The 207,466-nt window shown below is 42.5% G+C and overlaps 1 protein-coding gene across 4 annotated transcripts; it reads left to right on the top strand.

The window, feature by feature from the left end:
• Positions 1–24,386: 24,386 nt before the first annotated feature.
• MTM1 (myotubularin 1) lies at positions 24,387–204,290 on the top strand. Of its 4 annotated transcripts, none has more exons than XM_033943976.1 (15): positions 24,390–24,577; positions 66,352–66,415; positions 72,380–72,452; positions 89,162–89,256; positions 101,671–101,781; positions 111,374–111,475; positions 152,232–152,315; positions 154,401–154,547; positions 154,997–155,185; positions 168,102–168,287; positions 176,853–177,059; positions 182,610–182,702; positions 183,664–183,777; positions 195,065–195,241; positions 202,703–204,290. In XM_033943976.1, the coding sequence occupies exons 2-15, from the start codon at positions 66,353–66,355 to the stop codon at positions 202,868–202,870; spliced, it is 1,809 nt and encodes a 602-aa protein (XP_033799867.1). In that variant the 5' UTR covers positions 24,390–24,577; position 66,352; the 3' UTR covers positions 202,871–204,290. The 4 variants fall into 4 exon arrangements, with proteins under 4 accessions (XP_033799870.1, XP_033799867.1, XP_033799869.1 ...); XM_033943977.1 differs by lacking the exon at positions 24,390–24,577 and adding an exon at positions 24,703–24,787; XM_033943979.1 differs by lacking the exons at positions 195,065–195,241; positions 202,703–204,290 and adding an exon at positions 186,374–189,103 and having other exon boundaries at positions 24,387–24,577.
• The last annotated feature ends 3,176 nt before the right edge of the window (positions 204,291–207,466 follow it).

The following is a 207,466-nucleotide window of genomic DNA, read 5'->3' as shown; positions in this document are numbered from 1 at the left end:
TAAAAGAAAATTTTCTGTGGGAGCATTTGTTGGAACTTCTGTTATCCTGATTTCTTCTATCTGTGGGCTTTCTTTAGCTAACCTACTTATCTGGGGCTTTCCACTTCTGCAGCTGCCCTTTTCACGGTCCACTTTGCGCTTGCACTCTCTGGGGAGGGGGGGTTGGGTCTGGGCTTGGTGGGGTAGGTGTGTCTGGTAGTTTTGTCTGGGTGGTGGCTGGGTGTTTCTTGGGTGCTTGTTGTGCGGATTGGTGTGTCTGGTGAGCGGTCTGGGTGTTGTTGCTTGTGGGGGTTTTTTTCATTATAAAATATGGCTGAGGGTCTAGTCCGGCTTATTATTCTTGTGGGTTCTGGGGTGGGATTTGTTTGCTTGCCCAAAGTTTTGGCCTTTTGTTGTGTATTGCTATGCCTCTCATTGGCAATTTTCTCTTGGGAGAGGCTTGTTCATGCTTGTTGTTGCTGTTACTCTCATTCTGTGTTCTTTTTGATAATGTATAAGTTTCTGTACAGACCATGGTTGCTTGTCTGGACCTTTTGCCATTCTCAATAAAAATACTTTGGAAAAAAAAAAAAAAAAAAAAAAGAAAATTTTCACTGCCTGTTTCTATTCTGACCATTTATTCCATTTCATGGTTATTGCAAAAAAAAAAAAAAAAAAATTTTACATGAGGGGGGGGGGTGTCAAAAAATGATGGGCCCCGGGTGCCACATACCCTAGGTACGCCACTGGGCTGGAGTAAGTCTTAACAGAGATTTCGGCAGGTGGAACCCAAGCATAGTACCGGGTAAAGCTTTGGATTCTTGCCCAGAAATAGCTAAGAAGAAAAAAAAATAATAATAATAATTTTAAATTGAATCAGGTTGGGCAGACTGGATGGATCATTCGGGTCTTTATCTGCCGTCATCTACTATGTTATATGAGAGCCTGAAGAGCTTGGTGGGTCTGGATAGAGCGTAAGAGAAGCAGTGAAGTTGAAACCCCTGACGCAACAACCAGAGCGAAACGGAGGGTTCCCCGTCGGGTTCAGTGGCTGCAGGGCCCAGTAGGTGAAGGACTGAGAGATCCTGGATGCCGAAGCAGCTAAGTTGTTCTCTTTTTTTGCTGTGTTCCACGCTGAATCCTGGACTACTTTGCTACAGTGCTGATTTACCCATTTTTTCACAACTGAGGGCTGTGTGTCCCGGTGTGTTTTGTAACATCTCCCTGCAGGCTACCATAGAGCTTTTTCTACTGGTTCTATATTTTGGAGTACAGGGTTAGCCTTGAAAGGTGGAGTTTTTTGCCAGATGAAGCTGAACTGAGGCTTTTTCTCCACCTTTCTTTTTCCCTGTTACTACCTGTTGTGTGATTGGCTTGTGTGTGTGTGTGAAATTAAAGCTGTTAGTGTTGCAGAGGGGAGGTTTGTTGTCCATATTGGGTTCTGATTTAGAGGTAATATTATTGGAAAAAATTTGTCCCCCCATCTCTGCCCCTTCCCCATCCTCGACCCGTCCCTGCAAGCTCGGTCCCCATCTCTGTCTCATCCCTGCGAGCTCAGTCCCTGTCCCCGCAAGCTCAGTTCCCGTCTCTGCCTGTCCCCGTAAACCATCTGATCCCATCCGCACAAGCTTCGAATAGTTTTATACTGAAGTTATTTTATTAAAGTATAAAAAGAAACAATATTCTGTACAAATGTAATTTTATAAAACCACAGTTCTGGCTGCTGAACTAGAGGAAGAGATCTTCAGCAGGCAGGGCTTTGTTTATAAATGTTTATCAACACAGCTAATGTACTACTTTATCCTAAAACAAACAAAAAAAAAAGAAATAGAAATTGTTTCTCTATCTTTGTTTTCTGGTTTCTGCTTTCCTTATCTTCTCGTCATCCTATTCCTTCCATCCACTATCTGCCTTCTCTATGCCTCTTCCATATGACATCTGCTCTGTTACTGTGCCTCTGCTATCGCTCCCTCCCCCCATTGGTCTGGCACCCATCTTCTTCCCTCTGCTCCCCCTATAGTCTGGCATCTTTGTCTTCTTAGAAGGAACAAAGGAAAAAAAACTGCAGGAAAGCTTATCTTAGATTAGTTACTGTTATAAAGGGGAAGGGAGGACATCCTTTCCAATATTAAAATAATTTTACAACTTTTGATTTCTATCCTTTTATTCTGCTCGCTATCCCTCTTCTCTTAGGGCTTCTTTTACGAAGCCGCATTAGCGGTTTAACGCGCATAATAGCACCTGCTAATTTGCTGGCCACGCTAGCCGCTACCACCTCCTCTTGAGCAGGTGGTAGTTTTTTGGCTAGCGCAGGGGTTAGCGTGTGCTAAAGTCGCTAACGCGGCTTCGTAAAAGGAGCCCTTAGTTCTGTCTCCGTCTCCTCTTTCTGTTTATCTCAGACTCGGAATGGATATTTTAAAACTTCTTGCCTTGCTTCTCATCTCCTCATTCCTCCTCCATTTTTTTAACATGCGTGTGTTCTATCATGACAGCCTGACACTTGTCAATTGAAGTCCCGTTACTCTGGGTAAGTTTCCAGCCCTCAAGTGATTTACCAAGGATTCAGGACTCATCACAACCTGACACCACAGAGTTCTCTCCCCCCAAAATAAAAATAAAGAGTATTTTCAGATAAATATTAATCAGAATACTGTAGTGTCTCTTACATACCTGTGTCACTACAAAGTCTCAGAGCTAGGGCTTATTAAGAAAGGACAATGAATGAAAAAATTTTTTTTGCAATGGCAGGCAGGTAAAAGAATTTGAATTTCACACTAAACCTAATACATTTTAACTTGTGCCTTTCATTGATAAGTTTGGATATCTTGACAGTCTCCTAGCCCCTTTGTCTAGGCTGTTCTGTGGGGCAGGTTGAGAATACTGTTATTTTCTTTTCAGGTTTATTCCTGAAGAGATACCAAGGGTGGCTCATACCAAAGATTGAGATTTTTCATGTGCGTTTAGAGTATAAATTTTGAGCAGTGGTGGAAGAACTGAGGCAAGATGAAGGGCTGCCGGCTATTCTTATTGACAAGAATATCTTCACGTAGTCCTATAAATGGATTTATGCATATGTGTGACACTTTACACATTTTAAAACAATTATATCAAGCACTTAACCAACACTAAGCTACATCCAGATCTATGAAAACAATTTGACTGTATTTAAAGATCCCTAAGCAGTGTCTCATAATTTAAACCTGATCAGACACAAGTCTGCTATAAAGAAAATCGCTTCAGACATCAGATCCTGCAAAATGTTCTAAAACCTTGTCTATTGTTATGGCAAACTATATTAAAGGTTTGATGTAACCTCAGTAAGTCCAACACATGTTCCCTCCATTGCAAAACACTAAGCAAAAACGCACTCAGAATCTTAGTTTTGGATGAGTCAATTTTAGGGGTAAGATTTTTTCTATTTTTTTCAAACTTTACAAACTACTAGTGAACCATATTATACAGTTTTGTGTGCTGCATCTAAAGCTATATATAAACTAAACTAAGCCTTAAGTTTATATACCGCATCATCTCCACGGAAGTGGAGCTCGACACGGTTTACAAAGCTTAAAAATATAGGAAGAGAGAGGAGAAGGATTTACAAAATCATATAAAAAGAGGGGATGTAATCAGGAGAAGAGATGTTATATGTTAGAGAGAAGCCAGGTTTTCAGCTGTTTTCGGAATAGTTGGAGGGAGCCCAAATTCTGCAGCGGGATAGTGAGATCATTCCAAAGGCCCGTGATTTTGGAGAGAAGGGATCTTCCCAGTTTACCTGCGTGGAGGATACCGTGTAGAGAGGGGAAGGATAGTTTATGTCTGTGGGCTGATCTGGTGGTAGCAGGCGACAAGGCGAGGAAGGATAGAGGGATTAGGGGCGGAAGGATGCCGTGAATGATCTTGAAAGCCAGGCAGGAACATTTGAAATGAATTCTGGAAAGTACTGGGAGCCAGTGAAGATTGGTAAGTAGTGGGGAGACGTGGTCAAATTTGCGTTTAACAAAAATCAGCTTGGCTGCAGTATTCTGGATAAGCTGGAGTCTGCAAAGACTTTTTTTTTGTTAGGCATAGATAAATGGCATTACAGTAATCGAGTTTGGATAGGATGATGGATTGTACAAGGATGGTGAAATGTTTTTGGTGAAAGTAGGATCTAACTTTCCTCAGCATGTGGAGGCTGAAAAAACAAGATTTTGCCAAGGAATTCAGGTGATCGTTGAAGGAAAGGGAGGAATCGATAGTGATGCCGAGGACCTTGCTTGAGAACTCAAGGTGCAGAGCAGGGCCTGTGGGTAGAGTGAAGAGGGTGGGCAGGTGTACAAATTTTGGGCCGAGCCAGAGTAATTTTGTTTTTGATTCATTTAATTTCATCTGTACAGAGATGTATCTTCAGAAACAGCTTAAAATGAGTCTTACCTACATCAAATCACAGTTGAAATACTGTATGTAGAAATTCATATTTATTTGAACATATAAATAGTCTGAACTACAGCTATAGAAAACAGAACAGCCAGAATTCATCAATAGATTTCTAGTACCCCTAACCTCACAACGTACTCTCCGGTCATCAAATCAAAATCTGCTAACAACTCCATCGCTAAAAATTATCAATACTACGTGCAATAATATTTTCTCTGTTACTGCTCCCACGCTCTGGAATTCAGCACCGGCATACTTACGAAAGATCTGCACATTAGATAAATTCAAAACCAGCTTAAAAACAATGCTTTTTAACAATGCGTTTGCATTATGACTGTCCCTTTAAGGACAGTTAAATTGATTTTTCGACCAGCTTTTGTGGCAATTATAGCAATACAGGTTAAATTTGTACCCCTTAACTTCTGGTTTTTTTTCCCTTTAACTGTTCTTTTCTTTCTGTTTGATTTGTGAGACTTGGTAGATGTCTTTATTGGATAAAAATTAGTTACTAATTTTAATGTCTGTACGCCCTGTTTTCTGTTTTTTATTTATTGTAAAGCCGCTTTGTAATTTAAAAAGACGGGATAACAAATTCTTAGTAAAACTTTAAAACTTGATCATTGTCTTTAAAATGTCATTTATGCAATTAATTTACCCCCCCCCCCTCCTTTACAAAGCCGTGCTTGTATTTTTAGTATCGGCTGCGGCAGTAAGAACTCTGACGCTCATAGACTTCCTATAAGTGTCGGAGATCTTACTGCTGCAGCCGGCGCTAAAAACACCAGTGCAGCTTTGTAAAGGAGGGGGTTAATGCTTAACAAAATCCAGCAAAGAGGCCATGGAGCTTGTTATCAAAGCACTTAGACTTACAAAGTTTCTTGGGTTACCACGTAACTACTTGTATGTAAGTCAAAGTGCTTTGAAAATACACCTCTGTATTTTGTTTGCTTCTGTTTTGGCTCCCACCTAATCTACTATAATAAAACCCTAAGCGCGCATGCGCACTTCAAACTTCGTGATCCCTGTGTCTGTGATCCGTAGTTCCGTGCCAGTAGAATGAGCCTGTGGCGGTTTTCTGGCTCCTACTGCGCATGCGGAGTTTGAAATGGTGACCACGGATGCAAGAAGGCGGAGAACACACCGGCGACTCCCCCCTCCCGCTCTCACTCACTCACTCTAAGAGGACCATGCAATGGAAGCAGCTGCAGTTTGGGAGCAGGTATTGATGGACAGGGGGAGCAGGGAAGAGATGCTGCTGGACAGGGGGTAGGTAAAAGGAAGGGAGAAGGGCTGCTGATGGACAAGGGGAGCAGGCCAGGGGTGGTGGTGGACAGACGAGGAAAGAGAGAGACAGACAGAAAGACAGCAGCCAAGGAGATAGAGAGACAGAAAGACAGACAGAAAGTGGCCAAGGAGAGAGAGAGAAAAAGACAGACACACACATCTATTCTAGCACCCGTTAATGTAACGGGCTTAAAGACTAGTCTCTAATATAATGTTTCTTCCTCTCCTGATTGTACACATGCCCAGCAGCCTCAGTTATCATTTTTACACAACTTTCTATGGACTGGTTGGCGATGCCAGTCTGAAACCACCATGGGCCTGCTCAGAAGTGCCTTGATCTCTGCTGTTGTCATGGTACCATATCATAACAGCACTAATTCCCAGGAGTCAAGAAGCAACAGCCTTCCCTGTGAAAAGGCAGCATTCTAACCAAGCCCTAAAACTCTAATGTGCCAACTAGTAAAGAAACAACAAACAGGACTGCTATAGATCCCTACACAGAAACTGCATACTAAAATATTGCACCTTGGTCAGACCCATAAAACACAGGCCTTCCCCCTCAATGGTCCTCCAAATTTGCCTTTGGTCAACAGCAGCAATTAAACTATCTCCAGTTAGGTCCAGGTCCTTCTTCCATGTCCCACCCACATGAACAGGGTGCCTTCAGCCGCCAGTACTGGGTCTCCCCAAGCATGCACAGTTCATGCGCAAGGAGTCCCAGCATTAACATAACATAGTAGATGACGGCAGATAAAGACCCGAATGGTCCATCCAGTCTGCCCAACCTGATTCAATTTAAATTTTTTTTTTTTTTTTTCTTCTTAGCTTTTTCTGGGCGAGAATCCAAAGCTTTACCCGGTACTGTGCTTGGGTTCCAACTGCCGAAATCTCTGTTAAGACTTACTCCAGCCCATCTACACCCTCCCAGCCATTGAAGCCCTCCCCTGCCCATCCTCCTCCAAACGGCCATACACAGACGCAGACCGTACAAGTCTGCCCAGTAACTGGCCTAGTTCAATCTTTAATATTATTTTCTGATTCTAAATCTTCTGTGTTCATCCCACGCTTCTTTGAACTCAGTCACAGTTTTACTCTCCACCACCTCTCTCGGGAGCGCATTCCAGGCATCCACCACCCTCTCCGTAAAGTAGAACTTCCTAACATTGCCCCCGAATCTACCACCCCTCAACCTCAAATTATGTCCTCTGGTTTTACCATTTTCCTTTCTCTGGAAAAGATTTTGCTCTACGTTAATACCCTTTAAGTATTTGAACATCTGAATCATATCTCCCCTGTCTCTCCTTTCCTCTAGGGTATACATATTCAGGGCTTCCAGTCTCTCCTCAAGCAAGCCTCCTATCATTTTCGTCGCCCTCCTCTGGACCGCCTCAAGTCTTCTTACGTCTTTCGCCAGATACGGTCTCCAAAACTGAACACAATACTCCAAGTGGGGGCTGAAGGTACCCTGCCGACTTCCAGATTATTGCAGCAACGTGAAGAGGAAGTGAGTGGTAGAGAATGACACGGTGACAAAATTGAATGACACGGTGACAAAATTAATCACCGTTCCCGTCCCCGCGGATTACCGCGGGAAATAATCCCATGTCATTTTCTAGTATCTATTTCAACCTCAGTCCTTCTACACCGGCATTCTTCAAAGCAAAGCTTGCGGGTCAGTGGTTGTGCCCAATTATACTATGATTCCTCCCTCTCTCCTTAAAGAATGACATGAAGATGGTTTCCCGGGGTTATCCGCGGGGACGGAAACGGTGATGAATTTTGTCACCGTGTCATTCTCTAGTGAGTGGCTGGGCAGAGAATTTCATTGCTGGCAGGGCTTCAACACCCCCAACAGCAAAATTATTATTTTTAACACCCCATTGGGGTGGGGGGTGGGATTACATTACTCCCTTAATCTACCTCTAGAGACACCCACCAAATCAAAGGGCTGGCTACACCTCTGGGTCTAATAAGTTTGACATGGCATGTCTGTTTTGTCAGCTCTCAGCAGAAACTGAATTCCCCAGTAAACTCCTTTTCTCTCAAACTTTCAATAGAAATCAACTGTTTTTTCTTCAGTCAATTGATGTCACTGCCTTAGAACATCAGGAGTTAACATCTTATATTCCGATAGTCAGTGACTACAGAATGCTACCATTTTCCAACTAAGGAACAGGGTTTTTGTAAGAAGAAATAAAAAAATCAAAGAAGCAATATTTCATATAAGAAACCTATTTCACCATAGCTACAAACACACTTATTCACATTGTCTTTATTCTGACTGAAATTCTATACTGTATGGCTTCTGGACAGGTTCTTTCCCTTTTTTCTCCTGTTAAAATGCCATACTTGTTGCTACATCTGACTCAAGCCAAAAGCACTGGGATCACTTAGACCAGGGATCTCAAAGTCCCTCCTTGAGGGCCGCAATCCAGTCGGGTTTTCAGGATTTCCCCAATGAATATGCATTGAAAGCAGTGCATGCACATAGATCTCATGCATATTCATTGGGGAAATCCTGAAAACCCGACTGGATTGCGGCCCTCAAGGAGGGACTTTGAGACCCCTGACTTAGACCTACCCTACATGCAGGTAGCCAGTACATTAGTTCAATCGTTTTCCATATTCTTTCAGCTGCATGGCATCCAGAAAACAAATTCCTCTCTTGAATTTGATACAGCATCTTTTTTTGCTGCTTGTATTTTTTCCCTACATCCTGCCCACTGCAAAAGTTAGTTTACTGGTTTGCTGGTCCCGCATATTGAATAGGCCTAAAAGGGTTAAAATCCTGCCAGTAATGAAAAACTTGGCTAAGGGCAAATCAGAACTGTTAAGAATGCAGTTACTAATTAATGAACCAGGTGAGAGTACTTTAAAAGGCTTCTAAAAGCAGCAGGCTTCCTTTTGCAGAGAGCTAAGTGTTGCACAAGAAAGCTGTAAAATGCAGTGGCTTGTTAGCATTTGTCTGAAGTTGTGTAATGTTTGACTTTATATATACTTCTTTAAAATTCCATCCTGTTGCCTTAACATTTTTGTCTCCCTTTCTTATATTTCTAGACATTTGATAGAAGAGCAAATGGCTAGAAATATAAAAAAAGGGAGACAAAAATTAACTGAAAGAAGCTATGAACCGATATGTGGAGAGTGATGAGGAAAAGGCAAACATCCTAAACAAATACTTCTGTTTTCGTGGAAGAAAATCCTGGAGAAGGACCGTGATTGGCTAGCAAAATTACATGTGAGAATGGCATGGATACTGCGCCATTCACAGAAGAAAGTGTTTATGAACAACTTGAAAAATTGAAGGAGGACAAAGCCATAGGACTAGATGGCATCCATCCCAGGACATTGAGGTTCTGGCAGCTCCATTTAAAGAATTGTTCAATAAATCCCTGGAGGCAGGAGAGGTTCCGTGGGATTGGAGAAGAGCACATGTGGTTCCTCTTCACAAAAGTGGTCACAGAGATGAAGTGGGAAACTACAGACTGGTAAACTTTACTTCAGTTATTGGAAAAATAACGCAAACATTGCTGAAAATTCCTAGAATCTGATGGGTTACAAGATCCGAAACATGGCTTGCCAAATGAATCTGATTGAATTCTTTCACTGGGTAACCAGAGAATTAAATTGAGGAAGTGCGCTAGATATAATTTACTCAGATTTCAGCAAAGCCTTTGACATGGTTCCTCATAGGAGGCTTTTAAACAAACTTGACCAGCTGAAGTTAGGATCCAAAATGGTGAAATGAATTAGAAACTGGTTGATGGACAGACGTTAGAGGGTAGTGGTTAATGGAATTTGCTCGAAGGAAGGAAAAGTGAGTAGTGGAATGCCTCAAGGATCGGTGCTGGGGCTGATTCTGTTCAATATGTTTAGGAGTAATATTGCCAAAGGGTTAGAAGGAAAAGTTTACCTTTTTGTGGATGATACCAAGATTTGTAACAGAGTAGAAATCCCGGAAGGAGTGGAAAACATGAAAAAGGGTCTAATGTCTGGTAACTAAAATTCAATGCAAAGAAGTGCAGAATGATGCATTTGGGTGATGGAAATTTGAGGAAGATGTATGTGCTGGGAGGCAAGAGGCTGATATGCACGGACAGGAAGAGGGAGCATGGGGTGATAGTGTCTGAAGATCTGAAGGCAACGAAGCAGTGTGACAAGGTGGTGTCTGTAGCCAGAAATATGTTAGGCTGTATAGAGAGAGGCATAACCAGCAGAAGAAAGGAGGTGTTGATGCCCCTTTACAGGTGTTGGTGAGGCCCCACTTGGAGTATTGTGTCCAGTTTTGGAGGTCGTATTTGGCCAAGGATATAAGAAGACATGAAGTGGTCTAGAGGAAAAGTGACAAAAATGGTAGGGATTTTGCACCAAAAGAATGAGAAAAGACTAGAAGACCTCAACATGTATACTCTGGAGGAGAGGAGGGACAGGGTTGATATGATACAGACATTGAAATATTTGAAAGGTATTAATATAGACCAAATCTTTTCCAGAGAAAGAAAATTGGTAAAACTATAGGACATAAATTGAGATTGAGGGGTGGAAGACTTAATGTTAGAAATTTCTTTTTCACGGAGAGAGTGGTGGATGCCTGGAATGCCCTCCTGAGAGAGGTGGTGGAGAGGAAAATTGTGACAGAATTTTAAAAAGCGTGGGATGAACATAGAGGATCTCTAATTAGAATATGAATAGGCAAACTTTCATGATCTGAATCCTGGAAAGGAGATGGTTTGGATAAGCTGAAGTGAGCTTCAATGGCAACTCCAGTAGTTGGAAACCAAGAACCGTACTGGGTGGACTTCTAAGTAGAGAATGACATGGTGACTGTTACCCGTGGGTAGCCACAGGTAACCTGCCAAAACAGGAAGAAAAAAAAAACCTGGTTGCCGCGGGTACTGGGACAAGGCCATTCACCACCCCATGGAGCGAATGGCCTTGTCCCCGAAGTTAACTGAGGCAACGCATGCAAAATATCTATCACCCCTCGTGATCGGCGGTCCAGCAGCCCCCTTCCCCCCTTCCTCTTGATTGCTGCGATCCGGGCATCTTCCTCCCTTCCCCTCACCTTCGCTGGCGATTTTCATTTTTCTGTCTCCGAGTGCATGGCTGCCTGAAACTTCTCCTCTGATGCAACCAGAAACAGGAAGTTGTGTCACGAGGAGAAGTTTCAGTCTAGCCGCACGCGACTTGAGAAAAGGCTCAGGCCACTCGAAGACAGAAAAATTAAAATTGCCAGCGAAGGTGAGGGGAAGGGAGGGAGGGAGATGCCCAGACTGCAGCGATTGAGAGGGAGGGGGTTGCTGAACTGTGCGAAGGGCACTGAAGGGAAGTGGAGAGAGAGGGGGAGGGGAGAGTAACAGACGCTGAAGGGAAATGGGTAGGAGAGAGAGAGGAGAAGATGCTGAAGGAAAGTGGGGAGGGGAGAGAGTGGAACAGATCCTGAAGGAATATGGGAAGGAGAGAGAGAGGGGAGCACATACTGGGTGGAAGGAGGGGATAAAGAAAAAAAGGGCACATGCTGAATTGGGGAGACAGATACCAGATCTGAGGGGAGGAAAGGAGGAGAAAGATGATAAAAACCACTTGGGTGAGGGAAGGAAAGATAAAAGGGAAGAAGACCCTTACTGTGCAGGAGCTCACCCAGTTTGCTCAGTTGTTCTACACATCACTGTCTTCAGTTGTTATCCATAACGTTCGCCAGTAAATGATACATTTTTTGGACCCCTGAGGAAGGAATGTTTCTTCGAAACATGATCCGTGTTGGGTCCGGGTTCTCTAACTAAACTAAACCTTAAGCTTATATATTGCATCCTCTATATAAAGATAGAGCTCTGCACAGTTTACATGTACTTTAAGGTAAGGAAAAAAACATAATAAGAATTAGTGATTATAAAGAGAGCAGCGAAATTTACATTTTTGAGAATAGCCAAGTTTTCAGATGTTTTTGGAATAATTGGAAGGAGTCTCATGTTCATCTAATGTTTGTTTATTAAAGACTTGGCATCTTGTACAACAATTTGATGTTATCTGTTCTCATTCATTGCTGTTTTATCTATAAAAAGCTGATATACTGTAGGGATGGAGATCTGATAAGTTCTGATCCAGGGCATCAGAACACAGGTAGGATCAGCACACAGGCGGTTCTGAACGCAGGCCAGGTCGGCACACTGACCTTGGCCCTGTGTGCGGATCTAGGCCTGTGTTTGGATCTGAGGTCCTGTTTCTCATTCCCTTTCCCTTCTTGCCATGCAGCCATTCTAAGTAAAGGAAAAATACTAGCATCTTGTCACAAGACTTTTGCCACATATTAACCTGACACACATTTACCCTTTTTCCTTATCTTTTTTAAGCATCCCTTATATGTGCAACAATCAGATTTTGCCTACAGCTTAAGGCTAAGGAACATGCATTATAACCTTTGGACTGTCACATGCTTATTTGAGCTGTCCTTATTTGGTAAGGACATCAGCTGACAGGCATTACACAGGCATTGCATATGTGCAAAGACTCAGGCCCTGTCCACGTGTTAATCAGACCCTTGTCTAAGTGCTGAGTTGGAGGATGATCACGAGGTAAAAGCACGAGCTAATCACGAGGTAAAAAGCATGTACCTATCTTTGTATCCACCAATGTAAAACCATGTACCTTTGTACCCACCAATCATGAGATGTGTAAACGAGGGAGTTACTATGATGTCATTAGCTTAGAAGCATAATAAATAGGGACTCGGAACTAGCCCTTACTAGCGCCTCCTCCCGATTCTAAGATTGCATGTGTGTTTCTTTTATGGCATTCCTACAATATACAGAATGGCTGCTGATACAGAATATATCAGAGTGGTTTACAATAAAAATATAAGAAAAAAACTTCACAAATATTTATTTTGGATCATGAACCAGGAGATCACCAGTTATCTCCTGTGGTCCACGGCAATACCGGAAATTCAATACCAGCGTTGTATCCAGCAAACAGCGAATTTCCAGTGTACTTTTGGCTGGCTGAAACATAGCTAGCTATGTCAATATTCAGCGGCTAGCTGGTTAAGTCTTAGCGGCCAAAGATAGACCACCCTTTTGGGCGGCTTTATTTGGCTGCCAAACTTAGCTGGTTAGTTGCAGCATATTGGTGGTTACTGAGATATGCAGCATGAGATAACCATTCTCCTTTTTTATATAGCTTTCAATCCTTAACCCTACTCCTCTGTCCACCAACCCAGCCAGCTGATTAACTGTATCCATGACATCCTGTTTGTCTGTCTTGCCTGTTTAGATTGTAAGCTCTTTCAAGCAGGGACTGTTTTCTTACTCTTTGTGGCTCTGTGCAGCACTGCGTGTGTCTGGAAGCGCTAAAGAAAAAATTAATAGTAGTAGCTCCTGCTGAATATCGCCAAATAGCTGGCTATGTGCTATTTAGCTAGCCAGGAACTGTCAGAGGGTAAGCAAACTCCCAAGGGAATGGACCTCAAGTCCAAGAAGAGTGGCACAAGCAGTCTGGCTCCACAGATCCACCAAAGTTTCTCTGTGAAGCAGCAATCTCCACAGAGGACTCCGCAAGGTGTCTCACGGTACTGAAGCTACTGAAAAAACAAACTTTAAGTGAAAGAAAAAAGATTCAGAGCATATCCAAAAGACTTCTGCACGGATTGCTTGCAGAAATTGAAAACTGTAGGGGGTTCTAGCTCACTAAGGTAGGAGGAGTACATGGTCAGAAGACTGTTTGGATTTCTGCAACTCCCAGATTGTGGGAAGGGATGCAACAGAATTGGCTCTTGTACACAAGCTTACTGTATACATGTGTTGTTGCAAAGGTCTGTTGACTCAGTGACAACACACTCATTTTATGAGCTACATAAAATTTCCAGTGCTGGGTGCCATATACTCAAAAAGTATTTTCACTTTAACTATAGTTACCTTACTAAAAAAATAGTTTAGCTAAACTAAACTAAAACTTAACCTTATATTCCGGGTCTTCAACCAAAGGAAGCTCGATGCGGTTAACAATAAATTAAAAAATAAAGTGAACTGAAATACAAGAGAGTTAGTTTTCAAAATGTTTAGCGAATAAAAATGTTTTAGAAGTTTACGGAAGAGTTGGAAGGAACTGGGACACCTCAAAATTAGGGGAAGTTCATTCCATAGTTGGGGAAATTTAAATGCCAGAGAGCTGCTAAAATTCTTAACTTCCTTGAATTCCTTTACTAGAAGGAAGAGAAAGTTTAAATCGATGAATGCCTCTCGCATAGGAAAATATATAAACATTCCATAGCAGAGGAACAAGAGGAGCAAAGATACCATGTAAAATCTTAAACACTTAAACTGAATTCTAAAATAAACCGGGAGCCAATGGAGAGAGAAAAGCAAAGGAGTCACATGGTCGAATTTGCTCTTTCCATAGGTCAACTTCTGAATCAATTGTAGTCTTTGAAGGCAGTTAACTGCATTTTTCTTGTAATAGTTTAACTACATGAGACAATTGCTGCAAAAGTGGTTAACTACTTCAAAGGCATTTTAATTTGCCTTAAAAACCTTTGACTGCTAAAAAGTTAACCAGTTTATGACGTCATTTTCATGACGTAAGAGGGGATTGAAAGGAAAGGATAGGTTTTCTGTCTCTGTCTATGAAAGGACACATTTAAAAAGGACACACATATTTTATGTCTTTTGTTCCTGCCTGTGCTGGAGGTAATCAAATGCAGAATGTTTGTGTTTACTTTCTTAATGGTTTGGGAAGAGGTCATTTAATCATGTTAACAAAGTTTCGTCTTTAAGACAATAAAGACTCAAACCCCTCTGCCATGTACATATCCTGCTCACACACCCCCTCCCCTCTCTTGTCCATCCCCCTTTTCCTGTGATGGTTATCACTGACCCATTTTCAAGGATATATAAATGAATGCAGACTAATAATAAAACAGGCTATCCCTTTAGAACTCTGTCTGGTATCTTTCTTTCTAAGGGGAATTGCCTCCAGACGTCTGTAATAGATGATAGAATGTTTGCAGGACGATTTCGGAACCAAGAAATGGATCCTGTTCGTTTCACAGTTGACACTGAACATCAGCATAACCTGTTAACCTTTTAGCAGTTAAACTCCCCCCCCCCCCCGGGATATTCAATGCTGGTCACCAGCATTGAATATTCCTGTTTAATGCCACTGGTGGACATCAACAGCGCTGACTGCTGCCAGCTGAATATCTCCTCCTCTCCCTAAGAGATCCCAGGTGCCTGTCCCATGCTTTTTTGAATTCAGACATTTGTCTATCCACCACCTCTACTGGGAGACTATTCCATGCATCTACCATCCTTTCTGTAAAAATGTATTTCCTTATATTAGTCCTGAGCCTATCACCTCTTAACTTCATGCTATGTCCTCTCATTCTGGAGTTTTCCTTCATTGGAAAAGACTCACTTCCTGTAATGCAGTGTCTCTCAAACTTTTTTTTAGCTCTGGCACACTAAATGGAGCAAATTGTTTTCAGGGCATATTAAAATTACAAAATTGCATTTAAACAGCAAACACAAGTCACAAGCCAATCCATTCATCAAACCTCGCAATTATAAAGCCGTCAACTTACCTTTCAGAATCATTAGACAGGCATAATCAAATAAGTGTTGGTTTTGTAATAAGGAGACAGGAATTTTGGTACATTCACTTTTCCAATGTGATTTATTACAACTCTATTGGCAAAATGTTTGGGATACTATGGGCTCCTTTTACAAAGGTGCGTTAGCGTTTTTAGCGCACGCAGGAAATTACCACGCGCTACGCTACTAGAACTAACGCCAGCTCAATGCTGGCATTAAAATCTAGCGCGCATGGCAATGTAGCGTGCGCTATTCTGTGCATTAAAGCCCTAGCGCACCTTAGTAAAAGGAGCCCTATATGTTCATTGATTAAGGTTAAAGAGTTGTTGACCATAAATATCATTGTGTTGGGTTGACTTTCCATGAATACTTCAATCACAGATGAACGGGCCAAACTTGTACGAATTTTGCTTAACTTAAGTTTCAAGTTTTATTAGGATTTTATATACCGCCTATCAAGGTTATCTAAGCGGTTTTACAATCAAGTACTTAAGCATTTTAAAATAATTCTTGTTCGCTGGAAAGACTTTTCAAGAGTTGAATACATGGAATGGTGGAATTTAGGAAGTCTAACTGCTAAGTACGAGAGAGTGCGGAAAGAAAGGGATGTTTGCATATTTTTATAAAAGTTTGGAATCCCCTCACAAAATATAGCGACATATCACATTTAAAATGAATATGTTTTTTATTGGTAATGTACATCCATGCTGTTAGTTTTCTTATGTTTAGGTATGTTTAGTCTTATGTTTAGGTATGTTTAGTCTGAGGCCTCCTTTTACTAAGCTGCAGTAGCGTTTTTAGCGTGTGCTGCAGATTAGCATGTGCTAACCCCTGCGCTATGCGGAAAAACTAATGCCAGCTCAATGGAGGCATTAGCATCTAGCGCACGCCACTAGCACAGCTTAGTAAAAGGAGCCCTTAGTGTCAACGTTATTTGTATACTGATTATTGTAATTAATCTGTTTTGCCAATCATTTCTGTGAACTGTTTGAGTCATGACTTGTTTATATTTGAAATTATTAATAAAATATATTGGACTTAAAGAAATTATAAAATTGCAAAATCAATAAAAAATTTAATTTGAGGATTTTTTATTTAAAGTTCTTTAAGCTATGTATGGGTAATTGTAATAATGGTGAAACTAAAATAGATAGAATGGCTAATCAATTTGATGGATGTGCTTGTTTTTGAATGCAAATTAACTCAAAACACAGCTCGATAGTTGACAAGCAAACACACATTTCATCATCCACCATCTGCAGTCATTCTCATTTTTTTAAAATTTAAATTCTGTCAGAGCTGAAAATCCAAGTTCGCAAAGATAAGAAGATCCAAACAGTAACAAAGCCTTATTTGCTTTGTTGCTCAAGTTAGGATAGCTACTGCATAAAAACTAAAACTAAAATTACAGTACTTGCCATTTGGTCCTTGAAAACTATCAAGTCAAAGAATGATACTTGTCTGGGTGGTTGTATGCTTACTCAAACAGACACTCATAACATTGACAACCAAAATCCTTGGCGTCACCCTGGACCGAAGCCTGACGTTTGAAGATCACACTAATGCTCAAGTCAAAAAAATGCTTTCTCACTCTAAGGAAACTTCGTACCATTAAACAATACTTTGATTTATTTTCCTTTCGACTGCTGGTTCAACCCCTGATCTTAAGTACATTAGACTACTGCAACATTATATACTTCGGATCTCTCAAAAAAAACCATCAAACGACTGAGAGTCATCCAAAATGCTGCAGTCCGTCTCATTTATGGCCTCAAGAAATCAGACCATGTAAGCCCATATTACAGAAAACTACACTGGCTGCCTGTAGAAGCAAGGGTCATTTTTAAGTTTGCTTGCCTTTGCTTCAAAACCATGACAGGTTCATCCCCAACCTATCTGTCTCACCAATTCGAATTCCCAGGCACAACTAATACACGCAGTACGTACTTGTTCGCTTTTCCATCCCTAAAGGGCTGCACGTACAAGAGATACCTCGACAGAACACTATCTTTCCAAGCAGGCAAATGGAACAAATGTCTAACCAACTTCATCTCAAACGCACTCTCGTACCAAACGTATAGAAAGTCATTAAAAACCTATCTACTTGACAAATTTCTCTGACCCCACCTCAACCTGATGAACTTTCAATACACGTCCAGATAAACCTGCTTAAACTTAACAAGCCAATGTAAATTTGAAAGTTCGCTGTAATGTCGCTGTCTGTATACAATCTCTTCCCTTGTAAACCGCTTAGAACTGTTTGTGGTATGGCGCTATATAAAAATAAAGTTGTTATTATTATTATTATCTATTTTCGGGTATACTTATGAAGGGAATTTTTAAAATTAAAGTAAAATTCTGGAATCTCTTCTGGGCACACAGTTTAAGAGACACTGCTGTAATGTCATGGAGATATTTAAACATCTCTATCACATCCCCTCTCTCCCAGCTTTCTTGCAGAGTATTTAGAGAAGCCAAGGAATGGAACCTTTCAAACAGGTTCAAAGAAATGGCTGCTATGTTTCTCTAGGTTATAATGTGAAAGAAAAACTAGGGGGAAACAAACTTCCAGAGATATTTTTTTCTACATTGAAAAGGTATGAAGATGAGCCTCTAGCTACACTAAAAGTGCTGGCACAGTAATAAAAAGCTTTTTACGTTGAGGGCTTTGTAATAGGAAGAGCAATTGAAATCAAGAGGGCTTGTGAAGCAGTAGTTCTGCTGAGGAACGTGATGTGCAAACATATGGTACATAAAGTCCCAGAGTTTAAAGTTCTTATAAACCAGTACAATTTAGAGATATAAGACAGAGAGATACCTGCCATTGGTAGGAAGAAAACCGCTGTTATGGACCTTTAGTAGACAGCTGTCAATATCAGAAACATCCACCGTATTCATGACTAAGAAAGGATGTTTTGGGAATTAAAATCTAGAGTGTTGGCTTTAGAGAGCCACTTTTTATAATTAAACATCAAGAGAAGGAATTTATATTTTGGGATTCAATGCAGTTAGAACAGTTTTTGAATTTGCATGAGCAAGAAATGAGTTAACTTTCTAAATGATTTTTGAGGAGTTAAATAAACACCTATTAGACTTTAATGGAGATATAGGATATTATAGTTTTACTAGTCTTTAAGCCCGTTACATTAACGGGTGCTAGAATATATGTCTGTCTGTCTTTCTAACTGCCCCTGTCTTTCTTTCTGTCCTTTGTCTAACTGTCTCTCTCCCTGCCCCTATCCCACTTCCCTGTGTAGCAGCATTTCCCTTCACCCCCCCCCCCAACGTTCTTGTGCAGCAACAGCAGCGGTATTTTGCTTTCCCTCCATATCCCTGTGCAGCATCAGCTCATTTCCCCCTACCTCCCCTTTCCCTTCCCGCGGTTTGGCCAGCTCCCTGCCGCCCACCCACCTTCCCTTTTTGCGATATAGCATGCATGATTAGTTTTAGTCTCTGGCCTCCCTGCTCTCCACCTCGATCGTAGGAAAAACGGCCCTACCGACTGGTTTATTTTTAAGTTTAAATGTGCTATGGTGGCCCCTCTCATGATCGCTGCCTGCGTCGGAAGACTTCTCCGATGCAGTTGCGGCTCATGAGAGGAGCCGCCGCAGCGGCTTTTAACTTAAAAGTAAACTTCGGCCGATAGGGCCATTTTGGTGATGGAAGGCTGCGAAAACCACCGGGGCCACCATTGCTGCTGCTGCCGCCGAGATAAGGGGAATTGGGGGAGCAGTACCGCTTACAAAGGTCGAGAAGAGTCCGTTGGAGGAAGGCGGGCCTCAGTGGAGAGAAGACGGCGAGGCCAGTGGCAGCACTGCGCAGCGCTTTGCAGGCGGGTGAGCAGGCAAGAGGGAGGAGGGTGAGAAGATGCTGGCAGGTGCACCTGTGCCCCCCCCATCCGAATCAGCGGCGGCAGTGAGGCGGCACTCTGGCGGTGAGTGACGGCGAGGGGGGAGTTGCTCCGTGTTCTGGCCTGCCTCCGTGTTCGAAAATCGAATTCGGCACGGAGGCACACCTCATGGAGCCACGAATCACAAAACTCTAAGTGCGCATGCATGTTTAGAATTTTATTATATAGGATGTGGATTATCAGTGATCTCCTTTTATTTTTCTTAAAAATAACAAGTTGCCCTCTCGTAATGTGGGCTAGAGGGAAAATTTCTATTTCAATTATGTTATTGAATTTGAATTTATATATTGATTCCAATTCCTTTAGACTATTTTGTTAAGAATTGTAATAAAAAGTATTAAAAAAAAAAAAAGAAACATTCAGCGTATTTGTGACTAAGAAATGATGAGTCCTGAACAAACAAAAATGTTAGAAATGAAAATACCAACATCTTCTCAGGCACACATATGTTCTATCCATTCCGGTTGGCTGCACATTGCCTGGGTAGAGATTACACCAACTACAACAAACTAGAACAAGCTGGCAATGCTTCAAGATGAGTGCCTTTAGCTAGAGAACCAGTGTCTTCTTGATCAGTCTCCTTATTGTGGTGGTGGCAGACCTGGCAAATGAATCAGTAACCTGGTGGGAGACTTTGTACAGGTAAGGCTAAACATTCTTTAAACTTGTCTCAAAATGCAAATGTAGAATCAAATACTGTTCTGTGAAGTACCTCCACAGTTATGTTTATTAAGATAGTAAGAGGGCTCTGGGAGCTTCAAGTGTAAAGCTTGTTTAGATTTGGGAATAAACGTAGAGGATCACTACATAGAAAAAGTATAGAATCCAATTAACGCTATACTGGAGTGAGTTTGGACAGCAGCTTCAGAGGCTGAGCATTAAGACCAATGCTAGGCAGATTTCTGTGCTTTGGGTCCCTTAAATAGCAAAAAGAAATCAGGATCAAGGCTGGAGTGAGCTTCAAGAGCCACTCCAGTAGTTGGGAAGTAGGACCGATGCCTAGCAGAAGTTAAGAGGTGATGGGCTCCGGAGTAATCTAAGGAAATACTTTTTTACAGAAAGGGTGGTAGATGCGAGGAACAGTCTCCTGGAAGAGGTGGTGGAGACAGAGACTGTGTCTGAATTCAAAAGGGCCTGGGATAGGCACGTGGGATCTCTCGGAGAGAGAAAGAGAATGGTTACTGCAGATGGGCAAACTAGATGGGCCATTTGGCCTTTATCTGCCAAAATGTTTCTATGTTTACAGTCTGTGCCCCAAAATTGGCAGGGAGAGACAGAGGTAATTATACCAGTATTTAACTTTAAGAAGTAGAAACTGAGCAGAGTATCAGATTCAACTCTGGCCACCTTGTTGGTCGGGCTGGATGGACAGTGCAGGTGTTTATATGCTCCTGGAACAGTGTTTTTACTGCAAATTTTTGTTAGTTGCTTTCTTCTTAATTTCCTATTGTGAGCTTGATTATATACTATTGAGGTATCTCTTTTTGTTTATTATGTGTAATTTCATTTATGATAGCTTGTATTTTTTAATTTTCTATAGAAGCGTAGTGCGGGTTTAGCACGCGCTAAAATCCAGCGTGCGCTAAAAACGCTAGTGCACCTTAGTAAAAGGAGCCCTTTGTGATAAGTATTACAAGGTAACTTAACCTAAGAGGCATTAAAAAAACCCTCTCCATATACACTGTATATTGAGACTCTGTGCAATGCAGAAGATTTTTTACTGGTAACCCCAACAATTTACATGTCACTTTTTTATATAAATTGTTGGGGTTACCAGTAAAAAAATCTTCTGCATTGCAGAGTCTCAAAATATATGCCGGGGAGGTTTCTTTATGCCTATCACTAAGTTATAGTGAAGGGTGGGTTCTGAGTCTTTTTCCTCCCTCTTGTACATTAACTGCTCTTGTTTTGAAGAAACAAAGTTATTTAGAGCTGGCGGTACTGAAGGAGTCCTTTTCATGTAACATGTGTCCAATTTCTATTGATTTTGGATTTACTTCGTGAGCACTTTTGCAGACAAAGTTTTATAATTGTCACACAGTCTGTTTGCACAGACAGGAAACTATACCTTGAAATCTCCAATGGTCTTTAAGTACTGTCGAGTTCATCAGATGAGATTCTCACATAAGTAAATTCAAAGTCACAATCTATGTCTTGTGTTCATACTGTTCCAGTGGATTAGGTCTCCTCTTTCTTGTAGTGGAATTTCCCAGTGCTTTGCAAAGCACAGTAAGCATTGTTTCCTCAATCGGGTGACCTTACACCGACACCTCTAGCATTTCTGACGAACAGGTCCCCTTGATATTGTGTCTGTAGGAAATGACTTGCACTGTTATGAAAATTAGGAAGAGTATGAAACTCAAATGATATTAAAACCGTTCTGAGCTCCCCTAGGAGAACTTTATAGAAAATTAAATCAATCAATCAAACAAAAACAATTTCACTACTTTTCACTACCGGGTGAGGAGGAAAAACTGGCACTTTGAAAGGCAACCACAATGTCTGAAAAGCTCTTATACAGTAATGTTGGTCTAATAAAAAGATATTTTACTGCCTACAAAAAAAAATCTGTAACTCAAAATTTAAGAACACAAGGCAAGTCAGCCAAGACAAATTTAACAAGCCTGACCACCATCACAAAATGAGGAAAAAAATTTTTACACCCCCATGCCCACTTTTACAAAATTGTAGTACGGTTTTTAGCGACGGCCATGGCGGTAACAGCTCCGACGCTCATAGGAATTCTATCAACATCGGAGCTGTTACTCTCACAGCCGGTGCTAAAAACTGCGCTATGGTTTTGTAAAATGGGGGGTTAGTAAGTTAGACCCTTTGAACAATCTAAGAATAGAATATACAGAATCATTCGAGGGTGCCAGTTACAGAACTATGGGGAGTCCCTACCGCTCAGCTGATGGGAAGGGGGGAATTCCCCTGCCACGATCAGCTGAGCCAAACAGAGACAACCCCCCCAATTGGTAGGAAGGATGCCCACTCCCTCCTGCCCAAAACCCCAAAACAACCCCCGGCAGGAGGGATTTCCAATCCCAATTGCTGCCATTCCCTGCAACATCCCCGGTAGAAGTGATGCCCACTCCCTCCTGCCGGCACTGCCAACATCCCCTACAGGAGGAATGCTCACTCCCTTCTGCCGGCACCCACCCCTTACATCCCTGGCAGGAGGGATGCCCACTCCCTCCTGCTGGCACCCCACAAACACATGACCCCCTGAACAACCCCCCCTAAAATCCACCCATACCTTTATCTGCAAGTCCTGCCTCTTCAGAATGGTGGGGCTTCCCCTTCCTGGTGCATCCTGGGATGCACTGGGGAGGGGCCTAAGGCCCTTATTGGCCCAGGTGCTTAAGGCCACTCCCATAGGAGAGGCTTTAGGCACCTGAGCCAACCAGTCTTAGGCCTCCATCCCAGTGCATTCTGAGATGCACTGGGAGTGGCCTAACTCTGATTGGCCAGATCCCTTAGGCCACTCCCAGTGCATCCCAGAATCTCTCCCTCTTAACCCCACTCCCATTCCAGCATTTGTCCCTTTCAAACCCCTCCCCTGTCAACCCCGCTCTTGCTCCCATTCCAGCATTTCTCTCTTTTACCCCCTCCCTGCATCTCTCCCTCTTAACCCACTCCCATTCCTGCATTTTTTCATTTCACCCCCCCAAGCATCTCTTCCTCTTAACCCCACTCCCATTCCAGCATTTGTCCCTTTCAACTCCCTCCCCCTGTCAACCCCGCTCTCGCTCCCATTCCAGCATTTCTCTCTTTTACCCCCCCCACGCATCTCTCCCTCTTAACCCCACTCCCATTCCAACATTTGTCCCTTTCAACTCCCTCCCCCTGTCAACCCCGCTCTCGCTCCCATTCCAGCATTCCTCTCTTTCATCCCCCCGCATCTCTCTCTTAACCCCACTCCCATTCCAGCATTTTTTCATTTCACCCCACCAAGCATCTCTTCCTCTTAACCCCACTCCCATTCCAGCATTTGTCCCTTTCAACTCCCTCCCCCTGTCAACCCCGCTCTCGCTCCCATTCCAGCATTCCTGTCTTTCACCCTCCCTCGCATCTCTCTCTTAACCCCGCTCCCATTCCAGAATTTGTCCCTTTCAACCCCCTCCCCTGTCAACCCCGCTCTCACTCCCATTCCAGCATTTCTCTCTTTCACCCCCTCCCTGCATCTCTCCCTCTTAACCCCACTCCCATTCCAACATTTTTCCCTTTCACCCCCCCCATCTCTCCCTTATCCCCGCTCCCATTCCAGCATTTGTCCCTTTCACCCCCCCCCGCATCTCTCCCTTTTAACCCCACTCCCATTCCAGCATTTGTCCCTTTCAAATCCCTCCCCCTGTCAACCCCGCTCTCGCTCCCATTCCAGCATTCCTCTCTTTCACTCCCCCCCGCATCTCTCTCTCTTAACCCCACTCCCATTCCAGCATTTTTCCATTTCACCCCCCCCAAGCATCTCTTCCTCTTAACCCCGCTCCCATTCCAGCATTTGTCCCTTTCAAATCCCTCCCCCTGTCATCCCCGCTCTCGCTCCCATTCCAGCATTCCTCTCTTCCACCCCCTCCCTGCAATTCTCCCTCTTAACCCCGCTCCTATTCCAGCATTTTTCTCTTTCACCCCCCCCCGCATCTCTCCCTCTTAACCCCGCTCCCATTCCAGCATTTCTCCCTTTCACCCCCCTCCCATCTCTCCCTCTTAAATCCTCTCCCATTCCAGCATTTCTCCCTTTCAACCCCCCTCTCGCTCCCATTCCAGCATTCCTCTCTTCCACCCCCTCCCTGCAATTCTCCCTCTTAACCCCGCTCCTATTCCAGCATTTTTCTCTTTCACCCCCCCCCCCCCCGCATCTCTCCCTCTTAACCCCGCTCCCATTCCTGCATTTCTCCCTTTTACCCCTCTCCCATCTCTCCCTCTTAAATCCTCTCCCATTCCAGCATTTCTCCCTTTCAACCCCCCTCTCGCTCCCATTCCAGCATTCCTCTCTTCCACCCCCTCCCTGCAATTCTCCCTCTTAACCCCGCTCCTATTCCAGCATTTTTCTCTTTCCCCCCCCCCCCCCGCATCTCTCCCTCTTAACCCCGCTCCCATTCCAGCATTCCTCCCTTTCAGCCCCCTCGCCCCAGACCCGACTCTCGCCCTCATCGTCAGCCCGCCCCGTCCTACAATCAAACGTTTCCTTAGGGTCACCGGCAGCAAGAACTCATTGAGGTGGCGCGCGGCACCAACAACCCAGGAGCTTTCCCTTTCCAGGTCCCGCCTCCCCCCCTCTCAGATACGACTTCCTGTTTCCGGCAGGGCCGGAGGCGGCAGAGGGAGAGGTTAGGGGTCGATCGTGGGCTGCTCGTAGGATTTGCTGCTGCCGCCGGCGACCGTAAAGACACTTTTGAAGGTAGGACGTGGGGGAGGGGGCTTTTGAATAAGGGGGGAGATGTGGGACCGCGGCCGGGGCAGGGTAGAAGATAGGGGGAGGATCTTGGGTGCTGAATGCGTGTAACTTGGGTGTCTGTGTTGAGGGAGGGCTCCGTAGGACCTGTCAAGTCCGTCAGCGCTCGGTTCCTCATTCGTGGTCGCCGTCCTGCGTGTGAGGACTTTAAACTAGGTGAAGCATATGTACTTTCTAAGCGCCCATCTCTTGCCCTTCGTTGGTCTCTCACGTTGCTGAATTCCCGGGAAAAAGGAGTTCGAAGATGGGCTCTGCTCTCCAGATTTTTCTTGGAATCCCCGCGGGAAAAAAAAGATGTCTTTAAAGCTCCTCTTGAGGTCTTCTAACCAGTGCCATCATGCTGCTCACTGGTATCCTGAGCAGCCCAGAAGAGATAATGTGTCAAAAAGTGAGAGTAGGGGTGCTAGAGGCAAGGCTGCAGATGTACGATTTTAATAATAATAATAATAACAACAATAATTTTATTCTTATATACTGCCATACCGAAAAAGTTCTAGGCGGTTCACAACAAGGTGAGCTAATACACGGGATACAGATAAAATACAAATTAGAATAATGGACTTAAAAAACAGATAAAGACAGAAAGCATTTACAATATAATGCAGAAAATACCGGCATGACAGGGAAAGAAGTAATACATAGAACAGATAAAATACATCAAGTGGAATATAAGGAACTTGATTGAAAAAATGAAGCAGAATGCATTAAGATACCAGCCTATCAAAGTATTTAAAGATAAAGGCATGGCAAAGTGGCACATAAGGAGATGACTGTGAAAAGTCTGTTGATAAGATTTGGGGGTTTTTTTTAATGTGGTGAGAAATTGTAATAAAAAAAAAGTCTGCAAAGTAGTGATGGAATAAGCTTTATAAAGAATAGCAAGGTAATTGCCAACTTACTAGGGGTGCTGAAAAGTTTTCAGCCCAACCAAGAAGAGAATGACGTGGATATGGTTCAACCAAAGGTCTGAAACAATGTCAAAAACAGAGAATTTGGTTTCTGCAAATTGGCACTTAATGAAATAACACTCTTCAGTTACAGTGGTAAAATAATAGGAATTTAGGAAGTTGGTTGAGCTGAGAACTTTTCAGCACTACTAATGTTTTTCGAAATCAGACAGAATTGTGTTCTCAGGCATCCGGAAGAAAGCTGAAAAATCACTGAGAACACAATACTGTCTGATTTTGAAAAAACATTAGTGCTTCAACATTATATACTCAAAGGGAACTACTCAGCTTAGGGGACATTTTAATTTAAGATTGGAATGCCTGTTTAATGATCCTGGGGTACTTAACAATGGGGCTATTCATGGCAATGGTCAATATTGGGGCTTTATGGTGCTCAAAATGAGAAATAGCAAATATACACATATACACATATTTAGCAGGTATCTGAAAGTATTGTTTTCTATAGAATGAATAGTTCAAGAATAAGGCATCGTTGTGTAAAGCTGAAGAAGGGCATCCTTCTAAATTTTAAATTAAAACTGCACAACCAGCTCCTTGCTTGTAGACAGAATAGGAATAGCCTTGTCTGAACATACTGAGATGGCTGCTTTTCTTACATCCCTCTATTCAGAGGACATGAGAAGTTCCAAAATGTCTGAAGCGGGCCAGTGGATATTATGGGAACGCAGCATATATGAAAGCAATTCAGTTTTTTGCATAGCATGTAAAGGATGAGATATTCCGTTCACTCAGTGTTTTACAAAAGGTTCTGTTCTGTTGAATGCAGAATCTTTTATAAAATTCTAGATGCAGTGAGCTACACTGAAACTCATTATCTGTGGGTCTATACCAGCTCGAGACAACCTGTACATCAGGAAGCAAATGAAGCCTGGCCCATCTCCCAAGACTTAAATAGCTGTACTGATCGATTTTCTAGTTACACTGCATCTGGACTAGCTTGCCATATACTACGAGATCAATTATATGTACCTTATTCAACTGTATGTACAATTTGCCTTTCATCTAGGCAGCCACTTAATTTATCCAAATGCCCTTGTCTTGCCCATCTTGTCTGTCTGTGTACACCTTTCTGCCTGTTGAGGTATTTCATTTGTATTGTTTTGACATTTATCATATTTCTGTTATATAAATGTTCTACTGTACTCTTTCAATGTGTATATTATGGACATTTTATCATAGGCAAAGCCTAGTAATAGTAAAACCATCTCCAAGTTTATCTTATTGTCTAATTGTGTAATACACAGTTAATTTGGTTGTTTTACTGTTATTTATTTATTTATTCAAAGTTCTATACCGTTCTCCCAAGAGAGCTCAGAATGGTTTACATGAATTTAATATAGTACTCAAGCATTTTTCCCTGTCTGTCCCGACAGGCTCACAATCTATCTAATGTACCTGGGGCAATGAGGGGATTAAGTGACTTGCCCAGGGACACAAGGAGCAGCACGGGTTTGAACCCACAACCTCAGGATGCTGAGGCTGTGGCTTTTAACCACTGTGGGGTCCTTTTACTAAGGCTCACTAGCTGTTTTAGCACACGCTAAATGCTAGCGCTTCCATTGTAGTCTATGGACGTGTTAGCATTTAGCGCACGCTAAAACGGCTAGTGCTTCTTAGTAAAAGGACCCCTGTATTTGTAATAAACTTTCTTAGCTGAATCTCTTCATAAAGATGGTTAAAAGCCATAAGTAAATAATTAAGGGCTTTCTCTAGTCATGATCTGCGCTTGTAAAATTCCATGCTGTTTCCATGTGTAGATGCTTCTAAAATGATCTGGTAGTGTGTATTTTGTCATTATGTATTCTTACAAAAATTTTCAGCTTGCTTAAATTGGGTTGCCAAGATTTGAAGTACCCATTGCAACAGGCATTGTACATAGTCAACCAAAGAATTGGTTGAACTAAAAAGCCTCCATCCATTTGTGTTTTACTGCATTGTAAAAGAGTACATCCTTCGGAGTAGGAAACAAGTTTGATTTTGGAGCAGTGCACATTTTGTTCTCTTACGTGTCTGTGCTCTAACATTCAGTTCTTTTTTTTTTTCTCAGTCACACCTAGCATCTCAGTACTCCTATTGTATTCTTGTTGTTTATAAAATTGTTTTGATAACATGGCCCAACCTCTCATGGTTTGTAGCATGTAAGAGTGTCACTATTTGCATATTTGCCAGACAAGACTGCATATTTCTTTTCATACAGATATGAATATGATGAGATGGTATTTTGTCTTTTAATTTTATTGTATGGTAGAATTTTATGGGGATTAAATTTAAACTATTCATATCAATTGATACATGAAGGGTTAATTTAGGGATGAATTTAGGGTGCTTGGGGGGACAGTAGTCGCCAGTCTATATGTTTGCATACAAGTTTTCGGTCTATATCAGGGGTGTCCAACCTGCGGCCCCGTGAAGTATTTTGTGCGGCCCCATTAGAGGGCGATGCAGTGTCTTCTTCTGCTGCCCATGGGTGTTTACCATCTTGCAGGCTCCCTCCTCTGTCTTGCTGCAGCGTTTGCGCGGCCCCAGAAACATTTTTTTCGGCCAATGCGGCCCAGGAAAGCCAAAAGGTTAGACACCCCTGGTCTATATGTTTGCATACAAGCTTTCGTGGGGGATTTTTTAGATTTGGGTCCTGGGTGTGAAAATAATATGTTTATATTTGGTCAAAAGAAAATTAGGGGTTCATTTATTAACACGTATTAATCAAATAAAATGCCTTTAAAATTCTATTCCTTAAATGTTAATGGACTCAATCATCCCATCAAGAGGAAAATGGTACTTAATTTTCTGAAACAGCAACAGGCAGACATTTATTTCATACAAGAGATCCATCTATCAACAATCGAGGCAGCCAAATTAGAAGGAGAGTGGATTAAACATTGTTTTTTTTGCACCAGCAATAGAGAAAAAGGCTGGAGTGGCAATCCTGATTAATAGGAAGATTTCTTCTACATTTGATAACTTTTGGGCTGATCCAATGGGTAGATGGCTCCATGTTAATATGACTTTGGGAAATGATACCCTGACGCTTCTTAATATTTATGCATCTAACTCAAATCAGGCAGATTTCTTTAAGAAACTCCAACAAATAATTCTGTCTCTAGCTACGACTAATTTAATCGTAGCTGGAGTCTTCAATACTGTCATGGATCCAATAATGGATAAATAACCGAGAAAGCAATTAAAATCATTAGGTCTGGATAATCTTATACATACATGTGGATTGAAGGATATATGGCGGATTTTTCATTTTAATGCTCGAGAATTTTCATTTTGTTCCCAAGTTCATAAATCATTTTCAAGAACTGATTATTTTTTTGTTTCAGATCATTTAATCCAACAGGTTACAAAGGCTAGCATAGATCCGATCATTTTGTCGGATCATGCCAGAATTTGGATAGAATATCAGTTTACTGAAGAAGATTCTAATAGACCTGTTTGGAGGTTTAATAATTCACTGCTTGCAGACTCAAACTTTCTTGAAGAAATTCAATAAAAAATGAATGAATATTTTCAATTCAACACCTCAGAGGAAATCTCTTTGGAAACTATAGGGATGCTTTCAAGGCTACTGTAAGAGGGCAGATTATTTCATATTCTGCGCACATTAGGAAATTACTTAGATTAGAATTTTCCAATTTAGAACAAACTATTTTGACTTTGGAATCACAAGTGGCGTTAAAATGGAAACAAGATACTTTGAATGCCCTGTTGAAAGCTAAATATAAATATAATGAGATTTCCTCACAATTGACTAGGAAAGATTTCTTTTGTCAGCAAACTGTGTATTATGGAAACACAAATAAAGCGGGAAGAGTATTGGCTAATAATCTTAAAACTAAAAAGAGAAGAGTAAAGATTGCTGCCATTAAGGATGAAAAAGGTAAAATTTATACCCACATTACGGATATTTTAAATCAATTTCTGGATTATTATAAAGCTTTATATTCTGAGCTATATTCAAATAAAGAAAATGAAGGAAGAGAATTTTTAAATTTAATTAATGGACCAAAAATTCCAGAGCATATAAAAGAAAAACTTGAAGCGCCTATATCATTTCCCCTGGAAATGACCAGAATTCTCTCTGTAATTATCCTGGAAATGTCCAGTTGTCTCTTTTGTAATCCGCCCAGAACTGCAAGGTTGAGGTGGAATAGAAATCAGTAATGTAATGTAATGTAATCATTTACAGAACTCCAGGCAGCATTGAAGTCTCTCAGAGCTGGATCTGCTCTGGGTAATGATGGATTCACAGTGGAGTTTTTTAAATCTTTTCAAACTACATTGTTACCTCATCTTTTTAAATTATACCAATCACAACTGACGAAGGGTCAGATATCAGGTACTATGGAAGAAGCTTTAACAATAGTTTGCCAAAGCCAAACAGAGATCCCATGTTGGTTTCAAACTACAGGCCTATTTCTTTAACTAATGTGGATGGAAAAATTCTGGCTAAACTATTGGCTCTGAGGTTAGCTAAGGCTCTCTCTTATATGATTGGAATGCACCAAACGGGTTTTGCTGCTCAAAGACATTCTGAAAATAATACCAGATTGGCACTTCATATGCTAAATTTAGCAAAAACAATGGACGATCCGGCCTTCTCTGTCTCTTTGGATTCAGAGAAGGCCTTTGATCGTGTAGAATGGATTTTTATGTACCAAGCAATGGATTGGTTTGGAATAGGATCCAGATTTATTCAAATGATTCAAACTTTATATAGCTCTCCTTCTGCCAGATTATATATTAACTAGTGTTTAAGCCCGTTAGATTAACGGGTGCTAGATGTCTCCTGCTTTTGAACTTGGGCAGGGGCAGAGGCAGAGCCGGGGCGGGAGGGAGTGACGGTGGGAGAGCAATTTCAAAGCCTCAGCAGCGGCGGCTCCTTGACCAATCCGCGCTTACAACGTCCCCACACTTGCGGTCTGGCTGGCTCCCCCACCAAAGCCCTTCGCAGCGGCAGCCCCTCCCGCATCCGTCCCCACGTCCCAAGCCTCTCCGAAGACCGGCTCCCACGAAAATGGTACCCCTCTGTCCAAAGCCGTGGCAGCAGCCTCCCTCAAGACACATTTCAAATCTGACATATTGTAATCACAAAACAGAAAATAAAATTATTTTTTTTACCTTTTGTTGTCTGGTCATTATTCATATCATGTAGGGGTCCCAGGCTATGGTTGGCTTTTGATAACTCGCTTGCCAGGGCCCCTTCTTTCTTCTTCCCTCCCTCCATCCCGGCAGCTGAAGACAGGCACCTCCCCCCAGTGGTCTGAGACAGGAGGGAGCAGTTAGGAGAGGGTCTGAGGGCAAAGAGGGGCTCAACAGCGCACAACCACCTTTCTTTCCCTCCCTCCATCAAGTGCAGTGCAGCTCCACCAATGTTAAAAGGAGCCGCGTCGAAATCGGAGGCCTGCCACTGCCGTAGCACATTCCCCTCTGCCTTGGTCCCGCTCCTTCTCTGACATATGGGACCGCGGCAAAGGGAACGTGTTACGATGGCGGCAGGGCTCCAATTTCAAAGCAGCTCCTTTTAACATAGGCGGAGCTGAACTGAAGGGAAGGAACGGTGGGGCCGGGTGAGGAAGGCCGCCTGCTAGGTAGGGGGATAACAATGGCGCTTATGCTCAAGCCCCCGCCGCAGCTCCTCTCTCGATCCTGGTGCGGTTCGAGAGAGAAGTCGTGGCGGCGGCTTGAACATAAGCGCGATTGTTGTCCCCCTACCTAGCCGCGAGGCTGCGGCGGGGTTTCCATGGCAACCCGATCGCGGATCTCAGTGTAGGGCCGGGTCTGGCGGCGCCGTGTAGGGCGGAGGCGGGACCTCAGCACTGCACCTGTGGAGGGGATTGACTGGTGACGTACAACCCGCGCATGCGCACTAAAAAAAAACGGGACAGCTCAGGGAACACGATTTTTTTAGTGCGCATGCGCGTCTACCATTTTATTATATTAGACTAGTCTTTAAGCACGTTACATTAACGGGTGTTAGAATATATGTATGTCTGTCTTTCTTTCTTTCTGTCTCACTCCCTGCCCTTGTGTCTTTCTTCTTTTCTTTGTCTCCCTCCCTCCTATTATTTGTCTTTCTTTCTATTTGTCTCTCTTTTTGCCCCCTATGCAGCATTTATCTCCCCTTGTCTACTTTCCTGTACAGTAGCCATATCAGCATTCCCTCCTCCTCCATTTCCTTGTGCATCAGCATTTCCCCCCCTCCCTACTTCCCTGTGCAGCATTTTCCTCCCTCGGGTGTTAGAATATATGTGTGTGTCTGTCTTTATTTCTTTCTCTCTCTGTCTCCTTAGCCACTTTTTCCTGTCCATTCTCCCTTCTTTTTACCTCCCCTGTGTCCACCACCACCCCTTCACTGCTCCCCTTATCCAGAAGCAGCCCTTCTCCCTTTGTTTTACCTCCCCCCTGTCCATCAGTACCTCTTCCTGCTCCCCCTGTCCAACAGTAGGCATCCCTTCCTTTTTTCCCCCCTGTCCATCATCACCTCTTCCTGCTCCCCCTGTCTAGCAGTAGGCCTCCCTTCATTTTTCCCCCTGTCCATCAGCACCTCTTCCTGCTCCCCCTGTCCAGCATTAGGCCTCCCTTCATTTTTCCCCCCTGTCCACCACCACCCATTCAAGCTCCCCTTATCCAGCAGCAGTCCTTCTCCCTTTGTTTTACCTCCCCCCTGTCCATCAGCACCTCTTCCTGCTCCCTCTGTCCAGCAGTAGGCCTCCCTTCATTTCCCCCCCCTGTCCATCAGCACCTCTTCCTGCTCCCCCTGTCCAACAATAGGCGTCCCTTCCTTTTTCCCCCCCCTGTCCATCATCACCTCTTCCTGCTCCCATTCAAGCAGCCTGTGCAGCAGTCTTCATACGCTGCTTCGGGTTCTTCTACTGCCCTGATTTACTCTGGCACGTCCCTGATGACATCATCAGAGACGCGGCAGAGCAAATCAGGGCAGTAGAAATGCCTGAAGCAGCGTGTGAAGACTGCTGCTTAAATCGCCGGGTAGGTAGTCGGGTCAGCGGCAAGGGAAGGGTGGTGAGCAGCAAAGGACTCCTCTGGTCTGTTGCGGAGGGCGGCTCGGCTCCATTTCTTGATTCGTTCTGGAGAGGGGGTGGGGCAAATGCGCTGTGTTGGGGGGAAGGATAGGCAGACGCGGGGACCGGGTTGCACGTTTTCACAGCTTCTGTGGTGCCTGAGCTGCAGGAGAGGGAGCGGGTTGTACGTGGCGGGGGAGGCCCCGACTTCCCGAGCTGCAGCTTCTTCGTTGTTGAAAGTCGCCACCGCAGCTCCTGTCTCGCAGCTGTGTAATTTTTTTATTTTTATTTGAAAGCCGCCGCTGGGGCCGCGCATGCACAGTCGTATTTTCGCAACAGATCAGGGAACACATTTTTTTTTAGTGCGCATGCGCGGCCTACCATTTTATTATATTAGATAATACATTCTCGGAGCGTTTTTATCTCAAGAGGGGAGTTAGACAAGGATGTCCCCTATTTCCTTTATTTTTTTATATTGTTTTGGAACCCTTGTTGTTGGCTATTTGGCAGGCAAAGGAGATACAGGGAATTCCATATGAAGGGCGAGATTATAAAGTTTTGGCTTATGCAGATGATATTTTGCTTCATTTGAAGAATCCTGAATTAACCATCCCACATTTACTGGAATTGATTGATCGTTTTGGAAAATTTTCTGGATACAAAATAAATTGGAGTAAATCAGAGGTTCTTCCATTGAATGTACACTGTGTAAAAGCTTTATTTGATCCATTCCCATTCCTTTGGAAGGAAGAGGGTATAAAATATTTGGGTATAATGATTCAAAAAACTTTGGAAGATACAATGACAGTAAATGAAAAATCCTTATTATTGAAAGTCAAAGAAATGTGTGAGCATTGGAATCCATTACATCTTTCTTGGTGGGGGAGAGACCAAACCATCAAAATGATGATTTTGCCTGTGGTTTGTTACCAAATGAGTATGTTACCAGTTTATTTTTAAAGTTCCTTTTATAAAAAACTAAATGGGATTCTTACAAAATTTATTGGCTGGGTAAAACTCCTAGAATAGCCTTAGTATCTTTGCAAAAATCACAATCGGCGAGAGGGGTAAATTTTCCAAATTTTTACAGGTATCGCCAAGCCTTTATTTTGCGTCATGGAGAATCTGCCGGATTGGCAGATACTGGAAAGTCATCTTATGGCCCCATTATGTCTTAACCATATTTTGAGAATCAATCTTCCTCAAATATACAAGGACAGTATTATTATTCTTTCCACCTGGAAGACATTAAAATATATAAATACCTTAATTCCTATTCCAATACAGCAATCTACGTGTCAATCCCTATGGTTAAGCTCCAAGATACAAATCGGCAAGTCTAAAATCCTCTGGAAACATTGGTTGCAGGCAGGCATATGTACTTTAGATGATGTGATTTCAAATGGGAAAATGGTAAATTTACTACAATTGCAACAGTCATTTGGCATATCAAAGTCTCAAGGATATAAATGGTTGCAGTTGAAACAGGCCATCCCTTGATACTCAATTTCTGGAAATCATTATGGGGAAAAATTAATATGATACTCGAGGTCTTGATACCATTGTCCTATGATGTTATATTTGGGACTTTGTTGAAAGCTAAAAGTCCAATAGACATTTATAAAAATAGACTTCTGATTATGATGGGAGTGGCCATGCAAATGATAACAACAAATTGGAAAAACTGGGACAGATTAAATTTTTCCTTTTGGTGGGAAACGCTCTGTTTGTATTACAGATATGAGAGAATGAATGCAGAACAATCGGGTAATAGTAAAAAGTTTTAAAAAGTTTGGGGTCCATTAGAGGTATTTGTCATACAAAAGATTGATTAACCTTTAATTTCTATATGATTTTTACACATATCCAGGGGGAAAATGTACTTTGTTTTAATATTTGATGGACTATAAGTGCTGTTAAATGTTTTATCTGAATGTTTATTGTTTGCATTTTGTATCAGTTCTGAAAATGAATAAAGATTTTAAAAAAAGGTGTTTAGACAATTTCCTGGAGATGGGGGGCATTACTTTTCATTCAATCCTTGTATATACAGTATTACTTTTACTTCTCACTGTATGCTTCTCTTTGCTATTTAGCTCTGTTTTAAACCAGATTTGGGGATGCTCATGTAGAGGGAAATGTTATAACAGAACACTTAGGCTATCAAGGTACACAGATGCATATGTTGTGCTGTTTTTATAAATCAACCATTTTAAGACTTCCGGTGGAAGCATGGAGCTATAAGCAGCAGGGGCTTGCAGCTCTGAAACACCCGGCACGGATCTGCAAATTATCAGCGTGTTCACCCACCGAAAATAAGATCTATAGAGCAGGGTTGCCTTCTACTTACCCTAAGGAGCTCCTCAGCCGATATTGGAGGCACATGGCAGCTAAGGCGAAAAGAAAAGACAGAGAGAAACTCTGGACAGCCGAGCACAAAATGGTGGAGCACATGATCCTGGCGTTGCCGGTATCTCCCAGCTTGGCTTGGGTGACCGAAGTAACAGCAGAAGTGCAGGCGGCTTTGGAGGGCACCCTCAGTGATAAGTTGCAGTGGATCCTCGCCAAGCTGGACAATTTAGATCAACGATTTGCCTCCCTGTCCTACGAAGTGTGCAAACAAAAAAGCATTCTGCTGCCTATGCCTAGAATGACTATTTGAATAAAGTTGGGATTAAGTATGGTAACATTTATGAGGTGAAAATAACCAGGTGGATTGCTGGAATGGTGTCTCAGTGTGAGGAAGGATCTATACTTCTACTAAGTATCTTAATAAAAAAAATTTGGCCCTCGACTTAGCCTTTGTTTTAGATTTCAGCACCTTATGTAATTCAGTTTGACACCCCTATCCTAGCTGGTTGCACAGGAAATGATATGACTTAAGGGGAGGAGGAATAATGGAATAGAATGCTGGTGGAAGATTACTGTGAAAGAACAAAGTTGGGGCTGACTTACGGTACTGGTAGCAATGTGGTCAGCTGGGACTGCTATGGAAGTAGCTTAGAGCCTCCTGGGGGAGGATGAGTCATGCTTATGCAATAGCTATACCTAGTAGTTAGTTTGAGGTTTTTTATAATTGCAGGGTTCAAGGTGGAGAATATCTGACGTGAGGATTGTTGATGAAGTGTCTGGCCTAAAGTATGTTAGGCGGAGATGTAGCATGGGAGAAAAAAAAGTATTGTTGTTTTGAATGAAGACTCCTGGCATAGGATCCAAGTTTTCCTTCTGATATATTGAAAGAAATTGGCGAGTCAGTAAAAATCTTCCAACTTCAGATGGAAGCCAGCAGAGGAGGAGATAGTAGCAAGGGGAGAGGGAGAGGATAAAAGAGATCAAGACTGTCATCATACCCGAGGGTCCCTTGTGACATACTAGCTAGAACAGCTACACAAGGCCATGCCACACTCCATGGAGTACAGTTTCTCAATTTTTATATTTTGTGAATGACTAACTGCTCTATCATTGTACTGGGTACAATAGTTCCTTTAATAATATCATTTCCTTCATGATGACATGAAATATGGTGAAGAATTAGGTCTTTGATGTAGATTCAGTATTGATGTACATGGAGGTGCTCTTAGTTAAGGTTATATCAGTTTCCATTGTAAGTCAGAATGTATGTGATAGAGGTATCCTGAAGCAATAATGTCTCGTGTGCATATGTGTCTTGATGATGACTTTGATTTTGTTAATAAATGCTGCTAGTATCACAGGATGTCCTGTTACAGGTCTTAGAGGATTTCTGACCTCTCATTCCTCTTTGTCCGTGCCAGACTACTTCATGTCATACATGATCTATATCTTCCCTTGAGCAGGGGGGAGACAGAACAAATGCTTGCTCTGCCAACTATTTATGCCAGTACAGTAGGTAACCTGTCAGTATTTGTTCTGTCTCCAGAAGGTGATTTGTGCAGCAGGTAAAGAAGAGAACTAAAAGCTCCAATAGCCTAGGACTTCACTGTTGAGCATGGCCCAGATACTTTAGGGGGCAGTTTACTTGTGCTCCAAAGCATGGAACTTCCTTCCTACCTCAGGCTCTGGAGGATGCCCTTGAGACCAGTCAAGTTTCTCTTCATTGAGGACTTCTTGCCAGAAGATATGTAGAGCAGCATTGTTGACACCTGTCTGTCTCGTCATGACACTATAGATTGGACCTGGGAAGGTCAGAAATGCCTTTGGAGTGGCAGGCGTACGACCATGGTAGAGTCCTCCCTCCCCAAATTAAGAGGGCTTTTGTACATCCTGCTGGTCTGAATGGCTTCTGGAATGGATGAAAAGGAAAATTCAGTTACACCTTACAATATAATTGTCATACCATGAGTCTTGCCTGACCAGTACAGGAACCTACCCAGGGAATCCTGAAGTACTGGGAGTGAGAGAAAGAGAAGGAGGTGTTGACAATAGGCAATAAGAGATTCAAATGTTCTGCTAGAGATAGCTTGCTAAAAGAATGACAGACTATCTGCTGCAATGGCATATATAATTTGATGGATTAAGAGTTTTATGCCATCTCCCCCTGCTGGAGGGAGGGTATACTCCCACTGTTCTGGGCTGTTCTAGAAGGACTTAAGGAAAGCTAGCCGTTGTATGATAAAGCATAACTATACCTTTTTAAAAAATATATCAGAGTACATTTTTAACTCCTCTTGCTTGTTTTTGGTTCTGCTATTGCACTAGATTGTTTTGAACTCTGTTGTCTTTTTAACCCTAGGGTGTTTCAGTTACAGGAAAACTAAAAATGAAGTCTGATAAAGAGGTGGGCGAAAACCCAAGCATCTTGAAAAAAAGGATCCTGCAGCTAACCTGGCTTGAAAAGAAGTGCTGTTGCTGTGGGAAACTGGGGTCAATAAAAGCCACTGTGACCGAAGCTATTCACAAGAGGGGTAGGAAAAGAGAAGAAAGTAGTCCACAAGGAGTTAGCAGGCATGCAAGATAGGCTGGAATGAAGGAAGGAAAAACTAAAATAGACAAAATAAAATGATAAATTTAAAAAATAGCTGAGCAAAAATTGAGACAAAACCACAAAAAAGCCCCAAACCTTCAAAGATTATAAGGAAAAACCATTTTTGACTGGTTCGAAGTTTCAAACTAATTTCCCTGTCTGTAGCCTAGTGGTTAGAATAGTGGGGTAAAATCCAGGGGGAACCAAAAGTGCCCAGGATTAAAAGGAAATCATGTCATTCTCCATTATCTCAGTTACAGCTTGGTTTGTAAGCCTCCTTGGGCAGGAAAATAAATTCATCTTGAATTTGGAAAAGGCAAGTACTGGTACAAGATATTTTATCTGAAATTCCAAAAACTGAAAAGCTTTGAAAACATTTGACGCGATCTGGAAGTAGTCAATTTCCCTGACGTGGCACATGCTGAAATCAACGCAGGTGCATGCATTTCTCCTGTTCTCTGTGCAATTCAAGTTGGAGGACTGGAAAAATGGTAAAGAGAGCTGCAAATTCCACTCAGGGTGGCAGTGAGAAGCAGAAGAGGAAGCGTTTATCTCTGTCAATAGCACAAAAAGTTGAAGAAGCTTGATCGTGGTGTATCTGTACAATGGCTGACTGAAGTTGGGAATCAATTTTACGATCTTATGGTTTACGAGTATCTTTTTGTGGCTTAACGTTACCATTCCAAAATCTGAAAAATTCCCAAAACAGAAATATGCCTGGCCCCAAAGATTTCGTTTTAAGGATCTTGTGTGTGTAACTAAATCCATGATCCCATGTTCTTTTCTCTAATAGCTGTGATGCTCTAGACCTTTGATTATGCCTTTTAACTCATGATGTTTAGCTATAGAAGATTATCTCTCCTTGTTACATGCAACTTTGAATTTTGCCTTGCCTCCATTCCCAATGGATTTTAATTTCATGTATTTTACTTTCCTATCTGTACTTCCTTATATTACTTCTTTCCTGAGTCTACCCTTTCACACTTATACTTTGATCTATTGCAAGGGTGTCAAAATTCATTTTGATGTTAGGCCAAATTAGAAAAAAAACTTTCAGTAGGCCATCATGGGGGGGGGGAGTGGAGGGTTGAAGAGGAGAAGAGATGGCTCAGGGGTGATATGATAGAGGTCTATAAAATAATGGAAAGGGTAGATGTAAATCGCTTGTTCCCTCTTTCCAAAAATACTAGGACTAGGAGACGTGCAAAGCTACCAAGTAGTAGATTTAAAACAAACTGGAGAAAATATTTCTTCACACAATGTATAATTAAACTCTGGAATTCGTTGCTGGAGAATGTGATGAAATCAATTAACTTAGCAGGGTTTAAAAAAGGGTTGGATAATTTCCTAAAAGAGAAGTCCATAGGCCATTATTGAGATAGCTTGGGGAAAATCACTGTTTATTCCTAGGATAAGCAACATAGAATCTGTATTGCTACTTGGGATCTAACTAGGCACTTGGGATCCGGATTGGCCCCTGTTGGAAACAGGATATTGGGCTTGATGGACCTTCGGTCTGTCTCAGTATGGCAATCCTTATGTTTCCATATTATGGTCAATTATATAAATTTAAAAAAATTGCATTTCAGTTAATGCTAAACATCAATTTATCATGAAAAGGGTGTGTATTTGCAACCTAACATCACAAATGAAAAAAAAAAAAAAGAAAATAAGCCCTGCACAGTACTTGGATTTATCCAGAGGTGTACTGTACTGTACTTTCCACAAATCTATTGCTCCAAAATACGGTCGTTTTTTTCATGCGACCACTGTATAGTTGCAGTACCACTTACAACAACCTTCATATAGAGAAGATGATGATCACCCCTGAGCCGTCTTTTCTCCAAGCCGAAAAGCCCAACCAGAATTGCACACACTAGAGTTAAAGAGGGCTGCAGCCACTGCTGTCCTTCAGCTCAGGAAAGACTATGATTGTCAGAATGTGGCTGACGCTGGATCCCGCCCCCCTCTTTCAAGTCTTGCAAGAGCACAGCCAAGACACAGAGCAGAGTCTTACTACAGCAGGTATTTGTAGTAATGAGTTTCAAAGGAGCAGGCTCGGATGGCCTGGGTCCAGCTTGGCCTGATTAGGGCGACATGGTGCTGCAGACCCACACAACTTAGCTCTGTAATTTAATGCTGGCAGCCACAATACCTCTGGCTTTATCTTTTTCTACAGCCTGGGCCAAGTGTGAACCGTGCTGTTAAAAGGGTCGTGGAAAGCAGCCAGAGTTGCCAGCTTTAACTTACAAAACTGAAACCTGTACTGCCCAGAAAAGACAATCCAGTTCACTCAAACTTTTGTCAAAATTAAGCTAACTCACTTGATGTCCTGTAGTTACTGCGTATTTCTTAATAAAGAAGCCATGTAACATTTGGATGACTTTTCAAGCCTGTAACAAAAGTACAAAACACAGTATCTCTTGATAAATGGAAGCTATGTTAAGCCAGAACACAGTACTGTATTAGTTTTGGTCCAGAATTACATCATTGGGTTTAATTTTTCTCATATTTACATTCTCAGCAGTCACTGTGTTTTGGTTTTTCAGGACGGTGTAGACAGGAGAGGGCAAAGCTAGATTCTCTGGCCATCAAATGCTGCTCCCTTCTTGGGTTGCAGGGAAGGGGAAGCAAAGTTGATTCCTTTCCAGTGATGTCATCTGGCTGTGACAGCAGCAGCAGAGCAGTGTGCTCTTCCTATCTCTTGCAAGAGAGGATGTTTTTGGGGAGTTTTGATTATAACAGGGAATGCTCCTTATTAATAATAATAATAACAATTTATATACCGCAGGACCGTGAAGTTCTATGCGGTTTACAATGATTAGAGAAATGTTACAGATTGAATGGAATAAACAAAGTACAGATTTAGTGATTGATAGTTATAGAGATCGTTTGTTGACGATTAAGATTGTATAGGTTGGTTTCCTAAGTATTTCAGGAACAGATGTGTTTTTAGGCGTTTCCTGAATTCTCCATAGGTAGTAGGCACGAGCAATTGTTCAAGGTCTTTACCCCATAGTGCTGCTTGATGTGCGAACAGATGTTGGTGATGACTTTTAAATTTACAACCTCTAACCGGTGGAGAAACAAAATTCGGGTGTGAGCTTTGCTTGTGTCTATTGGTTGTGAAAGAGAAAAGGTCTGTTATATATTTAGGGGCTAAGCCATAAAGTACCTTGAAGCAAAAACAACCAAATTTGAATTTCACACGTGACTCGATCGGCAGCCAGTGTAGAAGTCGATAGGAAGGTGTTACGTGATCAAACTTCTTCAGTCCACAAAGTAGTCTAACCGCTGCATTTTGAACTAGTTGAAATTGCGGCATATTCTTCTGGTGGAGTGCCAAGTAGGCGATGTTACAATAATCGAGTTGACTCAGTATAAGAGATTGTACCAGAATTCGAAATGAGACATCGAAGTAAGCTCTGATGGACCGAAGCTTCCAGAGGGTGAGAAATATTTTTTTGATCAAGGAGTCTACCTGGTCTTTCATGGTCAGGTTCTGGTCCAGTGTTACTCCCAATATCTTCATAGTGGGTTGAATGGGATAACTAAGATTACTGATGCACATTGGTGCTTTAGTGTCAAGTGGGTATGGCGATGCTATGAAAAATTTTGTTTTCTCTGAGTTTAGTTTTAGTCTGAATTCAGTCATCCATTGCTCCATCCGATTTAGTACTTCTGTTGCTTTGGGGATGACTTCTGAGACAGATAATTGTCTAGAAGTCGTCAGCGTAGCTAAATAGTTTTATCCCAGAAAAGACATTATTAGGGGGTTTAGGTTTTTCTGGTTATAGTCGAAAATTGGAAGCCCTAAACAACATATTGAGTTCTTTTATGTTTTATATTTTTAGAGATTTTGAGATTTCTAAACCGCTTAAATTGCCTTTGTCAGGCAAGGAGTGTTATATCAAGACTTAATAAACTATAACCTAAACCAGTGTTTTTCAACCTTTTTACACCTGTGGACCGGCAGAAATAAAAGAATTATTTTGTGGACCGGCAAACTACTAGGACTAAAATTTAAAAACCCCGTTTCCGTGAGCTCGGTCCCAGCAAATCATCTGATCCCATCCACACAAGCCTCAGTTATGATTTTATATTGAATGTATTTTATCTATATATATAAAATCGGAGGTATGTATGTGTGTATGTATGTATGTGTGTGTGTGTGTATGTGCCGCGATCACGCAAAAACAGCTTGACCGATTTGAATGAAACTTGGTATGCAGATCTTAGGGCCGATTCTATTCAATTTATTCATAGGAGATATTACCCAAGGGCTTAGAGGAAAAGTATCACTGTTTGCCGATGACGCCAAACTATGCAACATAGTAGGTAAAAGCAGTGTGCCTGACATTATGACGCAGGACCTACGGCAGCTGGAACAGTGGTCGTCAACTTGGCAGCTAAGCTTCAATGCTAAAACATGTAAAGTGATGCACCTAGGTAAAAAAAATCCACACAGAACTTACACACTAAATGGTGAAACCTTGTCCAGGACCAAGGCAGAACGTGATTTAGGAGTGATCATTAGTGATGATATGAAGGCTGCCAATCAGGTGGAGATGGCTTCGTCCAAGGCAAGACAAATGATGGGCTGCATCCGTAGGGGTTTTGTCAGCAGAAAACCTGAAGTCATAATGCCGTTGTACAGATCCATGGTGAGTCCTCATCTGGAGTATTGTGTTCAATTCTGGAAACCGCACTACCGGAAAGATGTGTTGAGAATGGAGTCGGTTCAGCGAATGGCTACTAGAATGGTCTTGGGGCTCAGGGAACTCACGTACGAAGAAAGGCTAAAAAAACTGCGGATGTACTCGCTGGAAGAACGGAGAGAGAGGGGAGACATGATTGAGACCTTTAAGTATATTACGGGACGTATAGAGGTCAAAGATGCTATCTTCTGTCTTACAGGGCCCTCGGTTACAAGAGGGCACTCGCTGAAAGTCAGGGGAGGGAAATTTTACGGTGATACCAGGAAGTACTTCTTCACCGAAAGGGTAATCAATCATTGGAACGAGCTACCTCAGCAGGTGATTGAAGCCAACAACGTGACAGATTTTAAGAGAAAATGGGATATTCACCTGGGATCTCTAGGGGAAAAAACGTTAGGGAGTGGGTCATTGGTGTGGGCAGACTTGATGGGCTAAGGCCCTTTTCTGCCGTCAATTTTCTATGTTTCTACCTGGGGTGATATGTTCTGGGGGTCTCGCGGCCCACCTGCGCACGTGGGCGGAGCTACAAACAGAACATCAGATTTCACCCATTCATGTCAATGGAAAAAATGTAAAAAGCTGCCATTCTCACAGTAATTCTAAAACGGCTTGACTGATTTGAACGAACCTTGGTATGCAGATTCCTCACTACCTGGGGTGATATGTTCTGGGGGTCTTGCGGCCCACCTGCACACATGGGCGGAGCTACAAACAGAAAATCAGATTTCACCCATTCATATCAATGGAAAAAAAGTAAAAAGCTGCCATTCTCACAGTAATTCCAATTACCTGGGGTGATATGTTCTGGGGGTCTCTCGGCCCACCTGCACACGTGGGCGGAGCTACAAACAGAACATCAGATTTCACCCATTCATGTCAATGGAAAAAAAGTAAAAAGCTGCCATTCTCACAGTACTTCAAAAACGGCTTGACCGATTTGAACGAAATTTGGTATGCAGATCCCTCACTACCTGGGGTGATATGTTCTGGGGGTCTCGCGGCCCACCTGCACACGTGGGCGGAGCTACAAACAGAAATTCAGATTTCACCCATTCATGTCAATGGAAAAAATGTAAACAGCTGCCATTCTCACAGTAAATCAAAAATGGCTTGACCGATTTGAACGAAACTTGGTATGCAGATCCCTCACTACCTGGGGTGATATGTTCTGGGGGTCTCTTCACCCAAGAATTTATATGTTCTTGCTCCTGGAGGTGAAACTAAAAATGTTGTTTATAATCAAGTTTTGTGTTTGTTGTATTGTATTCATTTTGTTAAATATTTCACATTATAATTTGAATATTGTACTTTTTATAAAGCTGTAAAAAAATAATTTCATTCACCACTATAAAGTATCTTTATTTGAATCCATTTACAGTGTTATTGCTATAATTAAATACCCGTGCAACGCCGGGGCATCAGCTAGTTAAAGTATAAAAAGAAACAATATTCTGTACAATTGTCATTTTATAAATACAAATAATACAGAGCAAGGATCAACAAAACCCCTGTCTCCCCTCCCCTTCACATATATCCCCTCTACTATTAAGAAAACTGAACAAGCCAAATTATTACAGAATGCTACACAGAAATATCATGCTAACAGAATACTGCAGTCACACATGCCAGCAATAGTGTTAGGGGAATGCAACTAGGGCAGCTGCCCCCTGGTCAGAGAGCACCCTAAGCCAACTGGAAGCTAAAGAAGCACTGCCTGGGCTTTGCAGTCCCCAGTTATGTCTAACACCAGCTCTAGCAGGATTAATATTTCAAATCTGATATATTCTAATCACAAAATAGAAATAAAATTATTTTTTTCTACCTTTTGTCGTCTCTGGTTTCTGCTTTCATCTTCTTTTCACTCTCTTCCCTCCAGCGTCTGCCCTCTCTGTCTCTTCAATCCAGCATCTGTCCCTTCCAACCACTGTCTGTCCTCTCCCCATTCCATATGGTATCTGTCTTCTTTCTATGCCCCTCTCCCCTTTCCATCCAGCCTGTGCCCCCTCTCTCCTTTTTACATGATTCATTCCAGCTTCACTGCTCTCTTCATTTTTATCTCTCCTACACCAGATCTAGCATCGTTGTCCCTCTCTGCTTATTTCTCTGCTGACCCCTTCCCATCATTAATTTCTCTACTTTCTCATGTCTGTCTCTCCCCTTCCCCTCCTCTAATCTCCCTGCCAGCTGTTTCCTTCCTTTTTTCCCATCTCCCTTCTCTCCTCCTCCTGTCCAGCAGTAACTCTCTTCCCTTCCTGCCCTTCCAGCAGCATCTCTCCTTCCCTCCAGGTCCAGTAGCAGCTGTCCCTTTTTTCCCCTTGCCCAGCAACTTCCCAGACTCCTTTCCCTCCTCCCCTCCCAGCAGCATCTGTCCTCCAGGTCTAGTAGCTGCTGTCCCTTTTTCCCCATGCCCAGCAGCTTACCAGCCTCCAACAGTGGCTTTCTCGCCTCCCAGCAGCTCTCCTTACTTGCCAGCGCAGCGATTCAGGAAGGTAGCCTCAGGTCCTTTGTTGGGTCACGCCGCCTCTGAGGAAAGAGGAAGTTGCATCATCAGAGGCGGCCGTGACTCAGCAAAAGCCCCAAGGCTGCCTTCCTGAATCGCTGCGCTGGTAAGAAGGGGGGCTTCAGAGAGGGGAGAAAGCTACTGTTGGAGGCGCCCCATGATCTCTCTGGCCCAGCTGAAAATAACTCGTCGATCTTGCCGGCCCTGTGCGGACCGGCAGAAATTTCCTGCGGACCGGCACCGATCCGCGGACCGGCAGTTGAAGAACAGTGACCTAAACCAGTGTTCTTCAACCACTGGTCCACAGAAATTTCCTGCCGGTCCACAGGGCCAGCACGTGCATCAGGCCCAAAACAGTATTCTTCAACTGCCTGTCCACGGTGCGATCGATGCAAAGTTATCTTCGAGCCAGCTCTCTCTTACTAACTGATTCAGTGCACAAAGCCACAGGCAGTGGCTCCTATGGGCATCCTGCGCCTGAACCGGAAGCCTTCTCTCTGACGTTGCAACGTCGGAGGGAAGGCTTCCAGATGAGGCAAGGGACGTGCAAGGTACAATTAGTACTATTATGGGGGCGGGGTCTGGGGTGGACATTGGGTAGAGATGGGCGGGGTCTGGCCTACGACTTAGCCCAGTGTTCTTCAACCGCCGGTCCACGGAATAATTTTTTTATTTCTGCTGGTCCATAGGTGTAAAAAGGTTGAAAAACACTGACCTAAACTATATCTGATCTGACTAATACAGAGTGCTTAACTTATGCTTTTAAAGATAATTTGGGAGTTATGAACAGACCAGATTTAAATTAGCTGAATTAGAGAACAGTTAGGGCTCCTTTTACTAAGCTGTGATAGCGGTTTTAGTGCGCGCTTAGCGCATGCTGAATTGCCGTGCACGCTAGACCTTAACGCTATCATTGAGCTGGCGTTAGTTCTAGCCATGTTGCGCGGGTTTATCGTGTGCTAAATTCCTGCGTGCGCTAAAAACGCTATCGCAGCTTAGTAAAAGGAGCCCTTAGTTGTACAGGGAAAATGTGAAAATTCTTGTTTGACTTGATATGGGAGTGTATGTCTGTCTGTATGCTTTCAGGAATCCTGTAAGACTATAAAATATTGGTGTCTATGTGAATAGTATACTCTATATTTGGTATGTAGCTGGAGGATGATAAAAAAATAAAAATGTGATGGGGATGGCTGTGGAGGCTGAGCCTACAGAGTAGTGCATCTAGTTTGGGGAGTTAGGCTAGGGGGATAGTAATTTTGTTCTCAGATGTTTTGAGGGTCTCCACTAGTATAATTATAGTTAACCACCAACAACAAAAAAGTTAGAAAGTGATTCCCTTATTCTCTTGGTTCATCTTCAGGTTTGTGTTGGCTCCATTCTCCTCTAAATTCCTAGTTCAGCAGGTCTAGACAGGCCGGCTTTGGGTATATGACTTCATTTCTTTGTTCCTCCTCTAATAAACCCCTGTTAAACTCCGCCCATCTTTATCACAGCTTGATCCTTGGGTGCCTGAAGGCCTTGTGTTTGCTTTCTTGGCCTACATTTTTTTTAATGTTATGTTTTAGCTTATTTTAGTAGCTTAGCAACATTGATTGACATCATCACAACAAAGTCAGACCAATTTTTTTTCTTTTTTTCTTATGCACAACAGGTTTCACTGCTTGTCATTTGATATCATGATCCAGCTAAAAATGAGAAAATTTGTAAGCAAACCATTGTGTTTAGAATATTACTTATGACTCTACTGTAAAAGAAGCTGCAGAAAACCAGGTCATGACCAGAGAGTAAAACTGATTCAAATGATGAAATGTACTTATTTTGTAAGCTACTTTGCGAGCTACTTTTAAAATGACCAAGTCAAAATGATCTACCAACAATAAAATTAAAAAAAAAACACAAAGCACACTGTACGCAGAGAAAATGTTAATTATCATTTATATTCAGTGGCGTACCAAGGGGGGGGGCGGGAGGGGCGGTCCGCCCCGGGTGCCAGCCCTGAATTGGTGCTCCCGGCCTTGCCGTTCAGTCCCCCCACACCCCCGAAGGACCGCTCGCCCCACTGACCTTCCTGCACCACCTGTGAAGCAGCAAGCAGCAGGATCGCGAGGTCAGCTATCCCTGAGCTGCTTGGGCGCTGCTTCCTGCGCCGCGGTCCCACCCCTCCTCTGACGTCAGAGGAGGGGCGGGAACGCGGCGCAGGAAGCAGCGCCTAAGCAGCGCAGGGATAGCTGACGTCGCGATCCTGCTGCGGCTGCTTCATAGGTGGTGCAGGAAGGTCAGTGGGGCGAGCGGTCCTTCGGGGGTGGTGGGGACTGAACGGCAAGGCCGGGAGCATAGGTAGTGCTGCTTCATAGGTGGTGCGGGGAGGCCAGGGGGGCGAGCGCTCCTTCAGGGTGGGGCGGGTGGGCAGGCAGGCAGGCATTCAAGGGGGAGGGGGGTGACAGGCAGGCAGGCCTTCAAGGGGGGGACAGGCCTTCGGGGGGGGGGGTGCAGACCTTCAAGGGGGAGGCAGGCCTTCAAGGGGGTGGGCAGGCCTACAAGGGGGTGGGACAGGCCTTCAGGGGGGGTGCAGGCCTTCAGGGGGGGTGCAGGACTTCAGGGGGGGTGCAGGCCTTCAGGGGGGACAGGCCTTCAAGGGTGGGACAGGCAGGCAGGCCTACAAGGGGGGGACAGGCCTACAAGGGGATGGGACAGGCCTTCAAGGGGGGGACAGGCCTTCAGGGGGATGCAGGCCTTTGGGGGGGGTGCAGACCTTCAAGGGGGGGACAGGCAGGCAGGTCTTCAAGGTGGGGGGACAGGCCTACAAGGGGGAGGGACAGGCCTTCAAGGGGGGGACAGGCCTACAGGGGGGTGGGACAGGCCTTCAAGGTGGGTGCAGGCCTTCAAGGGGGGACAGGCAGACCTTTAAGGGGGGACAGGCCTTTGGGGGGGACCCTGGTTTAGAAGTACACGGAGGGAAGGGGGTGTTCAAAGAGACGTGCATATGCCAAACTTTGGGGGGGGGGGATGAAGAAATAATGGGTCTGAAAATAGAGGAGAGGGAGAGAAATGATGGACCATGGGATTTAGGGAGGGAAGGAACTGAAAGGGAGAGAGATTGGACACAAGGGATGGTGTGGAGGAGGGATAGAGATACTGGATAGGAGGGTAATTGGGAAAAGAAAGGGAGAGATGGTGGACTCTGGGGTGGTGGGGAAGGAGGGAGAGATGCCGGATGAAAGGGTAGTTAAGAAAAGGTGGATCTGTGGAGGGAGATGAAAAAAAGGAAAGATACCAGACTTCCTGGGGAGGGAAGGGAAATGGAAAGGGAGGACAGAGTTGGCAGATGGATGGTTAGCACGCAGAAAGAAGAAAGAAGGAGACCCTGGCAAGCAAGTTATCAGAAGAAAACCAGAGCCTTGGACCAACAAGATTTGAAATATAACCAGACAATAAAAGGTAGAAAAATTAATTCTATTTTCTGTTTTGTGATTATAATATGTCAGATTTGAAATGTATATCCTGGCAGAGCTGGTGTTGGACTGCAAACGTTAGCTAGGATTTAACAGAGAGAGGAAAAGTCCTTTTTGTTTCTTTATTTTATTTACACCACAGCGCGAGTGTGGTTAGGAGAAGCCAAAGGGGGTGAAAAAGCTATAAAACCCACCAGGAGTTTTGAAAAAAAATCACCCAACTGGGCAGGAAAATCGAATTGAAAAACCAATTCAATAGGCTGAATCGAATCGAAATTTTTTTTTCCTGAATCTGGCAGCATTAGTTTGCGCTACTGTCTTAGACTTTAGGACCTGGGATTGGGGAGAGATGGCATCCTCAGTACTTTATAATGCAAGTGAAACGAGGATTTGGTCAGACTTTTGAAGGGTCTGCAGAAAAAAAATATTGTATAGGCCGGGGACATGAAACAGCAGGAAATGGGAACTTTTCTTCCTTCTATTTTTGTGAATGGAAAGGCTGAGGATGTCAGAGAGTTCAGTTAAAATATGTGCTTTATAAGAAAATATAATAATGTGTTTTATAAAGTTTATAGCATAGCTGGCCTACCCAGTGAGGTGTTTCTAGTGGTGGTGGTGGCAGCAGCGTGTCAATGTGTTGAGAGGAAGAGGTGGTCTGGGAAATTCTGCTGAGCAAACTCTGGGCCCATTTCCACCCCCCAGTTAGTCCACTCCACTCAATTGGTTCACACACTGAGTGGGTCTTTGGGTGTTGTGTTGGGATCTCTTCCAGTGGTTTATCAGTATCTCCTTCTGGTCCAAGGAAGGAAACTTTGTTATCCTTAGCATTGACCTACAGAATATGTTTGTAACAGCGCTGCTTGTGTGGCATTAGGCTATGTAGTGATCGAAAGAAAAAAACAGACCTTTGCACATTTTTGCACTATATGGTGGGTGTATGAGGAGATTCACATTTCCTGCACAGCTAAGTCCATGTGAAGTTACCTTGTGCTGTATTTGACATCTAGCAAGGTCTCTGTTTGAAAGGAAAGATCTAAACTTAAAAATGAAGTGGCCAGAAGTTATGGTAAAAGCAGATAGTGAAGCTGGTTTTAAGAAAGATTTGGCCAAATTCCTGGAGGAAAAGTCCATAATCTGTTATTAAGACATGGGAGAAGTGTCTGCTTGCCCTGGATCGGTAGCATGGAATGTTGCTACTCTTTGGGTTTTGACCAGGTATTAGTATCCTGGATTGGCTACCATGAGAATGGGCTACTGGGCATGATGGACCATTGGTCTGACCCAGTTAGGCTATTCTTATGTTATGTTCTCATCTGTAGGGGCCTTTGTTTTCACTTCTTATTTTAATGTATTTTTTTTCTGGGAACTTATCAGTGTTTTTTATAATGGGAACAAAAATGGAAGAGAATTAATGTGTGTGGGATGAGGGGGTAACTAATTTCTTCAGCTAAATAATTCAATCCACTTCAAACAGACATAGGAGAACTCACGCACCATTCACACACCCTCCAACCAAAAACGTCAAAAGAAAAAAACTGTTCGACAACCTCCTAGCCATTCGAGCTGCAACACTCGACCCCCAACCCTACAACCAATTGACATCGACCACTTACTGCAAAACCTTCAAAAAGAAATAAAAACCCTTCTATTCAAAAAACACATAAAACCGAACTAACACAATCAGAACTGTCCCAAGCATCACCTGCAACTACTCCATATGTACTTCTGATGTCATGACAATTCAGACATAATTTATGTTATGTTATGTTTGGAATATAAAAAAATTTTCACTGCCTGTTTCTATTCTGACCATTTATTCCGTTTCATGGTCATTACAAAAAATATTTTTTTACATGGGGGGGTGTCAAAAAATGATGGGCCCCGGGTGCCACATACCCTAGGTACGCCACTGTTTATATTCCGGGGTTTTTTCTAAGAGGTCAAGGCAGATGACTTTATGCAATGTCACCTCGGTAACAACTATACAAAAATAGACAAATATACCCCCTCCCTTTTTACTAAACCGTGATAGAGGTTTTTAGCGCAGGGAGCTGCGCTGAATGCCCCGCACTGCTCTCGACACTCATAGGCTCCCTGCGCTAAAAAACGCTATTTTGGTTTAGTAATAGGGAGCCATAGTGCAAAATATAAACAGCAGATATAAATTCTCAAAATGGACACATTTTGATCACTAAAATCATTTTTCCTACCTTTGTTGTCTGGTGATTTCATGAGTCTCTGGTTGCACTTTATTCTTCTGACTGTGCATCCAATATTTCTTCCCTCCTTTCAGCCTGCTGTATGCTTCCAGACCTCATTCCCTCTGCCAGCTTTTTCTTCCTTTCTCCCTGCCCCCTCCCCTTTCTTTCTTTTAGTCTTTCTTTCTTTCTGTCTTACTGCCCCCTTTCTTTCTGTCTTCCTGTCCCTCCTTTCTTTCTGTCTGTCTTTCTCTCTCCTTGCCCCCTTTCTTTCTGTCTCCTTGCCTTCTCCCAAGCCACTGCCACCACCATCGGGGAACAGGCCTCCAAACCACCACCTCCCCCTAGGAGCCACAAACACTACCTGTCGTAAACTGCTGCATGGAAAGGGAGTATTTCCAAGGAAGGTCTTCCCCGGGTACATTAATAAAGTTGAAGCCGGATCAATGTTATCGTCTCCTCCCACTTCCACCCTCCGCACCACCGTCTACGAGGGCGTTCGCGACCAGCCCTCCCCTCCCCAGAGCTCATGCTCTCTGCCGCTTCCTGCCCCCAGTCCCCCCCCCCCACTTGACGCAACTTCCTACTGCCGGTGGGGCGGCCCGTGGCAGAGGGGAAAGCTCCAGGGCTGGCCTGGGAATCCCTGAGAGAAGGTAGGACGGGGGGGGGAGAGGAGGGAGGGTGGCGCCGTTCCGTGCAGGTAGTGAGAGGAGCTGCCAGGCATGTGAGGACCGCCAGGATGCTTCGGGTCCGTCTGACTCTTGGGAAGCAAGTAGAATGCGAAGGCAACGCGATCGACCAGTCGATCACGATCGACCTTTTGGGCACCCCTGGCTTAGAGCATGTAGAATCCTGCAAAAGATTGATTTCAGAATCCTGCACATTTGTTATTTCTTTCCACTTTAATGTTTGAGTACCTGATTGTAAAACCGCTTAGATAATCTTGATAGGCAGTATATAAAAACTTAATAAACTTGAAAAAAACTTAAGAAACTTGATAATGTTTAATGTACAGCACTACTTGTGTCTGGTAGCACTATAGAAACAATAAATATAGTAGTAATAAGAAATTTACTCAAAGGCAGATGCAGCCCCTCTTGGACCAATGGTGTGTTTCTTGTCTGTGCTTTCCCTGTGGACCGGCAGGAAATTTCTATTGACCGGCACCGGTCCATGGACCGGTGGTTGAAGAACACTGATCTAGCACATGGACAGAAAAATCTCGCAGTAAATTGAAGATCTATTCTACGCATGCTTAAAAAACAGGCACTCCAAATTGTAGTCATTACGACCAAGGCGTGTGTGATAGGGGAATATTTGCTGTATAGCGCCAGTGTCGCAAATGTGTGTCTAAAAACGTTAGATGCATGAAGATTTTCCACACAAGGGAAGGAAATTGAAATTTTTACATAACTCACCAAATATATATGTTTAAAAAAGCATGAAAACATTGTTTAATACAAATAACTGGCAAACCATACTACAGTACAATACTGCATCGTCACATTATTGCAGTACAACAATCTTGTATGAACACCACAGACAACAAGAAAGGCTAATGTTAAGAAAATACCAGTTTCCTTCTCTTTTCTTTCCAAGGAGATGGAGCACGATATGCACCACAAAGAGGAGGAGGGTATACAAAAGTGGAGGAGCAAAGAGAAAGCGTGCACCAAAATTTGCAGAGGAAGAGTTGGAGGTCTTGGTGCATTGTGTCTCCTCAGAGTTCCCCCACATTTTAAAAAAGTCGTGGCTTTCTTTTGGCCAGAAGCAGCAGATCTGGAAGGAGGTAGCCACAGATGTTAAAAATCGCACTGTGGAGCAGTGCAAGCACTGGTGGCATGATTTCTGTGGTCTGGTGAAATCAAAGACTGCCAAGATATCCAGGCACCAGAAGAGCATGGTGTGAGGGGGGCCCTTGGTGTACTTTGACCCTCACTTTCCTTGAGGAATGTGTCATGGCCATCATACAGCCCGAGAGACAATATCAGGGCTGTGTGGTGGCTTGGACACATCAGAGGTACCAATTGATGGAGGGGAAAGGTAAGTTAGGGGGTCCGTTGGGATGGGTGCTTTATTCTGTTGTTTGTGTAGGGGTAAATCCGGAAGAGGACTCTTCTGGTATGATGCCGGAAGCAGAGACCTTATTGGAAGATGAAGAGGATGGTGAGGAGTGGTGTTGCGGTCTGCTTACAAGGAGTGGGGGGAGGGTTACGGGTTACATAGATGTTGGGTAGCCATGTAGCATGAGTACATCATAACATTCCCCTCCCCCCCTTTTTCTGTTTTATAGGCCTTGAATTGGACGTTGATGAGGATTACACTATGACCCCCCAATGCTCTTGTGGCTGAAGGGGGATCACAAGATGTCCCAGGGAAGACGAGGCCTGTATTGTTCAGAGTGCCACCATCCAAGCCGTGCCAGAAGTGGTAACAGCAGCACAAAAGGAATGCTGGCATCCCATCCACAGGCTTCTGTCCCAGGTTGTGGAGGGGGTGCAACATTCAGTTGTGGTACTGCATGAGCAAGATGTGTCTAGTGTCTGATGCACAGTGTGAGCAGTTGCAGCTTGTGGACCATGCGATGTTGGTGGAGGTAGAGAAGACGAAGGATGTAACATTGCACGAGCTGCAGGAAACAAGGGAGGCAAATTTAAAGGAGGTTACGGGAGCTGTGGAAGTGAGCTATGTAGCTGTCAAACAGACCATAGAGCAGGTTGGTTGTTATCCTCCATCAACTTATTCTGTTTCTAACATGCTCGTATTGAACCCTGCCTGTTTTTTTTTTTTCCCTATCTGTACCGATTTTCTCCTGTTCCACCTCTGTTTTCAATCCCTACAGTATGGATGCCATCTTCCTTCGCCCTTGTATAATCCACCCCCCCTATTATATGTGCTTCTGACTATCTTCTTTGTCTACAGGCTTTGCGATGGCTACACTGTCAACTTTGTTACCCCAGCCTTCAGTCGTGGCATATTGTAAGTTATCTACTTTTTCTTGTTCTTTACTTATTATATGTTGAAAGTCCCCTCCTCTTTGCTATTCTGTTTCCATTGCTACAGGCACCTCCTTGGCTATACCCAGTTCTTCATGTACCCACTCTCTCTTCCTTGGTGCTGGTAAGATATTATAAGAGAGTGCCCGCTCCCTCATTCCCCTTCCCACCATCATGGTTCTGCATGGCAACATCCATAATTCTTTTTGTTTCTGTCTGCAGTGCCAGCAGGCAAACAGCAGCTAAGGACTTGAAGATTGCCGACAAGAGATTGATTCTTTGAGTGATGTGAAACGGCACTCAAGGCACTTTTTTGCTACCAATTGTATTGATGTCGTAATTTGAGTTTATCTGTTTTATTATTGATAGTCTTGTTCTGTTTATATTTTTAGCTCCTTGCATTTTATTTTAAAAATGTATATTCCTGCTACATCCACAGTTCTGAGCAGGTTACATAAAAACGTACATAATAAAATGGTGACAAACGAACAATAAATGAGAAGGAAAATCCTTATACAATTACATTCACCTATCAGCTCAATTCTTTTAGCAAAAATGCAGTAAGTTAAAAGGCTGCCTGCAATGCATACGCAGGAGTTTCGTCAGCCGTAAACCTGAAGTCATTATGCCACTGTATAGATCCATGGTGAGACCGCACCTGGAGTACTGTGTGCAATTCTGGAGGCCGCATTACCGCAAGGATGTGCTGAGACTGGAATCGGTCCAGAGAATGGCCACCAAGATGATCTCGGGACTCAAGGAGCTCCCATACGAGGAGCGGTTAGGGAAGTTGCAGCTCTACTCACTCGAGGAACGTAGAGAGAGGGGAGATATGATCGAGACATTCAAGTATCTCACGGGCCGCATCGAGGTCGAGGAAGATATCTTCTTTTTCAAGGGTCCCGCGGCAACAAGGGGGCATCCGTGGAAAATCAGGGGCGGGAAACTGCACGGTGACACTAGGAAGTTCTTCTTCACTGAAAGGGTGGTTGATCGCTGGAATAGTCTTCCACTTCAGGTTATTGAGGCCAGCAGCGTGCCAGATTTTAAGGCCAGATGGGATAGACATGTGGGATCTATCCGCAAAGATAGATAGGGAGGGTCATTAGAGTGGGCAGACTTGATGGGCCGTGGCCCTTATCTGCCGTCTACTTCGATGTTTCTATGTTTCTAACTTACTTGTATACTGTAGTCTCTCAAACAGTATAGGTTTCACTCCTTTTCTAAATTGCATCATATTGGAAAACTGCTTAATTTCAACAGGCAATTAATTCCATAACACAACTCCCTGAACTGACATCGTAGTCTTACTGATCTCACCAGGTTCAATGGCGGTACTTCAAGATTCATCTGATTCTCAGAACGCAGGGCTCTCTGGTTGATAACTGCAAAATGAGTTCAAAACTATTGGACTTGTATCATTCAAAACTTTAAAAATCAAACACAGAGTCTTAAAATCAATACACTGTGCAATAGGCTGCCAATGCAGACTCCGCAAAATCGGTGTTATGTGCTCATATTTAGAGGCTCAAACAATAATTTGAGCTGCAGCATTTTGTGCCATTTATAATGCATGTGTCACATATTTAGGTAGATCAAGATATAGTGAATTACAATAATCCAACACGAGTTATTAACATAGTAAATCACTGTCTGAAAATTTTCCAATCTGAGATAATCTCTCAATCTCCGTAACAAATGAAATTAAAGAAAACTTGCCATAAAACAAGCTTAATGTGTGGCTTAAATGATGTTGAATCTAACAAAACAGCCAAGTATTTACATTGATGTAAAACAGGAACAACCATCTTAACAATATATTGGATCAGCTTTTCTTTATGTCTTACACATAGCATCTCGGTTTTTAGCAACATTCAACTTTTTGACGCAGCCAAGTTTTAACAGCGTGAAAACAATTCTGAAGATGTAGAAGACTACTGATGTTGGAAGCTGCTTCTTTATCCTCTCTATGCTTAACACACAAATTGCTGAATTGACATTGTATATGTATTTTGGTACATTTTGCTTCTTTTATTTGTCTCATCATATTTATTACATATGTCAATTTTTTGCTGATATATAGGCTTTATATTTTTATTTAATTATATAATTTGTTCATATTCATTATTCAATACATTGTTGATTTAATTAGTATATGAATGCTATGATTATTTTAAATGTCTATATGAATAATTTGTTTTATATGTTTTTAGGCTCCTGATGCAGGTCATGATGAGTCATCATACTTGATTTTATTAAAAACTTCATCTTTCAATGATTGGTTCCTCAATTTTCCTTTTTTTTGGCCATTGACAGACTGTCTTCTCTGCTGTTTTGTTTTCTGTTATGCAGCACACATCACAATGTCCACTACCTTGGCAGGGGAATACCTCAAGGATCCTCCTGAGAGTTGCAAGCAGCAGAGTCGGCTCTTCAGAACCTCAAAAGCATGCTCAACAGTAGCCTTGGTTGAGATGTGGGCTTTATTGTAGTGCTTCTCCGCTGCTGTATGTGGTTCTGGTAGTGTGGTCATCAACCACAGCTTGCATCCATATCCACCAAACTGTCAGTTCATGATGTATAACTCAGCTCCTCCATCTATCTCTTCCTCCCAGCCTCCAGATGGCCTCCTACACCAAGATTTATACCTCTCGCCCCTCACCCTCCCACCTGTGGCATACCAATTAACAGGAACACTCACCCAGTAGCCATCTGTGACCAAATTTGCCATAAACCAATTTACATCGGAGGGCAGAATTCACAAGTTGTGACAACTACCAGGAAACTTGGGTATGACATTCAGGATCCTCAGTCTTGCATCACAGACCACTTGGATGTTCAGGGAGTAACCAAGCTTATGGTTACAGTATGCCACTTCTTCATCTGATGGAGGGGCAAATAGCACGTGGGTGTAGTCTTAGGCACGCAAGACGTTGGGCATCCCAGCAATTTTGAAAAACTCCTGCTTAAAATCACACAGTTGGTCTTCCCCCTCTGGAAACTTTATATGCTGGGTAGCACGTTTTTTTAAGGTCAGCTAGTACCTGGGTCAAATGTCTAGAGATGGTAGACTGGTCCACACTATGAGTACCTCCTGCCACATGCAGGAAGCTACCAGGTAACAAGGAACTGGAGGACAGTCAGCAGCTTCAGTAGCCCAGGTACTGGAATGGGACCTAGCTGTTAATGGATCAATATTAGCTCTGATCTATTCAAATGGTTGTCATCTTCCACTTTTTTGTCCGACATTTCATCCAAGGCCACCCTTGAGTGATTGTACACCACCAGGGTTGAACACACACAGACCTGAGTAGTAGCTGCTGTACCTCCCTTCTTTCCTCATTGTTAACATAGAAACATAATGGCAGATAAAGACCAAATGGCCCATCCAGTCTGCCCATCTGCAGCATCCACTATCTCTTCTTCCTAAGAGATCCCACATGCCTGCCCCAAGCTTTCTTGAATTCAGATACAGTCTTTGTCTCCACCATCTCTACTGGAGTCTATTCCATGCATCTACCACCCTTTCTGTTCTCTCCCAATGGCTCCTCGAGAAGGTACAAGAAAAGACTTCTGTCCATATCTGTAGCAGACAAGCGCAAAAATACAAGTGCTTTTGAAAATGCGGGAGACATGCTCAAAGAAAGTACCTCTTTTTTGCGACAGGATAAATCTGACTTTCTCTGTGTGGGAGTCTGCTGTAGAGTGGGTTGCGTCTCACAAACACGCATCATATGTGCCCGTCACACACATGCATTATGTCATACATATGAGGGTTCTTCAAAAAGTTTCTGCACTTTCATATTTTTGCGGGAGAAGTGGTAACTAGTCGGTCGCAAAACAGGGTGATTATGTGGAAAAGTGATGTAATTTGATCTTGAGATATTTAATAAATAGGGTCTAAAATAAAAATTAAAGTGCGGAAACAAAAATTAACACATTAAGATGGCTGCTCCATATCTCGCGCCATCTGTGACTGTGCATGTAGGTCATTCCAGTTTTGAGTCAAAATATTTCCTTGGTTATACTGTATAAGAAAAACAAATGAAACTTAGTGATCTTATCTAACTTTTTATGATCTAGTCAATGGAACTAATGCAGATTTTCATTTTTTGAAATATAAAGCCTCAAAGTGGGCCGAAAAAATGGACCATGCTAAAAAATTTCAAAGTTTAACCTTCAATGGCTCCCGTAATAATGAAGCTATTCCTATAAAGTTTTGTCTATTATTTTGTGACCTGACTTTGTTCTCAAATATGTGATTTAAACTTATAAGCTACTCTTGTTACTTTACAGTTTCACTTTAAATTTTGTGATTTTTCAAAAAATGTCAAAAATTGGGTTTCATATGTTTTGCTTATATAACCAAGGAAATAGTCAGACTCAAAAGTTGCCAAAATTTTGCAGGGATACTGTACATGGTTGCAGTGTGGTATCAAGCAAAAAGCTATATCTCCACAAGTATTCCACTGGTGAATCTTAAACTTTATCAAAATTAATTTGAGTCATGTAAGATTCAGCATACAAAGTTTCATTAAAATCTGTGATACTGAGGTGGGGCACTTTTCTAAAATTAGGCCACTGAACATGGAATGATCCATATACTCTCCTTCCCAAACATATAATATCTACAAAAAATTTGCATACATCCCACACATTCATGTATCTTCCAGCTGCAGCAGTTGCCCTCATGCTCCTATCAATGACAGCTCATAACTACTGGTAAATTTTTTGACATTACAGGCATTCGCTTCTTTCTGTGCAACACCCGGAAACATCTGTGCATCCCATGGTGAGATCATTTCATTACTGATAAGCTCTTTTACATAGATCTGCATACTGTTTTCATTCACTCCTTCTTCGAAAGGGGAAACCACACTGCTGAGATGCTTTGTGTATTAGATGCCCAATAACGAGCACAATAAGCTGATTAAAACCGGTCTTTCTGGGATTTACAAGTTTGTTTTCCTTTGAACATCTGCCCCTCAATCACTATTTCTTTAAGATGAGCAGAAGTCCTCCAACTCCATTGCTGCCAGTGAGAGGTAGTGCTTCAATATTATAATTTCAGTCTCTAGGTTCCCTGGAGTCTCGCAGAGTTTGCCTGTTCATCACTATTGAAAATGAGATATTGAAACAGCACCTCCCATTGGCTGGACTGTAGGTGGAAGTCTCCTACTTAGCTTACATTACATTAGAGATTTCTATTCCGTCATTGCCTTGCGGTTCAAGGCAGATTACAAAAGAATTGCAAAAAACGTATTACAAGAAGACGATATCTTGTCATTTCTAGAGGAGATAAAGAGTGGATGAGGTTGCTTTGGGGAACTGGGACGGTATTAGGAAGTGGTATTGGGAGTGGGAAGGAGCTAGCGGTATTAAGTCGTTTGCAGGAATTTCTTGAAAAGTAGGGTCTTTATTTTCTGAATGTTTTGTAGTCTGGGGTCATAATCAGTAGATTGGAGATTTGGTTGTCGAGTTTTGCTTAGAGAGAACAGTGCCCTCTGTCCCCTTGCCCAGCTCCACAGTTCCACTTCCCTTTTTCTCTACAAATTAAGCCCTGATTACAGTAGTTAAATCTAGAACTGGCCAAAGTGTGAAACAGAGTATGTAACATTTTGGATTAGAGAGCATCAAAGCCTGATTTCAGAACTGAGGAAATTTTGGTGTGTGAAAGAAAGCAGAGAGTCCAAAATCACTCTTTATAATAGTGAAAATATATTCCACTGCAGATATCGGTGAATCATAGAAAACTGGGATTAAAGACAGGGAGGGTGTTTGATCTGTTATCAGTTTTAAGGTTTAAGAACCGGATGGTTTTTCTTCAACAAGAGAGCCATATCTTTGGAGGCAATGCTGTAGGGGTGATAGATCATCTGTCTAGTGAACTAAGAGAATATCATCTATATGCACTTATACCGAATGACTGGATTAATGTGTGCAGCTTCTTTCTGTGAGATAATAAAAAGAAAATTATACAGATTGATTCCCTTTTGAAAACTGCTGTTGCTTAAGTACATATGTGACACACAAATTAAATAACCTGTTATAAAATTGCCCTCTTATTGCATATGTAATCTATTTATAGCACAAGTTATAATTTCTGTTCTATAGATCTGATAACCAGTCGGCCTCTCAGCTTTGACTGGTAAGTGATATTTTACAATGGCCCTTCGTGTATAAAAGAATTATGAAAATCATCAGATTCATTGCAGCTTTGTGTTGAAATTGAGCTAATGACAATACACCATGTGACATCAAGTTAATGACAATCTACCATGCTGCTAATTCTAATTTAGATGATAAGCAATATACATTTTCTTAGTGTAAATTTCTTGTGTGTTGTGCTGAGATCTAGAAAATAAACCAGTACCATTAACAATAATGGGAGATGTGCATATGGCATGTCACACTGAGCACTGTGCTGAGAGTTTACCACATACTGGGGTGGTTTTTTTTTTTTTTTAGTAATTTAACCTTTTCTCTGAGGACATATAGGACTGTGAATTCTTATATATGGGTGGTACCACTGATGGAGTTTGGTGTTGGAAGCAGTACCTCAGCAACTTTTTCCAGAAGCCTTTGGCTAGGCTCACTAATCATGTGCACCAGTTCCTGCCTCTTCAGTCTAATCAATTTTACTAGCAGATCAGACCTCTCTTGTCACGGTTGCTTCAATTTTACTGGTTTAAAATAGCTTTTTAAGTCCTGTCGCTGTCATGTGGTGTTTTCATTAGTCAGATGTTTCATCCTTTTTCAAATTTCATTTCTTTTTTTCATGTTATTTCAGCTTGGGTCATATGGGCCTGATCGGGTACTTTTGTCATCATCGAGTTATTTGACTTTGCTATTTTTCCAGATGATATGTCCCAAAAAAGACTCCCAATAGCTTCAAAATGTGTTCCTGGTGCAACAACACCATATTCTTTTGGAATACCAATTCATGGGGTCTGCAGTGTCTGGGATGTCAGAGAGGGATCAATGTAGAAAAAAGCTTTTCATTGATGATACTGGTCCATCAACACTGGCATTGAAAATATGGGTATGCTTGGAACCAGAAGCTGCATTAAGAGTTGAGGGTGCATTGACATTGAGAATGTTTTGGTTACCCTTGACAGTGAGCATTGGTAGAGCCCATGGGAGTATTTGTTGTCCGATTCTCACTCAAAGAGGAGGAAGAATTAAACCTCCATCTTCAATGGTATTTATTTTAGTATTTATACACTGCTTATAACCTAAGGGACTGCAGTGCAGAACATCAGGCAGAGGCTGAAAGGTCCCAGCATGGCAATGAGAGCACAGAGGTGTTGAGGGCACCAGGGTCCTTGAAGCTTCTTCAACCTGAGAACTGCTCATTCTCTGTTTTTGGAGAGAGTTTTACAGCATCCATGGACCCAATCCTGGATTCCAGTTTATGCCAAGTTATTCAGAAGGATAGAGCCATTCCTTCTTTGAAGCCTCCACCTTTGTTAGTGGCAGCTTTTGAGAAGCAATTCATGTAGAAGTTCAAGGAGTGGATGGAAACATAGAAACATGATAGCAGATAAAGGCCAAATGGTCCATCCAGTCTGCCCATCTGCAGTAATCATTATCTCTTCCTCTCTGTAAGAGATCCCACATGCCTATCCCAGGCTTTCTTGAATTCAGACACAGTCTCTGTCTCTACCACCTCTTCCGGGAGACTTCCACGTATCTACCACCCTTTCTATAAAAAAGTATTTCCTTAGATTACTCCTGAGCCTATCACCTCTAAACATCATCCTATGCCCTCTCATTCCAGAGTTTCTTTTCAAATGAAAGAGACTCGGGCGCATTTAAATCACTTAGGTATTTAAATGTCTCTATCATATCTCCCCTCTGCTGCCATTCCTCCAAAGTATACAGATGAAATCTTTTTTTTTTTTCTCCTTTTCTAATAATGTAACTTTACCCCTCTCCTTCCTCTTAATCATCACTCTCAAGTTTGTCCCGTCCATGTCCTTAATGTACACTTCCCTTCTCTCTAACAAAACTTTACTTTTATAAGCATAACCTTTTATCCCTATTTTAACATTTTATTGTAAACCGGCTAGATAACCGTTGATGGTCGGCATATTAAAAATTAATAAACTTGAAACTTTAAGTCTGTCCCCATAAGCCTTATGACGAAGATCACACACCATTGAAGTAGCCTTCCTCTGGACCAACTCCATCCTTTTTTTTTAAATATTTTTATTAAGGAGTCAACAAGAGAAACGAGCATGGTATAATGAAGAGATATACAAACAGAGGCATCATTGAAAAAGACACAATAGCCATCAACAAAAACACAGAGTGTTCCAGTAATACACAGAACTATCCAAGGGCATCAACATTCCGTTTTCCCCCGTTGACCCCATTTATATCTTTTTGCAGGTGCAGCCTCCAGAATTGGACACAATATTCTAAATGAGGTCTCACCAAAGTCTTATATAGGGGCATCAATACCTCCTTTTTCCTACTGGCCATACTTCTCCCTATGCATCCTAGCATCCTTCTAGCTTTCACCATCACCTTTTCAACCTGTTTGGCCACCTTAATATCATCACATACAATCACACCCATCCCGCTCTTCTGCCATGCACATAGGTTCTTCACCCCCTAAACTGTACCATTCCCTCGGGATTTTGTAGCCCAAATGCATGATTTTGCATTTCTTAGCATTAAATTTTAGCTGCCAAATTTCAGACCATTCTTCAAGCTTCGCCAGGTCTTTCTTCATTTTCTTCACATTATCCTGGGTATCTATTCTATTGCAGATTTTGGTATCATCCGCAAAGAGGCAAATCTTACCTGTCAGCCCTTCAGTAATATCACTTATAAAAATGTTAAAAAGAAGAGGCCCACCACTGGTAACATCCCTTTCCTCAGAGCGTTTTTCTTTGATCAATACCCTCTGTCACCTTCCACTCAACCAGTTTTTGTCCCAGCCCGTCACTTTGGGACCCATCCCGAGGGCACTCAGTTTATTTATTAGACATCTGTGTGGAACACTGTCAAAGGCTTTGCTAAAATCTAAATAGACCACATTTAGCGCACTCCCTCTTTCCATCTACCGCATCTATCCCTCTATCACATCTAGTGCATTCCCTCTATCCAATTCTCTGATCACCCGGTCAAAGAAATTGACTAGATTTGTCTGACAAGACCTACCTCTAGTGAATCCAAGTTGCCTCTGGTCCTGTAATCCACAGGATTCCAGAAACTTTACCATTCTCTGTTTTAAAAGCGTATCCATTAATTTGCTTACCACAGACGTCAGAGCCTGTAATTCTCTACTTCCTCCTTACTTCCACTTTGGGGACCACATCTGCACTTCTCCAGTCCTATGGTACCACTGCTGACTCTAGAGACTCATTGAAAAGGACATTCAGCAGAGCCACCAGAACTTCCCTAAGTTCCTTCAGCACCCTTGGATGTACACCATCTGGCCCCTTTGCTTTGTCTACCTTTATAATAGCTAGCTCCTCATGAACCAACCCTCTGAAAATTGATCAGGGTCTAACAAACCTCCAACCATATTCACATTTGTTTTTGGCAGTCCCGCTCCTGATGTTTCAGCCGTGAACACAGAACAGAAATATTCAGCCTCTTTTTTATCAGCTTCTCCATATTTCTCCCCCTCACCTTTGAGTTTCAGAATGCCACTTTTGCACTTCTTTCTATCATTAATATATCTAAAAAAATCTTGTCTCCCCATTTTACCGTGTCAGCTATTTTTTCTTCCATTTACATCTTTGCTTTCCTGACTACACAACCAGCCTCTCTTAACTTTTCCAGATATTTTTGCCTGTCTTCCTCTTTCTGCGATCTTTTGTAGTTATGAAAGCTAACTCTTATGCCCTACCTTCTCAGCTACTACTTTTGAGAGCGAAAGCAGCCTTCTTTTCCTCTTACTTTTACTTATTTGCCTCACAAAAAGGTTTGTCGCTCTTACAATTACTTCTTTCAGTTTTTCCCACTGCATTTCCACTCCATCCAGAAATTCCCATCCATACAACAATTCCTTGACATAATCCCCCATCTGAACAAAGTTAGGGTTTTTTTAACCTTTGCTTTTGAATGAGCCCTCTTTATACCCATGATGCTGTGGGGGTGATCAGCTGATACTTGAGACCCGTGCCCTGTTTGAAATAGATGCTTTGACAACGAGGCCCATAGGAGGCTCAGAGTTGAGGTCAGCTGCACAAGTATCTGTTTCCTGTGCATTGGGAGAAGGAAGATTTACTGAGTCACTGGAAATCCTTGGTGTATTGATGATGTAGCAAGCCTGATCATGCTATCAGCAGTTCAGACTGGCAGAAACTCAGACTTCATGACTGACTTCTTCTTTGAGTCTGAGTTAGAATGTGATTGGGATTCTGAGGAAGAGCCAGAGAGTTTCTTAAATTAGAGGTCCACTGGTAACATAACATAACATAACATAACTTTATTCTTCTATACCGCCACAACCAAACGATTTCTAGGCGATTTACACAGAAGACTGGACAATCAGCGAAATACAAAAGATTAAAAATACAACAATTTTCTTAAATATACTGGCCAGAAAAAGTTTGGTCTTTTCTGTATTAAGTTTCAATTTAAAGTTGATTGTCCACTGCTCTATCAAGGTCATGATATGAGATACTTGTTTTAGAATGTCAATAGTAAAATCATTTAAAGCAGGGGTGTCAAAGTCCCTCCTCAAGGGCCGCAATCCAGTCGGGTTTTCAGGATTTCCCCAATGAATATGCATGAAGTCTGTTTGCATGCACTTCTTTCATTGTATGCTAATAGATCTCATGCATATTCATTGGGGAAATCCGACTGGATTGCGGCCCTCGAAGAGGGAGTTTGACACCTCTGATTTAAAGGAATTAAAATAGAAACATCATCTGCATATATATATATATATAAGTTTAAATTCAGACTTTGCAATAGGTGTCCTAGGGATGAAATATAAATATTGAATAGAGTGGGTGACAGTGGGGAACCCTGAGGTACCCCAGATGGATTACTCCAAGAATGGGAATAATTACCTTCAGATTCCTCCCACCACATGAGGAATGCAAGTCCCTACCAGAGGAACTCTTTCATTGATTTTATATGGTAGATAGCTCAGGCCATCTCATTTCAGTTAGAGATGGAGGAGGATCCTAGGACAGAAACATTAGATATCCTCTGATTTCTTGACCCCCACCCCCACCCCCTACCCCTTGTCACCAAGGAAACTGTGAAAGTCCAGGAGGCCCCAAGATTTGAGAAGCAGCAGTTTCACCATTCTATGGTGGTTGAATCTACTTTCAAAAGAGCCAAGAATTCAATGTTAACTTCCCAGTGCCTCTGGGAGGGAGGCTAGGACATTGAAATCTTTTGAGAAGATATTGTTTCATGTTTCAGAATGCTATGCTCTCATTCTATATAATATTTTATTGGTTCTTCATGGAAATGCAGAATATAGTACACAGTATTGTCAATGGCAACAAAAGGCCAATAAATTACACTCATTTATTGACATGGCCAATAAATTACACTCATAAGTAGCCAGAGGGAAGGAGTGTAGAGAATATAGTACAAGCAACTTAAAATATTTTTAGAATGTCATTGAGATCTTCTGACATAGAGATTGGTGCCTACAGCCACATCTAGCTGTGGGCCTCAGACCTTGGACAAGATGGGCAGGAAAAGCTTACTGACACAGTGTGCTGTGGAGAGAATTTCCTGAGATATGCTGCAAGATGCAGCTATTCTCATCAAGCAGTCTAGTGATACCCTTAAAACATTTTCCAGGCCCATTTCCAACTCAGCCTCCTTTTCCAGGAGATCAGTACAAAAGGCAATGGTGATACCTATACTTATAAGAATAATAGTATTCACCTTCCTATTTTTTTCTAATCTCCAGTTTCTCCCTCTTGTCAAGAAGTCTCAATCTAAGTCACAGTCAAAACCAGGGATGTGTTTTTAACTGTCTTCACGAGAACATAGTCTTAATGTCTATATCTGTTAAAAAATAGCTTACTTGTAGAAAGGAGGCTAATTTTTTTTCAGGTAGATGGCCCCTTGTAACCCTAGATGTGTGAGTTCTCAAAATAGTCCAGTTAAGGTATTGTTTTAATTTGGCAGACCAGCTTCTAAACTACCTATTATCAAAATTAAGCTCTCAGTATCAGGAAATACTTCAAAGGGGACTTTCTTCTCTCTTACAGGTTAACACAGGTCAAACTTTTTCTACCTGGGGAAAGAGGCCAGGGATTTTATTCTAAGTATTCTTGAACACAAAAAATGTATGAGAGGATCCTGCCCAATCCTAGAAGTCAGGGCCCTGAACAGATGTCTCAACAAAATACTGGATGGTTTCCTTCAGCTCCGACCCTACAATGAACTGACTTTAAAAAGTCAGGGTTCATTTCTTGCTTCTGCTAATACACATGTCTGGGTAGAACAGTTCACATTACTATTGCCTCAGAGGCAACTTTAGGGTTAGATTTACTAATATGCGTTAATATACATTATTGGCATTTAATATGGTATTTAACATTTGCCTCATTATTATCAGTGAAGCCTATTTACTACTAATGAACTTAAATAGCATTAATGTGATAATGTAAAATGCAAGTTAATAAATCTAGCTATTAAGATTATAAGCGTGCCGAAGAAGGAGAATACCTACCTGAAATGTAATTTGCCTTGTGGTTAGATTTGGTTTGGATTTAGAAAAGCGAATAAAAAGAATCCAAATTCTCCTTTGCACACCCTTCTTCTGACCCCTTTTCCCCTCTCTTCTTCTTTATTTAGGAAGTGGTGATGGTGGATGTGTGGTGTGTGGGTGTATATTTTATTTATTTTTTGTAGTTGCAGGTGGGAGAGCTTGTACTTTTACCTCACTGTTTGAACCCCTTTTTTGTTTCCCTTTTGTGTTTCTAGTATGGCTGCAGCACCATCACCAAAATACAATTCCCACTCCTTGGAATGCTCATCTTTTAGAAGGGTAAGTTCTAATTTCTTTGGCATGAGTATGTCTCCAATAGTGGTTTCCATTTGTTATTCTTGAGAACCCCCAATTGTCTGCTCTTTAGGATAACCATAGTAACCTAGTAGATGATGGCAGATAAAGACCCGAATGGTCCATCCAGTCTGCTCAACCTGATTCAATCTAAAAATTTATTGGGTTTTTTCTTAGTTATTTCTGTGCAAGAATCCAAAGCTCTGCCCAGTACTGTTCTTAGGTTCTAACTACTGAAGTCTCTGTTAAAGCTCACTCCAACCCATCTACACCAATCCAGCCATTGAAGCCCTCCCCAGCCCATCATCCACCAAATGGCCATATACAGACACAGACCATGCAAGTCTGCCCAGTACTGGCCTTAGTTCTTCAATATTTACTATTATTTTCTGATTCTAGATTCTCTGTGTTCAGGCCTCGCTTTTTTGAACTCCGTCACCATCTTCATCTCCACCTCCTCTCTCGGGAGTGCATTCCAGGCATCCACCACCCTCTCCATAAAGAAGAATTTCCTTACCTTGCTCTTGAGTCTACCACCCCTCAACCTCAAATTATCTCCTCTGGTTTTACCATTTTCCTTTCTCTGGGAAAAGATTTTGTTCTTCGTTAATACCTTTCAAGTACAGTGGTGCCTCACACAACGAACTTAATTGGTTCCAGGAGCAAGTTTGTTATGCGAAAAGTTCGTTATGTGAAACGCGTTTTCCCATAACAATACATGTTAAAAAAAAAAAAATTCGTTCTGTAGCATAAAATATGCTAAGATGACATAAAAAAAGATAAATTTTTTGTTATTATTTTTATTTAGATACATCTAAAAACATAATTGTTTTTTAAAACAACACACATTTTTTAAATTTAAAGACAGACTAAGTAGAGTCTAATTTTACAGTGAGAGAGGGCAGTTAAGCGCAGTGCCATCAGTTATCCTGCCCCTCTCAGTGAATTGCCTGGGATGGAGGGAGGGAGAGAAGAAGGCAGATGATGGAAGTGGGAAGAACTTGTGCCGTCAGCATCAGGCACAAGCGGGAAAGCAGCAGCGGTGAGGGGCTAGAAGTTATCTTCCTTTCATTCATGTCCTTGCCACCCCCGTCCCTTGGTCGGTCCCACAATTTCACAATTTCCTGCATATCTCCTCCCTCCATTCTTGTAGCCCATAATCTCCTCTCCTGACATCTCCCTGTCCTTTTACTTCCACTATCTTCCTATCCCATCTCTATTCCCTTTTGTCCCTCTCCCCATGATCAATCATCTCACCACCTCTCTCTTCCCTCACCCTCAGGGTTCAAGATTGCTTCCACTCTTTTTCCTGTTGTTCTCTCTGCCTATCACCCTATGATTTAGCATCCCTTCTGCCCTTGTCCAATATTTCCCCTTCTCTCCCTCCCTCTCATCCCCTGCTCCAACATACCGTATTTCGACTGCCCTTCCATCCCCAGGCCTGCCAACTTCCACTCATTTACTGCTTTCTCCCACCTCTGCCAAAGCCCGCCCCCTCCCCGCAGTGATCGGCAACACCAGGCACCCCCCCTCAATCGGTGAAACAGGGCCCCCCCTCGATCGTCGAAACAGGGCCGGCGACTGCTTTCTCCCGCTGCTGTTGAAGTCTGTAAACAACTTTAACACAAGCCACGGGGCTCTAACAGTGCGTATGCTGCCAACGGCTTCCTTCCTCCTTCCTCTCCCCTCATGATGTAACTTCCCATTTGGTTGATGGAAGAGGAGGAGGGTAACCGGTAGCGTCACGCACACTGCGCGGAAGGATGCAGCTCGGGTGACTTCGTTGTGTGAAACGAAGTTCGTTGTGGGAAGCAAGACCTGAAGTCCGTTGTGCGCAGCGTTCGCTGTGCGAGGCGTCCGTTATGCGAGGCACCACTGTATTTGAACATCTTAATCATATTTATTTATTTGTTCATTTTTATAGCCCGTCCTCCCCAGAAGCTCAGAACGTGTTACAATAAAATAAAAATTAGGTTCTTGGAAGTTCCCTAACTGTCCCAAAGGCTCACAATCTAGCTAAAGTACCTGAGAAAACAATTATTAAATAGTAAAGATATAATAATTAAAATAATAAAACTAAAATCCATTAAACATATTCAGATAGGAAAGATAGAGATGGAGACTAGATATGTACATCCCAACAAATATTGAGTGAGTAAATTAAATTAAAATTAAAAATTAGAATTAAAAATAAAATATAGAAAATAAACTAAATTCCAGTCTCCCCTGTCCCTGTTTTCCTATAAGGTGTACATATTCAGGGCTTCCAGTCTTTCCTCATACATCTTTTGGCGCAAACCTCCTATCATTTTTGTCGCCCTCCACTGGACTGCTTCAATTCTTTTTGTGTCCTTCACCAGATACGGTCTCCAAAATTGAATACAATACTCCAAGATGGGCCTCACCAATGACCTGTACAGGGGCATCAACACCTTCATTCTTCTACTGGTTACGCCTCTCTTTATACAACCCAGCATCCTTCTGGCAGCAGCCACCACCATGTCGCATTGTTTTTTCGCCTTTAGATCCTCGGACACTATCACCACAATGAATACTTTGGATATGCTGAAAACTTCTTTTAGGTAGGGGCTTTCATGGATCATATATAGGATCCCCTATCTAAGAGTTACTTTGTTCTTAACCTAGTATAATATATTATGCTAGTGTTTAAGCCCGTTATATTAATGGGTGCTAGAATAGATGTGTAGACTTTGAGCAAAATGGGGCGCTGAGGCTTTCTTCTTTCTGTCTCTCTCCATGGCTCTTTGTCTATCTTTCTTTCTGTCTCTCTCCATGGCCCCCCTGTCTGTTTCTTTCTGTCTCTCCATGGCCCCTTGCCTGCCTTTCTGTCTCTCTCCGTGGCCCCCCTGCCTGTCTGCCTGCCTTTCTGCCTCTCTCCGTGGCCCCCTGCCTGCCTTTCTGTCTCTCTCTGTGGCACTCTGCCTGTCTGTCTCTCTCCCTGGCCCCTTGTCTGTTTGTCTCTCTCCCTGCCCCTCTAGCCACCGCCGCCAACTCTGATGTTGATATCGTGCGCTGAGACACTTATGTTTAGTGAACACGTGGTGAAGGCAGCCAGGGACGGGAGAGATGTGCTGAGCTAGAGGTGTGGGGCGGCTGCTGCTGCTGTGCAGGATAGGTAAGTGCAGAACCAGGTGCAGCTCCTCACAGGCCACCTCTGGGGGAGCTGAATAAGTTTTGCAGGATACCGTAGCCCTCAATACCTTGGGGGGAGTGGAGGGAGAGACTGTTGGAAACCGCCCACCTTATTTTTGTGCTCTCTTTCTCATGCGGGTAAATGAGGGGAAGGACTGAATGCGAGTTAGGCGGAAGGAGGGAGCTGAAGACAGACTTTTCCAGTTTGTCTGTTCGCCTGTGAAAAGACTTCTAGTTCTAGGATCACACAGTTTCGGCTTCCTTGCTCGGTGGTGTACTGCGCATGCGGAGACACAGAGGCACAAAGCATGGACGTACGGAGTTTGAAGAATGCTTGTGCGCTAAGGGTTTTATTATAGCGGATAATAAATGCCAATAAAAAAATTTTTCTTGTCTAAACTTGTTACTTAAGGTAATTCACTGGACCAGTGGAGGTTTGCAGGGGGCCTTGGCAGCAGGATGGAATGGACATCTCTGCTGCTGATCTTCAATTTAAAGTTGGGGGGGTGGAAAGGGTTCTGACATGACTTTTCTTTTTAATGGGCACAAATGTACAATGTCCCCTGATGACTCTGCATGTTGTCAGTCACTTTCTCCAATGACCGATCAGATAGGTTTATGGCGGACCTTCACAAAACTCATTTGCATACGAAATTGTTTCAGTATTGATTGCCGTTTTCAAAGCAGACTATTTACTGGCACCACAGCGCCATATAGGATTTTAACAGTGATTTTAGAGCATCTGGCCCCTAGAGACTTGTTACAGACGCTATATTCATAGTAGTTCTGTTTTCTATCTTCACCATTCTCATTGAGATCAGTATGGGAGATTGGTTACAGAGCAGCTCAGACTTGCTAAGAATCATGTGGTGCCAGAAGAAAACAGAGACAGCACTGGCAGCAAGCCTGTGGAGCAAATATAAACATGATGGCAGATAAAGGCCAAATGATCCATCTAGTCTGCCCATCCGCAGTAACCATTATTTCTTTCTCTCTCCGAGAGATCCCACGTGCCTATCCCAGGCCCTTTTGAATTCAGACACAGTCTCTGTCCCCACCACCTCTTCTGGGAGACTGTTCCATGCATCTACCACCCTTTCTTTAAAAAAGAAGGATTGAAAAAACTTGGAAGAGAGACAGCTTCAATGGGTTGGAAGCAGAAACAGGATGGTGAAGACTGACTGCTGTAGATTGGATGAAGATAGGGATTAGGATTAGCTGGAATAGAGTTGGAGGAGAATGTGCTGGGGATTGGAGCTGGGGAACAGGGATAGAGAATGTGTTGGTGGAGATGGGAAAAGAGAATATAGTGAGGGTAAACATGGTGGAACTAGGAAAACACCTGGGACACTGTGCTACCGAGATACAAGCTATACTTCAAAGACAGAGTAGGTCAAAAAGGTGGGGGTATTGCCCTATACATCAAAGAAGGAATTGAGTCTACTGGAGAGAACACGCCAGAAACGAAAAATAAGGTAGAGTCTCTAAGGGCCAAAATTCCGGGGACAAAAGGAACGGAAACAAAGATCGGCATGTACTACCAACCCCCAGGGCAGTCTGAAAAAATTTCTATACCGTTCTCCCAGGGGAGCTCAGAACTGATGGTGACTCCTCTTTCATGTAGATCTGACACACACGTGCAAATAAGAAAGTATACAGTGTAAACTCTGAGGTGGAGAGGTGTTGATCCACTTGAAGCATGGTAACTCCCTGAGCACTCATATACCATGATTGACCAGCTTCTGCCTATGTCCTGTACCAGTGTTCTTCAACCACCGGTCCACAGAAATTTCCTGCTGGTCCACAGGGCCAGCACGTGCATCATGCCCCAAAACAGTGTTCTTCAACCGCCGGTCCACGGTGCAATCGATGCGGTGTTATCTTCGAGCCAGCTCCCTCTTCCTAACTGATTCAGTGCACAAAGCCAAGGGCAGTGGCTCCTACGGGCATCCTGTGCCTGAACCGGAAGCCTTCTTTCTGACATTGCAACATCAGAGGGAAGGCTTTCAGATGAGGCACCGGACGTGCAAGGTGCAATTAGTACTATTATGGGGGCGAGGTCTGGGTGGAGATTGGGTAGAGATGGGCGGGGTCTGGCCCATGACTTAGTCCAGTGTTCTTCAACCGCCGGTCCATGGACCAACGCTGGTCCACAGAATAATTCTTTTATTTCTGCTGGTCCATAGGTGTAAAAAGGTTGAAAAACACTGTCCTATACCACCATGAATATGTTTGCTTCATTTGTGTATGAAAAAATATGTAAAGAAGAGAGAAATGTTGCATATTTCCACATTTGACCTGACAACATAGTAATCTATAAAAACTCATTAGTTCCACATTTTTTAGTCCCTTTTCCAAAATGGGGCAGCTCATTACTTAAGTTGCAATATTCACATACATGATATTTAATATGTTTTGATGGGCAGCAGCTAAAGGTTCCATCCTAATGTGACAGCTCGTAAGGCTGCCATCACTAAGATTGTCATTTTATCAACTTGGCAGTACATAATTTTTCCATCTTGTTGAGGAATTATGTTTTTTCTCCCTCTGGCACACGTGCAATAACTTGCAAATATTTATAGGCATATGCTCAGATAGGCTACTTTCTAACTAGGACATTTTATTCCAGGACAGTTCTGTGCTGTTGACTTTTCTCTCGCCTTTCATTAAAGCTTTTTTAGGCTCTGTGTCAGAATCCACTTGTGAGACTATTATGTGGGACTTCTCCAACTTTGTAAAGAGCTGCATGTACTGACAAATTGCTTTTGCCATTAACACTGATGTTTCTTTTTTAAGACCTCAAGAGATGGTGTTAATCAGCAGCATGAAAACGAAATACCCTCTCTGCAAGGAGAAACCAGAATTACAGGTAAACTTAATTTATTTATTTTTTGCCAGGGAAGACCATGTTTCAGCAATAAGCAACAAAGAAATATGCATTTAATCACATTTCTGAATTGTTTTCCCTTTGCTCCAGGTGATTTAAATAACAGAATACAAATAACTTCCTTTGTATAAGTAAGTAATAAAATATATCAAATAAAACAACTGGCATTGTAACAATGGATCCACCTTTTTCACTGATGAATTCTTCATAGGCTGTATAGTTGAAATTGCACTCGAACATGTTCATCCAGTCTGGTATACTGAGGCATAGGTGTAGAATGGAATAACATGGGGGGAGTGGCCAAAATGGCGGCATTGACCGAGCTTTGAGATCGAGCTCTCATGGCTGTTAGCGTTTTTTTTCCTAGAGCAATTATGCCGCACAAAAGGAAAGGTTTGGTTAAGGCGCCTTCTTCCTCGACGCCGATACCACCTATTAGACAGCAGACGATTGAGCAATTATTGCCTGGTATCTGCATTGGGACTGGCGGAACTAGCCCCGCTTTGGGGAAAGGTAAAGAAGGCCTTACCTCACAGGGGCATGAAATCTCTCTTTCACCACCGCAAACGGAACCACCTCCTTGTCCATCGGATTCAAATGCCCTGGAGGCGGGAACTACCAGTGTTGCTGAGGACGCGCCTGGAGTTCCAGTAGAGGAAGCAGCTGGGGCAGATGAGCTTCTGCCGATGGGAATTAACATTGGGGAGAGGAACCCCTCCAACAAGGTGACTTTAGCAGCAATTTGGCAAATGCTCCAGAAATTGGATAAAGCTGCAGTTAAAACATCAGAGGCTGCTTTGAAGACATCAGAGGAGGTAAAAACTTTGGCTGGTAAAATCGACAATATTTCAAGAGCCTTGGAACATTCTAATACAGAAATGAAAAACTCTATAGTAAATGTGCAATCAGAAGTTCAAGCCTTACAAGCCTTTAAAGTAGCTGCGATTATAGATAATACTATGCTTCAAAGAAAAATATAAAATATTGAGAACTTTAACCACAGACTTAATGCCAGAATTTTGAATTTCCCCAAAGTACCCGGGATTTCATCATATGAGATGTTCAAGAGATATTTGGTGGAAGTTTTAAAATATTCACCAGACAATATTCCTCTATTAAATAAAATATATTATCTTCCACAATCCACTAGAGCGCGGGAAACAATGGAGGGAATTAATCCAAAGGAATGTTAACAACATATCAGCTATTTTGGAAGAGTCTATTTCTGACTCCTCATTGAGAGTGACGCTTCTGATTTCATTTATTTTCCAACAGGACTTGGATTCCTTTATGAAACTCTATTTCCGTTTATCAAAAGAACTGTTTTATGGTAAAAAGATATGGGTATTCCTGGATGTAACTAAGGTTACTCAGGAAAAAAGGAAACAATTTTTGTCCTTGAGACAGAACAAGGCACTTGGGGCATCCTTTTTACTGGCGTACCCTTGTAAATGCGTAGTAAAATTTTCCCAGTTTAAATATATATTTTTTCAGCTGGAGCAGCTAAAATCATTTCTGGAGCTAAAGAAAATTGCTGTTGTTTAGCGGAAATTTAATATAATGCAGAGTATGTTATAGCCTTTTATTGATTACCGTAGTTCTTTTTCCTTTGTGTTTAACTTCTTAATAATAACTGCCCTTACTCCCCTTCATTTTTTTGAGGTCTAAGGAAGCGAGAATTTTATTTTCATATCTGTTTATAAATGTGATGTTTTAACATTTATTCCGGCTGTATTTCTTTAGCAAAAATGTTAGTTTTTTGTAATATATTGAAAATTTCAATAAATAATAAGTATTAAAAAAAAAGAATGGAATAACATGCCAAAAAAGGAGTGGAGAAGGGTCACAAAGTCAAACAACTGTAAGGACAATCAATGTATTAAAACATCATATCATATATCAATATAATACATATATCATGTACATAAAATAACATTATGATTGTGAGTTGGGACAGGAATGGAATATTTCCTGAGTCTTTGAATGTGATGGGTGTCCAAGTAAATGTGAAGAACGAGATGGTGGTTCTGGGGGTTTGCTTGGATACTGCCCTAACAATGGGAAAACAAATTTTGAAGACCATTCAAGGAGGATATGCTCAGCTACATATTTTGCACAGGCTGAAATCTATGTTGGCACCCTATGATTTCAGATCAGTAGTGTAAGATTAGATTGTTGCAACTCGCTTTATCTCGGAATAACGAAGACACAATGTAAGGCATTACAATTGCTGTTGAATTCAGCCATGAGGCTGATTACTGGGGTCTCTAGAATATCCTCGGGGATAGAAAGTAATTTTTTGAAGCTTTGCAACAACTTCCCTGTTCCCCTGTGGATTCTGCTTACCAGGTAGACCGTGTTATGTGTCTAGCATAGATCTGTTGATAAATATGTGAGTGAAATACCATATGCTTCTCAAATTTTGAATATAGTAGGTCTCTAGAATAACCCATATTACACCTGTTTTGAAACAGTTACACTGGCTTCTGGTACAGCAGAGTGCAATATAAGGTGTTATCCATAGTACATTAAGGGCTCCTTTTACTAAGCTGCGGTAGTGTTTTTAGCATGTGCTGCAGATTAGCGCGTGCTGCCCCCGCACTACGCGCCAAAAACTAACGCCAGCTCAATGGTGGCGTTAGCGTCTACTGCATGCGGCATTTCAGCATGCGCTAAAACCGCTAGCACAGCTTAGTAAAAGGAGCCCTAAGTTTTATATCAGATAGCCCCAGTGTATTTTCAAACATTACTGGAAATATATCGCCCAGGAAGAATGTTGAGGTCCGAGGGTGGGATGAGATTGACGGTGACTAGGGAATTGGGAGTGCACTATGCTGTGACGAGGGCTAATGTGAAAATGTGGAATGTATTAACAGGGAACTTGCGACTCTGTGCCGATTGTGTACATTTCAAGAAGTTGCTGAAAACATAGTTACAGTATTTGTTAATGCATTTATGTAATATATCTTAGTAGTTAGCGTGAGCACGATGGACCACTGGTCTGACCCAGCAGGGGCAATTCTTATATAAAGTAAGATGTTCTTGTCTTCATAACGACATTTGTCTTAATTATATGTATAAACTTTTGGCTAAAGCACAAGTTAATGTATTTAACTAAATATAGAAAAGAACTCTAAACATCGGGCTTTTAGCTGTGAGCACTTGAGATCGTTTAGAGTTCTCTTCTATATTTAGTTAGATACATTAACTTGTGCTTTAGCCAAAAGTTTATGCAAGTTTAGTATGAGTCACAAAAATTTATAGGATTATTAATTATATGTATGTCTAATTGGAAACTGCTTAGTAATAGACGGTATATAAATTTTAAAAATAAATAGCCTGTATCGTGACTGATTGTTCAAAAGTGTTTTCATTTAGTGGGATCTTGGAAAGGAGTGTGGTTGGTGAGAAGGAACTAATCATATAGCGTGTAGTGCTTTTCTTTGGAACCTTGTGCTCTTCTGGGATGGGATTCTTTTGGAATTGGGTGGTACTTTGGAACTGGGGAGGGGGGTTGCTACTGATATTGCTGGTGTATTTTGGTGGTAGGGGGGGTTTGTACCTGGGTTACATTATGTTGTGGTTCTGGGATTATCAGAACACAGATCACCGAGCCTTCCTGTTGTGGTAGGGTTGCTGGTACTGGGCTGCATCCTCTAGATGAGTGGTAGTTGGGGGGGGGATGTTGTTCATTGTTGTATCATGTTCTTTGCTTGGAGTCTTGTTTATTGAAAATTTAATAAACTGTTTCAACACTAATTTAGTGGAGTAGTGGGATTCCTCACATTTTATGAACTTGAACAAGACAAAACCAAACTCCTTTGTTTGGGAAGTCATCTTCTCGAATAGTTAAGTAGAGGAATAAATATTGGTGGTCTCCATTTTGTTTTTGAAAATTCCCTGAAAGTTCTAGAAGGTATACTTGGACCCATCACTTTTAGTGAAATTCAGGTTAATGTTTTAATCCAAAAACATTTTTTTTTTTTGGAGGGTAGTTAAATCACCTTCATAGGATTAGAAGTTACTTTCAGCTGGACCAAGTTAAAATCCTTCTCCAAGCTTATATTCTGACCCAGTTAGATTACTACAACAGTCTATATATGGGATGTGCCCAGACACTTTTTAATTAAATTATAAACTCTTCAAAATACATCTGGGGCTCCTTTTACGAAGCCGCGTTAGCGGCTTTATTGCACGGGACTTTTCATCACATGCTAACCCCCGCGCTAGCCGAAAAACTACTGCCTGTTCGAGGAGGTGACAGCGGCTTGCGCGGCCAGCAGTTTAGCGCGTGCTATTACGTGCGTTAAACCGCTACTGCGGCTTCGAAAAAGGAGCCCCAAATTATTGTGTCATGCAAGTAACTTTGAGAAAATTATTCCACTGTTGTTAAAGTTATATTGAATTCCTGTAGAATATTGTGCTGTGTTTAAGTTTGATTTTTAAGATTCTCCAAGGTCAGGCTCCTCCTTATTTTGTCAAGTTTCAAGTTCAAGTTTATTAAAAATTTGTTGTACACGCAATGTCAAATTCTTCAATGCGTATGACAGTTTAAAATTAGGAAACAAACAATAAAACAACTTTATACAAATAAACTTACAGTGTATACGTACAAATAATTACCAGTACAAAAGGAAAGGAGGGTGAACTACAATCTTTAAAGAAAATAGAAATACATTTAGGGAAAAAAACAACTGGAGGGTAATAAAAATTAATCTTGAAAGCATGGCTAAACCTGGAGTAGAGGTAAAGGAGATTATGACCTATACGTAAAGTCTGATTAAAATTAAGTATTAGAGCATATGCATTAATGAGAGAAGAATTATGCTATCTATGTCTCAAATGCATCCCTATACAAGTATCTTTTTAAAGATTTTTTAAATTTTTCTAGTGAGGATTCACCACGTAAGTAAATTGGTAAGTTGTTCCAGATCTGGGGTGCTATAACCAAAAAGATAGTAGATCTCCTAGTACCTATTACTTTTAAAGAAGGGAAAGTCAGCAGATGTTGTTCTTTTGATCTAAGTGTCCTGACTGGAAAATATGGTATTAGAAGGCGATCCAGAAATATTGGTGCATTAGTTTGTTGGATTTTAAAGGTTATCAGTGCGATTTTATAAATTATTCTATGCGAGATTGGTAGCCAGTGTGCTTTTTGTAACAGAGGTGTGACATGATCATATTTTTTTTGAATTAGTAATAATTTTTATTGCTGTATTTTGTATGATTTGTAGGCTTCTTATTTCTTTCTGGGTTATACCATGATACAATGTATTGCAGTAATCAAGCCTAGAAATGACCAAAGAATGAATGAGAATGTTAAGAGCTTCTGGTTTTAAGACTTTTGTTAAGGATCTGATAAGATGTAACTTATAGAAACAACTTTTAACCACTGAACTAATCTGATCATGAAAGGATAGTTCTTGATCTAATAACACTCCCAGTATTTTCGTTGTTGTCCAGTTAATATCATTTCTAAAGTATCCTAGATCAGTGTTCTTCAACCTTTTTGCACCCGTGGACCGGCAGAAATAAAATAATTATTTTGTGGACCAGCAAACTACTAGGACTAAAATTTAAAAACCCCGTTTACGCCCCATCTCCGCGAGCTCGGTCCCCGCAAACCATCTGATCCCATCTGCACAAGCTGCAGTTATGATTTTATATTGAACGTATTTTATTAAAGTATAAAAAGAAACAATATTCTGAACAATTGTGATTTTATAAATACAAATATACAGAGCACCTACCAGCAAAACCCCTGTCTCCCCTCCCCTTCACATATATCCCCTCTACTATCAAGAAAACTGAACAAGCCAAGTTATTATAGAATGCTACATAGAAATATCATGCTAACAGAATACTGCAGTCCCCAGTTATGTCTCTAGCAGGATATATATTTCAAATCTGATATATTCTAATGACAAAATAGAAATAAAATTATTTTTTTCTACCTTTTGTTGTCTCTGGTTTCTGCTTTCATCTTCTTTTCACTCTTTTCCTTCCAGCATCTGCCTGTTTCATCCAATGTCTGCCCTCTCCCCCTTCCATATGTATCTGACTTCTTTCTATGCCCCTCTTCCTTGTCCATCCAGCCTGTTCCTCCTCTCTCCTTTTTACATCATTCATTCCAGCTTCACTGCCTTCTTCATTTTTATCTCTCCTACACCAGATCTAGCATCTTTATCCCTCTTTCATTTCTCTGCTGACCCCCTTTCCAGCATCACTCTCTCTACTTTCTCATTCTTCTCTCTCCCCTTTCCCTCATCTGATCTCTCCATTCCACCCTGACCCCCTTCCCCTCCTGTAATCTCCCTGTCAGCTGTTTCCTTCCTTTTTTCTTTCTCCTTCCCTCCTTCCTTTTTTTCCTTCTCCCTTCCCTCCTACCTCTATCCAACATTAACTCGCTTCCCATCCCTTTCCCTCCTCCCCTCCCAGCAGCATCTCTCCTTCTTCTCCCTTCCCTCCTCCCTCTATCCAACATTAACTCTCTTCCCATCCCTTTCCCTCCTCCCCTCCCAGCAGCATCTCTCCTTCTAACTCTCTCCAAGTCCAGTAACAGCTCTCCCTTTATCCAGCAGCTTCCCTGCCTCCTACAGTGGCTGTCTCCCTTTCCAGCAGCTCTCAGTACTTGCCTGCAGGAAGTTGCCGGTAAATCACTGCCCTGGCAAGTAGGAGAGCTGGTGGGAGGGGGGGAAGTCACTGTGAAGGCTCCCCAGGATCTTGCTCACACACGCTGACCATCTCCCTCCACCTGCACCTGTATCTGCAGCTCTCTCCATTCTACTTGTAACTTCCCCGCGGCCCTCTTCAGCAACTCGGCAGGGGCGGCGATCAAGACAAGCTGCCGACGTTGGGACCTTCACTCTCTGAGTCCCGCCTATTTTGTTTCAACTTCCTGTTTCCGAACAGGCGAGACTCAGAGAGGGAAGGCCCCGACGTCGGCAGCCTATCTTAATCGCCTGAGGCTGGGAGGAACATTAATGAGCAGGAACCGCAGTCGGCAGGAAATTTAACTGCCGACTTGATCTCGCTGGCCCTGTGCGGACCGGCAGAAATTTTCTGCGGACTGGCGGTTGAAGAACTGTGTCCTAGATGGTTGTGGCAAGGAAAAATCTGATATTACATTTTCATGTTGCTAAAGGGATGAGATATAAAAGAGTGTTTGTTTAATCTTTTGCATATCAAACGGCTTTAACTTGGAATACTTTGCCATTTGAAATTAGATCTCAAGTTGACTACATGACTTTTGAAAAAAGCTGAAGACTTATTTGTTTAAGAAATCCTTTGGTACTTAAGCTGCATTTTGCTGTTAACTATTTTACAACAATTTACTATTTTGTATCTTAGGAATGTCTAGTTCAGTGGTTCTTAAATCTGTCCTGGGGGACCTCCAGCCAGTCGAGTTTTCATTATATGCATGAGACATATTTGCATATAATAGAGGTATTCAGACAACAAAAGGCACCCCTGTACTTTCACTAATCTTAACAGTTCTGAGATGTGCTCAGAACTGTTGTCAGGTAGAAAGACCACAAACGGGGTCAAGCCCCTAAATGCAGCTTCCTTATTCTATCATTGCACAGCAGACAGTCTTTAGAGATACCATGTCAATAAACCATTATCCCAGGACAAGCAGGCAGCATATTTGACCAAGCACAATTTAGACTAATCGTCCAATCCCTAGTCTTAGGTCTGCTGGATTATTGCAACTCCCTATATCTTCCTTGTCCAGCCACTATGATAAAACAACTCCAGACCATACAAAACACCGCCCTCAGATTGATCTACTCACTCAAAAAATATGATCACATAACAACTGCCTTCTTAGACTCTCACTGGCTACCCATACAAGCACGAATCCAATTCAAATTCTACTGCCTGATATTCAAAGCATTACACGGCTCTTCCCCCTCCTATCTAAATAACCGCTTAAACCAAATCTCCACCTCAAGACACAGAAGAACATCGAACCCTTTCGCCTTCCCCCCACTCAAAGGCACACAACGCAAGAAAATGTTTGACAACCTTCTAGCAACACAAGCAGCAAAAATCAACCATTCCATCTCCAATCTTATGACAATATCAGACAACTTCAAAACATTCAGAAAAGAAATCAAAACCCTGCTTTTCAAAAAATTCATCCAAATATCTTAACCCCTCCTCTTTTACCTCCAGAAGATTCACCTACCTTCAGATAACCTTCCCCCAAATTACCCACCTTAACACCTTCCAATTAAACAAATACCATAAATAGATTGTAACCTACCCTCTCTAACTGAATTCCATATGTATTTTTCATACAGTTCTTCACTGTCAGTTTAATTTCCATCCTATAAATTCACATAGAATTTTTCTTTTTTCAACCATCTTTATTTTCTCTTCTTTATTAATTTCCAGGTACTTTAGTTAGATTGTGAGCCTTCGGGACAGTAAGGGAATTTTTTAAATACCTTCTTACTTCTCATTTATAATCTTAATGTATATTTTCTTCAAACCGCTTAGAACCTAACGGATGTAGCAGTATATAAGAAATAAATTACATTACATTACATTACATTACATATTCTTAACACATGGGTGACGTCACCGACGGAGCCCTCGGTACGTAGAGAATGACACGGTGAAAAAATTGGTCCCCGTCACCGCCCCGTCCCCGTCTCACCATCCCCGTCACCGCCCCGTCCCCGTCTCACCATCCCCGTCACCGCCCCGTCCCCGTCTCACCATCCTCTTCACCGCCCCGTCACCGCCACTGCCACCCCATTCACCGCCCCGTCACCGCCACTGCAATCCCATTCACTTTTCTTTATTTACGTATAAAGGAAACATTCTTTAAAACTTTAAAACTTAGTTAAATATTAGTTAATAACTATACAAAAACAAAACACGCAGAGAAAAAATTAATTAATATAAATTCCCTGACTTCCCTGCACTGTCCCCCCTTGAAGGTCTGTCCCCATCCTGAAAGCCTGATGCCCCCACCCCGACGTCCGATACATCCCTCCCCCCGAAGGACCGCCGACTCCCCAACAATATCGGGCCAGGAGGGAGCCCAAATCCTCCTGGCCACGGCGACCCCCTAACCCCACCCCGCACTACATTACGGGCAGGAGGGATCCCAGGCCCTCCTGCCCTCGACGCAAACCCCCCTCCCCCCAACGACCGTCCCCCCCCAGCTTCAAAATGATGCCTGAAGTTACCTTGGGGGTTCTGAGCACTATTAATTTTAATTTATTACAGCACTCCAGAAATATTTTTCTAATTGTTTTAACTTGGAAAAGCGAACCAGGATTGTCTTAATGAAAGGCTTATGTTCTGCACTGCAGCCCTCCTGCCCTCGACGCAAACCCCCCTCCCCCCAACGACCGCCCCCCCCAGCCGACCCGCGACCCCCCTGGCGACCCCCACGACCCCCCCACCCCCCTTCCCCGTACCTTTGGTAGTTGGCCGGACAGACGGGAGCCAAAACCGCCTGTCCGGCAGGCAGCCAACGAAGGAATGAGACCGGATTGGCCCATCCATCCTAAAGCTCCGCCTACTGGTGGGGCCTAAGGCACATGGTCGGGTTGGGCCCATGTGCCTCAGGCCGCGCCCCCAGGTGGGACCTAAGGCTCCAGGGCCTATTCTGATTGGCCCACGCGCCTTAGGCCCCACCAGTAGGCGGAGCTTTAGGATGGATGGGCCAATCCGGCCTCATTCCTTCGTTGGCTGCCTGCCGGACAGGCGGGTTTGGCTCCCGTCTGTCCGGCCAACTACCAAAGGTACGGGGAAGGGGGGTGGGGGGGTCGTGGGGGTCGCCAGGGGGGTCGCGGGTCGGCTGGGGGGGCGTTCGGAGGTTCTTGGGGGGGGCGGTCGTTGGGGGGGAGGGGGGTTTGCGTCGAGGGCAGGAGGGCCTGGGATCCCTCCTGCCCGTAATGTAGTGCGGGGTGGGGTTAGGGGGTCGCCGTGGCCAGGAGGGTTTGGGCTCCCTTCTGGCCCGATATTGTCGGGAAGTCGGCGGTACTTCGGGGTGGGGGTGCGAGTGGTCCTGCCGGGGGGGGGATGTATCGGACGTCGGGGAGTCGGCCGGGCAAGAGGGCTTGGGCTCCCTCTTGCTCCGATCGCGGGTGCGGGTGGGAGCGCGTGCGAGCGGTCGTTCGGGGTGGGGGTGCGAGCGGTCCTGCTGGGGGGGTGAATCGGGCGTCGGGCGGTAAATAGCGGTTCCTAGAAGGGGGTACATTGGCCCGCGGGGACAAACCTGTTCACCGTTTCCGCGGTCGGTGAATGGCCTTGTCCCCGTCACCGCAGCGACTGCTAGTTTTCTTCCCCGTTTTCGGCGGTGACCCGCGGCTTAAATGCGGTGGCCGCGGGTAAACCGTCACCGTGTCATTCTCTATCGGTACGGACCTTTTTAACTAGAAGTTTCTAGTTGGCCGCACCGCGCGTGCGCGAGTGCCTTCCCGCCCGACGGAGGAGTGCGTGGTCCCCAGTTTCTTCGTTTCCGCGGAGCGAAGAAGACGCGTGTATTTTTTCAACGGCCGTTGAAATCACTTTTTCGCCTTCCCGCTCGCGTTTTTTTCCTAATTTTTTCTCTCTTTACCTTCGGGTTTATTTTTTCTTTCATTTGCAAAAAAAAAAAAAAAAAAAAACTTTCATTTTTTTCCTTTTCCTTTCGTTTTTGCCCCGGCGGGGCCTGTTGCCATTATACAGGCCTCGGACTTCGATTTTGCGGAGGCTATCTTCCCCTTCATGCCCCCGCAGGTCGGTTTTAAGAAGTGCCAGCGGTGTGCACGCCCGATCTCCGTTTCTGACCCACACAATTGGTGTTTGCAGTGTCTGGGTCCGGAGCATCGGGCGGACTCCTGCACCCGCTGTGCCACTCTGCAAAAACGAACACTTAAAAACCGAAGAATCCAACAAACTCTTCTCTTCGGCACCGAGTCGGCGATGGACTCCTCACCTTCAACGGCGGTACCTCAAAAATCGGCACCGTCGACCTCGGCACCGACCGACCCCGCATCGGCGCCGCTGGCGCCAGGTAAGCCGGCTAAGAAGCCTTCCTCTTCCCTCGAGCGCCCTCCAGCTACGGTGGCGACACCGTCCCTACCGGCATCGCACCGGTCCCGCAAACGCTCCGCCCCGATATCGGTGAGTGCCTCGTCATCGGCCTCCTCATCGCCGGGGCGTGGAGCGGCATCCAAGGAACCGAAGAAAAAGAAAGCGGTTCCGATGCCACCCCTAGATGACCGTATCTCGGTCATTCTACAAGCTCAGCTTCAGGAACAGTTGAAGAAACAACTTGAACAACTGTTACCCTCTATCCTGGCACCGCTCCTTCCGGTACCAGACCGGCCCGAGCCCCGCACCGAGCCCCCGGTGTCCACTCCTTCGGTACCGGTAAACACCTCTATGCCGATCCTTTCGGCTCAACAACTTCACGCCGATCCGGTGGTTCATTCTCAGACCACTGTGGATCCTCCTCGGCACCAGGCGGTACGGCATTCTTCTCGGGACCGAGAACGACGCCGATCGTCCTCCCCTGGTACCGTTTCAGTGCGCTCTGGTAAGTCTTTGTCCAAGACTCGCCACACCGCGCCCTCCACCCCGGTGTCTCGACATGCACCAGAGGTCAGAGACCCTGATTTGTGGGAGGAGACTCCCCTCGGTACCGAGGAGGATCCCTCCTCATCTGATGAGGAACCATCGGCACCCGATGCCACCTCTAAACCAGAGCAGTCCTCATTCACTAAATTTCTGAGAGAAATGTCTGCTGCCCTGTCCCTTCCACTAGAATCTGACTCGAAAAAGTCTCAAGCCTTTCTAGAGGCTTTAGACTTTGAGCAACCTCCTAAGGAGTTCCTCAAGCTTCCCGTACATGACATCCTACGGGAAACGTTCTACAAGAACTTGGAAACTCCCCTCACGGTACCGGGAGCCCCCCGTAAGCTGGACAACCTTTACCGGGTCATCCCTATACCTGGATTTGACAAATCTCAATTGCCCCATGAGTCCCTTTTAGTGGAATCCACTTTGAAAAAGACTCAGGGCTCCAGTGTCTATGCCTCTACCCCTCCTGGCAGAGAAGGTAAGACCATGGACAAATTTGGCAAGAGGCTTTACCAAAATGCCATGCTGGCCAACAGGGCAAACAACTATTCCTTCCATTTTTCTTTCTACCTAAAACACTTGGTCCAACAACTGTCTACCCTTCAGAAGTACCTTCCTGAGCGCAAGGTCCCGCTATTCCAACAACACATCTCTGGTCTTCTCCAGATGCGAAAATACATGGTCCGCTCAATATACGACTCCTTCGAGCTCACCTCTCGGGCCTCTGCCATGGCCGTAGCCATGCGTCGACTAGCCTGGCTCAGAGTCTCCGACCTGGACATCAACCACCAGGATCGTTTGGCCAACGCCCCCTGTCTCGGGGATGAACTCTTTGGAGAGTCCCTGGATTCCACCACCCAGAAACTCTCGGCCCATGAGACCAGGTGGGACACCTTGATCAAGCCAAAAAAGAAGGCTCCGCCTGCTCGACCCTATCGGCCTCAATCATCTTACCAGCGGAGGTTCTCAGCCAGGCCACTCAATCCGCCCCCCCAACAATCTCGGCGACCTCGTCAACAGCAGCACCATGCCCAGGCTCGATCTCAGGCCACTCAACCCTCTAAGCCGCCTCAGCCTGCTAAACAGTCTCAGCCCTTTTGACTCTTCTCTCCAGGGCATAGCCAGTCATCCTCCCTCACTGCCTCTTCCACAGCCTATCGGGGGTCGTCTCACCATTTTCTCCAGCCGTTGGGAAGTCATCACGTCGGACCAGTGGGTCCTCAACATCATCCGCCACGGCTACTCTCTCAACTTCCAGACTCTTCCGCCAGACAACCTTCCCGTAGAGTCTGCTTCACACTCATCTCAAACCCCCCCTCCTCCTGAGGGAGGTTCAATCCCTCCTCCTTCTCAATGCCATCGAAGAAGTACCTCCAGATCAAAGGGGTCAGGGATTCTACTCCCGCTACTTCCTGGTTCCCAAAAAGACGGGAGACCTCCGTCCCATTCTCGATCTCAGGGACCTCAACAAGTGTCTGGTCAAGGAGAAGTTCAGAATGCTCTCCCTTGCCACGCTTTACCCTCTTCTCTCTCAACACGACTGGCTATGTTCCCTGGACCTCAAAGAGGCCTACACTCACATCTCCATCAATCAGAGTTCTCGCCGCTACCTGCGGTTCCAGGTACTGCACCACCACTATCAGTACAAGGTGCTACCGTTCGGCCTCGCCTCCTCACCCAGGGTCTTCACCAAGTGCCTTATAGTGGTAGCGGCCTTCCTCAGGTCTCACAACCTCCAGGTGTTCCCCTACTTGGACGATTGGTTGGTGAAAGCACCTTCATCTCAACTCGCGCTACAAGCTACTCATCACACCATCTCTCTCCTCCACCTCCTGGGGTTCGAGATCAACTACCCCAAGTCGCATCTGCTTCCCACCCAGCGACTTCAATTCATTGGAGCAGTTCTGGACACCACGCTCATGAGGGCTTTTCTCCCCTCCGATCGCCAGCGGACCCTCCTCCATCTCTGCCGTCAGGTGCTCATGCATCCCTCCATTCCTGCCCGACAGATGATGGTCCTCCTGGGTCACATGGCCTCGACGGTGCATGTCCTTCCTCTGGCACGTCTCCACCTTCGTACGCCTCAGTGGACTCTCGCCACCCAATGGTCACAGACTACGGATCTTCTTTCTCATCCCATCTCTGTGACATCATCTCTTCAGCAATCTCTCCAATGGTGGTTGAACTCCTCAAATCTTTCCAGGGGTCTACTTTTTCATCTGCCCCCCCACTCTATGATCATCACCACAGATGCGTCCCCCTACGCGTGGGGAGCTCACCTGGGAGATCTACGCACCCAGGGACTTTGGACCCCACAGGAGCGTCGTCATCACATCAATTTCCTGGAACTCAGAGCCATGTTCTACGCCCTCAAGGCTTTCCAACATCTTCTCTGCCCTCAAGTCCTCCTCCTGTGCACAGACAATCAAGTCGCCATGTACTACATAAACAAGCAAGGCGGCACCGGATCTCGCCCCCTTTGTTTGGAGGCTCTGCGCATCTGGACCTGGGCCACGGACCGCAATCTCTTTCTCAGGGCGGTCTATATCCAGGGCGAACAGAACTCTCTGGCCGACAATCTCAGCCGCATCCTTCAACCTCACGAGTGGACGTTGGACCCTCCGACTCTGCTATCCATCTTTGCTCGATGGGGCACTCCGCAGGTGGACCTCTTTGCAGCACCTCACAATCATCAGCTGCCCCAATTCTGTTCCAGACTCTTCTCTCCTCACCGTCTGGCTCCGGATGCATTCCTGCTCGATTGGAGGGATCGGTTCCTGTATGCCTTCCCTCCACTTCCTCTGATGTTGCGGACCTTGTCCAAACTCCGCAAGGATCACGCCACCATGATTCTTATCGCACCTCGGTGGCCTCGCCAACACTGGTTCTCACTCCTGCTCCAACTCAGCTCCAGGGAACCCATTCTACTTCCTGTGTTTCCTACTCTACTTACGCAGCAGCATCAGTCTCTACTGCATCCCAATCTGTCTTCGCTCCACCTGACAGCTTGGTTTCTCTCGGGCTGACCTCTCCGGAGAATCTATCTCAACCGGTCCGCCTCATTTTGGACGCCTCCAGGAAACCGGCCACTCTCCAATGTTACCATCAGAAGTGGACCAGATTCTCCTCGTGGTGTCTCCGGCATCGTCAAGAACCCACCTCCTTAGCGGTGGAAACTGTCTTGGAATATTTGCTCTCACTGTCCAATGCTGGCCTCAAAACTACCTCCATCAGAGTCCACCTCAGTGCCATCACTGCGTTTCATGAGCCTATTCTCGGAAAACCCCTCACGGCTCATCCTCTGGTTTCCAGATTTATGAGAGGGCTCTTCAATATCAAACCGCCTCTCAAGCCTCCTCCTGTCGTCTGGGACCTGAATGTGGTTCTCTCAGCCCTCATGAAACCTCCGTTTGAGCCTCTTGCCACAACTTCGCTCAGGCTTCTTACCTGGAAGGTGCTTTTCCTAATTGCCATCACCTCTGCCAGGAGGGTTAGCGAACTGCATGCACTGGTTGCCGACCCACCTTTCACTGTTTTTCACCATGACAAGGTTGTTCTGCGTACCCACCCTAAATTCCTTCCCAAGGTGGTCTCGGCTTTTCACCTTAACCAGTCCATTGTGCTGCCCGTCTTCTTCCCTAAGCCTCACTCGCATCCTGGGGAACAGGCGTTGCACACGCTGGATTGTAAGCGTGCCCTTGCTTACTATCTTGATCGTACCAGAGCTCACCGGACATCCCCTCAGCTATTTTTGTCTTTCGATCCCAACCGTTTGGGTCGTCCTGTCTCCAAACGGACACTTTCCAATTGGCTTGCTGCCTGTATTGCTTTCTGCTACGCTCGGGCCGGTCTCTCACTGGAAGGAACTGTCACGGCCCACAGGGTCCGAGCTATGGCTGCTTCTGTAGCTTTCCTCCGCTCCACGCCCATCGAGGAAATCTGCAAGGCGGCCACTTGGTCCTCAGTTCACACATTCACTACTCACTACTGTCTGGATGCATTCTCCAGACGGGATGGACACTTCGGCCAATCTGTGTTACAAAATTTATTTTCCTAATGGCCAACCATCCCACCTCCCTCTTTGTTAGCTTGGAGGTCACCCATGTGTTAAGAATATGCTGCCTGCTTGTCCTGGGATAAAGCACAGTTACTTACCGTAACAGGTGTTATCCAGGGACAGCAGGCAGATATTCTTACGTCCCACCCACCTCCCCGGGTTGGCTTCTTAGCTGGCTTATACTAACTGGGGACCACGCACTCCTCCGTCGGGCGGGAAGGCACTCGCGCACGCGCGGTGCGGCCAACTAGAAACTTCTAGTTAAAAAGGTCCGTACCGAGGGCTCCGTCGGTGACGTCACCCATGTGTTAAGAATATCTGCCTGCTGTCCCTGGATAACACCTGTTACGGTAAGTAACTGTGCTTTACAGTTTGTTTCTTTGAAAAATATAAACTTTCTCAAATCCCTTCACTGGGTACTTAGCTGAGGTTGCTGAAATGATCTTCAAAAGCAAGCAGTATCTGATTCTGATGCGTTTCGCCAGACTGGCTTCCTCAGAGAATCCACAATCCAATCCAATCCTTAATCTTATATATCGGACCATTCCGAAAAGGGACTCGATCCGGTTAACAAAATTAGCCCAGAAGAAAATAGGAAAACAATAATTGGACAGGAAGTTCATCTATTACAAACCCTTATTTGTTAGCTAAAAATTTCTTAAACAGATACGTCTTCAAAGTTTTTCTAAAAGATGTCAAAGAGGAGAGGTCATTCCAGATTTTTACCAAGTAGTCATCTTCTTCCTGCTCCTGATGAAGGAATGGAGCCTGTTTGCTTTATTCATAATCTGAGCCAAAAACACTAATTACAACTAAGCGGTTAAGAGAGGCTCTCAAACATGCTACTCTTTGTAGGAATGGAACTGAAAGTGGTACTAGTAAGTGCCATGCCTTAATCTTGGCTGTATCCTTCTGTCATTCATTATCTTTTGCATTCTTATTTGATGCTTTTTTATTATGCAAAAATAATTTTTTAACACCTCCCCTTCATTTGACATCTGTTTTCTCCCTTATATGTAGAATAACTATGTTTCCTTTTTAACAGATAAGGATGTTATCTTTATGTGTCCATTCAATGGCCCCATTAAAGGAAGAGTATACATTACAAACTATAGGCTGTACTTCAGAAGTGAGGAATTGGTGAGTAGTGTATAAGGCATTTTAATGAAATAGCATATGGTTTATGTATTATATAGTCATCATTTTGCTGAATACATCATGAAAATAGCAATAACAATTATGGGAGCCTAAAGAAAAAGTTTATAAAAATGGGTTCCATAAGTTATGGGGCTCATAATAATAAAAAAAAAAAAAATGTCTACAAAGTGGCCTAAATGGATACTTGGACGATCAAAAAGCCTGATCGTCCAAGTACCCATAATCAAAGCTGGTTTTAGACGTATCTAAAACAAGCTTAGGCCTTTCCCCTGCTTCTAAACGCATAGAGCGAAAAGAGGCGTTTTTAGAAGAGGGGAAAGGGCGGGAGGTGGACTGACCTAGACATAGTCGTACAGAAAGTATAACCAAAACTTAAAACAGGCTGCCTAGTCGGCATTTTAGACCAAGTCAAAACAGGTAGAAATGCTGAAGAAGGGGCTGCTGAGCTGATCATGGTTGCTACGATAAGCACAGCGGCCCCGGCAACCTGCCCACCCTCCACCGCAACCATCGCAGCAGGAGAGATGGCTCACCCCTCTTTCGCCTAAAAGCTATTGTGTTGGGCGTTTGGGACTTATGCTTTTTTTTGGTTGATTATATGTTGTTAGTGTAGACGTAGTGGTGATCTGGGCGTTTAAACAGCTGAACGTAGAGGCAGGCCATTATCAAAAAAAACCCTCCTTTTGTACTTTTTGTTTGAGAATGGACATTTTCCTTGCTTCTACTTTCAGCATTTAGGGCCTAGGCCAAAAGGTGACTTAGACGTTTTTTTTAATTATGCCCCTCTACGTCTTTTTTAAACAAATATAACATATGTTGGAAGATGTCAGTTGTGTGAAATAGTTTTGGGATTGCAGTCTGAATCTATAAGATTGATGATAGGTGTTGAGCGAAACAATAGCCGCTGTGATGAAGGCTTGGCACCCTGGTGGCTGTATGTTTAACAGATTTATAAGAATTGTGTCTGGGAATATTTTGGGCAGAGAGAACAAAGATCTTTCTGTTGCAATGCTGATGTGGCATGTTTGTAGGAAAATAAGTTAACTAACAGAATATCAGAAGTTAAAACAGTTTTTGGGTTGACCAGTGTTACAATGTTTCTTTTGGTAAAATGAAAGTTGGGATGGCCATCCTGATTGGTAAGACTGGAGTCTATAATGTGCATAAAACATTTCCAGATCCTAAGGGAAGGTGTATAATTATTCAGGGAAAATTAGTCGATTGGGAAATTATTATTGCATCCATATGTGCTCCAAACAGTAATCCAAGATCTTGGCTTTGCTCTCTAGATCTCAAAGAGGCATACACTCACATCTCTATCCTACCTGCTCACAAGGAGTATCTCCACTTTCGCATAGGATCTCAGCACTTCCAATGCAAGGTCTTGCCTTTTGATCTGGCCTCTTCTCCTTGTATATTCTCAAAGTGCTTAATGGTAGTAGCAGCAACCCTTCACAAATGGGGACTTCATGTGTTCCTTTAACTAGACGACTAGTTGATCAAAGTGTCATCATCGCAGGTAGCTCAGAATGCAATCAGCTTAGCTGTTTGTCTTCTCAAGTTTGCCATGAACTAGACGTTGGAGTTGAAGAAGCTTAATTAGACACTATTCAGGATTGAGCTGTTCTACCACAACAGAGAATGGAAAATCTCATTCACCTGTGTCATACAATCTCTAAACTGAGGTGATGTTATGTTTCCTCAGTCATATGACTTTAACAGTTCATGTGACCCTCTTATCTACTCATATTCAAGTGACCCCAGATCTTTGTCACTCTTTGCAGTGGTGGATGGTTTCAAACAATCTCACTCGAGGTCTTCCATTTCAGCCCCCTCAGAACCAGAAACTTTTAACCATAGATGCATCTATGCTGGGCTGGGGGGCTTGCACTGATACAGGATGTAAAGTAGAGAGACTGAACTTTTTGCAGAGAAAATTTCAGAGTATAAATTCAATATCTTTGAATATGTTAAGAGAGTTGGAATATATGTTCCTGCTGAGAGTACATATAGCCCCTTGGAGAGCATTTGAAGCCAAGTTGAACTCAGATAGGTCTTACCCCCAGATTCAGCCCTTTTGGAAAAGATCAGAGACAAAGTATAAGCTCTAATTATTTATGAGATGCCTATGCAACCTAATTGCATGCTTTTCCAGGGAGGAGAAGAAGCCAGCATTTTATCAGAGGGACAAGTCTGCAGTTTAGGAAAGCTCTAATTCCGGCTAAGAATGCAACCTTATTGTGCTGGCATTTGGATATGACTCTGAGATTTGCACAATGGCAGAAACTAATGTTTTAACTGCTGTTGATAGAGTGAAAAAGTGCGGTTCTGGGGGCACTTAGAGGTGGAAGATCTTCTAGTCTATATGGGCGTCTTATTGGGAAACATCCCTCCACAAGGAGAGGAATTTAGTTTTAAATCAGTGAAATCTATAGCAAAAAAAAAATATCGCTGCCAAAACTCTTGAGTTGATAAAGAAGTGGAAAATATTGATTGCTTTGGGAGGAGGGAGAAGGGAGGTTCTAGGTGGGTGGAGAGATGGTGCATAGGAACTTTAGTTTACAAAGGATTATGATATTAGCTAAGGCAGTGTTTTTCAACCTTTTTTGGGCAAAGGCACACTTGTTTCATGAAAAAAATCACGAGGCACACCACCATTAGAAAATGTTAAAAAATTTAACTCTGTGCCTATATTGACTATATATAAAGTAATTCTCTTGAATAGGAATCAAATAAACACAAAGAAAGTATTTTATAATGCTGCCACCGCCAACAACACCGTTGGCGGCGGTGGCACTCAAATGGCTAAAGAGCCGCAGTTTGCCGGCCTAGGGACAACACTGGAGGGTGGCCAGCTGTGCACCCCCCTGGGACGTAAACCCGGGGTGGGGCAGACCGCCCCCCCCCACCCTGGTATGCCACTATCTGTACCTCACTCACTCCCTATGACCAAAAATTCTCCTTTCTTCTATTCCCCGTGTACACAACCATCTCTTTCCCTCCCTTCCTCTCTCCAAAGTCCATGCCTTCTGTGTCCAAACACTCATTCCCTCCCTTCCTCTCTCCCAAGTCCATTTCTTCTGTGTCCAAAAACGCATTCCCTCCCCCACCTCAGCATCTCTTTCCCTCCCTTCCTCTCTCCCAAGTCCATTTCTTCTGTGTCCAAAAACGCATTCCCTCCCCCACCTCAGCCTCTCTTTCCCTCCCTTCCTCTCTCCCAAGTCCATTTCTTCTGTGTCCAAAAACGCATTCCCTCCCCCACCTCAGCATCTCTTTCCCTCCCTTCCTCTCTCCCAAGTCCATTTCTTCTGTGTCCAAAAACGCATTCCCTCCCCCACCTCAGCATCTCTTTCCCTCCCTTCCTCTCTCCCAAGTCCATTTCTTCTGTGTCCAAAAACGCATTCCCTCCCCCACCTCAGCATCTCTTTCCCTCCCTTCCTCTCTCCCAAGTCCATGCCTTCTGTGTCCAAAAACGCATTCCCTCCCCCACCTCAGCATCTCTTTCCCTCCCTTCCTCTCTCCCAAGTCCATGCCTTCTGTCTCCAAAAACCCATTCCCCCCCCCACCTCAGCATCTCTTTCCCTCCCTTCCTCTCTCCCAAGTTCATGCCTTGTGTCCAAAACGCACTCCCTCCCCCCCTTTTGTGTTCCGTGTTTGCCTCCCAGCCCATCTTTGCAACTTTCTCAGCAAAACGAAGCTCAAGCCGCAAGGCTTGTCTTCTGCTTCCTGCCTGCCCTGCCGCGCACAAATAGCCGAACGGAAGTATTCTCCGACATCAGCGCTGACGTCGGAGGGCAGGCTTTGCTTAAGCCCTCCCTCCGACGTCAGCGCTGACATCGGGGAACGCTTGCGATCGGCTATATGTTAGCTGCAGGGCAGGCAGGAACAGAAGACGAGCCTCGCGGCTCGAGATGTATTGAATTCCGCGGGTCCCCCGTCCAGCTCTCTCCTGTCCACGTGGGGCGGACCGCCCCTCTCCCTAGACTGGTGGTACTGCCCTGATGGCGGCCCTGACCGTACGGCACACCAGGCAACATCTCGCGGCACACTAGTGTGCCGCGGAACAGCGGTTGAAAAACGCTGAGCTAAGGTACTTATGCTCGTGAATATGGTATTGATTAAGGAGAAATCAAATTGAAAAATGGTACCAACTCTTAGGGCTCCTTTTACGAAGCCGCGTTAGCGGTTTTAGCGCACGCAGCTTTTTAGCGCGCGCTGAACCCGCGCTACACGTCTAGAACTAACGCCAGCTCAATGCTGGCATTAGCGTCTAGCGCGGCCATCAGTTTAGCGCCCGCTATTACGCGCGTTAAACCGCTAACGCGGCTTCGTAAAAGGAGCCCTTAGTCTTCAATGATTTATTGTTCCCAGTTGGATTTATATTGCTGTTTTTATGGAATACTTTTATACAGTTTGAATGATGCACACAACAAACTATTGTAGCTCTGTAAAATTCATTTATTGTTAATTTGTGGATTGGTTGTGCTTAATAAAGAGAGTTTAAAAAAAAGTTTTTTTTCACCTGTAAAGCTTGTTTTCTTCTATCAACAAGCAAGATTGGGTGACATCATCACACATCGCCAGGACCTAGGGCTAGATTCACAAAGCAAACCGATTGGTTACATTACATTACATTAGGGACTTCTATTCCGCCTATGGTTTGCGACCCGTTTACAAGTTTCAAGTTTATTAAGATTTGTTATCTACGCAATATCATATATTTCAATGCGTATGACAATTTGTTTAAAAAAAAAAGGGGGAGGACAAGACAAGACATTGGATACAAATTATATAGGTTCTGAAACAAACTGGTACAAAAGGCAAGAGGGATGAACTACAATCTTTAAAGAAAGAAAAAGAAACATTTAAGGAAAAACACATGTGGCCTGATTCACTTACCTCTCCTGCGATCCGCTTCGAATCCGTGCATGCAAATGAGGTGAAACGTATGCAAAGTAGGCTGGGACGTGATTCACAACACCAAATTTCCAATCCGACTGGGCTGGCCGATCACCTGAGGAAGCGACTGCTGGGGACCAGTCGAAAACGTCTTTCCGTCTGGAAGCCCTACTGCCGTGCAGTCTCTCCTGCCTGCTCGCCCCGAATGCTGCCCTCGATCTTCCCCGAATCTCTCCTGCTGCATCACCACTCTTCTGCCCTTCCCTGCCCAGTGAGTCCGTGGTTTTAACCCGTGGGTTTAAAGTGGGTTAAAACCACGGGCTCACAGCTAAAAACTAACAAAAAAATTTTCAAGTTAAAAAAAAAAAAAAAGGTCGCGTCTCAGACGGGCATGCGCAGACCATCTACAGATGGTCTGCACATGCGCGGGGATCGCTATAGAGCGATCCGTGCAGGCAGATGGGGGCGTTCCTCCGATTGCCTCCATCTGCATATTTTTTGTTCATGAATTCATTGGACCTGCCCGGATCAGACCCAGATCGGGCCCGATTGGGCAAGTTAGTGAATCCCAGCCCTAGTGTTTCTGAGTTTATGTGGCCCTTCCCAGGTGCAGCAGTCTTAGCTTCTCTATTTTTTCTACTCAGTGAAATGGACTCTAAACAAAGCTCAAAAAAATAACAAACAAATATTCAAAGTAAAGCTGCTACTAGTGGAAGGTAACAGGCTGAAAGGCAAGCATCTAACATGGAGAAAACTGTCATACAAAACACATCCTAGGTCAAAAAACTCCATGGAAAGGATATATAAAGTTACAGTTTAAAATACACAAGTTAAACTGCAAATAACAGCAAAAAACTGTAAAAAAAACTTGCACTTATCTTCCATTCATCTCCCACAGGCAGTGGAATTAGAAATCCGTTGCTCCAATACGGAACCAAACACACTTTTCTGAACTCAGTATTCCCGACAGGCCCTGTTTCGCCAAGTGGCTGCGTCAGGGGAATATCTGAAAAGATGAAAAAATAGTCAGTTATGGAAAATATACAAATGCATAGAGCTTTAAAAGTTAAGGTTACCTTTAGAAAGAGAGCAACTGCTTCGAAAAATCTTCCACGGGAAAATGGCACCCCGGCATTCTCTAAACAAAACTGTCATGACAAGTTTCTTGGCTTCAACTTAAAGCTATGTTTGAGATTTTTCTTTGTTGAATTATTTATATATATTTATATATATATATATATATCTTTTTTTTATTATGCCTTCAAAATCTGGATCTTGGCCATGACCAAAATGGAGGACAACTTTGACAAGCACTCTGTGCTGATCATAACCAGAGTGAATGCAGGCATTGTGCTTGTATGTCTCCTAGAAAGGATCACTTCAATCACCTCTTTGACAACTATGAAGTGGAAAAGAAGTTGCTTCCATTGCAGAAGAGTGAAAAGAGGGTCCCTTCTTTACAGATGTTTGCGGACTCTGTGCATATGAGTCAGAACGCTTTCATGGAACAGACCTATTCAGTGCAGATAGTGCTGTTCCAATGCAGACGTCACTTGACCTCTGGCACGTTTCTGTGCAGCTGCCTCTTTCATTGATTTTGATGTTAGGCACAGTGGACGAGTCTTCAGCAGTTTCACTGCCTCTTTTGGAGCAGCCACATTCCTTTCTGTGAAAGATCTTTAATGAAGCTGTGAAACTTTATTGCAGAGACCTGCCAAATGTACCGACTGCTCAGTTCAATGCCACCTCATTCAACAGGTGTTGATCTAGAGCAGTGTTCTTCAACCTTTTTACACCTATGGACCGGCGGAAATAAAATAATTATTTTGTGGACCGGCAAACTACTAAGACTGAAATTTTAAAAAAATATTTCCGCCCCATCTCCGTGAGTTCGGTCCCCACAAACCATCTGATCCCATCCGTACAAGCCTCAGTTATGATTTTATATTGAATGTATAATTGTCAGTTTATAAATACAAATATACAGAGCAAGGACCAACAAAACCCCTGTCTCCCCTCCCCTTCACATATATCCCCTCTACTATCAAGAAAACTGAACGAGCCAAATTATTACAGAATGCTACACAGAAATATTATGCTAACAGAATACTGCAGTCACACATGACAGGTATAGTGTTAGGGGAGTGCTTCCTGGTCAGAGAGAGCCCTAAGCCAGCTGGAAGCTAAAGAAGCACTGCCTGGGCTTTGCAGTACCCAGTTATGTTTCTAGCAGGATATATAGTTCAAATCTGATATATTCTAATGACAAAATAGAAATAAAATTAATTTTCTACTTTTATTGTCTGCCCGTTTTGTTCTGCTTTCTTCTTCTTTTCTTAATTTTCTTTCCAAGGTCTTCAGTCTATCTGCCACTTCTGTCTCTTCCTGTCTTCTATCTATTACTCCAATATCCAGAACCTCCTTTTTCTTCATACTGCATCCACCCTGTGTCCAGCATCTCCCACCTGTCTTCCTACTCAGTCAAGTCTGCTTTTTTCCTTCACCCTACAACCTCCATGTCCAGCATCTTCCTGTGTTCTTTTTTTCTTCCCGTTGCTGAGCCAGCCAGCCAACCCACCATCTTCCCCCATCCAATTTCAGTACCTCCCTTCTTTTCCCCATCTTAATCCAGCATATACCTTCCAGTACCCTACTTCCTCCATTCCTTATTCAGCATCTTCTCCTTGTCTCCCTATTCCCCCTTCACCATGTCCAGCATATCCCCTCTGTCTCCCTACTCTCTCTAGCCATGTCCAACATCTGACTTCTGTCTTCATACTCCACCCTCGTGTTCAGCATTTTCCATGTCTCTCTGCCCCCTGCAAGGTCCAGCATCTGTCTTTGTGTCCCTATTCTTCCAACTCCTACCTAGTTCCAATAACTATCTCCCCCAAGGGGATCCACCATCTCCCTTCTCTCACACCAGTCCCCCCCCCCGGGTCTACCATCCCCTTCCCACAATACGTGGGAATCCAGCATCTCTTATTCCCTCCCTTGGCTGCTGGCCCCAGAGTGACTCCAGTGTCACAATGGCTGGTCTCACCATAACTGACAGTAAATCGGAAGCAGCCTGGTTCTTAACTCGCATCAGTTTTCTTACAGTTCCCTTCCCAGAACTCTGGAAGCAACTTGAAAGGCTTGTTCTTCATTCAGAGTTAAGCCCAATAATGCTGCTGTCTGCCTCCCTTGCTCGCTGGGACTTGCCTCAGACAAGTGCTAAACTGCAGTGGCAGGGGATGTCTCTCCCAAACTTGATTGCTATCAGCCCTGCCTTCAATTGTGGTCCCGCTAAATCAGACGGCTAGAACGAAGACAGAAGCCGCAGGATCTTTCCTCTTGCCTGCATTGCTATTCGCTATAAGCTCTGCCGGTCTCAATCCTGCCCCTCAAAAACAGGAGGTCACTTCAGAGGGGGGCAGGATCAGAATCGGCAGAGCCTATAGCGATGCAGGCATGAGGAAAAGTCCCATGGCTTCTGTGTTTCTTTTTGCCATCCGTTGTAGAAGTACCGCAGCCGATCCTAACGCCAGCCCTGGAAGGGAAAGGGGAAGAGATGCCTGACAGGAAATCTAACCGCATCGATCTCGCCGGCCCTGGGTGGACCGGCAGGAATTTTCTGCAGACCGGCACCGGTCCGTGGACCGGCGGTTGAAGAACAGTGATCTAGAGAGATTGAGAATCTTCTTGGGATCTAAAGGTATCTTTATTATCTACTTCATACTTCAGATCCTGAACCAGCACATTCGTTGCCTCCCTCCTGGATTAGAAGAATATTCTAAATGGATTTATTCGAATCACTCTCCTCCCCCAGCGACAAACAAATCTCTGTATGAGTACTACCACTACTACTGCTATTTATTATTTCTATTTCATTTTAGCATACAACAGACAGTTCCTGCTCAGAGGAGCTTACAATCTAATTTAGACAGGACATTTCAGGGTTGGGGAGGCTATAGTGGGTCTAGGTAGCTAACAGAAGTGAGGGGGAGTTAAGAGTTGAAGGCAGTTTCAAAAAAGTGGGCCTTTAGCTTGGATTTGAACACCGCCAGGGACGGAGAACGACATATAGATTCAGGCAACCTGTTTCAGGCGTATGGCACCGCAAGAAAGAAGGGACGGAGTCTGGAGTTGGCAGTGAAATAGAAGGGTACAGATAAGAGGGGCTTGACCGACGAGCAGAGATCAAGGGGGGGGGGAGCATAGGGGAGATGAGCGATGAAAGATACCGGGGGTCTTCAGAGCAAGTGCACTTGTAGGTCAGCAAGAGGAGTTTAAACTGTATTCAGAAATGGATGGGGAGCCAATGAAGCCACTTGAGGAGAGGGGTAATGTGAAAATAGCGGCTCTCACATAATATGAGTCACGCAGCAGCATTTTGAATGGATTGAAGAGGCGAGAGACAGGCGCACGGGAGGCCTGAGAAAAGTATATTGCTTACCCTAGATTCACACAGTGGATGGTGAAAGAGATACTTTTTCCACTACACCAAGAGGCAGGTGTTTTTGGCCTCATAAGAATTAGCAATTATGGTATGTGGCAAAATCCACTTTCTGTATAACCTGTTTCCAAGAAGACAGACGTAAAATATAAGGTTCATCTGTCTCCAAGTTTCTACAAAGTACAGCTTTCACACACCTCTGCCATAGTCAAAGCGGCTATGATGAAGGCCAAAAAGTGTAAATAACACACACAAAATTTTCCAGTACTCCTCTGGGAAAAGATCCATGGTTTCAAGACCACTTTTGCAAGATAGCTCATTAGCTCTACATAAATACATGCATACAATCATTCAGAAAGTTCAAGCTTTTTCGCTTAGTCCTTCATCACAGGCTCAAACAAAGCCAGCAGCAGTCTCTGATGAGTGTGGCTCTCATTTCCCCTCCCCCCTTACAAAACTAGTGTGGTTTTTAGCCCTGGCTGCAGCGGTAAAAGCTCTGATGCTCATAAGAACCTAAGATTTGCCGCTGCTGGGTCAGACCAGTAGTCCATTGTGCCCAGCAGTCCACTCACACGGTGGCCCTTAGATCAAAGACCATTGCCCTAACTGAGACTAGCCTTACCTACGTACATTCTGGTTCAGCAGGAACGTGTCTAACTTCGTCTTGAATCCCTGGAGGATGTTTTTCCTTATAACAGCCTCCGGAGGAGCGTTCCAGTTTTCTAATACTCTCTGGGTGAAGAAGAACTTCCTTACGTTTGTACGGAATCTATCCCCTTTTAACTTTAGAGAGTGCCCTCTCGTTCCCTCTACCTTGGAGAGGGCAAACAGCCTGTCTTTATCTACTAAGTCTATTCCCTTCATTTTCTTGAATGTTTCGATCACGTCCCCTCTCAGTCTCCTCTTTTCAAGGGAGAAGAGGCCCAGTTTCTCTAATCTCTCACTGTACGGGAACTCCTCCAGCCCCTTAACAATTTTAGTCGCTCTTCTCTGGACCCTTTCGAGTCGTACTGTGTCCTTCATGTATGGCGACCAGTGCTGGACACAGTATTCCAGGTGGGTTGCGTACCATGGCTTGGTACAGCAGCATGATAACCTTCTCCGATTCTGTTCGCCTTTTTCGCAGCTGCTGCACATTGCGTGGACGGCTTCATTGACTTGTCGATCAGTACTCCCAAGTCTCTTTCCTGGGGCGTCTCTCCGAGTTCCACACCAGCCATCCTGTATTCGTGTATAAGATTTTTGTTATGCAAATAGATCTCGTGCATATTAATTGGGGAACTCCTGAAAACCCGACTGGATTGCGGCCCTCGTTGCCCACCCCTGGTCTAGCTGCTGCTGAACCAAGCAAGTTCTATTGAATCTGTAGTAATTTATGGTGAGCCATGTTATTGCAATACTTCATGTGCCATGTAGACTTTAGAAAGAACCAGATTCAGGCTTATCATTTTATTGTTTAGAAAACATATAAGTATTGTAGTAGGTATTGAATTAGCTAAGCATTTGTTAAAGAAGAACCAGGAACATATGTTCTGAACATAATTATTCTGCACAAATGACAGTACAGTACTTAAGAACATCCACTTAAGGTTTTCTGTCTTAGACAAAAATGTGTGAGAATCTTAATGAACATTCCTCCAGGTGATAATGATAGGTTTTACACTTTTTATACTAATATTGGATCCTTATTTTAAAACGCACGATTTTGTGCTCATTTTCAAAGTACATAGACTTACAAAGTTCCATATAAACATATTTAACTTTGTAAATCTATATGCTTTGAAAATGAACCTCTTTATTTCAGAAGTCATTTTTGGTTTCTACTATATGTATATATTTCAGTGATTTGTTAGTGTTTTCATTTTCTTTTTCTGTGAGCTTTCCTTTTTTGCTGAATCAGGTCTTGATCTGTCTGACAGGCCCCTGGGCCAATCAGAGCCTTAGATCCCTCCCCATGCATCCCAGGATGCACCGGGAAGGGGAAGGCTAGCAATTTTGAAGAGGCGGGCTGAGGCTGGAAGGGAGTAGGCATCACTGCTGCCGAACTTTGTCTCTAAAAGGTCCCAGGGGGAAGTGTGTGGGGGGAAGGGGGTTTAGTCGGAGGATAGGGGTGTCCACAGACAGGAGGGAGTGGGCATCCCTCCTGCTGATTGTTGGGTGTGTAGGAGGGGTTATTTTATTTTAATTAATTAGTTAATTAATTTTATTAGGAACAGCTGCCATGTGTGTGTTTTCAACTCACCCAACACATGCACAGCAGCTACTGGCAGCTCCAGAGCTGCAAGAAAATATTAGCACCAATTATTCAGTGCTGGGGGTGTTTTTGCATCGATTGGAGGGCTCATTTAAATCAAATGAGCTCCTAGTGATGCATTTTCAGAGTCTTCTCAGTGGCTGTTATGATGATCGGTAGCAGCCATGGAAAACCCTTTTGTGCATCTGGAGCACAGCTTTCATGCCAGTAAGAGTACTTTAACGACTCTTACTGCAACTGAAAGCTTTTGTACATTGGGGCATAGATGTTTTTTAGTAATTGAATATACTGTATCTGTTGTGGGCAAATGGTAACTCTCACAAGTTAAATCCCCAACACTACTTTCCACTTTTTTTTAAATTATTTTCCACTTGAAGGCATTTTGTTTTGCTTACCTTCCCTGAGAGAAACAGCTTCCCTTTACTTTATCCCTGAATATAATTTCTCCTTTTTTTTTTTGTTCTCCTCATCTCCTTAGGTCTTCACTCTCGTGCTGTCTTCTTTCTCTATGGTCATTCCATTTTACTTTGTAACATAGTAACATAGTAAATGACGGCAGATAAAGACCTGAATGGTCCATCTAGTCTGCCCATAAGTTATACCCATTAAAAAATACATGATTGAATTAACTTGTCTCTTCTTTGATGTTTCTGGACCATAGATTACTTTCCATAGCCACTTTTTGATTTGAAGCTTTAGTATCTAAGAATTTGTAAAATAAAAGAATAGCCACTGATGTTGATTTGAATATTAGATGCCTAAATATAATAACAGGTTTTATTGTTTCCTGCATTTTTTCTCCTAGGATCCTGTTTTGGAATTAGATGTCCCTTTGGGTGTAATTGGAAGGATTGAGAAAATGGGAGGAGCCACAAGTAGAGGAGAGAATTCCTATGGACTAGATATTACTTGTAAGGTATGAGTTATAAAAAATGGGTTTGAAGACCTACGGTTTAGTAGTGGGAGTCATCAATAACTATATTAATATTACATCAAGTATCTTATAATAATACTTACTCATAATAATAATAATTTTGCTTTTTAAAAACACTATGGGCTCCTTTTACTAAGCCGCGTTAGGGCTTTAACGTGCAGAATAGCGAGCGCTACATTGCCACATGCGCTAGACCAGGGGTGTCCAATGTCGGTCCTCGAGGGCCGCAATCCAGTCGGGTTTTCAGGATTTCCCCAATGAATATGCATTGAAAGCAGTGCATGCACATAGATCTCATGCATATTCATTGGGGAAAACCCGACTGGATTGCGGCCCTCGAGGACCGACATTGGACACCCCTGCGCTAGACCTTAACGCCAGCATTGAGCTGGCGTTAGTTCTAGAAGGGTAGCACGTGGTAATTTCCTGCGTGCCCTAAAAATGCTAGCGCACCTTAGTAAAAGGAGCCCTATTATTCAACTGGTATGTATGCTCAATCTTTAAGCTTCTAAAATGCAGCCTTTACAAATCCCCCATTTGTAAAGGAAACAGTCTTCTAAGGCAAAACATGATCGTGTCGGCAACAATATCCACTCCCCGACGCAAATACTCTAAGTTACACTGTTACATTGCTATATACTGGTACGTTGTTTAAGCTATTTAGCTACAAAGAACTGCAAAACTATTTAGCACTTTAACTATATAAAATATCTGGACTAATGAAGAGGATCTAGAATCAAAAAATAATATTAAATATTGAACTAAGGCCAGTACTGGGAAGACTTGCACGGTCTGTGTCTATATATGGCTATCTGGTGGAGGATGGGCTGGGGAGGGCTTCAATGGCCAGGAAGGTGTAGAAGGGCTGGAGTTGATTTTAACGGAGATTTCGGCAGTTGGAACCCAAGCACAATACCGGGTAGAACTTTGGATTCTTGCCCAGAAATAGCTAAGAAGAAAAAATGTTAAAAATTTAAATTGAATCAGGTTGGGCAGACTGGATGGACCATTCGGGTCTTTATCTGCCATCATCTACTATGTTACTATGAGACGCAGTGAATTTTCATTCTAAAGACAATATCCTATGAGTGTTACCTCTGAAGTACTAAGAAACATAAAGTTTTTCTTGTAATTTTGAAAATGATGTTCTAACTTTGCTAAATAAGCAATATTTAAGACTTTTTCACTAGAGATTTTTCTGCTTATTCAAAAAATTTATATATTTATATCTGTGCCTCAAGTTCTCTGTGTTCATCTAAACATCTTCACCCACTTCACAGCCAGGCTCTGTTGTACCTTCCCCATTAGTGACTAATTTATCGGTATTTGGTCCTCCCAATACACCCTCAGTCTTGAGAGCTCTAAAATCAGTTAAGGCTACAATAGCCTTGCGACCCTTGTTCTTCTACTGTGATCATAGGACTTTGTAATTTACTGAATCCATTTACTGCTACTGTGATTTCCAAAAGTCTTCAGGAAGGACATGTCCCAGCTATCTGGAAGAGAGCCATAATTTGTCCATAGAAAGAAAAACTGCTGTCTCACCAACGGTATTCTGGCTAATACTCAATCAATGATGGTCAGTATTTTTTTTTAAAATGTTGTTGCCAGCTAGATTAGCCCTAGATATTCAATGCTTGGCCCTGCTTGGGCCCCAGCACTGAATATCCAAGAATAATTTTCCCAATGCTTGCTCACAGGGCTTATGCAGGTCCTGGCTGAATATTGGCCAGGACCTGTCTTACTTTTCTTGTTTTTGCATTAACACCCTCCCAGGAGTCCCCTTCTGGTCCCCAATAATACCATCATGATCAAGGCCCCCCAACCTCCCCATCATCTAGGGGGGCCCCAGTAAGACACAAAGTTGTTTTTGCAGCTTGGTGTTTGAGGTCCAAGAAAGGGATCTTGGTGTCATTGTAGAAAATACGATGAAACCTTCTGCCCAATGTGCAGTGGCGGCCAAAAAAGCAAACAAGATGCTAGGAATTATTAAAGAGATGGTTAATAAGACTAAAGATATTATAATGTCTCTGTATCGCTCCGTGGTGTGACCTCACCTGGAGCATTGTGCTCAGTTCTGGTCTCCTTATCTCAAGAATGATATAGCAGCACTAGAAAAGGTTCAAAGAAGAGCGACCAAGATGATAAAGGGGATGGAACTCCTCTCGTATGAGGAAAGACTTGGAAAAGAGACAGCTGAGAGGAGATATAATTGAAGTCTACAAAATCCTGAGTGGAGTAGAATGGGTACAAGTGGATCGATTTTTCACTCCGTCAAAAATTACAAAGAGTAGGGGGGACACTCAATGAAATTGCAGGGGAATACTTTTAAAACCAATAGGAGGAAATATTTTTTCACTCAGAGAATAGTTAAGCTCTGGAATGCTTTGCCAGAGGTTGTGGTAAAAAACAGATAGCATAGCTGATTTTAAAAAAGGTTTGGACAAATTCTTGGAGGAAAAGTCTTATCAGTTGATTTGTTACATTTGGATTTATACTCAACCATCACCGGTTACATTGGCACCATTTGGGACTAGCCACAGAATATATATTGGCATGACATTTGGAACTCTGATTCAGAGTCTGTGCCATTCTTTATTATGAGCTATTAGCTGCTCCTATTGGACTATATATAATAATTCTTATTGTGTGTACTGTTTTTATTGTTTATTATTTATCATTTATTACTTTTATGTTAATAAACCTGGGACTTGCTGGTTCATTTACTCCACTCTCCAGTTTCTTTGAGGTAAAACCAATATCCAAATAGAAATAGTAGTTACACGAGTTAGGTTTAAAAGCATCTTATTCACAGATGCAAGGTGGATAAATAGGATACGTGCCTTCTGAACTTATATTTTACTTACAAGAGGAATTTTCATTGAGTCTTAAGGGATTTCTAAAAAACGTCTATTCGATTTCTAAAAAACATGTCTATTCTTACTTGACAGGTGGGCTGGGCTGGTTTAGATGAGCTGGAGTGAGCTTTGACCTTGACTCCAGTAGATGGAACCTATGCACAGTACCAGGCAGAGCTCTGGGTTTCTGGCCCAGAAATATCTAAGAAAAAGAACAATTTAAATTAAATCATTAAATTATAGAGTGTATGGTTGGGCAGACTGAATAGACCATTCGGGTCTTTATCTGCCGTCATTTACTATGTTACTATGTTAGATGACAATATTTGTGACCATAGGAAAGGCTTTTGTACAGGATATTTGCATCTGTTTGAGACATGATATAAGTAGATAAAAATAGCAGTGTGCCATTGACAGTATGAGTCACAGACTAGTCTGGGATGTGTTGTAGTGACAATGTAGGTTATTTTGCAGTTCAGACGTAAAATAAGAAACCTAATTTGTTTGAATGCAATTCTGTCGTGCATAATTACAGATGGCATCCATCTTATACTCTTGTATTGCCTTCATTTTGTTACTGACTCTGAAAGTTTATCAGATACTAATTTTGAACCTTAGTTTCAAAGGTATTTCTCATTTTTCTGAGGACAGGCAGGACACAGGATTCTCACATGTGGGTGATGTTACAGACAGAGCCCAGATGTGGGCACTAACCAGAATTTTGTAGTTTCCAGAAGCCTTTGGCAGGCCCCCAGTGTGCATGCGCGAGTGCCTACTCACATGGGATCTGCTGTTTTCATTTTTCTGTGGCACAGTGAAGACCTCTTTACAATCACTGATGCAAGTTTTTCATCTCACAGATATTTTTGCCTTCTTACCTCCATAGAAATGGTGCTGATGTGCCAGTCTTTATATTTTTTTTTTATAGTCAAATATATTTATTGAGCTCAACAAAAGAAATTAAACAGGTAACGGTACACATAATAGATAAAACAAGCCCAAAACATTTTCAATAAACCCACAGCAGATAACAACCCCCCCCCTTCAAACCCCCAAGCACCCTACCCTACCCCAACCCACCCTAGGTCCTCCTTCCAAATGAATCGCCAGTATCAAACTGCATAGCAAAAAAGAAAAAGATAAACTTATAAAGGGTAGAACAATAGAAAGAGGCATCAACAGTTAAGTAGGCGGCTACGAGCCACTGAAGTCATAGTAGTCCAAAAGGGCTCCCAGATGTACTGGAAAAGGCGACCCGGGAGCGAGGAGAAATTCCTCACATCCCGATGCTCACACATCAGAAGAGTAATCATCCAGCACCTCCACAGGCAGTAGTCGGGCGCTTCCTCATCAAGCCAATGAAGTAAAATACATTTCAAGGCAATAAGGACTGTCCATTTGAGAAAAGCAGCAACTCCTCGTTTGCGGGGAAAATAATGTGGAACAACTCCAAACAGGACCAGTGGAGAGCACTTGACAGTGATACCCCAAATACGTTCGACAAAAAGAAAAATGGAGCCCCAAAAGGACTGAATAGAGGGGCAGGTCCAGAACATATGTCCCAAACCCACCTCAGGAGCTTGACAACGGCGACAGGCCGCAGACATACAGAATCCAGCAAGAAAGGCCCATTTAGGTGAAATATACAAGCGAAGAGTCAGCTTATAATGTTCCCAAAAAATAGGATATTTACAAAACACAGACAGCCTGCGAACAGCTTGTAAAATCACATCATCAGGCAATTCCATAGCAAGATCACGGGCCCAGGCTTCCCGCAACCTGGAGTGGTCAAACAAAGGGGACTCATCTTTTAAGTGACGATGATGGAATGTAAGCGGGACAGAGAGTTGGGAACCAAGAGTAAAGGCTGTAGATAACAGTTCCTGGCAAGAAGCCGTTAAGGAACTCAAAGATAAAGAGTGGAGGTAATGCCGAAGTTGAAGGTAAGCAAAATAATCAGTAGGCGGAAGATCAAACTCCTCCCGCAACTGTTGAAAGGAGCGGAGTTTCCCATCCTCGTCCACCAATTGAAACACATAATGAATGCCCTTTGTTTCTCATCGTGCAAAACTGGGCCCATCTACCCCAGGGGGGAAGGAGTTATTAAAGTGGATAGGCAGAAAAGGGGTAACAGAGGCAGTAACAGAATGAAATTTACAGACCCAATGCCAGGGTCGATGTAGCACCCTACGAGAAAGAGGCTCTGGGAAAATAGATGGAATAGAATGAAGGTATACACTGAAATGATCAGTCCGAAAGCAGGAAAGTTCTAGAGAAGTGTTGGTGAAGACAGAAGTACCCCTAAAAAGATCATTAATATGACACATGCCACAGTCAATGGTCAAATAACGAAGATTCAACAAACCGAGATCCCCTTTATACCACGGCATTGCCGCCAACTTATAAGGCAGTCGAGGCTGCTTGCCTCCCCAAAGGAACCATTGAACCAAACACTCCAGGGGTCGCTCATCTCGAGAGGTCAAGTAAAGAGGGAGAACCTGAAAAATATATAACCAACTGGGGACAAGAAGCATGTTATATAAGTGCACTCGGCCCAGGACTGAGAAAGGTAAGCCTCCCCAAAGCTGTAATTTATTTTGAAGGGCTTGAAACAGCGGTTCCACGTTCAGAGGATACAAACGGGAGAGGTCAAGCAGAATGAGCACCCCCAAGTATTTCAACAAAGAATCAGCCCAGCAAAAAGGAAACGTACCCCGCCAGCTGTTACGCAAGTCTAAAGAGGAAGGTAAAGTGATCAACTTGTCCAAATTGAAAGCGAGACCAGAATAAAAGCCGAACTCTGAGATAAGGTCTAATGCCATCGGTAAAGAGGCCTCTGGTCTAGTGAGAATCAAAAACATATCATCAGCAAACGCCAATGTCTTCAGCTCTACTCCAGCGACCCGAAGGCCCTGCACCCCGTCAAACCCTCGAAGAGTACAAAGTAAAGGCTCCAAGGAAAGGAGAAAGAGCAGAGGGGAGAGGGGGGCAACCCTGCCATGTGCCCCGCAGAATAGGAAAGGAATCCGTACGTGTGCCATTGACCAACAACGAGGCTCTCAGATTAGAGTACAGAGCGTGGATCGCATCGAGATAAAACCCACATAACCCAACATATTCTAGAGTACGATACAAAAAGGACCAATGGACGCTATCAAAGGCCTTAGAGGTGTCCAGACTGACAAACAAAGGCGGAATACGATGATATTGACAATGAGCTAAGGCAAATAGGACCTTACAGACCGATTGGCGGCCACGAACAAACCCTACCTGGTCTTCATGAATGACCCCAGGAAGATGAGGTGCAAGACGATTGGCTAGCATGCGCGACAGAAGTTTCAGATCTACATTAATCAGAGAGATAGGTCGATAAGAGCCAGGAGCATCCGCTTCCTTACCAGGCTTCAGCAGCAAGGTAATAAGCTCCTCATTCGCGAAATGGGGAAAGGAGCCCCGAGTAATAGCTGCACTGAAGTATTCCAGTAAAGAGCCACAGACGCAGGGGGAAAGAATACGATAAAAGTCTCCAGAGAACCCATCCGGACCCGGGGCCTTACCAGAACAAAGAGCCTTAATAGCCGATTCCAATTCCACTGCCCGAAATGGATCATTGAGGGAGAACACAACGTCTTCAGGAAGCCTTGGAAGGCCAGAGGACTGGAGATAGTCCTCCAACAAGTTTAGGGGAGCGTCGTCAGGGGCCGTGTACAAATACTGAAAATAGTCAAATAAAGCCGCAGAAACATCCGGTGTACGGGTCACCCTGCCCCCACCAGGAGTCCGAAGAGCTAAAATTGGGTGTCTCCGGGTCTCGCCTTTCACCAGATGCGCCATAAGGCGTCCCGGCTTGTTACCAAAACGGTGGAAGCGATGATTGTGATAGGCCGCCCATTTCTGAGAGCGAGAATGGAAAAGAGAATTAAGAGCCTCATGGGTAGACAGATAACGTTCCCGGGCTTTATTTTTTTAGCTTTTCTAAAAAGAACTTTATTTTTGCATGGTTATTCTCCTAAAATTGTACAAACTTATCACTAATAGGTGTTTCTCTAGTTTGTTAACTATCATTTTAACTTATTGTGTACTACTAAATAAAGTGCATCTAATTACTAGAAATAAGTGCAGAAAAAAATTTATTTCAATTCCTCTTCCTTATCACCCTTGAAAACCATTTCCAGTTCAGGTAGATGATTTACATCTTCTGTAAAGACCAAAGCAAAGAATTCATTCAGTCTCTCCACTTTGGCCTTATCCTCCCTGAGTGCACCTTTTACTTCTTGATCATCCAACAGTCCCACAGATTCCCTCACAGGTTTTCTGCTTTTGATGTACACTTCCCCCTCCGTATTTGCGGGGGTTTGGGGCAAAGCCGGCCCGCAAATATAAAAAAAACCGCGAATAATATTTGGGCTGGTTCTGCCCCTAACCCCCGCTTCCCCTGGCTATTTTAAGCCCTGAAAGCCCCCCTTAAGCCTTACCTGGTGGTCTAGTGGGTTTTCGGGGCAGGAACGATCTTCCATGCTCCTGCCCCGTGCAGATCGCTCACAGGAAATGGCTGCCTTGAGCTCCTGTAATCTCTCGAGCCATTTCCTGTGAGCGATCTGCATGGGGCAGGAGCGTGGGAAGATCTCTACTGCCCTGAAAACCCACTAGACCACCAAGTAAGGCTTAAGGGGGTCTTTCAGGGCTTAAAATAGCCTGGAAAATGAAAATGTATTTTTTGATTTAAAACCGCGAATAAGCGAATCCATAGATACGGAATTCGCGAATACGGAGGGGGAAGTGTACCTAAAAATATTGTTACTGAGTTTTTGCCTCTTTAGCAAGTTGTTCTTCATATTCTTGTTTAGCTTTCTTTATCAATGCTTTGCATCTAACTTGCCAGTACTTATCTCTCTTCTTATTTTCTTCATTGGGATCCTTTTTCCATTCTTTAAAGTATGGTTTCTTGGCTATAATAGCCTCTTTCACTTCACCTTTTAACAGTTATATGATGCATGGTGAGAGACTTGACTCTTGGCCCGGGTCGCAAATTTTGTCAGGTGTGGGAGCACTTCTGGCAGGACCTCACACCACGTGCTCGCAGTAGACTTTTGAATCTTTAAGATTTTATTCCCACTCTCAGCTGTTGGACTGGCCATGGATTCTTGGGGAGGGGAGGGGTTGGGGGGATGGGAGGGGAACTGATTATATTGTTGAAAATGTTATTTCCTGAATGGTACTACTGTTTGTATTTGCTTCTTACTGCTGGAATAATAAAAATCATTTAAACATAACAGTTATATGATGGGGGGAAAAGGAATAATGTATGTTCTTGTTCCCAGTTACTGATACTGGATATTGTTTATAGTAGTATACTATATAAAACCCTATGAAGGCATGAAATTATATTGTCTGTAAAAATAAATTAATACAAGCTGAATATTTTGGTAAATATATAACCACAAAAAAAATTCATAGATAAATCAACATCAGAGATTATATATGGCACGTTTCCAATCTAAAACAGAGAAAAGACCTCAGTGTTTCCAAGGAACATACCTGGGAAACTTTCTATGGCAAGTAATTAGTTGCCACAGGGAAATACATCCTCGGTCTGAGAAAAATTCCATTATAAAAACTACAATCACAAAACATTTTTTCAAATTAGATTTTCACAAAATAGTAGGAAACAAGCACATATCTTAGGTAGTTACTCTATATATTCTGATATTGAAAAAATCTCCACAGTTGAACCCGAGTGCTATATGATTACAATACACAGGAGAATGATTTAGATTTCCCGTTTAGATTTCCCAACAGGCCCTGTTTCGCATAATTGCTGCATCAGGAGAATATCTAAAAAACAAAAAAACTCAAATAACTTTTCAGTTAAAACATCAATTTTAAAACTAACAATACTTATAATACACTCACTTTAGAAAAACAGCTACCGCTTCAAAGATTCTCATATATGAGTTTTTTTTGTTTTTTAGATATTCCCCTGATGCAGCAATTATGCAAAACAGGGAAATCTAAATCATTCTCCTGTGTATTGTAATCATATAGCACTCGGGTTCAACTGCGGAGATTTTTTCAATATCAGAATATATAGAGTAACTACCTAAGATAAGTGCTTGTTTCCTACTATTTTGTGAAAATCTAATTTGAAAAAAAGTTTTGTGATTGTAGTTTTTATAATGGAATTTTTCTCAGACCGAGGATGTATTTCCCTGTGGCAACTAATTATTGCCATAGAAAGTTTCCCGGGTATGCTCCTGGGAAACACTGAGGTCTTTTCTCCATTTTAGATTGGAAACGTGCCATATATAATCTCTGATGTTGATTTATCTATGAATATTTTTTGTGGTTATATTGTCTGTACAATTTGATCTGTTGCACATTTCAAAATGTATCTTCTTTAACCCTATTGACATAAGCTTCCCTAGTGGTAGTGAGACAGTTGTCTGCCTTCTCTTGCTTTTACTTAATCTTTATTTTATGAGCAATAAATATGTCACTTAAATACTTCTTGATTATGTCAAATATATGGGCAAAGTGGAGAAGCGATGCACTTTAATTGCAGTCTGAGAAGAGAAAAGATGGCATCCCCTGTTGGCCCATTGCTGGAATCTTTGAAACACAGTCCCAAAACATATGTTTCAATTGGAATTGCCAACTGTATACTTCCTTCCCATTATACAGCTGTTTTTAAAAGTTTGCTTTCATCTTTTCTGTAGGATATGAGAAATTTACGGTTTGCACTGAAACAGGAGGGTCACAGTAGGAGAGATATATTTGATGTTCTCACAAAGCATGCCTTTCCCCAGTCACATGGTCTGGTAAGTTAGCTTTGTGACATTTATATTAGCTTGATATTATGAAACACAATGTTTTTTAAATTGATTTTATTGATGTTATTTGATACCATCAGAATACTTGTGGAATTATTATGGAGGATGACAATTCAATCTGTTTTGCTCATAGCACATCTTCGGGGGGGATGGGGGGGTTGTCTCTCTAACTTGTGACTGCTAATGACTATTGATATATTGGAAGGGGAATTACAGTATTCTTTCATCAGTGGGGATTCACATAGTAGAAGTTCTCCTTCTTTTTATTAGTTTGTTTTTATTTAGTCTTGTAGTGAACTTTTGAAGGTTAAACCTACTCTTTATGTTAGAGGTTGGGAGTGTTACATTAGTAAGGCATATGGTCACACTCTAATACCAATATTGTTAACTTAATATAAAGCAAGGAAGTTCTTCTTCACCCAGAGAGTGGTAGAAAACTGGAACGCTCTTCCGGAGGCTGTTATAGGGGAAAGCACCCTTCAGGGATTCAAGGCAAGGTTGGATAAGTTCTTAATGGAACAGAACATACGCAAGTAAGGCTAGACTCAAATAGGGCACTGGTCTTTGACCTAAGGGCCACCGCATGAGTGGACTGCTGGGCACGATGGACCACTGGTCTGACCCAGCAGCGGCAAATCTTATGTTCTTAAGAAGTTATTCAGGAAAAAAAAAATTAAATTAAAACAAACAGAAACGAACCACCAGTGTGGTGTGTAAAAATGTTTATTAAACAAACCAGACTCAACACAGCCATGTTTTGGTAGATGCCAACCTGCATTAGGGGTATAAACTCAGTTTGTGCAAAATTTGAGTTTGCAAAACAAAAATACCATTACATTACATGTATTCCTATTAATAGCTAATATGCTCCAAATGGGAGTTCAGTGCAATTTACAATAAGAAAAACTGGTTATAACCAGAATTACAGAATAAAAATATCAACATTCACTTATTATTCTCCAGAATATTACCACCCATCCTCAGGTCACATACTTTTGAAAAAGATAGGTTTGAAGAGATTTCTGGTAAACAATATAAGAGGAGATACGTCTTAATTTAATAGGGATTGTATTCCACCATTTTGCAGCAAGATATGGAAAAGTGGCTGTGTGTAAAACCTTATATTTCACTCCTTTAGGACTTGGAAATGTCATTTTCCAAAGATATGGAGCATTAATCAAATGGTTCCTATAATCTGAGATTTCTCCCTGAATAATTGTGCCAGTGCAGGTTTACATAGAGAGGCATCATTCTCTCATACTTTGACATTGAAAGAAATTAATCGGGCAGCAGCATTTTGAATAGTCTGAAGTCGTTTGCATACACTCTCAATGCAGCCACCATAAACTATGGGCTCCTTTTACAAAGGTGCGCTAGTGTTTTTAATGCACGCACCGGATTAACGTGCGCTATAGCGCGCACTATCCGAAAATCTACCGCCTGCTCAAAAGGAGGCGGTAGCGGCTAGTGCATGGGGCAATTTAGTGCGCGCTAAGGCCCTAGCGTGGCTTTGTAAAAGGAGCCCTTTGTTGCAATAATCTATCTTCGATAGTACAAGAGATAATACTAGCAATCTAAAACTTCCCCTATCAAAAACAGTGATGAATACTGTACGTCTCAACTTTCTCAAGGTGTTAAAAGTTTGTTTAACCGTGACCTGTAACTGATCCTTAAAAGTCAGATGGCTATCCAACACAATTTGCAAACCTTTATTTGTAAATTACTAATGTTAAATTTGTGGGGGACTCAAAAGTTTTATTACTGGAAGAATGAATCTTGTTCTGTTGTGGAAATGCAATTATATCACAAATAGGAGTTAGCTCGTATTGCCCGAGTGTTCAAGATGTTAATACATGATTTAGTGTTGTAGTTTTCCCTTGATTTTATTTGCCTGGTAGAGACTTGGCTCTCTGAAATGGAGGGTCCTATGGTATTTTTAAAGTTAAAACATCTTTATTAATCTTTTTAAAGAATTCAACAGGAAAAATATAATACAACAAAGGTAATTGCCATTGATCGGATTACTGAACCATTCAGTAATGTTATCTAATGTTTCCCTCCTCTGCTGCTTAAACGTTGTAGGGAGTAAATTTACCAGAAGCTATCGACTCATATCTTCCGTAGAGAGGATCCTATGATTATCATTTTGCTTCCAGAAGAATACTGATTTAGGTAGCAATATTGATTTAGGGAATACAGAGAGAGCGGTTGGCATTATTGTTAAGGGTTCTTTGAATTGCAGTGTCAAGTCCTTCAGGAATCTATGCTATCCCTTCTGTTTAATATTTACCTGCATCCTAGACAGGGTTTTTTTTTTCTTTATACAAAACGGTTCCAGTACTCAGGTCCAGGGCTATCCTTAAAAGGTGGGATGACCACCCATGGAACAGCCTGACAATAGCCAGGCCCCTTGTAAACAGTTCTTGGAGCCTTTGAAAAGGCTAGTACTTTTATGATCTATAGTAATGCTTATGATCTTTTAAAAAAAATGCTCAAAACTTTCTTGTTTTTGAAATTCAATCTTAGTAGTTAATGAATGAGATAATATCTTATTCTATATGTACATCCCAGTTAATTAATTCTGTTCCTTGTATGTAATCTGCTATAAACTATGGGGTCCTTTTATCAAGCTGCGGTAGGGGGTTTAACGCGCATAATACCGCGCGTTAAACCACCTGCCGTGCTAGCCACTAATGCCTGCATTGAGCAGGCATTAAAAACATAAGAACATAAGAAGTTGCCTCTGCTGGGTCAGACCAGTGGTCCATCGCACCCAGCAGTCCGCTCCTGCGGCGGCCCATCAGGTCCATGACCTGTAAGTGATCCTTTGTCTAAAACCCTTTAATCCCCATTTTTCTTCTATCTATACCCTTTCATGGTCCTAACTCTACCTCTATCTATATCCCTCAATCCCCGTATCCTTCAGGAACTTGTCCAATCCCTCTTTGAATCCCCTTAATGTACTCTGTCCTATCACATCCTCCGGAAGCGCATTCCAGGTTTCCACCACCCTCTGAGTGAAGAAAAATTTCCTAGCATTGGTTCTAAACCTGTCCCCTTTCAGTTTCTCCGAGTGCCTCCTTGTTCTTGTAGTTCCCAATAGGCTGAAGAATCTATCCCTTTCCACCTTCTCTATGCCCTTCATGATCTTGTAAGTCTCTATCATGTCTCCTCTGAGTCTTCGCTTCTCCAGGGTGAAGAGCCCCAGCCTTTCTAGCCTCTCTGCGTATGAAAGGTTTTCCATACCTTTTAGCATTCTTGTCGCTCTTCTCTGAACCCACTCAAGTATCTCCATGTCCTTCTTTAGGTACGGCGACCAATATTGGACACAGTACTCCAGATGTGGTCGTACCATCGCGTGGTATAGCGGCATGATGACTTCCTTTGTTCTGGTTGTAATACCCTTCTTAATAATACCCAACATTCTGTTTGCCTTCTTCGAGGCTGCTGCGCATTGTGCCGTTGACTTCATGGTTGTATCCACCAGTACACCCAAGTCTCTTTCAAGGTTACTTCCCTCTAGTACTAATCCCCCCATTTGGTAGCTGAACATCGGGTTCTTTTTCCCTATATGCATGACCTTGCATTTCCCTACATTGAAGTTCATCTGCCATTTATTCGCCCACTCCTCCAGTTTGTTCAGGTCCCTTTGTAGGTCCTCACATTCTTCCACAGTTCTAACCCTGCTATAGAGTTTAGTGTCATCCGCAAATTTTATAACTTCACACTTCGTCCCCGTTTCAAGGTCAATAAAAAATACATTGAACAGCAGCTGTCCGAGTACCGACCCCTGCGCAACTCCGCTTGTGACCCTCCTCCAGTCCGAGTAGTGACCCTTCACTACAAACCTCTGCCTTCTGCCTGCCAACCAGTGTTTAACCCATCTGTGTACGTCCCCTTCCACCCCGTGGTTCCACAACTTCCTAAGTAGCCGCTCATGGGGTACCTTGTCAAAGGCCTTTTGGAAGTCGAGGTAAATAATGTCTACGGGTTCCCCTTTGTCCAACTGTCTATTTACCCTCTCAAAGAAGTACAGTAAGTTTGTTTGGCACGATCTTCCTTTGCAGAAGCCATGTTGGCTTGCTTTCATTAGCCCATTTCTTTCGATGTGCTCACAGATGCTGTCCTTTATCAGTGCTTCTACCATCTTACCTAGAATTGATGTCAAACTTACTGGCCTGTAGTTTCCCGGGTCTCCTCTCGAACCCTTTTTAAAGATAGGTGTAACATTTGCTATCTTCCAGTCCTCCGGGATCTCGCCAGTTTTCAAGGATAGGTTGCAAACTCGTTGGAGTATTTCTGCTATCTCATTTCTTAGTTCTTTTAGTACCCTACGGTGGATTCCGTCTGGGCCACCCTAGGGTACTAAAAGAACTAAAAAATGAGATAGCGAAAATAATCCGAGTTTGCAACCTATCCTTGAAAACTGGCGAGATCCCGGAGGACTGGAAGTTAGCAAATGTTACACCTATCTTTAAAAAGGGTTCGAGAGGAGACCCGGGAAACTACAGGCCAGTAAGTTTGACATCAGTTCCGGGCAAGATGGCCGCGGGGGTTAGCGCGTGATGAAATGTCCGACGCGCTAACCCCGTTAGTGCGGCTTGATAAAAGGACCCCTATGTGTTAGCAATAGTGGAATATAAATGATTTAGCGGTAACTATAACTGTAAGGTAGCATTGCTGTTGTAAAGAACAGTGTAATATTGCATCATAACTCTGCTAAGGAAAGCCAAATAAGCAGGTCTGTGTTAGAACTATACAGCAACCACTTAGTTCAGCCATTTACATTACATTACATTAGTGATTTTTATTCTGCCATTACCTTGCGGTTCAAGGTGGATTAGAGAAGAGGATTTCTGGACATGTCCAGAGGTGTTACAGAGTAGAGCGGGTTGCTTCAGAGGATTGAAATGTTTCATATGGTGTTAGTTAGTCTTCATGGATTTCTTGAATAGCTGGGTTTTTATTTCTTTTCTGAAAGTTTTGTAGTCTGGGGTCACGATTAGTAGATTGGAGAGTTGGTGGTCTAGTTTTGCTGCCTTTGTGGCTAGAAGGCCATCGTACAGTTTTTTTCCGTTTGATGTCTCTGATTGGAGAGTATGTGAATGGTGTCTGGGTTCTCCTGTGTCTGGTTGTGGTAGTTTGGATTAGGCGGTTGTTCAAGTAGGCTGGGCTGTCACCATTTATGGATTTAAATAGTAGACAGTAGAATTTAAATAGTATTCTTGCTTGAATTGGGAGCCAGTGTGAGTCACAACTAGAGGTTGATTGGATTTCAGTTGGCGGTGCCAAAACTGGCCTGAAATCGATATTAGGCCTTGTTTCAGTTTTGGCTGAAAAAACCTGCACTGTGCATTTGCAGTTGAATCTGAAACTTTGTCCTGTGTCCCCATAGTGCTCCTAACTCCTCCCCTCAAAGAGGAGCAGAGTCTCCTCCCTCCTTCCCCTTCTGAATAGAAACACTATCACTTCACTCCCTCCTTCCCCTGAAGATAGGTACCCTCTCTTATGGTCAGTGGCCCTTGTTTTCTCTTCTGTCACAATGACTGCAGGTTGCCACTCAACATCGACAAGAAATGGACTCCTTGAGGGCCAGAATCCAGGCTGTGGAGGCTTGTGAATCCTCAGTTGTGAAACTATATTGCAAAACGTTTAGAGTATCTTGAAAATCAATTGAGACGATTTAACTTGCGACTTTTAAATTTTCCTAAATCTCCATTAATCCCAAGAAATCCTTGGTGGATGTTTTGGGGATGCTGTTGGAGGCACTCCCTCCCATTATGCGAGTTCAATACCTGCAGGGACTGAGGAACTTTGTTGGCCCTGAGGGCACAGCTGGGAGAGAGGAAGCTTTGGGACTCACTGCCTTTTTGGAATCCTCTCTTTAAGTGGTTACTCTTAGAACTACATTACTGGTTTCCTTTGCTTTTGAACTGGCCCGCAGTACTGTATTGAAGCTTTCCTTTAGACATTTGGACTAGGGTCTAAAATAAAGAGTATTTCCTGATTTGACAAAAGATACAAAGAGAAAAGCCTTCCTGGCTCTTAGGGCTAGGGTTCAGGCAATTTCTGCTAATTTTGTGTTAGGATTTCCTTGTAATTGTTATATTGCTTATGAAGGCAAACAATTTAAGTTTTTTGACCCGAAGCAGCTTGAGGAATTTCTACGGGCTAAGGAAGAAATTAATGTCATAGTGTAAATTCCATACGTTCGCTGTAGACTGGCTGGGAAGGGGTCTTGGGGCGTCCTTGCAATGTCCTTATATTGATTAAGAGAGAGAAATGTCTTTTTTCCTAATTTTTGAATCACAATTGCCTTACCCCCCTCTTCTACGAAACCGTGCTAGCAGTTTTTAGCGCCGAGAGCCGCGCTGAATGGCCGGTGCTACTCCCAACGCTCATAGGAACTCAATGAGCGTTGGGAGCAGCGCGGCTCTCTGCACTAAAAACCACTAGCGCGGTTTTGTAGAAGAGGGGGTTAATGTTGTGGGTGAAAAATGATTATTTATTTTCCACATATTTTTGTTGTTTTATTATATTTCAAGAATTTCTTGTTTCTCTCCAATTTTTGATGATGTAAATTTGGAAACTAATAAAGAATAAATAAAAAAAAAAAAAAAGAATAGCTTGAGATGAAAGGAAGCCCATGGAATGACAGTGAACAGCACAGCTTGGCTAAGAAGGAGAGGAGGGAGATGGGGCCATAGTTGTAGGGACATGTGAGGTCTAGTGAGGGTTCTTTGAGGAGAGGTGTAACTATGGCATGTTTGGAGACATTGGGAACAGTTTCAGTGCAGAGCGCTAGGAGAGAAAGCGCTGTGTGGGTGGGTGGGAATCCTTGCCATTGCATTCTGTTGCTCTGTTCTATCTGGAGGGAATACTACAGCACGGTTTAAACAGTTAACAGGCAGCGAAAATTGACCCCACCATCACCAATCTGATGACCAAAACAACAGACATCAAAGTGTTTCGAAAAGAAATCAAAACATTTCTATTCAAAAAACACATCCTTACTTACTAATCTCCGCCCTAATCGCATATGCTCTCTCCCCCGTGAATAACACATCAGTCAACTCCTCGAACCTCACCTGCCAAAAATATTAGATTCCCAAATAAGCATCACCCATCGGTATTCAATAATCCTATCCCTTCAAAGTAAGGTAACTTTCTTCTGTTACCCGAATATATTGTTATTCTCCACTGTATCCTGTAATTACTGAATCTTGCTAAGTAATTCTATCGGAAAAATTCCAGATATCCTCTAATTTGTAATTCTCTACCATAACATGTAATTTACTTGTATTGTTGTTACGTAATTCTCTCGGTAATGTCCAGATCTCTTCTAATTGTAATCCGCTTAGAACCGCAAGGCACAGGCGGAATAGAAATCACTAATGTAACGTAATGTAATTTCTTCAGACATAGGGCTCCTTTTACTAAGTTGCGCTAGTGTTTTTAGCGCGCGCTAACCACTCGCTAAATAAAAATACTAACGCAAGCTCTATGGAGGCGTTGGTGTTTAGCGTGTGGAGCATTGTAGATCGCTCTAAAACCGCTAGCGCACCTTAGTAAAAGGAGTCTATAATTTGTATTCACCTTTTGTAAAGACTCTGTGGGTTCAAAGCAAAAACTTATAAACTTGGTTTCAGTGAAATCAATGGCACTTTGATTATTAATAAGATAAGAAAAGTGAGGAAAAGATGATTTGAAGGAGAAATCAAAAGAGGAGTGGGCAAGAAGTTTCTGACCCTTAAGCATTACTTTTAATATGGAACTCATATAAAGCTATCCATTTGCTGTAAGTGTCCTGTTAGATTAATGCTCATTTGTTTTGAGAAAATATCTTAAAAGCCAAAACAGGACATGGAACCAAAACAGATTTGAGGATTCAAAATGTAACAAGGCCAAATGATGTACTCAAAATAAAGATAGCAAAACCTGTCTATTGACTTTTATCCTAGCAGTCTGATAGACCGCAGTCAAATTAAAATGGAATCAGTAGTTAATCAAATAACTGTACCAAAGCAGGACAAAATACAGGCTTCTAGAATTCTAATCTATAGAAAACACCTTTACCTTAAACCTGAATTAAAATAGCAAAGTATTAAACTACATATGTGAATTGCAGGAGGTTCACCAACTAGTTTCAATAGCTTGATATTTAAAGAATTTCTGTGGCAGTTTTTTGTAAATGCGAAAGTTCTCCCTATTCAGCAAAGGTCAGAATGTACCAACCTCCCCCATCCCCTTTTCCCACCAAAACTGTACACAGGCGTAAATCTGAATGGAACCGAATCAGGTACAGCCCCCTTCCAATGCCAGCCTAAAAAATGATATGCACCAAAAAAAATCCAAATATTCTTCTATTTACACAACCCAGGAATTTTGTCCTTTTTTGTTATGGCTAAATTGTAGTACAGGTTGTACAGTCTGGGCTGCTGAAGTTCCCCTTTTATTTTTTAATTAACAGAGAAATAACATGCTTTCCCATGTTCCAGTTTAAGTATATTTGATATCTTTTTATTTAAAGAAATACAGTACTCCCCCGAAATTCACAGGGGTTCCGTTCTAGGAACCCCTACAAATTTTGAAAAACCGCATATGCGTTTTTTTGCCTGTCAAAAGGTAGGGGAGGCAGGAGAGGGCAACTGGAGCACCGGCGGGTGAAGAAAATCACTCGCGGTCTGCTCTGACACACAGCTCCTGATTGGTGTAGCCCGACTTTGCTACAGGAAGAGGCGGTCGGAGCAGACCATGCCTGTCAAAAGGCAGGGGAGGCAAGAGAGGGCAGCTGGATCGCCGGCAGGTGAAGAAAATCACTCGCGGTCTGTTCCAACCGCCTCTTCCTGTAGTAAAGTCAGGCTACACCAATCAGGAGCTGCTTTGACACGCAGCTCTTCTGATTGTGTAGCTTGACTTTACTACAGGAAGAGGCAGTCGGAGCGAATGAGCGAGTCCATGATTCACAAACTGAATTTGTGGGGGAACACTGTAAACTGTAGAGAAGTTTGGAAAAACGCTATGGACATGCAAAATTAAGGGCTCCTTTTACAAAGGTGCGCTAGTGGTTTTAGCACGCTCTTAGTGCGCGCTAAAATGCCACACGCGCTAGCCGCTAAAGGCGGTAGTTTTTCGGCTAGCGTGCGCTAATCTTGTGCGTGTGTTAAAAACGCTAGCACACCTTCATAAAAGGAGCACTGAGTATTGCAAAGTTAAGAACATAAGAATAGCCTTTTCTGGGTCCTCCTCTGCACAAGCCTCAAACCCTTTAAAATCATAAGTATTTGAGGCATGTGTGGTTAAGGCAGAGCTTACAGGAATGGGGCAGTGACAAAACTCACGGGGTCGGGACGGGGATATTGAGTTCCTGCGGGGACGGGGAAAATTTGTCCCCGTGTCATTCTCTAGTTGGGAGTATGGATAGAACCTACCCTTGCTTGTCTTGGTTCATTCTCCTCCTTTCAAAACAACATCCAGGCTATATAATCAGTTAAAAAAAAAAACACAAAAAGGCAACCTAGTCACATCAAGGTTTGTGTGGGGGACGCTCAAGACGCCAAAATTGGCTCGCAACTAACAAACCAAAATGGGGTGAATATAATATAGGGTGCTCTCAGTGTGAACCCTCAGTGATAGGAGCACAGCTCCGACACTTCACTTCTGGGTCAAGGCGGTAAGCCTCCACCCACACACCATCATCGAGCACCCTGAGTGTGCTGAAATTAAAGGGACCTGAGTCCACTCAATCAAACAATCAAAGTGAGTCAATTAAACTCAACACAAACAACCTGAGCGACCCCCAAACAAACCCTGCCAGCCAGACCCCCCGACTCACACAACAAAATCAAAAATCACCACGCAAAAATCAAATGAACACAATACTTATCTGAAACTATCTCACAAACTGATAAACGCAAACTGATAAACGCAAAAAACCGCGCCAGGAGAAGAGGTTCGACTGCGCTGGTTTCTGACCCCCGACGGAACACGAACAAAGAGGTCGGCTGGAGGGCGGGGTGCCCGGGCGGAAGAGCACGCCGCTTAAATCAGTTCAACAGAGCTGTCCTCCTTGGTCCGCTTTGGTACTTTTTAATGGTGGTGACATTCAACTGTTTGCCATGATCTTGTTAGTGTGAAACCTGTCCCCTTGCATTCCTTTTTAATGCACACTCTATTCTGATGATCCATCACTCTTTCCAAATGTAGATGATATCATTTTGGGGATCTGTAGTCACAGTGAATTTAGGAAGAACCACTTTTAAAAGCACAATTGAATTTTTTACCACATGTCATATTGAATTACTTAGCTAACCTAATGAGCTGAAATCTTGTGGTGATAGTAACCACAGATGCTCTGCTGTAGAACCTTGCCAGCTGTTGTATTTGTTCCTCCTAGTAGTCCGTTCTTCAGCTTTTAAACTCCTTACAAGCTTAACGTTTGATAATGTAACATTAATAACAGTACCAGCTACATACTTTCCTGGGATATTAGGCTGAAAGAGTTATGAGGTACAAAGTAGAGAATGGCATGGGGACTCCCCGTCCCCGCAGGAACTCAATATCTCTGTCCTGTCCTCGTGAGTTTTGTCCCTTTACAAGCCTCGAACACTTAAGTGTTTGAGGCTTGTGCAGATGAGGACAGAGTTTTCAGAAACGGGGCAAGGACAGGAAAATTACTCGCTGGGACGGGATGGGAAAATGAGTTTCCGCAGGGACAGGGAAAAATTTGTCCCCGTGTCATTCTCTAGTACAAAGGCCATTGTTTGATTTTTCTTGAAACTTCCAACTATCAAACCTGATTTACTAAGGCTTTCTTGTCAGCTGTTAATATGATTTCAGTTAGGTCAAGTTATAGACTTGGAAATCAATTTCAGAGAGTTTGGGAACATTTTTGTTTATTGTTAATTTCTCCCTATTCAATTTCTGCTTTTTAATAGTTTGGTGCAATAGATACTGGGTAAAGGACTGTGATATCATTCAAAAAGAACAGCAGATACTTGTATGCAGCCATATTGCATACAAACAGGGGGACTGTTTGTACATAGAGCTAGGGCTCAGTAGCTTGATGAGCAGTTAATGAGCATTTCTATAACTGGGCGGCATATATAATTACACCTTACACTACTCATCACCTACCTAAGGTGAGTCTTATCTTTTCACTAATCAGTACGATTTTAGCCCAGGTTGCTTGCTTGTCTCATAGAGATTGACTAAGCTATAGCTATTTTAAATCTTAATTATGTCTCAGCAGTGGTCCTGTGGCTTGACACATTCAAATTCATGCTTAATTTCTCAAAGTCCAAACACCTCTGATTAAGCATGATATTTATCAATTTCTTCCTTCATATCAGGAAACCCCCTTTCAAAGTAAGGATTCCAGTCTTAGCCTGGAGGTGGAACTCGAGCATTATTTCACTGTGAAAATTCACATCTCTGCCATGATAAAAGTGCCTTTCATCCATATGCACCAGATTCATCAACTGTACAGTACTTCCAGAAACATGGTTTAGTTGCCATCATGCATTTGCTGATCTAGCCAGATTATCTTCCCCCCCTCCCCAAGTAGGTACTGAATGCTCTTGCATCTTCATATACTTAACTTATTTCTTACACATATTGCCCCAGGTTCAACTTTCTCTCTCCCTCCCCCAGCTCCTATTCAATCTGTATCCCCCCCATACAATTTCCGCTCTGTACCCACAGCCCCCAGGTCCAACTCTCTTGATTTCCTACCTCCCTCCCCACATGCCATGATTAATGCATTAATAGTTAATCATGATTAAAAAATTTAATTGTGATTAATAATCCCATTCAGTCCTTCGGCCTGCCTGCTTTCCTCCCCTCCCTCCCCCTACATAGTCCAGCATCTCTCTCCCAGACTCAACCGCCAGTTGCTAAGCCTGACCTCTCCCTGTTGCAGCCATCACTGCACCAATACCCTTTACCTTTGCAATCAGTCTTTAGCCCTGCAGCCAGCGGAAGCCCTATTGAAAGGTTGCTTGTGGCCTGCACCAGGCCGTCCCTCTGACCTGTCCCTTTCAATAGGGCTGCCATTGGCTGCAAGGCCGAAGATTGATTTTCAAAGGTAAAGGGTGTGGGGGTGTGGCAGGGGGGGTCAGGATTGGCAGTTGGGTCCGGGAAGGTGAGATGATGGACCGTGTAAGGAGAGGGAGGTGAGGAAGGCAGGCAGGCAGAAAAGCTGCATGTGATTAATTATTAACCACAAATTTTAAAAAAATTGGTGATTCATTATTAATGTGTTAATTGCAGGATTAATCATGATTAACTTGTAGCCCTAATTTTATACAGTTTTTTCTTTTAGTAAAAGTACAGTAGGTTCCGTTTATTCAAACTAGGTTGCTTCATGTACAAGGCTATCTGTAGTCTCCTACCCAAACTACGCGACTGAAGTATATGAGTTTACCTGCTCCCCCTCCCCCCGACCTGTCTTTTGCACTCCAACTCCATCTTCACCTACCCCCACCTTGCTAGGAAAACCTAAAAAAGCCTATGTGACAAAACCACTATCATATCAAGCAGCTCACTACAGCCGGGAAATACCCCCCATTATAGAGTTGTCTTCGTCATACATGCTTTTTAGATGAGGATTGAAAACATATTTGTTCAACAAATTCCTAGTAGAGCACTAAGCCCTGTGCCCTCTTCATATGTCTCTCATGCTCCTCAAGACGAAGGAAAGCTCTAGGTACGGACTCATTCCTCCATTACCATATCTATATCTGTACCGAGATTCAAACTCTCTTTTATTTCATGAGTTCTCCTTATATCGCTTTACCTGTATTGTATTTGCCACGATCCTTTGTTACTTACATTGCTATGTTACTTGTCATTGTACCCTCTCCTCTTATGTACAATCCTCTATTTAATCCCTGTTAACCGCATTGAACGTCATGGTGTATTGCGGTATACAAATAAAATTTTATATTATAACAGTACTCATGCATAGCTTTATGAAGATCTTCATCCTCATGGGAAAACACTATGCATGGCTGTGAATAAACAAAATTGCCCGTGAATAATGAAAATGGATTACTCTTTGTTTTGTGTGACTAAGCGAATCCATAAATACAAAATACACAGATAACAAGAGCGCACTGTAAGTGTATGATGCTGGAGTAGGGCTGACCATGGCTATATTTTGCAGCAGTTTGAATTGTGGGAGCTTTTCAGCTGCCACTTAATGGCTTCTTTTCATTTTCAACTAATTTTAGAATTCTTATTTAGCATTTTACTATGCAACAAGTTCAGACAATTGCAGTTTAATTTTTAAAGAAATCCTTTGATCTGAAGTCGCCATGTAATGATTATTTACTGTTGAATATATTTTGCTAGAATTTCCAGAGCAGTCTCTTTTTTTTAAAGCAGGCACAAAGACATCATGCTGAATATTTTCATACACAGCTTGACAGGACAAACTTACTTTCAAACAGTAAAGTTCCTTCTTACAACCTGACACTACTTGAGATCAGTTGATTGAAAAGGATTATTGATATCACATCTAATGTACAAGGGTTTGAAGACCAACATTCTATTCCCTTCAAAAAAGTACAATTTAAACAGTACTTCCAAGTTAAGGACTTGGCTAACAGTTAGGCTACTAAATTAACATGATATGCCATTTATCCTTTACCTGCCAGTCATCTTATGCAATTAGGTTCAAATGAAAGAAACTTTATTGGCATAACAATTTGAACATGTCTTGCTAGTCTTAAAATAAAAGAATCTTATAATGAGGGTATTTCCTTGGTTTTGGTGGTGATCAGATTATGTTTCTAGCTTGGTGGCTGAATAGAACTTATTTTACTGTTGTAGCTTGTCTTTGGATTACTTTTACATGAAAGATCATTTCAAATCATTTGCAGGTCTTTGCTAGGCAGGAACAGCATCTCTGACTTTCTTCTTTTACCTCTATCCAATATAAAAGCTTTTTTTATGGTAACTTGGAAGGAATTGTATGCATTGCATTTTTTAAATATCTTTTAAATGTATAGTGTGCAAATAGCTTCACCACCATCAGGCTCCTCTGGTCTTATTCCACCACCAGGTTCTTCTGAACACACTTCACTAAAACCACAACCAGGCTCCTCTGAACTCGCTTCCCTGGTCACTCTGGCCACAAAAGATCACTCCAGTTCCTCTGGTTGTCCTTCTTCCACCCTTACAGGATTTCTGGGCCTTCTGGCTGCTCCAGTCTCTCTGTTGGTTACCAACAGTCCCGCTGGTCTGCCTGCCAGTCACCATCAGCCTAGGCCCTCAAACTCTTCTGGCTACTTCCTCTGGTCCCTGCCAGGATACCACTGGTATACTGGTCCCCCATTGACCCTTCTGTCACCAGTCACTCCCTGAGGTCTCTTCTGGTCACTCAGACATTCTCCCTGAGGACTCTCCTTGTCATTCAGCCACTCTTTACCAGTCACGGCTAATTGTGAAGCTTGAGCACCTACTGGGTATGGCCTGTCAAGTTAGACTTACCAAGGGTTAGGTTTTCGCCAGCATTCCTCCCCTTGAGGGTCACCTAAACTCCAGAAGGAGCGCTTGCTTTTCCCAGGTTCATGCTCTGGAACTCTTGTTTTCAGCTCTCTTTTCCACTCAGGGTGAGTAGAGAGCTCCCAGTGTGTCTTTGCAGCATCTTTATGCAAATGAGCTCTTTCTAATGCTGAGACTTCCCTCTGTTGGCCATCACATCTATATTCCACTTTCAACAGTATTCTATGTCAGCAAAAACAGAAGTTATACACAGGCATTTCCAGTGAAGATATGTGCATTTATTAACAAACTTTGTGATAACTGTGCTTTCTGAAAACCCTTCCGTATCCATGCACAGCCCCTACCCCCTTCTACCTATCCAAGCAACAACCCCACTGCATCCTATTTCCTAATTATCCTCCTCTCCTAGGATGGGGTGTCACTGGTCTTGGAGCTATTGGGCAACCCTTATCCTGCATCCCTACATCCTGTGCAGTGCTCTGAAAGTCAGAGAAGACCGTTCACTTAGGACTGTATGCAGACTTGAAAGTTGATATTGTTGCTAATGGGGCAGATGTAAAAGGGGCCGCTGAAACGTTCTCAGCTCAACCAAGAAGAGAATGATGTGGACCAATAAAACTTACAAGTTATTCCATCCTTTTCTTGACACTTTTTGTTTCATTTCATATCATTGAAACAAAAAGAGTCAAGAAAAGTTTAAGAAAAGTGTGGAATAACTTGTAAGTTTCATGGCTCCACATCATTCTTTTCTTGGTTGGGTGAGAGCATTTCAGCAGCCCCTCATACATGCACATAACTGAGATGGCCACAGTTTCTTGAGGTGGCTATTTTAGGTTGCATGTACATATCCACAACCCGCTTTACAAAATCATTGTCCTTGTGCACATGTTTGGCCTTAAACATTTATTTTCCCACCTGCATTTCTTTTCTAAAATTTGCCTCTTTATGTTGTTTGTTATATTGAAGAATCATTGTTGAAATAAACATTCCAGTTTCTACAATTCATGTGATTCTTTTTGTGATTTTAAGCTTGTTTGGCTCACACAGAGTACAGATGTCCTGGCATCAGGACTACATGAAACTTCCAACAGAGAGGGAGGGGGCGAAAGAGAGAGAGAAAGTAGGAAATGTTTTTCATAACAAATTATTGTTGATGAATGAAGGATTAAGGATAAAAGTTATTTACCTATAGTCATAAAACACGCAAATAACAGAAGAGACTTCACTCACATCATAAGATTGCTTCATGCTCCTAATTCAACTTTCTGTTACATCTATTCTGGATTCTGTACGTGTGGTGATCAATCCATTCCCTTGAACTGGACTTGCAGAAGTGAGACTGTGTCCAGCTTTGAGCACCTCCCATATGGAGGCGGAGCCCAGTGCACCCTCCAGTTTTTCTTCTGCAAGTGAACTGTGCAGAAGTGTTTCTGATCTGCTCTGCTTAGATCTTTTTCTTTCTCGTATTCAGTGTTCATTTTTGTGAGGCTTTGGTGCCCTGAGACCCCATTCTAGGGGATTCTCTGCCTGGGAAAGGATATAGGTTCTACTGAGCCGGAATGCAGCTCTGCAGGGCAAGCCTTCGGGTGGACTTAGAGGACCTGCCTACTGTGCTTCTTCTGGACTTGGGGTCTGTTCCCTTGGGAGCCAGCTCGCATTCTGAGTTTCTCAGTGATTTGAGTGCAGGCTGTGGATGCCCTCTGTAAGAACCCTCAGGGTATCAGGGTGCCAGCTACATAATTACCCACCATCGTTGCACTTCGAAGTCCCCGGAGGTGGAAGTGAGTATCAGTCCGGCTGGCAGCTCAAAGATTCCTTGGTTTTGGAGAGTCGCAGGAAGTATCTGAGGCAGAAAGTCTCTTCCACTTTTTCAGTTGCATTGAAAAAGCTGCAGGCAGGCAGGAGAACTGTGAGTACAACCCCATTGCTTCTTGTGGGAAAATCAAGGTGGGTTCAAAGGTCTCCCATCTCCAAAACTGCTTTTTCTATGTTTTGAATTTTTGTTTGTGGGAATGAAGTTTATCCAGGTAAGAATCTAATCTTTAACTGTAATTACTAGATCAGTCCTCCTAGTGGGAAATTGACAAGGCATTCCACTGTTTATTTGAGACAATATAGAAATTCTATGGAGATCTACATAGTGTTTCAAAGACATCAAGAGCAGAGGCATCCTTGAGAAATTTCTGGAATAACAAGAATCTCAGCAGAACTTCACTAATAATATTTGCAATGCAAGTAAAAATAATATTTGCTGTTTTACTATAAGGCAGAAGAAAAGTTATTCTATTTAGTAATTTGTTCTCTGAGTTTGTTGAAGGCATGCTACATGATCCTCAGACCTCTTTCAGAGACACAAAACCAATCTTGATGGTATCTTGTTCCATCTGTTTGCTGAATAATAATAATCATAATAATAATAATGATAAATCTTCTTTACTGTTGTTAATGTAGATTGCCAGGCCTGTTGCATTGTTTGTAGCACCTACAACAATACTCTTCCACCTATGCTTCGAGAAAGTTAAAGCCTGTCTACTTCACTGCAGGAATGCATGATAGATGATCATGATTTTTTTGTGTCTTTTGATAAATTTTCTAGTTGTGCTTTAGTCCAATTTATAATTCATGCTCTGTTTCTAATGAAAGAGATGGCCTTTATGATGTTTCCACCATTGAATTTAGCCTTCAGTATTTTTCTAACCCTGGTGATTGTGTTCTTTAGCATGGTATACTTGATAATATCTGCCTCTAAGATGCCCAGATATCTGTAGACTCCTTTGCTGTTGAATCCTTTGATGATCTTATTATGGGATATTTTAATGCCTTCAATATCAACTATTTTTCCCCTGTTCATAGTTAGCCTGGCACATTTGTCTAATCCAAATTCCATGACAATATCTTTACTGAAAATTCAAGTGATATGTGGCAGCAATTAGATTTCCAGTTGCGTTTTTCCATAGAGCTTCAAATCATCCATATACATTAGATGCAAAAGTTTTGGAGATTTCTTTCCAGTCTGGTAGCCTAAGGCTGCCTTTCTCAGTATGACTTATAGTAGAAATTGTAGCTATCAAAAACAACAAAAAAGAGAGCGAGTCTCCCTGAAATATTCCTCTTCTGATGTTCATTCTGACCCATTTTTTCACTGCCGACTGTCTGTTACATTTTCTACTGACGCATTGCTTTCTACACAGATTTTTTTGATGGTTTCAACTACTTCAGTTGTTTCCGGGCATTTCAAAATCCAACCCTTTGGCAGTGAGTCGAAGGCCTTCTTGTAATCAATCTCAATCAAACATTTAGGTTCGTTTTTTTTGACTTTTGGAGTTTTTAAGGATTATTTTATTAATCAGAAGCGGTGGGGGGGGAGGGGGGAGTTGTGCCTCAGTTTCAGTAGTTTTCTTTTTATTCCACTGGAAGCAAATTGTTTTTTTTCCCCCAAGTGTTCATAGTCTGTGTTCACTAGTATTTCCATCAGCAGTTTGAACGTTGTTGGCAGACAGGCTATTGGCCTATAGTAGTTTGGGATGGTCCTTTTTGCTGGGTCTTTTAACAGGAGATAGGTCTTACCATTTGTCAACCATTCTTCAGCCTGCCCTCTTTGCAGTATGCTGTTGAACTATTCAGTTATTCTTGGATGTAAACTGGACAGATGTTTGAGCCAGAAATAATGCAATTGGTCTTTCCAGATTCTATCCAGTTCTTAACAACTTTTGTTCTTTTTTCAATTAATCTAAGTGTTATTAATAGCTCTTCCATAGGTTTTCCAACCACATCAGTTTCTGCTGTTTTTAGTCATGCAGTTTTCTTGTTGTAATATTTGTTGTTATCCTAGGACAAGCAGGCAGCATATTCTCACATGTGGGTGATGTTATCCGTGGAGTCTGGTACGGACAGTGTTAAAAAGTACTGTCACTTAAAAAAATATTCAAAGTCTCAAGACTGCCCGTACCACACATACGCTGGTGTCTTCCTACCCAAAGTCGGGACCATCAGTTCTTAATTCTCCATGGAGAACTATGTTCCTCTTTTTTTTTTTTTGCCTTTCTGTTTCTTCTCAGTATTTTCATTTTCTTTCAGTCCAGTAAATTTGATTTCATTTTTCAAATTTTTTTCATTTTGGGCCATTCTGCCGGGAGCATCGAGCCTTTCTTGGATTCATTTTCACTCGACCTCCCAGGCTCCATTGAGTCATTTGATCTAGCTGAGGCAGTGTTTCCCTCCATGTCCAAGGCTCTGAGTGGATTTAAGCAGTGCACTCGGTGTAACTGGACCATTTCTGTCATTGATCCACACAATTTCTATGTTCAGTGCCTTTGTCCCCAACACTGGCTGAATTTTTGCACATAAGTGGTCCTTCAGAGTTCACCAACTCCAGTTTGATAAACTTTTCAATTTGACATCAGAAACACCAGCTTTGCCTGCTGATTCAGATACCACTGCACAACTTCAGGCCTCAGTGCCGGCTCCAATACTGGTGATGTCTACTCCTTGTATGACGTCCTCGCCTCCATGGCTTTCATTGGGAGAGGTACATAAAAAAGAAAAGAAACATAAGCATCCTTCTCCTTCCAGGCATACCTTGGTGTTGTCTCATGTGTGCACACCATCAAAGCATCGATGCACTGAGACCCGATCTCCATCTCTTCAACTGGTGTCTCCTCTGAGGCGTGCCTCGACATTGAGGTCACCAATGTCTCAACACCAGACACAGCCTACACCCTCGGTACTGCTTACAACTTCATTACTGGCACTCTCCTTACAGGAACAGATCTTACAAAAGAAGCTGGCTGAAATGCTGCACAAGCAACTGATGCAAATACCTGTCTCCACACCTTTGGTACCAGTCTAGTCCAAGCAAAACTTGCAGTTACTATTTAGAGTCAGATCTCAGACTCTGCATCGACACCAATCAGTACCTAGAAGATCATCCAGGGAGCAAAGTTCTTCTTCATGCTCCAGGTGATCTGGGTCCCGACACTGATGATTGATACGAAGAACATCTCATAGCATTTCTCAAGGCAGTCCTCCACATTCCACTTCACAACATCCTTCTCACAAGCAATCACCTCGACGTCCATCTAGGTATTCTTCATCCCCAAGATATGACATTGATCATTATGGCTCTGATCTGTCCCTACACTTCTCAGATCATAAATACCAATCTGACGGAGACTCTTATCCTCCTCCTTGAAGAAAGTCTTTCACCAGATTTATAAGGCAGATGGATAATGCCTTTCCAATCAAAATGGAATCTGAGGCTGACCCCAGGGCTGAACTTACAGATGCTTTAAATTATGAAGAATGGCCAAAGGACTGTCTCAAACTAACATTCAATAATCTGATGAAGGAAACTACATTCAAAAACTGGGAGGCACCTCTATTAATTTCTGTAGCTCCCAGAAAAAGGGATACTATCAGATTCAATCTTGTCCAGGATTTAACAGACCTCAACTTCAATATCAGTCCCTTCTAGTTAAATCAGATCTAAAAAAAGATCTAATAGTTTCAGGACTTATGCCAGCAATACACCAGGTAGAGAAGAAAAAATCTTGTATAGATTTGGCCGCAGAATCTTCCAGAGCTCTAAGTTAACAAGCATAATATTAAGTTATAACTTTTATATGACTTTCTATATAAAGTCTGTCCTGCAAAAGTTACCTGCATTCGAGCAATACCTTCCATCAGATAATCTGGACTCTTTTCAAAACATTATACATGACCTCTTTGAAACCAGAAACAGAAAATATATGGCACAGTCTGTCTTCGATGCCTTTAATGTTACATATAGAGTTTCAGCAGTTTCTGTTGCCATGAGAAGGCAGGCTTGACTCTGTGTCTCTGACCTCAATGATAATGTCCAGGAGAGGTTTGCAAGCATTCCCTGTTTGGGAAATTATCTCTTTGGTAATAAAATTGAGGAAGCAAATAAAAAAATTAAAAGACACGAGGACTCTATGACCACTCTATCATCCTCAAAAGCCTTTAAATTGCAGCCAATAAAAGGTTTTACACCCCAAGGAGATCGTACTATCCTGAGCAAAGATATTCTGCACCTATCACCTCTACTTGAGCTCCACAGCAGAGATCCCAAAAGTTGCAACCTCTGTCTTGGCAGAAATTTCAGCTATTATTTTGACTTCATTCTAGAGAGCTTAGCCAGTATCCCACAACCCTCATCACATTTCTATCATTGATGAGCCCATATAAAAATACTTGTTCCAGAAAAAAAAAATCTAAATCATCCTCTAAGAGAGTTTTCTTTCAGTTCCTATCAAAAAGCTATCCTTCACTAAGATCTCTCGACTCTCCTCCAACTCTGTGCCTTTGAACAAGTACCTCTTCAGGAGAGGGACCAAGGATTCTACTCAAATTATTTCCTCATACCAAAAAAGCCTAGAGATCTTCCTCCAAATCTTGACCTCTGTGTTCTCAACAAATGTCTATTGAAGGAAAAGTTTTGCATGCTCTCTCTGGGAACCCTTTACCATTATACAAAAGAATATCTAGCTTTGCTCTCTAGATCTTAAAGAAGCTTATACACATATTCCCATTATGTCGGCACACAGGATATCAAAGAACAACAACAAAGGTGGCCAATTGGTGTTCAGTCTCTTTTTATTGTAATTGACTCGACACGATTGTGTTTCGGCCTATGAAAAGCCTGCCTTAGAAGTCTTGTAGTTAAATTGTGATAGATAATATCACAATGTTCTTTAACTCATCATGGGAAGTACCACTCCGTGTGAAACCTGCATATGCGGTTGAACTGCTAGCTTGAAGAACCAACGTGTGCTACTGTCTGTGCCGAAACACACCATTTCCAATACAAAATACTTCAATTTGGACTGGCATCAGCACCCGGAATGTTCACAAAATGCTTAGTGGTGGTTGTTGCATGCCTCCGCTCTTGTGGCCTCCATGTCTTCTCCTGTCTAGATGACTGGTTGATCAAGGCCCCAATACCTCTTCAAGCTCACCAGACCATAAATGCAACAATACAGCTTTTAAAACTTCTAGGATTTGCAGTCAGCTATCAGAAATCGCATCTACAAGCTACTCAAACTCATAGGAGCTCTCTTAGATACATCTCAATTTTGAGCATTTCTATTGCAACAGAGTCTCAACAATCTGGTTTGCATTTGTTGAACAGTCTCCTCTCTTCAGTGCCTCTCCGCACATCAGATGTAGTTCCCTTTGCTCACCTGCATCTCAGGATCCCTCAATGGACTTTCTCGATCCTTTCTCCCACCGAATTCAATAATCCCTTTCTCTTCGATAAACCTTTAGTGGTGGGTATCACCGACCAATCTCTCCAGATGTCTTCTCTTCCACACTCCAGACCATCAAAACATATTGATTATAGATGCTCCATGCTAAGTTGGGGAGCCCATCTCGATGGATTCCACACTCAAGGCAGATGGAATCCTCAAGATAAATTTCTCCACATCAATCTCCTTGAACAGAATGCTTGTGGTCGGCCCTGCCAGGGCTTTCCCTCTGCCGTGTCTTCTATCTACAGGAAGTGATATGGTAGAGGGAAGGCCCAGCTGCAAGCAGCCCATTCGCAACACTGCATCTGCCAGCCGGCTGCCACCACTGCTGCTTCCTTGAGAGGCTTGCAGGTATGTCTGATCTCATGGGGGGGGGAGTCATTACTCGGAGGGAGAGAGGTCATTTCTATGCAGCAGAGGAAGAGGGGCCTGGAGGCAGAATAGAAGGCTTGTGCAGAATTCTGCACTACGCAGAATATCACCAGGAGTAGAGAGTGTAGGTGGTACAGTTTAACAAGATCTTTTCAATTTTTTTTTTGTTTTTCCGCTTCCTTTCTTTCATGTCTATTTGCTTAAATCTGATCTCAGCTTTTAGATCTTATTTTCTAGTTGAGTTTCCACATAGAAATATGACAGCAGATAAAAGCCAAATGGCCCATCCAGTCTGCCCTTCCAAAGCATTCACTATCTCCTCCTCTCCCTAAGAGATCCCACGTGCCTGTCCCATGCTGTCCTGAATTCAGACACAGACATTGTCTCTACCACCTCTACCAGGAGATTATTCCACACATCTACCACCCTTTCTGTAAAAAAGTGTTTACTTAGATAATTCCTAAGCCTATCACATCTTAACTTCATCTTATTCCTTTTGACTCTGGAGTTTCCTTTCAGTTGAAGGAGACTGGCCTCATGCATATTTATGCCATATAGATATTTAAACATCTCTATCATATCCCCCCTCTTCCGCCTTTCCTCCAAAATATACATATTGAGATCTATAAGTCTGTCCCCATATAATGACGAAGACCACCAACCATTTTATTAGCCTTCCTCTGAACCGACTCCATCCTGTTTATATCTTTTTGAAGGTGTAGTCTCCAGAATTGTACACAATATTGTAAATGAGGTCTCACCAGAGTCTTATACAGGGGCATTTATACTTCCTTTTTCTTACTGGCCATTTCTCTCCTTATGCACCCAATTATCATTCAAGTTTTCACCATTGCTTTTTCAACCTGTTTGGCCATCTTAAGATCATCACGTACTATCACACCCAAGTCTCATTCCTCTTTCATGCACAAAAGTTCCTCCCCCTCCTCAAACTGTACCGTTCCCTTGGGTGATGCACTGAAGGTTTCTTGGCAGTGCTTTATAATTTACATCCCAGTTCTTCTGTGATTACCACTGCTGCACTGTAAATGAGCTGGTTGAGTTTTTCTAAGGTGGTTGATTCTGTGGCTTCAGCTAATTCATTCAGTTCTCTCAGACCTTGTACTAGATCTTTTTTTGGCACCAAGTTTCAGTCCTGGAAGCCCGTGACATTGCTTTTGTTCTCGTGTGTTCTAGGATCTTCTGTTTCAGTTCTTGTTTTTGAGTCAGCAGGTGATCTTGTGCTCTTTGTGGTACAGGCTGAGAGATTGATGGGCAACAATATTTCTCTGATGTTGGCTTCTTCTGCTGCAGTTTTACTTCTTTTAGGCTATTAGACATATGACACTTGTTCTTGTATTTCTTCTTCTTGGATGTTTCTTTAAATTTCTTCTAATTCCACAGCTGCAACAATCTTTATTTCTTTTATCTGGTGATGAATTGCAGCTAGGTGCTGTTCAATTATTTCCGAATCCAGATGTTTTTCTTGCCATAATTCAAACATTTATTTTAAAGGATCCATGGTTTTATGGGTCTGATTCATAGTAGCAAACCATAATTTCTCAATTTTCAGCAATCATGTATTTTCCATCATGTTTGCGGTTATTCATCCAGTAGTTCCACAGGATCCAGCCTTAGTTGGTCAGCTGAAGATCCTGAGTCCTGCAACCCACTTGTCACGAGATGTTCAGATACTCTAACACCTCACTTAGTCCTTGTTGTCCTGGGTGACAACCAATCTAGTATTATAATTTTTTTCTTGTTTGCAGCATATTTTAATAGGTTTGAGACAATTTTAGTCTGGTGTCTCACTAGAGGTCTGACAGATATGGGTGACCCTACAGCATTATCCTCTGATGTAGATGTTTACAAGCTCTTCTACTACAGCAAGGTTGCGTCCTCTTTGATGGGATTATTATCATGACTTTGCACAGCCTGCCTTTGTCTCAGTTTAGCACTCCAAATATTGAGTCCTTCCTAAGAAGCTAGGATATTCAGAAGTATCAGTGCAGGATGTGAGTAATTCCAAGTAGCACAGACTTCTGTAGTTGACAGATGGTGATTTTGTTAATGCCCAGTGTGTTCAGATGATGATCCGGGTCTTCCAATATTGTTCCAAAACTGCTTGTGGATGGAGGCCATCCAGAGGAAGGTCTGTGTCATAAGGTGTACAGGGACAGACTCAAAGATCTCAATATGTATACTTTAGAGGAAAGGCAGGAGAGGGAAGATATGATAGAGATGTTTAAATACACATGAGGCGAGTCTCTTTCAATCTGCTTCTTAATGTCTTCATATACATGCCCCCTAGTCCTAGTATTTTTGGAAAGAGTAAACAAACAACTCACATCTGCCTGCTCCACTCTACTCAGTAATTTGTAGACCTCTGTCTTATCTCCCCTGAACCATCTCTTCTCCAGACTGAAGAGCCCTAGACACTTTAGCCTTTTCTCATCTGGAAGTTGTCCAATCCCTTTTATCATTTTCATTGCACTTCCCTTTACTTTTTCTCATTTCACTATATCTTTTCTGAGATGTGGCAACCAGAATTGCACACAGTATTCAAGGTATGACCACACCATAGAGCAATTCAAAGGCATTATAACATTCATCTTTGTTTTCCATTTGTTTCCTGATAATTTCTAACATTTTACATGCTTTCTTGGCCGCCGCCACACACTGAGCAGAAAGTTTCATCGTATCCTCAACAATAGCACCTAGATCCTTTTCCTGGGTGATATCCTTTAATATGGAACCCAGCATCATGTAACTATAGTTTGAGTTACTCTTTCCCACATGCATCACTTTGCTCTTGCTCACATTAAATGTCATCTGTCATTTTGATGCCCAGTCTTGTAAGAACATAAGAATTGCCACTGCTGGGTCAGACCAGTGGTCCTTCGTGCCCAGCAGTCCGCTCCTGCGGCAGCCCCTAGGTCAAAGACCAGTGCCCTAACTAAGACTAGCCTCACCTGCGAACGTTCCAGTTTAGCAGGAACTTGTCCAACTTTGTCTTGAATCCCTGGAGGGTGTTTTCCCCTATAACAGATTCTGGAAGAGTGTTCCAGTTTTCCACCACTCTCTGGGTAAAGAAGAACTTCCTTACGTTTGTACGGAATCTATCCCCTTTTAACTTTAGAGAGTGCCCTCTCGTTCTCCCTACCTTGGAGAGGGTGAACAACCTGTCCTTATCTACTAAGTCTATCCCCCTTCAGTACCTTGAATGTTTCGATCATATCCCCTCTCAGTCTCCTCTTTTCAAGGGAGAAGAGTCCCAGTTTTTCTAGCCTTTCACTGTACGGCAACTCCTCCAGCCTCTTAACCATTTTAGTCGCTCTTCTCTGGACCCTTTCGAGTAGTACCGTGTCCTTCTTCATGTATGGCGACTAGTGCTGGACGTAGTATTCCAGGTGAGGGCACACCATTGCCCGGTACAGTGGCATGATAACCTTTTCCGATCTGTTCATGATCCCCTTCTAAATCATTCCTAGCATTCTGTTCGCCCTTTTCGCCGCTGCCGCACATTACATGGATGGCTTCATCAACTTGTACTCCCAAGTCTCTTTCCTGGGGAGTCTCTCCAAGTACCGCCCTGGACATCCTGTATTCGTGTATAAGATTTTTGTTACGGACACGTATCACCTTACACTTATCCACATTTGCCATGTTGCAGCCCATTTTGCCATGTTGCAGTCCTCTTGTGAAGTAGCAACTTTGTGTCATCAGCAAATTTAATTATCTCACTAGTTATTCCTATCTCTGTGTACCTGCATATTTTATAAAATGTGTGTGTGCATTGCAGCTTCACTTTCGCTCTACCCAAACCATTTCCCAAGAACGCCTACATGGAATGGGCATATAAGTACACAGATATATGCCAGTACAATTTTATAAAAAGAGAAAGGGACTGTGACTTATATACCACCTTTTTATACTTTTACAACCATACTCAAAGTGATTTACATACAGGCACGTCAAGCATTTATCCCTATCTGTCCCGGTAAGCTCACAATCTAAAGCACCTGGTAAAACAGGTTCTCAGTGTGAAAAAAAGTGTTATCAAACTATGGAAACAACTGTTGTTCCTCTTCTAGAAACATAGAAACATGATGGCAGATAAAGGCCAAATGGCCCATCTAGTCTGCCGATTCGCATTAACTGTTATCTCTTTCTCTCTCCTAGAGATCCCACGCCCTTTTGAATTCAAACACGGTCTCTGTCTCCACCACCTCTTCTGGGAGACTGTTCCATGCATCTACCACCCTTTCCATAAAAAAGTATTTCCTCAGATTACTCCGGAGCCTCTCACCTCTTAACTTCATCCTATGCCCTCTCTCGCCTTTCCTCCAAAGTATACAGATTGAGATCTTTAAGTCTGTCCCCATACACCTTATGACGAAGACCACATACCATTTTAACAGCCTTCCTCTGGACCGACTCCATCCTTTTTATATCTTTTTGAAGGTGCTGCTTCCAGAATTGTACACAATATTCTAAATAATGTGTTTTGTAATAGTTAAATCATTTACATTCCGCTATTGCCAATAAATAGTTCATAGCAGATTACATACAAAGAACTAGATTAATTAAACCAGGATATACATAATTAACAAGACATTGTCCCATTATTAACTACTGAGATTGAATTTTTGAAATAAAAAAGTTTTAAGTGCTTTTTAAAAAAAATGATAAGAATTACTATAGATCGTATTTGAATTGGCAAGATTGACCACACAGAGGAAAGGAAAGGAAATAGTAAACAATCTTTTAGATAATGTTATAGAATTGTAGCAGAGCTGAGGATTTCTCTTTGAGTTTTTCTTTTTTCCTGCAAACCCTTTAGCCCATCAAATCTGTAATACTTAAAGCACCAGTACTTCTGACAGTTGAAAAAAGAAATGCAGCATATTGCTTATGCTGAAGATTTTATTTAATTATTGAAATCTTTGAGCTTCATTTAGCATCAAGATGAGATAAAACCTCTCTGATTGGCTGTGTGGGAGCTTTACAGGACAGGATAAGTGCAGCTTTGTTTAAAGGTTTGTGCTATGAAGTGGCAGCCCTTTCACTGAATAGCAGCTTAGTGATTTATAGCATATAGCAGGAATGAAACCAGTGGGTTAGAAACAGAAAAACCTTTGTGAGCGAGGATTGGCACTGTTTGCAGGTGTTCTTTCAATACTGTCTTTTGTTTTCATGGCTGCTGCTGTTGCTTCTCATAGCCTGGCTGGGTTGATGCTAGTAAAATATTTACCATGTGGCTTAGCTTTCTGCTGAGTGCAATAAGCTCCAAAGTCTGTGTAGTCCAGTTTTAAACTAGTCTCTTAGAGGCCGTTGTATAAAGACACTATGATATGCTCTGCTTTGGGGAATTTATTTGCAAAGTGAGTATGTTTTGAAAAAAGGACCTTAGTTTACCAAGTTAGTCTACCCAACTATTCTGCTTGTCTTTGTTGAGCCTTCCGTTCCATGACGTCATGGCATGCTCTCTGTAGTTTGTGATTCACTGTCACTATCTTCTGCTTAGTGAAGGATCTTGGCTTGAGTGAGCAGGGTTCCATAGCTGACTCAAATGTTGGTTAAATTGTGAAGCATCTCACTTTCATTCATGTACTTACCTTTGGATTTTATCTTCTTTGGGTGTTGTATGCTGGCCTATGGTTGCAATTTTTCTCTAAAATTTTCCTTTGTCCTTTCCCTTTTTAATTTCATATTCTTGTAATTTGTTAGTAATATAACAAATGGATGTCAATAAAAAATATTAAAAAAAAAAAAGCTGAGGGATCCAAGTTTTAGCTCTCCCAGGCATGGATGCCCGCACTCTAATCTTTGGGGAGGAAAGTTTTTCAGGGCTTTATGCTCATTTCTCACATCCATTCTTACCAGCAATATACAAGCATTTATTTGAACTTAGAGAACAGCGTGTTCAAATTTGTGGATACTGTCCTGCCAGTGAAGACCAAAGAACTATGCCAGGTAGCTACTAAGCAGAAGGACTGCAAAATACCTGGCTTGGGACAATCTTCTTATTTTTGATGTAGCATCCAGACAACCCGAATGCACAGATTCTCATTCTGTTTGTCTTAGACCTTGAACCAGCAGTTCAGGAAAAGTTGGTGGATATCCCCTGTTGAGGAGATGATCCCTTTGGGGCCAAGGTGGCAGACCTTATAAAGAAAATAATTCATACTATCAAGTCCTTGTTTCAGCCCACTTCTTCTGCAGCCTCCACTTCTTGGAGATTTTCGGATGAAAGTTAAGAGTGCCTGCTACTCTCAAAGGTATAGATTCACTCCTTTGTCCTGTTCACCACAGAGGCCCAGCCTCCACATTCCCAACTTCTACAACAGTGGCCCCCAAAATTCCAGCCAACTCCCCAGTTAAGCAGGGGATGAACTTTTGATTGGTTCTAGCAGAGCATAGCCACAGTAAAAGTATCCATTTTGGTTGACCTACCTGTAGTAGGGAGGTTAAATTATTTTCAAGAAAGGAGGACCCTTGTAGCCTCAGACTGGTGAGTTCTGTTAATAGTCTGGGAAAGTTACACCCTGAATTGACATCATCCTCCTCCAAATTGTGCACTGAATGTGTCAAAATTCAGCTCGGCACCAAAAAGTGCTTGCCGGGGAGCTCTCCTAAAGGTCCATTCGGTCAGACCTGTTTCACCAGGGGAAGAAGAGGAGAGATTGTAGAGAGGACTCATTCAAAAGTAAAGGTTCTAGACTTAAAAAAAAACAAACCAAAACCTAACTTTGCTCAGATGGGAGATTATGTCAAGATATTCTCTGGATGGGAACATCTGGAAGAAGTAGAAAAGCAGTGGGCAAAATTTAAAGGAGCTATTGTAAGGGCAACAAACCATTTTGTAAGGAGAACCCGTAGACATCATTTATCTCGACTTCCAAAAAGCCTTTGACAAGGTACCCCATGAGCGGCTTCTTAGGAAACTGTGGAGCCACGGGGTGGAAGGGGACGTACACAGATGGATAAAACACTGGTTGGCAGGCAGGAAGCAAAGGGTTGGAGTGAGGGGCCACTACTCGGACTGGCGGGGGTCATGAGCGGTGTTCCCCAGGGGTCGGTGCTCGGACCGCTGCTGTTCAATGTATTTATAGACGACCTTGAAGTGGGGACGAAGTATGAAGTCATAAAATTTGCTAAACACCAAACTCTGCAGCAGGGTTAGAACCGAGGAAGAATGTGAAGACCTACAAAGGGACCTAAACAAACTGGAAGAGTGGGCAAATAAATGGCAAATGCGCTTTAATGTAGAGAAATGCAAGGTCATGCATTTAGGGAAAAAGAACCCGATCTTCAGCTACAAAATTGGGGGATCAGCATTAGGGATAGTAACCTTGAAAAAGACTTGGGTGTGCTGGTAGATATAACAATGAAATCAACGGCACAATGTGCCGCAGCCTCAAAGAAAGCAAACAGAATGTTGGGTATTATTAGGAAGGGCATTACAACCAGGACGAAGGAAGTCATCATACCGCTGTATCGTGCGATGGTGCGCCCGCATCTGTAGTACTGTGTCCAGTATTGGTCGCCGTACTTCAAAAAGGACATGGCGATACTTGAAAGGGTCCAGAGAAGAGCGACAAAATTGATAAAAGGTATGGAAAACCTTTCATATGCAGACGGGTTAGAAAGGCTGGGGCTCTTCTCCCTGGAAAAGCGGAGACTCAGAGGAGACATGATAGAGACTTTCAAGATCATGAAAGGCATAGAGAAGGTAGAAAGGGACAGATTCTTCAGACTATTGGGTACCACAAGTACAAGGGGACAATTTTAGAACCAATGCTAGGAAGTTCTTTTTCACCCAGAGGGTGTGCTTCCAGAGGTTGTGATAAGACAGAGTACACTACGGGAGTTCAAAGAAGGATTGGATAAATTCCTGAAGGATAGGGGGATTGAGGGATACAGATAGGGGCAGAGATATGTTATAGAAAGAGTATAGACAGAAGATAAGAGGGATTAAAGGGCTTAGGAAAGGATCACCGTACGGACTGCTGGGCGCGATGGACCTCTGGTCTGACCCAGTGGAGGCAATTTCTTATGTTTTTATGAAAGTAAGGAAAAGGGAAAGAAGGCTACTTTGGTTCTCAAAAGTATTAGCTGAGAAGGTAAGGAAAAAAAGGTTAGCTTTCATAAACTACAAAAGATTGCAAAAAGTGGAAGACAGGGAAAAATATCTGGAAAAGTTAAGAGATGCTGGTCGAGTAATCAAAAAGCAAAGATACAAATGGAAGAAAAAAATAGGTCCCTTGAGCAAAGGCCAACTTAAGATCAAGAAGATCCTAGCTTAATAATGTCGGGGATAAAGACTACAAATCTCAAGTGCCCGTGGCCAGTTACCAGAACTAATCTTGGTTACTTAGCCTACATAAGGGCTATCATTGATCAGAGTCTTACCCCGCTATATGAGCATTTTTTGCATTTATTTTATTGCTATTTAAAAAAACTTATTGTTCTTAATGTTAAGTAATGCTGTATAATACTTAGCTCGAGTATTATATATTGCCCGACTATAATACCCGAGCTAAGTATTATACAGCATTACTTAACATTAAGAACAATAAGTTGTTTTAATAGCAATAAAATAAATGCAAAACATGCTCATATAGCGGGGTAAGACTCTGATTAATGATAACCCGTATGTAGGCTAAGTAACCAAGATTAGTTCTGGTAACTGGCCACGGGCACTTGAGATTTGTAATCTTTATCCCCGACATTATTAAGCTAGGATCTTCTTGATCTTAAGTTGGCCTTTGCTCAAGGGACTTGAGTAGATATACTAGTGATTAGATAGGATTTATTAGAAAAAAATAGGTGACATGGTAAAACGAGGGGTGGGGGACAAGACTCTTTTAAAGATATATTAGTGATAGGAAGAAGTGCAAAAGTGGCATTGTGAGACTCAAAGGTGAAGGGGAGAAATATGTAGAAGCCGATAAAGTTAAGGCTGAATTGGTTAACAAATATTTATGTTCTGTGTTCAAAGCTGAAGTACTGGGAGCGGGACCGCAGAAGACAAATGCAAATAGGGATGGAGGTGTGGTAGACCCTAATTGATTTTCAGAAGATTGTGTTCATGATTTGCTAGCTAAACTAAGGGTGAACAAAGTGATGGGCTGGATAGTGTACATCCGAGGGTACTGAAGGAGTTCTGGCGGCTCTGCTGGCTGACCTTTTCAATGCTTCTGTAGAGTCGGGAGTGGTACTGAAGGACTGGTGAAGGGTGGCTGTGGTCCCTCTCCACAAAAGTGAAAGTAATGAAGTAGTAGGAAACTGCTTGCCGATAAGTAAATTAATGGAAACACTTTTAAAACAGAGAATAGTGATGTTTCTGGAATCCAGTGGATTACAGGACCTGAGGCAACATGGATTCAATAGAGGCAGGTCTTGACAGACAAATCTGATCGATTTCTTTGACTAGAAGACCAGAGAATTGTATAGACGGAGTGTGCTAGATGTGGTGCGCTAGATTTTAGCAAAGCCTTTGACAGTGTTCCACTCAGGTGTCTAATAGATAAACTGAGTGCCCTCAGTATTTAACCCCAAAGTAACAGGCTGGGTCAGGAACTGGTTGGGTGGAAGGTGACAGGGGGTAGTGGTCAATGGAGATCACTGTGAGGAAAGGGATGTTAATCAGTGGTGTGCCTCAAGGTTTGGTTCTTGGACCTGTTCTTTTTAACATTTTTGTAAGCAATATTGCTGAAGGGGGTGTCAGGTAAGATTTGCCTCTTTGTGGATGATACCAAAATCTGCAATAGAGTAGATACTCCTGATGGTGTGAATAACATGAATGGTCTGAAATTTGGCAGCTAAGATTTAATGCTAAGAATGCAAGGTCATGCATTTGGGCTGCAAAAACATGAGAGGGTGAAGAACTTCTGTGTACAAAAGAGGAGTGAGACTTGGGTATGTGATGATCTTAAGGTAGCCAAATAGATTGCAAAGGCGACGGCGAAAGCTAGAAGGTTGCTAAGATGCATAGGGAGAGGTATAGCCAGTAGGAAAAAGGAGGTATTCATGCCCCTGTATAAGATTCTAGTGAGACTTCATTTAGAATATTGTTTATGATTCTGGAGACCACACTTTCTAAAAGATATAAACAGGATAAAGTCGATCCAGAGGAAGGCTATTAAAATGGTTGGTGGTCTTCTTCATAAGGCATATGGGGACAGACTTAAAGATCTCAATATGTGTACTTTGGAGGAAAGGCGGGAGAGGGGATATATGATAAAAGATGTTTAAATACCTACGTGGCATAAATGCACATGAGGCAAGTCTCTTTCTTATGAAAGGAAGCTCTGGAATGAGAGTACATAGGATGAAGTTAAGAAGTGATAAGCTCAGGAGTAATCTAAGGAACTAGTTTTTTACAGAAAGGGTGGTAGATGCATGGAATAGTCTCCTGGTAGAGGTGGTAGAGACAGACTGTATCTGAATTCAAGAAAGCTTGGAACAGGCATGTGGGGATCTCTTAGGGAGTGGAGGAGATAGTGGATGCTGTGGATGGGTAGACTGGGTGGGCCATTTGGCCTTTATCTGCCATCATGTTTTTGTTTCTACTCCAAATACTCCCTTGTACCCTAAAAATAAGGGGATTTCATCCCTTCATAGACCTAAGACCCCTGAACAAATATTTGGTCAAAGGAAAGTTCAGGATGATTTTCCTGAACATTCTTCCTATGATTCAGGCAAATTATTAGCTGTGCTCTCTGGACTTAAAGGATGCTTATATACACAACCAAAAACATCTCATTCACGAGAGGTATCTCAGATTTTGAGTAGAGAACACCACTATTAGTATCGTGTTCTGCCTTTTAGCCTCATGTCTGCTCCCAGAGCATTCCCAAAATGCCTTGCAGCAGTTGTGTTTCCCTTCTTGGCTGATTGGCTGGTAAAGAACATGTCAAAGGAAGGTGCTGAAAAATCCATGAAGAAAACTATTCAGGTGTTAGATTTACTAGAGTTCGTTATCAACTACCCCAAGTCCCACTTGCTTCCAGTATAGCAATTGGAGTACATTAGAGCCTTGCTAGACACAGTTCAAGCATGAGCCTACCTGCCTCAAATACAGGTGGATACACTCATTTGTGCTCAGATTCAGCACAGCCAGCAGGTCACAGTTTGGCAGATGTTGATGTTGTTGGGCTAAATGGCCTCCACTGTGCATGTCACACCCAAAGCATGCCTTTACTTATGAGATGCCCAGTGTACTCTAGCTTCCCAGTGGTGTCAGACCATGGGAACCTTGTAGATGTCATCTCAGCTACTCTCGAGCTGATTCAATCGCTTGTCTGGTGGACAGTTTAAACCAAGTTGACTCTCTGGGACTTCCATTTCGAATTCCTCGTCTCCAAGAAGATTCTGACCATTGATGCATCCAACTTGGAATAGGGTACTCATGTAGATGGATTTCATACTCAGGGACACCAATCTGCTTAGGAGAGACAGCTTCACATCAATCTCCTCGAGCTCTGGGTGATTTGGAATGCTCTAAAGGTTTTCAGAGATTGGCTATTGAATCAAATTTTTCTCATTCAGATAATCAAGTTGCCATGTACTATGTCAGCAAGCAAAGGGGCTACAAGCTCCTATGCATAGTGTCAGGAAGTCATCAGGATGTAGCAATGGGCCTCTCATTATGGAATAATGCTTCAGAGCCACATACCTGGCAGTCTGATGGACAGACTGAGCAGGGTGATACAGCTGCATAAATGGTCTAGGTATGACAGTATCTTCCGAGAGTGGGACACCCCCTTGGCGAATCTTTTTGCCACTCGTCTCAACAACAAAGTTTCTCAGTACTGTTCCAGTCGTCAGATGCCTTTCTTCTAAATTGAGAAACAGGTTTTCAGTATGTATTTCCTGCCATTTGTTTGCTTAAACTTTGTTGAAACTCAATCAAGACAGAGGCATCATGATCCTTATCGCGCCTTACTAATTGAGGCAAATATGGTTCCCTTTTCTTTTGGAGGTTGTGAGTTCTATTCCCACCGCAGCTCCTTGTGCTACTTTATTGCCCCTATCTAAAATAAGTAAAGCGCTTTGATTATGTAACCACATAGAAAAGCAGTATATAAGTCCCCTCCCCTTTATCCTTTGAACAAATTAATTTATATTTGATTAAAAAAAACATTTTATAAATTGGAAATTCATTTTTTAAAATTAGCACATTTTCTGATCCTCCCACCTCTAAAGATATGTTTAAAACTGTTTTGGCACAGATACCTTTCTATAATCATAAGCAGGACCAGTGGCGTAGCAAGGATAGGAGGCACCCGGGGTGGTGGCACCTTCCACACGCTTCTCTTCGCCCCCGCTCTTTCTGTGCCCTCCACGCCACACTTGCGCCTTCCCTTCCCAATCCTGTACCTCTTTAAATCTTCGCCAGCACAAGCAGCTTCTCCAGCCTGCTGCTTGCACGGACGTTGACTTTCCCTCTGATGTCACTTCCTGGGCCTGTGACCCAGAAGTGATTTCAGAGGGAGCCAGGCTGGCACGAGCAGCAGGCCAGAGTAGTTGCTCACGCTAGCGAAGATTTAAAAAGGTATGGGTGTGCTGGCATAGGGGGGATGGAGAGGTGTCGGCACCCCCACCGAGATGGACCCCCACTGAGCTGGACTCCATTTTTATGAAGATAAGGCACAATTCAAGAAATGTGGTTAATTAAATCATGATTTGTGAAATTCAGCTTAAAATATAAAGCTTTTTTCTCTTTCTAAAACTGAACTTCTGAGTTTACCAGAAGGGTTGTTCTTATTCCATTGCTTAGAATAGAAGATCTTTCTGGTCAAGTAGAGTGAATGATGTTACCTTTGCTCTCCCACAGTAGAGCAGTGTAAATAAAAGTTAAGCACGTCAGAACCTGTACAGTTTCTGAAGTCATGACCACAATTAAAGCGTTGAAATGATTTAAAGGTTGTTTATTATGTATTAGGTGTTGTTTGGAGACATATGGCACAGATGTTCTCTAGAAAGCAAGAATACCTATAATTATGTCAGTTACTTCTTTTTCTTCACATATCAGCTGTAGAGGAATGGCTCCAGAAATAAAGCTCTTCGAAATATTAACTTGGTAACGCCATCGTAATCAGTTAACAGCGGATTTGAAAAAGCTATTCGTTTTTCATACTCTCCTGTGGAAATGTCATAGAAATTGAGTGCAGATCTGAGTTGAAAGCTTTTAGCTTCTCATTTGCTTTAAAAAAAACCCATTTCCTCAATGTTTTTCTTTATGCTTTGATTAATTGAAATTTCTTCAATCTTAAAAAAAAAAAAAAAAAAATACTCCAGGCTAGGATACGAGATGCAGGCTCATAATACCTTCTCTTTAGTGCTCCCTCTCCCACTACCGGCTGGTGATCCCAGGCCAATTGGTATATCGGGTGTAAACCCTGCAAGGTTATTTCTGGTAAGTACCAATGATGTTTTCCATATCTTTGGGATGAAGTATGAAATGCTTGGATGCTATTGATGGGTTGTGTGCGCTGTGAGAGTTAACAATAATAGGGCCCATGTAGTTTGTGTTGCAGTAACAGTGCGTTTATTTTTGTGTTTTCTAGACTGACTTGGATCCTTTTAATGGGTTCCTGCTGATTCAGGGCTAAGCTGAGACATTCTCCTGTTGGCAATATCATCCTAGGATAATTATATATATATCTCTCTCTCCTGTCCCAGGTTTGGATTATCATCTGGCAATAAGAAAAAGTATTCCGAAAATATATTATGATTTATTGATGCATGATAAATACAGCAAACAAAAGTCTGTTAAGCTATGTTAAGCTTTCTCCTCAAGACTGTATCTGAGAAATTAGATTGACCTTGCTTCCTCTCTTTCATCTTGAGAGCTTGATGTAGCATCATCTTGTTTTTGACCCTCTACTGTCAAGTGCAATTCTTTTTTAAAAAAATTTGGATAGCTCACACCTTTTTAGTAGTAATTTAAGGCAAGCTACATTCAGTTTGCCTTCTCTTCAGTCTGTTCAGAACTCTGCTTGCACATCTCATATTCTGTCAATGTCTCTATGCCCACATTACCCCTCTCCTCAAGTTATATGTTTCCACGTACAGTATAAACTCCTCTTAGTGACCTACAAGTGTACACTTCTCCCTCGGTATTCGCGGGGGATAGGGGCAGAGCCGGACCGCGAAGTGTGAAAAACCGCAAATAACTTCTCGTCCGGCTCTGACCCATTCCCGCCTTCCCCCCGGTATCCCGGCCTTACCTGGTGGTCTAGCGGGCTTTCGGGGCAGGAGCAATCTTCCTACTCTCCTGCCCCGTGCAGATTGCCAATAGGAAATGACTGCCGTGAGTTCCCGTAGTCTCTTGAGACTACAACAAGAGCTTACGGCAGCCATTTCCTATTGGCGATCTACACGGGGCAGGGGCATAGGAAGATCGCTCCTGCCCCGAAAGCCCGCTTGACCACTAGGTAAGGAGTAATCTATGAAATGCTGAATTACTGTATATCTGAAGGTCCTAAACTATGCTTCCCCCCTAAAAAAAAAAAAAAAAATTGTGGATAATCGAAACCCGAACTCCGAAACCGCGAATAGAGAGGGGCAAATGTATTCACTCTGCAGCTCCTCAGAATCTCTCCCCAAATTCTCCCCCCCCCAGGTACTCCGCTCATCAGATAAGTCTCTTTTATCTGTACCCCTTCTGCCCTATGTCAACTCCAGACTCCATCCTTTCTACTTTGCTGCACCATATGCCTGGAACACACTGCCTGACTCTGTATGAGTAGCTCCATCGCTAGCAGTATTCAAATCCAGACTCAAAGTCCACTTCTTTGAAGATAACTTTCAATTTCAAACTCCAACCCACCTTCTAAGCACCAATATCTGTCGTCATTCCCTTTTGTAATTCCCCCACCTGAGCACTGTATATTGATGCACCTTCTTGTCCAGTTTGTCTGTCTTGACTAGATTGTAAGCTCTTTTGAGCAGGGACCATCTCTTCTATGTTTTGATGTATAGCGCTGTGTATGTCAGGTAGCGCTATAGAAATGATTATTATGATTAATAATAGTAGTAGCTGTAGTAGAAACATGATTGCAGCTCAGGGTCTTTGGAGCTAAATTAGGATTTGAGAAAGTCCCTAGTACAGTGTTCACAAAGAGAACAATGAACAAAGTTTGTATTCATTCTTCATACTCTGGCACCAAGTCTCTTGCTGTAGCCACAGGTCCACAGTGCTTTGGTTTGGTTCATGCCTCTAATGCATGCTAAAAGGTTGAATAGGTTGTATCCTACACCGAGTCTTGGTTCTCAGGAGGAAGAATTTAACTCCCAGCTACCCCAAAAGCTACAAAAGGGCTTAGCGAGATACAAGAGATTGAAAGTCTTGCTGTCATGAATCTTGTGAATATTTTCCTTTGTACGTGTTTCATTGTGCAGCATGTGTATGTGTAGCTGTCAGTTTCCTTTCATATGGCATTTGTCTAGTTTGTTGGTGAGGCAGGTACTGTAATTTCTAATCCTTTTTTTGTTGTTTTCAACATATTTCATGTTTTTTATATTCTCTGTGGCCACTAATCATGTCTCTTGTTTGTCCCATTGTGTGTGTGTGTTAAAATATAGTTGTAATTCTGTGGTTTGCTGTTACATGCAAAGGTAAAGCTCAAACTCTTTGTTTTGATTCATTATATGGTCGTTTGCAACTGTGTTCACTCGTTTCTCCTTGTTTTTTCCTCTTCCTTTGTAATGTGTTTTGTGTAGTCGAGAGAGATCATAGAACAATCTTTCTGAAGGCCTGGTGTCTTTATGCTGAAGCTCCTCTCTACTCTGGTTTTGTCTGTGGAGCATCATTTTTGATGTGCATCTATTTTTTTTTTTTCAGCCATACTGCCGCATCCTGGTCTCTAGGTGGAAAACAAATTGACAGAAAACTAGAGAATGCTTGAGGAGAGGAAAAAGACTTTCCTCATGAGACACTGAGAAGGGACCCTGCAGCTTTAGTCTGTGATTAGATCTTCAGAAGTCGCAAAAATATTTCTCTTTTACCACAAAGAATTAAATAAAATAATATTGATTTTATGTAAACATATTGTATGGCATCATTTTTGCAGATATAACTGCATTGTATGTAAGAATAAAATAATGAGCATGTTTTTGTATGTAAACTTTTCAATAGGGGCCCCCACCATGCACAGTAGATGGACCTCATATTATAGCATCATTCTGCAATGCTTTGTTCTTGGTCAGAAGATGAATGGCAGAATTAAAATTTGAACATGCTCCCAGATTTCATAGGACTGGGTTTCACTACTAATCTGAAACTGAATGGTAGCAGCTAAGATTAGTAGTGAAACCCAGTCCTATGAAATCTGGGAATATGTTCAAATTTTAATTCTGCCATTCATCTTCTGACCAATAACAATTTTTTTTAATTAGGTGAGGCATTTCTGTGGTGTACAACCTTGTGGTTGTATTAGTTCAACAGTGTGCCTAGCTACTAACATAGTAAATGCTGACAGATGAGACCTATTTGGCTCATCCAGCTGTCCACTTAGCGTCGCCTACACTTCAGAGGTAACTGAGCAGACTGGCCATCATCATACCGAAACGACGACCTGCAGAAGTTCACTCCTTCTTTGTTTTATCCATAGCCAGGAATTGTGACCAAGATGTAGATTATGTTAAAAAAAATTGCTTTCTCCTCAAGACTGTATCTGAGAAATTAGATTGACCTTGCTTCCATTCTTTCATCTTGAGAGCTTGATATAGCATCATCTTGTTTATGACCCTCTACTGTCAAGTGCAATTCTTTTTTTTTTAAATTTGGATAGTCACATCTTTTTAGTAGTAATTCAAGGCAAGCTACATTTAGATACTGTAGGACAGGGCTGCCCAAGTCTGATCCTAGAGATCTACTGGCAGGCCAGGTTTTCAGGATATCCACAATGAACATTCCTGAGAGAGATTTGCATACCAAGAAAGCAGTGGAGGCAAATCTCTCTCATGCATATTCATTGTGGATATCCTGAAAACCTGGTCTGCCTGTAGATCTCGAGGATGGGACTTGGGCAGCCCTGCTGTAGGGCTTGCAGTCTTCCTTTGTACCTGAGATAATGGAGGATTATGTGAATTGCCTAAAATCACAAAGGGGGTCTTTCACTAAAGTTTGTTAGATTTTGTACTTGCAATTTAATGTGGGAGATTAATGTATACCAAGTACAAAACTAATGCAGTCCCAAGTGGAGGGGGGGGGATGGGCATGCCAAGCATATAACTGTAGTTACCATGCTCTAATGTCCATTAGCAAACATTGCTCAGCTTGCATTTAATGTGGAAGCACTTAGCACCTCCTACAAGAGGACATCCACTCAAACTCAGGGGAGGGAAGTTTCGTGGAGACGCCAGGAAGTACTTCTTCACGGAGAGAGTGATTGAGCATTGGAACAAGCTTCCAGTGCAGGTGGTCGAGGCCCGCAGCATCCCAGACTTCAAGAACAAATGGGATACCTATGTGGGATCCCTACGAGGGTCATGCCAAGGGATAGGGTCACTAGGGTATGGACTTGAATGAGCAGGTCAGTAGAGTGACAGTATAATTACAATTATACTTTAGGGGGTCAGTAGACTTAAGAGGGTGGGCAAATGGTGTGGGCAGACTTGATGGGCTGTAGCCCTTATCTGCCGTCATCTTTCTATGTTTCTATGTTATGTTTCTATTTAGAAGGTGGTAATTGGTCCTGCACTAACTGCAGGTTTGCACGCAGTAAATGCACCGCGTTGAGTGTCTTAAGCTTTCCACGCCCTGCTCAATTCCACCCCCTTCCAAAAAATGACCTTAATGTGCAACTTGCCACACACTAACTAGAAATATATATTGATACTACATCATCGGTATGTATCGCGTTAGGATAAAAACTTGCATTGAAAAATCTTAGACTATAACTATGGCAAATCTAACCTGTAAACTGCATACTATGTATATTGATATTAGATCCCTAGTATTGGTCAAGTTAAGATAAAAACTTGTATTGAAAAACCTTGCGCTGTAACCATGGCAAATGTGTAACCCATTCTGAGCTCTTTGGGGAGAATGGAATAGAAAGCGAAATAGATAAATCGCGTTGGCTGTTAACGCATTTGTGCGTTAGCTGTTAATCCACGCCAAACAGTGCTTTAACAGCCTAATGCATTTTAGTAAAAGAGCTCCAAAGAGTGTCAGTGGATTCTGAACTCTGGTTTATCTGATTCTTAGCTTGCTACTCTAATTATTAGGCCTACCTCTCCAGTCCTGATGCCCTCGCAACCCTGCCCTTATTTCTTTTACCTACCACTCCCTCACCTATCTTTTCCACTGTCCTCCCTATCTTCTTGAGCATGTTTAAATGCAATCATGGCTTAGCTTACTGCTGCTGTTAGTTGAAAACAGATGTTAATGTGAGTTGCATGGTGGTCAAGGTTAAAGGGTTAACACACTGCCTCAGATTCAGGTGCTTAATGCTTTACTGGGTCTTTCTTACAAACGTAAGACTTGCATTTGGGAAGGAGGAGAGAGAGTACTGAATGAAAAGCAGCCTTGGTACATGAAGTACTGGAGGTTAAGCTTTTGTGTTTTTTTCTTGCAGCCTTTTTATGCATTTGTAAATGATGAGAAATTCCCTGAAAACGGCTGGACTGTTTATGAACCCATGGCTGAATACACGAGACAGGTAAATTTAGTTTTGCCGAATGTGCAGTGTTTGTTTAAAATTGACAGAAATGGTTGACCTGGAGGACACTGTACCTTTGTGCTAATAAGACATTAAGGGGCTTCTTTGCATAAGGTGCTAATGTGCACCTAAAGCTGCAAAAAAATGGACTACCGCGGGGTGCGCTACTGAGTCACGCAGTAGTTTCTAAATGCTGTGTGTTAAATAGTTGTATTTTTTTTTTGAGGGGGCAAGTTAGAGGCGAAGAGAGGTTGCATCTGCTTTACTAAGCACTAACTGGTTAACGCATGGATAATGCGGAGCCCTTATCACCTATGAATTAGGAGGCGGTAAGTGCGTCTGCAGTATTTAAAATTTTTCTGCTTGCTAATGGCCCATTATTAGCACATAGTCAGAAAATTGAGGTTTTAAAATGGCCTTAGTGCACAAGAAAGACCCCGTGTAAGGGCATGCTTAGTAAAAGAACCCCTAAATCAGATGATCAGGATACTTTACAGCAGGGGTAGGGAACTCCGGTCCTCGAGAGCCGTATTCCAGTTGGGTTTTCAGGATTTCCCCAATGAATATGCATTGAAAGCAGTGCATGCAAATAGATCATTCATATTCATTGGGGAAATCCTGAGAACCCGACTGGAATACGGCTCTCGAGGACCGGAGTTCCCTACCCCTGCTTTACAGGATCTGTAATAAAATAATATGACCTTGACTTCCCATAAAATCTGTAGTAATTGTACAGAAAATTCTAGTTTTGTCATGTAATTTGCTCTTCTGTGGTCCTTTTGCAGTTACTTACTGCAGCCAAAGTATAGTATTGTAGTGTATGTTTTCATTGTTCTAGCCTGATTTCATTCTGCAACTCCACTTGATTTGCAGGGCTGTGTTTGAAGTGGCCAACTATTTTCTACATTTTGCCAAAACAGCTTCTATGCTATATGCTCCCATTGCTTTAACAGACAACTGGAGAATGTGGGCCAAGCATGGCATGTGCTCAAAAGGCAGCAGACCAACAGCCATCACATTGCAAGCGTTGTTGGTACTGATAGTGGTGACTGTTGTAAATCTTCCATTCCCTTGCAACCTGATTAAAGTGTTCTGCACAAACGGAAGTAAAGTGACGTTCTTCCATGTGGTAAACAGCGGGCAAGAGTGCAGAGTCCAAGTCTGGTCAAACCCGTGACATGTAATTCACAAGTAGCTGTCATTGGCCCATTCTGTTTGGTTTGAGGAAAGGAGTGAAATATATTAAATTAGTCCAGTAGAAAGGTATCACATTACATATTTTTGTTAATTTTATTTCTGTGCATTCAAGTAGATTTAGCACTTGCAATCATACTATATACCTGTGGTGTAGCCCCATGTAAAACGGAGCCCCCTTCACTGGCTGACGGGGATGCTCAATCCCTGCCAGCCTATGAGACTGGAAGCCAGAACTGTCCCAGTGCTGTCTCTGCAGGGAAGTTGAGAGTCTCCCTTCCTGCTGCCGACATCGGCACACCTCATGCCTACCCAGCTGAACTGAGCATTTGTGATGGCTGCTGTTGCTGATTTCTTCCCTGCAGAGACAGTGCTAGGACAATTCCGGCAGCAAATCTCATCAACTGGTTACGTGTGGGCATCCCTACCAGCAAAGGTAAGAAATGCAGCGGTGGCAGCCAGGGGGAAAGGAAATGCTTTGATCCCCCACTCCACCCCTGTGCCCCCCCCAAAAAAAAAAAATCCAATGCTGGCTAAGCCTCCCTATATACTTTGAATGAGAATTATGATTAGTTCTTTTGCATGCATATTTTTTATTAGTTTATCATGAGAGCTTATCTTTAAATCCTTTGTAATGTTTTGCTTGTAGATAGAGCACTTTGTCTGCAAGATTTGTATAAACTGCAGAACCTGCGTCTTACATGTAGTATTTTTGTTGCTTTGGATTAGAATTCATATAGGGATGCTACTTAGAATGAGAAAGAGAGGTTGGTGATCACCATCTAGTGGCACCTTGGCAAAGTGCAATATAAGCTGTTTTCTTACCCAGAAAACTATAGAGCTGAATAACAGAAATGGTTTGTGCTAAGATTATTTTCTTTGTTGTTTAAGGGTTTACCTAATAACCTATGGAGAATAACTTTTCTGAACAAAAACTATGAACTGTGTGATACGTACCCAACACTTCTGGTGGTTCCATATAATGCCCCTGATGATCTCAGTAAAGTTGCTGCATTCAGGTCAAGGAATAGAATTCCAGTAAGTATATTACTTGCCTTAGAGAGGAATTTTGTTTAGTAAATGTAATCAGCAGGGCTGCAGTTTATGAATAGCAATTGCAGAGTTAATGATCTTGTACCTGCAAAAGCTGTACAAGAATAGATATTCCCATGGCCCAGCATAGCCTAGAGTAAAAAAGCATAACTAGGAAGCTAGCACTGGGGGTTTGATTTGCTTTTCTCTTTTATAGCCGTTTTATTTCTTGTATTCTGTTTGCATGGGGGGAGGGGACAGTTTTAGTTATGCAAGTGTTGGTATTGCTGTTTGTCACAGGTTTAAGCATTTCTTTAAGTAAGATAATGTATATGCCCAGCTACTGAACTAGTTTTGTATTTAAATTTTCTCACAGCTCTTGAAATGTGTTTAACTCGAATCCAAGTTTTGTGCTTCATTTTTCAAAATAATCAAACTAAGCTGGTTGGTGATAGGTTTTGTCATGGATTCATCCAGAGAACCAGTGTGTCGTCATGCGCTGCAGCCAGCCACTTGTCGGGATGAGTGGGAAACGCAGTAAAGATGATGAAAAATATCTGGACATAATTCGAGAAGCTAGTGGGCAAGCTGGCAAACTGACTATCTACGATGCAAGACCTAATGTAAATGCAGTAGCCAATAAGGTGAGCATAGGCATATTACTTTTCCATGCGTAGAATAGGACTGAATAGGAAATGTGATATCAAATGTAAAGAATGTAGAAGCATAGTCTACCTTGCTTCTTTAAAGGCTGAAGAGAGCAGGGGAAAGATTGCCTATCAAATAAAATAGAGCTCCTTCAGCTGGAGGTAATATATTAAAAGGTTGTGGGCCAGCAAAATTTTCCCCCTAATTTATGCCATAGGATCTTAAAATAACTTGTTTCTTCTATGTGATGTCTTGTGAGAAGGTCTCATTTACATAAGAAGGTTTCATTTGAAATGTTATATTTTATCCATGATATTTCACATTTTCACCCTGCTTTTCACAAACAATTTTCAGAGTGGTTTACAGCATAATTAAAATATGCAATTAAGAAACAACAATTTAATATAATATTACAATCCATTAAAAGTTCAGTAAAATTTTACCTGTTTTATGTAACCTGTCAAACTTTGTTGGTGGTAACTTTTGTTTGTGATTACTGATAACCTCTTGGATGGAACAAATTTAGGTGCAGTGAAACCCATCACAGTTACAAAAGCAATATAGTAAGGTTACACATTAACTATGAACCAGTAATTGAACATTCCAGTCCTGCAGGTAAGGCAGTGACTGAAAATAGTCATGTGTCACTAAGTTCATTTTGTATACAAAGTGCAGTGTATAGGTCTAAGAGCACTGCTTCACATAATTAAGAACTTTAACTAGTGAGAGGTTTGGAGAGCTCTATTTGGCGGCCTGGTGTTCCTGTTTGCACCGCTGTGAGCCTGGATAGTTTCCAGTAATTTTGGGTAGCTCACTGATGCTATCATTACGAGTCACCATTCCCAAGAATAAATCTCAGTAGCTCCCTGTGACACAGCTACAGGGCGTGCCCTAAGGGGCAAGCCCAGGCCCCTTGTGAGCCCCTGTGGAGCCTCAGTGGAGCCTGAGTGGCTAGAAGATTTAATTGGAATATTGAGGATTTGAGTAATGGGGAAGTGTAAAGCCAAGCCAAAATCGTTGACTATGAGTACTCCTAATCTGCCAGGTCCTATTTGAAAGACACTTGGTTCCACTGAATTTGGGATCTCCTGTACCTTCTGTTGCAGATTTAGACTAAGGTACTCCTGATCAACCTGCTTCACTATTCACCCCTCTGAAAGGACCTTCCTGAAGTGTTTATGTTTGTACAGAGGGACTTACCAGTGTCTCAAATCAATTCCTTTACCAGTGTCCAAGGGGATTGTTCTCACATCAGTGGTGTTTCCTGAGGGAGTCCTGATTCTGAGATTACACCCTCACAGATTTCATTAATGGTCATATGGAAAGTTGTGAAATGGACTGAAACTCTATTAAAAGGAGCTGTAAAGTAGCTCTGGGATTTTATTCAATATGTGGTTTCTAAATTAGAGGACATTGACCAAAAATTTGCCTCTTTTGATGTTTCTTTAAAAGAAGGTACGTAGAATCACAGATTGGGACTTTGCAGGAGGTGTGGCTTCTGGTGTTAAAGATAATCTCTACCTGCACAGACAATTAAAAGCAATCGAAAATCAATTGAAATGTTCCAATCTGAGATTTCTGAATTTTCCTGTTTGTCCTCTACTTTCCAAAAATTCTTGGAACAGGGTATTAATGAATTTTGGCAGAAATCTTATTGAGAAAATATTTCAGGGAAATATTGATTTTGCCTAATCTAGAATTGAATATTGTAAAATGTTATTACAACCCATAGAAGAATGTAAAGATTGGACAGGGGGATGGAAGTGCAGAGAATGAGCCTCCTATGATAATTTTACAGATAAATGAACTGAATTTCTTGAGAATACACAGGACGACAGAGCTCAGCGCTCTACTCTTTTGGCCAGTTCTCTTCTGAGGCAGATAGTCATGATTCTCAAACATTATTTTAGGGAAAAAGATTATTTGTTTCGTGGTGGCAAACTCCAGGTTTTTCCAGATATGTCTAGAATAACCCAAGCTAGACGAAAGCAATTTCTACAACTGAAGTTAAGGGTGTTGGCTTTTGACTGCTGGGGGTTCATGCTTCTACTTCCTGCTGCAGGTAAATGGAACGATTGGCTGGGTAACATTATTATGCATTCCTCATCCCACTTCAGTTTTAGAAAATCAGTAAAAACGATATTTGTTTAATCGATTTGTAACCTAAGAATTTTATAGTTTTTCCACTTCTTCCATTCTGCAAGCTTGTATTCGATGACTTTGTATTGTGACCATTTCGCTGATTGTCCAGCACCTCTTGTTGTAAACCGCCTCAAACTATCATGGCTTTAGTGGTATATAAGAATAAAATTATTATTATTATACTGCCATACCACAAGCACTAGCACTGGATGAGAGCTTTGACACGCAGCTCCTGATTGGTAAGGCTCGACTTTAGTACAGGAAGAGGCAGTCGGAGCATACACCGAGTGATTTCTTTCACTTGCAGGCACTCTGGTTGCCCTATCCTGTGTCACCCGCACTCTCAGTGCTAGGAGTCCAGGAATGCGGGGACAAGATTTTGGGGCCTTTGTAAGCTGCGAGAGGCTGCCCCAAGAGTTGTCAGAATACTGGCTTAACTTAAAGGAAAAAATCAGAACAAAAATCTGGACTGGATTTATTGTATTCCACAGCAAAACAAGGCAAATAAACTTTGTTCCAGTTTCTTCAGATCAATCCAACAGTTCCCAAAAGTAAACTTAATGTTCATTCAAGATAGTCCAAAGAAAAATACCAAAACCTCAGTCCCTCTGAGTTTTATCTTTAGAGTTCTTTGCTTCAATCAGCAACAACACAAACAGTCCTTATCCATTCCAAGGAAAAAAAATAATGAACAAAATTTGGCTCAAAAAGCAAAGTGTAACTGCACTGCACTACTTTAGCAGATAGTAATGCTGGCCAGGTGGTGGTGCTCCACGTGTTGACATGCGCTACATGAAGAGCCCTCTATCCCACCTCGAACGTGGGGCTAATTCCCCCCACCACACTGGTAAAACATCCACCAGAAAAATACAAGACAATTTAGTGTCCTTCAAGTAAAATGGAATTATGATACCTTTAGTCAGGCAGGGTGGCAATTGCCTTGGAGACGCCGATATCCATGGCTTGATCATCCCAGGTTGCTTCACCTTCCAATTCCATGTCTTGCAGACTGTCTGAGCACTCAGGAGACAGCACAGTTTCACTTTCCTCAATCTCCATACTTTCAGCCCATTGAGGATCCTGGCAAACTCTTAGCCCTGAGCTAGCCTGAGGGAGCTGTGTTTGAACCTCATCTCCTGCTCTCCAGCCCTGCTTCTCCCTCTCTAACCGTTCAGACCTTCGGTTAAGGAGCCTACAGCCCCGCCCAGCCTCCCCAGCTGAAGTGCATTTCCGGTTTGCAGCCGTGGGAAGAGATGGGGGAGGGGAAGTCTGAACTTCTACCCCCAAGCTCCCTCTGCTGGATTTGGAAGAAATGTCAGGCAGAAGGTTACTTTGGGGTTTAACTTGAGTGGCTGGGAAATTACCTGTTCTAACCTGGGGGTTTAGATCAGGGTCAACCCTAGCAGACATACTCCGCATATCACACCTGTCTCTCCAGCTGCCCTCTCCTGCCTGCCCTGCCCGGTCATTCGCAGTCGGAAAATACCGCAAATGACCGGGACCGCGAATCGCCGACTGCAAATTTGCGGAGGAGCACTGTACTTGCCAGCTTCATTTTTGAAAGAAACCACATAGATGACCTCCCCAAGACAGGATGTAATGGATTCATGCCTCAGTTGCTGTCGGATTCGCAATCGTGTTCCACATGCGCTGCAGCCCATGAGGGGTGCAAGGCTTGCCCAGATTCGGTGCCTTTGACCTCCAAGGAGGGTCCTCTAGCGCCATCTGTCCCGACTCCTGCAAAAATAGTGTAGAGAGTCCTGGGGAGTGCGCAGGCGATGTTTCAGTGAAACGCAAGTGCGTCGCAGGAGGTAAACCCTCCAGACAGTCTAAACCTAGTGTGCAGGGGTTGGCTCCCACACCAGAGGATGGGTTTTCCCCGGATTTTGTTAATATGCTTTATCAGGCACACTTGCTTAGAAAGTCTCTGCCTGTTTCCCTTCCGCTGGATTCCATACAGGTAACAGGGATCCCTGCTTCAGTGGACCAGGGTCTTCTTTCCTACCTTCCCTCGGGGGCGCCGGCAAGTAAGCCAGTAGTGCCTGCGGTTGCATCTGATACGCTTTCCATGCCTCTGCTTTTGCAAGGGAGCACTATGGCAGCCGCAGATGTGGCAGATCGCTATCCATGGGCCTTCCATTCCAGATTGAGTGATTCTGTCTATGGATGTGAGTCTCAAAGACTGGGGAGCGGTATGTATGACCATCCCTGTTCAGGGCTTGTGGGCGTCCTCAGAGCACAAGTGGTCCATTAATTACTTGGAGCTTTGGGTGATTCGTCTGGCTCTTCTCTGCATCAAGAATCACTCCGTAATCAAGCCATCCACGTCTTCTCAGACAATGCCACGGCAGTGGCTTATGTCAGTCAGCAGGGCTGCACGAGGAGGCTAAACTTCTCTTCTGGTGGGTAGAGAGACACCTTGTGGTACTGTCAGCAACACACATGGCAGGAGTGGACAAATTTCAAGCAGATTTTCTCAGTTGTCTGTTTCTGGATCCCAGAGAATGATCTCTCTTTCAAAGAGTGTTCAATTACATAGTAAATCAGTGGGGGTGTCCCACATTCGATCTCATGGCGCCTGCGGCCAACAAAAAAGCAGATTGATTCTTCAGTCATTGTTGCGAGGCCAGCAGCAAAGGCCTGGACACTCTGGATGGTCTCCTATATGTCTTCCCTCTGTAGGTCATGATAGGGCATTTGTTGAGGTGGATAGGGGCCCACAGAGGTCCGGTGATCCTGGTCACACCTGATTGGCCAAGGCGGCCATGGTATGCTGACTTGATTCAGCTCCAGCAGGATCGGGGGCTCCAGCTACCTTGCCATTCTTGCCTACACACTCAGGGTCTGTTTGCAATGCAGGATTCGGACCGCTTTGGTCTTACGGCTTGGTTCTTACAGTTATAGTTGGTTTATTTGATATACTGCATTTCTTAATTGTAGTCAAATCAAGGCGATTAACAAAGTTAAAAACAATGGGTACAAGATTTAAAAAAAATAGCCGGGGCTATTCTTCAGCTGTGACTGCCCCATTGCTACACAGCAAAAGGAAATCCACAGTGACTGCCTATGCGAAGGCTTGGGGATGTTATCAGGCCTGGTGCGGTCTGCGACAGGTGGACCCGTTGGTCCCTCGGGTCCTAGAGTTCCTGCAGGGCCTAGCAGTAGGTTCTCTCCGGGTGCAGGTTGCCAGTCTTTCATGTATGGGTCCTCCTTCTCTGAGGGGTTTATTGGCAGCTCATCCTGACATGGCTCGTTTTCTGCGGGGTGCGCTCTGCGGTTTTGGCCTCTGTTGCGCCTTCCCTCTCCAACTTGGAATCTTAACCTGGTTCTCTGTTCTCTGGCTCATCTGCCATAAGAGCCTCTGAAGCAGGCATTCCTTATGGATCTTACAATTTAAGACAGTCTTTCTTCCTCAGTCCGTAGAGTTTTGGAGCTTCAGACTCTTTCCTACCGGGATCCTTTTCTGCATATTATGGATTCCGGTATGATGCTTCCTTTCTTTCTTCCCAAAGTGGTTTCCATGTTCCATATGAATCAGGAAGTCCGACTTCCTGCTTTTGCTTCTTTGGTTTGAGGGAGCAAGACCGGGTGTTGCAGTCCTTGGAGATGCGTAAGATCTTGTTGCAGTACCTGGAGGTCACCAGCGAGTTTTGTCTTTCTGACCACTTGTTTGTTCTGGCGGGTCGGGCCAGCTTCTAAGGCCACTATTTCCAAGTGGATTCGAATGGCCATTTCCGTGACTTACGTGGCGGCCGGAAACTCCCCCTTGCAGTGATGGCTCATTCTACCAGAGGCGTTTCGTCTTCTTGGGCAGAGTCGTCAGCTGTTTCTCTGGACAAGATTTGCAGGACTGCTACCTGGTCCTCCTTGCATACATTCACCAAGTTTTACAGGATCGATGTGTCGGCCAAGAAGGATGCTGCTTTTGGTGCCTCTGTTTTGTCAGTGGGCTCATCAGTCCCACCCTGAATTTTTGGGACTGCTCAGTTACGTCCCACTGGTCCCAGAATAAAGTGGGATTGTACAAGAACGAAAGATTAGGTTCTTACTTTTGCTAATCTTTCTTGTAAATCCACACTTTATCCGGGAATCCACCCTATACCTTACTGCTTTACCGATTGTCTGCCTTTACATGTACTGGTAAGATGGATTTTTGTTTTCTGACCAGCCTTTATAAAAGTACTATCAGAATGGGTTTGTTCAATATAGCCAAATATTTTTTAATACTGTTCGCCAAAATTATATGGCATTACCAAAATAAACGACAGTATATATGCTTCAACACAACTCTATAGTAATTATTTGCAGATTTCTCAGAAGTGCCTCCAGCTAGCCAATCACTATTTTCAACAGCTAGACAACAATTTTATGTCACACATGTATGTCATCATCAGATCTGCTTGTGAAAGTGCTTTGTGCTCACAGTAAGTTTATTGTGAAAATAAACTTATCCCATTAAATATCTTTAAATCAATTGAATAACTTAGCTTTTTTTTTGGCTTATTTTCATTCATTGGGTCCCTTCCCGACGCAGATAAAACATGAATGAATGAAAATAAGCCAACCTTCCCCCCCCCATGTGTCCTCTTTTTTTGTCTTCACAAATAGGTAACCCTAGTCCTTGCAGCCAGTTTCACTTTCTTGCCAGAATGTTGATGTGGGCTGAATGATCAGACTTTTTTTTTTTTTTTTTTACTAAGGAATCTCCTTTTTTTCTGAAGTTCTGTTTAAGTTGTCTTTTTCTTATTCTTGGCCATGTTGTAGCTTTTTACATGAATTCTCAACTGGTTGAAGTCCTATGTTCCCTGCTTTTTTTAAAAGCACTTTAGTTTATCCAAGATTCAGTTTCTTAAATGCAGCCTGTATTCTAAAATATTTTGAAGTGTTTACTTGGAGTGGTTCACTCTTATTTGAATGTTCTCAGAAGTCACAGAGAATTTTTATATGAGGCTCCCAGTTGTCTCCAGTAATAGTTTCTGAGCACTAAGAATAGTGAAAGTTCTAATTCTGACTCATACGTTGACTTTCAAACATCTGGATGTGAGCTCTTGGGAGATTACAGCTAGTTTTCCTCTGAATATCCTAAATGCTTGAACTAGATCATTTTTGTATTTTCTTTTTCTTTTAGAATGCCAGAATTCGTGATTTGTAAGCTTTGTTTCTGATTAAAAATTAGCACAATTAACATGCGGATTTGGTAAATTCCCCAATTTGTATTAAATGTGATAAAGATCCTGGTACTTTAGCTCATGCTTTTTGGATATGTCCATTAATTAGGTCTTTCTGGTCTGCCATAGAGGTCTGCACGGGAACGGGGATCGCGGGGATCCCGCGGGTCCCGCGGGGATCCCGCGGGTTCCCCCCCTGGCCCACGGGACTCCCACGGGGACGCCCCCTGGCCCACGGGACTCCCACGGGGATGCCCCCCTGACCCACGGGACTCCCACGGGGACGCCCCCTTGCCCACGGGACTCCCACGGGGATGAAAACAACCTACCTAAATTCTGGCGATGCAAGTCTGGCGTCGCGTCGGGAAATAGCCATGTTGAGCAGTGAGCTCAGCACGTACACAGATGAAAGCCTTGCTTGCTGATTGGTCCGGCGGCCCCGTCCCACCGTGCCGCTGGACCAATCAGCAAGCAAGGCTTTCATCTGTGTACGTGCTGAGCTCACTGCTCAGCATGGCTATTTCCCGACGCGGGCATTAGGCTGTTTTTTGTCATTTCGGGTGGGAGATGGCAGCGGCAGCAGCAGCCTGAAAAAGAAATCATCCTGGCCGGGTTCGGTGTCATGCTCCGGAGCTTCTACAGCCTTCCTATCTCCCTCTCCCTTCTACCTGCGGCTCTCTTCGGCAACTTAGCAGCAACGATCGACACAAGCTTCTGGCGTCGGGGCCTACCCTCTGCGAGTCCCGCTTGTTTCAACTTCCTTTTTCCACAAAGGTGGGACTCGTAGAGGGAAGGCCTCGATGTCGGCAGCTTGTCTTGATCACCGCTGCTGACGAGTTGCTTAAGAGAGCCGCGGAGCAGGGGGGTGTTGCCAGGTGCAGGTAGAAGGGAGAGGGCCAGATGCAGGACTCGTGGGTGAGGGAGGAGAAGAGAGAGGGGAGAGAAACAAAAGGAAATATTTCATACTGGGCTGGGCCGGAGTGGAGAGAGGGTGGAAAGATTCTGGCTACAGGGTGCATTAACAAAGGAAAAAGGGGGAAAGCTGAAAATGGAGATAGTGACACAAAGAAGAGAAAGGGTAAGCAGGACCTTCTGAATAAGGATAGAGATACAGAGGGGACATGAAGAGGAGGTGAAATAGAGACATAGAAGTAATGCTGAAAAAGTGTGTGTGGGGGGGGGGGAGATAAAGACATTGAAAGGGCAAATGGTGAATATGGGGTAAAGACAAGGACAGAGACAAATGAAGATTCTGAAAAAGTGGTGAGATAGGGATATAGGTGAGATGGACACAAAGAAGGGTGATGCTGGAAAATAGGTGGAATGGTAATTCTGACAGACACAGAAGGGAAATGCTGGATCAAGGAGAGATGGGGCTCAGACTGGATGGAATGAGGAGAAATGCCTTGTTGGCCCGGAACTTCCTCTCCTACGTCAGAATTGACGTCAGGGAGCGGAATGCTGGTCAGCGCGACGCTTCTGCAGGGAAAGCTTGGGACAGCGGTGGCTTGGGGACTATTCCCCGATGGCGGTGGCAGCAAACCGAGTGGCTTGGGGGAGGGCACGGAGAAAGAAAGAAAGGGGGCAGACAGAGAGACAGAAAGAAGGGGGAACAGGGAGACAGAAAGAAAAAGTTGGGGGAGAGAATGAGGTCTGGAGGAGAGGAAACATACAGGAGGCTGAAAGAAAGGAAGAAAGATTGGATGCACAGTCAGAAGAAGAAAGTGCAACCAGAGACTCATGAAATCACCAAACAGCAAAGGTAGGAAAAATGATTTTATTTTCAATTTAGTGATCAAAATGTGTCTGTTTTGAGAATTTATATCTGCTGTCTATATTTTGCACTATGGCTCCCTTTTACTAAACCGCAATATTGTTTTTTAGCGCAGGGAGCCTATGAGCATTGAGAGCAGCGCGAGGCATTCAGCGTAACTCCCTGTGCTAAAACCTACTATTGTGGTTTAGTAAAAAGGGAGGGGGTGTATTTGTCTATTTTTGTATTTTGTTACCGAGGTGACATTGCATAGAGTCATCTGCCTTGGGAAATGTATATGGCAGATATCTTTGTTTTGTGTTCAAAAGAAAAGGAAATGCATTTCTGGTTTTATTTCTACAGTGTTGAAGTACTTGTTGGCCCTTGCTGTGACTGGTGGGGATCCCCAAGCACCGCCAGCAGAGGACCTCCTCTAGAGATGGTCAGAACTCCCCTCCACCAAGCGCAGCAGTCGCTGGCAGCATCCATGAGCCACTGAGGTGCCAGCATCTGTGACTCAGGGACGCTACTGCTGCCTGCCAAGCTTGGCAAAAGGGACCCCAGGCCAACTGCAAAGGAAGTCCTCAGCTGACAGTTTGTGGGTTCTCATCAGCTGAGTATTTATATTTTATATTTACATTAGAGGTTCTGGTAGAAACCCATTTACAAAGTATGTATTCTTCCCAATTAATATTTCCAAATTAATAGTCTCTTTGCTTATTTGTAAATGGGTCTCTACCAGAGCCTTTAATTCAGTAGCATAATTAAATAAAATAACTATTTCTGAAGTTTATAGGGAAGGATGGTGACGGAGGGGATTCCTCGCGGGGACGGGTGGGGACGGAGGGGATTCCTCGCGGGGACGGGTGGGGACGGAGGGGATTCCTCGCGGGGACGGGTGGGGACGGAGGGATTCCTCACGGGGACGGGTGGGGACGGAGGGATTCCTCACGGGGACGGGTGGGGATGGGTGGGATTTTGGCGGGGACGGGTGGGGACGGGTGGGATTTCTGTCCCCGCGCAACTCTCTAGTCTGCCATCCTATTATATTTGGGTTCTTTATGGGGTAGTCCTGTTGTGGATTCTCCAAGGGGAGTAATTTTTGGTAAAGCAGCAACCTGTGGGGTTTTTGGTAAAAATAAGAGTCTTTTATTTCAGAAGGCGTGTATGATTGAACATAAATGTATAATGCAATTTTGGTTATTGAAAGAAACGCCTAGTTTCTGGCTTTGGAGGAAGGAGCTTTTTTCCAGAGAAACTTCAAATGATGAATACAGTAGATAAATTTAAAGTAGAATTTAAAACATTCCTTTTTACTGATGCCTATTGTGATAGATAGTTGGCTAGTTCCTGGGAATGTTCTGCAAAACAGGGAAAGTTTAACCCTAACTGTGTTCCCCCCCCTTCACCCACCAAAATGTATAATTAATTCTATCATGGTTTTTCCAATTACTTGTAATCAATTGAATGGCTATACTTGTTAGGATCATAAATAGACGACTCTTATATTTATCTAGAGTGGGTTTCACATGTAAAATTGTTCCACAAATTATAGCCTCATATGACATTGGAACATTTGAATCTAGTACTAAATGTATTTGTCCCCAAATTGACTTCCAATATATTAATATAAACGGACATTTTAACAAAGTCACATACAAAGGAAATATTATAGTCTGATCACTTACATAACCTATACAAAACTAAAGATAAGATATTCATCCGCTGGGTTTCTGCACGGAGACTAAAGAACTCAACAAGACAAGTCAAAAACCATCCGCCCACCCCATACCCCCCTCCCCAGCACTCCAGTGTCAAAACGCCTCCTTCAGGGATTTATTTGCGGCAAAAAGTCCTTTCTGCCACTTGATGCCAAAATCATGCTCCATTCAAACATCACCTCATAGAAACATAGAAACATAGAAATAGACGGCAGATAAGGGCCACGGCCCATCAAGTCTGCCCACTCCAATGACCCTCCCTATCTATCTTTGCGGATAGATCCCACATGTTTGTCCCATTTGGCTTTAAAATCTGGCACGCTTCTGGCCTCAATAACCTGAAGTGGAAGACTATTCCAGCGATCAACCACCCTTTCGGTGAAGAAGAACTTCCTAGTGTCACCGTGCAGTTTCCCGCCCCTGATTTTCCACTGATGTCCCCTTGTTGCCGCGGGACTCTTGATAAAGAAGATATCCTCTTCCACTTCGATGCGACCCGTGAGGTACTTGAATGTCTCGATCATATCTCCCCTCTCTCTACGTTCCTCGAGTGAGTAGAGCTGCAACCTCAAACCATTGAATTGTAATGAAGTAATATCATTGGTCACTATTATTAACACATGACTTTTTTGAAACATATTTGTGAATTTTGTTTAATCATACATTTTTTTTTTTAATTGTATTTTTTAGCAATTTGTTTTTTCATTTTCACTGTATTTTGGACTCTTCTTATGGACTTTAATATTAAGCTTATTCAGTATTGAGCACTTCATATTTAAAAAAAATTTAAGGAGCTATATGATGTTAGTATGTTGACAAAATGAGCTACCTGTTCCATTTATCTATTTCAAGGTGCTAGTGAGCACTTATTCACTGATATCTCTTTATATCAATTTAATTTATAACATTTTATTGAAGGAATCAAATAAATATACAATAATATAATACAAAAAGATATTCATTACAATTAGATTCACAATTATAATTTTTCCATACATATTTCCATATGACCTATTTCATTCCTCTATACACCCCCCTGTTCACTTCCCCCGCATTCTTTTTATTTCCAATTATAACGTTGTAATGAAGGAATTAAGCAAATATACAATTCAAGTATTTCCATACAAATTACTATCATCCCCCCTATTCCCTCCCCTCCCCTCCCCTGGAATGGAAGGTGACACAAATTACCAGGTGTTGGAATGCAATGAATGTTTCCAAAGCTTCAGTGTAAAACATTAAGAATCATACTTCGTGCTCTAGAGGAAAAATTTTGAATATAGGGATCCCAATTTTTCAAAAAGAGACGAGTTCATCTAGGAAATATACGAACCTCCCAAACCTCAAATAAAATTAAACGATGGAGTTGGTTCCTCCAGTGCCAAAAACTAGGAGGATCTTTCTGTAACCAATATTGCAAAATGCATTTATGACCAATCATACATGCCTTTTGAAATAAAATGCTTCTTCCTTGTCCAAATACCCCACAAGCAGCAGCTTCACCAAATAACACCCCCCTTGGGGATTCCACTAATTTACTATTCCATAATGAACCTAAAAATAATAGGATGGCAGACCAGAATGACTTGATAAGAGGACATTGCCCCAAAGCACGAGAGAGTGTATTAAGAGCTTTATTACATTTAACACAATTGGGAGAATTAACTAATCCCGCATGGAATGCTTGCACTTGTGAGAAATATGCCCTATGTAGCATTCTATATGTACATTCCTTCCAAACATAACCCTTAATAATTTTAGGCAAGCGATGGATAGCTTGACTAAAATTGTCCAATGATATTTGAATCCCTAATTCATCACACCATTTTTGTAAAATACTATCATAACTTCTGTTGGGAACTAAACTCCACCACCATTTATGTAACAAAGATACAGAGATTGGGACATCCTTGCATTGGTTAAAAAAAATCTAGAAGCCTTTATATATCAGTTCCTTTTGGAGGAGTTCTTGATCCAGTAAGGTTCTAGGTGAGAGTTATATTGTATGTCTATAGTGGTGGTGTTTCTCTTACTTCAGGTCTTTTGTTGGTTAAATATGAAATGTGTTGGCATTTCTACACTGAGGACAAGTTTAAAAGCAATATCATTCACTTCACATCATATTTAGGCAACAGGAGGAGGATATGAAAATGATGATGCTTATCAGAATGCAGAACTCTTCTTCTTGGATATCCATAATATTCATGTCATGAGGGAATCTTTGAAAAAGTTAAAGGATATCATTTATCCTCATGTGGAAGAATCTCACTGGCTATCTAGTCTGGAATCAACCCATTGGTTAGAACATATCAAGGTGAGTTCACGTTATAAAAATGGTATTTCACTCCCTCTTTCTGTTGATTATAATGGGATATTGGCATGCCATAACTTTAATAAGAAAAGCTATATGGATACAAGAAAAATATCAAATTTAATTATGGGGTCCTTTTATCAAACTGCAGTAGGGATTTAACGCACGTTAAACCGCCTGCCGCACTAGCCGCTAATGTCTGCATTGAGCAGGCGTTAGTTGTTTAGCCAGCCGCGGGGGTTGGCGCGTGATGAAATGTACGACGCGGTAACCCCGCTAGTGCGGCTTGATAAAAGGACCCCTATACCATAAAAGATAAACCAATTTGTATGGAAATATGTAGCTTAAAAAGATCTCTCTTCTGAATCACCTTTTTCTCTGTGGTATTGTGTGACAGTAGTACCAATGTAAAATTGAAACAAAAAGAGGAACATTCTACCTAGCCTTTGAGTCTCAATGTATTTCCAATGCCTGCATTCTCAGATTTGTCCATTGCCCATCACAAAAGCATTCCCTAAGTTTCAAAATGCAAACAGTTTAATGTTCTCCCAACAACCAAAGCTCTAGACCAAGTTTGGTTGAGCTAGGTCCAGTTTTCAAATGCCATCCATGAAGGGCATACTGTAGATAGAAGTTAGTGCAATCTGATAAGCCTCCCTTTATATCTAACAGAGGCTAACATGCTATTCCAGTGCAATAGGGATCGTATGCTGAATCATAGGGTTGTCCATGCCTGCTTGCGATCATTTTGCAGATGTCAATCATAGCTTTTCAGCTCCTCCTCCTCCCCAGTCTCTGCTGCTCCTCTCAGTTCTTCCTTCTGCAAGTGAGCATAAAGGTGTTGTGCTGATCTGTTCCCTTTATTTCTTTATTATTTTGCGGTGTTTTTTGGTTTACAGTTTTAATGCGACCCAAGGCACTGCTGTGCCTCCTTTACAGAGGAACAGACTTTAGTCTGCAGCTGGCAGATGAATCCTTTGAGGATCTGTGCAGCCAGCCTACTGAAGATTTCGTGGAGCTCAGGATTCCAGACCCTCAACATTTCCTTGCTTCTTTGATTTGGTCAGAAGCGTGAGTGCAGGCTTTAGGCAACAATACCATCCTTCAGAGCATTCACGGTACTGGCTGCAGTTTCGCCTCCCCTTCCTCTTTTCAGTGTTCATCACGGCCTGAGGAGGTGAAGGCTTAGTCTGACTAAGGTCTAACTGACGGCCCGAAGATCTTGTGTGACAGCTGACTGGCGGCTTGAGGCAGAGAATCCCTCCAGTTCCAGCTACTCTTTTCAAAGAGCTGAAGCAGACTGTAGCACCATTTCCACAGCACATGGTCTGTGAGTAAAGGCTGTGACATCCTATGGGAAAATCGGGTGGGGGGGGGGGAGTCTGAAAAACTGTGTTTCGACTGTTTCTGCAGCCAGGGCTTTGTTTCCCTTCCCCCTCCCCCAAAAAAAAAAATCCTATTTTTTGTTGTTTTTGGTCAGCCCTGAAGCATTTTTAAGCCATTTATTTAATGCCCTAACACTGCCATAGCAGCCATCTTGGATTTCCTTTTTTTTTTTCCTAAGTTCTCAAACTTTTTAAAAATACCTCATTTTACCTCAAAATTGATAGGGATAGAGTCCTCAGACCTAATACCCTGTCTCATGCTTATTTGACCTGTATTGAGCATCTGAAGAGTGCCCATGTACCATTTGCCACATGGGATGAAGAGGTGCTGATTGAGGGTATGCTAAGGGGAAGAAAAGCTCCATTGGAATATCTTACCTGCTGGCATTCAAACTTGGGAAAAGGTAAAATGTGGGCTTCAGTAAGTTATTTCATTGTCCTTCTCTTTTACTTTTTAGTTCAATACTCTGCTTTTTCAGGAAAGTCAGTTTAGGCAATAGTATAGCTTTTAGAGTCTCTGTTAGGATTTTTATATAAAAAGTGTTTTAGTCTAGAATAGTGTTTTGGATTGCATTTCAGAGCATAAGATCAGATCAGATTATGGCATAGATAGAAACTGAGGAAAGTCCTTGTTTAGTGTTTAATTCCTGCCCTGGTTCCCCAGCTCCCACCCATCCCTGGCCTGATCCCTGGCCTGATCCATCCGAGGGTCATCAAGGAACTGAAAGGGACCATAGCTGAACTGCTTCAACTAATAGCCAATCTGTCGATCAAATCAGGAAAGATTCCGGAAGACTGGGAGGTGGCAAATGTTATGCCGATCTTCAAGAAAGGTTCGAGGGGAGATCCGGGAAACTACAGACTGGTGAGTCTGACCTCAGTACCGGGAAATATGGTAGAGTCGCTGATAAAGGACTGCATCATTGATCACCTTGACGGACACGGGCTGATGAGGACCAGTCAGCACGGTTTTAGCAAAGGCAGATCGTGTTTGACGAACTTGCTGCACTTCTTTGAGGGAGTAAACAGGCAGATAGACAAGGGCGACCCGGTAGACATTGTATATCTGGATTTTCAGAAAGCGTTTGATAAGGTTTCACATGAACGACTATGTCGGAAAATTGCGAGCCATGGAATAGAGGATGAAATACTCATGTGGATTAAAAACTGGCTGGAGCATAGGAAACAGAGAGGGGGTAAATGGGCAATACTTGGACAGGAAGAGCGTCACCAGTGGGGTGCCGCAGGGCTCGGTGCTTGGACCCATGCTCTTCAACATCTTTATAAATGATCTGGACATTGGTACAAAGAGTGAGGTGATTAAATTTGCGGACGATACGAAGTTATTCAGAGTAGTAAAGACACAGGGGGATTGCGAAGATCTGTAACGGGACATAATCAGGCTAGAGGAATGGGCATCAACATAGCAGATGAGGTTCCATGTGGATAAGTGTAAAGTGATGCATGTAGGTAACAAAAATCTCATGCACAAATACAGGATGTCCAGGGCGATACTTGGAGAGACATCCCAGGAAAGAGACTTGGGAGTTCTGATCGACAAGTCGATGAAGCCGTCTGCACAATGTGCGGCGGTGATGAAAAGGACGAACAGAATGCAAGGAATGATAAAGAAGGGGATCACGCAGTGGCGTACCAAGGGGGGGCAGTCCGCCCCGGGTGCAGCCTTAGGGGGGGATGCATAGCCAGCCAGGTCCCTTTACGTTCGTGGCGCTTCCCCCCCCCCCGCCCGACTGACCGACAACAGGCCCGGTCTGACAAACCTCCATGCCCTGTGGCCGCGAGTCTAAATTACCTTCTTACAGCAGCTGGAGTATTGAAGCTGCGTGTGGCTGCTGTAAAGGTCATCTCTGATGCAACCGGAAGTTGCGTCAGAGATGACCTTTACGGCAGCCATATGCAACTAAAATGCTTGGCTGCTGTAAGAAGATAATTTAGACTCGCGACCACAGGGCAGGGAGGTTTGTCGGACCGAGCCTGTTGTCGGTCGGGTGGGCGTGGGAGAAAGGGAGGAAAGGTGGAGGGGAGAGGAAAAGACGCTTAAGGGAAATGGGTAAAACAGAGGAGGGAGAAGGACGCTGAAAGCACATGGGGAAGACAGAGGGGGGAGAAGGACGCTGAAAGCACATGGGGAAGACAGAGGGGTGGAGAAGGACACTGAAAGCACATGGGGAAGACAGAGGGGGGAAAAGGAAGCTGAAAGCACATGGGGAAAACAGAGGGGGGGAGAAGGACGCTGACAGGACATGGGGAAGACAGGGGGGAGAAGGATGCTGATAGGACATGGGGAAGACGGGGGGAGAAGGACGCTGAAAGGAAATGGGGAAGAGAGAGTGGGGAGAAGACGCTGAAGGGAAATGGGGAAGAGAGAGTGGGGAGAAGACGCTGGCAGGGAAGAAGACAGAGATGCCAGACTATGGGGGGAGCGGAGGGAAGAAGATGGGTGCCAGACCAATTTGGAAGGAGGGAAAAAGGGAGAGGCACAGTAACAGAGCAAATGGAAGACGCAGAGAGAAGAGAGACAGTGGATGGAAGGAATTGAATGAGAAAACGAGGAAAGCAGAAACCAGACAACAAAGGTAGAAAAAAAATTCTATTTCTTTTTGCTTCAGGATAAAATAGTATATTAGTTGTGTTGATAAAAATTTATAAACAAAGCCCTGCCAGCTGAACATCTCTTTCTCCAGTTCAGCAACCAGAACTTTGATTTATAAGGAAGGAATAAGCTAAATATTGCAATACTGAGGCTTGTATGGATGCTGTGGGGACAGTGACGGGGCAGTGAATGGGATGGCGGTGACGGGGCAGTGAAGGGGACGGTGCGGTGACGGGGACAGATTTTTTTCCCCGTGCCATTCTCTAGTGCTCACATCAGAAGCTTCCCTCTGACTCAGCTTCCTGTTTCCGCTTTTGACTGAGCACCTCGTTGCCGAAGTTCTGTTGATGCCAGGGTAGAAGGAGGCCCGTTGCCAATCTTAAGTGTCATCGTGGACTGGGGGGGGGGGGTTTGCAGATCTTGTTGCCAAAATCAGAAAGGTGAGGAAGGGAGAAAGATGGGAAGATGGGCCTGTGGTGGATGGAGAGATTGAGAGAAGGGGGCAGATGATGGAAGTGGGGAGAAAGGGGAGAGAGAAGAGGGCAGATGATGGAAGTAGGGAGAAGGGGCAGATGATGGAAGTGGGGAGAGAGAAGAGGGCAGGATTGAATTAGGGAAATACTGGAGGGGGTGAGGGAAAGAGGTGGCGAGCTGTAGGTAGACAGTAAAAAAGGAAATTGATGAGAGGGTAGTAAGAACATCTAGATGGATGCAGAAAATAAATTGAAAAAAAAAATGAGGGAAGAAAGGGATTGCAGAAGAGAGGTGTGCGAGAGGGAAGGAGAGGAGAGAGATGCCAGACCAATAGAGGTGAAAGGAGAGATGGAAGGGGGAGGCATATAGTTTCTGGGAGGGGCATAGGAGAGAAGATGCCATATAGGGAGGGGCAGAGAGACGGCAGACAGTGGACGGAAGGAAGAGAGTAACAAGAAGATGAGGAAAGCAGAAACCAGAGAAGACAAAGGTAGAACAAAAATTTTCTATTTATTTATTGCTTTAGGAGACATGTGTCACTGTTTCTGTGGTGATGCATTTTATGCAGAGTCCAGCTTCTTGCTGGTTCAATTTAACCTTTGTCTATGTATTTCTATTTTATCCCCTCTTTTACAAAACTGTAGAGTGTTTTTTAGTGCCAGCCGTGGTGGTAGCAGCTCTGATGCTCAGAATTCTATGAGCGTCAGAACTGTTACCACCGTGGCTAAAATCCACACTACAGTTTTGTAAAAGGGGGAGGGATTAGTTTGTGATGACATATTCCATACTAGGCGAAGGTGTTTTCTGTGTTCTGTGTGTTCGAAAGATATGGTTTTCTGTTAGGATTGATCTGTACTAGTCTGGCTTGTTTAGTTTTACAATGGGTGTATTGATGTACTGCTCACTGACTAAGGGATAAAAGGGGCTCTCAGGGGAAGACAAGGCCATAGTGGAGAGATTAAATGAATTCTTTGCTTCAGTCTTCACTGAGGAAGATGTGGGGGAGAAATTCAAACAAATCTCTGTAACACTGGAAGATGTAATGGGTCAATTTGACAAATTGAACAGTAGCATATCGCCTGGACTGGATGGTGTACATCCCAGAGTGCTGATAGAATTGAAAAATGAACTTGCAGAGCTATTGTTATTAATTGTAATTTTTCTCTAAAATCCAGCATAGTACCAGAAGCCACAATCTTTCCAGTCCTTTTCTAACTGGACCTCTGGATCATGCGCATGACAATGCGAAGGGGGAACAGTTTTCCTAATAGCCATCACTTCGGCACAAAGAGACTCAGAATTACAGGTGTTCTCATGCAGAGAGCTGTTCGTCAAGTTTACAGAGGCTGGGGTTACACTCCATACAGTTCCCTGTTTTTTGCTGAAGGTGGTGTCAGCCTTCCATATTAATCAGAAAGTGTGGTTTTCTTTGTTCCAGGCCAAGGGTTCAAAGAAAAATGATAAGATGTTAGAGTTGCTGGATGTTAGGAGGGTTTTTCTCCATTACCTAGAAGTGTCAAATGAATTTCATCTTTCAAATCATCTTTTTGTTTTAACAAATAGTGGCAAGTGGGGAAAAACAGCCTCTAAGACGTCTATCTCCAGATGTATTCGCCTCTGTGATTGCCTCTGTGTATATTGGCTGTGGTAAATAGTCACCAATATCTTTGAAAGATCACTCCACTAAAAGTGTGGCAGCTTCAAGGGTAGAAGCTCCAGCAATAACACTTAAAGAGATTTGTAGGGTGGCTACATGGTCCACCCTCCATACTTTTACAAAATTTTACAGTTTGGACGAGGCAGCACGTATGGACTCTGCCTTCGGGTCCCACGGTGCTGACAGCAATCTCATCTATCCCGCCCTGGACTCCAGGAACAGCTATGGTATGTCCCACTTATCAATACTCATGTACCCTTTGAATCAGAAGGGAAGATTAGGTTCTTACCCTTGATAATCTTTTTGGTAGAAGGGTACAGGAGTCTTAATAGTCCACCCTGTCAAATTTCCATGTAGCCTGCTTTCTGTCTCAGACAGGTATTTGTATCCAGAAGTTTGGATTTCTGCTCGTCAGAAGTATTTGAAGAGCGTTGTAACTTTTCAATTGTACAGTCATAGGAGTACCTTTGGGATCTCCATCAGTGTTAGTGCTGGTTGCACTCAGGTAGGTGGTTAGTTAGTTCTACCTTGGTGTTTTCTTTTGACTCACATGTTTTGTACCATGTTTTATATTGAAGTTGATTTGATTCTCAATGATCTTTTAAGAAAAGAACAGAATTGTCTATGTTGGGGAGAATCCCCATACTTATCCTAAATCTCCTTATAGTGCTTTGGTATGAACTGAGGAGAAACTGAAGTGCAGCCCAGAGCAGGAGGTGGAGCTGAAGAAAATTTAATTCCTTTTACAGAAACTTGCGGGTGGAGATACATAACCCACTTGTCAAGACTCCTGTTCTGAGATGGAAAGTAGCCCTCAATTGAAGAATGCCAATGCACATCAAAAGAAACTGTCTCCAGCTTTTCTGGGATTATAGATAAATCAGGGAAAAATGTATTTTAAACACCTTTAAATAGGTTCAATTTATTCTTAAAGTAGTATCTTGAGCACTACTACCCAAAGTAAGTAACAAAGTTTTAGCTTGAGGAGATTCCAAAGAGCCTAATATTATCTCCTCAATTGGCACAGGTCTCCATCATATTTTATCCAGTAGATAAAATAATTGGTATCTGGTCCAAAGGTAAGTGAAAGACTTCCATACAGTACTGTTTCACTAAGTCCTTCATGGAGTCCATAGCATCATGTGGAAAATTTACAGTCCTCAAGTTCTTGCTTCTTAAAGGATTTTTCAGGGACTCTTAATTTAGCTCTTACAGTATTTACATCTTTCTTAATAGCTACTTGAGCTGACTGAATTTGATCCACTGTTTGTTTCATTGTTGCCATTTTTCCAATTTAGGATTTAATCTCTTGATAGTCTTTTTCAACCTGAGACGCCCTGTTTCCAAGATCATTTACTTGAGTAGGCAAGTTATAAACCACAGGGTGAATCGACCTTGCTAAGTCTGAGATTGCCAACCAAATTGTATCAACTAAAGGTTTAGTTCTTAGAGACTCTGAAAGTGTCACTGTAACTTCCCAACTCTGAGCTATTTCCTGCGTGTTGGGAGGTAACAGGGAAACTTCTCCTTCAAGGTTTCACATTTACTTCTGCAACCAAATTGTATGCTGCCTGTGTTTGCAGCAGGTTCAGCTCCTGCCCTGAAAGATATGATACCAACTTTTAGATAAAATGTTAAGAAGAGGGAACCAGTGTATAACATATACACAGCGAAATTCAGATATAAATGTTACTTAGAAAATTAATACAAGAAATTATTACTTTGTCCTGTTTTGATGTAGCCGTTCAACATGCTACTAAAATGTCTTGTACACTAAGGAACCCTAGGGGGAAAGAAAAATAGGGTAAAAATCCTTTTGAAGTTCTTTTCTTTCCCTGGCTGAGCTCTGCCTGACTGGATACTAACAGAACTCAGAAGGTAAATCCAGGATATCCACCGGTTAGAGGATGTAAATTTAAAAGACATCATCAACATCCCTTCTCATATCAGGCAGCATTATGGGATAAAGATCTGAAACAATTATTCATTTTTGCTAATACTTATGGGGAATTTAGGAGACACCTAAAAACATATCTGTTCCTATAGTACTTAGGTAGCTGCTCTGCACAATCTTTCCGCACAATAACTGACCGCTAGACTTTAACTCTGTTAGTTCTACTCAATTTGTAACATTTTTAATCATTGTAAACCACATAGAACTTCGCGGTCATGCGGTATATAAACTGTTATTATTATTATTAAAAGTTCCAATGCTCTTAGACTTCCTATGAGTGTCAGAACTTTTGCCACAGCAGCCATCAATAAAAAACGTTAATGTGGCTTCATAAAAAAAAGGGGGGGGGGAGGTTAGAAATTGCTAAAATTTTAAAATATTGTATTGCAGGTCATTTAAGAAATTACAGTAAAAAATGTGGTTAACCTTTTTTTTAAACGTTAGTAACCTTTTGCAATTATGTTTGTCTATCAACTTTTTGCAGCTTGTTTTGACAGGAGCTATTCAAGTCGCAGACAAGGTTTCATCAGGAAAAAGCTCTGTGGTTGTGCACTGTAGCGATGGTTGGGACAGAACAGCACAGCTGACATCACTGGCTATGCTAATGCTAGACAGCTATTACAGGACAATTATAGGTTTTGAAGTATTAGTGCAAAAGGAATGGATAAGCTTTGGACATAAGTTTGCATCGGTAAGCATAAAAAATACTGCAATAAATATCGTTTGAGGATATTAAATTGGGGATGCACACCCATGTACTGAAATTTACTGTCTAGCATGTTAATATAGTATATGGACGCATGTTCTTCGGTTTTGTAGATATGAGAGCTGTTTGGCCTGCAGCCCCAGTAAACCACTGGTTAAAAAAGGAACTGCACTACTGAAAGAAACAGCGGCTTTTCTGCCCTAATTAATCTAAAAATCAATGTAATTCTTTCACATATGGGTTTGAAATCTCTTCCAACAGAAGACAGAAAGTTTGGAATAGTATGGGCAAGAAAATTAAAACATAAATTTTCTAGGCCCCTCCATCCCACAAATCTTAAATATAAGTTCAAATATCCCACCGGTGTCCACAAAGGGGCACACTAAGGAGCAGTACATGAACCTTAGCCATACCCTTTCAGTGGCACATCTCAAGATAAGCAATATTTTAAGGACCCAATCCCCATCGATGTAACACACAAGTGTCTCCCTGATGGTTTATGTTTAGCTCATGCATTTTCAGTAGTAATGCAAAGAAAGTTACTTTCAGATACAGGAGGTATTTTCATTGTCCCTTGTAGCAGTGGAGGGTTAAGTGACTTCACCTTGGCTTCCCTGGTTCGCAGTCCATTTCTCTGAGCACTGTGATGTACTTATGGAAGACCTATAGCTACATAGCACATTAGGAGTCACCACCCAGGCAATGGATCCAGGCATCACTGTAGACCAGGGGTGTCAAAGTCCCTCCTCGAGGGCCACAATCCAGTCGGGTTTTCAGGATTTCCCTAATGAATATGCATGAGATCTATTTGCATGCACTGCTTTCATTGTATGCTAATAGATCTCATGTATATTCATTGGGGAAATCCTGAAAACTCGACTGGATTGCAGCCCTGGAGGAGGGATTTTGACACCCCTGTTGTAGACAATATATTGAAATCCTCTGTTCACTGTGTGTCAAAAAGCAACAAAATGTTAGCAATTATTAGTCTGTTTTATTCTCCATTCTTTTCCTGTAATAATGTCTCTGTATCGCTCCATGGTGCAACTGCAAAAAAAAAAAAAATAGCAGAATTAGATACAGAGAAATGATATGATAAAGTGTGGGATTGTGTAGCGCAGTGGTTAAAGCTACAGCCTCAGCACCCTGGGGTTGTGGGTTCAAATCCACACTGCTCCTTGTGACCCTGAGCAAGTCACTTAATCCTCCCATTGCCCCAGGTACATTAGATAGATTGCGAGCCCGCCGGAACAGACAGGGGAAAATGCCTGAGTACCTGCATAAATTCATGTAAAACCGTTCTGAGCTCTCCTCTTCTTATCAAGTCGCACTGGCTACCTATCAATCATCGGATAACATTTAAAATAGCTTTCTTAGTTTTCAAGGTACTATTGTTCAATACGCCATTATTCATATCTAGAATGATAACCCCTTATTGTACAACTCGACTCCTTCGATCTTCCCAGCAAGACTTATTATTGGTCCCTTCGCTAAAAATTGTTGGAACAAGGAGAAATGATATGTTCTCTGTACTAGCTCCCCAACTCTGGAACACCCTGCCACTTTTTATCAGAAAGGAAAAAGATCTTATTTCTTTTAAAAAATTGTTGAAAACTTTTTTATTTAACGATGCTTTTAACGATTAATTTCCTTTCTTTTCTCCCTCCTTTATATTGTCTTTCCCTTCCATATGTCCTTTCCCTCTATTAAGAGAAATATTGTAACCCTTTCCCTCCCTTCCTCCCTGTTATGTTTTGTTAATTTTTAGGTAAAGAGAAATCTTCTCTACTTTATTTAATTAATTAATAATTACTTGTGCTGATGTTTTGGATGTTTTGTAATACTAATATGATATTATGTTTTTTATAACTTGTATTTTATTGTACATCGCCTAGAAAGTTTTATATAGGCGATTAATCAAAATAAACCTGAACTTGAACTTGAACGGTATAGAAAATCAAATAAATAAATAAAGGAGATGGAACACCTCCTCTGTGAGGGAAGATTAAAGAAGTTAGAATAATTCAGCTTAGAGAAGACAGCAGAGGGGAGATGAGTAGAGTAGAACTGGTGGTAGTTTATTATTTTTAAAAAGTACAAATACTAGGGGAAGTTAATGAGTAGCACATTTAAAATAAATTGGAGAAAATATATACTTTACTCAATGCACAATTAAGCTCTGGAACTCATTGTCAGAGGATGTGGTCAGAGCATCTCCTCTCCACCCAGTCCATGGAGCACACCCAGCTAATTTCAAGATATCCACAATTGATAGGCATAAGAGAGATTTGCATGGCAAAAGGGTAGTGTATGCAAATCTATCTTGTGCATATTCATTGCAGATGATATGAAAATCGGACTGACTGGATGTGCCCCAAAGACTGGACCAAAAACAATTGTCTTGCAAAAAGAGTCCATAAATTATTAAGTTAGATGCATGGAATCCACTATTTATCTCTGGGAGTAAGTACCTTGGAATTTATCTACTTTTTGAGATCTTGCCAGGTACATTTGATCTGGATTGGGAACAGGATACAGGGCTTGATGTATCTAACACAGAATGGCAGTTCTTACAAAATTTTTGAGGTATATTTTGGATTGTTATCTTGTTTAAACAACCAACCCATTTTAATCTTCACTTTTATCACTGACTTTGCTACATAAGCTTCTAGGACTAGGTTATGTTGTTTAGCCAAATCAGTTCTTCTTTCCATCCATCCAGACAGTAAGTAATTCCTGTACCACTGGCTGCCACAGTGCCAAAGCATTACCTCATGCTTAATAGCTGGCAAGGTGGTGTTTTCTTTAAGCAGAACACCATTTTATGTTGGGGGTGGGGGTTGTTTGCATAATTTAGAGGATGACTTTTGTGATGAGGTTGTAGAAAAGGTTTCCTTCTGATAACTCTCCCATGCAGATCATTTTTGTATAAGCAATGTTGTATTGTGAACCTGTAGACAACTACTACCCTGTCAGAGATGTTTCTTGGTCTTGAGGTTATGCTTCAACTTCAGCAGTTACCTGCATCTTCCATTTCTTAACAGTGTTTCTTACAGTGGAAACATTTGTCAGAATGCACTGCTAGGTGTTGGGCAGTACCATTTTAAAAGATGGCATTGCTCCTTCCTTTGGAGCTGGATGGAGAGTCATGAACTCCAGGTGGATATGAAGAACTATCTAGGTCAGGGGTGTCAAAGTCCCTCCTCAAGGGCCACTATCCAGTCGGGTTTTCAGGATTTCCAAAATGCAAGTACTTAAGGAAGTATCAATTCAATTCTAGAGATACAAAATTACTTCCTGTTAGATTTTGTAACAAGCATAGCCGTGCCTCAGAGACCGAGTCATCCAGCACAATATTAATTATTGCCAATCTTCGGTCAAAATCTCATTCATTGGCATCAGGCATATGCTTGCTGCATCTAATTATTTTGAATATTTTTTAATCTTTTTATATTTTTGTCTTTTTGTGTTTTCGTTTTTTAAAAGTTGTTTTAAGGGAAATAAATAACCAAACTTTAATAAGATAGTGCATATATTTAAGAAGCACTTATCTGAGTCAGTTGTCAGCACTGTTTTTGTATCCCAACGGGGCCACCGTTTCACCCGATGTGGCTTCGTCAGGGGAAATGGTTGACAGTGCCTGAAACACAAAAGTTACATTAATTATATTACGTGATAGCTTTAAATAACCTTAAATTCAATGCAATGCTGTATTATTTGATCAAAATTTAACATAGCAACTTACGGAACAGGAATCGACCTAGCTCCTCTGCAAAACTTTCTCTTTGAAAATGGCGGCGAACTTTTAGAACGCCCAGCTTTTAAATGTCCGGTATAAACCTGCTGGTACTTACGTTCATCACGTAAAAAATGTGATGAACCAACGTCATTAGACGAATGCATGTGACCAATGGACATTTGGTCACATGCAAAAATTTGTATGTCCATTGGTCACATGCATTCGTCTAATGACGTTGGTTCATCACATTTTTTACGTGATGAACGTAAGTACCAGCAGGTTTATACCGGACATTTAAAAGCTGGGCATTCTAAAAGTTCGCCGCCATTTTCAAAGAGAAAGTTTTGCAGAGGAGCTAGGTCGATTCCTGTTCTGTAAGTTGCTATGTTAAATTTTGATCAAATAATACAGCATTGCATTGAATTTAAGGTTATTTAAAGCTATCACGTAATATAATTAATGTAACTTTTGTGTTTCAGGCACTGTCAACCATTTCCCCTGACGAAGCCACATCGGGTGAAACGGTGGCCCCGTTGGGATACAAAAACAGTGCTGACAACTGACTCAGATAAGTGCTTCTTAAATATATGCACTATCTTATTAAAGTTTGGTTATTTATTTCCCTTAAAACAACTTTTAAAAAACGAAAACACAAAAAGACAAAAATATAAAAAGATTAAAAAATATTCAAAATAATTAGATGCAGCAAGCATATGCCTGATGCCAATGAATGAGATTTTGACCGAAGATTGGCAATAATTAATACTGTGCTGGATGACTCGGTCTCTGAGGCACGGCTATGCTTGTTACAAAATCTAACAGGAAGTAATTTTCAGGATTTCCCCAATGAATATGCTTGAAATCTATTAGCATACAATGAAAGCAGTGCATGCAAATAGATCTCATGCATATTCATTGGAGAATTCCTGAAAACCTGACTGGATTGCGGCCCTCAAGGAGGGACTTTGACACCCCTGATCTAGGTAGAGAGTCAGGGAGGGAAAAATATGATGGAACTAGTAGGGGAGGAAAGGAACTGAGACATATGTTGGCACTGGTGGGGGGAGGAAGAAATGTTGGTCTTTGTGGGAGGAGAGAGGGGAAGATACTGAACCTGGGAGGAGGAATAGAGTGTGCCAGGAGGAGAGAATGTTGGGAGAGGGAGGAAAACACAGAGAGTGTGTAGTGGGGGTAGAGGGAAAGAGAAACAAGACATCACCATAACATGGGCAGAGGTAGGTTCTCCCCAGAAAATTGTGCACAATTTTTGAAAATTTTGGCAAATAATTCCTTGAGATGTAAATAAGAAATAATTATTTCTCTTTTGAACATCACCACTTTATACTGGATCCTAAATTGAAAACAGTGTACATCAATCAGTTTAGCAACTTTTGATATAGCTTCACTGTACCAAATATATTATATATTGACTTACTTTATGTTAAGAAAAACTGTCATAAAACACACTTTCAAACAATTCTGATTCCATTTTCAGCATTATTGATGTTTTTAGCACCAGCATAGTAGATCTTGAAGTGCTTCATGTAACAGGTCACCTCTGGATATGTGGGACAATAATCTAGCATAGTGCCAACCAGAAAGCACAACTTTGTAAACATTATTATTATGGCAGTTTCTTTAATAAGAAAAGGACATGAAGAAAATTTTTAAAAATGAAAATTAAGACCACTCCCTTTAGAAAAAATGCTGTTTCAAGTTATTTTATTTTACTAATTTTGATATGCAACAGTCTCTAAACCGTACCTATTGTATATCTATCTGTTGCTTCATTTCAGAGAATAGGCCATGGTGATAAAAATCATGCTGATGCAGACAGATCTCCTATTTTTCTCCAGTTCATTGACTGCGTGTGGCAGATGTCAAAGCAGGTAAGATGTCTCCAAATGTGTGGAAATAACTTCCGATGTAGAGAAACAACTTCAGTTGGTTTTATGACTAAAATTAGCTTTTGTTCTTGAGGTAGTGATATGTGTTGTAGGAAGCGAGGGAGTGCAATTTACTAGTTAGTGTATTGAATTCATGAACCAAAAAACTCTTGGGTAGAGGAGCCCTAAAAAGATGAACTGCTTTTGAAAAGTTTCCTTTTTTCAATTGTTGAATTTTTTAAAAACTATTTTTTATTACAGCTTTACTAATTACATAATAACAGAATACTAATAATGACACATGTTTATGCCACATCATTAATCTACTATCTTGAAAAACAACCCCTAACCACAAGAACAACAAACTTTGGGGCCCTTTTACTAAAGAGCATTTGAATTTGGACTTATTATGTCTTAATGTGGAACTTTCCTGCATGCTAAGCCCAAATTCAACATTACAGTATTTAGGGCTTTTTCATTTTATCCTAGGACAAGCGGGCAGCATATTCTCACATTTAGGGTGACGTTATCCATGGAGCCCAGCACGAAGTGACAAGTGCACTGTCACTTTAAGCTTTGCAAAGCTTTGACACTGGCCATACCGCGCACGCACGAGTGCCTTTCCACCCGATGTTGGCTCGCCAGTTAGCATGCACTAATGCTAATGCACTAACTGGTTAACCCTTCCATGCCCATTCTTCATCCATGACCCGCACATATTGGCTAAACATACAGAAAGATGCTATCAATATAATTTACTATAAGTCCCATTTTAAGTTAATGGGACCTATTTACTAATAGCTTTCAATAATATAACACTACTAAAGCTAGACTGTTATGCATACAGAAAACAATTAAATAATGAGTCAGCATACTCTTTTTTTGCAAGATTTTCTCTTTGAAAGATGTATAACTAGGTTTTACTGCTGTGTGAAAATAATTATTTTTTTTTCTTTCTTGTCAGTTTCCTACAGCTTTTGAATTTAATGAACATTTTTTGATCACAATTCTGGATCATCTGTACAGTTGTCGATTTGGCACTTTCTTGTACAACTGTGAATCTGTGAGAGAAAAAGAGGTAGGAACACTATTTACCAAGTTTATAACAGAGAAAGACAGCAGAACCTTGAGGCATAGGCTAAAGCCAAAACCTAGAACAAAAAACCTAAACCATAGCACATAAACCAGGCACTTCAGAGAGGAGACAGATACAGCTTTTTTTCTTGCTTTATATAGTGTTGTAAAGTATTTTGGTGTACTATCCAGTTTTAAAAATGGTATATCAAGACATTAAGCTTAGCTTCCTAACCATCTCCAGTGGCAGATAGGCCTAGGTCACATCTAATGTACACACATTTGCACTATACAGCAGTGATCCTCATGTACTCTGCTATAAATGTGTGACAGAAGTAATATCAAGCAAAAAAATCCTGGCAAAGGTGACTTTTTTGACATTTAAATGAAAATCAACTTACTGGAGAAACTATAACTCAGGAGTACATAGCAAATTATTTACTAGGTTTTGTCTGCCCTGCTTTAGTACAATTAAGGTACGCTTGTATACCGTTTATACTCAAATATAAACTGACCCAAATATAAACCGAGGTAACCCTTTTTCCCCAAAAAAGGAGGAGGAAAAAAGGTTGATTCTAATATAAACTGGGGGGTTTATATTCAAGTGCCCTGCCAAGCTCTGTACTCAGCCCCCTCCCCTGCCAGTCTCTGAACCCAGCCCCCCTCCCTGCCCTGCCAGGCTCTGCATCCTGTCCCCCTCCCTTTCTGCCAGGCTCTGCACCCTGTCCCCCTTCCTTCCTGATGTCTTGCAGGCCTCCACCAGGCCTGTCGTAAGACCTGAAGGTCCAGCGGTGGGATCCCTCCCACCTCCTGTCCCGGCCAACTCTAAAAATTCTCACCTCCCTCCCACCTCCACGATTGTAAAATTGGTACCTTTTAAAATCCTTGGTGGTCCAGCAGTGAACTGGGGCAGGAGCTATCTTCCTGTGCTCCTGCCCTGTGCAGAGCCTCTATCTGAATGGTTGCTGTGAGTTCTTGCGGCAATGGTACAATTTTTACAATCGGAGGCAGGAGGGAGGTGAAAATTGTTAGAGTTGGCCAGGGCAGGAGGGATTCCTCCTGTCCCAGCCCACCACTGGACCACCAGATCTTTCGGCAGCCCTGGTGGAGGCCTGCAACAGGTCTGTGAGGGGGGCAGGTGGGTGATGACCCAAAAAAAACCAATGGTTGACGGGCATTCAAGAAACAACTTGGAAAGGCAGAAACAGACTGAGACAGTAGGCAGGTGCAGGAAGGACAGGGCGGGAGTCTAGAATGTCTCACTTGTCTACTGGAAAAGAGCTTACCAGTGTAAGTACATAATCTCTTTTTCCAGTGCAATAGGTGAGACATTCTAGACAAGTGGGACGAACAAAAGCAGTCCCCAAAAAGCTAGGGCGGGCTTGCTGTGCCGGCCCATAAAACCGATGACCCAAAGGCAGAGTCCTGTCTTGCTGCCCCATCCACTCTGTAAAACTTGGCAAACATGTATAGGGAGGACCAAGTTGCCACCTTGCAGATCTCAGGAGAGAGAGCTCTAGCTTTGGCCCACAAAGAAGCCACATTCCTGGTAGAATGTTCCTTGATGGAAACAGGAGACTGTTTCCCAGAAAGAATATGGGCTGACAAAACGGCCCTATGGATCCAACTGGAAATCGGGGCCTTGGAAGCGGGAGAGCAGAACGAGTGCAGAAGGGAAAAACTGTAGGTGGAGCTAAGGATCCCAGTGAAGTACAGCAGAGGCACAGAAAAAAAAATCCAGAGTGGATTCCTTCTGCAGATGGCACATGGCCATGGGGACACAACCCACTTGTCTAGAATATTGCACTGGAATAATAGTTTTATTATACAGTGATCAAGTAAAATATGCCATCTTTGAAGAACACTAGAAATGTTGAACAGAGAATGACACAAGGAGAACTCATTTTCCTGTCCCATCCCCGTGAGTTCTTTTCCTGTCCCTGCCCCATTCCTGCAAGTTCCATCCTCATCTGCACAAGCCTCAAATACTTTAAAATCATAAGTGTTCGGGGCTTGTGCGGTTAATGCAGAGCTTACAGGAATGGGGCAGGGGCAGCGATACTGCCATTACGCATGAAGATGATGGGACAGGGACAAATTTGTCCCCATGTCATTCTCTAATGTTGATGTTTTGAATATGTGTATTTAAAGCTTATATGCTCTATATAATTACAGTGGACACAGGAAAATCTTCTACTAAATGTTAGTTCTATCTTAATTTCTAGCTTTGTTTCTCTGATAGGTGATATCTGATGAAGCCTGTGTGGAAACTTTTCTCTAGCACTTTTCACGAACTTCTGAGAATATTGTGCCACACATATATGCCTATTCCCATCTTCCCCTATTGCACAGAGTCCCATCAGCCCTTCAGCCATTGCTTCAGCCACTAATTCCTTTCAAATTTGATATTTCCTTTGTATAAGTCCTATTGCTGACATGTTTTTTTTTCCCTGTTAGCTTTCCTAGGTAGGTTTTTCAAGCCATTTTTGGTTTTCTTTCTTTTTTCTAATTAGCGCGATTCAGGCCTATTGAGCCTTGGGCTCCCATTTGGATATATTTTTCTAAAATCAAATTGTTTGATTTTATTTCTTTTTCCACAGTATATTCAAGGCTCCAAGCAGCTTCAAGAGGTGTTCCCATTGCAACAGGGCAATATCTATATTCATTATGGATATGCATAACTAGTGCCTACAATGATTGGGACCCAATCATGATTTCTCTCAATGTCTTCTGTGTTCTCCGATATCAAAGGGAAATCATGGAAGAGAAAAGCAGCAAGAAAAGTTTTTTGTTGCCGATAAGACAGGACCTTCAGTATGGGAAACATCAGTCTCAGTGGCTTCTGAAGCTGCATCAAATGCTGGGGATGTATCAGCATCGAGTGTGTCTTGATCATCCTCAACTCTGAGCATTGTTAGAGGTCATTGGGAGTAGTCATCATCCAATTCCTACCCAGAGAACAGAAATGGTTTGTTCTTTTCATTGGTGCTGAGGAAGAGTAATGCTGGTCATCCATTGGAGGCTGGCTTCAATATTGTTGCCCCTCACTGAAGTACATCAAGAATATCAGTGCATCAGGAATGCTCGGTGCCCTTGCCCAAAGTCTGACTCAGTGGTCAGTAGTGAGAGACCAGCAGAGACTCAAGCATCTTCTATAGAGTACTTTTATGAGTCTGTATCAGAACAGTTCTGGGCATCTAAAGAGAGTCAGAAGTCTTCTCAAAGGAAGGCTATCCTTCTCCACCTCATAAGAGGTATAAATCCACACATTAAAAAGGACCGGCGAAGGCAAAACCAAATACCCCTCAAAGTAGGGATTTCAATGCAATTTAGTTGGAAAACTGTGAACTGAAGTTTTTCCCATGAATTTGATTATGCTTGATCAGAAAATAATTTTAAAAAAATTTTAAAAGTCCATCCTAGGGTCCCTCAAAGCCACTGATTACATAAAGCTACATTTTTCTTAAAATTTGACAACACATTGGTTAATGACACAGCCGAGTGAGGTATTAAACTGATAACTGACTTTGCCACTGTTGCAAGGAGTTGAACAGAACTGCAGGCTTTATCAAACTGTATGTGTTTAGCTATTAGTGAAGTATGTTAAATTTCGGTTATTTTTGACAAAAAGTACAGATATTGAGGGTTCATTTACCCCCCTCCTTTACAAAGCCACGCTAGTGTTTTTAGCGCCGGCCGCTGCAGTAACAGCTCAGACGCTCATAGAGTTACCATGGTAGTCGACGTTAAAAACACTAGTGTAACTTTTTTATTGCTGGCCGCAGTGGTAAAACCCAATGCTTATAATGAGCATCTGAGTTTTTACCACTGTGGCCGGCGATAAAAAAGCCTAACGCGGCTTCATAAAAGGGAGGGTGGAGTAAGAAACAGAGTAAAGGTCTAGGGCAGAAACTTGGGATATCTTCCAGTTCCTCAACCCATCAAAGGAGGCTGTGACATTGCTCATTCACAAAATCCTAAAGGAGTTTCAGATGAGAATGTGAGAGTCCTCCTTCTCTGCCTTTCCTAATAACAAGAAAGTCAACTCTTTATAGAATCCAGAAGGCTTCTGGATTTGTGAAGTAGCAGCTTCCTCAGCTTTCCTTGTTGGTTGAATCTGCTCTCAAAAGAGCCAGACATTCCAAGATATGCTTCTTGGTGCCACTGAGAGGGAAGTTCAGACACATCTTTTGGGAGAAAATTATTTCAGAATACTATGCTCATGTCCAATATAACATCTTTATGGGCATGTATTTGCAGAATATTCTACACAATGTAACAGAGTTTGCAGATACTTTCTTAGGAGAAAATTGTAAAGCTCTGCTCACTAGTTACAAAAGGGGAGGAAAATACATGATATTGTAGAGCTCTGCTCACTAATACAATACATCAATTTAATTGCCATGTTCTGAATAATTTGCATTCTTAGGATGCATTTCTTGGTTCCTGCAAGATATACTATGTTGCAGTAATCGAGTTGACTCAGAATTAAAGACTGGACCAGAGATCTGAATATTGGGGCTTCAAAATAGGATCTCAGTGTACACAATTTCCACAGCATGGAGAAACCCTTTCGAATCACAGTATCAACTTGATGTTTCATAGTTAGATTGTAATCAAGGGTAACACCCAGAATTTTGATTGTGGAATGGATTGTATTTTGCAAAGATTTAACAAATATAGATGAATCGTGGGGTAGTTGTCAAGGGGAGGCAAAAAGGAATTTAGTCTTGTCGGGGGTTCAACTTTAATTTGAACTCCGACATCCAAGTTTCTATAGTGTCAAAGATAGCCTCAATAATGTGGATTATCCTACTCAATGACGTTTTACAGGGAACTATTATTGTAATATCATCAGCATAACTAAACAATTTAGCACCTAAATTTGACAATCTTGGCCCGAGAGAAAGATATTAAAAGGTGTCGGTGGAAGTGGCGATCCCTGTGGAACTCCGCATGGGTTTTTCCAAGAGACTGAGTTGATATTGTTGACACGAACTAGTTATAAAAGGAGAGGAAAATACATGATATTTTCAATACAGCATCAAGAGTTTCTGCTATGGGTATTGGTGCCCAAAGACCTGTCTAGCTGAGGGCCTCAGAGTTGAGCTTTAATGTACAGGAAAAACTTTCTGATGTATTGTACTGAGGAGAGAATCTCTTCAGAGATAAAGAGCTATATTCACTAAGCCCACCGATCCTACCTGATCCGTGGGCGATCCGAGGCAGGCCGACTGATCCACAACGCGCCCTCATGCAAATGGGGATGATTGGAGGCACGCCACTCACAGATGACACGGATTGATGGAGAATGATCCCGACGCATGCGCAGACCATCTACTTTGCCTATAGATGGTCTGTGCATGCGTTTGCTGTCCGTGCTTTTTTTAAAAAAACTTTTTTACTCGCGAGCCCGTGGTTTTAACCCGCAGGTTAAAAGCGGGTTAAAATCATGGGCTCGCGCTGCAGGGAAGGGCGGCAAGCAGGAGAGGCGGGATGGCCAGCAAGAGAATCAGGGCAGAGAGAGGGGCGGCCAGCAAGAGTCGGGGCAGAGAGAGCTGGGTGGCAAGCAGGAGAATCAGGGCAGAGAGCAGTACGGCCAGCATTGGGCAGAGAGCGGGGTGGCCAGCATAAAAGAGTTGGGGCAGGAGAATCGGGGCAGAGAGCAGGTTTTTTGTTCAAGTGACTGGTCCTCACCAGTCGCTTGTTTTTGGATCAGCCAGCCCAGTCAGTGTGCCTTCTTTAGTTTAGTGAATTGTGTTCTTCCTACTTTGCATGCGCGGATCGGAGGATGATCGGCACAGAGGTTAGTGAATCGGGTCGGTACACGATTGCAAACACGATCGGTGGACTTAATGAATCTAGCCCAAAGTAATGGAGGCTGCTACTCTCATTAAACTGCAGTGACATCCTTAAGACCTTCTGTAGGCACACTTCCAACAGAACTTCCTCTTCCAGGAGGTTATCAAAGCAGTGGGCAACAGCGGTCCTACTACTCTCAAAGGCATAAGTATTTTCTGAAATTAGACAGGGATCTCACTTTCATCCCAGAAAGCAGAGGGCCCAAAAGTCTCAACCAGCTTCACAGCTAAACCAAGGGTTAGGGTTTTCACTGCCTCTGAGAGAACATAGCTTCAGTCCCTGTGTCTGTTACAGGTGGGATACTGTCTACAATAAGTGCATGAGCCTCCAAATTACTCACTAAGGGCATCAAATCCAAGCTCTTAGCTTCAGGAAACACAAAGGAATTATATCTTTCCTCTTGCAGATCATTTTGATCAAATCTGTTCTACAAGGGGACAGAGAACAGGTATTCCATCCCATCCTAGTCCTAAGGGCCCTGAACAAATATCTCACCAAACAAAAGTTCAGGATGGTTTTCCCTAGGCTCTCTGTTTCTTCTCTTAAAAAGAGACTAGCTGTATTCTCTGAGCTTAAAGGATATATGCATCTACATATAGAATGATTCAAGTCACAGGAGGTATTTATGATTCTTCATGGGGAAACACCATTACCAGTGTTGTGTTCTCACTTTTGACATCACATCATGTGCTCCTAGATGTTGTAATAGCATATTTATGCAAACTGGGGACGCACATGTTTCCCTATTTGAATAATTGGCTGGTGAAGCGTACTTCTTGAGAAGTAGCAGATCAGTGCATTTAACATTTCAACTGGTTGTAGTTGCTAGGGTTCATCTTAAATTATCCAGTCTTATTTATGCCCAGTACAACAATTTTTGGTTCATGAGAGCCTTGCTAGAAATCACCTAATTGCCTTTCATCTACAACCAAGAATCATGACATTAGTATCCATTGGGGAAGAAATTCAGCAGAATCAGCAAGTTATCAGCTGGTCAGTGTTAAGCATGCATGGCATCCACAGTCCTTGAAGCATCCCTGTCATGCCTTCATTTAAGGCAAGTCCAATGGACCTTGTCCACGTGGAACCTGTGAGACATCAGTCCTCTATAGGATTCACTGCCATGGTGGACAGATTTTTCAAGTCTGGCCAAAAAGAGTACCCTTCAAATTCCAGCACTCTAAAAATAGATGCATCCAGACTGGGCTGTAGAGCTCATGTAGATGTGTTTCACACCCAGGAGGTATGTTGTGCTCAGGAACAGTTTCATCAGATAAATATCTTAGTGCTAAGGGCAATAAAGAACAATCTAGGGCTTTCAGAAATCAATTGTCCAACAAGGTTATCTGGGGTCAAACAGACAATCAAGTGGCTATGTACTATGTGAACAAGCACAGAGAGCTGGGATCCATGCCTCCTGTGTTGGAAAACTTGTCAGTGTGGAAATGGGCTATTTTTCATAGAATGTTCCTCAGAGCCACATGCCTAACAATAAAGAGCAACATCTTGGCAGATTGAGTCGAGTACTTCTTATGAGTGGTTCCTGGATGACAAAGTCACCCACAAGATCTTTTAAGAGTGAGGCACCTCTTCAATTGATCTTTTTGCCACTCAGTTCAGCAACAAAACTGCCTCAGTTGTGCTTCAGAGTAAGCACACATGGCAAACTAGCCCTGGATGCCTTTTGTCTGCCTTTGTAGGAGGGTCATCTTCTACACTGGTAGAAGGGGAATCCTCCAATTCCCCTCACCCTGAACCTTAGGTAAGAAAATAGCATCCTCTTTGTTGACTGATATATGTTTGATTTACTCTGGCTGGATCTCTCCATCAGAGGTCCAATGAAATTGGAATGTTTTCCAACATTCATACAAAAGCAGGGGTGGTTATTACATTCCAACACTGAGTCCCTAGCCCTCAGTATTTGAATATTGAAAGGTTGATATTAGCTCTCTCCTGCTATAAGACACCATACTTTCTAGCTTCCCAGCTTCTACATTTAGTGTGTCTCCTCCTAGTGAGGAGAGTGTGGCATAGTGGCTAGAACTACAGCCTCAGCACCCTGAGTTTGTGGGTTCAAACCCCACACTACTTGTGACCTTGGGCAAATCACCTAATCCTTCACTGCCCCAGGTAAACATAGAAACATAGAAACATAGAAATTGACGGCAGAAAAGGGCCATAGCCCATCGAGTCTGCCCATACCAATTGACCCGCTCCTTGATTCTTACTCTCCTAGAGATCCCACATGAATATCCCATTTTCTCTTGAAATCTAACACGCTGCTGGCCTCAATCACCCGCTGAGGCAGCTCGTTCCAATGATCGACCACCCTTTCGGTGAAGAAGTACTTCCTAGCATCACCCCGAAATTTCCCTCCCCTGATTTTCAGCGAGTGTCCTCTGGTTACCGAGGGTCCTGTAAGACTGAAGATATCATCTTTCACCTCTATACGCCCAGTAATATACTTAAAGGTCTCAATCATGTCCCCTCTGTCTCTTCGCTCCTCCAGCGAGTACATCCGCAGTTTCTTTAACCTTTCTTCATACGTGAGATCCCTGAGCCCCAAGACCATTCTGGTAGCCATTCGCTGAACCGACTCAATTCTCAACACATCTTTTCGGTAGTGTGGTCTCCAGAATTGAACACAATACTCGAGATGAGGTCTCACCATGGATCTGTACAGTGGCATTATGACCTCAGGTTTTCTGCTGACAAAACCCCTACGGATACAGCCCATCATTTGTCTTGCCTTAGACGAAGCCTTCTCTACTTGATTGGCAGCCTTCATATCATCGCTAATGATCACTCCTAAATCACGTTCCACCGTGGTCCTGGACAAGGTTTCACCATTTAGTGTGTAAGTTCTGTGTGGATTTTTTTTCCCTAGGTGCATTACTTTACATTTTTTAGCATTGAAGCCTAGCTGCCAAGTGGATGACCACTGTTCAAGCTGTCTTAGGTCCTGCGTCATAAAGTCAGGCACACTGCTTTTGCCAACTATGTTGCATAGTTTGGCATCGTCGGCAAACAGTGATACTTTTCCTCTAAGTCCTTGGGTCAAGAGACAGAGAGGGAAAATGCTTGAAGTACCTGTATATAAACTGCTTTGAGTGTGGTTGTAAAACTACAAAAAGTCAGTATACATGGCCCAATCCCTTCCTCCCCACCCCCTTTTTTTCTCTCTCTATTCTTTCTGTTCCCTCTATCTCAATTTGAATGTGTTTGGTATTGCTGTCCTTTCTTTTATATGGAGTTCTTTTCAATGTTTTTATTAGTTTATACACTGCCCAGTTCTGTGAGTCAGTAAGGGCAGTATGGAACATTTTCAATAAACTATAAATTTCCCTGATAACATATCTCAGGTTTTTCAGGCCGCCAGAAGAGATTTGACTAGGGAGACATACAGTTTTAAATGGAAAAGGCTAGCTGTTACCTTTTCTTCTCCTACACAAAACTGCTTGAATACCTTTTACATCTCTCTGAGTTGGGTCTTAAGCACAACACTTTTAGCATTCACCTTTGTGAATTTGGACCTTATCAGGTAGATGATAAACCCATCTCTGTACAGCCTGTAGTTGTTCAGTTTATGGATGGCTTGTTTCTATTGAAGCCTTCCATCAGACCACCTGCAGTGTCATGGGACTTCAGGATGGTTTATTTCCAGTTGATGAAAGCTTTTATCTGAGCCACTAGATACTTGTCATCTGAACTACTTGACCTAGGTCTTGTTTTTGGTGGTTACTTCAGGCTGTAAAATGAAAGAGTACCAGGCTTAAGTGACTGATTTACCTTACACCAAGATTTTCAATGAGTGGGTCTTTGTATCCATCTGAAGTTCCTTCCCAAGTTACTGTTAGAATCCCATCTTAACCAGTCCATAATCCTACCAACCTTTTTTTCCCCAAAACCTCATGCCCACAAAGGTGAAAGCACAGTGCACACTCTGGAGTGCGAGAGAGCCTTGACTTTCTATCTGAAGCAAACTAAAGCCCAGGTACTAAATGAATAGGGGATGACTAATTTAGGTAAAGACCAATTACTGGTCACGGACCTGGGGGGCCACGGCGGGAGCGGACTGCTGGGCGCGATGGACTCCTGGTCTGACCCAGCAGAGGCAATACTTATGTGCTTATGAAAGACACCGTTATGTTTTGGTTTTGATAGTAGTAGGATGAGGGCTATCATAGAGGGAGATATGATAGAGGTCTATAAAATACTGAGTGGAGTGAAACGGGTAGATATGAATCACTTGTTTACTCTTTCCAAAAATACGAGGACTAGGAGGCATATGATGAAGCTACTAAGTAGTAGATTTAAAACAAACTGGTGAAAATATTTCTTCACTCAAAGTGTACTTAAACTCTGGAATTCATTGCCAGAGAATGTAACGAAAGCAGTTAGCTTAGCAAGGTTTAAAAAAGGTTTGGACACTTTCATAAAAAGAGAAGTCTATAAACCATTAAGATGGCTTGGAGAAATCCACTGCTTATTTCTAGGATAAGCAGCATAACATCTGTTTTTCTCCTTGGGCTCTTGCCAGGTAGCTGCGATCTGGATTGGACACTATTGGAAACAAGATACTGGGCTTGATGGACCTCAATCTGTCCCAGTATGGCAATTCTTATGTTCTTACAGTTAACTAGCAGACAGCATTTCCTTCATTTACGCCCAGATAAGTCTGACTCTAGAGGGTAATGTCAGTTCATAATATTAGACCTATGGCTGCATTGATAGCCCACTTGAGGTCAGCTTCCATACAATGGATTTTCAGGGCTGTAGAGGGCTTTGTTTCTTACATTCACTTCACATTATTGTTGTTTATAATAGGACTCCTGAGGCAACTGTCTACTACAATCTGTTTAGGATTTAAAATCCAACTCTATCCTCCTTGGCCTATTACATTCAGTTCCAAGGCTTCCTTCCCAAATAAATAAAAAAAACTCATACATTTAAAATTTGTTGCTGCCAAAAATGGTTTTGATGTTCTGTTGTTAAAACACCTCAGGTTCTGCTTTTTTCCTTTGTTCTGCTGTGGCAGTTTGCATCTTGAGCGTCCTATGTGGGAAGACTTGGTTATCCTGCATGTCCTTGGAGAAAACAGTTATTTACCTATAGCAGGTGTTTTCTGAGGATAGAAAGCCACACAAACACCCTCCTTATTGAGGATTTCTATTCTCAGAAATTTGCAATGTACTTAGGGGGTTCCATGTGACAGTGGCAGGCAGAAATATGTGTACATCTACAGTGAGACATGCTCAAAAGTTAAGGTCGTGCTGGAGAAAAGTTCCTGTGGAGGCTTTAATAGATGACGTCATGCATGCATGAGGATTCCTATCCTGCTGTTCTTGGAGAACATCTGCGACATGAAATTGAACTGTATTTTACCACTTTCTATTGATGATTTTGTATTACTTGTCATTTCTTTCTAGAAAGTAAGAGAGAAAACTATATCACTGTGGTCATTGATAAATAGTGAAAAAACAAAGTACACAAATCCTTTTTACACTAAAGAACTGAAAAGAGTACTGTATCCTGTGGCAAGCATGCGTCATCTGGAACTTTGGGTTAACTATTACATTAGATGGAATCCAAGGATACGGCAACAGGTAAAGTGACATAACTGTGATACTTGTAAGAAACCTGCTAAAGTGACCGGTGTACATTTTTTTACTTAATCCTCATCAGCTTTAGCCATTCACCCTGATGGGCTTCTTGTAGTATTTTGGGCTTGTTTAACACAAGGTTTGAGTGGAAGACTAGCAGGCTGAGAACTGCAAATCTCACTGCTTTGTGTTCTTAAGCAAGTCATTTAACCCTCCATTATCTTGTGTAAAAACTACCGTATTTGCCGGCGTATAAGACGACTTTTTAGTACCTTAAAATCCTCCCCAAAGTCGGGGGTCGTCTTATACGCCGGGTACAGTTTACATGCCCTTACTTGCGGGGCTGGATGTACTCAGTCGCGCGGCTCTTCTTCTCCCTACCTTCTCTGCTTGCAGCACAGAGCCGAACGGAAGTCTTCCCGACGTCAGCGCTGACGTCGGAGGGGAGGGAGGGCTTAAACAAAGCTTAAACAAAGCCCTCCCTCCCTCCGACGTCAGCGCTGACGTCGGGAAGACTTCCGTTCGGCTCTGCTGCAGGCATGGCAGGTAAGGAGAGAGAGAGTACCAAGAGAGAGGGGCGGCCGCCCCGCCCCGGTTGCAGCACAGCCGGCCAGGTCCCCTTACTTTTGTGGCACTTCCCCGACCGACCGATAACAGCCCGGGTCCGACAATCCTCCCTGCCCTGTAGCCGCGAATCTAAATTACCTTCTTACAGCAGCTGTAAGAAGGTAATTTAGATTCGCGGTTAAGGGCAGGGAAGTTTGTCGGACCCGAGCTGTTGTCGGTCGGTCGGGGAAGTGCCACAAAAGTAAGGGGACCTGGCTGGCTGTGCTGCACCCGGGGCGGTAGAGAAGGGGGGGGGGGAAGGACTCTGAAAGCACTTGAAGACAGAGGAGGGAGAAGAACGCTGAAAGCACATGGGGGAATACAAAGGGGTGGAGAAGGAAGAAGGGGTCGTCTTATACGGCGAGTATAACACAAAACTCTATTTTTTAACTAAAAGTTGGGGGGTCGTCTTATACGCCCAGTCGTCCTATACGCCGGCAAATACGGTAATTGTGAACCCTCCAGAGACAAAAAAAATACCTATTGTACCTCAGTATACACTGCTTTGATGGTATGTAAGAAATAGAAATAAAATTAAATAGTTTATTCTGCGCCAGTGTTAAAAAGCATACAGAGATCTGTCTGTACAGCTTCTCAAAATGTCTTGACATTATCCCTCAGATTCATGGCTAAAATTGTGTGCCAAATTAAATTGGCTAAGGAATCAATTAGTGCCAATAATTGGGTATTAATTGGCACTAAACAGCACCAATTTGGAATTGGGCACACATTTTTCTACACACTATTCTATAACAATATGTGCCCAAATTCTATTGCATGCAACTCAAATGGGGGTGTGGCCATGGGCCGATCAGGAGTGTTCCTAAAATTTGTGCAGAGTGTTAATACTGGGGATGTGTACCCAAATTGGGTGCCAGGAATTGCATCTGATTTCAGCAGGTGTTACGTCCTGGTGCCCAAATTTGAATGTCAAAATCAGCACTCAGCTATTTTATAATGGCGCACATTGTTGAGTGCTCATTATAGAACAGCATTGAGCACTGAATTTTTGAGTGCCATTTACTGAATCTAACCCTCATATTAGGACTTGGTATCTATACTTTTTAATGGACACCAATGCAGATCTGTCTCTCATAATTTTCAGTGCTTTAGAGACCTTTGAGCATACCTGTAGCCACAGCATTATGAGGTATAGCCTGTAATTTGATTTTTTTTAATGTTTCATATGATTAAGATTAAACAGAACTATCCATCTCTAGGCAGTAACACTACTGGGATGTTAATAACAAACAGGGTAATTATGCCATAATGATAAACTCTAAAAAGTAGCCACAACTACTTAAAAATGAATATATGGACTCTGCTGATAGCTAGAAGGACTTGTTTTAAAACCCACTATATGTAGCTTTTGATTGGCTGGAGCTACTATTCTGTATCCTAATTTGGATGAGAAGACTATTGGAGGATATTTGCATTTATGCTCTTGTCCTATAGGATAGTGGTAGGAGTGTACTACCATCTGTCTGACCAGCATGAATGGATAGATGCTGAATGTTAGCAGAAATTAGGGAGGCTAACAAATTGGGTAACACAATAATGGGTGATTTCAGCTACCCCAATATTGACTGGTAAATGTAACATCAGGGCATGCTAGGGAGATAAAATTCCTTGATGAAATCAAGGACTGCTTTGTGGAGCAGCTGGTTCAGGAACCGACAAGATAAAGTAATTCTAGACCTAGTTCTTAGTGGAGCACATGAATTGGTGCGGGAAGTAATGGTGCTGGGTCACTTGATAACAGTGATCATAACATGAACAGATTTGATATAATCCCTGGAATAAGTTCATACAGGAAATCCAATACAACAGCATTTAACTTTAAAAAAGGAGACAATGATAACATAAGAATGGTAAAAAAGAAACTTAAGAGGAGTAGCTGCAAAGGAAAAAAATTTACATCAGGCGTGGATGTTATTCAAAAATACCATTCTGGAAGCCTAGACTAGATATACTCCATCTATTAAAAAAGGAGAAAAGATCAAATGGCAACCGGCATGATTAATGAGTGAGGTGAAGGAAGCTATTAGGGCCAAAAGAGAATCCTTCAGAAAGTGGAAGAAGGCTCCAACTGAAAATAATTGTAAACAGCACAAGGAATGGCTAGTCAAATGCAAGGTGCTAATAAGGAAGGCAAAGAAAGACCTTGAAAAGAAGATTGTGTTGGAAGCTAAAACACACAGTGAAAACTTTTTTAGGTATATTAAAAGCAAGAAACCAGGAAGAGAATCATTTGGACTGCTAGATGACCAAGGGATAAAAGGGACTCTCAGGGAAGACCAAGGCCATAGCAGAGAGATTAAATAAATTCTTTGTTTTGGTCTTCACCAAGGAAGATGTGGGGGGACTTACCAGTGCCAGAAATGATATTCACTTCTGATGAATCAGAGATACTCAAACAAATCTCTGAAACACTGGAAGATGTAATGGGTCAATTTAACAAAATGAACAGTAGCAAATTGCCTGGACCAGATAGTATACATCCCAGAATGCTGATAGAATTGAAAAATGAACTTGTAGAGCTATCGTTAGTAATTCGCAATTTTTCTCTAAAATCCAGTTTAGTACCAGACTGGAGGGTGGCCAACGTGACGCCAGTTTTTAAAAAGGGTTCCAGAGTTGATCTGGTGCCAGGCAAAATGGTAGAGACGGTTATAAAAAACAAAATGCTAGAACATATACATGAATACTTGGTAACAGGAATCTGGTGGTAACTTAAGGGATTGTAGCCCTGAAGAAACCTCCCCACTCCCCAGGGTGAAACAAATTATAAATTATTTATCAAGTTTTACTAAATAATTATGAATTACTAAGATATTCACTACATTCAATTTACAATATGAAAAATTGATTTAAGTGACCCGGTGAAGATCAAATGCATAAAGCCAGATACTATTGAGTATCTTGGTGGCATTTCTGAGGATCTGAAGATTAACGACACATGTGAGGGTGATCAAGAGGTGGTCAAAGTTAGACCATTCTCCAAGTATTGGTTGATATATACCCTCTTATAAGCATTTTGAAATGCTGATTATTAGAACATATACATGAGCATGGATTAATGAGAAAGCCAACATGGATTTAATCAAGGGAAATCTTGCCTCACCAATCTACTGCATTTCTTTGAAGGGATGAATGAATATGTGGATATAGGTGAACCACTGATACCGGGTTTGGATTTTTAAAAGGCATTTGACAAAGTACCTCTTGAAAGACTTTTGAGGAAATTAGAAAGTCATGGGATAGGAGGTAATGTCCCTCTTATGGATTAAGAGCTGGTTGAAAGACAGAAAACAAGAGAGTAGGTTTAAATGGACAATATGGTTTCAACTGCTTTTACAAAATGATATTCTCCCATCATATATGGTTTCTGCAGCTACTATACAAACCATCCTAGATTATAGCTGCTTTAGCTACTTCAGACTCCAGATCTGCCTCATTACTTGTATAATGTATCCACTAAATGAATACTTTTTAAAACAATTATACAGCAACTGGGGAAAAGGAATGCAGAACTGAAAGTGTTAAACATGGGCCAGAAAAAAAGAAACCTATGATTAGGAAAGATGCTCATTCCTCTTAAGTTTTCTCCCATGTCTGTTGCACTTTATATTTCAACAACCATTTTAGTGCTCTTTGATACTATTGTAGTTACAGGAAAGCTAATTATACCTGTTATATTCACTGCTCACCTGTCAAATACTGTTTATGTTATAGATGTAAAGAGCCATAACCAGCACAAATAGGAAGACCACTACAAATTAATATTACCTTGTGCTTTCAAATACATTTGATTCAGTGTGTATCCGTCCTTTTCAAAGCTTTAGTAAGATGTTGATGCAATGCAAACAGCAAAGCATCCTTTCACAAGGTCCATACAAAGCAAGCCAAAACCAAGTTCCAATACAAATGGTTAAAACAAAAAAAGAGAGACTATCCAGGATAAGCAAGTTTCGCAATATACAAGTGTTCAGAGTCCATTTTCTTCCAAAATTCAGAGTTAAGGGTGAAAAAATGAAATTCCCTATTTGGCTGGCTTCAATACTATTCAGGCATGTAAGGGCGGAGGTGTTCCTCAACAGTACCAACCGTCCAGTGGGTGAGTTGTTCTTGTGGCAGGTACAGGCAGATGCTGCATAACTTGAAGATTGTGGCTTTATTTTTTGGAGTCTGCAAGTGCTGTCTGTCGATGAAAAGGAATACCAAATGGCTAGGATTGTTGATAACAATTTAGGTCTTGTCTTTCCGGCTCAGTACATGCAGAAACTGTTTTTCATAATCACCATGATGAAATTCAAACTTAGCCTCAATGGAGAAGGGTAATAGTGGGGGTTCACAGGGGTCAGGGTTGGGACTGCTGCTATGTACATATTTATCAGTGATCTAGAGATGGGAATAACTAGTGAGTTAATTAAATTTGCTGATGACACAAAGTTGTTAAATCACAAGAGGACCTTTTGAGACTTGGCATCAAACTGGCAGATGATGTTTAATGTAAGCAAGTGCAAAGTGATGCATATGGAAAAGAGGAACCTGAACTACAGCTAGGTGATGCTGGATTCCACAATCAGAGTCACTGCCCAGGAAAAGGATCTAGTAGGTGTCATCGTTGAGGATATGTTGAAACCTTAGGCTCAATGTGCGGCGGCAGCAGCTAAGAAAGCAAATAGAATGTTAGGAATTATCAGGAAAGGAATGGAAAACAAAGATGAAAGTGTTATAATGCCCTTGTATCTCTCTATGGTATGGCTGTACCTCGAATACTTTGTGCATTTCTGGTTGCTGTATCTCTAAAAAGATGTAGCAGAATTAGAAAAGGGTAACAAAAATGGTAAAAAAGGATGGTACAACTTCCCAATGAGGAAAGGCTAAAGCGGCTAGGTCTCTTCAGCTTGGAGAAGAGACGGTTCAGGGGTTATATGAGAAAGGTCTATAAAATACTGAGTGGAGTGGAAAGGGTAGATGTGAACAAGCAATTCACTTTTCCAAAAATACTAAGATTAGGAGGTATGCGATGAAGCTATTAAGTAGAAGATTTAAAACATACCTTAGAAAATATTTATTCACAGAATGTGCAATTAAACTCTGGAATTCCTTGCCAGAAGTTGCCAGAGAATGTGGTGAAATCAGTTAGCTTAGCAGAGTTTAAAAAAGATTTGGATAATTTCCTAAAAGAGAAGTCCATAGGCCATTATTGAGATGGTTTGGGGCAATCCACTGCTTACTCCTAGGATAAGCACCATAAAATCTGTTTTACTATTTGGGATCTTTCTTATGTCCTCAAATTTGGGCTTCTACTGTATTATGAAAGAGGGAGAGACCTACTTGAGACTTGAAAAAGCAAACAAGCCTCCCCCCACCTCCCATGTGTTCAACCAGCAAAATAGGATCAACATATTCTACAAAACAGATGTTTTCATGCTATTGAACAGCCTTGATGGTATTGATAGATAGGCTGCTTTTACAAGCAAAATCCAAGATACATTGACATGGCTGGTGTGGTGTATAATCTTGTGCTAGTTTCAATGTATTTGTCAGTTTTCTTGTTCATACTTCTTTCCTTACAAATATCCAAGTGCCAGTAACTGAATCCAAAGTAATTCTATGTAGCTTTCACTTGGTTTTCCAGTCTGTCTTTACTGTAATTTTTCCTCCCAGGTTTCATAAATTCAAGTACAGTAAAACCTTGGTTTACGAGCATAATTTGTTCTGAAAACATGCTTATAATCCAAAACCCTCGTATATTAAAGATAATTTCCCCATAAGAAAGCTTGGAAACTCAGAAGATTCATTCCACAACCCAAAAACTTTAATATAAAATACTATATATGCTCATATTGGAAGACTTTGCTTGTTTAGAACAGTCACTACACTCTTGCAGTGTCAGAGAAAGAAGAACCATCAGCTGAGTTGTGATGATGTGATGCGTGTATACTGCATGTTAGTGCTGCCCGATTCATGATTCTAATCGGTTCGTTTTTGTAAAAAAAAAACGGACTTACCGATTCATCCCGATTAAAGTTCATTCTTTTTTCACTGCCGGCCGCTGGACTCGTTCCCATCTAATGTAACTTCCGGTTTTGCAAAACCGGAAGTTACATCAGAAAAAACGAAAGGGTGTGGGAGCGAGCAGACCTCGTGCAGCAGACCAGTCGGAAGCAAAGGGTATTTTTTGGCTGTCTCCGCATTTCTCCTCTCTTCCCAGCGATTCCACATCCAGTCGAGTAAGTAACTGAACCGGCAGGGAGGGCTCAGAATCGGCAGGAGGGCTGGTGAGTCTTGGGGGCTTTGGATGGAAGCTGAAATCGGCAGGGGGGCTGGGGATGGAACCGAGAATCGGCAGGGGGCTTGTGAGTCTTGGGGCCTGGGGATGGAAGCTGAAATCGGCAGGGGGGCTGGGGATGGAAGCTTAGAATCGGCGGGGGGGCTGGAAGCTGAAATCGGCAGGGGGGCTGGGGATGGAAGCTCAGAATCAGCAGGGGTGCTGGTGAGTCTGGGGGACTAGGGGTGGAAGCTGGGAATTTTTGATATGATATTGCCTTGGTTAAATAAAATGTTTAAACTTAAAATGCTGTTTCATTAACAGTGAATCTAATCGAAAAATCAATTCAACAGGGTGAATCGCATCGAAATATTTTTCTCTGAATCGGGCAGTACTACTGCATGTACTCATATTGCAAGACCTTGCTTATATATCAAGTTAAAATTTAATAGAATGTTTTTAAACACTTGCAATCCAAGTTTTTACTGTATTACCACTTTAGCCATTACCCTCAGGAGACATGATCCTTTTAGAAACCACTATATTTCAGGGTTCAGACTATCTTTTTTGTTATGCAGCCACCCAATCCAGTGGAGCAGCGTTACATGGAACTGTTGGCACTACGTGATGATTACATAAGGAAACTGGAAGAGCTGCAAATTGCCAATTCATCAAAGATCTCCAGTTCATCAACATCCCCTTCTTCTCCCTCACAAATGATATCTCAGCTACGCACACCGTTTTGACATAATTGCAGACTGATAGATTCTGAAGTTATATGCAAAGGAATATTTTGATTCTACCTTGAACTTTCTGATATCTTCTCCACGTTGAGAAATAACTTGAAGTTCTACATTTTTCTTTTTTCAATATAAAACGTGCCTTTCAGACTTCTGTGCATCGACTAACAAGATGCATCCTTATAATAACTGTTTGAATTTTTCTGGAACGTGTAGTTAGGGCAGAAACACAGAGAAAACACTTAAAAAAATCAAATCTGGCTAAAATCTATTATAGTATGAATTACATTTGTTATTTATAAACAGTTTGTGAGTCATGGTTAAACACAAAGAATCAACATTACACGGTGTGCCTTTAACCATGACTCACCTACTGTTTCTAAAAATATGAATGTTATTTATATACCTTTTTCTCAAGATACCGATGAAAAGATTGCATTTTTCAGGAGTAATTTTTTGAGGTGTACTGCAATGGGTTAAATGAAACAGAATGTGCTTTAAAGTAGGTTGTCAGCTGAAATCAAGATCACTGTTTTTAATTTTGATGATACAGTGTGGTCATAAATGGAAGGACAGGCTTTATGAGCCTTCAGGGCTGTTCATTGAATTTCTTGTAGTTTTCCTCTCTCTCTCTACCCCTCCCCTTCTTAAAACAGTCACCATCATGAATGTGCGCAAGAAAGGCATATTCTCCATTGCACTTGAATGCTCTCTGCCTATTAGAGACAACATAGCGTTGAAAGTCTAGGAAAAACCAGGTAGTAAGGCAAATTGCAGTAGCTGTAGTAATCCTAGAAAAGAATGGAATCTTAATGCTGCAATACTTTTTATTGGGCCAACTAAGCAATGATATAGTATGTGAGCTATTGGCCACCATCTATTGCCTTTCTTCAGCTGTGCCAGTGAACTATATGATCTGAAAAGCTCATGTACTATATAGCATTGATTTGTTGATTCAATAAAATGTATTATATCAAGCTATAATGATTGCAGGAGCAAGCTTTAGCTTTTGGTGTATTTTTTCTTTATACTGTGGCATCATCATTGCCTAAACATTAAATACCTCTGCCAGTTAGAGATTGGCATTATAATGGTACCTTTGGACTGCACCTTAAAAACAGACCGACTATAGGTAAGACTCATCCAGTTTGTCTAATTTGCTTCATATTACAACTGCAGGTTCCACTTTGACTTCTTGTTTTTCTCCTTCACTTCCTCACAACTACAGATCCTCTATGCTTAATTTCATATTTTCTTGTTATATTTTTTCCTTTCATTGTATTCACCACCTTTGTTTAAGCAAAAAACTCTAATATTACTCCTAATTTATTCACTTTGAATCTCAGCATGACCTCTTGTGTTGTTTCCTTTTCACAAAGTTTGTTTTTTGTGCATCCTTTCTAGTGTTGTTTCTGAATCTCTCCTTCATATTATTTACATGGAGACTCTATACCATTTTGGTAGATTTTCTCTAGACTGACTGTCTATATTCTTGAAATACAGCCTCCAAAGCTGACCAAAATACCCCAATTGACGTCTCAGCAGTGATTTGAACTAACGTTATCTCTTTATCCTAGGACAAGCTGGCAGTATATTCTCACATGTGGGTGATGTTATCCATGGAGCCCCGGTACAGACAGTGAAAAGAGTAGTGTCACTAAGTTTTAAGAAACTTTGCGACTGCCCACATCGCGCATGTGCGAGTGCCTTCCTGCCTGACGCCCACTCACAGCACCTCAGTTCGTTTTCTACCGAGCGAAGAAGCACTTTTTTAACTGGACTCCATTCAGTCTGTGTTGCGTTTTTGCTTCGTGTTTTTTCTTAGTTTTCTAACATCTTTTTTTTCTTATACTATCTTTTCTTTTATTGTACTGTAAAAAGAAAGTAAAAGATTATTTATTGTTTTTCTTTCCTTCTCGGGTTTCTCTTTTTCAGTTCCAAAATTGAGTTAATCTCACCAGTAAAATTTTTCCATCAATGTCGAAACCTATGACGGGTTTTTAAGAAGTGCAGTAGGTGTCAGTGGTCTATTTCCAGCAGTTTAGGCATTACACTAGAATTGAATCTTGTGCTCGGAGTTCCATCTTACAAAAGCGCTCCATTAAGGCCCATCACAGATAAAGCTGCTCAGCTTGGCCATGGACATTGGCAAATCTTGGGAGTTGTCAACATCGAAAACTCCTGCATCGACATCAGCCATTCACTTCCCACTTCACAGGTTTCAACAATCGAGTCACCTGCTGCAGACCAAACACCAGCACCATCATTCTCCAGCTTCGCAGGTTGTCTCTCCTTCACAGTGTGTATCCTCATTGGAGGTCACTTACTCTGAGACAACCTGCTGCACCGATGGTACCGGCTTTTGAGCCATCAGTACCGGTGCATGCTTTTCCTTCTCAACAAGCATCGCAGATCTCAACAGCAGAGTCCCTTGTTGCAGGCCGAACAATGATGCCATCATTCTCCAGCCTTGCAGGTTGTCTCTTCTGCAAGGTGTGCATCCTCATCGAAGTCACTCATTCCGAGGCAACCTGCTGCAGCGAGGGTACTGGCCGTCGGTATGGGTACATACTTTCAGGAAGAAACTCAATGACTTCTTCCAGAGGGAGCTCGGTAATATGTTTAAATTGTACTGTATGCGGGTGCTAACATCAACTCCCTCGGTACTGGTCCAGCATAGCACTATGGTACCAATGTCAGCTATCCATCAAAGCATCAAGATACTTCTCATAGATCCTCTGCGAGGCGTCATTTCTACTCATCTTATCGATGTTCTCCCTCAAGACATCAATCTGTCACTTCGAAGCACCAATCCTCTTCTTCAACAAATACTCATCAATCCTCAGTCTCTTCATCGGATCAGTACCAAAGACTTAGGGGAAACTTCCTTTAGACTTCGTTCTCCTCGTCACATATCCCCAAGATTTTTCTATGGTTCACAATCTGACTCAAAGTGTGCACTTACTTTTCTGAGCCTGAGTTTTATGGCATACCTTCAGTCTCTACAGAAAACACCTCCTAGAAGCAGCTCTTCTCCATAAGGACTTGCCTTTGCTAAATATAGTAAGCAGCAGTGGGGTTTGAAGTCTACTTTCCAAAAATTCACTTTTAACCCTCTCAAAATCTACAATTCCTAGGGGCCCTACCTGATATAATCCAGCTCAGGACTTTCCCACCTTAGCAAAAACAGAGAAATTTTGGCCAAAGGATTAATCTATTGGGTAACATATACAGTAACATATACGTTACCCTCTTCGCTACTCTCTCAGAATAACTCAGTGGTCCCTGGCATCTCAATGGTCACAAGCTGTCGATCCATTCTCACAGAAAATTGCAGTCACATTATCGCTTTGTAAATCGCTTTAGTGATGGATGAATTCTTCACATCAGAAAGTTCTAACTACAGATTCCTCCAAGCTCACCTGGATGGTCTTTCCACTGCTCTGCTCAAGAACAGGAGTTCTGTATTACCTCTTGGAGCTCAGACTTTTTAAAAATACTACAGCCAATCAAGTACTACCAACAATCAACTTGTGATTTATTACATAACCAAGCAAGGAGGTACGAGTTTTCGCTGATTCTGTTAAGATGCTGAGAAAATTTGGAACTGGGCAATTGCTGGAAACATATTTCTAAAAGCTGTCTATGCTCAAGGAGTGCTCATCTTCATGGCCTGGCATCAGATATTCTCTTTTTAGGGGGACTTCTCAGATAGTCCTCTTTGCATCTCAATTCTTTTCCGGATAAGACTCTCCTTATTGTCTTGAGGCAGATGTTTTTCTCTTGGATTGGACACACAAATTCCTTTGTGTTTTCACCTATTCCTCTCGTTCAAGACGCTAGTCAGGCTCAAACAAGAGTCTTGTCACCATGATTCTTATAGCCCTTCAGGGGTCGTTGGGAAAGGGCCGTTGGCAGTAGTGGGAGATTTTTTTCATTTATTTTTTATGGGCAGATATAAGCAAAATATCTGTGCCATTGGAAAAAAAACAAACAAAAAACCAGGCAGACCTCTCGGTAACACAAATACCAACAGGTCTACAGCAATCGGGTTTTAGGATCGGTAAAACCCAATGCTAAATAGCCAAGCAATGTATGCGAGTCAATCACTTGGCTATTTTGCATGGGGTTTTTACTAATTTGCCTGGCCAGATCGGAAAATGGGCGATCGAAGAGAAAAACAAACAGTGGGCCGTATAGTGAATCTGGTCGGTTAGCAGCGATTGTCACTAAACCTGAAGTGACTTGAGGAGAGGGGTAATTTGGACACAATGACAATGATGGAATAAGGCATGCAGCAGTTCTAAACAGATTAAAGGAGAGAGAGATGATTTAGCTGAAGGCCAGTGAGAAGCAGGTTGCAGTAATCTAGGTGAGAGGTGATGATGGTATGGATGAGTTCTTGGCAGTGCACTCAGAAAGATAGATAAAGAAATGAGAGGTTTTGACAGTTTGTTAGATATGTTAAGAGAACAAGAGAGATGAATCAAAGATTACCCCAAGGTTGCGAGCTTACAAGATAGAGAGGATGAGGGTGTTGTTCCTAGAGATAGAGAACAGGGGAAGAGGAGAGACAGGTTTAGGTAGAAAGACAATCTGAGT

The sequence above is a fragment of the Geotrypetes seraphini genome, chromosome 5, assembly GCF_902459505.1.
Source record: "Geotrypetes seraphini chromosome 5, aGeoSer1.1, whole genome shotgun sequence".
NCBI lineage: Eukaryota > Metazoa > Chordata > Amphibia > Gymnophiona > Dermophiidae > Geotrypetes > Geotrypetes seraphini.
The sequence above is the reverse complement of the archived record's forward strand: the minus strand, read 5'-3'. Positions and strand labels throughout refer to the sequence as shown.

Excerpts from the sequence above, each read along its gene's own strand:
- MTM1 (XM_033943976.1), top strand. The coding sequence starts at position 66,353 with ATGGCTGCAGCACCATCACCAAAATACAATTCCCACTCCTTGGAATGC. Across the intron at positions 72,453-89,161 it reads AGGAGAAACCAGAATTACAG|ATAAGGATGTTATCTTTATG; the intron begins GTAAACTTAATT and ends CCTTTTTAACAG. Across the intron at positions 155,186-168,101 it reads TAAATGCAGTAGCCAATAAG|GCAACAGGAGGAGGATATGA; the intron begins GTGAGCATAGGC and ends CATCATATTTAG.